The sequence below is a fragment of the Haliotis rufescens genome, unplaced genomic scaffold (genome assembly GCF_023055435.1).
Source record: "Haliotis rufescens isolate VD_foot unplaced genomic scaffold, xgHalRufe1.0.p SCAF_2, whole genome shotgun sequence".
NCBI lineage: Eukaryota > Metazoa > Mollusca > Gastropoda > Lepetellida > Haliotidae > Haliotis > Haliotis rufescens.
The window spans coordinates 12722760-13007070 of NW_025963890.1; the positions used below are offsets into that span (position 1 = coordinate 12722760).

A 284311-nucleotide genomic window follows, 5' to 3' on the forward strand; every position below is an offset into this window, starting at 1 on the left:
GTATATATTTTAGGCAGCTTCCTTGTTCGAGGAATGTATCCATGAATATCCACACAAAGGAACAATATCCCACTCGTCTGCGGCTGTACAAAGAAACTTATTCGATGTCACGTGTCTCTGTAACAATCACATATTTTAAAAGCTATATATCGTTTTGGGATATTTTAACCCGTGTTCGTTTCTCAACTGATCACTTGGATTGTTTCAGGTGTTTCACATAGGTGTCAAGTCTCAAGGGTCAGCTGAGAAAGCCCTAGTGACAACTATTTTCATAACGTGCACAGTTCCTAAAAAATCCATTGAGTGATAGAGAACAATGATCAATCAATCAACGTATAATCAGTTAACCCTTTGAACAAAGTATGTTGTTTTTACATCGGCACTTCACGCCATGATATGAGTGTATTCCCTTTGTTTTAGTAAACCTAGACATGTAAACACTCACTTTTGACATATCCACTGTGCAAGATAACAGTGATTAATCAATCAACGTATTTTCTGTTAATCCTTTGATGACTAGGAACGATCCGTTGATTTACACACAAAAAGTAAATCAACTGATCATTCACCTCTTGCGGGTCTGCCACGTGCATATTACATAACACACATTTCACCTCACTTCAAACCTGGATTTAGATTGAATAATTACCCCAGACACGATAAATGCCAAATGGGAACCTTTGTCAGGTAATCTAAGTGGTGCTACCACTAATTGTACCTTTAATAAATTCATTAACTGGGCATCAAGTGAATGACGACAAATACACAAGTGTAGGGTTGGTTGTACGAGAAAACGTGGATGACAACAAGGGAGTAGATATCGTATTATCGACGCAATCCGAAATCCGAAAATACTTTCACTGCATGGATACTTTTTTTAGTATTAAACTATGACCATCTGGGGTATTTCCAGATGACGACATCCGATGAGCTCCGCCGTTCTTTTTGTTTGTTTGTTTAGGTTGAAGAAATTAATTAACATGCGCCCTTTGTCGAAATTCTGTGAATACTTAAACTCGCAATAGATATGTTATCCCAACCCACACACATGAGTCACGAGAAGGGACATGTCAGCCGAAATTGCTCAGGCAGAAGTCGACCTCTTAAACACTGAAAACAACAACAACCCAAACGGCATCAATGCAGTTTACCGTGCGTAGCCCGAGCTCTACCATCCGTGTCAATTACCACGCTATAGGCTACCGCTGTCTCGCTATACCGTTACCTTGGGTCGCTATATAAGTGCAATAATCTAGGACGCGACGTTAAAGGGGCACTGATCTAAAGCAATTCCCCGGGACTGGTTGTTGCCTTTGTTATTGTTTTTTCCCGTGAGTACCCGGATGATACAGTAAAAATCTAGACTAGTTCGCGACCTGTGCTGCGCAATTGAGTCATTCCAGGTGATTGCAAATATTACGCTTTTCGTACGCCAGATACGCTTCGTACGCTTCAGATAGTACAATTATGATAGAGATGTCACCACTACTACGGTCTTATTTTTTCACGTAGGGATATGTCCCATTTCCCCACTCCTCACTTTCTGTTTTGTATTTTGTAAGAATTAATAAGAGAAAGTTTTGTGTGGGATTCTAATATGTATAACTAAGTCTAAGAGAAGATTGGTAATGGATATGAACAGTCATGTTGTTTGACTTTGATAGAATTTGAGATCTTCACAATCACCGGGTGTGACCATGTACACAGAATCTCGTTAGGGTTTGTGATGTGAACATTTGCCCAATGACCATAATGAGTATTGCAAGGGATACCAAATGTAACAGTTTATTATTAGAGGAAATTGGTTGTGGGTAATCCTTTCACGTTGATGGACTGAAGGAAGCCACTAAACTACGTGGTGACAATGGTAATGCGCAAGGCTCGGAATCGCGAAAAGATCACTGGAGATATTGATATATATATATATATGTAGACCATTAAGATTTTGTAATCAGTGTAATCTAGATCTTATTGAAGATGGGTATCACTTCATGTTAATATTCCACACATGTGATAATCTAAGAAGCATATACTTAATAATACAGCTTTTTGTGAAACCAAGTATCCACAAATTTGTCACTCTAATATCTTCAGTTAAACTTGATGTTATACGCAATTTGTCAATATATATGTATCATGCGATGTCAGTTAGAAATAAGTTTATGTTGTATAAAACCGTTTCCTAAATGCTGTATACGATTGGCCTGTTGCCTAACAGTTTTGTACGAATAAATTACCGATGTATCTAATTGAAAAAGTTAACAAGACCAATAAAGTTAAGACCTCGTCAGCAGGCGGTGAAGATGTCAACTGTTTGGTGTGACCCCACGCCCTGCTACACCTGTACCGTGTCTTAAAGTGTGAGCTCACATCAGTGAACTGCTTTCGATGAGTCGAAGTCTAATTCTATGGTTCGTTAAGTTTAGATTTGATGATAATACGTTTGGATGACTTTCAAGTCCCCATGGCGCCCATGACTGAACGAGGCGGAGACGAGGATCAACTCGTATCTTCCTAATAGTTGTCGCTTATCCCCAGGCGTTTGTGTGTGCTACAACGAATTCTGTTAGCTTTTATTACCATTTACAAATCTGTAATATCCAACTAAAAGAAACTGGTGCTTACCTTTTGTGTTACAATCAAGCACTGAAGGGACTCGGTAGAAGCAGTTCTGGTAAGCCCACTCCGTGCATATCGTATACGTCGAAAGCAGGACTCAATCAGTTGGTAAACGTGACGTGCCTCTCAAACGTGCAAATACAGGGTTATTGTATATGTGTAATTCGTATCCATCGTAAAGCATCACCTCGGTACATTACAAACTTTCATGTCACAATCAACTTGAAATCCACAGTAAATCACAACGTACAGTGTTTTATGACGAGAGCACTATCATAGTAGTTGTTTATAAAAGCATAAAAAACAAATGTGTTTGATAGTGAATATTACATTGTCTGAATCTGTAAGATTTTGTTAATATGGACCGTCAAAGTTTTCCAGTACAGATACTCTGGACCGTCAATGTTTTCTCGTACAGATAATATGGACCGTCGATTTTTTCTAGGACAGATACTATGGACCGTCAATGTGTTCTTGTACAGATACTATGGACCGTCAATGTTTTCCAGTACAGATACTATGGACCGTCAATGTGTTCTAGTACAGATACTATGGACCGTCAATGTGTTCTTGTACAGATACTATGGACCGTCAATGTTTTCCAGTACAGATACTATGGACCGTCAATGTTTTCCAGTACAGATACTATGGACCATCAAAATGTTCTAGTACAGATACTATGGACCGTCAATGTGTTCTTGTACAGATACTATGGACCGTCAATGTTTTCCAGTACAGATACTATGGACCGTCAATGTTTTCCAGTACAGATACTATGGACCGTCAATGTTTTCCAGTACAGATACTATGGACCGTCAATGTGTTCTTGTACAGATACTTTGGACCGTCAATGTGTTCTTGTACAGATACTATGGACCGTCAATGTGTTCTAGTACAGATACTATGGACCGTCAATGTGTTCTTGTACAGATACTATGGACCGTCAATGTTTTCCAGTACAGATACTATGGACCGTCAATGCGTTCTTGTACAGATACTATGGACCGCTATTGTACTATTGTATTTTTATGTGATTTGAATATTTATATTTACTATTGTACTTACTACGTTTTACGTGAGACCTTTTATATTTACATGTCACCATATATTACCATTACTGCTTGTTAGCTAAACACAATTGACAAATACTCAAAAACAAATGACTAGTAAACTAATAATGTACGTTGAAAATAATATAATGATGTATCAAGGATCAAGTAGAAGATATATTGACAGTAGCGCTGGGAAACTATTCAACAAGCCCGTGAAAACAAAAGTGCTTTAGCTCAATGTTTATCTCTCCTGCCGGCCATCTTATACACAACCCCGCGCTCACGTCTACAGGTCTCTTCCTGTGGTACGGTAATTAGTAGAACCCTCTCCCTCAAATGAATCTTCCATGATATAACCTACTCTCATTAATTAAATGCTGCTATTTTCCAGCGTCACGGCTATGGACCTAAAACAAAGAGACCCAACCATCATAAAGCAATTAGGGTCCAATAAAAACAATGCCCCGCCAAGCCTCATAAACATAATCACTGAAAGTCGTACTACAGAAATTTAATGTCAAATCAGAAAAAAAAACATTTGAAAGGCAATAACATTTACTAGGATCGTGTATTCTCTTGACACCATCGCAAAACATCATGTAGAAGCCACACCAGTACTCATATTTTCCTACAAAATCACAATCTAAAAATGAGACATCAGCAAGTACAAAAAATACCATGTGTATGAGCATTTTTCGTCGGGATATTAAAAATGTCTCCTTGTTACTACCACCACCAAGTTCAGCTTAAAACGAATATGTCCGCAATCCACAAACAATGACTTCATTAATGGCGAACATTTACCAACCCGCGACAATCGTGTCAAATCGGTGTTCCCCTAGCAATAAACTCGCATCTAAATTCACTACTGTTCTACTGTCGGCTAGTCCCAATGGCTAGACTGGACCCTCGTGGAATGGCCATGCCATAAAAGTCCAGCGACCGAACACTAATTAAGACGGTCCGACCTTGCGTTTATGGTCTGGTGAACACAGGTCAATGGCTCCACATTAACTCAAGATTCACATCTCACTGTTTTGATTTATCGCACTATTCATTTGATACATTTGTCAAACTCAACTGAAACCTGGTCCCGTGTTACATGCATGGCACACGCATGTGCAACGAGTGACCCACGCGTGCTCAACGGGTTACACACGCGCTACACACTCGTGTTCAACGGGTGCTCAACCCGTGTGCAACCCGTTGATCACCCGTGTCACATGCGTGTTACACGCGTTCTCAACGCGTGTTAGGGGAATGAACTTTATTAACATCTTTTGATATGACACGGCCGGGGATCGAACCCCCGACCTTCCTCTCTCCGGTCAGACGCTCTACCACCAGACCATGGAGGCGGTCCCGCGAAACGTGATGGATGCTTGATAGACCTGTTATGCTGGGGAGTGTTGTGGGATGATAGACATGTGTTCTACGCGGCTTTGAACACTTCTTCAGTTAGTATCTGTATAAGGAACGAACGCCCGAACTGACGCAGGTCTTGGACGTTTACTACTTTTGTGAAAAGGCAAACATGTTTTGTTTGTTTGTTGTTTAACGCCGCAATATTCCAGCTATATGACGGCGGTCTGTAAGTAATCGAGTCTGGACCAGACAATCCAGTGATTGGCAACACTAGCATCTGGTCCAGACTCGATTATTCACAGACCGCCGTCATATAGCTGGAATATTGCTGAGTGCGGCGTTAAACAACAAACCAACCAACCAATTTGTTGTTTAACGCCGCACTCAGCGATATTCCAGCTATATGACTGCGGTCCGTAAATAATCGAATCTAGACCGGACAATCCAGTGATTGACATCATGAACATCGATCCAAGCAATTGGGATCGATGACATGCATCACCAAAGTCAGCGAGCCTGACCACCCGATCCCGTTAGTCGCCTTTAACGACAAGCATAGGTTGCTGAAGACCTATTCTGCCCCGGATCTTCACGGGTAAGGGGAAAGAAGTAACTGTACTTCATAGAAAGGGTGTAAATATGTTGTTACTGTAAACAACAGCATAGTATTGGTTATTTGTCTGATCAATATTTCATCAAACAATTTCATTGACAATACTCATAACTTGTCACTGGAGAAAGAGCGTCTCGCCCGAAAAGAATGGTGTAAACAACTCAATTAACAATGTCAATATCGGATGTGAGCACCATTTGCGTTTCTACAGGCGAGGCCGCTAGCTGCGGCGAGCTGAAGATTTGTTGGTTTGTTTGTTGTTTAACGTCGCACCCAGCAATATTCCAACTATATATGACGGTGGTCTGTAAATAATCGAGTCTGGACCAGACAATCCAGTGATTTACATCACGAACATCGATTCACGCAATTGGGATACGATGACATGCATCAACCAAGTCAGCGAGCCTGACCACCCGATCCCGTTAGTCGTCTTTTACGACAAGCATAGTCGCCTTTGACGGCAAGCATAGGTTGCTGAAGACCTATTCTACCCCGGATCTTCACGGGCGAGCTGAAGATACCAGATGACTGAAACAGCCATGCAACATGTGGATGGGCATTGACCATTTTCCTTACTGCATGTGCACACATGATCACGAACGATGTCGCCCCGGGAGCGCTGGACATTCCAATTGGCAATGATGAGTTGTGTGCTCCCATGAATTGTGATACAACCTCATACCATGACACTTCCACGAAGACTGACGACCTGCCTGTGGCAAGTCACGAGTGTTGCCCTGCTGGAGATCTCTGTTTGCAGCGTATGCACGGCGCGTAAACATTGGTTTTCAGCAAGCCGTGGCATTGCACGTGTTCTTTTACGGTTGGACAAGGTGTTTTTATGAGCACTTATAGCTAGAAACTAACATTAAATACCACGTGTCATGCTTCCAAGAAACACGCAAACATAAAAATTATGCGCAGTGCATGAACGAAATGTTAATCGAGATCTCATACGACTAATGCTCAAACGTTGTCTTATCAAAGTTACAACATTCAAGGCCTCAATAAAGAATTGAAACGTTTTGTGGCATACACGTGGATGACATTTACAAATTTGACGTATCAGTGAAGAAACACCTAGTATCATCACGATTTGATGGTGATTCATGGACGCATGCTTATAATATCGAAATCACACAATCGACTCTGCTTTGAGGCATTTATTTCTTACGAATATGGGAGGGTTTTGTCGCTTTTTTTATGAATATGTATTGAACTGATACATTTAATTTCAGGAAAGACTTTTTTTAAATTATTTTAGTGAACTTTACGTGAAAGACGGTTACTTGTTTCCGTTAGTATGTATGTGAAATTTGGGGATGGGGGACATCAAGGCCAGAGGTAGGCATTGCCATGAGCACCAATTGTGACCTCCACCTTGCATCCGTTTCTTTAAACATACCAGTTAAAAATTCATCTCGGGTGGCCTAAATCGAAACCAGGGAAATTTACCAAGAAAAACTTAAAGAACGTAAACTCGAGACATATTTCGTTTAATAATTGTCAAATAGCCAATTTACTTCTACGGATTTACCCACTTCACCCAAAAATTAAAGACACCACCTCATCTGTTTCGCATTTAGATTCAAAGTGACAAAAACTTTTAAATAGTCAACTTTATTTTATGTCGAGCAATATATTCCAGTAGCTCCAAACCTTTGGTGTTTTACCTTCACAACTTTTGAGGTCCATAGAGCATGCTCTTGCGACGAATATTTTTAAAGAGAGTCTAAAATTCTTGCGCAAATCTTGATAATATCAAATAGCTCAAGAGGACGTACATTCACCCAAGAGCACCAAACCCAAGCAGTAGCGCATAAAGCTCGAATGACGGTGACCACAAACTGCGGTCTGTTTCATGGGCTCGGGCAGCGTTCCACTTCGCTCATCGTGTGGTTACTTTTCGCTCCCTTCAAAATTATTCCAATGGGGGCATAGCGTTGGTCGTGGTACACAAACGTAGGCACACCGAAAAGCATACATGATTAGTAATTACAGTACATTTATGTACTTCTTGTTGTTTTTAGTTTTTGTTGGTTTGTTGTTTAACGCCGCACTAAGCAATATTCCAGCTATATGACTGCGGTCTGAAAATAATAGAGTCTGGACCAGACATTCCAGTGATTGATATCATGAGCATCGATCCACGCAATTGGGATCGATGACATGCATCTACTAAGTCAGCGAGCCTGAACACCCGATCCTGTTAGTCGCCTTTTACGGCAAGCATGGGTTGCTGAATCATTGTTATTGAGGGGACGTTAACCACAGCAAAGACATTTTCAGAATACAAGTTATGCTTATTGCCAAATGAATTGGGGGTTAACCTGACGAGGCTTGGCTCCTTTTAAATAACAAAAAGTGAGCGAGAGCCGACTAAAATGGGGATATAATGTACAACCTGTCTGGTTGTGGGCGTGCGTAGTTCACTCAAAAGCCGTTGTCTGTCAATCCTCCACCATTCCCGGCTATCAGTCACATTACCAATTGATGATAAGTTTTGTATACCATAAAAAACATAATCTGAGCATACCATAATACAAGAATCTTGATCAGTCAGTGTCAGTCTACAAAATAAATACACGCTAAGACGAAAATAATAATTGATAATTCTTTATGGATGCAAAATCTATTCGTCACTAAAAGTAATTAAACCTTGGTTCGAGTTGCTTCTCATATCATTTGCAACGGACCAGTCCTCATCTTATGGCATCAGGATTTTCACAATGCACACTGCGTTGCTTCCAACCACTTCATGTTCCACGATTATTCTGCTGCAGTATATTTTGTGACCTCTTTCCTTCTTCCGAATTCGAAAGACCCTTCGTTTCAATCGCCAGCAAACCTTTATCATCACCGATGTAACAGGCAGTAAAATCCTTGACATGTCTCGCAGGATGTATTTTGTGGACATGTACAAATATGCACAAAATCAAGCTTCCTGCTGCCACATTGTAACGTTAAGTAAACTACAAGTTAACTTGCTTATCAACAAACTGATTACACTACTTATTTTACATTATTTATTTACATAAAACGACATATCCTTCTTTCTCTGCTGGGGTCGCATGAATACGTGTCCTTCGCCGTACTGTACAATATTTCTCTTTGTCTATGGCCAACTAGAAAGAGATTAACATCAACACACACTTGATGAATAGTGTAAATTTATAAGCAAATTTTATCCAAAGGGTCAGAATAGCCAAGGAGCAAATATAATAAATGTATTTGTTTGTTTGTTTGTTGTTTAACGCCGCACACAGTTATATATTCCAATTCTATGACGGCGGTCTGTAAATAATCGAGTCTGAACCAGACAATCCAGTGATTAATATCATGAGCATCGATCCACGCAATTGGGATCGATAACATGCATCAACCAAGTCAGGGAGCCTGACCACCCGATCCCGTTAGTGGCAAGCCCCTTACGACAAACATAGTCCTATTTTACCACGGATCTTCAAGGGAATATATAACATGTAAACAGCGCCTTTCATCCCCGGACATGGCAAACATTTAATTACCGTTTGACAGCGAGGCTGTAAATATTCCAGGGCATTACCGGGAATCCATACTGATAGATTACGATCTGAGCTGCAAAATCTATTCATATTCTAAGCTGCAAAAATATATGAAACCCGTGAAGATCCAGGGGAGAATAGGTCTTCAGCAACCCATGCTTGCTGTAAAAGGCGACTATGTCTGTCGTAGGAGGTGATGGTTGATGCATGTCATCGTATCCAATTTTGCCAAGTGAGGCGTTAAACAACAAACAAATCTTTTATATGACATTGGCCGATGGCTTGTTTGTGGCGAGGACTGTGAGTGGAGGGTCTTAGTTTCAGTATACATATGTTAATCACAGACTACAAAGTGGTTGTAAAGTAGGTAATTGATTTGATATTAATATTATGTCATTTTGTGTTTTAAATACTGCCTTTCAGTCCACTGTTCAGAATCCAGTCACTGTGAAGTTGCTTTATTCTATCCATAACATAGTAAGGGCTTGGGAAACATTGTTTTTATGTCTGGTATGGCTGAAATACTGCCGATGAGTTGTTTTTTTTGCTGTTTAACGCTGCACTTAGCAATATTCTAGCTTATGACGGCAGTGAATTCCCCCTTGGGGACCCAGGGTCGATTGCTAGTCGTAAGATTCAACTAAATTGGGCCTCTGTGAAGACCCGAGTTAGAATTGATTTCAGCATCACACGCCTGTCGTAAGAGCGACTAACTGGATCGGGAGGTCAGGCTGGCTAACATGGCTGATGCATGTCATTGTATCCCAATTGCGCAGATCGAAGCTCATGATGTCAATCATTAGATTGTCAGGTCCAGAATCGATTATTTACAGACTGTGGTCATATAGCTGTTATATTGCGGAGCACTTTATAGAGCCAGATATATCACAATAGAAGGCATAATCGATTCTGTTGCAGATTAACCAGTGTTTGACGTTAGGAGCAAAGTCCAACGCAATCAACGTCTCCAAGCGGCGCTAAACAACAATCTTTAATATGTTTCTTACTCATTGTTTCAGGATATTATTGTACGTGGAGTGACTGTCCTTGAAGCTTCAAAGTGCAAGGGTCATGCATAGATCAAGATATATCCAGCCGGTCTATTACCTAGCTGTACGCCTTGTCACTCGCAACAAATGCGTTTGAGCAATGAACTGATTATCCTCTTGTTATCTCGGCTACGAGATCGAATGTATTGATAAAAATCTCAGGAAACGACCACTTGATATTCGGGAAGAGGGTAGGCTGGAATTTTATTGAAAAAAAATACGTTGTCCCCGAAAAGTCTTGAAAATAATTTTAACTGCCGCATTATAGCAAGACCCCCACTGCCCCGGCCCCAGAATATCAACGGTCGGTCCCTAGGTCAATACGGTGACTTTCAACAACAATGTCACCGAGCTTGAACATCTGATCCCGGTAACCAAGCATGGGTAGCTGAAGATTACGAACGAGAGCACAGGACGGAGGGATATATTGTCCCTTGGCAAATATTAACAAAGAGACTGGTTGGAGCAATAATGAAATTTGATATACATGGATCTGATAAGAGCAGTCCGTGCTTTGTACAGGTATATAGCAGGTATTCTTTTCACAATCAATAATTACCGTTCATGCGTGCGTGTTAGCAGTATCTGCCCCTTAAGGTACACATGTCACGAAATATGTTCACCCCTGAAATGTACTCAGCGGGCAGAGTGTTTCAAGCATGCCCTTCTATCACGTATTTAACATATTGCAGTTGTTCAAAGGACTATGGAAACGTGCACTAAGGCAAGTCATCTTCAAATGATATTGCATTTATAATTTATGTACGTCGTTATTTCTTTAATCAACTAGTGTTATGAGAATTACTCTAAATTGACAATAACATTCCTCTATTCCGTCAGCATTCCTCTATTCTTCCCTATTGTTGCCGACCCGTGAAGATCCGGGGTAGAATAGGTCTTCAGAAACCCATACTTGCTGTAAAAGGCGACTATGCTTGTCGTAAGAGGAGACTAACGGGATCGGGTGGTCAGGTTCGCTGACTTGGTTGAAGCATGTCATCGATCCCAATGCGTGGATCGATGCTCATGATATCAATCACTGGATTGTCTGGTCCAGACTCGATTATTTACAGACCGCCGCCATATAGCTGGAATATTGCTGAGTGCGGCGTAAAACAACAAACCGACCAACTCTATTGTTGCCAATACCGGGGACATCCTGATGACTGGTATATTTTGAAGATTATGATCTTGGTCCGTCAGCACTATACAAACAGATAAACGTTCACGACCTATATCACTTTTGGTTTTCCTTTCACATCCACAAGACATGACCCTATATGACTGAAATGTTCAAATGACATTATTCAACTCAACATAATCAGCTTGTCTGAATATTGTTTTCCCCTTTAATTACAATTATCAAACATAAAGGACTATTCATAATGGTGTCATTGTATGTCTTGGTCGAAGCATGGCTTTATGTGAAAAAAAACAACATTCGTATGTCAGGCGGTTATAGTGTGCGTGGCGTGCATAAACCTGATGGGATGGAGGGAGAGGAGAGACAACCGGGTTCGGCTGTGTCTTTTCGGGTTTGTGCACCACTGCCCCAAGTGCCAGACTTGGGGAGACGCTTCGTTCATTGATCCATTGGGCATTTGGAGACCATGGTGTGGTTGCATTGCATCTCTGTCTTCGTGGGCTCAGAACAGATTGTCGAAAGTGGAGTCAATGTCGTCAGGAGGGCTGTGGTGTGGATGCAAGGCTTCCTCGTGAATGGCATGAGGATTGGGGCATCTGGACGGGATGTGGGCAGCCTCTTGAGCGCCTGTTTTGCTCCTCTCTTTGCTTGTCTGCTGCGTTTTCTATCCTCCCTTCAACGTTTACAATAGCTTATAGAAAGGGACAGGTTATTGTTGCGTATTATTAATGAGTAATACGCGACATACTTACTCGACAGCGCTGTGTTGAGATGCCTCTTTCTTGTTCGTATTGCAATGTGATCGCAAGTAGCCAGCGAATGTTATGTCATACTTGGGGCTGGAGAATTATTCTGTAAAATGACTCGAAATCCACATGATACAGAACAGATTCACATTTTTCAAAAAGATGATGTAAAGTTTATAGAATTTTATGAATATTAGAGAAACAATGTTTGTTTGTTTTTTGTTTAACGCCGCACTCAGCAATAGTTCAGCTATATCACGGCGGTCTGTAAATAAACGACATCATGGTTGACTCTACTCCGCCATTTGAGTACGGCTAGTTGAAATAGATCTCTTGCATTTATACAAACTTCTAGCTAAGGAGCAGTTGGTGGGTGTTTTTGAATTATTTACATATGTCTATGCGTAATCACGAAGAGTGAGCAAACCCTATCAGAAAAATCAAAACAGTCTTGAAATATGTTTGCCCTTAACGCCAGGAAAGAATCGGATTGATTTTCTGCCCCATCTGGTTTAGTCTGTCTGCCTCATGACATGTTTATTCAACATAATTAGAACAGGCATACTAAACGTAAACATATACGAACTTATCATTCATTTGGCGATATATTTCCCACGGAATATAAAGATTAATGAACGCGAATCGCCTGATGACGAACTGCACCTAAAGGCTGTATCCATGCTTGGGCATAATGGGACATGCATATCTGCTTCCAGATGAAATTTAAAGACATGCGCTAGACATTCAGTATGTCAATATAAGACATTGCATCAAGATTTAAATCTACCATTTACTGATTGCAGAGTCCGTCGTGATTCGCGGTTGACAGTCGTTTTTCACTGCATAGTGTGACACTGTGGTCTGGGTTGGGTGCTGATACTTGGGTGCTTTCAGCGTTGTTAGAATGAACGTCAGCGGACAAAGACAATAAAACGGTAGCGATTGCTAGTGTCAGCTACATTATTTGTGTGATGGTAGTGCAAGACGTTCTGTTTGTCTGTTTACAACTCTTATATCGTGTTGCAACCATGAATTACACCAGTATGTTTTCAATGAAGCACAGAAACGCGTGTGGTGCTTAATTCATGCTCATGTGCATTTAAGTTATTGATTAGTTTTATACACAGCATGGTGTTTTGTATTGGAAGTTTTGTCCGCAATCAAACTATCAGATAACAGAAACTTTTGTATTAAGCATTCTAATTAATAGAACTATCTAGCATAACAGAAGCGGTGGACATAATGTTCAATGTATAACATGCCTTTTTCTTGAACATAGATGGCTTCATACAAGAAGATGTCCGTGTTACTGATAGCATCGTTTGTAACTCTTGTTACGTACTTGAACAGCTCTGAAGTCATGACGTTTGACATACTCAGTGATTTATCAGGCAACATAGTCGACTTTTTCGGACAGTATCCACCTTCAACAATCAATTTGTCTTACTATCCTTCATCCGGAAATATCACAACATTTAATGCGCGTTCGAACATATTATCGGATTTATTGACCGGACACTGGAAAACCAGACCTTTGACAAAAAAGGAAGATGATGATATATTGACATTTCTTTCAAACGCAAATGCTCGATTCGGCGTACCAACGAACAATCAAAGGAATGACGGTCTCTGTGGAAATGTTACCCACACCGGATCTAAAGCTGCTGGGTGGATAAGAGCCTTGTGTGATCCTAAAGGAACAACCCCTTGCTGCTTTAATAACAAATGCATTATGAAGTCTGTGGAGGAATGTGTGTGTCCCGACTGCTATGACATGAGGCATTTGAAACATGCGGAATATTCCACCTGGATCCCTTCAGAGAGTAAATATGGCTACAAGGAACACAGCCCTCAAGAAGCTTGCAGCATCCTCAGCGGAAGCACGATTCTGTTTGTTGGGGATTCCCTTGTTCGTCATGTATATACGGCCATGCTGCTTATTGTGACAGGGAATATGAATAGTGGAGCCATAAGTGAAAATGTACCAGAAAGTAAGTCGAATAGTCAATGTTGTGAAATCATTTACGTGTTTCTTGTATGACGAGTACCCCTGTCTGACTTAAAGTCTCTGACTCGGGTTATGAAGAAAAGGAGTAAATATGCTAAGTTTTGACAAAAGTAAAAGAATACTTGAAAACATATGTTGTGATAGATAGATATATGAACTTTAACAAAGACGTCCTATGTTTTTGTTTTTTTGAAACTGATTTTATCATTAAAATCTTCATTTGGAAATTGGAATATTAAGAGGAGTAACAGTTCACATACAGCTGTTTCATTGTTAATACATAAGTAATACACATTGATTGAGTTTTACATAAATTCATGTATTTTCTTTCAGATATTAGAAGTGAGTGCAGTGGAATGTATATGTTCACAGAAGAAGTATGTCGACTGCATCTGATGTATGGGCTGCATGCTTGCGATGGTACAGTTAATCTGCAACTGAAGTACTTGTTCTCTTCGAAATTCGGACAAAAATTGAAACGAAATGTAGCAAGACTAAACAGCAAGTCATTACTTTTCACAGGAATAGGAATTCACGATCATTTTAACCACGCAGATGTCCAAAGAATGTTTCTGTTACCAACATTGTACTACAAAGACAAAAATAACAGACCTTGGCCAAAAATACTGTGGTCGGCGAGTCATGCTCCAGGTATCATGAAGTCCCCGAAAGTGTTAGCCCAGTCGTACGACAGTGTAAAACGATACAATGGCAACATGGAGAGTTTCCTAAGACGGTGGAAAGTTCCTATTTTCGATACCTTTAACATGACGGATGGAATGACGAGTTTTGATGGTGAGCATTATGGACTTGGGATGAATATAGCGAAAGCAAATGTACTTCTGAGTTACCTAAATGAATTGAAAATTAAAGGATGGTGGTGAGACATCTTGTGGGTGTTCGTTGAAACTAACCAGAACTAGGCAACAGTTCGAGATGACAGAGTCGAGCGTTTTATACATATATTCTTTTCCTGGAGACACTTTGTCACTAGTCGACTATATGCAATGGCCAGGGTCTGATCCTGAAACAGACATATATCTACTTTACATGATCGTGATTTCATCAGGTGTATTAAGTATTAAATTTAGAAAAAATAGAGTCCAGATATTCGTGCTTGTCAAAACTCCTTAATCCACACAAGATCTTTCGCCCTTCAACGGCTCTTCGGGTGTAATGAAAACTTTAACTTACATTGTAGTCCTAGGCGACGCATAACAGTAGTATTTGTGGCGTCATAATGTCTATGATGTAACGGGGACAATAGAGGAAGAAGTAAAACGTAGTCCTAGGCGACAGCCAACGTTATGCTTTTAAAGTCATAGCTAGTGATAATAGTGGCAGGTATGAATACATTATGGCGTGAGTGCACAAATACACATTGAGCTACATGGGGAAGTTTTGAAAATTATACTTTTGAATTAAGTTTAGGTTTCAAAAGCCTAATAATGAACATCTGTTCTGTTTCCATTCTTAAATGTTTGTCATTATTAAACAATGTACTGAACGGAAAGACAGTAAAATGACCACTCCCGCATTCATCAATGTGTTTGCTTACATTTATACAACGTACATTTTGATCTCGATTTTGTTGTCTGTGTACAGTGATTCGGTCTTTTAGTTGCATACCAGGTTATAATGCTAACCACATCCCGCACATGTTAAAACACATATAGCATCTATATTGTGACAGTTAATGTCGTTTTTAACAATAAATAGTTTATCTTGGCAAAATTGAAATTATTATTATTATTCGGCAAGTTCCACATCGAGGTGTTTTACACTTTGTTACACTGACGGTATTTGTATACTGAACAACAAAAGTTCCTGTGACATTAAATACGATTTTATGCAAAGTAATGTTTTTTAACCAAATCTGATACAATTTCGATTTGCAACAGATAAAGGCTCCTGTAAGTGTTCAAATGGTTTAATTTGCCATAATGACTTCAGAAAATGCGTGATTTCATAAAAAACATGAACATGCCAAAATGTCAATTTACAAATCAATAGCGTGTGAGTCCACCTCTGGTTGCGATGCAAGCAACACATCTTCGTCTCGTCGAATGGACCAGGCGTCGCACAAAGCCCTGTGGGATATCTGTCCATATCTGTTGGAGCATGTTTTGAAGTTCCTGGAGTGCCTGTGGAACACGTGGTTGACGTCGAAGGCGCCGATCCATCTCATCCCACATGTGCTCGATTGGTGAGAGATCAGGGGAGGGAGCCGTCCAGGGGATGACATTCACGTTGTTTTGTTGAAGAGAATCCTGAACAAGTCGAGCCATATGAGGCCGGGCGTTGTCATGTTGAAAGGTAATGCCTAGGCCATGACGACGCAGAACGGAAGAACAACAGGGCCGTTGATCTCGTCGCGGTAGCGCTGTCCATTGAGATTTCCCTCTACCACTATCAAACGGGTCCTCTGTCTTGATGTAACACCCCCCCCCCCCCCCCCCCATACCATAACGCTGCCGCCCCCCGAACCGATCTTCTTCCATGACACAATGATTGACGTAACGTTCACCTCGACGTCGGTACACTCGAATCCGTCCATCGCTGTGGCTGAGGTGAAAACGAGACTCGTCAGTGAATAGAACTTGTCCCCACTGCATGGCCGTCCAGCGTAGACGCTGTCTGCGCCACAGTAGACGTGCTTGACGGTGGTTTCCTGTCAAAATGGGACGTCTGGCGGGTCTTCTGGTGACAATCCTTGCACATCTAAGGCGACGACGTACGGTTTGTGAAGATATTCGTCAAAGGCCAGGGATCGTTACGCCACCAGTGGCTATTACCAATTATGTCCCTTCTAGGCCTCTCCTATGGACCAATCAGATTCCACCTCTCGTATCACTTGCGTTTGCTTCACACAAAATGGTGGCGCCCAGTCAGGACGATCTGATCGATAATCAAGATCCATATTGTGATAAAACGGGTCTTACTGTATATCGCGAAATGCATCAAATCACGTGAACACCTTGATTAAAAACATAAAAGGATTTTGAAAATATCTGCTGACAACGAATTGGCGATGCACATGCTTTGCAATCGATCGAAATTTGCACGACAGTTTACGAACCGGATTTTGATTTCAGTGCGCGAATTTGATTGGACTATGCATAGACTCGTTAGTCCAGACAAAACGTAACTTCATAATACCAGCCTAGTTCGGCAAGGGTGGAAACTGGACTTTTATAGTCATTTAACTCGGGAAGATGCGGTTACGCGTGGCCTGCCACTCCGAGGATGGTCTCTGACAGCATTCATCTGTTGCCAACGTTGCCATAAACACCAAATGGTGTTTCTGTGGACGCTAAATTGTCTTGCAACATCACGTTGACTCGATCCTGCTTCAAGCATACCAATGGCTCGCGGACGCTCATTTTCGGACAGGCGTGGCATTTCGTAATGTTGAATAATTTCGTAATTTTGTTGTTTTTCTGAGTGGTTGTTGTCAGCACGATGCTAAACAGTGCATATGGAATCCCGTTAACGCACATTTTTATTATACCCATTCTTGGCAAGTGAAATGCATGGAGCTTGCGTAAAAGTCAACTTTTGCATGGAATGCATGCTTTTCTGTAGCAGTTGCGTTTTTGTGACTTGATTCGATACATGTACTGTAATATTGAAAACCAAACCTTACTTGTTTAAAAATTCCCTAAAATATTGGTGTCACAGGAACTTTTGTTGTTGAGTATATTTTGTGAGTATTTGGATGGACAAAGAATTTGTTAACGATTTTAGGCTGTCTAGTGCTGCGTATATAAGTTTACACTTAGATAAACATGATTTCATAGTTTTACTTTGCTGAAAAAATTGCAAGATTGGCTTTCATAAGGGGCATAATTTTACAGTTTCTAGGATTGTAGGTACTCACAAATGGAAGAATGTCCGTGTCTGTATCTGTATCGGTTTTTTGTTTTCATTAATGTTTCTCGTGGAATTTCCATTTCTTTATTTACAGCGTCTTTAATCACTCCACATGGATATCCTTGTAGTTGGAGACATATTAATTTTAGTGTGCCGCGGATGACATGAATTGAATTGGAGGTACTGATAATGTCCGTCGGCTTTTAGTAAATAACTGTTTTCAATTGGTCCCCTTGCTTAATTAAAACTTCACGTCCAAATATGAAATCTCATTGTGGTAACATTCCATAGTGAATGAAATCAGAGGATGGATCGAATCCAGAATCTTCCGGAAATCGTGTAACTCTTTCACTGTTGAGAACCAAATAATAAAACAGTCGTCCAGATATCTTTTCCATGTTTCACGAATATGTTTAGCTGTATTTACATCAATCAAATGTTCTACTTTGGAATATAACATTTCTTCTACGTATCCCATTACCAGTGTGGCGTTTGTGGGTGCTACCTTTGTTCTCGTGGCTGTTCCGCTTACTTGCTGATAAAACTTCTTGTTGAAATAGAACGTGTTGTTCTCCAGTATACATTTCAAAGATTCCATGATGAACGTATGCGTGAAATTGCAGTCCAGAGCATCTGGATGCTTATTCAACCAATATTGCACTGCTTTAAGTCCTAGATCATGGGACCCGTGAAGATTTCGGGGTAGAATAGGTCTTCAGAAACCCAAACTTGCCGTAAAAGGGGACTATGCTTGTCGTAAAAGGCGACTAACGGCATCGGATGGTCAGGCTCGCTGACTTGGTGGATGCATGTCATCGATCCCTATGGCGTGGATCGATGCTCATGACATTAACCACTGGATTGTCTGGTCCAGACTCGATTATTTACAGACCGCCGTCAAATAGCTGGAATATTGCTGAGTGCGGCGTAAAACAACAAACAAACCAAACCAATCCCAGACCATGGGGTATATTAGTATACAAACTTTTCACGTCAAAGGTCACGAGAACAGCATCCGTCGGTATGACTTCCGTTTGGTGGAACTTTCTTCGTGAGAGGTTTCAGAATTATATCTAAGTTGCGTAGGACTGAGTAGGGCCTCAAACAATAGGCCTAAATGATAACTATTTAGGGTTATTGATTTCCACATATTCACAATTCTGTTCCTTATCTCTTGACTTTTGTGTATTGTTGGCAGTCCATAAAAGTTTGCAGTCTGGGTATTGTAATTACATAAATAATCTTGTTCCTTTTCATGGAGGTGATTAGAATAGCGTCTTATGTGCTTTGTTATTTTCTGTACTGCAGCATTTTCTTGGTCGTTAGTTTCCTGATAGGACCCGTGAAGATCGGGGAAGAATAGGTCTTTAGCAACCCATGCTTGCCGTAAAAGGCGACTATGCTTGTCGTAAAAGGTGACTATGCTTGTCGTAAAAGGCGAGTAACGAGATCGGATGGTCAGACTCGCTGACTTGGTTGATACATGTCATCGATCCCAATTGCGTGGATCGATGGTCATGATGTAAATCACTGGATTGTCTGGTCCAGACTCGATTATTTACAGACCGCCGTCATATAGCTGGAATATTGCTGAGTGCGGTGTGAAACAACAAACCAAACCAGAAAGTTTCCTGATAGAATTCCCGGTCATGTAACAATTCATTCACTTTAGTTTCATAGAATGCCGAATACATAATGACCCCCGCTCCACCTTTATCAGCCTCTTTGATTACAATAGAATGATCATTTTTCATTTCCGCTAGTGCTTCTCTCTCCTCAAACGATAAATTGTGTTTAACTCTGTTGAAATTATTTAAAGGAAATTTCTCGATAGTATCCGTATATTCAGCCAAATATTTGTCTCTATTTCGTTTAGGTTTGAACCCACTTTTGTTTCTTAATGAAGGACACTTAGATTCATGACTTACGTTTGATGTCGCAAGTTCCTGTGAGTTGACTATATTATTCTCTTCAAAGCCTTTAAAATATTCCAGAAGTCTCAGTCGTCTACCAAAATGATGTATATCCACTTTCAACTCTTCGTTGTTCTGGTGTTGTGTTGGCGTGAATTTCAGAGCCCGTTTTAATAATTTGATTTCTGTGTCTGTTAATTTTCTGTTTGAGAGATTTATTATTTTAGGGTAAATTCGAGTATCTTCAGGCTTCTCAGAATCTGTCTTTACCTGTATTGGATTCTTTGATGGCGGTAATTTAAATTATGGTAGTGTTCATGATTTTCATGAGGATGTTTTCTATTTCTTTTCTTGACCACAGTGGTTTACATTTCCATAGAATCCGTCACCTCGAGGATGGAAACCTACTCTTTCCACTTGTGAATATACCTTGTATCGATCCTCTACGTATTGTCCACGTGGTTGCCGCTTGGGTTTAAAATCCAACTGTTCCTCATGAGTGTTTTGTTGGAAATTGTGTCCTGACCTAACTTGGCGGAATGATTGCTGCACATCACACTTAACCACACTTGCGTAACTGCGGCCGGGGCTGTGTGCTGCAGTTTGGTTGATGCTCTTTGTAATTTTAGGGCGGGTATTGCTGCTTCTTTTTTCCTTCATACATTTCTTGTCTCTGCAGTAGTTTTCCCCATATGTCTGGACCCATGTATCCTTCCTACTCCATATTTCTACGGACTTCACCTCTTCCTTGTCAGTATCTTCTTTTCCATAATTTTAAAAGAAAGTCCTGAACCTGAGGTGGAGTGTCCTCCTGAAATACTAATTTCATGCTGATGTCCATGTTTCCAATTTTTAATTCGTATCTCGGCAGTCTTTTCTCCTATAGAAGAGACTTCCGTTTGGAATCTCTTAACTGCCAACTCCTTACGCAGGCCTGTCTCTTCCCTCGATTCACCTTGGATGTTGTTAGTCCAACGTTTGCGTGGGCGTATTGGCTTGTCCTTGCTTTGCCATGCTTTGCAAATGTCTATCTTGCGTCTAGTGCTGTAAGCATTATCGAATGCAACTCTTCTTTCACTTAGTCCACTTTGCCATTCTGAATACATGCGATTTTTTCTCCAATATGCCTCATGATCAACTGACATAGGTGATACGAGACTGTGTTCACTTTTAGGACATATTAATGTCAGTTTTTCAGTTAAGGTTTCACATACCTTGAAAAATAGTTCTCCCTTGTACACTTTATCTTTGGTCCCGTGTTCCTGAATGTCTTTCCCGGCATAATATTTAGCCACATTAGACTTCCTGATTTCTGATCCCATAGCCTTGTGATGGTGATGGGCGCTACATTGAAAACCCTGGCTACACCTGATCGGGATTCCCCTGCCTGCATGCGGCCTATGGCGTTGTTTCTTTGCACTTCTGTTAATCTTGACATGTTGTTGAACTGTCACTGTTCGATTGACGCAGATGCCAGGCAATCAATAACCCTGCACTTTAATGCCGTTCATAGTGCTGTTGCACGTGCAGTAACGAATATATCCACAGTGAAAAATGTGAAAAATACACAAGTAATCCAGTGAGTTTTAAATCAGTCACGAGAACGTCAAAGCACACATATATCACTTCCATAGGGAAGAGTCCAGTACGTCTATGTTTAGGTACATATTCCATTCCATTGTCCATCGGCGTTTGTGTGTCCGTATCCAGTGAAAGCAAGATCAAAGTATATCATCCGGTGGATCCATTCTCTGCTTTTCATCTGGGTCTCAAAAGCGTATTTTCCCAGCCTAACCACACCCCTTGGCTGCAGAATATCCAGAGCTGCTGATTGGACACCAGATGGCACACCTGACAAGCCATGTGTAGAAGGAGGAGTCCTTTTAGGTGAAACCTTTTTTATCACTCTTAATACCTTTCAGTCCCATGTGGTAAACGTCTGCATCAATTCGGGCTTTCCTCCCACATTAAGCTGACACGCTGTGATATAACTGGAATACTGTTAAAGCGGCGTTAAACCCAACTCACTCACTCACTCAGTCCCATGATATACTTCTTCATTGCCTTCGACTATACTGGAGGTACCATTTAAAACAATTCCACGTGGTAACAACGATCCAGGTAAGACATCTTCCTCAGTTGGTGGATTTCTGGACTTCCGTGGATTAGGGCACACTGCTCTCACATGACCTAATCTTCGGCACTTGAAACAGAGTGACATGCGTCCAGGAGAAGTAATTAACATTGTCTCTCCCTCTTCAAACCGAACAATATATGGGATCGCATTCCTGCCCTCATCACTCACCTCAAGAGTAACAATGGTCAGACCACTATTACATGTAAGGTCCCCTGAAACAACAGTACTGTCCCAGGCCACATCAAGGACATTTCCAAATTGTGAAAAGTATTTTGCTAAAAAACTTAGCCTCAAGTTTAAGGGGAGCCAGTGGCATCTCAACCTCACTATTTGTTTCTCATAGGGGGAGGTGGTAATCCGAATCCCATGGCTTGTCATTAGGGCACCAGCCTTGCACACTTTATCCGCGCTGCTCCTGCTTTTGAAAGTAATAAACCACCTGTTACTCTTCTCCTTCTTCCAAATACCACGAACGTCAACAGACTTTATGTGAGGCCTCACCAAAGAAAGGATTGTACTTCTGTCGATGTTCCTGTAATCCGACGTATCCAGGGCAACGGTACACTTCGCCACATATGGGTCATAGTACTGTGGGTCAATCTTTCCTCCAGGAACAGCATTGGCCAGAGCCATCACTGGAGGTAGAAGCAGCAACTCGGGGGTGTCCGAAAACAGAAGGCAATGCCTAGCCTGCCCGTAGACCTGAATAAAGAAACCACTCACCTCGGATGGACCTCATTTTTTTTATTTCGTATAAAGTTTTGTCTTCAAAGAAGACAACATAAATACACATAGACACACACACACACTGTACAAATATATGTTAAAATCTTATATATACAATTGAAGAGATCTACAATTTACAAAATGATATATATGTCAAACAATATTTTAATTTTTGACACTTTTATAAAACTAGACTTAACTATCAAAATTGAATTGTATCTGCTTGCTGGGGGACAGTTTACAAAAAACACCTACATCAACCCAGTATTTCCACATCATTTGGAAATCGTACCTTATCACATAAAATTCTTAAACGCAGTTTTTCAACAAATCCAGCAAACATACCTGTTGATGATGTTGACTTACACCAAAATTTAACATTGGATCTAACCCGCCAAATGTGATATTTAGCAAGACACACAAGATACAAAATAACTGACTGCTTATATTTGCAGTTAATGCAAGGAAGATTATGAAACCTTATCATATCAAAATCTAAATCAACCACACCACATGATATATCAAATATCCAATTATGTACAATATCCCACATGTCTTTAACTACTTCACATTGAAAGAGCAGGTGCCTTAAAGTAATAAGTTGAAACAATAGCTGGGAATTACTGGAGAATGTGGAACTAAGTTCGAAGCAAAACTGGGACTGACCTTTTTTAGAGCCATTCCAACCCAGTATAGAGCAAATTTAGCCCACTTGGAAGAAAAATTGTTGATGAACGTGTGCAAATGAAATAAGTTCAGAGCATGAAGACGTGAAATAAGATGTACAAAATTTACACCACCATTTGGAAGGGTATTATATAATATGTAACGGTTAAGTGGCTCTAACTTATGTGAATCCCAAAAGAAACTGAAAGCTATCCTTTGTAACAACATATAAAAATGGCTTTGCATTTGTGTAACACCTGCTGTATACCAAACCTTTGACATAGCCATGTTACAACCCTTAATGTAAACATTACTCTTAATGTAAAACATTTTACATTAAGGGTTACGTTTTTACATTAAGAGTAACAACCCGCAACCCTTAATGTAATTTTTTTTTTTTTTTTTTACATTAAGAGTTAATATCGTACACATCGCCCCTTAATGTAAAATATTCTGATAAACAAAGTTTGATTTGAAATTTAGGATACGTTTTGCTATGTTCACGTTTTTTTTGTTTTTGCACGGTTTCTTGCAATTATTAGTAATAAGCGTAATTCGTAAAAGGTCCAAGTTCGGGAGGTATTCGGGAGGAATACCTTTGATAAAATATTCACTGGTAAGACGTGTTATTGATTTTCGCTACAGATAACATGCTATTACTATTCTGTTGGATAATAGTATGTTTGGTTTCAGTGGCGCCACATTATTTGTGTTTACATATATCCAGCCGGAGAGATCGACCTGGTAATAATAACAAAGATAGACAAAATGGGGTAGAGATTTTGTTGTATTTTTTATTGAGTACACTGGAAGAAGACCCAGCAGTTTCTATCATTGTACTTTGGTTTGTTTGTTTGTTTGTTTGTTTGCCTGTTGTGTAACGCCGCACTCAGCAATATTCCAGTTACATGACGATGGTCTGTAAATAATCGAGTCTTGACCAGACAATCCAGTGGTCGACATCATGAGCATCGATCCACGCATTTGGGATATGAGGACATGAATCAACCAAGTCAGCCAGTCTGACCACCCGATCCCGTTAGTCGCCTCTTACGACAAGCATAGTCGCCTTTTATGGCAAGAATGGGTTGCTGAAGACCTATTCTGCCCCGGATCTTCACAGGTCCATTGTACATGAACAGTAGAACCGGTGTGACGCGGGACTATGTGGAGAACGATGTTATTCACCACGTTAAAAGTAATAATTACTTAATAGATGTTTTTACACAATTTGAAATGGAAAGATATTCATGTGATAATTTACTTCTTTTGGAAATGTGTTTAATTCTGAACAAAGATATTGTGAATGGAAGATTTGGAACTGACTATCAAATCGGTGACTAAACATTTATTGGGCATTTAGTGAGCGAGTGAGTTGGATTTAACGCCATTTTTAACAGTATTCCATTTATATCACGGCTTAATGTCAGTTTAATGTGGGAGGAAAGCCCGAAGTGATGCAGGCCTCAGACGTTTATCACTTCGGTGAAACCCACGATCACGGGTATGGTGCTGACAAACCTAGCAACATTATCGGGGCGAACCGGGATTCGAACCTACAATCATAGGTTTCTGGCGTACCCAAGGGGGGCAACTCTGCACAGCGAGTCGCGGCGCCTTAGACGACTGGGCCACCCGTGCCTCCTATTGGGCATTTAGGGTGTAGTGTGATAGATTATGGTTTGGCATCGAGTGACATGTTCCCCGATAATGATGAATGTCTCTGTAAAAAACATGAACGGTGCCATTATGTAAATGCGTTCAGAAATAACTAAAGATAACTCATACCTTATTAAGTAAAACAAAGTTTACAATGAATACAGATAACTGTGTGGAATCAAGAAGAACCAGTTTGCACAATGTAAAAGGAGTGACCTAGAAAATGCAGCAGCGGTAGACTCTAAACGTTTCTGGGACATCATAAAACGTATGTCTGGACTTTCGCAACGACCCAACCCTATTGATATACAAGACTGGGGGACTATTTCTCGTCGCTGAATTCTGAACCAATGGGTATTCAGAATAATCTTGGTGAGGTTGAGGACATAGTGACAGGTCATGGTTATGTGTAAGTACTGACAATTGACATATTAGAATCCACAATCACCAGATCCGAACTTTTTGAAAGCATCAGTCCCTGGAAACATAATAAATCAGCTGGCTTGACGACATCTATGGAAGCCATTGTACAAACATGGTTTGAGTGCTAAAATGGGTAAAATGTTACAATCCTTGTACAGTTATGTAAAGGCCTGTGTTCGTTCAAACAACAGAGTATCTGGTATATGTGTTGCTTCATGGATGTGGGTCAAGGGTGTATGCTTTGTCCCCTTTTGTTTCAGTTTTTTTCATAAACGAATTGGTTACAAGATGGAACAAAACTGTCGTTTTGGTGTTAAGGTAACATCCGGAATTTATTTATATTTTTCTACTTCTATTAGCGGAAGACCTTACTGTGTAAAAATGAAGTTGAATATCTTACATGATGACGGTTGTATATGGGAAATGCCAGTCAATCTATCAAAAACAAAAATAGGGGAGGTTTATCACGTTATGAAAAAATGGTATTATGATGGAAATGCATATAAAGTAGTTACTGGATACAGTTATCTTGGCTTGTATTTTAGCAATAGATTACAGAGATCGAATGCTTAATAATATTTCAGTTGAGGCAAGAAAGGTGTTCATGGTCCTGTTAATTTGTATACATTCCTTGAAACCACACTCGCCTCACTTTTACTTAAAATGTTTTGATACAAAGATAACACCAATACTTTTATACGGAGCTGGAATAACATGCAGGAATCTCGTATACCCCCAAAATGTTACAATATGCTGCAGTTGTACGATGAACAAGGCCACGTAAATTGGGTAACGAAACTTAAATCTGTTACTTTCAGATTAGGATTTGGTGATGTCTGGTACTTTAAAACATGTGGTAATAAAACCGCGTTTTTAAATATGTTACGTCAGCGGTTAAAACCTTTTTTTTCAGGTTTGGCATGGTAATTTATGCGAAAAACATCCATTTCATGTGAGAACTATTTGAGTAGTATAACTGTAAATAAAATCAGGACTCGTTTGGGGTTCAGTTCAATATTCCTCGTGAATTTAGAAAATGTAAAGTTTGTAACCTAAACAATATCGAAAATGAATATCACTTTTTTTATATTTTTTATATGTTATAGCCATCTGAAGCAAAGTTCTTACATCTTTCCAAATATTCTGAAGTTTAATACACTACTGTCATCGCAAGACCCTATTATCAATATGAATACAGGAAAGTACTTGTTTTTACGCCAATGCTGTAAGAACACAAATACAAAAATAAACTTGGATAATATGCAATTATGTTACATCTGCTTTTTCAAAAATAAAATGCAAAGAAATGTGTTGTATTTGATACTGTTTGCACCTAAATTGTATTTCGTTTGTACATAAAGTCCCATGGCCTACAAGTACTGAATAAAGTGAAGACTAATTATTCGTAATAGCTTCCTTCAACTGTGCGCATTTATTCAGGAACAACAGAAAGTAGAGCCATTGAACTTGTGTAAGTGCAGTACACCTTTCATATTCCAACAACCACTCAACAAGGACAACCTGGTCGTTATTAACAGGTTTTTTATTGGTCATAACTGACGATTTTGTAAATCTTGAAACAAAGGTGTATCTAGGGACACTATACAATATGACGTTATTTACGTTACTTCCTTGCTTCCATGGTAGCGGAAAGGGCATCTGCAGAGCTGATTAATCAATATTCAGAGAGTTACCATCAAGGCAATATAACTTTTATGGCGAAGGGTTCGAATACCAAAACATATAGCAAGGGAGATAAACTACAACCGTGTCGTACACTCCTGGTAACAGGAAAAGGAGGAGAAAGGTGAGCATTAACTAACACTGAACTTTTAATATCTATGTACAAAAATTGAACCCAGCGGATAAATTGAGGACCAAACCCATATTTATGTAAAGCCTTAACCATAAAGTTATGATTAACACAGTCAAAAGCCTTTTCCTGATCTAGACAAACAAAGGATACTGACAACTCTTTTTGTTCAACATAATCAATGACATTACGTACTAAATGCAAATTTTCATGAATAGATCTACCCTTCACGGCACATGTCTGATCCGGGTGCACAATGTTAGAAATAACCAAAGACAATCTATTATCCAGAGCTCGAGAAAGTGCCTTATAATCAACACATATTAAATTATTGGAGACCTATTAGTTTGCTAAGTATGGGTGTTTACTATCCTTACAAAAAGAGATATACAACCATGTTTTTGACTGGCACATATATGACCCAAGTTATAAGAGGAATTGTATATATTTGATAAAATGTCTCCAAACAGATCCGAAATGTTAAATAGAATTTTTTAGACAAACCGTCCAAACCTGGAGACTTATTGGAGTCCATACTTTTAAAGGCTGCAAAAACTTCCTCTTTTGTAATCATACCTTCACACATGTCTGACACATTCCCTAAAGATGGCAAATTATCTATAAGTTCATCACAGTAGAAATCATCAATGTCCTCTTCAGTGAACAAATTAGCAAAGATGTTTCTGCAATGATTAGAAATGTCATTCTGTGAAGTGTAAACATTTTGATCATCAATTAGTTTATGGATAACTTTATCACCTAAATGTTTAAACTCAGTTTGCAAAAAGACCTTAGAAGGCTTTTCGTTATTGTTTAAATGCGTTGCGCGTGAACGAATAATTGCACCTTGAGCAGTATCAAATATAAAATTGTACAACTGCTTCTTACCAGCAGTAAGTTGATCAGTAAAGCCTCCTGGAGACCTACTCTCAGCTTCTAATAGATCTCTGTATCGGCGCTGTAGTTGAAACTGAACATTTCTCTTGACAATTACTTTTTTAACACAGTAGCAGGAAATAAATACTTTGATTTTACCTTTAAGATCCTCCCACTCAGAATGTGACAGAGTGTCCTTTACATCTAAGTCCAGTCCAAAAATTTCGAAAAGACACCTGGAAATCTCTGTCTTCTAAAATAGAATTTTCCAGTACCCTGGACAAACTGAGATCGAATCTAAGATCATAAAATCAAAAGGAAAATAGTCATGGTCCGAAAAGGAACATTGTGTTAATCTACAAGTATCGACATTATCCAAAACAAAAGAAGATACGTAAAATCTATCAAGTCTACATGAAATATTACCCTGACGCCATGTAGTGACAATACTTCTTGGATACGGAAAGCGAAATGGATCCTTCAAATGATAATTATTCTGAATGTTCAGAGGAGTTTTAGATCCATCATTTCCTGCAAGAGGATTACCACCAACTTTGTCTAATGAAATATCCATTACAAAATTAAAATAACCTCCAAGTATTACAAAACCCGTGTAACTAGATGAACATTTATGGTATTAAGAAACTGTCTTCTATCAGTGGCATCGTTTGGACAATAAACATTAATAAATCGGAACGATTTATCACACATATCAACATCTAGTACTTATAAACTACCATCAAAATCATAATGAAACTTTATAATTTTAAAGCTATGTTTATTAGATAGCTAAATACCTACCCCACAAGAAGCCCCTGTACCGAAACTCCAAAACGCCTTGCATTCCAACTCTCATTACCCTCTTTCACACAAGCAACGTGCGTTTCTTGCAAAAACAAAACATCTGCATTCATAGCCTTCCATTCATGCTTCAACATTCTCCTCCTAACCCCTCCCCTTAAACCAGAACAATTTAATGTACAAATGGAAAACATTCTAGCATTCTTTCTCTGTGCGCTATCGTTAGATGGTGCCATCATAAACTTCAATCATCACCAAACTTAAACAAGCATACTCACGTGAAAGAGATAATCCATTACAGGAGCACACATATATCACTTCCACAGGGAAGAGTCCAGTACGTCTATGTTTAAGTCCATATTCCATTCCATTGTCCATAGGCGTTTGTGTGTCCGTATTCAGTGAAAGCAAGTTCAAAGATTATCATCCGGTGGATCAGTTCTCTGCTTTTTCATCTGGGTCTCAGAAGCGGATGTTCCCAGCCTAACCACACCCTTTGGCTGCAGAGTAACCGGAGCTGCTGCTACGACACCAGATGGCACACCTGACAAGCCATGTGTAGAAGGAGGAGTCCTTTGAGGTGAAACCTTTTTTACTGCCTCTGAATACGTTTCAGTCCCATGGTGCACATCTTCATTGCCTCCGACTACACTGAAGGTGTCCTCATGTCCGTCAGACTCCTCACTGTCCAAAACTTGACCAATGCGATCCTCAGAGTTCACAAGTTCTGCCTCTGTTTGACCTTCTGACATATCAGCATCTTGTTCACTCTGGTCATCCATCAAGTCCACAGCCTGTCCTTTCTCGATGGCATCAACTTCATCCAGAACTTTGTCGGACACATCAGACAAGGATTTTTCATCATATGGCTTCCTGGAGGCACCATTTAAAACAATTCCACATGGAAACAACGATCCAGGTAAGGCATCTTCCTAAGTTGGTGGATTTCTGGACTTCCGTGGATTAGGGCACACTGCTCTCACATGACCTAATCTTTGGCACTTGAAACAGAGTGACATGCGTCCAGGAGTAGTAATTAACATTGTCTCTCCATCTTCAAACCGAACAATATATGGGATCGCATTCCTGCCCTCATCACTCACCTCAAGCGTAACAATGGCCAGACCACTATTACATGTAAGGCCCCCTGAAACAACAGTACTGTCCCAGGCCACATCAAGGACATTTCCAAATTGAGAAAAGTATTTTGCTAAAAAACATATCCTCAAGTTCAGGGGAGCCAGTGGCATCTCAACCTCACTGTTTGTTTCTCATAGGGGGAGGTGGTAATCCGAAACCCCTGGCTTGTCACTAGGGCACCAGCCTTGCACACTTATCCGCGCTGCTCCTGCTTTTGAAAGTAATAAATCACCTGTTATTCTTCTCCTTCTTCCAAATACCACGAATGTCAAGATACTTTATGTGAGGCCTCAAGAAAAGATTGAGGCCTCAAGAAAAGATTGTACTTCTGTCAATGTTCCTGCAATCCGAAGTATCCAGGGCAACGGTACACTTCGCCACATATGGGTCATAGTACTGTGGGTCAATCTTTCCTCCAGGAACAGCATTGGCCAAAGCCATCACTGGAACTAGAAGCAGCAACTGGGGGGTGTCCGAAAACAGAAGGCAATGCCTAGCCCGCCCGTAGACCTGAATAAAGAGAGACTCAAAACCGCTTTATGTAGAAACCACACACCTCGGATGGACCTCATTGGCTATGGTACCGCCACTGCGCAAAGCTAATATTATAACATGTTCATAAGAAGGTTAATGTTTCAAGGACCTACCAATGCCTAGTCTGAACTAATGTGCATACTTTAACAAAAAGAAAGCTGGTTTAATTAGCCACAAGCCCTGACACTGACTGGCAGTACACACCCATTCAAGTGCGACCCTAGTAACCATCTGGGGATAAGTAAAGTTTGGGCAGACACCTTGAGTCTCAATTGAAATAAAATGGGCGGCAAAAGAAAGTATAGGTCGAGTTCCATGATCGATAAAAAGATAACAAGAAGAGGTTTTGTTGTGAATGATAATATAATCTAGGGAGGGGTAAGAAATGATTGATCAACCACAGTTTGAATGAAATTGTGCAATCACAAGTAATGTAAGCTCAAGGTAAACAATGGTGGGGTAAGAAATTTCATTTTCAAAAGGTGTCTGAAATGTGAACCAAAAATTTGTCAGACACACTACAAGTCCATTGTCGACACAGATGCCTTCAATAGCGTGTATGACCTCCAGCTGCTTCAATGCATGCTGTGATACCCCGCCTCATCAATGTCGTCAGTCTTCTGATGACGTGGACTTGAATCCGTTGCCACTCGTCTCTCAGGGCCTGCTGCAATCCTTGTCTGTTGACGGGAGGCCGAGGGCGTGCTCTTATCTGTCTGTGAAGATGGTCCCACAGATGTTCAATAGGATTCATATCGGGTGAGTGGGCAGGCCAGGGCAAAACGTCAACGTTCTGCTGGTTTAGAAAGTTCCGAGTCAGTCTTGCAGTATGGGGCCTGGCATTGTCGTGTTGAAGCAATCTCCCCTGCTGTTGGTTTTGTAAGAACGGAAGCACAACTGGCTGCAACACTTGGTCTCTGTACTGCAGAGCGTTCAGTTCTCCCTGAAAAATCACCAAATCAGTCTTCTGATCTCCTCAAATACCGCCCCACACCATGACACCTCCCCCGCCGAATGGATAGACCTCTCGAATACACGCCGAAGCCAAACGTTCCCCCTCTGCGTCGGTAAACTCGTTCTCTGCTGTCATTTCGAAACAAGTTAAACCGACTTTCATCAGAAAACAGCACTCGACGCCAATTTCTCACTTGCCAGCGTCGAACCTGCCTAGCCCATCGCAGTCTCAGGCGTCGATGTTGAGCAGTCAGTACCATTACTCGGAAAGGACGATACGCTCGGATTACAGCAGCACGAAGTCGTCGTAGTACTGCACGTTGGCTAATAGGATGTCCCAACGCTGTTGCTGCCATCGCCATCGCCGTCGCCGTTGCCGTCGCCGTCGCAGTAACGAATCTGTTTCGCAGGTGAATAAGCCGTACCTGACCGTCTTCCAGTGGTGTTGTCACTCGGGGTCGTCCGGTTCTAGGCCTGTCCGTTGTCCTCCCTGTCTGCCTGTACCGTTGAATCAGCATGGCTACAGTCAATGGTGTACAACCAAACCTTCTGGCATATGGACCTGTGTTGCCCCCATTTCGGCAATACCGATGGCTCTCTCTCTCTCTGCTCCTGTGACAGTCGTGGCATTTCTTTCATGTGCTTTCATCACGTGTGGTTATACCCTGCAGATGAACGCATTTATACAGCTAACATGCACGTGCAGTTTATGCCGTAGGCGGGAAACCTGTTTCACCATTGTTTTTGTCACCGCACGATCGCCGTCAAAGGTGGCGCGTTCGGGTGAGGTGTGTTTTTTGGTACCTGTTCCTGGGCAGTCATATTCCCAATACCCACTTTCCACTAGTTATCACTGGTTTTAGGAAAATTACAAATTGAAAACCTATGCTTTTTTTGCCGCTTAGTTTATGTAAAATTCATTTAACACAGGCGGCAATGATGAGTGAAGTGAGGGCTTAAGCCATCGTAGGATATACGTTCATGTTAGCAGCAAGGTGACATGCGCGACAGCAGTGCTCGGCGGGAATAATCATCCATTCGAACATAATTAAGTGGAGGCTGCGATAATCTGAGATTTCATAGAAATCCTAAATGATCTAAGTTTTAAAACAATTCATATACAGACGGTTTATCCCTGGGTGCCTTTCCACACCATGCCACCGTGGGCATGTAAAAAGCTCATCAGGTGCAAGAAAGAGAGAAAAAATATAAGTTTGATAATGCAGTCTGTTCATTTCACTTATAAACGTTCATATAACTCTCAATTAAAGTGCGAACATCAACTTCGCCTCATATTGCCACCTGAATGCTGGATGCAGCTTGATGTGTCAATAATGGGTGGAATGTAAAGATTAAAAATATGGAACGCTTCACGAATTTGCGTGTCATCCTTGCGCAGGGGCCATGCTAATCTTCTCTGTATCGTTCCAATTTTAGTATATGTACTGCGTTAGCAATACACTTCGGTCTTATGATTACGTCCTTTTATAGGGAGGAGATTTGGCTGGCTTTCCAAACACATGAACTATATATGCATGTTACCGTTCAGTGTAGCAACTTAATTCATGCACAACGATCAAACTAATTTTGGTTCTATGCGTACATTTTAGTGGTTTCTGGTTCTATTGTGGTAACACTCTCAAGGGCTTTAGGTATATTATACAGTCGTTTTAGACGTGTTTGGTACCATTAATAATCGACGGTGACGCAGAATGCGCGGAATTACATCACATCCGTCTGCAGCAAAAGCATATGATATGTAGAACGTTTACCAGACGACATATACGCGCTACCTAGCGTAAAACCGTCCAAGGGCAATTAAAATTAACTCTAACTGTCATACTTTTAAATCGTTCACATTTGCATAGCTGTGTATCAATAACATGGAGGAATAGTTTTTGTTCAATACACAGCCAGTCGTAACAAGATGAAACTAGAATGACAAGATCATAATGTTCGGGTTGTGTGTGAAGCGAATAAGAAAAAAACTCACTGTTTTCCTCAATTGAAGTTCTATTTTTATATTAGTTATGAGGCCCCCGTAGGAGCTAACAAAAATTGCGCATCCTGCCCAGTGAAGGGCGTCAGCGCAGGATATTGGGATTAGTTTTCAGCTAGCAATAACCACGCCTCGGATGGACCTCTTTTTTTTTCTCTTTTTTTTCTTTCGTATAAATACACATAGACACATATATATATATACATATTTACATCAAAACTGTACAAATATATGTTAAAATCGTATATATACAATTGAAGGGATCTACAATTTACAAAATGATACATATGTCAAACAATATTATAATTTTTGACACTTTTATAAAACTTGACTTAACTATCAAAATTAAATTGTATCTGATTGCTGGGGGACAGTTTAAAAAAACCCATCTACATCAACCCAGTATTTCCTAAACACATCATTTGGAAATCGTACCTTATCACATAAAATTCTTAAACGCAGTTTTTCAACAAATCCAGCAAACATACCTGTTGATGATGTTGACTTAAGCCAAACTTTAACATTGGATCTAACCTGCCAAATGTGATATTTCGCAAGACACACAAGATATAAAATAACTGACAGCTTATATTTGCAGTTAAAGCGAGGAAGATTATGAAACCTTATCATATCAAAATCTAAATCAACCACACCGCATGATATATCAAATATCCAATTATGTACAATACCCCACATGTCTTAAACTACTTCACATTGAAAGAGCAGGTGCCTTAAAGTCTCTGTTTCAGAACAAAAAGTTCATTTTCTATTAAATGTAAATCTACGACAATTCCATGTTTAATTAGTTAAAACAATACAATGCATAATACGCCATGCAAAACTCTTGCACAGAGGATCCAGGAAAGGATTAGACAATGACTGAAAGCTTACTGAAAAGTCAATGTTTGGAAATAAGGTAATGACTTTGGATTTCATCACAACATCATTAATTATTAAGTAATAAAAGTCTTTTGTATGCATAGGAGTATTCCAATCAAAATGTGGATAAAACGTCATAAAATACCTATAGGATATCAAACATTTTTCATAATAGCTGGGAATGACTGGAGAATGTGGAATTAAGTTCGAGGCAAAACTAGGACTGACCTTTCTCAGAGCCATTCCAACCCAGTATAGAGCAAATTTAGCCCTCTTGGAAGAAGAATTATTGATGAACGTATGCAAATGAAATAAGTTCAGAGCATGAAGACGTGAAATAAGATGTACAAAATTTACACCACCATTTGAAAGGGTATTATATAATATGTGACGGTTAAGTGGCTCTAACTTATGTGAATCCCTAAAAGAAACTAAAAGCCATCCTTTGAATCAACTTACAATAATGGCTTGGCATCTGTGTAACTCCTGCTGTATACCAAACCTTGGACATAGCCATACTTTTGATAATAGTGGACTTTCCATATACTGACAACTGTCTATCTTTGAAACCAATAAATAGCACTCCATGAACTTTTACCAAAATATCATTCCAAATGTCATCACAGGTAATGTTCCTGCCAAATTTAACTCCCAATATTTTGCAAGATTCTGGCCAAGATATCCCAAACGGGTGATCCGCTGAAAACTTCCACTTTCCAAATGTGATTCCCTTCGTTTTATTAACATTTAGTTTTGCACCAGATGCTTTTCCATACCATGCACTCAACTGAAGCAAACGTTTCACGCTCTGACCATTCACACAAATTCCAGTACCATCATCCGCATATGCTGAAAACTTAGCTTCTACACTTGAACCTGGGAGTTTTATACCTGAAATTAAACTGTCATTTCGTACTTTTATGGCAAAGGGTTCGAATACCAAAACATATAGCAAAGGAGATAAACTACAACCTTGTCGTACACTCCTGGTAACAGGAAAAGAAGGAGAAAGGTGACCATTAACTAACACTGAACTTTTAATATCAGTGTACAACAGTTTAACCCAGCGGATAAATTGAGGACCAAACCCATATTTATGTAAAGCCTTAAACATAAAGTTATGATTAACACGGTCAAAAGCCTTTTCCTGATCTAGACAAACAAAGGATACTGACAACTCTTTTTGTTCAACATAATCAATGACATTACGTACTAAATGCAAATTATCATGAATAGATCTACCCTTCACAGCACATGTCTGATCCGGGTGCACAATGTTAGAAATAACCAAAGACAATCTATTCTCCAAAACTCGAGAAAGCGCCTTATAATCAACACATAGCAAACTAATAGGTCTCCAATTTTTTAATAAGTATGGGTGTTTACTATCCTTACATAAAAGGGATATACAACCATGTTTTTGACTGGCACACATATGACCCAAGTTAAAAGAGGAATTGTATATATTTGTTAAAATGTCACCAAACAGATCCCAAAATGCTATATAGAATTCTTTAGACAAACCGTCCAAACCTGGAGACTTATTAGAGTCCATACTTTTTAAGGCTGCAAACACTTCCTCTTTTGTAATCATACCTTCACACATATCAGACACATTCCCTAAAGATGGCAAATTATCTATAAATTCATCACAGTAGAAATCATCAATGTCCTCTTCAGTGAACAAATTAGCATAGAAGTTTCTACAATGATTAGAAATGTCATTCTGTGAAGTGTAAACATTTTGATCATCAATTAGTTTATGAATAACTTTATCACCTGAATGTTTAAACTCAGTTTGCATAAAGAATTTAGAAGGCTTTTCATTATTGTCTAAATACTTTGCTCGTGAACGAATAATTGCACCTTGAGCAGTATCAAATATAAAATTGTACAACTGCTTCTTAACAGCAGTAAGTTGATCAGTAAAGCCTCCTGGAGACCTACTCTCAGCTTTTAATAGATCTCTGTATCGGCGCTGAAGTTGAAACTGAACATTTCTCTTGACATTTACTCTTTTAACACAGTAGCGGGAAATAAATACTTTGATTTTACCTTTAAAATCCTCCCACTCAGAATGTGACAGAGTGTCATTTACATCTAAACCAGTCCAAAAATTACGAAAAGACACCTGGAAATCCCCGTCTTCTAAAATAGAGTTGTTAATTTTCCAGTACCCTGGACCAACTGAGATCGAATCTAACATCATAAAATCAAAAGCAAAATAGTCATGGTCCGAAAAGGAACATGGTATTAATCTACAATTATTGACATTATCCAAAACAAAAGAAGATACGTAAAATCTATCAAGTCTACATGAAATATTACCCTGACGCCATGTAGTGACAATACTTCTAGGATACTGAAAGCGAAATGGATCCTTCAAATGATAATTATTCTGAATGTTCAGAAGAGTTTTAGATCCATCATTTCCTGCAAGAGGATTACCACCAACTTTGTCTAATGAAATATCCATTACAAAATTAAAATCACCTCCAAGTATTACAAAACGCCGTGTAACTAGATGAACATCTATGGTATTAAGAAACTGTCTTCTATCAGTGGCATCGTTTGGACAATAAACATTAATAAATCGGAACGATTTATCACACATATCAACATCTAGTACTAATAAACGACCATCAAAATCATAATGAAACTTTATAATTTTAAAGTTCAGTTTATTAGATAGCAAAATACCCACCCCACAAGAAGAACCTGTACCGAAACTCCAAACCGCCTTGCACTCCAACTCTCTTTCAACACTCTGACCCTCTTTCACACAAGCAACGTGCGTTTCTTGTAAAAACAAAACATCTGCATTCATAGCCTTCCATTCATGCTTCAACATTCTCCTCCTAACCCCTCCCCTTAAACCAGAACAATTTAATGTACAAATGGAAAACATTCTAGCATTCTTTCTCTGTGCGTTATCGTTAGATGTTGCCATCATAAACTTCAATCATCACCAAAATTAAACAAGCATACTCACGTGAAAGAGATAATCCATTACAGGAGATAATCCTTAACGAATATATCCACAGTGAAAAATGTGAAAAATACACAAGTAATCCAGTGAGTTTTAAATCACTAAAGAGAACGTCAAAACACACATATATCACTTCCATAGGGAAGAGTCCAGTGCGTGTATGTTTAAGTCCATATTCCATTTCATTGTCCATAGGCGTTTTCGTGTCCGTATCTATTGAAAGCGAGTTCAAAGAATATCATCCGGTGGATCAGTTCTCTGCTTTTTCATCTGGGTCTCAGAAGCGGATGTTCCCAGCCTAACCACACCCCTTGGCTGCAGAGTAACCAGAACTGCTGCTACGACACCAGATGGCACACCTGACAAGCCATGTGTAGAAGGAGGGGTCCTTTTAGGTGAAACCTTTTTCACTGCTTCTGAATACGTTTCAGTCCTATGGTGCACATCTTCATTGCCTTCGGAGACACTGGAGGTGTCCTCATGTCCGTCAGACTCCTCACTGTCCAAAACTTGACCAATGCGATCCTCAGAGTTCACAAGTTCTGCTTCTGTTTGACCTTCTGACATGTCAGCATCTTGTTCACTCTGTTCATCCATCAAGTCCACATCCTGTCCTTTCTCAATGGCATCAACTTCATGCAGAACTTTGTCGGACACATCAGACAAGGATTTTTCATCATCTGGCTTCTTGGAGGCACCATTTAAAACAATTCCACGAGGAAACAACGATCCAGGTACGTCGTCCTCCTCAGTTGGTGGATTTCTGGACATCCGTGGATTAGGGCACACTGCTCTCACATGACCTAATCTTCGGCACTTGAAACAGAGTGACATGCGTCCAGGAGCAGTAATTAACATTGTCTCTCCATCTTCAAATCGAACAATATATGGAATCGCATTCCTGCCCTCATCACTCACCTCAAGAGTAACAATGGCCAGACCACTATTACATGTAAGGTCCCCTGAAACAACAGTACTGTCCCAGGCCACATCAAGGACATTTCCAAATTGTGAAAAGTATTTTGCTAAAAAACTTAGCCTCAAGTTTAAGGGGAGCCAGTGGCATCTCAACCTCACTGTTTGTTTCTCATAGGGGGAGGTGGTAATCCGAATCCCCTGTCTTGTCACTAGGGCACCAGCCTTGCACACTTTATCCGCGCTGCTCCTGCTTTTGAAAGTGATAAACCATCTGTTACTCTTCTCCTTCTTCCAAATACCACGAACGTCAACAGACTTTATGTGAGGCCTCACCAAAGAAAGGATTGTACTTCTGTCGATGTTCCTGTAATCCGACGTATCCAGGGCAACGGTACACTTCGCCACATATGGGTCATAGTACTGTGGGTCAATCTTTCCTCCAGGAACAGCGTTGGCCAAAGCCATCACTGGAGGTAGAAACAGCAACTGGGGGGTGTCCGAAAACAGAAGGCAATGCCTAGCCCGCCCGTAGACCTGAATAAAGAAAGACTCAAAATCGCTTTACGTAGAAACCACACACCTCGGATGCACCTCATTGGCTATGGTACCGCCACTGCGCAAAGCTAATGTTATAACATGTTCATAAGAAGGTTGTTGTTTCAAGGACCTACCAATGCCTAGTCTGAACTAATTTGCATACTTTAACAAAAAGAAAGCCGGTTTAATTAGCCACAAGCCCTGACACTGACTGGCAGTAGTCACCCATTCAAGTGCGACCCTAGTAACCATCTGGGGATAAGTAAAGTTTGGGCAGACACCTTGAGTCTCAATTGAAATATGTTAAATTCATTTAACACAGGCGGCAATGATGAGTGAAGTGAGGGCTTAAGCCATCGTAGGATATACGTTCATGTTAACAGCAAGGTGACATGCGCGACAGCAGTGCTCGGCGGGAATAATCATCCATTCAAACATAATTAAGTGGAGGCTGCGATAATCTGAGATTTCATAGAAATCCTAAACAATGATCTAAGTTTTTAAACAAATCATACAGAGACGGTTTATCCCTGGGTGCCTTTCCACACCATGCCACCGTGGGCATGTACAAAGCTCGTCAGGTGAAAGAAAGAGAGAAAATATAAGTTTGATAATGCAGTCTGTTCATATCACTTATAAACGTTCATATAACTCTCAATTAAAGTGCGAACATCAACTTCGCCTCATATTGCCACCTGAATGCTGGATGCAGCTTGTTGTGTCAATAATGGGTGGAATGTAAAGATTAAAAAAAGGAACGCTTCACGAATTTGCGTGTCATCCTTGCGCAGGGGCCATGCTAATCTTCTCTGTATCGTTCCAATTTTAGTATATGTACTGCGTTAGCAATACACTACAGTCTTGTGATTACGTCCTTTTATAGGGAGGAGATTTGGCTGGCTTTCCAAACACATGAACTATATATGCATGTTACCGTTCAGTGTAGCAACTTAATTCATGCACAACGATCAAACTAATTTCGGTTCTATGCGTACATTTTAGTGGTTTCTGGTTCTATTGTGGTAACACTCTCAAAAGCTTTAGGTAAATTATAAAGTCGTTTTAGACGTGTTTGGTATCATTAATAATCGACGGTGAGGCAGAATGCGCGGAATTACATCACATCCGTCTGCAGCAAAAGCATATGATATGTAGAACGTTTACCAGACGACATATACGCGCTACCTAGCGTAAAACCGTCCAAGGGCAATTAACTCTAACTGTCATACTTTTAAATCGTTCACATGTGCATAGCTGTGTATCAATAACATGGAGGAATAGTTTTTGTTCAATACACAGCCAGTCGTAACAAGATGAAACTAGAATGACAAGATCATAATGTTCGGGTTGTGTGTGTGAAGCGAATAAGAAAAAAAACCCACTGTTTTCCTCAATTGAAGTTCTATTTTTATATTAGTTATGAGGCCCCCGTAGGAGCTAACAAAAATTGCGCATGCCGCCCAGTGAAGGGCGTCAGCGCGGGGTATTGGGATTAGTTTTCAACTAGCAATAACCACGCCTCGGATGGACCTCTTTTTTTTCTTTTTTTTTATTTCGTATAAAGTTTTGTCTTCAAAGAAGACTACATAAATACACATAGACATACACATATATATACATATTTACATGAAAACTGTACAAATATCTGATAAAACCTTTTATATACAATTGAAGAGATTAACAATTTACAAAATGTTACACAGTATTTAAACTTTTGACACTTATATAAAACTAGACTTAACTATCAAAATTAAATTGTATGTGATTGCTGGGGGACAGTTTACAAAAAACACCTACATCAACCCAGTATTTCCTAAACACATCATTTGGAAATCGTACCTTATCACATAAAATTCTTAAACGCAGTTTTTCAACAAATCCAGCAAACATACCTGTTGATGATGTTGACTTGTGCCAAAATTTAACTTTGGATCTAACCTGCCAAATGTGATATTTAGCAAGACACACAAGATACAAAATAACTGACTGCTTATATTTGCAGTTAATGCCAGGAAGATTATGAAACCTTATCATATCAAAATCTAAATCAACCACACCACATGATATATCAAATATCCAATTATGTACAATATCCCACATGTCTTTAACTACTTCACATTGAAAGAACAGGTGCCTTAAAGTCTCTGTTTCAGAACAAAAAGTACATTTTTATTAAATGTAAATCTACGACAATACCATGTGTAATTAGTTGAAACAATACAATGCATAATACGCCATGCAAAACTCTTGCACAGAGGATCTAAGAAAGGATTAGACAATGACTGAAAGCTTACTGAAAAGTCAATGTTTGGAAATGAGGTAATGACTTTGGATTTCATCACAACATCATTAATTATTAAGTAATAAAAGTCTTTTGTATGCATAGGAGTATTCCAATCAAAATGTGGATAAAGCGTCATAAAATACCTATAGGATATCAAACATTTTTCATAATAGCTGGGAATGACTGGAGAATGTGGAATTAAGTTCGAGGCAAAACTAGGACTGACCTTTCTCAGAGCCATTCCAACCCAGTATAGAGCAAATTTAGCCCACTTGGAAGAAGAATTATTGATGAACGTATGCAAATGAAATAAGTTCAGAGCATGAAGACGTGAAATAAGATGTACAAAATTTACACCACCATTTGAAAGGGTATTATATAATATGTGACGGTTAAGTGGCTCTAACTTATGTGAATCCCAAAAGAAACTAAAAGCCATCCTTTGAATCAACTTACAATAATGGCTTGGCATCTGTGTAACTCCTGCTGTATACCAAACCTTGGACATAGCCATACTTTTGATAATAGTGGACTTTCCATATACTGACAACTGTCTATCTTTGAAACCAATAAATAGCACTCCATGAACTTTTACCAAAATATCATTCCAAATGTCATCACAGGTAATGTTCCTGCCAAATTTAACTCCCAATATTTTGCAAGATTCTGGCCAAGATATCCCAAACGGGTGATCCGCTGAAAACTTCCACTTTCCAAATGTGATTCCCTTCGTTTTATTAACATTTAGTTTTGCACCAGATGCTTTTCCATACCATGCACTCAACTGAAGCAAACGTTTCACGCTCTGACCATTCACACAAATTCCAGTACCATCATCCGCATATGCTGAAAACTTAGCTTCTACACTTGAACCTGGGAGTTTTATACCTGAAATTAAACTGTCATTTCGTACTTTTATGGCAAAGGGTTCGAATACCAAAACATATAGCAAAGGAGATAAACTACAACCTTGTCGTACACTCCTGGTAACAGGAAAAGAAGGAAAAAGGTGACCATTAACTAACACTGAACTTTTAATATCAGTGTACAACAGTTTAACCCAGCGGATAAATTGAGGACCAAACCCATATTTATGTAAAGCCTTAAACATAAAGTTATGATTAACACGGTTAAAAGTCTTTTCCTGATCTAGACAAACAAAGGATACTGACAACTCTTTTTGTTCAACATAATCAATGACATTACGTACTAAATGCAAATTATCATGAATAGATCTACCCTTCACAGCACATGTCTGATCCGGGTGCACAATGTTAGAAATAACCAAAGACAATCTATTCTCCAAAACTCGAGAAAGCGCCTTATAATCAACACATAGCAAACTAATAGGTCTCCAATTTTTTAATAAGTATGGGTGTTTACTATCCTTACATAAAAGGGATATACAACCATGTTTTTGACTGGCACACATATGACCCAAGTTAAAAAAGGAATTGTATATATTTGTTAAAATGTCACCAAACAGATCCCAAAATGCTATATAGAATTCTTTAGACAAACCGTCCAAACCTGGAGACTTATTAGAGTCCATACTTTTTAAGGCTGCAAACACTTCCTCTTTTGTAATCATACCTTCACACATATCAGACACATTCCCTAAAGATGGCAAATTATCTATAAATTCATCACAGTAGAAATCATCAATGTCCTCTTCAGTGAACAAATTAGCATAGAAGTTTCTACAATGATTAGAAATGTCATTCTGTGAAGTGTAAACATTTTGATCATCAATTAGTTTATGAATAACTTTATCACCTGAATGTTTAAACTCAGTTTGCATAAAGAATTTAGAAGGCTTTTCATTATTGTCTAAATACTTTGCTCGTGAACGAATAATTGCACCTTGAGCAGTATCAAATATAAAATTGTACAACTGCTTCTTAACAGCAGTAAGTTGATCAGTAAAGCCTCCTGGAGACCTACTCTCAGCTTTTAATAGATCTCTGTATCGGCGCTGAAGTTGAAACTGAACATTTCTCTTGACATTTACTCTTTTAACACAGTAGCGGGAAATAAATACTTTGATTTTACCTTTAAGATCCTCCCACTCAGAATGTGACAGAGTGTCATTTACATCTAAACCAGTCCAAAAATTACGAAAAGACACCTGGAAATCTCCGTCTTCTAAAATAGAGTTTTTAATTTTCCAGTACCCTGGAACAACTGAGATCGAATCTAACATCATAAAATCAAAAGCAAAATAGTCATGGTCCGAAAAGGAACATGGTATTAATCTACAATTATTGACATTATCCAAAACAAAAGAAGATACGTAAAATCTATCAAGTCTACAAGAAATATTACCCTGACGCCATGTAGTGACAATACTTCTAGGATACTGAAAGCGAAATGGATCCTTCAAATGATAATTATTCTGAATGTTCAGAAGAGTTTTAGATCCATCATTTCCTGCAAGAGGATTACCACCAACTTTGTCTAATGAAATATCCATTACAAAATTAAAATCACCTCCAAGTATTACAAAACGCCGTGTAACTAGATGAACATCTATGGTATTAAGAAACCGTCTTCTATCAGTGGCATCGTTTGGACAATAAACATTAATAAATCGGAACGATTTATCACACATATCAACATCTAGTACTAATAAACGACCATCAAAATCATAATGAAACTTTATAATTTTAAAGTTCAGTTTATTAGATAGCAAAATACCCACCCCACAAGAAGAACCTGTACCGAAACTCCAAACCGCCTTGCACTCCAACTCTCTTTCAACACTCTGACCCTCTTTCACACAAGCAACGTGCGTTTCTTGTAAAAACAAAACATCTGCATTCATAGCCTTCCATTCATGCTTCAACATTCTCCTCCTAACCCCTCCCCTTAAACCAGAACAATTTAATGTACAAATGGAAAACATTCTAGCATTCTTTCTCTGTGCGTTATCGTTAGATGGTGCCATCATAAACTTCAATCATCACCAAAATTAAACAAGCATACTCACGTGAAAGAGATAATCCATTACAGGAGATAATCCTTAACGAATATATCCACAGTGAAAAATGTGAAAAATACACAAGTAATCTAGTGAGTTTTAAATCACTAAAGAGAACGTCAAAACACACATATATCACTTCCGTAGGGAAGAGTCCAGTGCGTCTATGTTTAAGTCCATATTCCATTTCATTGTCCATAGGCGTTTTCGTGTCCGTATCTATTGAAAGCGAGTTCAAAGAATATCATCCGGTGGATCAGTTCTCTGCTTTTTCATCTGGGTTTCAGAAGCGGATGTTCCCAGCCTAACCACACCCCTTGGCTGCAGAGTAACCAGAGCTGCTGCTACGACACCAGATGGCACACCTGACAAGCCATGTGTAGAAGGAGGGGTCCTTTTAGGTGAAACCTTTTTCACTGCTTCTGAATACGTTTCAGTCCTATGGTGCACATCTTCATTGCCTTCGGAGACACTGGAGGTGTCCTCATGTCCGTCAGACTCCTCACTGTCCAAAACTTGACCAATGCGATCCTCAGAGCTCACAAGTTCTGCTTCTGTTTGACCTTCTGACATGTCAGCATCTTGTTCACTCTGTTCATCCATCAAGTCCACATCCTGTCCTTTCTCAATGGCATCAACTTCATGCAGAACTTTGTCGGACACATCAGACAAGGATTTTTCATCATCTGGCTTCTTGGAGGCACCATTTAAAACAATTCCACGAGGAAACAACGATCCAGGTACGTCGTCCTCCTCAGTTGGTGGATTTCTGGACATCCGTGGATTAGGGCACACTGCTCTCACATGACCTAATCTTCGGCACTTGAAACAGAGTGACATGCGTCCAGGAGCAGTAATTAACATTGTCTCTCCATCTTCAAATCGAACAATATATGGAATCGCATTCCTGCCCTCATCACTCACCTCAAGAGTAACAATGGCCAGACCACTATTACATGTAAGGTCCCCTGAAACAACAGTACTGTCCCAGGCCACATCAAGGACATTTCCAAATTGTGAAAAGTATTTTGCTAAAAAACTTAGCCTCAAGTTTAAGGGGAGCCAGTGGCATCTCAACCTCACTGTTTGTTTCTCATAGGGGGAGGTGGTAATCCGAATCTTGTCACTGTCTTGTCACTAGGGCACCAGCCTTGCACACTTTATCCGCGCTGCTCCTGCTTTTGAAAGTGATAAACCATCTGTTACTCTTCTCCTTCTTCCAAATACCACGAACGTCAACAGACTTTATGTGAGGCCTCACCAAAGAAAGGATTGTACTTCTGTCGATGTTCCTGTAATCCGACGTATCCAGGGCAACGGTACACTTCGCCACATATGGGTCATAGTACTGTGGGTCAATCTTTCCTCCAGGAACAGCGTTGGCCAAAGCCATCACTGGAGGTAGAAACAGCAACTGGGGGGTGTCCGAAAACAGAAGGCAATGCCTAACCCGCCCGTAGACCTGAATAAAGAAAGACTCAAAATCGCTTTACGTAGAAACCACACACCTCGGATGGACCTCATTGGCTATGGTACCGCCACTGCGCAAAGCTAATGTTATAACATGTTCATAAGAAGGTTGTGGGCATGTACAAAGCTCGTCAGGTGAAAGAAAGAGAGAAAATATAAGTTTGATAATGCAGTCTGTTCATATCACTTATAAACGTTCATATAACTCTCAATTAAAGTGCGAACATCAACTTCGCCTCATATTGCCACCTGAATGCTGGATGCAGCTTGTTGTGTCAATAATGGGTGGAATGTAAAGATTAAAAATATGGAACGCTTCACGAATTTGCGTGTCATCCTTGCGCAGGGGCCATGCTAATCTTCTCTGTATCGTTCCAATTTTAGTATATGTACTGCGTTAGCAATACACTACAGTCTTGTGATTACGTCCTTTTATAGGGAGGAGATTTGGCTGGCTTTCCAAACACATGAACTATATATGCATGTTACCGTTCAGTGTAGCAACTTAATTCATGCACAACGATCAAACTAATTTCGGTTCTATGCGTACATTTTAGTGGTTTCTGGTTCTATTGTGGTAACACTCTCAAAAGCTTTAGGTAAATTATAAAGTCGTTTTAGACGTGTTTGGTATCATTAATAATCGACGGTGAGGCAGAATGCGCGGAATTACATCACATCCGTCTGCAGCAAAAGCATATGATATGTAGAACGTTTACCAGACGACATATACGCGCTACCTAGCGTAAAACCGTCCAAGGGCAATTAACTCTAACTGTCATACTTTTAAATCGTTCACATGTGCATAGCTGTGTATCAATAACATGGAGGAATAGTTTTTGTTCAATACACAGCCAGTCGTAACAAGATGAAACTAGAATGACAAGATCATAATGTTCGGGTTGTGTGTGTGAAGCGAATAAGAAAAAAAACCCCACTGTTTTCCTCAATTGAAGTTCTATTTTTATATTAGTTATGAGGCCCCCGTAGGAGCTAAGAAAAATTGCGCATGCCGCCCAGTGAAGGGCGTCAGCGCGGGGTATTGGGATTAGTTTTCAACTAGCAATAACCACGCCTCGGATGGACCTCATTGGCTATGGTACCGCCACTGCGCAAAGCTAATGTTATAACATGTTCATAAGAAGGTTGTTGTTTCAAGGACCTACCAATGCCTAGTCTGAACTAATTTGCATACTTTAACAAAAAGAAAGCCGGTTTAATTAGCCACAAGCCCTGACACTGACTGGCAGTAGTCACCCATTCAAGTGCGACCCTAGTAACCATCTGGGGATAAGTAAAGTTTGGGCAGACACCTTGAGTCTCAATTGAAATATGTTAAATTCATTTAACACAGGCGGCAATGATGAGTGAAGTGAGGGCTTAAGCCATCGTAGGATATACGTTCATGTTAACGGCAAGGTGACATGCGCGACAGCAGTGCTCGGCGGGAATAATCATCCATTCAAACATAATTAAGTGGAGGCTGCGATAATCTGAGATTTCATAGAAATCCTAAACAATGATCTAAGTTTTTAAACAAATCATATAGAGACGGTTTATCCCTGGGTGCCTTTCCACACCATGCCACCGTGGGCATGTACAAAGCTCGTCAGGTGAAAGAAAGAGAGAAAATATAAGTTTGATAATGCAGTCTGTTCATTTCACTTATAAACGTTCATATAACTCTCAATTAAAGTGCGAACATCAACTTCGCCTCATATTGCCACCTGAATGCTGGATGCAGCTTGTTGTGTCAATAATGGGTGGAATGTAAAGATTAAAAATATGGAACGCTTCACGAATTTGCGTGTCATCCTTGCGCAGGGGCCATGCTAATCTTCTCTGTATCGTTCCAATTTTAGTATATGTACTGCGTTAGCAATACACTACAGTCTTGTGATTACGTCCTTTTATAGGGAGGAGATTTGGCTGGCTTTCCAAACACATGAACTATATATGCATGTTACCGTTCAGTGTAGCAACTTAATTCATGCACAACGATCAAACTAATTTCGGTTCTATGCGTACATTTTAGTGGTTTCTGGTTCTATTGTGGTAACACTCTCAAAAGCTTTAGGTAAATTATAAAGTCGTTTTAGACGTGTTTGGTATCATTAATAATCGACGGTGAGGCAGAATGCGCGGAATTACATCACATCCGTCTGCAGCAAAAGCATATGATATGTAGAACGTTTACCAGACGACATATACGCGCTACCTAGCGTAAAACCGTCCAAGGGCAATTAACTCTAACTGTCATACTTTTAAATCGTTCACATGTGCATAGCTGTGTATCAATAACATGGAGGAATAGTTTTTGTTCAATACACAGCCAGTCGTAACAAGATGAAACTAGAATGACAAGATCATAATGTTCGGGTTGTGTGTGTGAAGCGAATAAGAAAAAAAACCCACTGTTTTCCTCAATTGAAGTTCTATTTTTATATTAGTTACGAGGCCCCCGTAGGAGCTAACAAAAATTGCGCATGCCGCCCAGTGAAGAGCGTCAGCGCGGGGTATTGGGATTAGTTTTCAACTAGCAATAACCACGCCTCGGATGGACCTCATTGGCTATGGTACCGCCACTGCGCAAAGCTAATGTTATAACATGTTCATAAGAAGGTTGTTGTTTCAAGGACCTACCAATGCCTAGTCTGAACTAATTTGCATACTTTAACAAAAAGAAAGCCGGTTTAATTAGCCACAAGCCCTGACACTGACTGGCAGTAGTCACCCATTCAAGTGCGACCCTAGTAACCATCTGGGGATAAGTAAAGTTTGGGCAGACACCTTGAGTCTCAATTGAAATATGTTAAATTCATTTAACACAGGCGGCAATGATGAGTGAAGTGAGGGCTTAAGCCATCGTAGGATATACGTTCATGTTAACGGCAAGGTGACATGCGCGACAGCAGTGCTCGGCGGGAATAATCATCCATTCAAACATAATTAAGTGGAGGCTGCGATAATCTGAGATTTCATAGAAATCCTAAACAATGATCTAAGTTTTTAAACAAATCATATAGAGACGGTTTATCCCTGGGTGCCTTTCCACACCATGCCACCGTGGGCATGTACAAAGCTCGTCAGGTGAAAGAAAGAGAGAAAATATAAGTTTGATAATGCAGTCTGTTCATATCACTTATAAACGTTCATATAACTCTCAATTAAAGTGCGAACATCAACTTCGCCTCATATTGCCACCTGAATGCTGGATGCAGCTTGTTGTGTCAATAATGGGTGGAATGTAAAGATTAAAAATATGGAACGCTTCACGAATTTGCGTGTCATCCTTGCGCAGGGGCCATGCTAATCTTCTCTGTATCGTTCCAATTTTAGTATATGTACTGCGTTAGCAATACACTACAGTCTTGTGATTACGTCCTTTTATAGGGAGGAGATTTGGCTGGCTTTCCAAACACATGAACTATATATGCATGTTACCGTTCAGTGTAGCAACTTAATTCATGCACAACGATCAAACTAATTTTGGTTCTATGCGTACATTTTAGTGGTTTCTGGTTCTATTGTGGTAACACTCTCAAAAGCTTTAGGTAAATTATAAAGTCGTTTTAGACGTGTTTGGTATCATTAATAATCGACGGTGAGGCAGAATGCGCGGAATTAAATCACATCCGTCTGCAGCAAAAGCATATCATATGTAGAACGTTTACCAGACGACATATACGCGCTACCTAGCGTAAAACCGTCCAAGGGCAATTAACTCTAACTGTCATACTTTTAAATCGTTCACATGTGCATAGCTGTGTATCAATAACATGGAGGAATAGTTTTTGTTCAATACACAGCCAGTCGTAACAAGATGAAACTAGAATGACAAGATCATAATGTTCGGGTTGTGTGTGTGAAGCGAATAAGAAAAAAACCCCACTGTTTTCCTCAATTGAAGTTCTATTTTTATATTAGTTATGAGGCCCCCGTAGGAGCTAACAAAAATTGCGCATGCCGCCCAGTGAAGGGCGTCAGCGCGGGGTATTGGGATTAGTTTTCAACTAGCAATAACCACGCCTCGGATGGACCTCATTGGCTATGGTACCGCCACTGCGCAAAGCTAATGTTATAACTTACTTACTTACTTATATTAGGGGATTTTACGTGCGCTTTCCGACTGGAGCGTATTTCGCACACGGGCCCGGCCGGGCCATTTAGTGATATAAAAGGGGAAGCGAGAAGAGTGCAACCAAGGAGGGGGGTTTAGTGGTTGCTTATATAAAGTTTTGAAATTTTGAGATTTGGAAGACATGCCTTGGGGGAGTGGTTGGGACTAAGGGAGTGTGTGGGGGTGAGTTGTTGTTTTTAGATGTTTAGTGTTGGTGGTTTAGTGAAGTTTTTAAATACGGTTAATTAGGTCTGTTTTGGTTAGGTAAATGCCTAGGGCTTTGAAGTTTTCTATTTTATTTTGGGGGTTAAGGATTGCTTCTAAGGTAAGAGCTTTATTTGGATTTAGGTTGGTTTGTAATGTTGTACGTTGGGTGAGGTAGTGGGTGCAATGTAGTAGTACGTGGTCTATTGTTTCTGGGTGAGTGCAGTGTGGGCACTTCCCGTTTGCGTGTTTTTTTAGTTTTAGAAGGTGGTTATTTAGTTTGGTGTGTCCTGTTTGGAGTTTGGTGATTATTCTATCGATTTTTTTGGAGGGATGGAGGATTTTTGGTTTGGTAAGGGGTTTTTTGAGGATTTTTAAGATTTGGGTTTTTGTGTTTTGATAGAGGTTATGCCATTTTTGGGTGATTTTACGTTTGTTTATACTTTTGATCTCTGCTTTAGATATTGGTAGCTTAAGGCTTATGTCTGGTATATTTAGGGATTGTTTTGCGGCTCTGTCTGCGTTTTCATTCCCGTATATTCCTACGTGAGCTGGTATCCAGATAAGTTGTATGTTTTTGCCTGCCTCTGTTAGTTTGTTTACGCTTTTGAGAATTTGGTTTATTAATTTGGGGCGGTTTTTGGTGTTTTTGTTTTGGAGGGCCTGAAGTCCACTTAGTGAGTCTGAGAGTATTAAGATTTTTTTTTGGTTTTTAGTGTGATGGCTGTGGAGCGCCGTGGCGATACCCATGAGTTCTGCAATGTTATAACATGTTCATAAGAAGGTTGTTGTTTCAAGGACCTACCAATGCCTAGTCTGAACTAATTTGCATACTTTAACAAAAAGAAAGCCGGTTTAATTAGCCACAAGCCCTGACACTGACTGGCAGTAGTCACCCATTCAAGTGCGACCCTAGTAACCATCTGGGGATAAGTAAAGTTTGGGCAGACACCTTGAGTCTCAATTGAAATATGTTAAATTCATTTAACACAGGCGGCAATGATGAGTGAAGTGAGGGCTTAAGCCATCGTAGGATATACGTTCATGTTAACGGCAAGGTGACATGCGCGACAGCAGTGCTCGGCGGGAATAATCATCCATTCAAACATAATTAAGTGGAGGCTGCGATAATCTGAGATTTCATAGAAATCCTAAACAATGATCTAAGTTTTTAAACAAATCATATAGAGACGGTTTATCCCTGGGTGCCTTTCCACACCATGCCACCGTGGGCATGTACAAAGCTCGTCAGGTGAAAGAAAGAGAGAAAATATAAGTTTGATAATGCAGTCTGTTCATTTCACTTATAAACGTTCATATAACTCTCAATTAAAGTGCGAACATCAACTTCGCCTCATATTGCCACCTGAATGCTGGATGCAGCTTGTTGTGTCAATAATGGGTGGAATGTAAAGATTAAAAATATGGAACGCTTCACGAATTTGCGTGTCATCCTTGCGCAGGGGCCATGCTAATCTTCTCTGTATCGTTCCAATTTTAGTATATGTACTGCGTTAGCAATACACTACAGTCTTGTGATTACGTCCTTTTATAGGGAGGAGATTTGGCTGGCTTTCCAAACACATGAACTATATATGCATGTTACCGTTCAGTGTAGCAACTTAATTCATGCACAACGATCAAACTAATTTCGGTTCTATGCGTACATTTTAGTGGTTTCTGGTTCTATTGTGGTAACACTCTCAAAAGCTTTAGGTAAATTATAAAGTCGTTTTAGACGTGTTTGGTATCATTAATAATCGACGGTGAGGCAGAATGCGCGGAATTACATCACATCCGTCTGCAGCAAAAGCATATGATATGTAAAACGTTTACCAGACGACATATACGCGCTACCTAGCGTAAAACCGTCCAAGGGCAATTAACTCTAACTGTCATACTTTTAAATCGTTCACATGTGCATAGCTGTGTATCAATAACATGGAGGAATAGTTTTTGTTCAATACACAGCCAGTCGTAACAAGATGAAACTAGAATGACAAGATCATAATGTTCGGGTTGTGTGTGTGAAGCGAATAAGAAAAAAACCCCACTGTTTTCCTCAATTGAAGTTCTATTTTTATATTAGTTATGAGGCCCCCGTAGGAGCTAACAAAAATTGCGCATGCCGCCCAGTGAAGGGCGTCAGCGCGGGGTATTGGGATTAGTTTTCAACTAGCAATAACCACGCCTCGGATGGACCTCATTGGCTATGGTACCGCCACTGCGCAAAGCTAATGTTATAACATGTTCATAAGAAGGTTGTTGTTTCAAGGACCTACCAATGCCTAGTCTGAACTAATTTGCATACTTTAACAAAAAGAAAGCCGGTTTAATTAGCCACAAGCCCTGACACTGACTGGCAGTAGTCACCCATTCAAGTGCGACCCTAGTAACCATCTGGGGATAAGTAAAGTTTGGGCAGACACCTTGAGTCTCAATTGAAATATGTTAAATTCATTTAACACAGGCGGCAATGATGAGTGAAGTGAGGGCTTAAGCCATCGTAGGATATACGTTCATGTTAACAGCAAGGTGACATGCGCGACAGCAGTGCTCGGCGGGAATAATCATCCATTCAAACATAATTAAGTGGAGGCTGCGATAATCTGAGATTTCATAGAAATCCTAAACAATGATCTAAGTTTTTAAACAAATCATATAGAGACGGTTTATCCCTGGGTGCCTTTCCACACCATGCCACCGTGGGCATGTACAAAGCTCGTCAGGTGAAAGAAAGAGAGAAAATATAAGTTTGATAATGCAGTCTGTTCATTTCACTTATAAACGTTCATATAACTCTCAATTAAAGTGCGAACATCAACTTCGCCTCATATTGCCACCTGAATGCTGGATGCAGCTTGTTGTGTCAATAATGGGTGGAATGTAAAGATTAAAAATATGGAACGCTTCACGAATTTGCGTGTCATCCTTGCGCAGGGGCCATGCTAATCTTCTCTGTATCGTTCCAATTTTAGTATATGTACTGCGTTAGCAATACACTACAGTCTTGTGATTACGTCCTTTTATAGGGAGGAGATTTGGCTGGCTTTCCAAACACATGAACTATATATGCATGTAACCGTTCAGTGTAGCAACTTTATTCATGCACAACGATCAAACTAATTTCGGTTCTATGCGTACATTTTAGTGGTTTCTGGTTCTATTGTGGTAACACTCTCAAAAGCTTTAGGTAAATTATAAAGTCGTTTTAGACGTGTTTGGTATCATTAATAATCGACGGTGACGCAGAATGCGCGGAATTACGTCACATCCGTCTGTAGCAAAAGCATGTGATATGTAGAACGTTTACCAGACGACATATACGCGCTACCTAGCGTAAAACCGTCCAAGGGCAATTAACTCTAACTGTCATACTTTTAAATCGTTCACATGTGCATAGCTGTGTATCAATAACATGGAGGAATAGTTTTTGTTCAATACACAGCCAGTCGTAACAAGATGAAACTAGAATGACAAGATCATAATGTTCGGGTTGTGTGTGTGAAGCGAATAAGAAAAAAAACCCACTGTTTTCCTCAATTGAAGTTCTATTTTTATATTAGTTATGAGGCCCCCGTAGGAGCTAACAAAAATTGCGCATGCCGCCCAGTGAAGGGCGTCAGCGCGGGCTATTGGGATTAGTTTTCAACTAGCAATAACCACGCCTCGGATGGACCTCATTGGCTATGGTACCGCCACTGCGCAAAGCTAATGTTATAACATGTTCATAAGAAGGTTGTTGTTTCAAGGACCTACCAATGCCTAGTCTGAACTAATTTGCATACTTTAACAAAAAGAAAGCCGGTTTAATTAGCCACAAGCCCTGACACTGACTGGCAGTAGTCACCCATTCAAGTGCGACCCTAGTAACCATCTGGGGATAAGTAAAGTTTGGGCAGACACCTTGAGTCTCAATTGAAATATGTTAAATTCATTTAACACAGGCGGCAATGATGAGTGAAGTGAGGGCTTAAGCCATCGTAGGATATACGTTCATGTTAACAGCAAGGTGACATGCGCGACAGCAGTGCTCGGCGGGAATAATCATCCATTCAAACATAATTAAGTGGAGGCTGCGATAATCTGAGATTTCATAGAAATCCTAAACAATGATCTAAGTTTTTAAACAAATCATATAGAGACGGTTTATCCCTGGGTGCCTTTCCACACCATGCCACCGTGGGCATGTACAAAGCTCGTCAGGTGAAAGAAAGAGAGAAAATATAAGTTTGATAATGCAGTCTGTTCATTTCACTTATAAACGTTCATATAACTCTCAATTAAAGTGCGAACATCAACTTCGCCTCATATTGCCACCTGAATGCTGGATGCAGCTTGTTGTGTCAATAATGGGTGGAATGTAAAGATTAAAAATATGGAACGCTTCACGAATTTGCGTGTCATCCTTGCGCAGGGGCCATGCTAATCTTCTCTGTATCGTTCCAATTTTAGTATATGTACTGCGTTAGCAATACACTACAGTCTTGTGATTACGTCCTTTTATAGGGAGGAGATTTGGCTGGCTTTCCAAACACATGAACTATATATGCATGTAACCGTTCAGTGTAGCAACTTTATTCATGCACAACGATCAAACTAATTTCGGTTCTATGCGTACATTTTAGTGGTTTCTGGTTCTATTGTGGTAACACTCTCAAAAGCTTTAGGTAAATTATAAAGTCGTTTTAGACGTGTTTGGTATCATTAATAATCGACGGTGACGCAGAATGCGCGGAATTACGTCACATCCGTCTGTAGCAAAAGCATGTGATATGTAGAACGTTTACCAGACGACATATACGCGCTACCTAGCGTAAAACCGTCCAAGGGCAATTAACTCTAACTGTCATACTTTTAAATCGTTCACATGTGCATAGCTGTGTATCAATAACATGGAGGAATAGTTTTTGTTCAATACACAGCCAGTCGTAACAAGATGAAACTAGAATGACAAGATCATAATGTTCGGGTTGTGTGTGTGAAGCGAATAAGAAAAAAAACCCACTGTTTTCCTCAATTGAAGTTCTATTTTTATATTAGTTATGAGGCCCCCGTAGGAGCTAACAAAAATTGCGCATGCCGCCCAGTGAAGGGCGTCAGCGCGGGCTATTGGGATTAGTTTTCAACTAGCAATAACCACGCCTCGGATGGACCTCATTGGCTATGGTACCGCCACTGCGCAAAGCTAATGTTATAACATGTTCATAAGAAGGTTGTTGTTTCAAGGACCTACCAATGCCTAGTCTGAACTAATTTGCATACTTTAACAAAAAGAAAGCCGGTTTAATTAGCCACAAGCCCTGACACTGACTGGCAGTAGTCACCCATTCAAGTGCGACCCTAGTAACCATCTGGGGATAAGTAAAGTTTGGGCAGACACCTTGAGTCTCAATTGAAATATGTTAAATTCATTTAACACAGGCGGCAATGATGAGTGAAGTGAGGGCTTAAGCCATCGTAGGATATACGTTCATGTTAACAGCAAGGTGACATGCGCGACAGCAGTGCTCGGCGGGAATAATCATCCATTCAAACATAATTAAGTGGAGGCTGCGATAATCTGAGATTTCATAGAAATCCTAAACAATGATCTAAGTTTTTAAACAAATCATATAGAGACGGTTTATCCCTGGGTGCCTTTCCACACCATGCCACCGTGGGCATGTACAAAGCTCGTCAGGTGAAAGAAAGAGAGAAAATATAAGTTTGATAATGCAGTCTGTTCATTTCACTTATAAACGTTCATATAACTCTCAATTAAAGTGCGAACATCAACTTCGCCTCATATTGCCACCTGAATGCTGGATGCAGCTTGTTGTGTCAATAATGGGTGGAATGTAAAGATTAAAAATATGGAACGCTTCACGAATTTGCGTGTCATCCTTGCGCAGGGGCCATGCTAATCTTCTCTGTATCGTTCCAATTTTAGTATATGTACTGCGTTAGCAATACACTACAGTCTTGTGATTACGTCCTTTTATAGGGAGGAGATTTGGCTGGCTTTCCAAACACATGAACTATATATGCATGTAACCGTTCAGTGTAGCAACTTTATTCATGCACAACGATCAAACTAATTTCGGTTCTATGCGTACATTTTAGTGGTTTCTGGTTCTATTGTGGTAACACTCTCAAAAGCTTTAGGTAAATTATAAAGTCGTTTTAGACGTGTTTGGTATCATTAATAATCGACGGTGACGCAGAATGCGCGGAATTACGTCACATCCGTCTGTAGCAAAAGCATGTGATATGTAGAACGTTTACCAGACGACATATACGCGCTACCTAGCGTAAAACCGTCCAAGGGCAATTAACTCTAACTGTCATACTTTTAAATCGTTCACATGTGCATAGCTGTGTATCAATAACATGGAGGAATAGTTTTTGTTCAATACACAGCCAGTCGTAACAAGATGAAACTAGAATGACAAGATCATAATGTTCGGGTTGTGTGTGTGAAGCGAATAAGAAAAAAAACCCACTGTTTTCCTCAATTGAAGTTCTATTTTTATATTAGTTATGAGGCCCCCGTAGGAGCTAACAAAAATTGCGCATGCCGCCCAGTGAAGGGCGTCAGCGCGGGCTATTGGGATTAGTTTTCAACTAGCAATAACCACGCCTCGGATGGACCTCATTGGCTATGGTACCGCCACTGCGCAAAGCTAATGTTATAACATGTTCATAAGAAGGTTGTTGTTTCAAGGACCTACCAATGCCTAGTCTGAACTAATTTGCATACTTTAACAAAAAGAAAGCCGGTTTAATTAGCCACAAGCCCTGACACTGACTGGCAGTAGTCACCCATTCAAGTGCGACCCTAGTAACCATCTGGGGATAAGTAAAGTTTGGGCAGACACCTTGAGTCTCAATTGAAATATGTTAAATTCATTTAACACAGGCGGCAATGATGAGTGAAGTGAGGGCTTAAGCCATCGTAGGATATACGTTCATGTTAACAGCAAGGTGACATGCGCGACAGCAGTGCTCGGCGGGAATAATCATCCATTCAAACATAATTAAGTGGAGGCTGCGATAATCTGAGATTTCATAGAAATCCTAAACAATGATCTAAGTTTTTAAACAAATCATATAGAGACGGTTTATCCCTGGGTGCCTTTCCACACCATGCCACCGTGGGCATGTACAAAGCTCGTCAGGTGAAAGAAAGAGAGAAAATATAAGTTTGATAATGCAGTCTGTTCATTTCACTTATAAACGTTCATATAACTCTCAATTAAAGTGCGAACATCAACTTCGCCTCATATTGCCACCTGAATGCTGGATGCAGCTTGTTGTGTCAATAATGGGTGGAATGTAAAGATTAAAAATATGGAACGCTTCACGAATTTGCGTGTCATCCTTGCGCAGGGGCCATGCTAATCTTCTCTGTATCGTTCCAATTTTAGTATATGTACTGCGTTAGCAATACACTACAGTCTTGTGATTACGTCCTTTTATAGGGAGGAGATTTGGCTGGCTTTCCAAACACATGAACTATATATGCATGTAACCGTTCAGTGTAGCAACTTTATTCATGCACAACGATCAAACTAATTTCGGTTCTATGCGTACATTTTAGTGGTTTCTGGTTCTATTGTGGTAACACTCTCAAAAGCTTTAGGTAAATTATAAAGTCGTTTTAGACGTGTTTGGTATCATTAATAATCGACGGTGACGCAGAATGCGCGGAATTACGTCACATCCGTCTGTAGCAAAAGCATGTGATATGTAGAACGTTTACCAGACGACATATACGCGCTACCTAGCGTAAAACCGTCCAAGGGCAATTAACTCTAACTGTCATACTTTTAAATCGTTCACATGTGCATAGCTGTGTATCAATAACATGGAGGAATAGTTTTTGTTCAATACACAGCCAGTCGTAACAAGATGAAACTAGAATGACAAGATCATAATGTTCGGGTTGTGTGTGTGAAGCGAATAAGAAAAAAAACCCACTGTTTTCCTCAATTGAAGTTCTATTTTTATATTAGTTATGAGGCCCCCGTAGGAGCTAACAAAAATTGCGCATGCCGCCCAGTGAAGGGCGTCAGCGCGGGCTATTGGGATTAGTTTTCAACTAGCAATAACCACGCCTCGGATGGACCTCATTGGCTATGGTACCGCCACTGCGCAAAGCTAATGTTATAACATGTTCATAAGAAGGTTGTTGTTTCAAGGACCTACCAATGCCTAGTCTGAACTAATTTGCATACTTTAACAAAAAGAAAGCCGGTTTAATTAGCCACAAGCCCTGACACTGACTGGCAGTAGTCACCCATTCAAGTGCGACCCTAGTAACCATCTGGGGATAAGTAAAGTTTGGGCAGACACCTTGAGTCTCAATTGAAATATGTTAAATTCATTTAACACAGGCGGCAATGATGAGTGAAGTGAGGGCTTAAGCCATCGTAGGATATACGTTCATGTTAACAGCAAGGTGACATGCGCGACAGCAGTGCTCGGCGGGAATAATCATCCATTCAAACATAATTAAGTGGAGGCTGCGATAATCTGAGATTTCATAGAAATCCTAAACAATGATCTAAGTTTTTAAACAAATCATATAGAGACGGTTTATCCCTGGGTGCCTTTCCACACCATGCCACCGTGGGCATGTACAAAGCTCGTCAGGTGAAAGAAAGAGAGAAAATATAAGTTTGATAATGCAGTCTGTTCATTTCACTTATAAACGTTCATATAACTCTCAATTAAAGTGCGAACATCAACTTCGCCTCATATTGCCACCTGAATGCTGGATGCAGCTTGTTGTGTCAATAATGGGTGGAATGTAAAGATTAAAAATATGGAACGCTTCACGAATTTGCGTGTCATCCTTGCGCAGGGGCCATGCTAATCTTCTCTGTATCGTTCCAATTTTAGTATATGTACTGCGTTAGCAATACACTACAGTCTTGTGATTACGTCATTTTATAGGGAGGAGATTTGGCTGGCTTTCCAAACACATGAACTATATATGCATGTTACCGTTCAGTGTAGCAACTTAATTCATGCACAACGATCAAACTAATTTCGGTTCTATGCGTACATTTTAGTGGTTTCTGGTTCTATTGTGGTAACACTCTCAAAAGCTTTAGGTAAATTATAAAGTCGTTTTAGACGTGTTTGGTATCATTAATAATCGACGGTGACGCAGAATGCGCGGAATTACATCACATCCGTCTGCAGCAAAAGCATATGATATGTAGAACGTTTACCAGACGACATATACGCGCTACCTAGCGTAAAACCGTCCAAGGGCAATTAACTCTAACTGTCATACTTTTAAATCGTTCACATGTGCATAGCTGTGTATCAATAACATGGAGGAATAGTTTTTGTTCAATACACAGCCAGTCGTAACAAGATGAAACTAGAATGACAAGATCATAATGTTCTGGTTGTGTGTGTGAAGCGAATAAGAAAAAAAACCCACTGTTTTCCTCAATTGAAGTTCTATCTTTATATTAGTTATGAGGCCCCCGTAGGAGCTAACAAAAATTGCGCATGCCGCCCAGTGAAGGGCGTCAGCGCGGGGTATTGGGATTAGTTTTCAACTAGCAATAACCACGCCTCGGATGGACCTCTTTTTTTTTCTTTTTTTTTTTTTATTTCGTATAAAGTTTTGTCTTCAAAGAAGACTACATAAATACACATAGACATACACATATATATACATATTAACATGAAATCTGTACAAATATCTGATAAAACCTTTTATATACAATTGAAGAGATTAACAATTTACAAAATGTTACACAGTATTTAAACTTTTGACACTTATATAAAACTAGACTTAACTATCAAAATTAAATTGTATGTGATTGCTGGGGGACAGTTTACAAAAAACACCTACATCAACCCAGTATTTTCTAAACACATCATTTGGAAATCGTACCTTATCACATAAAATTCTTAAACGCAGTTTTTCAACAAATCCAGCAAACATACCTGTTGATGATGTTGACTTGTGCCAAAATTTAACATTGGATCTAACCTGCCAAATGTGATATTTAGCAAGACACACAAGATACAAAATAACTGACTGCTTATATTTGCAGTTAATGCCAGGAAGATTATGAAACCTTATCATATCAAAATCTAAATCAACCACACCACATGATATATCAAATATCCAATTATGTACAATATCCCACATGTCTTTAACTACTTCACATTGAAAGAACAGGTGCCTTAAAGTCTCTGTTTCAGAACAAAAAGTACATTTTTTATTAAATGTAAATCTACGACAATACCATGTGTAATTAGTTGAAACAATACAATGCATAATACGCCATGCAAAACTCTTGCACAGAGGATCTAAGAAAGGATTAGACAATGACTGAAAGCTTACTGAAAAGTCAATGTTTGGAAATAAGGTAATGACTTTGGATTTCATCACAACATCATTAATTATTAAGTAATAAAAGTCTTTTGTATGCATAGGAGTATTCCAATCAAAATGTGGATAAAGCGTCATAAAATACCTATAGGATATCAAACATTTTTCATAATAGCTGGGAATGACTGGAGAATGTGGAATTAAGTTCGAGGCAAAACTAGGACTGACCTTTCTCAGAGCCATTCCAACCCAGTATAGAGCAAATTTAGCCCACTTGGAAGAAGAATTATTGATGAACGTATGCAAATGAAATAAGTTCAGAGCATGAAGACGTGAAATAAGATGTACAAAATTTACACCACCATTTGAAAGGGTATTATATAATATGTGACGGTTAAGTGGCTCTAACTTATGTGAATCCCAAAAGAAACTAAAAGCCATCCTTTGAATCAACTTACAATAATGGCTTGGCATCTGTGTAACTCCTGCTGTATACCAAACCTTGGACATAGCCATACTTTTGATAATAGTGGGCTTTCCATATACTGACAACTGTCTATCTTTGAAACCAATAAATAGCACTCCATGAACTTTTACCAAAATATCATTCCAAATGTCATCACAGGTAATGTTCCTGCCAAATTTAACTCCCAATATTTTGCAAGATTCTGGCCAAGATATCCCAAACGGGTGATCCGCTGAAAACTTCCACTTTCCAAATGTGATTCCCTTCGTTTTATTAACATTTAGTTTTGCACCAGATGCTTTTCCATACCATGCACTCAACTGAAGCAAACGTTTCACGCTCTGACCATTCACACAAATTCCAGTACCATCATCTGCATATGCTGAAAACTTAGCTTCTACACTTGAACCTGGGAGTTTTATACCTGAAATTAAACTGTCATTTCGTACTTTTATGGCAAAGGGTTCGAATACCAAAACATATTGCAAAGGAGATAAACTACAACCTTGTCGTACACTCCTGGTAACAGGAAAAGAAGGAGAAAGGTGACCATTAACTAACACTGAACTTTTAATATCAGTGTACAACAGTTTAACCCAGCGGATAAATTGAGGACCAAACCCATATTTATGTAAAGCCTTAAACATAAAGTTATGATTAACACGGTCAAAAGCCTTTTCCTGATCTAGACAAACAAAGGATACTGACAACTCTTTTTGTTCAACATAATCAATGACATTACGTACTAAATGCAAATTATCATGAATAGATCTACCCTTCACAGCACATGTCTGATCCGGGTGCACAATGTTAGAAATAACCAAAGACAATCTATTCTCCAAAACTCGAGAAAGCGCCTTATAATCAACACATAGCAAACTAATAGGTCTCCAATTTTTTAATAAGTATGGGTGTTTACTATCCTTACATAAAAGGGATATACAACCATGTTTTTGACTGGCACACATATGACCCAAGTTAAAAGAGGAATTGTATATATTTGTTAAAATGTCACCAAACAGATCCCAAAATGCTATATAGAATTCGTTAAACAAACCGTCCAAACCTGGAGACTTATTAGAGTCCATACTTTTTAAGGCTGCAAACACTTCCTCTTTTGTAATCATACCTTCACACATATCAGACACATTCCCTAAAGATGGCAAATTATCTATAAATTCATCATCAATGTCCTCTTCAGTGAACAAATTAGCATAGAAGTTTCTACAATGATTAGAAATGTCATTCTGTGAAGTGTAAACATTTTGATCATCAATTAGTTTATGAATAACTTTATCACCTGAATGTTTAAACTCAGTTTGCATAAAAAATTTAGAAGGCTTTTCATTATTGTCTAAATACTTTGCTCGTGAACGAATAATTGCACCTTGAGCAGTATCAAATATAAAATTGTACAACTGCTTCTTAACAGCAGTAAGTTGATCAGTAAAGCCTCCTGGAGACCTACTCTCAGCTTTTAATAGATCTCTGTATCGGCGCTGAAGTTGAAACTGAACATTTCTCTTGACATTTACTCTTTTAACACAGTAGCGGGAAATAAATACTTTGATTTTACCTTTAAAATCCTCCCACTCAGAATGTGACAGAGTGTCATTTACATCTAAACCAGTCCAAAAATTACGAAAAGACACCTGGAAATCCCCGTCTTCTAAAATAGAGTTGTTAATTTTCCAGTACCCTGGACCAACTGAGATCGAATCTAACATCATAAAATCAAAAGCAAAATAGTCATGGTCCGAAAAGGAACATGGTATTAATCTACAATTATTGACATTATCCAAAACAAAAGAAGATACGTAAAATCTATCAAGTCTACATGAAATATTACCCTGACGCCATGTAGTGACAATACTTCTAGGATACTGAAAGCGAAATGGATCCTTCAAATGATAATTATTCTGAATGTTCAGAAGAGTTTTAGATCCATCATTTCCTGCAAGAGGATTACCACCAACTTTGTCTAATGAAATATCCATTACAAAATTAAAATCACCTCCAAGTATTACAAAACGCCGTGTAACTAGATGAACATCTATGGTATTAAGAAACCGTCTTCTATCAGTGGCATCGTTTGGACAATAAACATTAATAAATCGGAACGATTTATCACACATATCAACATCTAGTACTAATAAACGACCATCAAAATCATAATGAAACTTTATAATTTTAAAGTTCAGTTTATTAGATAGCAAAATACCCACCCCACAAGAAGAACCTGTACCGAAACTCCAAACCGCCTTGCACTCCAACTCTCTTTCAACACTCTGACCCTCTTTCACACAAGCAACGTGCGTTTCTTGTAAAAACAAAACATCTGCATTCATAGCCTTCCATTCATGCTTCAACATTCTCCTCCTAACCCCTCCTCTTAAACCAGAACAATTTAATGTACAAATGGAAAACATTCTAGCATTCTTACTCTGTGCGTTATCGTTAGATGGTGCCATCATAAACTTCAATCATCACCAAAATTAAACAAGCATACTCACGTGAAAGAGATAATCCATTACAGGAGATAATCCTTAACGAATATATCCACAGTGAAAAATGTGAAAAATACACAAGTAATCCAGTGAGTTTTAAATCACTAAAGAGAACGTCAAAACACACATATATCACTTCCATAGGGAAGAGTCCAGTGCGTCTATGTTTAAGTCCATATTCCATTTCATTGTCCATAGGCGTTTTCGTGTCCGTATCTATTGAAAGCGAGTTCAAAGAATATCATCCGGTGGATCAGTTCTCTGCTTTTTCATCTGGGTCTCAGAAGCGGATGTTCCCAGCCTAACCACACCCCTTGGCTGCAGAGTAACCAGAGCTGCTGCTACGACACCAGATGGCACACCTGACAATCCATGTGTAGAAGGAGGGGTCCTTTTAGGTGAAACCTTTTTCACTGCTTCTGAATACGTTTCAGTCCTATGGTGCACATCTTCATTGCCTTCGGAGACACTGGAGGTGTCCTCATGTCCGTCAGACTCCTCACTGTCCAAAACTTGACCAATGCGATCCTCAGAGTTCACAAGTTCTGCTTCTGTTTGACCTTCTGACATGTCAGCATCTTGTTCACTCTGTTCATCCATCAAGTCCACATCCTGTCCTTTCTCAATGGCATCAACTTCATGCAGAACTTTGTCGGACACATCAGACAAGGATTTTTCATCATCTGGCTTCTTGGAGGCACCATTTAAAACAATTCCACGAGGAAACAACGATCCAGGTACGTCGTCCTCCTCAGTTGGTGGATTTCTGGACATCCATGGATTAGGGCACACTGCTCTCACATGACCTAATCTTCGGCACTTGAAACAAAGTGACATGCGTCCAGGAGCAGTAATTAACATTGTCTCTCCATCTTCAAATCGAACAATATATGGAATCGCATTCCTGCCCTCATTACTCACCTCAAGAGTAACAATGGCCAGACCACTATTACATGTAAGGTCCCCTGAAACAACAGTACTGTCCCAGGCCACATCAAGGACATTTCCAAATTGTGAAAAGTATTTTGCTAAAAAACTTAGCCTCAAGTTTAAGGGGAGCCAGTGGCATCTCAACCTCACTGTTTGTTTCTCATAGGGGGAGGTGGTAATCCGAATCCCCTGTCTTGTCATTAGGGCACCAGCCTTGCACACTTTATCCGCGCTGCTCCTGCTTTTGAAAGTGATAAACCATCTGTTACTCTTCTCCTTCTTCCAAATACCACGAACGTCAACAGACTTTATGTGAGGCCTCACCAAAGAAAGGATTGTACTTCTGTCGATGTTCCTGTAATCCGACGTATCCAGGGCAACGGTACACTTCGCCACATATGGGTCATAGTACTGTGGGTCAATCTTTCCTCCAGGAACAGCGTTGGCCAAAGCCATCACTGGAGGTAGAAACAGCAACTGGGGGGTGTCCGAAAACAGAAGGCAATGCCTAGCCCGCCCGTAGACCTGAATAAAGAAAGACTCAAAATCGCTTTACGTAGAAACCACACACCTCAGATGGACCTCATTGGCTATGGTACCGCCACTGCGCAAAGCTAATGTTATAACATGTTCATAAGAAGGTTGTTGTTTCAAGGACCTACCAATGCCTAGTCTGAACTAATTTGCATACTTTAACAAAAAGAAAGCCGGTTTAATTAGCCACAAGCCCTGACACTGACTGGCAGTAGTCACCCATTCAAGTGCGACCCTAGTAACCATCTGGGGATAAGTAAAGTTTGGGCAGACACCTTGAGTCTCAATTGAAATATGTTAAATTCATTTAACACAGGCGGCAATGATGAGTGAAGTGAGGGCTTAAGCCATCGTAGGATATACGTTCATGTTAACAGCAAGGTGACATGCGCGACAGCAGTGCTCGGCGGGAATAATCATCCATTCAAACATAATTAAGTGGAGGCTGCGATAATCTGAGATTTCATAGAAATCCTAAACAATGATCTAAGTTTTTAAACAAATCATATAGAGACGGTTTATCCCTGGGTGCCTTTCCACACCATGCCACCGTGGGCATGTACAAAGCTCGTCAGGTGAAAGAAAGAGAGAAAATATAAGTTTGATAATGCAGTCTGTTCATTTCACTTATAAACGTTCATATAACTCTCAATTAAAGTGCGAACATCAACTTCGCCTCATATTGCCACCTGAATGCTGGATGCAGCTTGTTGTGTCAATAATGGGTGGAATGTAAAGATTAAAAATATGGAACGCTTCACGAATTTGCGTGTCATCCTTGCGCAGGGGCCATGCTAATCTTCTCTGTATCGTTCCAATTTTAGTATATGTACTGCGTTAGCAATACACTACAGTCTTGTGATTACGTCCTTTTATAGGGAGGAGATTTGGCTGGCTTTCCAAACACATGAACTATATATGCATGTTACCGTTCAGTGTAGCAACTTAATTCATGCACAACGATCAAACTAATTTCGGTTCTATGCGTACATTTTAGTGGTTTCTGGTTCCATTGTGGTAACACTCTCAAAAGCTTTAGGTAAATTATAAAGTCGTTTTAGACGTGTTTGGTATCATTAATAATCGACGGTGACGCAGAATGCGCGGAATTACATCACATCCGTCTGCAGCAAAAGCATATGATATGTAGAACGTTTACCAGACGACATATACGCGCTACCTGGCGTAAAACCGTCCAAGGGCAATTAACTCTAACTGTCATACTTTTAAATCGTTCACATGTGCATAGCTGTGTATCCATAACATGGAGGAATAGTTTTTGTTCAATACACAGCCTGTCGTAACAAGATGAAACTAGAATGACAAGATCATAATGTTCGGGTTGTGTGTGTGAAGCGAATAAGAAAAAAAACCCCACTGTTTTCCTCAATTGAAGTTCTATTTTTATATTAGTTATGAGGCCCCCGTAGGAGCTAACAAAAATTGCGCATGCCGCCCAGTGAAGGGCGTCAGCGCGGGGTATTGGGATTAGTTTTCAACTAGCAATAACCACGCCTCGGATGGACCTCATTGGCTATGGTACCGCCACTGCGCAAAGCTAATGTTATAACATGTTCATAAGAAGGTTGTTGTTTCAAGGACCTACCAATGCCTAGTCTGAACTAATTTGCATACTTTAACAAAAAGAAAGCCGGTTTAATTAGCCACAAGCCCTGACACTGACTGGCAGTAGTCACCCATTCAAGTGCGACCCTAGTAACCATCTGGGGATAAGTAAAGTTTGGGCAGACACCTTGAGTCTCAATTGAAATATGTTAAATTCATTTAACACAGGCGGCAATGATGAGTGAAGTGAGGGCTTAAGCCATCGTAGGATATACGTTCATGTTAACAGCAAGGTGACATGCGCGACAGCAGTGCTCGGCGGGAATAATCATCCATTCAAACATAATTAAGTGGAGGCTGCGATAATCTGAGATTTCATAGAAATCCTAAACAATGATCTAAGTTTTTAAACAAATCATATAGAGACGGTTTATCCCTGGGTGCCTTTCCACACCATGCCACCGTGGGCATGTACAAAGCTCGTCAGGTGAAAGAAAGAGAGAAAATATAAGTTTGATAATGCAGTCTGTTCATTTCACTTATAAACGTTCATATAACTCTCAATTAAAGTGCGAACATCAACTTCGCCTCATATTGCCACCTGAATGCTGGATGCAGCTTGTTGTGTCAATAATGGGTGGAATGTAAAGATTAAAAATATGGAACGCTTCACGAATTTGCGTGTCATCCTTGCGCAGGGGCCATGCTAATCTTCTCTGTATCGTTCCAATTTTAGTATATGTACTGCGTTAGCAATACACTACAGTCTTGTGATTACGTCCTTTTATAGGGAGGAGATTTGGCTGGCTTTCCAAACACATGAACTATATATGCATGTTACCGTTCAGTGTAGCAACTTAATTCATGCACAACGATCAAACTAATTTCGGTTCTATGCGTACATTTTAGTGGTTTCTGGTTCTATTGTGGTAACACTCTCAAAAGCTTTAGGTAAATTATAAAGTCGTTTTAGACGTGTTTGGTATCATTAATAATCGACGGTGACGCAGAATGCGCGGAATTACATCACATCCGTCTGCAGCAAAAGCATATGATATGTAGAACGTTTACCAGACGACATATACGCGCTACCTAGCGTAAAACCGTCCAAGGGCAATTAACTCTAACTGTCATACTTTTAAATCGTTCACATGTGCATAGCTGTGTATCAATAACATGGAGGAATAGTTTTTGTTCAATACACAGCCAGTCGTAACAAGATGAAACTAGAATGACAAGATCATAATGTTCTGGTTGTGTGTGTGAAGCGAATAAGAAAAAAACCCCACTGTTTTCCTCAATTGATGTTCTATTTTTATATTAGTTATGAGGCCCCCGTAGGAGCTAACAAAAATTGCGCATGCCGCCCAGTGAAGGGCGTCAGCGCGGGGTATTGGGATTAGTTTTCAACTAGCAATAACCACGCCTCGGATGGACCTCATTGGCTATGGTACCGCCACTGCGCAAAGCTAATGTTATAACATGTTCATAAGAAGGTTGTTGTTTCAAGGACCTACCAATGCCTAGTCTGAACTAATTTGCATACTTTAACAAAAAGAAAGCCGGTTTAATTAGCCACAAGCCCTGACACTGACTGGCAGTAGTCACCCATTCAAGTGCGACCCTAGTAACCATCTGGGGATAAGTAAAGTTTGGGCAGACACCTTGAGTCTCAATTGAAATATGTTAAATTCATTTAACACAGGCGGCAATGATGAGTGAAGTGAGGGCTTAAGCCATCGTAGGATATACGTTCATGTTAACAGCAAGGTGACATGCGCGACAGCAGTGCTCGGCGGGAATAATCATCCATTCAAACATAATTAAGTGGAGGCTGCGATAATCTGAGATTTCATAGAAATCCTAAACAATGATCTAAGTTTTTAAACAAATCATATAGAGACGGTTTATCCCTGGGTGCCTTTCCACACCATGCCACCGTGGGCATGTACAAAGCTCGTCAGGTGAAAGAAAGAGAGAAAATATAAGTTTGATAATGCAGTCTGTTCATTTCACTTATAAACGTTCATATAACTCTCAATTAAAGTGCGAACATCAACTTCGCCTCATATTGCCACCTGAATGCTGGATGCAGCTTGTTGTGTCAATAATGGGTGGAATGTAAAGATTAAAAATATGGAACGCTTCACGAATTTGCGTGTCATCCTTGCGCAGGGGCCATGCTAATCTTCTCTGTATCGTTCCAATTTTAGTATATGTACTGCGTTAGCAATACACTACAGTCTTGTGATTACGTCCTTTTATAGGGAGGAGATTTGGCTGGCTTTCCAAACACATGAACTATATATGCATGTTACCGTTCAGTGTAGCAACTTAATTCATGCACAACGATCAAACTAATTTCGGTTCTATGCGTACATTTTAGTGGTTTCTGGTTCTATTGTGGTAACACTCTCAAAAGCTTTAGGTAAATTATAAAGTCGTTTTAGACGTGTTTGGTATCATTAATAATCGACGGTGACGCAGAATGCGCGGAATTACATCACATCCGTCTGCAGCAAAAGCATATGATATGTAGAACGTTTACCAGACGACATATACGCGCTACCTAGCGTAAAACCGTCCAAGGGCAATTAACTCTAACTGTCATACTTTTAAATCGTTCACATGTGCATAGCTGTGTATCAATAACATGGAGGAATAGTTTTTGTTCAATACACAGCCAGTCGTAACAAGATGAAACTAGAATGACAAGATCATAATGTTCTGGTTGTGTGTGTGAAGCGAATAAGAAAAAAACCCCACTGTTTTCCTCAATTGATGTTCTATTTTTATATTAGTTATGAGGCCCCCGTAGGAGCTAACAAAAATTGCGCATGCCGCCCAGTGAAGGGCGTCAGCGCGGGGTATTGGGATTAGTTTTCAACTAGCAATAACCACGCCTCGGATGGACCTCATTGGCTATGGTACCGCCACTGCGCAAAGCTAATGTTATAACATGTTCATAAGAAGGTTGTTGTTTCAAGGACCTACCAATGCCTAGTCTGAACTAATTTGCATACTTTAACAAAAAGAAAGCCGGTTTAATTAGCCACAAGCCCTGACACTGACTGGCAGTAGTCACCCATTCAAGTGCGACCCTAGTAACCATCTGGGGATAAGTAAAGTTTGGGCAGACACCTTGAGTCTCAATTGAAATATGTTAAATTCATTTAACACAGGCGGCAATGATGAGTGAAGTGAGGGCTTAAGCCATCGTAGGATATACGTTCATGTTAACAGCAAGGTGACATGCGCGACAGCAGTGCTCGGCGGGAATAATCATCCATTCAAACATAATTAAGTGGAGGCTGCGATAATCTGAGATTTCATAGAAATCCTAAACAATGATCTAAGTTTTTAAACAAATCATATAGAGACGGTTTATCCCTGGGTGCCTTTCCACACCATGCCACCGTGGGCATGTACAAAGCTCGTCAGGTGAAAGAAAGAGAGAAAATATAAGTTTGATAATGCAGTCTGTTCATTTCACTTATAAACGTTCATATAACTCTCAATTAAAGTGCGAACATCAACTTCGCCTCATATTGCCACCTGAATGCTGGATGCAGCTTGTTGTGTCAATAATGGGTGGAATGTAAAGATTAAAAATATGGAACGCTTCACGAATTTGCGTGTCATCCTTGCGCAGGGGCCATGCTAATCTTCTCTGTATCGTTCCAATTTTAGTATATGTACTGCGTTAGCAATACACTACAGTCTTGTGATTACGTCCTTTTATAGGGAGGAGATTTGGCTGGCTTTCCAAACACATGAACTATATATGCATGTTACCGTTCAGTGTAGCAACTTAATTCATGCACAACGATCAAACTAATTTCGGTTCTATGCGTACATTTTAGTGGTTTCTGGTTCTATTGTGGTAACACTCTCAAAAGCTTTAGGTAAATTATAAAGTCGTTTTAGACGTGTTTGGTATCATTAATAATCGACGGTGACGCAGAATGCGCGGAATTACATCACATCCGTCTGCAGCAAAAGCATATGATATGTAGAACGTTTACCAGACGACATATACGCGCTACCTAGCGTAAAACCGTCCAAGGGCAATTAACTCTAACTGTCATACTTTTAAATCGTTCACATGTGCATAGCTGTGTATCAATAACATGGAGGAATAGTTTTTGTTCAATACACAGCCAGTCGTAACAAGATGAAACTAGAATGACAAGATCATAATGTTCTGGTTGTGTGTGTGAAGCGAATAAGAAAAAAACCCCACTGTTTTCCTCAATTGATGTTCTATTTTTATATTAGTTATGAGGCCCCCGTAGGAGCTAACAAAAATTGCGCATGCCGCCCAGTGAAGGGCGTCAGCGCGGGGTATTGGGATTAGTTTTCAACTAGCAATAACCACGCCTCGGATGGACCTCATTGGCTATGGTACCGCCACTGCGCAAAGCTAATGTTATAACATGTTCATAAGAAGGTTGTTGTTTCAAGGACCTACCAATGCCTAGTCTGAACTAATTTGCATACTTTAACAAAAAGAAAGCCGGTTTAATTAGCCACAAGCCCTGACACTGACTGGCAGTAGTCACCCATTCAAGTGCGACCCTAGTAACCATCTGGGGATAAGTAAAGTTTGGGCAGACACCTTGAGTCTCAATTGAAATATGTTAAATTCATTTAACACAGGCGGCAATGATGAGTGAAGTGAGGGCTTAAGCCATCGTAGGATATACGTTCATGTTAACAGCAAGGTGACATGCGCGACAGCAGTGCTCGGCGGGAATAATCATCCATTCAAACATAATTAAGTGGAGGCTGCGATAATCTGAGATTTCATAGAAATCCTAAACAATGATCTAAGTTTTTAAACAAATCATATAGAGACGGTTTATCCCTGGGTGCCTTTCCACACCATGCCACCGTGGGCATGTACAAAGCTCGTCAGGTGAAAGAAAGAGAGAAAATATAAGTTTGATAATGCAGTCTGTTCATTTCACTTATAAACGTTCATATAACTCTCAATTAAAGTGCGAACATCAACTTCGCCTCATATTGCCACCTGAATGCTGGATGCAGCTTGTTGTGTCAATAATGGGTGGAATGTAAAGATTAAAAATATGGAACGCTTCACGAATTTGCGTGTCATCCTTGCGCAGGGGCCATGCTAATCTTCTCTGTATCGTTCCAATTTTAGTATATGTACTGCGTTAGCAATACACTACAGTCTTGTGATTACGTCCTTTTATAGGGAGGAGATTTGGCTGGCTTTCCAAACACATGAACTATATATGCATGTTACCGTTCAGTGTAGCAACTTAATTCATGCACAACGATCAAACTAATTTCGGTTCTATGCGTACATTTTAGTGGTTTCTGGTTCTATTGTGGTAACACTCTCAAAAGCTTTAGGTAAATTATAAAGTCGTTTTAGACGTGTTTGGTATCATTAATAATCGACGGTGACGCAGAATGCGCGGAATTACATCACATCCGTCTGCAGCAAAAGCATATGATATGTAGAACGTTTACCAGACGACATATACGCGCTACCTAGCGTAAAACCGTCCAAGGGCAATTAACTCTAACTGTCATACTTTTAAATCGTTCACATGTGCATAGCTGTGTATCAATAACATGGAGGAATAGTTTTTGTTCAATACACAGCCAGTCGTAACAAGATGAAACTAGAATGACAAGATCATAATGTTCTGGTTGTGTGTGTGAAGCGAATAAGAAAAAACCCCCACTGTTTTCCTCAATTGATGTTCTATTTTTATATTAGTTATGAGGCCCCCGTAGGAGCTAACAAAAATTGCGCATGCCGCCCAGTGAAGGGCGTCAGCGCGGGGTATTGGGATTAGTTTTCAACTAGCAATAACCACGCCTCGGATGGACCTCATTGGCTATGGTACCGCCACTGCGCAAAGCTAATGTTATAACATGTTCATAAGAAGGTTGTTGTTTCAAGGACCTACCAATGCCTAGTCTGAACTAATTTGCATACTTTAACAAAAAGAAAGCCGGTTTAATTAGCCACAAGCCCTGACACTGACTGGCAGTAGTCACCCATTCAAGTGCGACCCTAGTAACCATCTGGGGATAAGTAAAGTTTGGGCAGACACCTTGAGTCTCAATTGAAATATGTTAAATTCATTTAACACAGGCGGCAATGATGAGTGAAGTGAGGGCTTAAGCCATCGTAGGATATACGTTCATGTTAACAGCAAGGTGACATGCGCGACAGCAGTGCTCGGCGGGAATAATCATCCATTCAAACATAATTAAGTGGAGGCTGCGATAATCTGAGATTTCATAGAAATCCTAAACAATGATCTAAGTTTTTAAACAAATCATATAGAGACGGTTTATCCCTGGGTGCCTTTCCACACCATGCCACCGTGGGCATGTACAAAGCTCGTCAGGTGAAAGAAAGAGAGAAAATATAAGTTTGATAATGCAGTCTGTTCATTTCACTTATAAACGTTCATATAACTCTCAATTAAAGTGCGAACATCAACTTCGCCTCATATTGCCACCTGAATGCTGGATGCAGCTTGTTGTGTCAATAATGGGTGGAATGTAAAGATTAAAAATATGGAACGCTTCACGAATTTGCGTGTCATCCTTGCGCAGGGGCCATGCTAATCTTCTCTGTATCGTTCCAATTTTAGTATATGTACTGCGTTAGCAATACACTACAGTCTTGTGATTACGTCCTTTTATAGGGAGGAGATTTGGCTGGCTTTCCAAACACATGAACTATATATGCATGTTACCGTTCAGTGTAGCAACTTAATTCATGCACAACGATCAAACTAATTTCGGTTCTATGCGTACATTTTAGTGGTTTCTGGTTCTATTGTGGTAACACTCTCAAAAGCTTTAGGTAAATTATAAAGTCGTTTTAGACGTGTTTGGTATCATTAATAATCGACGGTGACGCAGAATGCGCGGAATTACATCACATCCGTCTGCAGCAAAAGCATATGATATGTAGAACGTTTACCAGACGACATATACGCGCTACCTGGCGTAAAACCGTCCAAGGGCAATTAACTCTAACTGTCATACTTTTAAATCGTTCACATGTGCATAGCTGTGTATCCATAACATGGAGGAATAGTTTTTGTTCAATACACAGCCTGTCGTAACAAGATGAAACTAGAATGACAAGATCATAATGTTCGGGTTGTGTGTGTGAAGCGAATAAGAAAAAAAACCCCACTGTTTTCCTCAATTGAAGTTCTATTTTTATATTAGTTATGAGGCCCCCGTAGGAGCTAACAAAAATTGCGCATGCCGCCCAGTGAAGGGCGTCAGCGCGGGGTATTGGGATTAGTTTTCAACTAGCAATAACCACGCCTCGGATGGACCTCATTGGCTATGGTACCGCCACTGCGCAAAGCTAATGTTATAACATGTTCATAAGAAGGTTGTTGTTTCAAGGACCTACCAATGCCTAGTCTGAACTAATTTGCATACTTTAACAAAAAGAAAGCCGGTTTAATTAGCCACAAGCCCTGACACTGACTGGCAGTAGTCACCCATTCAAGTGCGACCCTAGTAACCATCTGGGGATAAGTAAAGTTTGGGCAGACACCTTGAGTCTCAATTGAAATATGTTAAATTCATTTAACACAGGCGGCAATGATGAGTGAAGTGAGGGCTTAAGCCATCGTAGGATATACGTTCATGTTAACAGCAAGGTGACATGCGCGACAGCAGTGCTCGGCGGGAATAATCATCCATTCAAACATAATTAAGTGGAGGCTGCGATAATCTGAGATTTCATAGAAATCCTAAACAATGATCTAAGTTTTTAAACAAATCATATAGAGACGGTTTATCCCTGGGTGCCTTTCCACACCATGCCACCGTGGGCATGTACAAAGCTCGTCAGGTGAAAGAAAGAGAGAAAATATAAGTTTGATAATGCAGTCTGTTCATTTCACTTATAAACGTTCATATAACTCTCAATTAAAGTGCGAACATCAACTTCGCCTCATATTGCCACCTGAATGCTGGATGCAGCTTGTTGTGTCAATAATGGGTGGAATGTAAAGATTAAAAATATGGAACGCTTCACGAATTTGCGTGTCATCCTTGCGCAGGGGCCATGCTAATCTTCTCTGTATCGTTCCAATTTTAGTATATGTACTGCGTTAGCAATACACTACAGTCTTGTGATTACGTCCTTTTATAGGGAGGAGATTTGGCTGGCTTTCCAAACACATGAACTATATATGCATGTTACCGTTCAGTGTAGCAACTTAATTCATGCACAACGATCAAACTAATTTCGGTTCTATGCGTACATTTTAGTGGTTTCTGGTTCTATTGTGGTAACACTCTCAAAAGCTTTAGGTAAATTATAAAGTCGTTTTAGACGTGTTTGGTATCATTAATAATCGACGGTGACGCAGAATGCGCGGAATTACATCACATCCGTCTGCAGCAAAAGCATATGATATGTAGAACGTTTACCAGACGACATATACGCGCTACCTAGCGTAAAACCGTCCAAGGGCAATTAACTCTAACTGTCATACTTTTAAATCGTTCACATGTGCATAGCTGTGTATCAATAACATGGAGGAATAGTTTTTGTTCAATACACAGCCAGTCGTAACAAGATGAAACTAGAATGACAAGATCATAATGTTCTGGTTGTGTGTGTGAAGCGAATAAGAAAAAAACCCCACTGTTTTCCTCAATTGATGTTCTATTTTTATATTAGTTATGAGGCCCCCGTAGGAGCTAACAAAAATTGCGCATGCCGCCCAGTGAAGGGCGTCAGCGCGGGGTATTGGGATTAGTTTTCAACTAGCAATAACCACGCCTCGGATGGACCTCATTGGCTATGGTACCGCCACTGCGCAAAGCTAATGTTATAACATGTTCATAAGAAGGTTGTTGTTTCAAGGACCTACCAATGCCTAGTCTGAACTAATTTGCATACTTTAACAAAAAGAAAGCCGGTTTAATTAGCCACAAGCCCTGACACTGACTGGCAGTAGTCACCCATTCAAGTGCGACCCTAGTAACCATCTGGGGATAAGTAAAGTTTGGGCAGACACCTTGAGTCTCAATTGAAATATGTTAAATTCATTTAACACAGGCGGCAATGATGAGTGAAGTGAGGGCTTAAGCCATCGTAGGATATACGTTCATGTTAACAGCAAGGTGACATGCGCGACAGCAGTGCTCGGCGGGAATAATCATCCATTCAAACATAATTAAGTGGAGGCTGCGATAATCTGAGATTTCATAGAAATCCTAAACAATGATCTAAGTTTTTAAACAAATCATATAGAGACGGTTTATCCCTGGGTGCCTTTCCACACCATGCCACCGTGGGCATGTACAAAGCTCGTCAGGTGAAAGAAAGAGAGAAAATATAAGTTTGATAATGCAGTCTGTTCATTTCACTTATAAACGTTCATATAACTCTCAATTAAAGTGCGAACATCAACTTCGCCTCATATTGCCACCTGAATGCTGGATGCAGCTTGTTGTGTCAATAATGGGTGGAATGTAAAGATTAAAAATATGGAACGCTTCACGAATTTGCGTGTCATCCTTGCGCAGGGGCCATGCTAATCTTCTCTGTATCGTTCCAATTTTAGTATATGTACTGCGTTAGCAATACACTACAGTCTTGTGATTACGTCCTTTTATAGGGAGGAGATTTGGCTGGCTTTCCAAACACATGAACTATATATGCATGTTACCGTTCAGTGTAGCAACTTAATTCATGCACAACGATCAAACTAATTTCGGTTCTATGCGTACATTTTAGTGGTTTCTGGTTCTATTGTGGTAACACTCTCAAAAGCTTTAGGTAAATTATAAAGTCGTTTTAGACGTGTTTGGTATCATTAATAATCGACGGTGACGCAGAATGCGCGGAATTACATCACATCCGTCTGCAGCAAAAGCATATGATATGTAGAACGTTTACCAGACGACATATACGCGCTACCTAGCGTAAAACCGTCCAAGGGCAATTAACTCTAACTGTCATACTTTTAAATCGTTCACATGTGCATAGCTGTGTATCAATAACATGGAGGAATAGTTTTTGTTCAATACACAGCCAGTCGTAACAAGATGAAACTAGAATGACAAGATCATAATGTTCTGGTTGTGTGTGTGAAGCGAATAAGAAAAAAACCCCACTGTTTTCCTCAATTGATGTTCTATTTTTATATTAGTTATGAGGCCCCCGTAGGAGCTAACAAAAATTGCGCATGCCGCCCAGTGAAGGGCGTCAGCGCGGGGTATTGGGATTAGTTTTCAACTAGCAATAACCACGCCTCGGATGGACCTCATTGGCTATGGTACCGCCACTGCGCAAAGCTAATGTTATAACATGTTCATAAGAAGGTTGTTGTTTCAAGGACCTACCAATGCCTAGTCTGAACTAATTTGCATACTTTAACAAAAAGAAAGCCGGTTTAATTAGCCACAAGCCCTGACACTGACTGGCAGTAGTCACCCATTCAAGTGCGACCCTAGTAACCATCTGGGGATAAGTAAAGTTTGGGCAGACACCTTGAGTCTCAATTGAAATATGTTAAATTCATTTAACACAGGCGGCAATGATGAGTGAAGTGAGGGCTTAAGCCATCGTAGGATATACGTTCATGTTAACAGCAAGGTGACATGCGCGACAGCAGTGCTCGGCGGGAATAATCATCCATTCAAACATAATTAAGTGGAGGCTGCGATAATCTGAGATTTCATAGAAATCCTAAACAATGATCTAAGTTTTTAAACAAATCATATAGAGACGGTTTATCCCTGGGTGCCTTTCCACACCATGCCACCGTGGGCATGTACAAAGCTCGTCAGGTGAAAGAAAGAGAGAAAATATAAGTTTGATAATGCAGTCTGTTCATTTCACTTATAAACGTTCATATAACTCTCAATTAAAGTGCGAACATCAACTTCGCCTCATATTGCCACCTGAATGCTGGATGCAGCTTGTTGTGTCAATAATGGGTGGAATGTAAAGATTAAAAATATGGAACGCTTCACGAATTTGCGTGTCATCCTTGCGCAGGGGCCATGCTAATCTTCTCTGTATCGTTCCAATTTTAGTATATGTACTGCGTTAGCAATACACTACAGTCTTGTGATTACGTCCTTTTATAGGGAGGAGATTTGGCTGGCTTTCCAAACACATGAACTATATATGCATGTTACCGTTCAGTGTAGCAACTTAATTCATGCACAACGATCAAACTAATTTCGGTTCTATGCGTACATTTTAGTGGTTTCTGGTTCTATTGTGGTAACACTCTCAAAAGCTTTAGGTAAATTATAAAGTCGTTTTAGACGTGTTTGGTATCATTAATAATCGACGGTGACGCAGAATGCGCGGAATTACATCACATCCGTCTGCAGCAAAAGCATATGATATGTAGAACGTTTACCAGACGACATATACGCGCTACCTGGCGTAAAACCGTCCAAGGGCAATTAACTCTAACTGTCATACTTTTAAATCGTTCACATGTGCATAGCTGTGTATCAATAACATGGAGGAATAGTTTTTGTTCAATACACAGCCTGTCGTAACAAGATGAAACTAGAATGACAAGATCATAATGTTCTGGTTGTGTGTGTGAAGCGAATAAGAAAAAAAAACCCACTGTTTTCCTCAATTGATGTTCTATTTTTATATTAGTTATGAGGCCCCCGTAGGAGCTAACAAAAATTGCGCATGCCGCCCAGTGAAGGGCGTCAGCGCGGGATATTGGGATTAGTTTTCAACTAGCAATAACCACGCCTCGGATGGACCTCATTGGCTATGGTACCGCCACTGCGCAAAGCTAATGTTATAACATGTTCATAAGAAGGTTGTTGTTTCAAGGACCTACCAATGCCTAGTCTGAACTAATTTGCATACTTTAACAAAAAGAAAGCCGGTTTAATTAGCCACAAGCCCTGACACTGACTGGCAGTAGTCACCCATTCAAGTGCGACCCTAGTAACCATCTGGGGATAAGTAAAGTTTGGGCAGACACCTTGAGTCTCAATTGAAATATGTTAAATTCATTTAACACAGGCGGCAATGATGAGTGAAGTGAGGGCTTAAGCCATCGTAGGATATACGTTCATGTTAACAGCAAGGTGACATGCGCGACAGCAGTGCTCGGCGGGAATAATCATCCATTCAAACATAATTAAGTGGAGGCTGCGATAATCTGAGATTTCATAGAAATCCTAAACAATGATCTAAGTTTTTAAACAAATCATATAGAGACGGTTTATCCCTGGGTGCCTTTCCACACCATGCCACCGTGGGCATGTACAAAGCTCGTCAGGTGAAAGAAAGAGAGAAAATATAAGTTTGATAATGCAGTCTGTTCATTTCACTTATAAACGTTCATATAACTCTCAATTAAAGTGCGAACATCAACTTCGCCTCATATTGCCACCTGAATGCTGGATGCAGCTTGTTGTGTCAATAATGGGTGGAATGTAAAGATTAAAAATATGGAACGCTTCACGAATTTGCGTGTCATCCTTGCGCAGGGGCCATGCTAATCTTCTCTGTATCGTTCCAATTTTAGTATATGTACTGCGTTAGCAATACACTACAGTCTTGTGATTACGTCCTTTTATAGGGAGGAGATTTGGCTGGCTTTCCAAACACATGAACTATATATGCATGTTACCGTTCAGTGTAGCAACTTAATTCATGCACAACGATCAAACTAATTTCGGTTCTATGCGTACATTTTAGTGGTTTCTGGTTCTATTGTGGTAACACTCTCAAAAGCTTTAGGTAAATTATAAAGTCGTTTTAGACGTGTTTGGTATCATTAATAATCGACGGTGACGCAGAATGCGCGGAATTACATCACATCCGTCTGCAGCAAAAGCATATGATATGTAGAACGTTTACCAGACGACATATACGCGCTACCTAGCGTAAAACCGTCCAAGGGCAATTAACTCTAACTGTCATACTTTTAAATCGTTCACATGTGCATAGCTGTGTATCAATAACATGGAGGAATAGTTTTTGTTCAATACACAGCCAGTCGTAACAAGATGAAACTAGAATGACAAGATCATAATGTTCTGGTTGTGTGTGTGAAGCGAATAAGAAAAAAACCCCACTGTTTTCCTCAATTGATGTTCTATTTTTATATTAGTTATGAGGCCCCCGTAGGAGCTAACAAAAATTGCGCATGCCGCCCAGTGAAGGGCGTCAGCGCGGGGTATTGGGATTAGTTTTCAACTAGCAATAACCACGCCTCGGATGGACCTCATTGGCTATGGTACCGCCACTGCGCAAAGCTAATGTTATAACATGTTCATAAGAAGGTTGTTGTTTCAAGGACCTACCAATGCCTAGTCTGAACTAATTTGCATACTTTAACAAAAAGAAAGCCGGTTTAATTAGCCACAAGCCCTGACACTGACTGGCAGTAGTCACCCATTCAAGTGCGACCCTAGTAACCATCTGGGGATAAGTAAAGTTTGGGCAGACACCTTGAGTCTCAATTGAAATATGTTAAATTCATTTAACACAGGCGGCAATGATGAGTGAAGTGAGGGCTTAAGCCATCGTAGGATATACGTTCATGTTAACAGCAAGGTGACATGCGCGACAGCAGTGCTCGGCGGGAATAATCATCCATTCAAACATAATTAAGTGGAGGCTGCGATAATCTGAGATTTCATAGAAATCCTAAACAATGATCTAAGTTTTTAAACAAATCATATAGAGACGGTTTATCCCTGGGTGCCTTTCCACACCATGCCACCGTGGGCATGTACAAAGCTCGTCAGGTGAAAGAAAGAGAGAAAATATAAGTTTGATAATGCAGTCTGTTCATTTCACTTATAAACGTTCATATAACTCTCAATTAAAGTGCGAACATCAACTTCGCCTCATATTGCCACCTGAATGCTGGATGCAGCTTGTTGTGTCAATAATGGGTGGAATGTAAAGATTAAAAATATGGAACGCTTCACGAATTTGCGTGTCATCCTTGCGCAGGGGCCATGCTAATCTTCTCTGTATCGTTCCAATTTTAGTATATGTACTGCGTTAGCAATACACTACAGTCTTGTGATTACGTCCTTTTATAGGGAGGAGATTTGGCTGGCTTTCCAAACACATGAACTATATATGCATGTTACCGTTCAGTGTAGCAACTTAATTCATGCACAACGATCAAACTAATTTCGGTTCTATGCGTACATTTTAGTGGTTTCTGGTTCTATTGTGGTAACACTCTCAAAAGCTTTAGGTAAATTATAAAGTCGTTTTAGACGTGTTTGGTATCATTAATAATCGACGGTGACGCAGAATGCGCGGAATTACATCACATCCGTCTGCAGCAAAAGCATATGATATGTAGAACGTTTACCAGACGACATATACGCGCTACCTAGCGTAAAACCGTCCAAGGGCAATTAACTCTAACTGTCATACTTTTAAATCGTTCACATGTGCATAGCTGTGTATCAATAACATGGAGGAATAGTTTTTGTTCAATACACAGCCAGTCGTAACAAGATGAAACTAGAATGACAAGATCATAATGTTCTGGTTGTGTGTGTGAAGCGAATAAGAAAAAAACCCCACTGTTTTCCTCAATTGATGTTCTATTTTTATATTAGTTATGAGGCCCCCGTAGGAGCTAACAAAAATTGCGCATGCCGCCCAGTGAAGGGCGTCAGCGCGGGGTATTGGGATTAGTTTTCAACTAGCAATAACCACGCCTCGGATGGACCTCATTGGCTATGGTACCGCCACTGCTCAAAGCTAATGTTATAACATGTTCATAAGAAGGTTGTTGTTTCAAGGACCTACCAATGCCTAGTCTGAACTAATTTGCATACTTTAACAAAAAGAAAGCCGGTTTAATTAGCCACAAGCCCTGACACTGACTGGCAGTAGTCACCCATTCAAGTGCGACCCTAGTAACCATCTGGGGATAAGTAAAGTTTGGGCAGACACCTTGAGTCTCAATTGAAATATGTTAAATTCATTTAACACAGGCGGCAATGATGAGTGAAGTGAGGGCTTAAGCCATCGTAGGATATACGTTCATGTTAACAGCAAGGTGACATGCGCGACAGCAGTGCTCGGCGGGAATAATCATCCATTCAAACATAATTAAGTGGAGGCTGCGATAATCTGAGATTTCATAGAAATCCTAAACAATGATCTAAGTTTTTAAACAAATCATATAGAGACGGTTTATCCCTGGGTGCCTTTCCACACCATGCCACCGTGGGCATGTACAAAGCTCGTCAGGTGAAAGAAAGAGAGAAAATATAAGTTTGATAATGCAGTCTGTTCATTTCACTTATAAACGTTCATATAACTCTCAATTAAAGTGCGAACATCAACTTCGCCTCATATTGCCACCTGAATGCTGGATGCAGCTTGTTGTGTCAATAATGGGTGGAATGTAAAGATTAAAAATATGGAACGCTTCACGAATTTGCGTGTCATCCTTGCGCAGGGGCCATGCTAATCTTCTCTGTATCGTTCCAATTTTAGTATATGTACTGCGTTAGCAATACACTACAGTCTTGTGATTACGTCCTTTTATAGGGAGGAGATTTGGCTGGCTTTCCAAACACATGAACTATATATGCATGTTACCGTTCAGTGTAGCAACTTAATTCATGCACAACGATCAAACTAATTTCGGTTCTATGCGTACATTTTAGTGGTTTCTGGTTCTATTGTGGTAACACTCTCAAAAGCTTTAGGTAAATTATAAAGTCGTTTTAGACGTGTTTGGTATCATTAATAATCGACGGTGACGCAGAATGCGCGGAATTACATCACATCCGTCTGCAGCAAAAGCATATGATATGTAGAACGTTTACCAGACGACATATACGCGCTACCTAGCGTAAAACCGTCCAAGGGCAATTAACTCTAACTGTCATACTTTTAAATCGTTCACATGTGCATAGCTGTGTATCAATAACATGGAGGAATAGTTTTTGTTCAATACACAGCCAGTCGTAACAAGATGAAACTAGAATGACAAGATCATAATGTTCTGGTTGTGTGTGTGAAGCGAATAAGAAAAAAACCCCACTGTTTTCCTCAATTGATGTTCTATTTTTATATTAGTTATGAGGCCCCCGTAGGAGCTAACAAAAATTGCGCATGCCGCCCAGTGAAGGGCGTCAGCGCGGGGTATTGGGATTAGTTTTCAACTAGCAATAACCACGCCTCGGATGGACCTCATTGGCTATGGTACCGCCACTGCGCAAAGCTAATGTTATAACATGTTCATAAGAAGGTTGTTGTTTCAAGGACCTACCAATGCCTAGTCTGAACTAATTTGCATACTTTAACAAAAAGAAAGCCGGTTTAATTAGCCACAAGCCCTGACACTGACTGGCAGTAGTCACCCATTCAAGTGCGACCCTAGTAACCATCTGGGGATAAGTAAAGTTTGGGCAGACACCTTGAGTCTCAATTGAAATATGTTAAATTCATTTAACACAGGCGGCAATGATGAGTGAAGTGAGGGCTTAAGCCATCGTAGGATATACGTTCATGTTAACAGCAAGGTGACATGCGCGACAGCAGTGCTCGGCGGGAATAATCATCCATTCAAACATAATTAAGTGGAGGCTGCGATAATCTGAGATTTCATAGAAATCCTAAACAATGATCTAAGTTTTTAAACAAATCATATAGAGACGGTTTATCCCTGGGTGCCTTTCCACACCATGCCACCGTGGGCATGTACAAAGCTCGTCAGGTGAAAGAAAGAGAGAAAATATAAGTTTGATAATGCAGTCTGTTCATTTCACTTATAAACGTTCATATAACTCTCAATTAAAGTGCGAACATCAACTTCGCCTCATATTGCCACCTGAATGCTGGATGCAGCTTGTTGTGTCAATAATGGGTGGAATGTAAAGATTAAAAATATGGAACGCTTCACGAATTTGCGTGTCATCCTTGCGCAGGGGCCATGCTAATCTTCTCTGTATCGTTCCAATTTTAGTATATGTACTGCGTTAGCAATACACTACAGTCTTGTGATTACGTCCTTTTATAGGGAGGAGATTTGGCTGGCTTTCCAAACACATGAACTATATATGCATGTTACCGTTCAGTGTAGCAACTTAATTCATGCACAACGATCAAACTAATTTCGGTTCTATGCGTACATTTTAGTGGTTTCTGGTTCTATTGTGGTAACACTCTCAAAAGCTTTAGGTAAATTATAAAGTCGTTTTAGACGTGTTTGGTATCATTAATAATCGACGGTGACGCAGAATGCGCGGAATTAAATCACATCCGTCTGCAGCAAAAGCATATGATATGTAGAACGTTTACCAGACGACATATACGCGCTACCTGGCGTAAAACCGTCCAAGGGCAATTAACTCTAACTGTCATACTTTTAAATCGTTCACATGTGCATAGCTGTGTATCAATAACATGGAGGAATAGTTTTTGTTCAATACACAGCCAGTCGTAACAAGATGAAACTAGAATGACAAGATCATAATGTTCGGGTTGTGTGTGTGAAGCGAATAAGAAAAAAAACCCACTGTTTTACTCAATTGAAGTTCTATTTTTATATTAGTTATGAGGCCCCCGTAGGAGCTAACAAAAATTGCGCATGCCGCCCAGTGAAGGGCGTCAGCGCGGGGTATTGGGATTAGTTTTCAACTAGCAATAACCACGCCTCGGATGGACCTCATTGGCTATGGTACCGCCACTGCGCAAAGCTAATGTTATAACATGTTCATAAGAAGGTTGTTGTTTCAAGGACCTACCAATGCCTAGTCTGAACTAATTTGCATACTTTAACAAAAAGAAAGCCGGTTTAATTAGCCACAAGCCCTGACACTGACTGGCAGTAGTCACCCATTCAAGTGCGACCCTAGTAACCATCTGGGGATAAGTAAAGTTTGGGCAGACACCTTGAGTCTCAATTGAAATATGTTAAATTCATTTAACACAGGCGGCAATGATGAGTGAAGTGAGGGCTTAAGCCATCGTAGGATATACGTTCATGTTAACAGCAAGGTGACATGCGCGACAGCAGTGCTCGGCGGGAATAATCATCCATTCAAACATAATTAAGTGGAGGCTGCGATAATCTGAGATTTCATAGAAATCCTAAACAATGATCTAAGTTTTTAAACAAATCATATAGAGACGGTTTATCCCTGGGTGCCTTTCCACACCATGCCACCGTGGGCATGTACAAAGCTCGTCAGGTGAAAGAAAGAGAGAAAATATAAGTTTGATAATGCAGTCTGTTCATTTCACTTATAAACGTTCATATAACTCTCAATTAAAGTGCGAACATCAACTTCGCCTCATATTGCCACCTGAATGCTGGATGCAGCTTGTTGTGTCAATAATGGGTGGAATGTAAAGATTAAAAATATGGAACGCTTCACGAATTTGCGTGTCATCCTTGCGCAGGGGCCATGCTAATCTTCTCTGTATCGTTCCAATTTTAGTATATGTACTGCGTTAGCAATACACTACAGTCTTGTGATTACGTCCTTTTATAGGGAGGAGATTTGGCTGGCTTTCCAAACACATGAACTATATATGCATGTTACCGTTCAGTGTAGCAACTTAATTCATGCACAACGATCAAACTAATTTCGGTTCTATGCGTACATTTTAGTGGTTTCTGGTTCTATTGTGGTAACACTCTCAAAAGCTTTAGGTAAATTATAAAGTCGTTTTAGACGTGTTTGGTATCATTAATAATCGACGGTGACGCAGAATGCGCGGAATTACATCACATCCGTCTGCAGCAAAAGCATATGATATGTAGAACGTTTACCAGACGACATATACGCGCTACCTGGCGTAAAACCGTCCAAGGGCAATTAACTCTAACTGTCATACTTTTAAATCGTTCACATGTGCATAGCTGTGTATCAATAACATGGAGGAATAGTTTTTGTTCAATACACAGCCAGTCGTAACAAGATGAAACTAGAATGACAAGATCATAATGTTCGGGTTGTGTGTGTGAAGCGAATAAGAAAAAAAACCCACTGTTTTACTCAATTGAAGTTCTATTTTTATATTAGTTATGAGGCCCCCGTAGGAGCTAACAAAAATTGCGCATGCCGCCCAGTGAAGGGCGTCAGCGCGGGGTATTGGGATTAGTTTTCAACTAGCAATAACCACGCCTCGGATGGACCTCATTGGCTATGGTACCGCCACTGCGCAAAGCTAATGTTATAACATGTTCATAAGAAGGTTGTTGTTTCAAGGACCTACCAATGCCTAGTCTGAACTAATTTGCATACTTTAACAAAAAGAAAGCCGGTTTAATTAGCCACAAGCCCTGACACTGACTGGCAGTAGTCACCCATTCAAGTGCGACCCTAGTAACCATCTGGGGATAAGTAAAGTTTGGGCAGACACCTTGAGTCTCAATTGAAATATGTTAAATTCATTTAACACAGGCGGCAATGATGAGTGAAGTGAGGGCTTAAGCCATCGTAGGATATACGTTCATGTTAACAGCAAGGTGACATGCGCGACAGCAGTGCTCGGCGGGAATAATCATCCATTCAAACATAATTAAGTGGAGGCTGCGATAATCTGAGATTTCATAGAAATCCTAAACAATGATCTAAGTTTTTAAACAAATCATATAGAGACGGTTTATCCCTGGGTGCCTTTCCACACCATGCCACCGTGGGCATGTACAAAGCTCGTCAGGTGAAAGAAAGAGAGAAAATATAAGTTTGATAATGCAGTCTGTTCATTTCACTTATAAACGTTCATATAACTCTCAATTAAAGTGCGAACATCAACTTCGCCTCATATTGCCACCTGAATGCTGGATGCAGCTTGTTGTGTCAATAATGGGTGGAATGTAAAGATTAAAAATATGGAACGCTTCACGAATTTGCGTGTCATCCTTGCGCAGGGGCCATGCTAATCTTCTCTGTATCGTTCCAATTTTAGTATATGTACTGCGTTAGCAATACACTACAGTCTTGTGATTACGTCCTTTTATAGGGAGGAGATTTGGCTGGCTTTCCAAACACATGAACTATATATGCATGTTACCGTTCAGTGTAGCAACTTAATTCATGCACAACGATCAAACTAATTTCGGTTCTATGCGTACATTTTAGTGGTTTCTGGTTCTATTGTTGTAACACTCTCAAAAGCTTTAGGTAAATTATAAAGTCGTTTTAGACGTGTTTGGTATCATTAATAATCGACGGTGACGCAGAATGCGCGGAATTACATCACATCCGTCTGCAGCAAAAGCATATGATATGTAGAACGTTTACCAGACGACATATACGCGCTACCTGGCGTAAAACCGTCCAAGGGCAATTAACTCTAACTGTCATACTTTTAAATCGTTCACATGTGCATAGCTGTGTATCAATAACATGGAGGAATAGTTTTTGTTCAATACACAGCCAGTCGTAACAAGATGAAACTAGAATGACAAGATCATAATGTTCGGGTTGTGTGTGTGAAGCGAATAAGAAAAAAAACCCACTGTTTTACTCAATTGAAGTTCTATTTTTATATTAGTTATGAGGCCCCCGTAGGAGCTAACAAAAATTGCGCATGCCGCCCAGTGAAGGGCGTCAGCGCAGGGTATTGGGATTAGTTTTCAACTAGCAATAACCACGCCTCGGATGGACCTCATTGGCTATGGTACCGCCACTGCGCAAAGCTAATGTTATAACATGTTCATAAGAAGGTTGTTGTTTCAAGGACCTACCAATGCCTAGTCTGAACTAATTTGCATACTTTAACAAAAAGAAAGCCGGTTTAATTAGCCACAAGCCCTGACACTGACTGGCAGTAGTCACCCATTCAAGTGCGACCCTAGTAACCATCTGGGGATAAGTAAAGTTTGGGCAGACACCTTGAGTCTCAATTGAAATATGTTAAATTCATTTAACACAGGCGGCAATGATGAGTGAAGTGAGGGCTTAAGCCATCGTAGGATATACGTTCATGTTAACAGCAAGGTGACATGCGCGACAGCAGTGCTCGGCGGGAATAATCATCCATTCAAACATAATTAAGTGGAGGCTGCGATAATCTGAGATTTCATAGAAATCCTAAACAATGATCTAAGTTTTTAAACAAATCATATAGAGACGGTTTATCCCTGGGTGCCTTTCCACACCATGCCACCGTGGGCATGTACAAAGCTCGTCAGGTGAAAGAAAGAGAGAAAATATAAGTTTGATAATGCAGTCTGTTCATTTCACTTATAAACGTTCATATAACTCTCAATTAAAGTGCGAACATCAACTTCGCCTCATATTGCCACCTGAATGCTGGATGCAGCTTGTTGTGTCAATAATGGGTGGAATGTAAAGATTAAAAATATGGAACGCTTCACGAATTTGCGTGTCATCCTTGCGCAGGGGCCATGCTAATCTTCTCTGTATCGTTCCAATTTTAGTATATGTACTGCGTTAGCAATACACTACAGTCTTGTGATTACGTCCTTTTATAGGGAGGAGATTTGGCTGGCTTTCCAAACACATGAACTATATATGCATGTTACCGTTCAGTGTAGCAACTTAATTCATGCACAACGATCAAACTAATTTCGGTTCTATGCGTACATTTTAGTGGTTTCTGGTTCTATTGTGGTAACACTCTCAAAAGCTTTAGGTAAATTATAAAGTCGTTTTAGACGTGTTTGGTATCATTAATAATCGACGGTGACGCAGAATGCGCGGAATTACATCACATCCGTCTGCAGCAAAAGCATATGATATGTAGAACGTTTACCAGACGACATATACGCGCTACCTGGCGTAAAACCGTCCAAGGGCAATTAACTCTAACTGTCATACTTTTAAATCGTTCACATGTGCATAGCTGTGTATCAATAACATGGAGGAATAGTTTTTGTTCAATACACAGCCAGTCGTAACAAGATGAAACTAGAATGACAAGATCATAATGTTCGGGTTGTGTGTGTGAAGCGAATAAGAAAAAAAACCCACTGTTTTCCTCAATTGAAGTTCTATTTTTATATTAGTTATGAGGCCCCCGTAGGAGCTAACAAAAATTGCGCATGCCGCCCAGTGAAGGGCGTCAGCGCGGGGTATTGGGATTAGTTTTCAACTAGCAATAACCACGCCTCGGATGGACCTCATTGGCTATGGTACCGCCACTGCGCAAAGCTAATGTTATAACATGTTCATAAGAAGGTTGTTGTTTCAAGGACCTACCAATGCCTAGTCTGAACTAATTTGCATACTTTAACAAAAAGAAAGCCGGTTTAATTAGCCACAAGCCCTGACACTGACTGGCAGTAGTCACCCATTCAAGTGCGACCCTAGTAACCATCTGGGGATAAGTAAAGTTTGGGCAGACACCTTGAGTCTCAATTGAAATATGTTAAATTCATTTAACACAGGCGGCAATGATGAGTGAAGTGAGGGCTTAAGCCATCGTAGGATATACGTTCATGTTAACAGCAAGGTGACATGCGCGACAGCAGTGCTCGGCGGGAATAATCATCCATTCAAACATAATTAAGTGGAGGCTGCGATAATCTGAGATTTCATAGAAATCCTAAACAATGATCTAAGTTTTTAAACAAATCATATAGAGACGGTTTATCCCTGGGTGCCTTTCCACACCATGCCACCGTGGGCATGTACAAAGCTCGTCAGGTGAAAGAAAGAGAGAAAATATAAGTTTGATAATGCAGTCTGTTCATTTCACTTATAAACGTTCATATAACTCTCAATTAAAGTGCGAACATCAACTTCGCCTCATATTGCCACCTGAATGCTGGATGCAGCTTGTTGTGTCAATAATGGGTGGAATGTAAAGATTAAAAATATGGAACGCTTCACGAATTTGCGTGTCATCCTTGCGCAGGGGCCATGCTAATCTTCTCTGTATCGTTCCAATTTTAGTATATGTACTGCGTTAGCAATACACTACAGTCTTGTGATTACGTCCTTTTATAGGGAGGAGATTTGGCTGGCTTTCCAAACACATGAACTATATATGCATGTTACCGTTCAGTGTAGCAACTTAATTCATGCACAACGATCAAACTAATTTCGGTTCTATGCGTACATTTTAGTGGTTTCTGGTTCTATTGTGGTAACACTCTCAAAAGCTTTAGGTAAATTATAAAGTCGTTTTAGACGTGTTTGGTATCATTAATAATCGACGGTGACGCAGAATGCGCGGAATTACATCACATCCGTCTGCAGCAAAAGCATATGATATGTAGAACGTGTACCAGACGACATATACGCGCTACCTGGCGTAAAACCGTCCAAGGGCAATTAACTCTAACTGTCATACTTTTAAATCGTTCACATGTGCATAGCTGTGTATCAATAACATGGAGGAATAGTTTTTGTTCAATACACAGCCAGTCGTAACAAGATGAAACTAGAATGACAAGATCATAATGTTCGGGTTGTGTGTGTGAAGCGAATAAGAAAAAAAACCCACTGTTTTCCTCAATTGAAGTTCTATTTTTATATTAGTTATGAGGCCCCCGTAGGAGCTAACAAAAATTGCGCATGCCGCCCAGTGAAGGGCGTCAGCGCGGGGTATTGGGATTAGTTTTCAACTAGCAATAACCACGCCTCGGATGGACCTCATTGGCTATGGTACCGCCACTGCGCAAAGCTAATGCTATAACATGTTCATAAGAAGGTTGTTGTTTCAAGGACCTACCAATGCCTAGTCTGAACTAATTTGCATACTTTAACAAAAAGAAAGCCGGTTTAATTAGCCACAAGCCCTGACACTGACTGGCAGTAGTCACCCATTCAAGTGCGACCCTAGTAACCATCTGGGGATAAGTAAAGTTTGGGCAGACACCTTGAGTCTCAATTGAAATATGTTAAATTCATTTAACACAGGCGGCAATGATGAGTGAAGTGAGGGCTTAAGCCATCGTAGGATATACGTTCATGTTAACAGCAAGGTGACATGCGCGACAGCAGTGCTCGGCGGGAATAATCATCCATTCAAACATAATTAAGTGGAGGCTGCGATAATCTGAGATTTCATAGAAATCCTAAACAATGATCTAAGTTTTTAAACAAATCATATAGAGACGGTTTATCCCTGGGTGCCTTTCCACACCATGCCACCGTGGGCATGTACAAAGCTCGTCAGGTGAAAGAAAGAGAGAAAATATAAGTTTGATAATGCAGTCTGTTCATTTCACTTATAAACGTTCATATAACTCTCAATTAAAGTGCGAACATCAACTTCGCCTCATATTGCCACCTGAATGCTGGATGCAGCTTGTTGTGTCAATAATGGGTGGAATGTAAAGATTAAAAATATGGAACGCTTCACGAATTTGCGTGTCATCCTTGCGCAGGGGCCATGCTAATCTTCTCTGTATCGTTCCAATTTTAGTATATGTACTGCGTTAGCAATACACTACAGTCTTGTGATTACGTCCTTTTATAGGGAGGAGATTTGGCTGGCTTTCCAAACACATGAACTATATATGCATGTTACCGTTCAGTGTAGCAACTTAATTCATGCACAACGATCAAACTAATTTCGGTTCTATGCGTACATTTTAGTGGTTTCTGGTTCTATTGTGGTAACACTCTCAAAAGCTTTAGGTAAATTATAAAGTCGTTTTAGACGTGTTTGGTATCATTAATAATCGACGGTGACGCAGAATGCGCGGAATTACATCACATCCGTCTGCAGCAAAAGCATATGATATGTAGAACGTTTACCAGACGACATATACGCGCTACCTGGCGTAAAACCGTCCAAGGGCAATTAACTCTAACTGTCATACTTTTAAATCGTTCACATGTGCATAGCTGTGTATCAATAACATGGAGGAATAGTTTTTGTTCAATACACAGCCAGTCGTAACAAGATGAAACTAGAATGACAAGATCATAATGTTCGGGTTGTGTGTGTGAAGCGAATAAGAAAAAAAACCCACTGTTTTCCTCAATTGAAGTTCTATTTTTATATTAGTTATGAGGCCCCCGTAGGAGCTAACAAAAATTGCGCATGCCGCCCAGTGAAGGGCGTCAGCGCGGGGTATTGGGATTAGTTTTCAACTAGCAATAACCACGCCTCGGATGGACCTCATTGGCTATGGTACCGCCACTGCGCAAAGCTAATGCTATAACATGTTCATAAGAAGGTTGTTGTTTCAAGGACCTACCAATGCCTAGTCTGAACTAATTTGCATACTTTAACAAAAAGAAAGCCGGTTTAATTAGCCACAAGCCCTGACACTGACTGGCAGTAGTCACCCATTCAAGTGCGACCCTAGTAACCATCTGGGGATAAGTAAAGTTTGGGCAGACACCTTGAGTCTCAATTGAAATATGTTAAATTCATTTAACACAGGCGGCAATGATGAGTGAAGTGAGGGCTTAAGCCATCGTAGGATATACGTTCATGTTAACAGCAAGGTGACATGCGCGACAGCAGTGCTCGGCGGGAATAATCATCCATTCAAACATAATTAAGTGGAGGCTGCGATAATCTGAGATTTCATAGAAATCCTAAACAATGATCTAAGTTTTTAAACAAATCATATAGAGACGGTTTATCCCTGGGTGCCTTTCCACACCATGCCACCGTGGGCATGTACAAAGCTCGTCAGGTGAAAGAAAGAGAGAAAATATAAGTTTGATAATGCAGTCTGTTCATTTCACTTATAAACGTTCATATAACTCTCAATTAAAGTGCGAACATCAACTTCGCCTCATATTGCCACCTGAATGCTGGATGCAGCTTGTTGTGTCAATAATGGGTGGAATGTAAAGATTAAAAATATGGAACGCTTCACGAATTTGCGTGTCATCCTTGCGCAGGGGCCATGCTAATCTTCTCTGTATCGTTCCAATTTTAGTATATGTACTGCGTTAGCAATACACTACAGTCTTGTGATTACGTCCTTTTATAGGGAGGAGATTTGGCTGGCTTTCCAAACACATGAACTATATATGCATGTTACCGTTCAGTGTAGCAACTTAATTCATGCACAACGATCAAACTAATTTCGGTTCTATGCGTACATTTTAGTGGTTTCTGGTTCTATTGTGGTAACACTCTCAAAAGCTTTAGGTAAATTATAAAGTCGTTTTAGACGTGTTTGGTATCATTAATAATCGACGGTGACGCAGAATGCGCGGAATTACATCACATCCGTCTGCAGCAAAAGCATATGATATGTAGAACGTTTACCAGACGACATATACGCGCTACCTGGCGTAAAACCGTCCAAGGGCAATTAACTCTAACTGTCATACTTTTAAATCGTTCACATGTGCATAGCTGTGTATCAATAACATGGAGGAATAGTTTTTGTTCAATACACAGCCAGTCGTAACAAGATGAAACTAGAATGACAAGATCATAATGTTCGGGTTGTGTGTGTGAAGCGAATAAGAAAAAAAACCCACTGTTTTCCTCAATTGAAGTTCTATTTTTATATTAGTTATGAGGCCCCCGTAGGAGCTAACAAAAATTGCGCATGCCGCCCAGTGAAGGGCGTCAGCGCGGGGTATTGGGATTAGTTTTCAACTAGCAATAACCACGCCTCGGATGGACCTCATTGGCTATGGTACCGCCACTGCGCAAAGCTAATGTTATAACATGTTCATAAGAAGGTTGTTGTTTCAAGGACCTACCAATGCCTAGTCTGAACTAATTTGCATACTTTAACAAAAAGAAAGCCGGTTTAATTAGCCACAAGCCCTGACACTGACTGGCAGTAGTCACCCATTCAAGTGCGACCCTAGTAACCATCTGGGGATAAGTAAAGTTTGGGCAGACACCTTGAGTCTCAATTGAAATATGTTAAATTCATTTAACACAGGCGGCAATGATGAGTGAAGTGAGGGCTTAAGCCATCGTAGGATATACGTTCATGTTAACAGCAAGGTGACATGCGCGACAGCAGTGCTCGGCGGGAATAATCATCCATTCAAACATAATTAAGTGGAGGCTGCGATAATCTGAGATTTCATAGAAATCCTAAACAATGATCTAAGTTTTTAAACAAATCATATAGAGACGGTTTATCCCTGGGTGCCTTTCCACACCATGCCACCGTGGGCATGTACAAAGCTCGTCAGGTGAAAGAAAGAGAGAAAATATAAGTTTGATAATGCAGTCTGTTCATTTCACTTATAAACGTTCATATAACTCTCAATTAAAGTGCGAACATCAACTTCGCCTCATATTGCCACCTGAATGCTGGATGCAGCTTGTTGTGTCAATAATGGGTGGAATGTAAAGATTAAAAATATGGAACGCTTCACGAATTTGCGTGTCATCCTTGCGCAGGGGCCATGCTAATCTTCTCTGTATCGTTCCAATTTTAGTATATGTACTGCGTTAGCAATACACTACAGTCTTGTGATTACGTCCTTTTATAGGGAGGAGATTTGGCTGGCTTTCCAAACACATGAACTATATATGCATGTTACCGTTCAGTGTAGCAACTTAATTCATGCACAACGATCAAACTAATTTCGGTTCTATGCGTACATTTTAGTGGTTTCTGGTTCTATTGTGGTAACACTCTCAAAAGCTTTAGGTAAATTATAAAGTCGTTTTAGACGTGTTTGGTATCATTAATAATCGACGGTGACGCAGAATGCGCGGAATTACATCACATCCGTCTGCAGCAAAAGCATATGATATGTAGAACGTTTACCAGACGACATATACGCGCTACCTGGCGTAAAACCGTCCAAGGGCAATTAACTCTAACTGTCATACTTTTAAATCGTTCACATGTGCATAGCTGTGTATCAATAACATGGAGGAATAGTTTTTGTTCAATACACAGCCAGTCGTAACAAGATGAAACTAGAATGACAAGATCATAATGTTCGGGTTGTGTGTGTGAAGCGAATAAGAAAAAAAACCCACTGTTTTCCTCAATTGAAGTTCTATTTTTATATTAGTTATGAGGCCCCCGTAGGAGCTAACAAAAATTGCGCATGCCGCCCAGTGAAGGGCGTCAGCGCGGGGTATTGGGATTAGTTTTCAACTAGCAATAACCACGCCTCGGATGGACCTCATTGGCTATGGTACCGCCACTGCGCAAAGCTAATGTTATAACATGTTCATAAGAAGGTTGTTGTTTCAAGGACCTACCAATGCCTAGTCTGAACTAATTTGCATACTTTAACAAAAAGAAAGCCGGTTTAATTAGCCACAAGCCCTGACACTGACTGGCAGTAGTCACCCATTCAAGTGCGACCCTAGTAACCATCTGGGGATAAGTAAAGTTTGGGCAGACACCTTGAGTCTCAATTGAAATATGTTAAATTCATTTAACACAGGCGGCAATGATGAGTGAAGTGAGGGCTTAAGCCATCGTAGGATATACGTTCATGTTAACAGCAAGGTGACATGCGCGACAGCAGTGCTCGGCGGGAATAATCATCCATTCAAACATAATTAAGTGGAGGCTGCGATAATCTGAGATTTCATAGAAATCCTAAACAATGATCTAAGTTTTTAAACAAATCATATAGAGACGGTTTATCCCTGGGTGCCTTTCCACACCATGCCACCGTGGGCATGTACAAAGCTCGTCAGGTGAAAGAAAGAGAGAAAATATAAGTTTGATAATGCAGTCTGTTCATTTCACTTATAAACGTTCATATAACTCTCAATTAAAGTGCGAACATCAACTTCGCCTCATATTGCCACCTGAATGCTGGATGCAGCTTGTTGTGTCAATAATGGGTGGAATGTAAAGATTAAAAATATGGAACGCTTCACGAATTTGCGTGTCATCCTTGCGCAGGGGCCATGCTAATCTTCTCTGTATCGTTCCAATTTTAGTATATGTACTGCGTTAGCAATACACTACAGTCTTGTGATTACGTCCTTTTATAGGGAGGAGATTTGGCTGGCTTTCCAAACACATGAACTATATATGCATGTTACCGTTCAGTGTAGCAACTTAATTCATGCACAACGATCAAACTAATTTCGGTTCTATGCGTACATTTTAGTGGTTTCTGGTTCTATTGTGGTAACACTCTCAAAAGCTTTAGGTAAATTATAAAGTCGTTTTAGACGTGTTTGGTATCATTAATAATCGACGGTGACGCAGAATGCGCGGAATTACATCACATCCGTCTGCAGCAAAAGCATATGATATGTAGAACGTTTACCAGACGACATATACGCGCTACCTGGCGTAAAACCGTCCAAGGGCAATTAACTCTAACTGTCATACTTTTAAATCGTTCACATGTGCATAGCTGTGTATCAATAACATGGAGGAATAGTTTTTGTTCAATACACAGCCAGTCGTAACAAGATGAAACTAGAATGACAAGATCATAATGTTCGGGTTGTGTGTGTCAAGCGAATAAGAAAAAAAACCCACTGTTTTCCTCAATTGAAGTTCTATTTTTATATTAGTTATGAGGCCCCCGTAGGAGCTAACAAAAATTGCGCATGCCGCCCAGTGAAGGGCGTCAGCGCGGGGTATTGGGATTAGTTTTCAACTAGCAATAACCACGCCTCGGATGGACCTCATTGGCTATGGTACCGCCACTGCGCAAAGCTAATGTTATAACATGTTCATAAGAAGGTTGTTGTTTCAAGGACCTACCAATGCCTAGTCTGAACTAATTTGCATACTTTAACAAAAAGAAAGCCGGTTTAATTAGCCACAAGCCCTGACACTGACTGGCAGTAGTCACCCATTCAAGTGCGACCCTAGTAACCATCTGGGGATAAGTAAAGTTTGGGCAGACACCTTGAGTCTCAATTGAAATATGTTAAATTCATTTAACACAGGCGGCAATGATGAGTGAAGTGAGGGCTTAAGCCATCGTAGGATATACGTTCATGTTAACAGCAAGGTGACATGCGCGACAGCAGTGCTCGGCGGGAATAATCATCCATTCAAACATAATTAAGTGGAGGCTGCGATAATCTGAGATTTCATAGAAATCCTAAACAATGATCTAAGTTTTTAAACAAATCATATAGAGACGGTTTATCCCTGGGTGCCTTTCCACACCATGCCATCGTGGGCATGTACAAAGCTCGTCAGGTGAAAGAAAGAGAGAAAATATAAGTTTGATAATGCAGTCTGTTCATTTCACTTATAAACGTTCATATAACTCTCAATTAAAGTGCGAACATCAACTTCGCCTCATATTGCCACCTGAATGCTGGATGCAGCTTGTTGTGTCAATAATGGGTGGAATGTAAAGATTAAAAATATGGAACGCTTCACGAATTTGCGTGTCATCCTTGCGCAGGGGCCATGCTAATCTTCTCTGTATCGTTCCAATTTTAGTATATGTACTGCGTTAGCAATACACTACAGTCTTGTGATTACGTCCTTTTATAGGGAGGAGATTTGGCTGGCTTTCCAAACACATGAACTATATATGCATGTTACCGTTCAGTGTAGCAACTTAATTCATGCACAACGATCAAACTAATTTCGGTTCTATGCGTACATTTTAGTGGTTTCTGGTTCTATTGTGGTAACACTCTCAAAAGCTTTAGGTAAATTATAAAGTCGTTTTAGACGTGTTTGGTATCATTAATAATCGACGGTGACGCAGAATGCGCGGAATTACATCACATCCGTCTGCAGCAAAAGCATATGATATGTAGAACGTTTACCAGACGACATATACGCGCTACCTGGCGTAAAACCGTCCAAGGGCAATTAACTCTAACTGTCATACTTTTAAATCGTTCACATGTGCATAGCTGTGTATCAATAACATGGAGGAATAGTTTTTGTTCAATACACAGCCAGTCGTAACAAGATGAAACTAGAATGACAAGATCATAATGTTCGGGTTGTGTGTGTGAAGCGAATAAGAAAAAAAACCCACTGTTTTCCTCAATTGAAGTTCTATTTTTATATTAGTTATGAGGCCCCCGTAGGAGCTAACAAAAATTGCGCATGCCGCCCAGTGAAGGGCGTCAGCGCGGGGTATTGGGATTAGTTTTCAACTAGCAATAACCACGCCTCGGATGGACCTCATTGGCTATGGTACCGCCACTGCGCAACGCTAATGTTATAACATGTTCATAAGAAGGTTGTTGTTTCAAGGACCTACCAATGCCTAGTCTGAACTAATTTGCATACTTTAACAAAAAGAAAGCCGGTTTAATTAGCCACAAGCCCTGACACTGACTGGCAGTAGTCACCCATTCAAGTGCGACCCTAGTAACCATCTGGGGATAAGTAAAGTTTGGGCAGACACCTTGAGTCTCAATTGAAATATGTTAAATTCATTTAACACAGGCGGCAATGATGAGTGAAGTGAGGGCTTAAGCCATCGTAGGATATACGTTCATGTTAACAGCAAGGTGACATGCGCGACAGCAGTGCTCGGCGGGAATAATCATCCATTCAAACATAATTAAGTGGAGGCTGCGATAATCTGAGATTTCATAGAAATCCTAAACAATGATCTAAGTTTTTAAACAAATCATATAGAGACGGTTTATCCCTGGGTGCCTTTCCACACCATGCCACCGTGGGCATGTACAAAGCTCGTCAGGTGAAAGAAAGAGAGAAAATATAAGTTTGATAATGCAGTCTGTTCATTTCACTTATAAACGTTCATATAACTCTCAATTAAAGTGCGAACATCAACTTCGCCTCATATTGCCACCTGAATGCTGGATGCAGCTTGTTGTGTCAATAATGGGTGGAATGTAAAGATTAAAAATATGGAACGCTTCACGAATTTGCGTGTCATCCTTGCGCAGGGGCCATGCTAATCTTCTCTGTATCGTTCCAATTTTAGTATATGTACTGCGTTAGCAATACACTACAGTCTTGTGATTACGTCCTTTTATAGGGAGGAGATTTGGCTGGCTTTCCAAACACATGAACTATATATGCATGTTACCGTTCAGTGTAGCAACTTAATTCATGCACAACGATCAAACTAATTTCGGTTCTATGCGTACATTTTAGTGGTTTCTGGTTCTATTGTGGTAACACTCTCAAAAGCTTTAGGTAAATTATAAAGTCGTTTTAGACGTGTTTGGTATCATTAATAATCGACGGTGACGCAGAATGCGCGGAATTACATCACATCCGTCTGCAGCAAAAGCATATGATATGTAGAACGTTTACCAGACGACATATACGCGCTACCTGGCGTAAAACCGTCCAAGGGCAATTAACTCTAACTGTCATACTTTTAAATCGTTCACATGTGCATAGCTGTGTATCAATAACATGGAGGAATAGTTTTTGTTCAATACACAGCCAGTCGTAACAAGATGAAACTAGAATGACAAGATCATAATGTTCGGGTTGTGTGTGTGAAGCGAATAAGAAAAAAAACCCACTGTTTTCCTCAATTGAAGTTCTATTTTTATATTAGTTATGAGGCCCCCGTAGGAGCTAACAAAAATTGCGCATGCCGCCCAGTGAAGGGCGTCAGCGCGGGGTATTGGGATTAGTTTTCAACTAGCAATAACCACGCCTCGGATGGACCTCATTGGCTATGGTACCGCCACTGCGCAAAGCTAATGTTATAACATGTTCATAAGAAGGTTGTTGTTTCAAGGACCTACCAATGCCTAGTCTGAACTAATTTGCATACTTTAACAAAAAGAAAGCCGGTTTAATTAGCCACAAGCCCTGACACTGACTGGCAGTAGTCACCCATTCAAGTGCGACCCTAGTAACCATCTGGGGATAAGTAAAGTTTGGGCAGACACCTTGAGTCTCAATTGAAATATGTTAAATTCATTTAACACAGGCGGCAATGATGAGTGAAGTGAGGGCTTAAGCCATCGTAGGATATACGTTCATGTTAACAGCAAGGTGACATGCGCGACAGCAGTGCTCGGCGGGAATAATCATCCATTCAAACATAATTAAGTGGAGGCTGCGATAATCTGAGATTTCATAGAAATCCTAAACAATGATCTAAGTTTTTAAACAAATCATATAGAGACGGTTTATCCCTGGGTGCCTTTCCACACCATGCCACCGTGGGCATGTACAAAGCTCGTCAGGTGAAAGAAAGAGAGAAAATATAAGTTTGATAATGCAGTCTGTTCATTTCACTTATAAACGTTCATATAACTCTCAATTAAAGTGCGAACATCAACTTCGCCTCATATTGCCACCTGAATGCTGGATGCAGCTTGTTGTGTCAATAATGGGTGGAATGTAAAGATTAAAAATATGGAACGCTTCACGAATTTGCGTGTCATCCTTGCGCAGGGGCCATGCTAATCTTCTCTGTATCGTTCCAATTTTAGTATATGTACTGCGTTAGCAATACACTACAGTCTTGTGATTACGTCCTTTTATAGGGAGGAGATTTGGCTGGCTTTCCAAACACATGAACTATATATGCATGTTACCGTTCAGTGTAGCAACTTAATTCATGCACAACGATCAAACTAATTTCGGTTCTATGCGTACATTTTAGTGGTTTCTGGTTCTATTGTGGTAACACTCTCAAAAGCTTTAGGTAAATTATAAAGTCGTTTTAGACGTGTTTGGTATCATTAATAATCGACGGTGACGCAGAATGCGCGGAATTACATCACATCCGTCTGCAGCAAAAGCATATGATATGTAGAACGTTTACCAGACGACATATACGCGCTACCTGGCGTAAAACCGTCCAAGGGCAATTAACTCTAACTGTCATACTTTTAAATCGTTCACATGTGCATAGCTGTGTATCAATAACATGGAGGAATAGTTTTTGTTCAATACACAGCCTGTCGTAACAAGATGAAACTAGAATGACAAGATCATAATGTTCGGGTTGTGTGTGTGAAGCGAATAAGAAAAAAAACCCACTGTTTTCCTCAATTGAAGTTCTATTTTTATATTAGTTATGAGGCCCCCGTAGGAGCTAACAAAAATTGCGCATGCCGCCCAGTGAAGGGCGTCAGCGCGGGGTATTGGGATTAGTTTTCAACTAGCAATAACCACGCCTCGGATGGACCTCATTGGCTATGGTACCGCCACTGCGCAAAGCTAATGTTATAACATGTTCATAAGAAGGTTGTTGTTTCAAGGACCTACCAATGCCTAGTCTGAACTAATTTGCATACTTTAACAAAAAGAAAGCCGGTTTAATTAGCCACAAGCCCTGACACTGACTGGCAGTAGTCACCCATTCAAGTGCGACCCTAGTAACCATCTGGGGATAAGTAAAGTTTGGGCAGACACCTTGAGTCTCAATTGAAATATGTTAAATTCATTTAACACAGGCGGCAATGATGAGTGAAGTGAGGGCTTAAGCCATCGTAGGATATACGTTCATGTTAACAGCAAGGTGACATGCGCGACAGCAGTGCTCGGCGGGAATAATCATCCATTCAAACATAATTAAGTGGAGGCTGCGATAATCTGAGATTTCATAGAAATCCTAAACAATGATCTAAGTTTTTAAACAAATCATATAGAGACGGTTTATCCCTGGGTGCCTTTCCACACCATGCCATCGTGGGCATGTACAAAGCTCGTCAGGTGAAAGAAAGAGAGAAAATATAAGTTTGATAATGCAGTCTGTTCATTTCACTTATAAACGTTCATATAACTCTCAATTAAAGTGCGAACATCAACTTCGCCTCATATTGCCACCTGAATGCTGGATGCAGCTTGTTGTGTCAATAATGGGTGGAATGTAAAGATTAAAAATATGGAACGCTTCACGAATTTGCGTGTCATCCTTGCGCAGGGGCCATGCTAATCTTCTCTGTATCCTTCCAATTTTAGTATATGTACTGCGTTAGCAATACACTACAGTCTTGTGATTACGTCCTTTTATAGGGAGGAGATTTGGCTGGCTTTCCAAACACATGAACTATATATGCATGTAACCGTTCAGTGTAGCAACTTAATTCATGCACAACGATCAAACTAATTTCGGTTCTATGCGTACATTTTAGTGGTTTCTGGTTCTATTGTGGTAACACTCTCAAAAGCTTTAGGTAAATTATAAAGTCGTTTTAGACGTGTTTGGTATCATTAATAATCGACGGTGACGCAGAATGCGCGGAATTACATCACATCCGTCTGCAGCAAAAGCATATGATATGTAGAACGTTTACCAGACGACATATACGCGCTACCTGGCGTAAAACCGTCCAAGGGCAATTAACTCTAACTGTCATACTTTTAAATCGTTCACATGTGCATAGCTGTGTATCAATAACATGGAGGAATAGTTTTTGTTCAATACACAGCCAGTCGTAACAAGATGAAACTAGAATGACAAGATCATAATGTTCGGGTTGTGTGTGTGAAGCGAATAAGAAAAAAAACCCACTGTTTTCCTCAATTGAAGTTCTATTTTTATATTAGTTATGAGGCCCCCGTAGGAGCTAACAAAAATTGCGCATGCCGCCCAGTGAAGGGCGTCAGCGCGGGGTATTGGGATTAGTTTTCAACTAGCAATAACCACGCCTCGGATGGACCTCATTGGCTATGGTACCGCCACTGCGCAAAGCTAATGTTATAACATGTTCATAAGAAGGTTGTTGTTTCAAGGACCTACCAATGCCTAGTCTGAACTAATTTGCATACTTTAACAAAAAGAAAGCCGGTTTAATTAGCCACAAGCCCTGACACTGACTGGCAGTAGTCACCCATTCAAGTGCGACCCTAGTAACCATCTGGGGATAAGTAAAGTTTGGGCAGACACCTTGAGTCTCAATTGAAATATGTTAAATTCATTTAACACAGGCGGCAATGATGAGTGAAGTGAGGGCTTAAGCCATCGTAGGATATACGTTCATGTTAACAGCAAGGTGACATGCGCGACAGCAGTGCTCGGCGGGAATAATCATCCATTCAAACATAATTAAGTGGAGGCTGCGATAATCTGAGATTTCATAGAAATCCTAAACAATGATCTAAGTTTTTAAACAAATCATATAGAGACGGTTTATCCCTGGGTGCCTTTCCACACCATGCCACCGTGGGCATGTACAAAGCTCGTCAGGTGAAAGAAAGAGAGAAAATATAAGTTTGATAATGCAGTCTGTTCATTTCACTTATAAACGTTCATATAACTCTCAATTAAAGAGACCGCCTCCGTGGTCTTGTGGTAGAGCGTCCGCCCTGAGAGCGGAAGGTCCAGGGTTCGATCCCGGGCCGCGTCATACAAAAAGACGTTAAAAGATTGTACTTGTTGTTACCCTGTCTGGCGCTCGGCATTAAGGGGCTAAAACAAGGACTGGTCGGCTCGGAGTCAGTATACTGTGTCTGAGTGGGGTATTCATGTTAAACTGTGGCATGGTATCTCAGTGAGCTAGCACTATAAATCGGCATCAGTCCGGACTAGTACAAGCAGCCACACACATACACGTGCATGCACGTCGCTATATAAGTGCAATAATCTTGGACGCGACGTTAAACCCAATTTCACCTCACCTCAATTAAAGTGCGAACATCAACTTCGCCTCATATTGCCACCTGAATGCTGGATGCAGCTTGTTGTGTCAATAATGGGTGGAATGTAAAGATTAAAAATATGGAACGCTTCACGAATTTGCGTGTCATCCTTGCGCAGGGGCCATGCTAATCTTCTCTGTATCGTTCCAATTTTAGTATATGTACTGCGTTAGCAATACACTACAGTCTTGTGATTACGTCCTTTTATAGGGAGGAGATTTGGCTGGCTTTCCAAACACATGAACTATATATGCATGTAACCGTTCAGTGTAGCAACTTAATTCATGCACAACGATCAAACTAATTTCGGTTCTATGCGTACATTTTAGTGGTTTCTGGTTCTATTGTGGTAACACTCTCAAAAGCTTTAGGTAAATTATAAAGTCGTTTTAGACGTGTTTGGTATCATTAATAATCGACGGTGACGCAGAATGCGCGGAATTACATCACATCCGTCTGCAGCAAAAGCATATGATATGTAGAACGTTTACCAGACGACATATACGCGCTACCTGGCGTAAAACCGTCCAAGGGCAATTAACTCTAACTGTCATACTTTTAAATCGTTCACATGTGCATAGCTGTGTATCAATAACATGGAGGAATAGTTTTTGTTCAATACACAGCCAGTCGTAACAAGATGAAACTAGAATGACAAGATCATAATGTTCGGGTTGTGTGTGTGAAGCGAATAAGAAAAAAAACCCACTGTTTTCCTCAATTGAAGTTCTATTTTTATATTAGTTATGAGGCCCCCGTAGGAGCTAACAAAAATTGCGCATGCCGCCCAGTGAAGGGCGTCAGCGCGGGGTATTGGGATTAGTTTTCAACTAGCAATAACCACGCCTCGGATGGACCTCATTGGCTATGGTACCGCCACTGCGCAAAGCTAATGTTATAACATGTTCATAAGAAGGTTGTTGTTTCAAGGACCTACCAATGCCTAGTCTGAACTAATATGCATACTTTAACAAAAAGAAAGCCGGTTTAATTAGCCACAAGCCCTGACACTGACTGGCAGTAGTCACCCATTCAAGTGCGACCCTAGTAACCATCTGGGGATAAGTAAAGTTTGGGCAGACACCTTGAGTCTCAATTGAAATATGTTAAATTCATTTAACACAGGCGGCAATGATGAGTGAAGTGAGGGCTTAAGCCATCGTAGGATATACGTTCATGTTAACAGCAAGGTGACATGCGCGACAGCAGTGCTCGGCGGGAATAATCATCCATTCAAACATAATTAAGTGGAGGCTGCGATAATCTGAGATTTCATAGAAATCCTAAACAATGATCTAAGTTTTTAAACAAATCATATAGAGACGGTTTATCCCTGGGTGCCTTTCCACACCATGCCATCGTGGGCATGTACAAAGCTCGTCAGGTGAAAGAAAGAGAGAAAATATAAGTTTGATAATGCAGTCTGTTCATTTCACTTATAAACGTTCATATAACTCTCAATTAAAGTGCGAACATCAACTTCGCCTCATATTGCCACCTGAATGCTGGATGCAGCTTGTTGTGTCAATAATGGGTGGAATGTAAAGATTAAAAATATGGAACGCTTCACGAATTTGCGTGTCATCCTTGCGCAGGGGCCATGCTAATCTTCTCTGTATCCTTCCAATTTTAGTATATGTACTGCGTTAGCAATACACTACAGTCTTGTGATTACGTCCTTTTATAGGGAGGAGATTTGGCTGGCTTTCCAAACACATGAACTATATATGCATGTAACCGTTCAGTGTAGCAACTTAATTCATGCACAACGATCAAACTAATTTCGGTTCTATGCGTACATTTTAGTGGTTTCTGGTTCTATTGTGGTAACACTCTCAAAAGCTTTAGGTAAATTATAAAGTCGTTTTAGACGTGTTTGGTATCATTAATAATCGACGGTGACGCAGAATGCGCGGAATTACATCACATCCGTCTGCAGCAAAAGCATATGATATGTAGAACGTTTACCAGACGACATATACGCGCTACCTGGCGTAAAACCGTCCAAGGGCAATTAACTCTAACTGTCATACTTTTAAATCGTTCACATGTGCATAGCTGTGTATCAATAACATGGAGGAATAGTTTTTGTTCAATACACAGCCAGTCGTAACAAGATGAAACTAGAATGACAAGATCATAATGTTCGGGTTGTGTGTGTGAAGCGAATAAGAAAAAAAACCCACTGTTTTCCTCAATTGAAGTTCTATTTTTATATTAGTTATGAGGCCCCCGTAGGAGCTAACAAAAATTGCGCATGCCGCCCAGTGAAGGGCGTCAGCGCGGGGTATTGGGATTAGTTTTCAACTAGCAATAACCACGCCTCGGATGGACCTCATTGGCTATGGTACCGCCACTGCGCAAAGCTAATGTTATAACATGTTCATAAGAAGGTTGTTGTTTCAAGGACCTACCAATGCCTAGTCTGAACTAATTTGCATACTTTAACAAAAAGAAAGCCGGTTTAATTAGCCACAAGCCCTGACACTGACTGGCAGTAGTCACCCATTCAAGTGCGACCCTAGTAACCATCTGGGGATAAGTAAAGTTTGGGCAGACACCTTGAGTCTCAATTGAAATATGTTAAATTCATTTAACACAGGCGGCAATGATGAGTGAAGTGAGGGCTTAAGCCATCGTAGGATATACGTTCATGTTAACAGCAAGGTGACATGCGCGACAGCAGTGCTCGGCGGGAATAATCATCCATTCAAACATAATTAAGTGGAGGCTGCGATAATCTGAGATTTCATAGAAATCCTAAACAATGATCTAAGTTTTTAAACAAATCATATAGAGACGGTTTATCCCTGGGTGCCTTTCCACACCATGCCACCGTGGGCATGTACAAAGCTCGTCAGGTGAAAGAAAGAGAGAAAATATAAGTTTGATAATGCAGTCTGTTCATTTCACTTATAAACGTTCATATAACTCTCAATTAAAGTGCGAACATCAACTTCGCCTCATATTGCCACCTGAATGCTGGATGCAGCTTGTTGTGTCAATAATGGGTGGAATGTAAAGATTAAAAATATGGAACGCTTCACGAATTTGCGTGTCATCCTTGCGCAGGGGCCATGCTAATCTTCTCTGTATCGTTCCAATTTTAGTATATGTACTGCGTTAGCAATACACTACAGTCTTGTGATTACGTCCTTTTATAGGGAGGAGATTTGGCTGGCTTTCCAAACACATGAACTATATATGCATGTTACCGTTCAGTGTAGCAACTTAATTCATGCACAACGATCAAACTAATTTCGGTTCTATGCGTACATTTTAGTGGTTTCTGGTTCTATTGTGGTAACACTCTCAAAAGCTTTAGGTAAATTATAAAGTCGTTTTAGACGTGTTTGGTATCATTAATAATCGACGGTGACGCAGAATGCGCGGAATTACATCACATCCGTCTGCAGCAAAAGCATATGATATGTAGAACGTTTACCAGACGACATATACGCGCTACCTGGCGTAAAACCGTCCAAGGGCAATTAACTCTAACTGTCATACTTTTAAATCGTTCACATGTGCATAGCTGTGTATCAATAACATGGAGGAATAGTTTTTGTTCAATACACAGCCAGTCGTAACAAGATGAAACTAGAATGACAAGATCATAATGTTCGGGTTGTGTGTGTGAAGCGAATAAGAAAAAAAACCCACTGTTTTCCTCAATTGAAGTTCTATTTTTATATTAGTTATGAGGCCCCCGTAGGAGCTAACAAAAATTGCGCATGCCGCCCAGTGAAGGGCGTCAGCGCGGGGTATTGGGATTAGTTTTCAACTAGCAATAACCACGCCTCGGATGGACCTCATTGGCTATGGTACCGCCACTGCGCAAAGCTAATGTTATAACATGTTCATAAGAAGGTTGTTGTTTCAAGGACCTACCAATGCCTAGTCTGAACTAATTTGCATACTTTAACAAAAAGAAAGCCGGTTTAATTAGCCACAAGCCCTGACACTGACTGGCAGTAGTCACCCATTCAAGTGCGACCCTAGTAACCATCTGGGGATAAGTAAAGTTTGGGCAGACACCTTGAGTCTCAATTGAAATATGTTAAATTCATTTAACACAGGCGGCAATGATGAGTGAAGTGAGGGCTTAAGCCATCGTAGGATATACGTTCATGTTAACAGCAAGGTGACATGCGCGACAGCAGTGCTCGGCGGGAATAATCATCCATTCAAACATAATTAAGTGGAGGCTGCGATAATCTGAGATTTCATAGAAATCCTAAACAATGATCTAAGTTTTTAAACAAATCATATAGAGACGGTTTATCCCTGGGTGCCTTTCCACACCATGCCACCGTGGGCATGTACAAAGCTCGTCAGGTGAAAGAAAGAGAGAAAATATAAGTTTGATAATGCAGTCTGTTCATTTCACTTATAAACGTTCATATAACTCTCAATTAAAGTGCGAACATCAACTTCGCCTCATATTGCCACCTGAATGCTGGATGCAGCTTGTTGTGTCAATAATGGGTGGAATGTAAAGATTAAAAATATGGAACGCTTCACGAATTTGCGTGTCATCCTTGCGCAGGGGCCATGCTAATCTTCTCTGTATCGTTCCAATTTTAGTATATGTACTGCGTTAGCAATACACTACAGTCTTGTGATTACGTCCTTTTATAGGGAGGAGAATTGGCTGGCTTTCCAAACACATGAACTATATATGCATGTTACCGTTCAGTGTAGCAACTTAATTCATGCACAACGATCAAACTAATTTCGGTTCTATGCGTACATTTTAGTGGTTTCTGGTTCTATTGTGGTAACACTCTCAAAAGCTTTAGGTAAATTATAAAGTCGTTTTAGACGTGTTTGGTATCATTAATAATCGACGGTGACGCAGAATGCGCGGAATTACATCACATCCGTCTGCAGCAAAAGCATATGATATGTAGAACGTTTACCAGACGACATATACGCGCTACCTGGCGTAAAACCGTCCAAGGGCAATTAACTCTAACTGTCATACTTTTAAATCGTTCACATGTGCATAGCTGTGTATCAATAACATGGAGGAATAGTTTTTGTTCAATACACAGCCAGTCGTAACAAGATGAAACTAGAATGACAAGATCATAATGTTCGGGTTGTGTGTGTGAAGCGAATAAGAAAAAAAACCCACTGTTTTCCTCAATTGAAGTTCTATTTTTATATTAGTTATGAGGCCCCCGTAGGAGCTAACAAAAATTGCGCATGCCGCCCAGTGAAGGGCGTCAGCGCGGGGTATTGGGATTAGTTTTCAACTAGCAATAACCACGCCTCGGATGGACCTCATTGGCTATGGTACCGCCACTGCGCAAAGCTAATGTTATAACATGTTCATAAGAAGGTTGTTGTTTCAAGGACCTACCAATGCCTAGTCTGAACTAATTTGCATACTTTAACAAAAAGAAAGCCGGTTTAATTAGCCACAAGCCCTGACACTGACTGGCAGTAGTCACCCATTCAAGTGCGACCCTAGTAACCATCTGGGGATAAGTAAAGTTTGGGCAGACACCTTGAGTCTCAATTGAAATATGTTAAATTCATTTAACACAGGCGGCAATGATGAGTGAAGTGAGGGCTTAAGCCATCGTAGGATATACGTTCATGTTAACAGCAAGGTGACATGCGCGACAGCAGTGCTCGGCGGGAATAATCATCCATTCAAACATAATTAAGTGGAGGCTGCGATAATCTGAGATTTCATAGAAATCCTAAACAATGATCTAAGTTTTTAAACAAATCATATAGAGACGGTTTATCCCTGGGTGCCTTTCCACACCATGCCACCGTGGGCATGTACAAAGCTCGTCAGGTGAAAGAAAGAGAGAAAATATAAGTTTGATAATGCAGTCTGTTCATTTCACTTATAAACGTTCATATAACTCTCAATTAAAGTGCGAACATCAACTTCGCCTCATATTGCCACCTGAATGCTGGATGCAGCTTGTTGTGTCAATAATGGGTGGAATGTAAAGATTAAAAATATGGAACGCTTCACGAATTTGCGTGTCATCCTTGCGCAGGGGCCATGCTAATCTTCTCTGTATCGTTCCAATTTTAGTATATGTACTGCGTTAGCAATACACTACAGTCTTGTGATTACGTCCTTTTATAGGGAGGAGATTTGGCTGGCTTTCCAAACACATGAACTATATATGCATGTTACCGTTCAGTGTAGCAACTTAATTCATGCACAACGATCAAACTAATTTCGGTTCTATGCGTACATTTTAGTGGTTTCTGGTTCTATTGTGGTAACACTCTCAAAAGCTTTAGGTAAATTATAAAGTCGTTTTAGACGTGTTTGGTATCATTAATAATCGACGGTGACGCAGAATGCGCGGAATTACATCACATCCGTCTGCAGCAAAAGCATATGATATGTAGAACGTTTACCAGACGACATATACGCGCTACCTGGCGTAAAACCGTCCAAGGGCAATTAACTCTAACTGTCATACTTTTAAATCGTTCACATGTGCATAGCTGTGTATCAATAACATGGAGGAATAGTTTTTGTTCAATACACAGCCAGTCGTAACAAGATGAAACTAGAATGACAAGATCATAATGTTCGGGTTGTGTGTGTGAAGCGAATAAGAAAAAAAACCCACTGTTTTCCTCAATTGAAGTTCTATTTTTATATTAGTTATGAGGCCCCCGTAGGAGCTAACAAAAATTGCGCATGCCGCCCAGTGAAGGGCGTCAGCGCGGGGTATTGGGATTAGTTTTCAACTAGCAATAACCACGCCTCGGATGGACCTCATTGGCTATGGTACCGCCACTGCGCAAAGCTAATGTTATAACATGTTCATAAGAAGGTTGTTGTTTCAAGGACCTACCAATGCCTAGTCTGAACTAATTTGCATACTTTAACAAAAAGAAAGCCGGTTTAATTAGCCACAAGCCCTGACACTGACTGGCAGTAGTCACCCATTCAAGTGCGACCCTAGTAACCATCTGGGGATAAGTAAAGTTTGGGCAGACACCTTGAGTCTCAATTGAAATATGTTAAATTCATTTAACACAGGCGGCAATGATGAGTGAAGTGAGGGCTTAAGCCATCGTAGGATATACGTTCATGTTAACAGCAAGGTGACATGCGCGACAGCAGTGCTCGGCGGGAATAATCATCCATTCAAACATAATTAAGTGGAGGCTGCGATAATCTGAGATTTCATAGAAATCCTAAACAATGATCTAAGTTTTTAAACAAATCATATAGAGACGGTTTATCCCTGGGTGCCTTTCCACACCATGCCACCGTGGGCATGTACAAAGCTCGTCAGGTGAAAGAAAGAGAGAAAATATAAGTTTGATAATGCAGTCTGTTCATTTCACTTATAAACGTTCATATAACTCTCAATTAAAGAGACCGCCTCCGTGGTCTTGTGGTAGAGCGTCCGCCCTGAGAGCGGAAGGTCCAGGGTTCGATCCCGGGCCGCGTCATACAAAAAGACGTTAAAAGATTGTACTTGTTGTTACCCTGTCTGGCGCTTGGCATTAAGGGGCTAAAACAAGGACTGGTCGGCTCGGAGTCAGTATACTGTGTCTGAGTGGGGTATTCATGTTAAACTGCGGCATGGTATCTCAGTGAGCTAGCACTATAAATCGGCATCAGTCCGGACTAGTACAAGCAGCCACACACACACATACACGTGCATGCACGTCGCTATATAAGTGCAATAATCTTGGACGCGACGTTAAACCCAATTTCACCTCACCTCAATTAAAGTGCGAACATCAACTTCGCCTCATATTGCCACCTGAATGCTGGATGCAGCTTGTTGTGTCAATAATGGGTGGAATGTAAAGATTAAAAATATGGAACGCTTCACGAATTTGCGTGTCATCCTTGCGCAGGGGCCATGCTAATCTTCTCTGTATCGTTCCAATTTTAGTATATGTACTGCGTTAGCAATACACTACAGTCTTGTGATTACGTCCTTTTATAGGGAGGAGATTTGGCTGGCTTTCCAAACACATGAACTATATATGCATGTAACCGTTCAGTGTAGCAACTTAATTCATGCACAACGATCAAACTAATTTCGGTTCTATGCGTACATTTTAGTGGTTTCTGGTTCTATTGTGGTAACACTCTCAAAAGCTTTAGGTAAATTATAAAGTCGTTTTAGACGTGTTTGGTATCATTAATAATCGACGGTGACGCAGAATGCGCGGAATTACATCACATCCGTCTGCAGCAAAAGCATATGATATGTAGAACGTTTACCAGACGACATATACGCGCTACCTGGCGTAAAACCGTCCAAGGGCAATTAACTCTAACTGTCATACTTTTAAATCGTTCACATGTGCATAGCTGTGTATCAATAACATGGAGGAATAGTTTTTGTTCAATACACAGCCAGTCGTAACAAGATGAAACTAGAATGACAAGATCATAATGTTCTGGTTGTGTGTGTGAAGCGAATAAGAAAAAAAACCCACTGTTTTCCTCAATTGAAGTTCTATTTTTATATTAGTTATGAGGCCCCCGTAGGAGCTAACAAAAATTGCGCATGCCGCCCAGTGAAGGGCGTCAGCGCGGGGTATTGGGATTAGTTTTCAACTAGCAATAACCACGCCTCGGATGGACCTCATTGGCTATGGTACCGCCACTGCGCAAAGCTAATGTTATAACATGTTCATAAGAAGGTTGTTGTTTCAAGGACCTACCAATGCCTAGTCTGAACTAATATGCATACTTTAACAAAAAGAAAGCCGGTTTAATTAGCCACAAGCCCTGACACTGACTGGCAGTAGTCACCCATTCAAGTGCGACCCTAGTAACCATCTGGGGATAAGTAAAGTTTGGGCAGACACCTTGAGTCTCAATTGAAATATGTTAAATTCATTTAACACAGGCGGCAATGATGAGTGAAGTGAGGGCTTAAGCCATCGTAGGATATACGTTCATGTTAACAGCAAGGTGACATGCGCGACAGCAGTGCTCGGCGGGAATAATCATCCATTCAAACATAATTAAGTGGAGGCTGCGATAATCTGAGATTTCATAGAAATCCTAAACAATGATCTAAGTTTTTAAACAAATCATATAGAGACGGTTTATCCCTGGGTGCCTTTCCACACCATGCCATCGTGGGCATGTACAAAGCTCGTCAGGTGAAAGAAAGAGAGAAAATATAAGTTTGATAATGCAGTCTGTTCATTTCACTTATAAACGTTCATATAACTCTCAATTAAAGTGCGAACATCAACTTCGCCTCATATTGCCACCTGAATGCTGGATGCAGCTTGTTGTGTCAATAATGGGTGGAATGTAAAGATTAAAAATATGGAACGCTTCACGAATTTGCGTGTCATCCTTGCGCAGGGGCCATGCTAATCTTCTCTGTATCGTTCCAATTTTAGTATATGTACTGCGTTAGCAATACACTACAGTCTTGTGATTACGTCCTTTTATAGGGAGGAGATTTGGCTGGCTTTCCAAACACATGAACTATATATGCATGTAACCGTTCAGTGTAGCAACTTAATTCATGCACAACGATCAAACTAATTTCGGTTCTATGCGTACATTTTAGTGGTTTCTGGTTCTATTGTGGTAACACTCTCAAAAGCTTTAGGTAAATTATAAAGTCGTTTTAGACGTGTTTGGTATCATTAATAATCGACGGTGACGCAGAATGCGCGGAATTACATCACATCCGTCTGCAGCAAAAGCATATGATATGTAGAACGTTTACCAGACGACATATACGCGCTACCTGGCGTAAAACCGTCCAAGGGCAATTAACTCTAACTGTCATACTTTTAAATCGTTCACATGTGCATAGCTGTGTATCAATAACATGGAGGAATAGTTTTTGTTCAATACACAGCCAGTCGTAACAAGATGAAACTAGAATGACAAGATCATAATGTTCTGGTTGTGTGTGTGAAGCGAATAAGAAAAAAAACCCACTGTTTTCCTCAATTGAAGTTCTATTTTTATATTAGTTATGAGGCCCCCGTAGGAGCTAACAAAAATTGCGCATGCCGCCCAGTGAAGGGCGTCAGCGCGGGGTATTGGGATTAGTTTTCAACTAGCAATAACCACGCCTCGGATGGACCTCATTGGCTATGGTACCGCCACTGCGCAAAGCTAATGTTATAACATGTTCATAAGAAGGTTGTTGTTTCAAGGACCTACCAATGCCTAGTCTGAACTAATATGCATACTTTAACAAAAAGAAAGCCGGTTTAATTAGCCACAAGCCCTGACACTGACTGGCAGTAGTCACCCATTCAAGTGCGACCCTAGTAACCATCTGGGGATAAGTAAAGTTTGGGCAGACACCTTGAGTCTCAATTGAAATATGTTAAATTCATTTAACACAGGCGGCAATGATGAGTGAAGTGAGGGCTTAAGCCATCGTAGGATATACGTTCATGTTAACAGCAAGGTGACATGCGCGACAGCAGTGCTCGGCGGGAATAATCATCCATTCAAACATAATTAAGTGGAGGCTGCGATAATCTGAGATTTCATAGAAATCCTAAACAATGATCTAAGTTTTTAAACAAATCATATAGAGACGGTTTATCCCTGGGTGCCTTTCCACACCATGCCATCGTGGGCATGTACAAAGCTCGTCAGGTGAAAGAAAGAGAGAAAATATAAGTTTGATAATGCAGTCTGTTCATTTCACTTATAAACGTTCATATAACTCTCAATTAAAGTGCGAACATCAACTTCGCCTCATATTGCCACCTGAATGCTGGATGCAGCTTGTTGTGTCAATAATGGGTGGAATGTAAAGATTAAAAATATGGAACGCTTCACGAATTTGCGTGTCATCCTTGCGCAGGGGCCATGCTAATCTTCTCTGTATCGTTCCAATTTTAGTATATGTACTGCGTTAGCAATACACTACAGTCTTGTGATTACGTCCTTTTATAGGGAGGAGATTTGGCTGGCTTTCCAAACACATGAACTATATATGCATGTAACCGTTCAGTGTAGCAACTTAATTCATGCACAACGATCAAACTAATTTCGGTTCTATGCGTACATTTTAGTGGTTTCTGGTTCTATTGTGGTAACACTCTCAAAAGCTTTAGGTAAATTATAAAGTCGTTTTAGACGTGTTTGGTATCATTAATAATCGACGGTGACGCAGAATGCGCGGAATTACATCACATCCGTCTGCAGCAAAAGCATATGATATGTAGAACGTTTACCAGACGACATATACGCGCTACCTGGCGTAAAACCGTCCAAGGGCAATTAACTCTAACTGTCATACTTTTAAATCGTTCACATGTGCATAGCTGTGTATCAATAACATGGAGGAATAGTTTTTGTTCAATACACAGCCAGTCGTAACAAGATGAAACTAGAATGACAAGATCATAATGTTCTGGTTGTGTGTGTGAAGCGAATAAGAAAAAAAACCCACTGTTTTCCTCAATTGAAGTTCTATTTTTATATTAGTTATGAGGCCCCCGTAGGAGCTAACAAAAATTGCGCATGCCGCCCAGTGAAGGGCGTCAGCGCGGGGTATTGGGATTAGTTTTCAACTAGCAATAACCACGCCTCGGATGGACCTCATTGGCTATGGTACCGCCACTGCGCAAAGCTAATGTTATAACATGTTCATAAGAAGGTTGTTGTTTCAAGGACCTACCAATGCCTAGTCTGAACTAATATGCATACTTTAACAAAAAGAAAGCCGGTTTAATTAGCCACAAGCCCTGACACTGACTGGCAGTAGTCACCCATTCAAGTGCGACCCTAGTAACCATCTGGGGATAAGTAAAGTTTGGGCAGACACCTTGAGTCTCAATTGAAATATGTTAAATTCATTTAACACAGGCGGCAATGATGAGTGAAGTGAGGGCTTAAGCCATCGTAGGATATACGTTCATGTTAACAGCAAGGTGACATGCGCGACAGCAGTGCTCGGCGGGAATAATCATCCATTCAAACATAATTAAGTGGAGGCTGCGATAATCTGAGATTTCATAGAAATCCTAAACAATGATCTAAGTTTTTAAACAAATCATATAGAGACGGTTTATCCCTGGGTGCCTTTCCACACCATGCCACCGTGGGCATGTACAAAGCTCGTCAGGTGAAAGAAAGAGAGAAAATATAAGTTTGATAATGCAGTCTGTTCATTTCACTTATAAACGTTCATATAACTCTCAATTAAAGTGCGAACATCAACTTCGCCTCATATTGCCACCTGAATGCTGGATGCAGCTTGTTGTGTCAATAATGGGTGGAATGTAAAGATTAAAAATATGGAACGCTTCACGAATTTGCGTGTCATCCTTGCGCAGGGGCCATGCTAATCTTCTCTGTATCGTTCCAATTTTAGTATATGTACTGCGTTAGCAATACACTACAGTCTTGTGATTACGTCCTTTTATAGGGAGGAGATTTGGCTGGCTTTCCAAACACATGAACTATATATGCATGTAACCGTTCAGTGTAGCAACTTAATTCATGCACAACGATCAAACTAATTTCGGTTCTATGCGTACATTTTAGTGGTTTCTGGTTCTATTGTGGTAACACTCTCAAAAGCTTTAGGTAAATTATAAAGTCGTTTTAGACGTGTTTGGTATCATTAATAATCGACGGTGACGCAGAATGCGCGGAATTACATCACATCCGTCTGCAGCAAAAGCATATGATATGTAGAACGTTTACCAGACGACATATACGCGCTACCTGGCGTAAAACCGTCCAAGGGCAATTAACTCTAACTGTCATACTTTTAAATCGTTCACATGTGCATAGCTGTGTATCAATAACATGGAGGAATAGTTTTTGTTCAATACACAGCCAGTCGTAACAAGATGAAACTAGAATGACAAGATCATAATGTTCGGGTTGTGTGTGTGAAGCGAATAAGAAAAAAAACCCACTGTTTTCCTCAATTGAAGTTCTATTTTTATATTAGTTATGAGGCCCCCGTAGGAGCTAACAAAAATTGCGCATGCCGCCCAGTGAAGGGCGTCAGCGCGGGGTATTGGGATTAGTTTTCAACTAGCAATAACCACGCCTCGGATGGACCTTATTGGCTATGGTACCGCCACTGCGCAAAGCTAATGTTATAACATGTTCATAAGAAGGTTGTTGTTTCAAGGACCTACCAATGCCTAGTCTGAACTAATATGCATACTTTAACAAAAAGAAAGCCGGTTTAATTAGCCACAAGCCCTGACACTGACTGGCAGTAGTCACCCATTCAAGTGCGACCCTAGTAACCATCTGGGGATAAGTAAAGTTTGGCCAGACACCTTGAGTCTCAATTGAAATATGTTAAATTCATTTAACACAGGCGGCAATGATGAGTGAAGTGAGGGCTTAAGCCATCGTAGGATATACGTTCATGTTAACAGCAAGGTGACATGCGCGACAGCAGTGCTCGGCGGGAATAATCATCCATTCAAACATAATTAAGTGGAGGCTGCGATAATCTGAGATTTCATAGAAATCCTAAACAATGATCTAAGTTTTTAAACAAATCATATAGAGACGGTTTATCCCTGGGTGCCTTTCCACACCATGCCACCGTGGGCATGTACAAAGCTCGTCAGGTGAAAGAAAGAGAGAAAATATAAGTTTGATAATGCAGTCTGTTCATTTCACTTATAAACGTTCATATAACTCTCAATTAAAGTGCGAACATCAACTTCGCCTCATATTGCCACCTGAATGCTGGATGCAGCTTGTTGTGTCAATAATGGGTGGAATGTAAAGATTAAAAATATGGAACGCTTCACGAATTTGCGTGTCATCCTTGCGCAGGGGCCATGCTAATCTTCTCTGTATCGTTCCAATTTTAGTATATGTACTGCGTTAGCAATACACTACAGTCTTGTGATTACGTCCTTTTATAGGGAGGAGATTTGGCTGGCTTTCCAAACACATGAACTATATATGCATGTAACCGTTCAGTGTAGCAACTTAATTCATGCACAACGATCAAACTAATTTCGGTTCTATGCGTACATTTTAGTGGTTTCTGGTTCTATTGTGGTAACACTCTCAAAAGCTTTAGGTAAATTATAAAGTCGTTTTAGACGTGTTTGGTATCATTAATAATCGACGGTGACGCAGAATGCGCGGAATTACATCACATCCGTCTGCAGCAAAAGCATATGATATGTAGAACGTTTACCAGACGACATATACGCGCTACCTGGCGTAAAACCGTCCAAGGGCAATTAACTCTAACTGTCATACTTTTAAATCGTTCACATGTGCATAGCTGTGTATCAATAACATGGAGGAATAGTTTTTGTTCAATACACAGCCAGTCGTAACAAGATGAAACTAGAATGACAAGATCATAATGTTCTGGTTGTGTGTGTGAAGCGAATAAGAAAAAAAACCCACTGTTTTCCTCAATTGAAGTTCTATTTTTATATTAGTTATGAGGCCCCCGTAGGAGCTAACAAAAATTGCGCATGCCGCCCAGTGAAGGGCGTCAGCGCGGGGTATTGGGATTAGTTTTCAACTAGCAATAACCACGCCTCGGATGGACCTTATTGGCTATGGTACCGCCACTGCGCAAAGCTAATGTTATAACATGTTCATAAGAAGGTTGTTGTTTCAAGGACCTACCAATGCCTAGTCTGAACTAATATGCATACTTTAACAAAAAGAAAGCCGGTTTAATTAGCCACAAGCCCTGACACTGACTGGCAGTAGTCACCCATTCAAGTGCGACCCTAGTAACCATCTGGGGATAAGTAAAGTTTGGCCAGACACCTTGGGTCTCAATTGAAATATGTTAAATTCATTTAACACAGGCGGCAATGATGAGTGAAGTGAGGGCTTAAGCCATCGTAGGATATACGTTCATGTTAACAGCAAGGTGACATGCGCGACAGCAGTGCTCGGCGGGAATAATCATCCATTCAAACATAATTAAGTGGAGGCTGCGATAATCTGAGATTTCATAGAAATCCTAAACAATGATCTAAGTTTTTAAACAAATCATATAGAGACGGTTTATCCCTGGGTGCCTTTCCACACCATGCCACCGTGGGCATGTACAAAGCTCGTCAGGTGAAAGAAAGAGAGAAAATATAAGTTTGATAATGCAGTCTGTTCATTTCACTTATAAACGTTCATATAACTCTCAATTAAAGTGCGAACATCAACTTCGCCTCATATTGCCACCTGAATGCTGGATGCAGCTTGTTGTGTCAATAATGGGTGGAATGTAAAGATTAAAAATATGGAACGCTTCACGAATTTGCGTGTCATCCTTGCGCAGGGGCCATGCTAATCTTCTCTGTATCGTTCCAATTTTAGTATATGTACTGCGTTAGCAATACACTACAGTCTTGTGATTACGTCCTTTTATAGGGAGGAGATTTGGCTGGCTTTCCAAACACATGAACTATATATGCATGTAACCGTTCAGTGTAGCAACTTAATTCATGCACAACGATCAAACTAATTTCGGTTCTATGCGTACATTTTAGTGGTTTCTGGTTCTATTGTGGTAACACTCTCAAAAGCTTTAGGTAAATTATAAAGTCGTTTTAGACGTGTTTGGTATCATTAATAATCGACGGTGACGCAGAATGCGCGGAATTACATCACATCCGTCTGCAGCAAAAGCATATGATATGTAGAACGTTTACCAGACGACATATACGCGCTACCTGGCGTAAAACCGTCCAAGGGCAATTAACTCTAACTGTCATACTTTTAAATCGTTCACATGTGCATAGCTGTGTATCAATAACATGGAGGAATAGTTTTTGTTCAATACACAGCCAGTCGTAACAAGATGAAACTAGAATGACAAGATCATAATGTTCGGGTTGTGTGTGTGAAGCGAATAAGAAAAAAAACCCACTGTTTTCCTCAATTGAAGTTCTATTTTTATATTAGTTATGAGGCCCCCGTAGGAGCTAACAAAAATTGCGCATGCCGCCCAGTGAAGGGCGTCAGCGCGGGGTATTGGGATTAGTTTTCAACTAGCAATAACCACGCCTCGGATGGACCTCATTGGCTATGGTACCGCCACTGCGCAAAGCTAATGTTATAACATGTTCATAAGAAGGTTGTTGTTTCAAGGACCTACCAATGCCTAGTCTGAACTAATTTGCATACTTTAACAAAAAGAAAGCCGGTTTAATTAGCCACAAGCCCTGACACTGACTGGCAGTAGTCACCCATTCAAGTGCGACCCTAGTAACCATCTGGGGATAAGTAAAGTTTGGGCAGACACCTTGAGTCTCAATTGAAATATGTTAAATTCATTTAACACAGGCGGCAATGATGAGTGAAGTGAGGGCTTAAGCCATCGTAGGATATACGTTCATGTTAACAGCAAGGTGACATGCGCGACAGCAGTGCTCGGCGGGAATAATCATCCATTCAAACATAATTAAGTGGAGGCTGCGATAATCTGAGATTTCATAGAAATCCTAAACAATGATCTAAGTTTTTAAACAAATCATATAGAGACGGTTTATCCCTGGGTGCCTTTCCACACCATGCCACCGTGGGCATGTACAAAGCTCGTCAGGTGAAAGAAAGAGAGAAAATATAAGTTTGATAATGCAGTCTGTTCATTTCACTTATAAACGTTCATATAACTCTCAATTAAAGTGCGAACATCAACTTCGCCTCATATTGCCACCTGAATGCTGGATGCAGCTTGTTGTGTCAATAATGGGTGGAATGTAAAGATTAAAAATATGGAACGCTTCACGAATTTGCGTGTCATCCTTGCGCAGGGGCCATGCTAATCTTCTCTGTATCGTTCCAATTTTAGTATATGTACTGCGTTAGCAATACACTACAGTCTTGTGATTACGTCCTTTTATAGGGAGGAGATTTGGCTGGCTTTCCAAACACATGAACTATATACGCATGTTACCGTTCAGTGTAGCAACTTAATTCATGCACAACGATCAAACTAATTTCGGTTCTATGCGTACATTTTAGTGGTTTCTGGTTCTATTGTGGTAACACTCTCAAAAGCTTTAGGTAAATTATAAAGTCGTTTTAGACGTGTTTGGTATCATTAATAATCGACGGTGACGCAGAATGCGCGGAATTACATCACATCCGTCTGCAGCAAAAGCATATGATATGTAGAACGTTTACCAGACGACATATACGCGCTACCTGGCGTAAAACCGTCCAAGGGCAATTAACTCTAACTGTCATACTTTTAAATCGTTCACATGTGCATAGCTGTGTATCAATAACATGGAGGAATAGTTTTTGTTCAATACACAGCCAGTCGTAACAAGATGAAACTAGAATGACAAGATCATAATGTTCGGGTTGTGTGTGTGAAGCGAATAAGAAAAAAAACCCACTGTTTTCCTCAATTGAAGTTCTATTTTTATATTAGTTATGAGGCCCCCGTAGGAGCTAACAAAAATTGCGCATGCCGCCCAGTGAAGGGCGTCAGCGCGGGGTATTGGGATTAGTTTTCAACTAGCAATAACCACGCCTCGGATGGACCTCATTGGCTATGGTACCGCCACTGCGCAAAGCTAATGTTATAACATGTTCATAAGAAGGTTGTTGTTTCAAGGACCTACCAATGCCTAGTCTGAACTAATTTGCATACTTTAACAAAAAGAAAGCCGGTTTAATTAGCCACAAGCCCTGACACTGACTGGCAGTAGTCACCCATTCAAGTGCGACCCTAGTAACCATCTGGGGATAAGTAAAGTTTGGGCAGACACCTTGAGTCTCAATTGAAATATGTTAAATTCATTTAACACAGGCGGCAATGATGAGTGAAGTGAGGGCTTAAGCCATCGTAGGATATACGTTCATGTTAACAGCAAGGTGACATGCGCGACAGCAGTGCTCGGCGGGAATAATCATCCATTCAAACATAATTAAGTGGAGGCTGCGATAATCTGAGATTTCATAGAAATCCTAAACAATGATCTAAGTTTTTAAACAAATCATATAGAGACGGTTTATCCCTGGGTGCCTTTCCACACCATGCCACCGTGGGCATGTACAAAGCTCGTCAGGTGAAAGAAAGAGAGAAAATATAAGTTTGATAATGTAGTCTGTTCATTTCACTTATAAACGTTCATATAACTCTCAATTAAAGTGCGAACATCAACTTCGCCTCATATTGCCACCTGAATGCTGGATGCAGCTTGTTGTGTCAATAATGGGTGGAATGTAAAGATTAAAAATATGGAACGCTTCACGAATTTGCGTGTCATCCTTGCGCAGGGGCCATGCTAATCTTCTCTGTATCGTTCCAATTTTAGTATATGTACTGCGTTAGCAATACACTACAGTCTTGTGATTACGTCCTTTTATAGGGAGGAGATTTGGCTGGCTTTCCAAACACATGAACTATATATGCATGTTACCGTTCAGTGTAGCAACTTAATTCATGCACAACGATCAAACTAATTTCGGTTCTATGCGTACATTTTAGTGGTTTCTGGTTCTATTGTGGTAACACTCTCAAAAGCTTTAGGTAAATTATAAAGTCGTTTTAGACGTGTTTGGTATCATTAATAATCGACGGTGACGCAGAATGCGCGGAATTACATCACATCCGTCTGCAGCAAAAGCATATGATATGTAGAACGTTTACCAGACGACATATACGCGCTACCTGGCGTAAAACCGTCCAAGGGCAATTAACTCTAACTGTCATACTTTTAAATCGTTCACGTGTGCATAGCTGTGTATCAATAACATGGAGGAATAGTTTTTGTTCAATACACAGCCAGTCGTAACAAGATGAAACTAGAATGACAAGATCATAATGTTCGGGTTGTGTGTGTGAAGCGAATAAGAAAAAAAACCCACTGTTTTACTCAATTGAAGTTCTATTTTTATATTAGTTATGAGGCCCCCGTAGGAGCTAACAAAAATTGCGCATGCTGCCCAGTGAAGGGCGTCAGCGCAGGGTATTGGGATTAGTTTTCAACTAGCAATAACCACGCCTCGGATGGACCTCATTGGCTATGGTACCGCCACTGCGCAAAGCTAATGTTATAACATGTTCATAAGAAGGTTGTTGTTTCAAGGACCTACCAATGCCTAGTCTGAACTAATTTGCATACTTTAACAAAAAGAAAGCCGGTTTAATTAGCCACAAGCCCTGACACTGACTGGCAGTAGTCACCCATTCAAGTGCGACCCTAGTAACCATCTGGGGATAAGTAAAGTTTGGGCAGACACCTTGAGTCTCAATTGAAATATGTTAAATTCATTTAACACAGGCGGCAATGATGAGTGAAGTGAGGGCTTAAGCCATCGTAGGATATACGTTCATGTTAACAGCAAGGTGACATGCGCGACAGCAGTGCTCGGCGGGAATAATCATCCATTCAAACATAATTAAGTGGAGGCTGCGATAATCTGAGATTTCATAGAAATCCTAAACAATGATCTAAGTTTTTAAACAAATCATATAGAGACGGTTTATCCCTGGGTGCCTTTCCACACCATGCCACCGTGGGCATGTACAAAGCTCGTCAGGTGAAAGAAAGAGAGAAAATATAAGTTTGATAATGTAGTCTGTTCATTTCACTTATAAACGTTCATATAACTCTCAATTAAAGTGCGAACATCAACTTCGCCTCATATTGCCACCTGAATGCTGGATGCAGCTTGTTGTGTCAATAATGGGTGGAATGTAAAGATTAAAAATATGGAACGCTTCACGAATTTGCGTGTCATCCTTGCGCAGGGGCCATGCTAATCTTCTCTGTATCGTTCCAATTTTAGTATATGTACTGCGTTAGCAATACACTACAGTCTTGTGATTACGTCCTTTTATAGGGAGGAGATTTGGCTGGCTTTCCAAACACATGAACTATATATGCATGTTACCGTTCAGTGTAGCAACTTAATTCATGCACAACGATCAAACTAATTTCGGTTCTATGCGTACATTTTAGTGGTTTCTGGTTCTATTGTGGTAACACTCTCAAAAGCTTTAGGTAAATTATAAAGTCGTTTTAGACGTGTTTGGTATCATTAATAATCGACGGTGACGCAGAATGCGCGGAATTACATCACATCCGTCTGCAGCAAAAGCATATGATATGTAGAACGTTTACCAGACGACATATACGCGCTACCTGGCGTAAAACCGTCCAAGGGCAATTAACTCTAACTGTCATACTTTTAAATCGTTCACGTGTGCATAGCTGTGTATCAATAACATGGAGGAATAGTTTTTGTTCAATACACAGCCAGTCGTAACAAGATGAAACTAGAATGACAAGATCATAATGTTCGGGTTGTGTGTGTGAAGCGAATAAGAAAAAAAACCCACTGTTTTACTCAATTGAAGTTCTATTTTTATATTAGTTATGAGGCCCCCGTAGGAGCTAACAAAAATTGCGCATGCTGCCCAGTGAAGGGCGTCAGCGCAGGGTATTGGGATTAGTTTTCAACTAGCAATAACCACGCCTCGGATGGACCTCATTGGCTATGGTACCGCCACTGCGCAAAGCTAATGTTATAACATGTTCATAAGAAGGTTGTTTCAAGGACCTACCAATGCCTAGTCTGAACTAATTTGCATACTTTAACAAAAAGAAAGCCGGTTTAATTAGCCACAAGCCCTGACACTGACTGGCAGTAGTCACCCATTCAAGTGCGACCCTAGTAACCATCTGGGGATAAGTAAAGTTTGGGCAGACACCTTGAGTCTCAATTGAAATATGTTAAATTCATTTAACACAGGCGGCAATGATGAGTGAAGTGAGGGCTTAAGCCATCGTAGGATATACGTTCATGTTAACAGCAAGGTGACATGCGCGACAGCAGTGCTCGGCGGGAATAATCATCCATTCAAACATAATTAAGTGGAGGCTGCGATAATCTGAGATTTCATAGAAATCCTAAACAATGATCTAAGTTTTTAAACAAATCATATAGAGACGGTTTATCCCTGGGTGCCTTTCCACACCATGCCACCGTGGGCATGTACAAAGCTCGTCAGGTGAAAGAAAGAGAGAAAATATAAGTTTGATAATGCAGTCTGTTCATTTCACTTATAAACGTTCATATAACTCTCAATTAAAGTGCGAACATCAACTTCGCCTCATATTGCCACCTGAATGCTGGATGCAGCTTGTTGTGTCAATAATGGGTGGAATGTAAAGATTAAAAATATGGAACGCTTCACGAATTTGCGTGTCATCCTTGCGCAGGGGCCATGCTAATCTTCTCTGTATCGTTCCAATTTTAGTATATGTACTGCGTTAGCAATACACTACAGTCTTGTGATTACGTCCTTTTATAGGGAGGAGATTTGGCTGGCTTTCCAAACACATGAACTATATATGCATGTTACCGTTCAGTGTAGCAACTTAATTCATGCACAACGATCAAACTAATTTCGGTTCTATGCGTACATTTTAGTGGTTTCTGGTTCTATTGTGGTAACACTCTCAAAAGCTTTAGGTAAATTATAAAGTCGTTTTAGACGTGTTTGGTATCATTAATAATCGACGGTGACGCAGAATGCGCGGAATTACATCACATCCGTCTGCAGCAAAAGCATATGATATGTAGAACGTTTACCAGACGACATATACGCGCTACCTGGCGTAAAACCGTCCAAGGGCAATTAACTCTAACTGTCATACTTTTAAATCGTTCACATGTGCATAGCTGTGTATCAATAACATGGAGGAATAGTTTTTGTTCAATACACAGCCTGTCGTAACAAGATGAAACTAGAATGACAAGATCATAATGTTCGGGTTGTGTGTGTGAAGCGAATAAGAAAAAAACCCCACTGTTTACTCAATTGAAGTTCTATTTTTATATTAGTTATGAGGCCCCCGTAGGAGCTAACAAAAATTGCGCATGCCGCCCAGTGAAGGGCGTCAGCGCGGGGTATTGGGATTAGTTTTCAACTAGCAATAACCACGCCTCGGATGGACCTCATTGGCTATGGTACCGCCACTGCGCAAAGCTAATGTTATAACATGTTCATAAGAAGGTTGTTGTTTCAAGGACCTACCAATGCCTAGTCTGAACTAATTTGCATACTTTAACAAAAAGAAAGCCGGTTTAATTAGCCACAAGCCCTGACACTGACTGGCAGTAGTCACCCATTCAAGTGCGACCCTAGTAACCATCTGGGGATAAGTAAAGTTTGGGCAGACACCTTGAGTCTCAATTGAAATATGTTAAATTCATTTAACACAGGCGGCAATGATGAGTGAAGTGAGGGCTTAAGCCATCGTAGGATATACGTTCATGTTAACAGCAAGGTGACATGCGCGACAGCAGTGCTCGGCGGGAATAATCATCCATTCAAACATAATTAAGTGGAGGCTGCGATAATCTGAGATTTCATAGAAATCCTAAACAATGATCTAAGTTTTTAAACAAATCATATAGAGACGGTTTATCCCTGGGTGCCTTTCCACACCATGCCACCGTGGGCATGTACAAAGCTCGTCAGGTGAAAGAAAGAGAGAAAATATAAGTTTGATAATGCAGTCTGTTCATTTCACTTATAAACGTTCATATAACTCTCAATTAAAGTGCGAACATCAACTTCGCCTCATATTGCCACCTGAATGCTGGATGCAGCTTGTTGTGTCAATAATGGGTGGAATGTAAAGATTAAAAATATGGAACGCTTCACGAATTTGCGTGTCATCCTTGCGCAGGGGCCATGCTAATCTTCTCTGTATCGTTCCAATTTTAGTATATGTACTGCGTTAGCAATACACTACAGTCTTGTGATTACGTCCTTTTATAGGGAGGAGATTTGGCTGGCTTTCCAAACACATGAACTATATATGCATGTTACCGTTCAGTGTAGCAACTTAATTCATGCACAACGATCAAACTAATTTCGGTTCTATGCGTACATTTTAGTGGTTTCTGGTTCTATTGTGGTAACACTCTCAAAAGCTTTAGGTAAATTATAAAGTCGTTTTAGACGTGTTTGGTATCATTAATAATCGACGGTGACGCAGAATGCGCGGAATTACATCACATCCGTCTGCAGCAAAAGCATATGATATGTAGAACGTTTACCAGACGACATATACGCGCTACCTGGCGTAAAACCGTCCAAGGGCAATTAACTCTAACTGTCATACTTTTAAATCGTTCACATGTGCATAGCTGTGTATCAATAACATGGAGGAATAGTTTTTGTTCAATACACAGCCTGTCGTAACAAGATGAAACTAGAATGACAAGATCATAATGTTCGGGTTGTGTGTGTGAAGCGAATAAGAAAAAAAACCCACTGTTTTCCTCAATTGAAGTTCTATTTTTATATTAGTTATGAGGCCCCCGTAGGAGCTAACAAAAATTGCGCATGCTGCCCAGTGAAGGGCGTCAGCGCGGGGTATTGGGATTAGTTTTCAACTAGCAATAACCACGCCTCGGATGGACCTCATTGGCTATGGTACCGCCACTGCGCAAAGCTAATGTTATAACATGTTCATAAGAAGGTTGTTGTTTCAAGGACCTACCAATGCCTAGTCTGAACTAATTTGCATACTTTAACAAAAAGAAAGCCGGTTTAATTAGCCACAAGCCCTGACACTGACTGGCAGTAGTCACCCATTCAAGTGCGACCCTAGTAACCATCTGGGGATAAGTAAAGTTTGGGCAGACACCTTGAGTCTCAATTGAAATGTGTTAAATTCATTTAACACAGGCGGCAATGATGAGTGAAGTGAGGGCTTAAGCCATCGTAGGATATACGTTCATGTTAACAGCAAGGTGACATGCGCGACAGCAGTGCTCGGCGGGAATAATCATCCATTCAAACATAATTAAGTGGAGGCTGCGATAATCTGAGATTTCATAGAAATCCTAAACAATGATCTAAGTTTTTAAACAAATCATATAGAGACGGTTTATCCCTGGGTGCCTTTCCACACCATGCCACCGTGGGCATGTACAAAGCTCGTCAGGTGAAAGAAAGAGAGAAAATATAAGTTTGATAATGCAGTCTGTTCATTTCACTTATAAACGTTCATATAACTCTCAATTAAAGTGCGAACATCAACTTCGCCTCATATTGCCACCTGAATGCTGGATGCAGCTTGTTGTGTCAATAATGGGTGGAATGTAAAGATTAAAAATATGGAACGCTTCACGAATTTGCGTGTCATCCTTGCGCAGGGGCCATGCTAATCTTCTCTGTATCGTTCCAATTTTAGTATATGTACTGCGTTAGCAATACACTACAGTCTTGTGATTACGTCCTTTTATAGGGAGGAGATTTGGCTGGCTTTCCAAACACATGAACTATATATGCATGTTACCGTTCAGTGTAGCAACTTAATTCATGCACAACGATCAAACTAATTTCGGTTCTATGCGTACATTTTAGTGGTTTCTGGTTCTATTGTGGTAACACTCTCAAAAGCTTTAGGTAAATTATAAAGTCGTTTTAGACGTGTTTGGTATCATTAATAATCGACGGTGACGCAGAATGCGCGGAATTACATCACATCCGTCTGCAGCAAAAGCATATGATATGTAGAACGTTTACCAGACGACATATACGCGCTACCTGGCGTAAAACCGTCCAAGGGCAATTAACTCTAACTGTCATACTTTTAAATCGTTCACATGTGCATAGCTGTGTATCAATAACATGGAGGAATAGTTTTTGTTCAATACACAGCCAGTCGTAACAAGATGAAACTAGAATGACAAGATCATAATGTTCGGGTTGTGTGTGTGAAGCGAATAAGAAAAAAAACCCACTGTTTTCCTCAATTGAAGTTCTATTTTTATATTAGTTATGAGGCCCCCGTAGGAGCTAACAAAAATTGCGCATGCCGCCCAGTGAAGGGCGTCAGCGCGGGGTATTGGGATTAGTTTTCAACTAGCAATAACCACGCCTCGGATGGACCTCATTGGCTATGGTACCGCCACTGCGCAAAGCTAATGTTATAACATGTTCATAAGAAGGTTGTTGTTTCAAGGACCTACCAATGCCTAGTCTGAACTAATTTGCATACTTTAACAAAAAGAAAGCCGGTTTAATTAGCCACAAGCCCTGACACTGACTGGCAGTAGTCACCCATTCAAGTGCGACCCTAGTAACCATCTGGGGATAAGTAAAGTTTGGGCAGACACCTTGAGTCTCAATTGAAATATGTTAAATTCATTTAACACAGGCGGCAATGATGAGTGAAGTGAGGGCTTAAGCCATCGTAGGATATACGTTCATGTTAACAGCAAGGTGACATGCGCGACAGCAGTGCTCGGCGGGAATAATCATCCATTCAAACATAATTAAGTGGAGGCTGCGATAATCTGAGATTTCATAGAAATCCTAAACAATGATCTAAGTTTTTAAACAAATCATATAGAGACGGTTTATCCCTGGGTGCCTTTCCACACCATGCCACCGTGGGCATGTACAAAGCTCGTCAGGTGAAAGAAAGAGAGAAAATATAAGTTTGATAATGCAGTCTGTTCATTTCACTTATAAACGTTCATATAACTCTCAATTAAAGTGCGAACATCAACTTCGCCTCATATTGCCACCTGAATGCTGGATGCAGCTTGTTGTGTCAATAATGGGTGGAATGTAAAGATTAAAAATATGGAACGCTTCACGAATTTGCGTGTCATCCTTGCGCAGGGGCCATGCTAATCTTCTCTGTATCGTTCCAATTTTAGTATATGTACTGCGTTAGCAATACACTACAGTCTTGTGATTACGTCCTTTTATAGGGAGGAGATTTGGCTGGCTTTCCAAACACATGAACTATATATGCATGTTACCGTTCAGTGTAGCAACTTAATTCATGCACAACGATCAAACTAATTTCGGTTCTATGCGTACATTTTAGTGGTTTCTGGTTCTATTGTGGTAACACTCTCAAAAGCTTTAGGTAAATTATAAAGTCGTTTTAGACGTGTTTGGTATCATTAATAATCGACGGTGACGCAGAATGCGCGGAATTACATCACATCCGTCTGCAGCAAAAGCATATGATATGTAGAACGTTTACCAGACGACATATACGCGCTACCTGGCGTAAAACCGTCCAAGGGCAATTAACTCTAACTGTCATACTTTTAAATCGTTCACATGTGCATAGCTGTGTATCAATAACATGGAGGAATAGTTTTTGTTCAATACACAGCCAGTCGTAACAAGATGAAACTAGAATGACAAGATCATAATGTTCGGGTTGTGTGTGTGAAGCGAATAAGAAAAAAAACCCACTGTTTTCCTCAATTGAAGTTCTATTTTTATATTAGTTATGAGGCCCCGTAGGAGCTAACAAAAATTGCGCATGCCGCCCAGTGAAGGGCGTCAGCGCGGGGTATTGGGATTAGTTTTCAACTAGCAATAACCACGCCTCGGATGGACCTCATTGGCTATGGTACCGCCACTGCGCAAAGCTAATGTTATAACATGTTCATAAGAAGGTTGTTGTTTCAAGGACCTACCAATGCCTAGTCTGAACTAATTTGCATACTTTAACAAAAAGAAAGCCGGTTTAATTAGCCACAAGCCCTGACACTGACTGGCAGTAGTCACCCATTCAAGTGCGACCCTAGTAACCATCTGGGGATAAGTAAAGTTTGGGCAGACACCTTGAGTCTCAATTGAAATATGTTAAATTCATTTAACACAGGCGGCAATGATGAGTGAAGTGAGGGCTTAAGCCATCGTAGGATATACGTTCATGTTAACAGCAAGGTGACATGCGCGACAGCAGTGCTCGGCGGGAATAATCATCCATTCAAACATAATTAAGTGGAGGCTGCGATAATCTGAGATTTCATAGAAATCCTAAACAATGATCTAAGTTTTTAAACAAATCATATAGAGACGGTTTATCCCTGGGTGCCTTTCCACACCATGCCACCGTGGGCATGTACAAAGCTCGTCAGGTGAAAGAAAGAGAGAAAATATAAGTTTGATAATGCAGTCTGTTCATTTCACTTATAAACGTTCATATAACTCTCAATTAAAGTGCGAACATCAACTTCGCCTCATATTGCCACCTGAATGCTGGATGCAGCTTGTTGTGTCAATAATGGGTGGAATGTAAAGATTAAAAATATGGAACGCTTCACGAATTTGCGTGTCATCCTTGCGCAGGGGCCATGCTAATCTTCTCTGTATCGTTCCAATTTTAGTATATGTACTGCGTTAGCAATACACTACAGTCTTGTGATTACGTCCTTTTATAGGGAGGAGATTTGGCTGGCTTTCCAAACACATGAACTATATATGCATGTTACCGTTCAGTGTAGCAACTTAATTCATGCACAACGATCAAACTAATTTCGGTTCTATGCGTACATTTTAGTGGTTTCTGGTTCTATTGTGGTAACACTCTCAAAAGCTTTAGGTAAATTATAAAGTCGTTTTAGACGTGTTTGGTATCATTAATAATCGACGGTGACGCAGAATGCGCGGAATTACATCACATCCGTCTGCAGCAAAAGCATATGATATGTAGAACGTTTACCAGACGACATATACGCGCTACCTGGCGTAAAACCGTCCAAGGGCAATTAACTCTAACTGTCATACTTTTAAATCGTTCACATGTGCATAGCTGTGTATCAATAACATGGAGGAATAGTTTTTGTTCAATACACAGCCAGTCGTAACAAGATGAAACTAGAATGACAAGATCATAATGTTCGGGTTGTGTGTGTGAAGCGAATAAGAAAAAAAACCCACTGTTTTACTCAATTGAAGTTCTATTTTTATATTAGTTATGAGGCCCCCGTAGGAGCTAACAAAAATTGCGCATGCTGCCCAGTGAAGGGCGTCAGCGCAGGGTATTGGGATTAGTTTTCAACTAGCAATAACCACGCCTCGGATGGACCTCATTGCCTATGGTACCGCCACTGCGCAAAGCTAATGTTATAACATGTTCATAAGAAGGTTGTTTCAAGGACCTACCAATGCCTAGTCTGAACTAATTTGCATACTTTAACAAAAAGAAAGCCGGTTTAATTAGCCACAAGCCCTGACACTGACTGGCAGTAGTCACCCATTCAAGTGCGACCCTAGTAACCATCTGGGGATAAGTAAAGTTTGGGCAGACACCTTGAGTCTCAATTGAAATATGTTAAATTCATTTAACACAGGCGGCAATGATGAGTGAAGTGAGGGCTTAAGCCATCGTAGGATATACGTTCATGTTAACGGCAAGGTGACATGCGCGACAGCAGTGCTCGGCGGGAATAATCATCCATTCAAACATAATTAAGTGGAGGCTGCGATAATCTGAGATTTCATAGAAATCCTAAACAATGATCTAAGTTTTTAAACAAATCATATAGAGACGGTTTATCCCTGGGTGCCTTTCCACACCATGCCACCGTGGGCATGTACAAAGCTCGTCAGGTGAAAGAAAGAGAGAAAATATAAGTTTGATAATGCAGTCTGTTCATTTCACTTATAAACGTTCATATAACTCTCAATTAAAGTGCGAACATCAACTTCGCCTCATATTGCCACCTGAATGCTGGATGCAGCTTGTTGTGTCAATAATGGGTGGAATGTAAAGATTAAAAATATGGAACGCTTCACGAATTTGCGTGTCATCCTTGCGCAGGGCCCATGCTAATCTTCTCTGTATCGTTCCAATTTTAGTATATGTACTGCGTTAGCAATACACTACAGTCTTGTGATTACGTCCTTTTATAGGGAGGAGATTTGGCTGGCTTTCCAAACACATGAACTATATATGCATGTTACCGTTCAGTGTAGCAACTTAATTCATGCACAACGATCAAACTAATTTCGGTTCTATGCGTACATTTTAGTGGTTTCTGGTTCTATTGTGGTAACACTCTCAAAAGCTTTAGGTAAATTATAAAGTCGTTTTAGACGTGTTTGGTATCATTAATAATCGACGGTGACGCAGAATGCGCGGAATTACATCACATCCGTCTGCAGCAAAAGCATATGATATGTAGAACGTTTACCAGACGACATATACGCGCTACCTGGCGTAAAACCGTCCAAGGGCAATTAACTCTAACTGTCATACTTTTAAATCGTTCACATGTGCATAGCTGTGTATCAATAACATGGAGGAATAGTTTTTGTTCAATACACAGCCAGTCGTAACAAGATGAAACTAGAATGACAAGATCATAATGTTCGGGTTGTGTGTGTGAAGCGAATAAGAAAAAAAACCCACTGTTTTCCTCAATTGAAGTTCTATTTTTATATTAGTTATGAGGCCCCCGTAGGAGCTAACAAAAATTGCGCATGCCGCCCAGTGAAGGGCGTCAGCGCGGGGTATTGGGATTAGTTTTCAACTAGCAATAACCACGCCTCGGATGGACCTCATTGGCTATGGTACCGCCACTGCGCAAAGCTAATGTTATAACATGTTCATAAGAAGGTTGTTGTTTCAAGGACCTACCAATGCCTAGTCTGAACTAATTTGCATACTTTAACAAAAAGAAAGCCGGTTTAATTAGCCACAAGCCCTGACACTGACTGGCAGTAGTCACCCATTCAAGTGCGACCCTAGTAACCATCTGGGGATAAGTAAAGTTTGGGCAGACACCTTGAGTCTCAATTGAAATATGTTAAATTCATTTAACACAGGCGGCAATGATGAGTGAAGTGAGGGCTTAAGCCATCGTAGGATATACGTTCATGTTAACAGCAAGGTGACATGCGCGACAGCAGTGCTCGGCGGGAATAATCATCCATTCAAACATAATTAAGTGGAGGCTGCGATAATCTGAGATTTCATAGAAATCCTAAACAATGATCTAAGTTTTTAAACAAATCATATAGAGACGGTTTATCCCTGGGTGCCTTTCCACACCATGCCACCGTGGGCATGTACAAAGCTCGTCAGGTGAAAGAAAGAGAGAAAATATAAGTTTGATAATGCAGTCTGTTCATTTCACTTATAAACGTTCATATAACTCTCAATTAAAGTGCGAACATCAACTTCGCCTCATATTGCCACCTGAATGCTGGATGCAGCTTGTTGTGTCAATAATGGGTGGAATGTAAAGATTAAAAATATGGAACGCTTCACGAATTTGCGTGTCATCCTTGCGCAGGGGCCATGCTAATCTTCTCTGTATCGTTCCAATTTTAGTATATGTACTGCGTTAGCAATACACTACAGTCTTGTGATTACGTCCTTTTATAGGGAGGAGATTTGGCTGGCTTTCCAAACACATGAACTATATATGCATGTTACCGTTCAGTGTAGCAACTTAATTCATGCACAACGATCAAACTAATTTCGGTTCTATGCGTACATTTTAGTGGTTTCTGGTTCTATTGTGGTAACACTCTCAAAAGCTTTAGGTAAATTATAAAGTCGTTTTAGACGTGTTTGGTATCATTAATAATCGACGGTGACGCAGAATGCGCGGAATTACATCACATCCTTCTGCAGCAAAAGCATATGATATGTAGAACTTTTACCAGACGACATATACGCGCTACCTGGCGTAAAACCGTCCAAGGGCAATTAACTCTAACTGTCATACTTTTAAATCGTTCACATGTGCATAGCTGTGTATCAATAACATGGAGGAATAGTTTTTGTTCAATACACAGCCAGTCGTAACAAGATGAAACTAGAATGACAAGATCATAATGTTCGGGTTGTGTGTGTCAAGCGAATAAGAAAAAAAACCCACTGTTTTCCTCAATTGAAGTTCTATTTTTATATTAGTTATGAGGCCCCCGTAGGAGCTAACAAAAATTGCGCATGCCGCCCAGTGAAGGGCGTCAGCGCGGGGTATTGGGATTAGTTTTCAACTAGCAATAACCACGCCTCGGATGGACCTCATTGGCTATGGTACCGCCACTGCGCAAAGCTAATGTTATAACATGTTCATAAGAAGGTTGTTGTTTCAAGGACCTACCAATGCCTAGTCTGAACTAATTTGCATACTTTAACAAAAAGAAAGCCGGTTTAATTAGCCACAAGCCCTGACACTGACTGGCAGTAGTCACCCATTCAAGTGCGACCCTAGTAACCATCTGGGGATAAGTAAAGTTTGGGCAGACACCTTGAGTCTCAATTGAAATATGTTAAATTCATTTAACACAGGCGGCAATGATGAGTGAAGTGAGGGCTTAAGCCATCGTAGGATATACGTTCATGTTAACAGCAAGGTGACATGCGCGACAGCAGTGCTCGGCGGGAATAATCATCCATTCAAACATAATTAAGTGGAGGCTGCGATAATCTGAGATTTCATAGAAATCCTAAACAATGATCTAAGTTTTTAAACAAATCATATAGAGACGGTTTATCCCTGGGTGCCTTTCCACACCATGCCACCGTGGGCATGTACAAAGCTCGTCAGGTGAAAGAAAGAGAGAAAATATAAGTTTGATAATGCAGTCTGTTCATTTCACTTATAAACGTTCATATAACTCTCAATTAAAGTGCGAACATCAACTTCGCCTCATATTGCCACCTGAATGCTGGATGCAGCTTGTTGTGTCAATAATGGGTGGAATGTAAAGATTAAAAATATGGAACGCTTCACGAATTTGCGTGTCATCCTTGCGCAGGGGCCATGCTAATCTTCTCTGTATCGTTCCAATTTTAGTATATGTACTGCGTTAGCAATACACTACAGTCTTGTGATTACGTCCTTTTATAGGGAGGAGATTTGGCTGGCTTTCCAAACACATGAACTATATATGCATGTTACCGTTCAGTGTAGCAACTTAATTCATGCACAACGATCAAACTAATTTCGGTTCTATGCGTACATTTTAGTGGTTTCTGGTTCTATTGTGGTAACACTCTCAAAAGCTTTAGGTAAATTATTAAGTCGTTTTAGACGTGTTTGGTATCATTAATAATCGACGGTGACGCAGAATGCGCGGAATTACATCACATCCGTCTGCAGCAAAAGCATATGATATGTAGAACGTTTACCAGACGACATGTACGCGCTACCTAGCGTAAAACCGTCCAAGGGCAATTAACTCTAACTGTCATACTTTTAAATCGTTCACATGTGCATAGCTGTGTATCAATAACATGGAGGAATAGTTTTTGTTCAATACACAGCCTGTCGTAACAAGATGAAACTAGAATGACAAGATCATAATGTTCGGGTTGTGTGTGTCAAGCGAATAAGAAAAAAAACCCACTGTTTTCCTCAATTGAAGTTCTATTTTTATATTAGTTATGAGGCCCCCGTAGGAGCTAACAAAAATTGCGCATGCCGCCCAGTGAAGGGCGTCAGCGCGGGGTATTGGGATTAGTTTTCAACTAGCAATAACCACGCCTTGGATGGACCTCATTGGCTATGGTACCGCCACTGCGCAAAGCTAATGTTATAACATGTTCATAAGAAGGTTGTTGTTTCAAGGACCTACCAATGCCTAGTCTGAACTAATTTGCATACTTTAACAAAAAGAAAGCCGGTTTAATTAGCCACAAGCCCTGACACTGACTGGCAGTAGTCACCCATTCAAGTGCGACCCTAGTAACCATCTGGGGATAAGTAAAGTTTGGGCAGACACCTTGAGTCTCAATTGAAATATGTTAAATTCATTTAACACAGGCGGCAATGATGAGTGAAGTGAGGGCTTAAGCCATCGTAGGATATACGTTCATGTTAACAGCAAGGTGACATGCGCGACAGCAGTGCTCGGCGGGAATAATCATCCATTCAAACATAATTAAGTGGAGGCTGCGATAATCTGAGATTTCATAGAAATCCTAAACAATGATCTAAGTTTTTAAACAAATCATATAGAGACGGTTTATCCCTGGGTGCCTTTCCACACCATGCCACCGTGGGCATGTACAAAGCTCGTCAGGTGAAAGAAAGAGAGAAAATATAAGTTTGATAATGCAGTCTGTTCATTTCACTTATAAACGTTCATATAACTCTCAATTAAAGTGCGAACATCAACTTCGCCTCATATTGCCACCTGAATGCTGGATGCAGCTTGTTGTGTCAATAATGGGTGGAATGTAAAGATTAAAAATATGGAACGCTTCACGAATTTGCGTGTCATCCTTGCGCAGGGGCCATGCTAATCTTCTCTGTATCGTTCCAATTTTAGTATATGTACTGCGTTAGCAATACACTACAGTCTTGTGATTACGTCCTTTTATAGGGAGGAGATTTGGCTGGCTTTCCAAACACATGAACTATATATGCATGTTACCGTTCAGTGTAGCAACTTAATTCATGCACAACGATCAAACTAATTTCGGTTCTATGCGTACATTTTAGTGGTTTCTGGTTCTATTGTGGTAACACTCTCAAAAGCTTTAGGTAAATTATAAAGTCGTTTTAGACGTGTTTGGTATCATTAATAATCGACGGTGACGCAGAATGCGCGGAATTACATCACATCCGTCTGCAGCAAAAGCATATGATATGTAGAACGTTTACCAGACGACATATACGCGCTACCTGGCGTAAAACCGTCCAAGGGCAATTAACTCTAACTGTCATACTTTTAAATCGTTCACATGTGCATAGCTGTGTATCAATAACATGGAGGAATAGTTTTTGTTCAATACACAGCCAGTCGTAACAAGATGAAACTAGAATGACAAGATCATAATGTTCGGGTTGTGTGTGTGAAGCGAATAAGAAAAAAAACCCACTGTTTTACTCAATTGAAGTTCTATTTTTATATTAGTTATGAGGCCCCCGTAGGAGCTAACAAAAATTGCGCATGCTGCCCAGTGAAGGGCGTCAGCGCAGGGTATTGGGATTAGTTTTCAACTAGCAATAACCACGCCTCGGATGGACCTCATTGCCTATGGTACCGCCACTGCGCAAAGCTAATGTTATAACATGTTCATAAGAAGGTTGTTTCAAGGACCTACCAATGCCTAGTCTGAACTAATTTGCATACTTTAACAAAAAGAAAGCCGGTTTAATTAGCCACAAGCCCTGACACTGACTGGCAGTAGTCACCCATTCAAGTGCGACCCTAGTAACCATCTGGGGATAAGTAAAGTTTGGGCAGACACCTTGAGTCTCAATTGAAATATGTTAAATTCATTTAACACAGGCGGCAATGATGAGTGAAGTGAGGGCTTAAGCCATCGTAGGATATACGTTCATGTTAACGGCAAGGTGACATGCGCGACAGCAGTGCTCGGCGGGAATAATCATCCATTCAAACATAATTAAGTGGAGGCTGCGATAATCTGAGATTTCATAGAAATCCTAAACAATGATCTAAGTTTTTAAACAAATCATATAGAGACGGTTTATCCCTGGGTGCCTTTCCACACCATGCCACCGTGGGCATGTACAAAGCTCGTCAGGTGAAAGAAAGAGAGAAAATATAAGTTTGATAATGCAGTCTGTTCATTTCACTTATAAACGTTCATATAACTCTCAATTAAAGTGCGAACATCAACTTCGCCTCATATTGCCACCTGAATGCTGGATGCAGCTTGTTGTGTCAATAATGGGTGGAATGTAAAGATTAAAAATATGGAACGCTTCACGAATTTGCGTGTCATCCTTGCGCAGGGCCCATGCTAATCTTCTCTGTATCGTTCCAATTTTAGTATATGTACTGCGTTAGCAATACACTACAGTCTTGTGATTACGTCCTTTTATAGGGAGGAGATTTGGCTGGCTTTCCAAACACATGAACTATATATGCATGTTACCGTTCAGTGTAGCAACTTAATTCATGCACAACGATCAAACTAATTTCGGTTCTATGCGTACATTTTAGTGGTTTCTGGTTCTATTGTGGTAACACTCTCAAAAGCTTTAGGTAAATTATAAAGTCGTTTTAGACGTGTTTGGTATCATTAATAATCGACGGTGACGCAGAATGCGCGGAATTACATCACATCCGTCTGCAGCAAAAGCATATGATATGTAGAACGTTTACCAGACGACATATACGCGCTACCTGGCGTAAAACCGTCCAAGGGCAATTAACTCTAACTGTCATACTTTTAAATCGTTCACATGTGCATAGCTGTGTATCAATAACATGGAGGAATAGTTTTTGTTCAATACACAGCCAGTCGTAACAAGATGAAACTAGAATGACAAGATCATAATGTTCGGGTTGTGTGTGTGAAGCGAATAAGAAAAAAAACCCACTGTTTTCCTCAATTGAAGTTCTATTTTTATATTAGTTATGAGGCCCCCGTAGGAGCTAACAAAAATTGCGCATGCCGCCCAGTGAAGGGCGTCAGCGCGGGGTATTGGGATTAGTTTTCAACTAGCAATAACCACGCCTCGGATGGACCTCATTGGCTATGGTACCGCCACTGCGCAAAGCTAATGTTATAACATGTTCATAAGAAGGTTGTTGTTTCAAGGACCTACCAATGCCTAGTCTGAACTAATTTGCATACTTTAACAAAAAGAAAGCCGGTTTAATTAGCCACAAGCCCTGACACTGACTGGCAGTAGTCACCCATTCAAGTGCGACCCTAGTAACCATCTGGGGATAAGTAAAGTTTGGGCAGACACCTTGAGTCTCAATTGAAATATGTTAAATTCATTTAACACAGGCGGCAATGATGAGTGAAGTGAGGGCTTAAGCCATCGTAGGATATACGTTCATGTTAACAGCAAGGTGACATGCGCGACAGCAGTGCTCGGCGGGAATAATCATCCATTCAAACATAATTAAGTGGAGGCTGCGATAATCTGAGATTTCATAGAAATCCTAAACAATGATCTAAGTTTTTAAACAAATCATATAGAGACGGTTTATCCCTGGGTGCCTTTCCACACCATGCCACCGTGGGCATGTACAAAGCTCGTCAGGTGAAAGAAAGAGAGAAAATATAAGTTTGATAATGCAGTCTGTTCATTTCACTTATAAACGTTCATATAACTCTCAATTAAAGTGCGAACATCAACTTCGCCTCATATTGCCACCTGAATGCTGGATGCAGCTTGTTGTGTCAATAATGGGTGGAATGTAAAGATTAAAAATATGGAACGCTTCACGAATTTGCGTGTCATCCTTGCGCAGGGGCCATGCTAATCTTCTCTGTATCGTTCCAATTTTAGTATATGTACTGCGTTAGCAATACACTACAGTCTTGTGATTACGTCCTTTTATAGGGAGGAGATTTGGCTGGCTTTCCAAACACATGAACTATATATGCATGTTACCGTTCAGTGTAGCAACTTAATTCATGCACAACGATCAAACTAATTTCGGTTCTATGCGTACATTTTAGTGGTTTCTGGTTCTATTGTGGTAACACTCTCAAAAGCTTTAGGTAAATTATAAAGTCGTTTTAGACGTGTTTGGTATCATTAATAATCGACGGTGACGCAGAATGCGCGGAATTACATCACATCCTTCTGCAGCAAAAGCATATGATATGTAGAACTTTTACCAGACGACATATACGCGCTACCTGGCGTAAAACCGTCCAAGGGCAATTAACTCTAACTGTCATACTTTTAAATCGTTCACATGTGCATAGCTGTGTATCAATAACATGGAGGAATAGTTTTTGTTCAATACACAGCCAGTCGTAACAAGATGAAACTAGAATGACAAGATCATAATGTTCGGGTTGTGTGTGTCAAGCGAATAAGAAAAAAAACCCACTGTTTTCCTCAATTGAAGTTCTATTTTTATATTAGTTATGAGGCCCCCGTAGGAGCTAACAAAAATTGCGCATGCCGCCCAGTGAAGGGCGTCAGCGCGGGGTATTGGGATTAGTTTTCAACTAGCAATAACCACGCCTCGGATGGACCTCATTGGCTATGGTACCGCCACTGCGCAAAGCTAATGTTATAACATGTTCATAAGAAGGTTGTTGTTTCAAGGACCTACCAATGCCTAGTCTGAACTAATTTGCATACTTTAACAAAAAGAAAGCCGGTTTAATTAGCCACAAGCCCTGACACTGACTGGCAGTAGTCACCCATTCAAGTGCGACCCTAGTAACCATCTGGGGATAAGTAAAGTTTGGGCAGACACCTTGAGTCTCAATTGAAATATGTTAAATTCATTTAACACAGGCGGCAATGATGAGTGAAGTGAGGGCTTAAGCCATCGTAGGATATACGTTCATGTTAACAGCAAGGTGACATGCGCGACAGCAGTGCTCGGCGGGAATAATCATCCATTCAAACATAATTAAGTGGAGGCTGCGATAATCTGAGATTTCATAGAAATCCTAAACAATGATCTAAGTTTTTAAACAAATCATATAGAGACGGTTTATCCCTGGGTGCCTTTCCACACCATGCCACCGTGGGCATGTACAAAGCTCGTCAGGTGAAAGAAAGAGAGAAAATATAAGTTTGATAATGCAGTCTGTTCATTTCACTTATAAACGTTCATATAACTCTCAATTAAAGTGCGAACATCAACTTCGCCTCATATTGCCACCTGAATGCTGGATGCAGCTTGTTGTGTCAATAATGGGTGGAATGTAAAGATTAAAAATATGGAACGCTTCACGAATTTGCGTGTCATCCTTGCGCAGGGGCCATGCTAATCTTCTCTGTATCGTTCCAATTTTAGTATATGTACTGCGTTAGCAATACACTACAGTCTTGTGATTACGTCCTTTTATAGGGAGGAGATTTGGCTGGCTTTCCAAACACATGAACTATATATGCATGTTACCGTTCAGTGTAGCAACTTAATTCATGCACAACGATCAAACTAATTTCGGTTCTATGCGTACATTTTAGTGGTTTCTGGTTCTATTGTGGTAACACTCTCAAAAGCTTTAGGTAAATTATTAAGTCGTTTTAGACGTGTTTGGTATCATTAATAATCGACGGTGACGCAGAATGCGCGGAATTACATCACATCCGTCTGCAGCAAAAGCATATGATATGTAGAACGTTTACCAGACGACATGTACGCGCTACCTAGCGTAAAACCGTCCAAGGGCAATTAACTCTAACTGTCATACTTTTAAATCGTTCACATGTGCATAGCTGTGTATCAATAACATGGAGGAATAGTTTTTGTTCAATACACAGCCTGTCGTAACAAGATGAAACTAGAATGACAAGATCATAATGTTCGGGTTGTGTGTGTCAAGCGAATAAGAAAAAAAACCCACTGTTTTCCTCAATTGAAGTTCTATTTTTATATTAGTTATGAGGCCCCCGTAGGAGCTAACAAAAATTGCGCATGCCGCCCAGTGAAGGGCGTCAGCGCGGGGTATTGGGATTAGTTTTCAACTAGCAATAACCACGCCTTGGATGGACCTCATTGGCTATGGTACCGCCACTGCGCAAAGCTAATGTTATAACATGTTCATAAGAAGGTTGTTGTTTCAAGGACCTACCAATGCCTAGTCTGAACTAATTTGCATACTTTAACAAAAAGAAAGCCGGTTTAATTAGCCACAAGCCCTGACACTGACTGGCAGTAGTCACCCATTCAAGTGCGACCCTAGTAACCATCTGGGGATAAGTAAAGTTTGGGCAGACACCTTGAGTCTCAATTGAAATATGTTAAATTCATTTAACACAGGCGGCAATGATGAGTGAAGTGAGGGCTTAAGCCATCGTAGGATATACGTTCATGTTAACAGCAAGGTGACATGCGCGACAGCAGTGCTCGGCGGGAATAATCATCCATTCAAACATAATTAAGTGGAGGCTGCGATAATCTGAGATTTCATAGAAATCCTAAACAATGATCTAAGTTTTTAAACAAATCATATAGAGACGGTTTATCCCTGGGTGCCTTTCCACACCATGCCACCGTGGGCATGTACAAAGCTCGTCAGGTGAAAGAAAGAGAGAAAATATAAGTTTGATAATGCAGTCTGTTCATTTCACTTATAAACGTTCATATAACTCTCAATTAAAGTGCGAACATCAACTTCGCCTCATATTGCCACCTGAATGCTGGATGCAGCTTGTTGTGTCAATAATGGGTGGAATGTAAAGATTAAAAATATGGAACGCTTCACGAATTTGCGTGTCATCCTTGCGCAGGGGCCATGCTAATCTTCTCTGTATCGTTCCAATTTTAGTATATGTACTGCGTTAGCAATACACTACAGTCTTGTGATTACGTCCTTTTATAGGGAGGAGATTTGGCTGGCTTTCCAAACACATGAACTATATATGCATGTTACCGTTCAGTGTAGCAACTTAATTCATGCACAACGATCAAACTAATTTCGGTTCTATGCGTACATTTTAGTGGTTTCTGGTTCTATTGTGGTAACACTCTCAAAAGCTTTAGGTAAATTATAAAGTCGTTTTAGACGTGTTTGGTATCATTAATAATCGACGGTGACGCAGAATGCGCGGAATTACATCACATCCGTCTGCAGCAAAAGCATATGATATGTAGAACGTGTACCAGACGACATATACGCGCTACCTGGCGTAAAACCGTCCAAGGGCAATTAACTCTAACTGTCATACTTTTAAATCGTTCACATGTGCATAGCTGTGTATCAATAACATGGAGGAATAGTTTTTGTTCAATACACAGCCAGTCGTAACAAGATGAAACTAGAATGACAAGATCATAATGTTCGGGTTGTGTGTGTCAAGCGAATAAGAAAAAAAACCCACTGTTTTCCTCAATTGAAGTTCTATTTTTATATTAGTTATGAGGCCCCCGTAGGAGCTAACAAAAATTGCGCATGCCGCCCAGTGAAGGGCGTCAGCGCGGGGTATTGGGATTAGTTTTCAACTAGCAATAACCACGCCTCGGATGGACCTCATTGGCTATGGTACCGCCACTGCGCAAAGCTAATGTTATAACATGTTCATAAGAAGGTTGTTGTTTCAAGGACCTACCAATGCCTAGTCTGAACTAATTTGCATACTTTAACAAAAAGAAAGCCGGTTTAATTAGCCACAAGCCCTGACACTGACTGGCAGTAGTCACCCATTCAAGTGCGACCCTAGTAACCATCTGGGGATAAGTAAAGTTTGGGCAGACACCTTGAGTCTCAATTGAAATATGTTAAATTCATTTAACACAGGCGGCAATGATGAGTGAAGTGAGGGCTTAAGCCATCGTAGGATATACGTTCATGTTAACAGCAAGGTGACATGCGCGACAGCAGTGCTCGGCGGGAATAATCATCCATTCAAACATAATTAAGTGGAGGCTGCGATAATCTGAGATTTCATAGAAATCCTAAACAATGATCTAAGTTTTTAAACAAATCATATAGAGACGGTTTATCCCTGGGTGCCTTTCCACACCATGCCACCGTGGGCATGTACAAAGCTCGTCAGGTGAAAGAAAGAGAGAAAATATAAGTTTGATAATGCAGTCTGTTCATTTCACTTATAAACGTTCATATAACTCTCAATTAAAGTGCGAACATCAACTTCGCCTCATATTGCCACCTGAATGCTGGATGCAGCTTGTTGTGTCAATAATGGGTGGAATGTAAAGATTAAAAATATGGAACGCTTCACGAATTTGCGTGTCATCCTTGCGCAGGGGCCATGCTAATCTTCTCTGTATCGTTCCAATTTTAGTATATGTACTGCGTTAGCAATACACTACAGTCTTGTGATTACGTCCTTTTATAGGGAGGAGATTTGGCTGGCTTTCCAAACACATGAACTATATATGCATGTTACCGTTCAGTGTAGCAACTTAATTCATGCACAACGATCAAACTAATTTCGGTTCTATGCGTACATTTTAGTGGTTTCTGGTTCTATTGTGGTAACACTCTCAAAAGCTTTAGGTAAATTATAAAGTCGTTTTAGACGTGTTTGGTATCATTAATAATCGACGGTGACGCAGAATGCGCGGAATTACATCACATCCGTCTGCAGCAAAAGCATATGATATGTAGAACGTGTACCAGACGACATATACGCGCTACCTGGCGTAAAACCGTCCAAGGGCAATTAACTCTAACTGTCATACTTTTAAATCGTTCACATGTGCATAGCTGTGTATCAATAACATGGAGGAATAGTTTTTGTTCAATACACAGCCTGTCGTAACAAGATGAAACTAGAATGACAAGATCATAATGTTCGGGTTGTGTGTGTCAAGCGAATAAGAAAAAAAACCCACTGTTTTCCTCAATTGAAGTTCTATTTTTATATTAGTTATGAGGCCCCCGTAGGAGCTAACAAAAATTGCGCATGCCGCCCAGTGAAGGGCGTCAGCGCGGGGTATTGGGATTAGTTTTCAACTAGCAATAACCACGCCTTGGATGGACCTCATTGGCTATGGTACCGCCACTGCGCAAAGCTAATGTTATAACATGTTCATAAGAAGGTTGTTGTTTCAAGGACCTACCAATGCCTAGTCTGAACTAATTTGCATACTTTAACAAAAAGAAAGCCGGTTTAATTAGCCACAAGCCCTGACACTGACTGGCAGTAGTCACCCATTCAAGTGCGACCCTAGTAACCATCTGGGGATAAGTAAAGTTTGGGCAGACACCTTGAGTCTCAATTGAAATATGTTAAATTCATTTAACACAGGCGGCAATGATGAGTGAAGTGAGGGCTTAAGCCATCGTAGGATATACGTTCATGTTAACAGCAAGGTGACATGCGCGACAGCAGTGCTCGGCGGGAATAATCATCCATTCAAACATAATTAAGTGGAGGCTGCGATAATCTGAGATTTCATAGAAATCCTAAACAATGATCTAAGTTTTTAAACAAATCATATAGAGACGGTTTATCCCTGGGTGCCTTTCCACACCATGCCACCGTGGGCATGTACAAAGCTCGTCAGGTGAAAGAAAGAGAGAAAATATAAGTTTGATAATGCAGTCTGTTCATTTCACTTATAAACGTTCATATAACTCTCAATTAAAGTGCGAACATCAACTTCGCCTCATATTGCCACCTGAATGCTGGATGCAGCTTGTTGTGTCAATAATGGGTGGAATGTAAAGATTAAAAATATGGAACGCTTCACGAATTTGCGTGTCATCCTTGCGCAGGGGCCATGCTAATCTTCTCTGTATCGTTCCAATTTTAGTATATGTACTGCGTTAGCAATACACTACAGTCTTGTGATTACGTCCTTTTATAGGGAGGAGATTTGGCTGGCTTTCCAAACACATGAACTATATATGCATGTTACCGTTCAGTGTAGCAACTTAATTCATGCACAACGATCAAACTAATTTCGGTTCTATGCGTACATTTTAGTGGTTTCTGGTTCTATTGTGGTAACACTCTCAAAAGCTTTAGGTAAATTATAAAGTCGTTTTAGACGTGTTTGGTATCATTAATAATCGACGGTGACGCAGAATGCGCGGAATTACATCACATCCGTCTGCAGCAAAAGCATATGATATGTAGAACGTGTACCAGACGACATATACGCGCTACCTGGCGTAAAACCGTCCAAGGGCAATTAACTCTAACTGTCATACTTTTAAATCGTTCACATGTGCATAGCTGTGTATCAATAACATGGAGGAATAGTTTTTGTTCAATACACAGCCAGTCGTAACAAGATGAAACTAGAATGACAAGATCATAATGTTCGGGTTGTGTGTGTCAAGCGAATAAGAAAAAAAACCCACTGTTTTCCTCAATTGAAGTTCTATTTTTATATTAGTTATGAGGCCCCCGTAGGAGCTAACAAAAATTGCGCATGCCGCCCAGTGAAGGGCGTCAGCGCGGGGTATTGGGATTAGTTTTCAACTAGCAATAACCACGCCTCGGATGGACCTCATTGGCTATGGTACCGCCACTGCGCAAAGCTAATGTTATAACATGTTCATAAGAAGGTTGTTGTTTCAAGGACCTACCAATGCCTAGTCTGAACTAATTTGCATACTTTAACAAAAAGAAAGCCGGTTTAATTAGCCACAAGCCCTGACACTGACTGGCAGTAGTCACCCATTCAAGTGCGACCCTAGTAACCATCTGGGGATAAGTAAAGTTTGGGCAGACACCTTGAGTCTCAATTGAAATATGTTAAATTCATTTAACACAGGCGGCAATGATGAGTGAAGTGAGGGCTTAAGCCATCGTAGGATATACGTTCATGTTAACAGCAAGGTGACATGCGCGACAGCAGTGCTCGGCGGGAATAATCATCCATTCAAACATAATTAAGTGGAGGCTGCGATAATCTGAGATTTCATAGAAATCCTAAACAATGATCTAAGTTTTTAAACAAATCATATAGAGACGGTTTATCCCTGGGTGCCTTTCCACACCATGCCACCGTGGGCATGTACAAAGCTCGTCAGGTGAAAGAAAGAGAGAAAATATAAGTTTGATAATGCAGTCTGTTCATTTCACTTATAAACGTTCATATAACTCTCAATTAAAGTGCGAACATCAACTTCGCCTCATATTGCCACCTGAATGCTGGATGCAGCTTGTTGTGTCAATAATGGGTGGAATGTAAAGATTAAAAATATGGAACGCTTCACGAATTTGCGTGTCATCCTTGCGCAGGGGCCATGCTAATCTTCTCTGTATCGTTCCAATTTTAGTATATGTACTGCGTTAGCAATACACTACAGTCTTGTGATTACGTCCTTTTATAGGGAGGAGATTTGGCTGGCTTTCCAAACACATGAACTATATATGCATGTTACCGTTCAGTGTAGCAACTTAATTCATGCACAACGATCAAACTAATTTCGGTTCTATGCGTACATTTTAGTGGTTTCTGGTTCTATTGTGGTAACACTCTCAAAAGCTTTAGGTAAATTATAAAGTCGTTTTAGACGTGTTTGGTATCATTAATAATCGACGGTGACGCAGAATGCGCGGAATTACATCACATCCGTCTGCAGCAAAAGCATATGATATGTAGAACGTGTACCAGACGACATATACGCGCTACCTGGCGTAAAACCGTCCAAGGGCAATTAACTCTAACTGTCATACTTTTAAATCGTTCACATGTGCATAGCTGTGTATCAATAACATGGAGGAATAGTTTTTGTTCAATACACAGCCAGTCGTAACAAGATGAAACTAGAATGACAAGATCATAATGTTCGGGTTGTGTGTGTGAAGCGAATAAGAAAAAAAACCCACTGTTTTCCTCAATTGAAGTTCTATTTTTATATTAGTTATGAGGCCCCCGTAGGAGCTAACAAAAATTGCGCATGCCGCCCAGTGAAGGGCGTCAGCGCGGGGTATTGGGATTAGTTTTCAACTAGCAATAACCACGCCTCGGATGGACCTCATTGGCTATGGTACCGCCACTGCGCAAAGCTAATGTTATAACATGTTCATAAGAAGGTTGTTGTTTCAAGGACCTACCAATGCCTAGTCTGAACTAATTTGCATACTTTAACAAAAAGAAAGCCGGTTTAATTAGCCACAAGCCCTGACACTGACTGGCAGTAGTCACCCATTCAAGTGCGACCCTAGTAACCATCTGGGGATAAGTAAAGTTTGGGCAGACACCTTGAGTCTCAATTGAAATATGTTAAATTCATTTAACACAGGCGGCAATGATGAGTGAAGTGAGGGCTTAAGCCATCGTAGGATATACGTTCATGTTAACGGCAAGGTGACATGCGCGACAGCACTGCTCGGCGGGAATAATCATCCATTCAAACATAATTAAGTGGAGGCTGCGATAATCTGAGATTTCATAGAAATCCTAAACAATGATCTAAGTTTTTAAACAAATCATATAGAGACGGTTTATCCCTGGGTGCCTTTCCACACCATGCCACCGTGGGCATGTACAAAGCTCGTCAGGTGAAAGAAAGAGAGAAAATATAAGTTTGATAATGCAGTCTGTTCATTTCACTTATAAACGTTCATATAACTCTCAATTAAAGTGCGAACATCAACTTCGCCTCATATTGCCACCTGAATGCTGGATGCAGCTTGTTGTGTCAATAATGGGTGGAATGTAAAGATTAAAAATATGGAACGCTTCACGAATTTGCGTGTCATCCTTGCGCACGGGCCATGCTAATCTTCTCTGTATCGTTCCAATTTTAGTATATGTACTGCGTTAGCAATACACTACAGTCTTGTGATTACGTCCTTTTATAGGGAGGAGATTTGGCTGGCTTTCCAAACACATGAACTATATATGCATGTTACCGTTCAGTGTAGCAACTTAATTCATGCACAACGATCAAACTAATTTCGGTTCTATGCGTACATTTTAGTGGTTTCTGGTTCTATTGTGGTAACACTCTCAAAAGCTTTAGGTAAATTATAAAGTCGTTTTAGACGTGTTTGGTATCATTAATAATCGACGGTGACGCAGAATGCGCGGAATTACATCACATCCGTCTGCAGCAAAAGCATATGATATGTAGAACGTTTACCAGACGACATATACGCGCTACCTGGCGTAAAACCGTCCAAGGGCAATTAACTCTAACTGTCATACTTTTAAATCGTTCACATGTGCATAGCTGTGTATCAATAACATGGAGGAATAGTTTTTGTTCAATACACAGCCAGTCGTAACAAGATGAAACTAGAATGACAAGATCATAATGTTCGGGTTGTGTGTGTCAAGCGAATAAGAAAAATAACCCACTGTTTTCCTCAATTGAAGTTCTATTTTTATATTAGTTATGAGGCCCCCGTAGGAGCTAACAAAAATTGCGCATGCCGCCCAGTGAAGGGCGTCAGCGCGGGGTATTGGGATTAGTTTTCAACTAGCAATAACCACGCCTCGGATGGACCTCATTGGCTATGGTACCGCCACTGCGCAAAGCTAATGTTATAACATGTTCATAAGAAGGTTGTTGTTTCAAGGACCTACCAATGCCTAGTCTGAACTAATTTGCATACTTTAACAAAAAGAAAGCCGGTTTAATTAGCCACAAGCCCTGACACTGACTGGCAGTAGTCACCCATTCAAGTGCGACCCTAGTAACCATCTGGGGATAAGTAAAGTTTGGGCAGACACCTTGAGTCTCAATTGAAATATGTTAAATTCATTTAACACAGGCGGCAATGATGAGTGAAGTGAGGGCTTAAGCCATCGTAGGATATACGTTCATGTTAACGGCAAGGTGACATGCGCGACAGCACTGCTCGGCGGGAATAATCATCCATTCAAACATAATTAAGTGGAGGCTGCGATAATCTGAGATTTCATAGAAATCCTAAACAATGATCTAAGTTTTTAAACAAATCATATAGAGACGGTTTATCCCTGGGTGCCTTTCCACACCATGCCACCGTGGGCATGTACAAAGCTCGTCAGGTGAAAGAAAGAGAGAAAATATAAGTTTGATAATGCAGTCTGTTCATTTCACTTATAAACGTTCATATAACTCTCAATTAAAGTGCGAACATCAACTTCGCCTCATATTGCCACCTGAATGCTGGATGCAGCTTGTTGTGTCAATAATGGGTGGAATGTAAAGATTAAAAATATGGAACGCTTCACGAATTTGCGTGTCATCCTTGCGCAGGGGCCATGCTAATCTTCTCTGTATCGTTCCAATTTTAGTATATGTACTGCGTTAGCAATACACTACAGTCTTGTGATTACGTCCTTTTATAGGGAGGAGATTTGGCTGGCTTTCCAAACACATGAACTATATATGCATGTTACCGTTCAGTGTAGCAACTTAATTCATGCACAACGATCAAACTAATTTCGGTTCTATGCGTACATTTTAGTGGTTTCTGGTTCTATTGTGGTAACACTCTCAAAAGCTTTAGGTAAATTATAAAGTCGTTTTAGACGTGTTTGGTATCATTAATAATCGACGGTGACGCAGAATGCGCGGAATTACATCACATCCGTCTGCAGCAAAAGCATATGATATGTAGAACGTGTACCAGACGACATATACGCGCTACCTGGCGTAAAACCGTCCAAGGGCAATTAACTCTAACTGTCATACTTTTAAATCGTTCACATGTGCATAGCTGTGTATCAATAACATGGAGGAATAGTTTTTGTTCAATACACAGCCAGTCGTAACAAGATGAAACTAGAATGACAAGATCATAATGTTCGGGTTGTGTGTGTGAAGCGAATAAGAAAAAAAACCCACTGTTTTCCTCAATTGAAGTTCTATTTTTATATTAGTTATGAGGCCCCCGTAGGAGCTAACAAAAATTGCGCATGCCGCCCAGTGAAGGGCGTCAGCGCGGGGTATTGGGATTAGTTTTCAACTAGCAATAACCACGCCTCGGATGGACCTCATTGGCTATGGTACCGCCACTGCGCAAAGCTAATGTTATAACATGTTCATAAGAAGGTTGTTGTTTCAAGGACCTACCAATGCCTAGTCTGAACTAATTTGCATACTTTAACAAAAAGAAAGCCGGTTTAATTAGCCACAAGCCCTGACACTGACTGGCAGTAGTCACCCATTCAAGTGCGACCCTAGTAACCATCTGGGGATAAGTAAAGTTTGGGCAGACACCTTGAGTCTCAATTGAAATATGTTAACATGTTCATAAGAAGGTATGTACAACAATGGTGTTGTACTGACTGTAGATAGATTAGTTTAGAGAAATAACTTTGTGATCACAGCTGTTGTTGTAGTTGCACAGACCCACTCAAACCAACTCATTGTGTGGCAATAGACCTTACCTGTTGTGACGTTTACGTTATACACTGTATGCCTTTGTATAATATTTCTTGTTCATTTTCAACAAGACCCAGCTTTTTATGAACCTCTACCATGTTACTTGTACATACAGCACGTTTTTGTTCTCTGTCGACTAACAAAATGTAGTTTAAATTTTCTGAACGGTTTGTACTTCACAATCAAGAAAACCTGTTTAGTCATAATGCCTCTACAGTGCGCTTGACTTTGGATTAGTCATATTCATCAAGTCAATTATCAAGCACTTTCACAGCAAGTTCATTTTTATCCTCACCTGGTACATTATTCTCACCAAATTAGGTCATGATTTACACTGTGACGTACAGGGCAACAATTGGATTATCTTAAAACAGATGCATGCCAACTTACCTCAAGCGTCAAGCGTTTTCCAGGAAAGTATATGTCCATTGTAAAATGCAGTTCATAATGTACATATAACACATGAAGTTAACATCTCCTTCTGTTGCTTATTGCCGATGATATCCATGCAAATCTCGGTCCAAAAGAATATCACACAACTAACGATGTAAGCATATGCCATTTGGATATCAGAGGTTTCCAGCATTTGACTAAAATTTACGATGAGATAAGCGATTCTTTTGTGTTATGCTTCACTGAATCTCACCGAGACGCCCACGTTCAGTCAGCCGAACCTCTCCTTGACCTCTTCCATGCACCGCACAGGGGGGCAGGGATTGTTTCGTAAGTGGTATAATTGTATGTTTTTCTAATTCACTGAGTTTCATGCACAGAACAGACTTGGAAGTAATTAATACCGAATCAATGGGTTTCAAGTTAATTCAACAGAGCAAATGTTTCTACTCTGTGTCATATATGCGAATCCAACAACCCTACTGCATATTGGACTGTTCTTGAGCACATGATAGAAACTGCACTTGATGTATCCCCTGATCTCAGCTGGTGGCCAAAATGAAGATCTTTTCAATACGAATATTCACCACTAACGTGATATAATAACACGAAGGAACTTACGCAGAATTATTAATGAAGCAACACGAATTACAACCCATTCGGTTGGGCTTATTGATCCTATATTAGTTGGTAATGATTGTAGTTGTTCCGTAGCCGGTGTACAATGTATCGTACCACAGGGTTTTTTTCCGTTTCTGTTAATGTACAGTTTAACACAAACAGATTATATAAAAGACAAGTATGGCAAGTATGGCTCTACAACTTTGATAAAACGAATATGCAAATTATGCATAAGAATGGGAACTATGTAATGAATGTACAAAACGTTAATGAAAAGTGTGAAAAATTCCTCCCCCAGATAAAAGAATACATGTATGAGTGAATACGCCCCAAATGTGTAACTATTCGCCCATCGTTCGTCTGAGGCGAAATCTATTATCATTGCTTCGAATCCCGGTTCGCCTCGATTATGTTTCTAGGTTTGTCAGCACCATACCCGTGCTCGTTGGTTTCACCAGGGTGGTAAACGTCTGAGACCTGCATCAGTTCGGGCTTTCCCCTCACATCAAGCTGACACGACGTGTGAAAAGCGGCGTTAAACCTAACTCACTCACGCACTAGTCAGTGGATCGCCAACTGAAAGGGCTCGTCGGTCAAAGGGAGGTAATTCAATTTCAGTCCAGTTATACTGAATCTCATAACTGGAACTGATTACAGTTTTGAGTTGTCTATGTCCTATATTTTCTAAAGTTAACACGTTCTACCAAATGTACTATTTGAACTTTCAAACAAGAGCTTACCTATCGAGTTCTGTTATGTTTGTGTGACATTAACCTGCGTACACTGTTTATAAACGTCATATTTTATACCTGATAATGTCTTGATAAGTGAGCTAGTAGCTTGGACATTTGTAATAAAGATGTCTGCTAGATAGATTGTGATTTCCTGAACTATATACCTCCACAAATCTATTGTTATACGCCATTCGTTGTCGCATACATACAACATCTATTAAACATATAGATTTTATGTACGCTTCATGCTACACATATCACTATTTCCGAGGGAGGCTACAATGCCGTCGTGAGCAGAATATTACGCCGAGTTCGGAAATATTCCTTACATGTCATACCGAGTGACACCACACATCCACACACTGTATCAACAAGCTCATGCTCACTACATTATCCAGTCTCCCCATAAAAAATAATGCCGGCTGATTGCATGTCATCGCTTCCGAATTGCGTGGATCATGCGCAATCACTGGATTGTCTGGTCCAAACTCATTTACATACCACTGTCATCTCCTTGAATATTGTTCAGTGCCACGTTAAATAAGAAACAAACTACCATTACTCCTACTACTGCTACTACTGCTACTACTGCTACTGCAGCTACTGCAGCTACTGATACTTCGTCTACTGCTACTACTACGCATGTATATTCCTTGTTCCTTCGATAAATCAGTCTCGAACAACAATAGGCAATTGTGTCGTGTCAAACTTGTTTAATCATCAGGGGGCGGGGGACGTCATTGAGGACTAAGGCGCCCATTCGTAGTTCCAGAACCCGCAGTTCGTTGGTTCGGATCCAAGCTTCAACCTGATTAAGACCGTTGGTCCACACACCCGAAACAATGTCTCACCCAGTTTGATTGGTCCACACACCCGAAACAATGTCTCACCCAGTTTGATTGGTCCACACGCCCGAAACAATGTCTCACCCAGTTTGATTGCAGCAGCCACTGCTTCAGATGACCGTATGCCCTCTCCTCCTGTAACAAGCGCATTACATCCACCTCAAAGCTATCCCGCATTATGTATAGTCGTCTTATCATATATATACATGTTTGTTGTTTTAATATCTTATCTATTGTTGTCGTTCTGTTGTATTTCACAAGCCTTTATAGGCTGGACTTTGCATTTTTACATGTGTGTATAATTTTATAACATTTATATATCTAATCTTGTTTTAATGCAAAGTGTGAGACATTAATAAAATAAACTTTCTTTCTTTCTGTAATGAATATGATCACATATCTTATCAAACTTTCTACATAATATGTGTTTTCGATTATAGATCATTCACTTGAGTCTTGGGCATTAATCCAGTGTGCATATGGTGAGGGCATATCCGTGTCAATTTGGGAGTAACGGCGACTGTTATGAAGGGTAGAAATTGAAAGACCGCTGATTATGCGTCTGGAGTTTCATTGGTGACAGGGGGCACGGATGGCCGAGGCGTCTAAGGCGCCGCGATTCGCTGTGCAGAGTTGCGTCCCTTAGGACGCCAGAAACCTATGATTGTGGGTGCGTATCCCGGTTCGCCCCGATTATGTTTCTAGGTTTGTCAGCACCATACCCGTGCTCGTGGGTTTCACCGAAGTGGTAAACGTCTAAGACCTGCATCACTTCGGGCTTTCCTCCCACATTAAGCTGACACGCCGTGATATGACTGGAATACTGTTAAAAGCGGCGTTAAACCCAACTCACTCACTCACTCACTCATTGGTGACATGTGAATTTAGGAGACCAATATTACATGCCACATGGAGAGTGTCAGGTTCACCAGAATTCCCTGCGACGATGAGTCGTGAGGATGAAAGGGCGGACATTGTATTGGAAAGAGAAGTGAGTGAATGTGACATCGAGAGGGAGGGTGATTGTATGCCGGATAAGAGAAGACTAATGGACCGAAAGATGATGGCATAGCCAGATCAAAGGAGGCGGAAGTACATTTGTCTAAACAGAGGTGGAGAGAACGAACGGGAAAGAGGCAATTGTGAATGAATAAAGAGATCTACAGTGGGCGAAGATACATGCATTTGTGCTGTGAATGATACGAAAGCAATATGCAGTTATGTTTTATGTTGAGTGGGTGGTCTATATAACGATAAAGCTGTCATTGAACAGGTACACAGTCAAACCAAAGGGAAGAAGATGTTTATGTACTGCTCTCGCCAATATCACTCTGGACATCGGGGGCACGGGTGGCCCAGTCGTCTAAGGCGCCGCGATTCGCTGTGCAGAGTTGCTTCTCTTGGGCACACCAGAATCCTATGGTTGTGGGTTCGAATCCCGGTACGCCTCGATTATGTATCTAGATTTGTCAGCACCATACCCTTGCTCGTGGGTTTCACCGAAGCGGTAAACGCCTGAGACCTGCATCACTTGGGGCTTTCCTCCCCACATCAAGCTGACACGCCGTGATATGACTGGAATACTGTTAAAAGCGGCGTTAAACACAACTCACTCACTGGATATCTCTCCATGCGAACTGATAAACTTGTTAACCTCATGATAGGTATGATGATGATGATGATGATGATTATTATTATTATTATTATTATTATTATTATTATTATTATTATTATGCTCGGATGTTCGGATTAAAACACAAAATGCAGTAAAGAGGGTTTGTGTGATCCTGGCACAGTCAGGCTGGTTAGGCTCATCATCAGTTCAGGACCCTTGCCCGTAGAGGTAGTAGTAGTAGTAGTAGTAGAGGTAGTAGTAGTAGTAGCAGCAGCAGTAGTAGTAGTAGTAGTAGTAGTAGAGGTAGTAGTAGTAGTAGTAGTAGCAGCAGCAGCAGTAGTAGTAGTAGTAGTAGTAGTAGTAGAGGTAGTAGTAGTAGTAGTAGCAGCAGCAGCAGCAGCAGCAGCAGTAGTAGTAGTAGTAGTAGAAGTAGCAGCAGCAGCAGTAGTAGTAGTAGTAGAGGTAGTAGTAGTAGTAGTAGTAGCAGCAGCAGCAGCAGCAGCAGCAGCAGCAGCAGCAGCAGTAGTAGTAGTAGTAGTAGTAGTAGTAGAAGAAGTGAATATCTCTTCATATTTCAGCGTGAATTTCTGGACGCAACTGACGGATTCGTGTTTTATCGGTTCAACACCCCATGATCTAAAGAGTCAAATGTTGTTTTACGCCACAAACTGCAATATGTCAGCGATATCAAGGTGGCTTTAGATAATAGAACCTTGGCAAGTAACCTGCGACTTGACTTGCTGCATGAGCAACGACCCACGCCGTCGGGGGACAATAACACAATCAGCCAGGTCAAACATTGTAACTCCTTATACTCACTGATTGACGCTTTTCGATTAGCAGAGGATGTGTGGGGCCTATTCTGTCCAGGAATTCCCAGAAGGTTCATTTAAAGATATACATTTGACTAATAGTGACATTTGCTACATACTATTGGTCTTTTGGCCACATTTATAAATAAACTATCTCTCAAGAGACAACAACAGAGTAAGGATTCCTCATTGTTTTATATTCCCAATTAATCTTGGGTCATCGAATAATTGCTGTGAAAAACCTTAAAGAGGAAATGTATTGGTCAGTTATTTGAACGCTATCATTTTATACTATGAGTAAATTCTGTTTGAGTAATACGTTTATATTAGACTTTCTTCTTTGTAATTTAAGAGTACTTCTGAAAATACTCCCAAATAATATGCATTTGCATGATATTCAAATGAATTTTGAAAGTTAATATCTCGCTACATCCTTGGATCTTTTCTACCACAAAACAAAAAAAGAAGTCTTTTTATACCCCGACAAGCAAGTACAAAGTACAAGCACATTGCATTAACGTATTTGACCCTTAATCTGATTCAACAATAGTCTCATTTGAGCACAAATCATTACAGACATTAAATATTTGATTTCGTCACGAAATAATATGTAAAACGTCTTCAATTTATTATGTCATATTGAGACCAGACCCTTATGTGTGCCGTATGTTTGCTACCTGCATAGACGTTTACGCAATAAACATGACTGGTGCAGGCCGCACCCCAAGAGAGGCATTGTAAAGGATTATACAGCCAGACTAAAGGCATTACACATCATATATAACATGAAGTGTCTGATGTAGACGGTATACGTGATGTGAGACTGACATTCAAGAAGAAACATAACATTACAATTTCTCACAATGTCTAGAACATATCAACTTGAGACAGAGCTTTACAATGAATAGATCGATTTATAGGTTCGAACTTGGCAATGCCTTTACACCGCCGAAGTGAACACTGTGTGCACTCTGGGTACAATGTCAACCTCCCACGTAAGCACTTGATCTGAAAGAAATATCACTTAGATGTTTGCTGTAAATATTTAATCAAACTGTTGGCGCTGAAACGAAACATCGATATGGTGTTCACGTCATGGCGCGTAAAAAAATAATACTTAGAAATGTTAGCTAACAAACCATCCTAACTTGTAAGTCACATTTCTTTTCGTTATGATTAAATATTAATCCTTATTTATTTTTCATTGGTGGATTTCCTATGGGTCTTATTCTACTAAGGTATTCATATTTGAGGAAAGTGTATCCTTCGTATTTACTGATCCTCAAAAGTTCTGCAGCCTCGGAAATTTCACATCAGGCGACTTTCAGTCAATATTCAATAAGGGAATTGTATTTGATGAAATAAACAAACTGAATCAAATGAAAACTGAAACATGTCACAAACCTAACAAGACGTTATAGAGTGTCGCGAATTGACATGTACATATAATGGAAACAAATCTGGAATAAATGATTAAATGTATAATACTGAGCCCAATCACATTTGAATCCAATTTTCAAGTTACGCATTGGAATTCAAAATGAGTGACATTCATCATACAATATTTCCTTTTGACTACAGGTGACCCAATCTCCCGAGGAGCCATGTAATGTTGCATCCTTTAGATGTGCCTTCATCCTGCGATCGTGGACACATCCAAATTCGCCATGCTTTTGATCATTACTTTGTCAGCAACATATCCATAACTTCGTTAATTCCTCCAACAAACAATGACGCGTCGTGATGTAACTGAAATAGTGTTCAAAGTGACGCACAACTCACTTTAATGTGTATCAAGTTAATATGAGGTGAGAAATGCCTCAGCTGGTCAAACACCATGTAGTGCACAGATGTGATGATCTCATTGGTAGAAAGCACAACCTGAAACAGGAAACAGAATTGGGATAAACCCATTTTGTCCCAGCCAGCTGTAAACCAAAAACAGACATGAAAAGTTTGTAGTAAGCATATAACAACATGTAGTATCAATTTGAATGGCCTTAGGAGCTGAGTGAGTGAGTGAGGTTGGTTTCACGCCCCTGTTAGCAATATTCCAGCAATATCACGGCGGGGGACACCAGAGATGGGCTTCACACATTGTACCCATGTCGAGAATCGAACCCGGGTCTTCGGCGTGACGAGCGAACGCTTTAAATACTAGGTTACCCGACCGCCCCCCTAAAGAGCTGAAGTGCTTGTACAACTCATTACACTTTAAGACCAAAACATATCCCAGTCCAGCTGCAAATACCGGACGGGTTTTATTGAGCACGAATGTTGGTGACATGCATTTGCAAATGCCATCATACCCATGTTTAGGTTTATAATCCGATTCAGCAAATGGAGATATAAACGACATAATCCAAAGCTGTGCATTCGTTTTTACGTTTTTCAGTTGTAAACCATGTTATTTTTCCAACGGTTTGTCGAACAACCTTGGCTAATACTCTCTTTTGATCCCCATTTAAGCTAAAGCCGACAGACGAATTCGTTTGCGCATGATCTACCTTGACTGTCGACGTTCCTCTCAGTTCGGCGAAATCGGTAGGGTTTCTATAGTCGGGCCTTGTTCAGCTAAACGTACCGGACCGGATACCAAAGCAAATGCTTTAATCTTCCAGAACATCAAAGCTATGGAACCTCGCATAGATGAACTCCACACATATTGGTGTACCGGTACGGCTTTATATACACACCCATATTGCAGCCACTTCTTGTCACCGTCATTGCAAGATCGTGAGAGTCATTTCAATTTCTTATGCTTCATTTTTTGCTGCACATTCTTATATGTGACAGATAGAGTTTGGGTTTCTTCTACGGCATGGGTGTCTGAATACAGGTAATTAGGCCCGGATACTGGACGTAATTCCAATAGCATTTGTTTGGACGATTTCAGGATATGAAGTTGTAAGGATACATGTATACATTTACGACATTTCCTAGTCGCTGAAACCAGCTACTAAACTGACCTTAGACAAGATCAATATGTTACAGCCATGTCTCGGTGGTACAGGATGCACTGTGTGTACCGCTGCTGCAGAACTTACAGAATTTCCTACGGTCATTCATTTACACACACAAACGGGCATATCAAACAGAAATGGGACAGGCATATATCTATTCAGGGTGCAAACACAGCGATACAACGTCACACATTTAGACAAAGTGGAAGGCATCAGCATCATTTCAGCAAAAAACCTTTAGCTGGACATTGAAATAGGTTTTCGGCGAGACATGCATAGAAATAGCTAGGCGTGAGTATATAATGCATGGCAATAAAACATGTTCTAGTCGAGTCAACGGCATGACAAGGCTTTTATGCGAATATTACCTCAATCAACAGAGACTGTAGTTTACGTAGGTAGACCTTCAGTGAGGTTATGATACGTAATGTGGAGCAGGTTTAGAACTCGACAGAAATATCAAGTAAAGGTCATTGCATGGCCGTAGTTGTACAGAAGCAATCAGGGAAGGTGGCGTTTGACTTGGTTAACGATAATCTATTAACAAAAGTACAAATTCAACCAGTTGATGTTTGTCAATGTGTCAGAAAGTGGCTTCCACATCACCTTTCTCTTTCGTTACTCGTATCGTATTTTTACATGATGGCTATGTTTGTGAGTGGTCGTTTTGTGAACTATTCACTAAATGTCCATAGTTTGTTGGTGTAGTTTTAAAACGCATTCTTAATGTATTCCTTGAAGACAATGTATTGATACAGAATTGTCTACTATTAAATTTGACCATTGTCAGACGTCGGTTCCCTGAACATTTAGATGGTACATATATTATTGGAATATAAGACCTTATTTGGACCTGATATAGACAAGGGCATTTGGTCAAATGCAGTTTCTGTAATTAGCTTTTCACAGTGATTCATTTGCGCGTATTATGACTCTTTGTCAACTGTGTATCATATGACATAATCTAAACCTCGTTATGACAAAATGTATCAAGCTATCACCATTGGGTGACAATTTGTTTAGGCTATTATCAAAGCCCATACTCGCGAATGCAGTATTCATCCTCGCGAAAAAAGGCATGCGACACTTTACAATGGTTGCCGGGCACACTAAACTGAACGCTGTACAGTATATCTCCATCATCTTGATGAAGGTATTCATAAGAGAGAGGAACAGTACAGAACATTCAGGGACTCACTCACAAAGAATGACAACGTATGGTACGTTTGGCAGTCCGCAGGTTCGTTGGAGCCATGACACTCTCGCGAGAGGAAGTAGTGGTAACGCCAGAATTGGCGAGACTGATTAATAGCCAAAAGGCACATATGATGCAGGTGTTGGTGAACAGTGTTTCCACATCAGGTGCTTCTTAACTTCCGATGAGGTGTTTGATAAACGAGCAAAGCTACAGTCTCTCGATGTGTCGTTTTACCATATATTTTAACAATATATAGATGTTCTACTCATTGAATGTGGAATATTGTTTGTGGAATAATTAAAAACCATTCCCCACAAGAGGCTGACGTCCGCCATTTAAAATAGTCGATCTTGAATAACTAACAATATCACCCGTACATATTATTAGTTATGGGGTCTTTAGTTGCTGTATACGGTGTCATACTAAGTTAGCAGATAAATATTGGGCGAGGCCTCAGCGGCAACTAGAGACACCATAACGAATTTATTATGCCGAAAAGTTTACACTATTTGGTATCTTAGTCAGCCATGTCATGTCAAAATAAAAACTTGACACTTACAACAGTTTAAACGACAAGTACATATGTTTCCAATACAACGCTTCAATGTAAACATAGACGTCAACAATGGATTATAAAAAACACTTAATGTGAACGTTTAAAGTATTACAGCAAAAATGGATAGAATTATCATAAAATGATTGCATGTTATCAGAAATCTGCGGCCCAGTGTAACTAGACAGCAGTCCGCTTTCCCCTAAAGACGGGCTGCTGTCTATTCTATTGTTATGTGACGTCATTGGCGTCACGTTTCTTGTTTGTGACGTCATCCTATATTATGTTCTATGACGTTACTATGTGTGACTCAGTGACTTCCGTTGAAGCTTTTTTCTCTATAATTTCTTATTAATAAAGACACGAAGGTGGTTTCTTTAAAAAATAATGTCTTTGCGCATCACAATTAATGATATTAAAATGCAAAACAGTGTCGAAAAACGTTTTTCTGTACCAAAACTTTCATGTGAAATATGTGAGATGGGTGTTGGAAAATCCAAAATGACTTATACTGACGGTATACATTCTCATATAAAGTCAGTAACAACCATCTTGAATTTTTACTGACGGTATAAGGGCTCATATGGGGTTAGTGGCTCTGCTCTCTGATTGGTCAATCTCACTTTGAGGCATAAGTAAATATATCACACAGACGGATTTTGAAAGAATAACGTATTACAATTATATCATACAGATCAGATTAAGCCCCGAGGCTTTCAACACCTAAAACATTTTGTCTTTATGGTCGAGAATATTTTTGAATATCTGTCATCAGTTATTTTACGATATCGTTCTAAAAAGACTTATAATTATCTACACGTCATGAGAAACGTTTCTTTATGGCTGTTACGTGGATGTTGATGAAATGTAATGACTGTGCTTTCAATTACGAACATTTTATTTTGATGTCATAGTTGTTGGATTATCGCTAAGTTAAGGATCCAAACCCCCGGCTCCACTTGTGCAAACCAATCATATCATACGTTGCACTGATCCCAAACGAGATAATGTTCCTCTAAAGAAAATTATCCTCAGTTCAGTTCGTACCACTGACTATGGACGCAATGACCGTACTTTGGTTCTGAAGTGCTTTCGTATCATCTCAAGCATCTATTATGTATCGTCAGAACTAGTTCGTGACATCGATCTGTAGGATGATAATGCCAACGACAGTTCCAGGGTGAATGATTGTACCGTAAGATGTTAGGTAAGCTCCTCACAACAAACAGGCATTGTGTGCGTATGTGAACAGGCAGCTGCGACACAGACTTTTAAATTTAAATCGCTTTAAATGTTTTTGTCGTTGCCAATCAATATATTCATTCCTCTGTATCAAAACTCCGACACGAACGGAGAACTTGATTGTGAATAATGTTATTCAAACAAAACAAAATTTCAGAAAGGGGTAAATGAATATACCTTTGAAGGGGGCTAGACTAACGTACACTGGCGGTATTAGCGCAGTTCAAACAACACTTTGTCTGATAGCTCAAAATGTATGCACATCAAGCAGCTAATGAGTGGGATAATTATATATTTTACTTCTCCTCCGTGTTGTTGTGAGGTGAAATGGGGTGTTATGCAACGTGCATGCGACGCGCGCGTGTGTGTGTGTGTGTGCGTGCGTGCGTGCGTACGTGCGTGCGTGCGTGCGTGCGTGCGTGCGTCTGTCTGTCTGTCTGTCTGTCTGCTTGTACTAGTCCGGACTAATGCCGACTTTTAGTGCCAGCCCTCTGAGATACCATGTGGCAGTTTAACACGAATACCCCACTCAGACACAGTATATAGACTTCGAGCCGACCAGTCCTTGTTTAAGCCTTTTAATGCCGAGCGCCTGGCGGGGTAACAACAAGTACCTTCTTTAACGTCTTTGGAATGACGCGACCGGGGTTAGACTCTTGGACCTTCCAGTTACAAAACCAGAGGGGGCACGAGTGGCCCAGTAGTCTAAGGCGCCGCGATTCGCTGTGCAGAGTTGCGTCCCTTGGGCACGTCAGAAACCTATGATTGTGGCTTCGAATCCCGGTTCGCCCCGATTATGTTTCTAGGTTTGTCAGCACCATACCCGTGCTCGTGGGTTTCACCGAAGTGGTAAACGTCTGAGACCTGCATCACTTCGGGCTTTCCTCCCACATTAAGCTGACACGCCGTGATATAACTGTAATACTGTTAAAAGCGGCGTTAAACCCAACTCACTCACTACTAAGCCAGATATTTTTATATTTAAAACTACGAGCCTGAATTTTGGTTTCAGGAACCATACTTGACACAATGTAATTTTGGTGGCGGGCAATTTCTTTCTTTTTCAACAGTCGGAAGCAAAAGATCAAACATTTTCTTGGACAATTTATTTTTTTTGAATGGGGGCGTCGGTAGCACTGTGTAGTTGTACACAACGCCTGCTCTGCCCCAAAACACGGATTTTCACATTTTCACGAACCACCAAGATGCAGTGGCACAATAAACAATCCTGCTTCAATGAACGCGTTTGACACATGTTTTTTTATGTTGAATATGTCTTGCAGTAAATCTGTCGCAGGACTAACAAATACATTTGAAATGGAGAAAGTATACTGACTCGTTTATATTTTAGCAATACAAGTGGGAAGCCTAGTGGTTGAAGCGTTCGCTCGTTTCGCCTAAGGCCTGTATTCCCCACATGGTTATAATGTCTGAACCCCATTTCTGCTGTCCCCCGTCATGATAATGCTTGAATACTAGTATTACTAAAAGCGACGTAAAACTATATTTACACACTAGTAATGCAAGCGACGTGACAAAATATCGGTTCAGAGCATCACTAATAACACCACTTTATGTCGAAGGGTCAGTACAACATCCGCAGTCTACGCCCGGCCTTGAACTTCGTGTTGAAAATGTCGCCTTCATTATGTCAACCGATCAAATCCCATGTCCTAACAATTTCATAACATAAAGAACTGCTGACTCGCATGAAATTACATAGCCACGCAACATGGCATGATTCGATTAGACGATCGCCTCTTGTCTCTCGCCTACACTGAACCAAGCTTGCTAAATTGTTAATGCAGATATTTCTAACTTGATGCTATTGATGGTTAGGCTATCATGAACATGTTTTTAAGATTTACATCATATCTTTTCATATAATCGATCTCGCAAAAAGCTAAGCCATTAATTGCCAGATCACAATGAGGAGAATAGTCGGTGGTCGAATTACCCGCTACGAATGTTGTTTTCATGCGCTATCCGTACACCAGCACTGATTACAACGTCTCTGCGCAACAGACCATAGTCTCTTTAAAGGAGAATTGAGCTCGACAGGTTGGCCTCCCTCATGTTAGTATAGGCGATGTGAATAGTGCGACGCTGAGACATTTTTACTGTGTAATTAGGGCATTCACTACTAGATTGGTATGTACCATACAATGTGAGTGAGTATTGTTTAATGTCGCTTTTAGCAATATTCCAGCAATATTACTGCGAGGGACACCAGGAATGGGCTTCACATTGACCCATGTTGGGAATCGAGCCCAGGTCTTCAGTGTGAGGAGCGAACGCTTTAACCGATTGGCTACCCCACCGCCCCCTATACAATGTGAGATAGTAGATACATAGAGTGTTGTTTAATGGGTTTCGTGCATTATTTTGCAGATTGTCATAACACTATTGCCAGCATAGATAACGCCATTCCAAAAGTCAAAACTTAGTTTTGTATTTTAAAAGACCAGTGGTCTAGTGGTAGAGCGTCCGTCCAGAGAGGACTGATCGGCACAGAGTCAGTATATTGTGTCTGAGTGGGGTATTCATGTTAAACTGCGGCAGGGTATCTCAGTGAGCTAGCACTATAAATCGGCATCAGTCCGGAATAGTACAAGCAGCCACACAAACACACACACGTACATGCACGTCGCTATATAAGTGCAATAATCTTGGACGCGACGTTAAACCCCATTTCACCACCTCACCTGTTCAATAAGAATTACACACACACACACACACACACACATGACAGAGTCATATTATTGCTCATAATTTCATATTATTGATCAACCAAGCTTTATTAATTGTCCAACTGGATCCCTATCCAACTCGGCAGCTGGGGACCTTCCTTGTAGCTAGGCCAAGGTCTTGGGTCTTTCTCCATTTGGCCTTGGAGTAAGTGACCCTATCAATGAACTCAACATTGCTTATCCCAGCCATGGTGATACTTCACCTGTTGTTGCCGCTTTAAGTACAAGCACACACCCACTTGCATGCACGTTAACGCGACGTTAAACCCCATTTCACCTCACCACCTTGTATTTAATATAATCCAAATTGGAGGTAACATGAATCATATCATTGTATGTTTTACTTGGCTATGGATACATCATACATAATAAATACATACTACTTTTGTCCTACAAGTAATGCTAACATTCTTCGGATAATGCAAATATGTATATATTTTTTTATAATTCCGTTATGTACCAAAACTACAAAACGTTATGTTGGTATGTAAACCAATTTCACTGTCCGTTACTCCAACTGTTGACCGAGCGGTCGGGTAGCCTAGTGGTTAAAGCGTTCACTCGTCACGCCGAAGACCCGGGTACGATTCCCGACATAGGTACAATGTATGAAGCCCATTTCTGGTGTCCCCCGCCGTGATATTGCGATTAAAATCGGCGTAAAACCATACTCACTCACTCACTCGACTGTTAACCAACATAATTCAAACAACTCTGAAAAAGCGATAGGTTGATATCGACCAGTTCCCCATCAGTGTATCTAAATTGGATTATTTCGGTACAAGGGAATTCCACTGAAATTATTAAAAGGAAGAGTATTGTATTGGACAGGTTACAAACAGCTCATTCACTGTTGTAAAAAATGTTTACCATCCCACATAACCACGTGGGTATGTGAGGGATTGTAAAAACCTTGTTTTTTCTGTTGTGAATGAAGGTGGTGGATGCATGTTTCCTTTGTATACGAACATTTACATGTACTGTGAGAACGATACAGATTATAGTTTCCTTTGATAAAAGGAATTAATTTTAAATTGTCTCAAGCTGAATAATAACGTTACAATGAGTGATCATATTTTCTGATTTCTTACGCAGTTGTGAAGCATTCTGTCACTGTCGGGAGGTATGATTTACACCAACTCGAAATTCATCGAAGATTAATAATCAACCAAGAATACGTTTTTGATAACATATGATATCTCATTCAATATGCTGTAAAAATAATAGATTATTCGGCGACTGTCGTAAAATGTATTGAAGTTTTGTCCACATGGTGTAACACTCTTCGCACATGGCAATCCATTTTGATCAACAGTTTATTGAGCCTATCGTTAATATCTTCACTTAAACAACAAACTCCCGTGGAACGAGAGACGGTAGCCTTTAACATTATTACAAATTTTAAGAGGTTCCGGGGACCTTCAAAGGAGGTGGTATTGAACAGCCAATAAATAACCCTACAGACTGATATCGTTCAATTTGAAGCCATTAGGTGTTGATCTCAGCGTATAGATACTCGTTCTAAAGAACCACCGTCCATGTCTGTCATGTGAAGGATTACGATACAGAGTGACAAATCATCACCGAATATGTATTAATGCCGTCCTTCAATAGCTGACTGCTGACACTCTTGCACCTATGTAAAAACTTCCCTTTTACCTGTCAACTAGTTCCCGTTCTTCCATTATGAATCTGCTGGGGCGTGATGGACATCCGATAAAAATTGATGTTTATTTCATTGCCATTCGCTACGCCTCTACACTGGAATCATTTGAGCCTAATAGCCACAGTGTCTTATTGCAGCTGTAGTAGGATGCCATGCTTGGTGATGATCGGTAAATACATCGCTCGGGCTGTCAATAGTCTGTCTTCTCGGAGGTCTGCGCGCTGTCACTGGTCAACGGCAGAAACCGCTGTCACGGCGCAGGGAGGTACGGCACGAGCCGGTCTCTACAGCAACTAAACTCGGCTAAACTTCGTCACAGATCACGGTGCGCTGGCCGGCTCGGTCACTAGCATCATGACTATAATGGACAGTGGTCCGACTACTCCCAGCGGATTACCCGAAGTTGATCTGGCATTTCTTTATGAAGGAGATTTAGAGAAGTTACGAAAACCATGGGTCCGCGAACCTCATTTCATTCCTATGGTTGTGGTGTACTCTGTCATATTTCTTCTAGGCGTGGTAGGGAATGCTTTGGTCATCTGTGTTCTGTGTTGCGGTAGGCCCCGCCAGTGTGTAACATTCCCGGGACTTCTTAGTATGGCTTGGGCGGACGTACTATTTCTCTTGATATGTTTACCCTATGAAATAATAAGGTTTTTCCTCAGTCACTGGGAACTAAGTACTTTTCTTTGCAAGTTTTCTGGCTTTATTGAAATGGTTTCAGCAACCGCAACAACGCTCAACTTAATACTCATCAGCGTCGAAAGGTAAGAAGTTGCTTTACATATACTTTTCTTATCACATGTCACATGGCAACTCGTCAAATGTCCAAACGTGTCTCATTTAAATTTAGCTCATATACATGTGTTGTGTTGGGTGGAAGTATATAGCATAAGGTATCGTAGTATCGCGTATATAATCTAAATAGACGACAGCTGCATGCTTACATTTGTTTACCAAACACTATTTGTGATGATAATCTATTATTATCACAACGTCAACATTTGAAACAAAGTAGGGATTGATAATATGGCGATTTCCTGTATTATGTCGTTTACGAAAAGAACATTCTCAAAATTCGGCTTTTTAACCTTATCTTCAAAACGGAAATCTATATTTTTATCTTAAACCGTTTTAATCAAAGGGTAAATGGGGCTAATTTAGTCTGTAATTCATCCTCTGCAATTTTTGTTTGAGAGTCAGTAGTACTTTCATAAGAAATAATTGAAGATGAAAGGTCTCAACAATTGGGGAAGTTGTGAACAGCTGATGACACTGAGTTACACATCTCTTCAGTAACAAGAAAATCTCTGAAGAGGATGCATTGCAGAAAGTGTCCAGGTGGAATAGCCATATCAATGTTCCAATCCAATGATGAACTTTAAAGGCAGCTTGTGTGGAAATGGAGAGCCGGAGCTATGATGTTCTTCATTAATTGGTCTGACAGCGGATCAATGTTTTCCATCATCCCAATTCAAATGTTGTATAGAGCTAAACGTAGAATATAATGCACTGGATGTGGTCCTTCTGATAGAGAGAGAGAGTTGTCCTGCAAAATTAAAACACATTTTCATGTCGTTTTTCAATAACTGACTATAAATATTTTTAACATTTGCTGACCTTGGTTCTTAAACACACCAATGAGAATTTTGGAATAACACTGGTTCAGTATTCAATTTATCAAGCACATACTAGTGTCACTTTAATGCATTACGTAAGCGTTGGGTTAAAAACATGTGGGTAAAGATGTATGTAACGATACTTGATCCCCTTATTTCTTATCCAGACAGGCAGGTGAATGTAACAATTTATCAGATCCTAAAGCAACCCCAAAATATCACCACAAGGGTGTCAAGTCCATACACCTAAGGCATGTTATGTTATGCATGTAACCTATTTGATGTAGGATATTAGGATATTATGTAAGTAAAGCCAAGGGTAATATTTTGAAACTCGGATTTTATTGAATAATATATTAATTGATTGTATTATTAACTAAATGATTATTTGGCAAGAATGCACGAGCTCATTCCTTTGTAACGGTTTCTAAGTTTTTCAGACGCAATTATTGTCGTCTCGCTAAAATAACAGGGGGTTAGGGGGAGTTGCCCCCCCCCCCCCCCCCCCCCCCCCCTCAACGTCTTAAATTAAATGCTTTCGTAAGTAGATGTGAAATTTAATTACCAAAGTAGATACCAAATACAACGTGTTCGCTGAAACGTGGCCCCGACGGTTGGTTGTCGCACGCCTTACGTAACTTCTATTTCGAGTACTTTTTCGACGTTGATGTCCAATTTTCGTCGTTTATGCATCGCCTTGATATTCAATTTCAAGGTTTAATCATATTAAACCATACAAATGCAAGCGGGATCATTTTTTATGATTAATTTTAGCTTTATCGCCCTATTTGTCAAATAAAGATGCTGTCGCGTGCAGCTTTATTGGTAGCATCAAACATGGCGGATAGGTGTCCGGTACCGATTACTTTTTATTGTAATATAGTCATGCAGATGGTTTAATGAGGACAGAGTGTAAGTGACTGAGTTGTGTTTAACGCCGCTTTGAACAGTATTCCAGGTAAATCATGTCGTGTGAGCTTAATGTGGGAGAAAAGCCTGAAGTGATGCAGGTCTCAGACGTTTACCACTTTAGGGAAAACCCATGAGCACAGGTATGGTGCTCACATACCTACAAACATTATCCGGGCGAACTGGGATTCGAACCCACAATCATAGGTTTCTGGCGTGCCTTACTGATGCAATTCTGCACAGCGAATTGCAACGCCTTAAACGACTGGTCAAAAAATGAGGAGAATAGTAATATCATGTTCATTGTGGGATGAAGTGGCAGTTTGTCCAGGTTGAATTGCGTGGCGTAGCCACAGATGTGAGAAATAGATTCATGATGCACACCTATGGTCCTCGATGGTTATAGATACTCTATTCAATCGTTCAATCTGGTTATTTGTACACATACAACCTTGTCGTAACGGCTTATTCGGATGTATGGGAATAACTGAATGAGTATTCCGCGAAATGGGCCCTAATGTCATTTTGCAGTACGTCAGCGTATTAATGATATTTCACGTGGATTAAAATCAGCAGCGTTTTATACCTGAACGAGCTTCGAAGTAGTATTGGTTTGCTCTCAAGGCACATACAGCTTTAGGCCGCTTTTAGCAACTGCCAATCTATGGAAACGAGATGGAATGCATGTCCACTAGATTTGACAGAGTGGTATTTTTTCCAGAATGATATATGTTTCGACAACCTGTAAAGTATGGAAACTCGATTGGTTATTTCCTTTAGTTTGAACGCGAAAGCATTGCGTTAGTGTGTCTGCAGTGAAATGCCCTAAACACATTGCGCCTGAGCTTCTAACGGAACTGTAAATGTGAGTGGGCGAACTTAACCGACAGCGCCGGAAGACTGGATAACGGCCAATGTAACCCCACAGTGCCAAAGATCCTCTCGGCGTCGCTACAAAGCGGATCTTGTACGGGAATTGCTTCTGGGTGCCTCGCAAATGTCGCATCCAATTGATTACCTCCATATATGTGTTCCTGTCACAACTAAAGGAATGGGACATGGGGAATTTTGATCGGCCACTTTGCGCGTTACAGGGGCCGCGTTACAGTCATCTGGACAAAATATACCTCAGTGTCTTAATGTTTATTAACATATTTCAACTGCAAAGAGACGGGACGTTTGCGTCAAAGATAACTTCATATGTTAATGCATGGAATGGACATATTGTACGCCAATATTGCCCGTTTTGGCCGTCAATAATGGATGTTTGCGTAGACACATTATACGGCTGACCTGTTTGCCATTTTTATCCATCAATGATGGATGTCTACGTGTAAGGTAAAGTTAAGTATAGAAATATCTTCGTAATTGCTTAATCGTCTCGGAAGGAGAATGTATCGTAGACTAGTCAAGTGTGCAAGCTCCAGTACGTCCATTTTATTAATATTGACCATGTATTGATCAAATACTCACATCAGCATTGACCTTGCCCGAATAACCTACCGCTAAAGCTATGCAGTATGCTAGGCACAGTCGCCGCATCAAGTATCATAAAATTAGAGAAGGCACAATGTAAGTTAATTATCATGTGAAATTGTTGTTAACAAGAATGGTATTTGATGTTACGTGGCTGAAGTACGATTGAGTAGGTATTCCCCAGTGGCTCTCTTCAAGATGGTTCACTTAAAAAAGTATGCTTGTTTTTTCTTATTATTATTTTATAGCGTATTATATCGTTTAACTTGATCTATCGGTTGTGTTTTTATGTACATCTTTGTCAAGAATTAAGTTTTCAGTGACACTCATTCATAAAATTAATCACTATGTAACGATATGGAAATCCTTGCTTTGGCAGAAGACAGATTTGATCATCATCATTGAGTTGAAGGTGTATTACCGGTTATCATTTCAATACTTATTGAGGGGATAAGGTTTGACACCGCTTTTTAATAGTTTTTCATTTCGCACATGCTACATGTGAGAGGAAAATCCAAAGTTAACATTTTGTGAAACCCACATGTTGGGTACAGTGTTGACAAACCAATGGTGATATTTCATGTCCCGAACCCACAACAAGCGGATCCTGACACACCCAAGGAACACAACTCTGCATAGCGAGTTGCAAAGCCTTGTACAAATGGGCCCCCAATAAGTAAACACTATCTGTCACAAGTTTGTGAAACATACATATGGTTATTGATACTTGGGAAAACACGCTGAGGGTCGTGCTTTCACTACAACAACTGATTAGTGGCTGATTTCGCAAAGTGGTTCACCTACAAAGTTGATTGATTGTTTACCATATGATGTACATGTATCTTACATCATATAATTGCTTGACTTACACCTGACATTTCTGTGACATATAATACCAGATACGTGTACATTTATATTCAGTGTCGTTTTGATTGAACGCCTACTTCATCTGTAGCATCTGTGTTTGATTCGTACTTTCACCTTTCAGCTATATTTATTGAAATTATATACTCTCCTCAAATTAGAGCAATTGCTTCAGATCAAATATCTCATAATCAACTTGGAGGTCAGTTATTCTATATTGTTACGAATGTCCAAATTTAAAGGGTTCATATTTCTTGGGGATATTGTTTCTTTTGAACGAGGATTTTACTAGAAATACGAGACACCAAGACATTAATTGTCCACAAATGTGTCAAGGACTTATCTAATTAGTCTTGTCTCCTTACATCACTGCGCATACGCTTCTTCTCGATGTTGTCCTGTTGGTCAGCAAATATGGCCACGGGGAAAGAAAACGAACATGTGCCAGTTCTTTAAAGGCCAGAGATCCCTTCATTACTGGCAAAAGAATAAATATATAATCATTATAACCAAGACAAAAAATCTGAATAAAATAAAAATAAAAGCTCCATTGGAAATTTGATATCCCCAACAGCAAGGTGCTGCCACTGTTTTGGAATCAATTCATCTCAATTATCTCTCCCCATTTCCTTTACCGTTGGGATAAAACAAAGACAAACAGTTAACAGAAATAGAAATGTTGTAAAACCATTAAGGCCTGATCGAATTTGACAGGCTAAAATAACATTATTGCGCTTGTTGTTTTCTGTTGTCCAAGCTGTCAAGAAGGATAACGTGACGAGACGACGAATTGATTGTGGCCATTTTCTTGACAGGCTGGCTAGTGAACCGTATGATGCGGACTAGAAGCCATCAACTACTATGGGCAAGGTCATCTTGGTATTTGGAAGGCTTTGCTACACAGCTTACAAAATGAGTTGTTTAATCATTGGCATGGATCCTTGTGTTGCTTCAGGATATTAGTTTAGAGGTACTAGAGGGGTATTTTCGTTGACTGTTTCACAATTTGAAAAACTATATTCGGCATGATTTTTTAAATTTATGTACGATATGCTTTATCCGATGCAGCATTTAGTAATGCGTACTTGTTCGAAACCGTGAAGATCCGGGTTAGAACTGGTCTAAAGCAACCCATGCTTGTCGAAAGAGGCGACTAAAGGAATCGGGTGGTCAGGCACGCTGACTTGGAGAATGCATGTCATCGTATCCAAATCGCGTTGATCGATGCTCATGATCTCAATCACTGGATTGTGGCTTTAAACAACAAACAAATAAAACTAGTTTGCATGATGTAGTCCCAGATTCTTCTCCCTGTAACTTGGAGTAATAACTTGATGATAAATAAAATGATAGAGCTCTAAAACCCATGGTATAAATCCGTGCATGTAACAGAAAAACAAATTGGTAGCTTATCCAAGAAACGCTGTTAGGCACATTTATCAAATCCTTTGTCAAAAACGCATAGATAAAACGAATGTATGTCCACTACAAATTCTTATCCCCTTGAGAAGCTTTCAACTTGAGCATACAGTTCCTTCGATAAGAAAAATGAGATTTACTTTGTCTTCCTTTCAACCTGGATTCCAACCCATCGATCATTGACATCCCAACCCTCTAACCGACGTATCACTCTCCAAGGAGGAAAGCTAAAATAGGCTATACAAATATCGAGTTTGTGTATTTGGCTCAAGTGCACAAGCTGAAACATGTTTTATAAACAATTTCCTTTACAAACGAAAACTTCAATATTGCATATATCACTTTCACATGTGCATTACGTTGAGTCAACTACAAACTAACGAGACAAAACCCTTTCCATAATTAACAGAAATCGTCACCAAAAGCAGGGTCGATTATACGATTCCGATTATAGGGGCTAATAGAAATATACTAATCTGCCCTTGATTTACATGCACTAAGCGGTAGATTTTTAGGCTAATATAACTTCCGGCGCGTACACAATATAACAAAGTCGCTTATTATCACTGTTTGAATAATGCAGATAATGGTGTTCATTCAAGCATTGTCATCGTTCACCAAACTTTTTACATGTCAGCTACTATTTTTTACTATTTAGCTTGTTTTACAGACACTTATCTTTTACCTAATGTACAGAAATACGACTTTCTAATGTCAAATGAAACATGTGTTTCAACGTTGCCCTGACCTGTCATATGATGTCCCGCCGTCTGAAAGTATTATTGATGGAAATGTATAAATAAAACAAAAGTTTTGGTTAATTTTATACGTGTATATATTAAACAGATATTGTTAACTTTCGTGCGAAGAAATGTATTGTTTCATACTGTATATACAAGTCTCTGAATGCGGAAATCTGTATATGTTTAACATGTATATAATGCAGTTATAACTCAGGTTAGATTTAAAGTGCCAGTCTCGTGGGTATGTACAACTTTGCAGACTTGGATAGGTCCTAACATTGTAACTGCAAATATCGTATTCAAAACATCGAGAGCGTCCCGTAAATAAGGTATATATTCACTTTCGTCCTGTCTATCATTTTCAAAAGGTGACACGAAAATACAGCAGAGGCGGAGCCTTTATGTACAGAGGCTCCACAAATGGTCTTGTTGGGGGAAATTACTTCCAAAATTACAGGCTAGATCGCACAAACCCGTCACTCCAAGCGGGCAAGCCCCCGTTAACGATCATGGTCGGTTGTACACGTTCTCGGCGAAGCTAACCTTTTCTTCACCCTTTTTTACCTCTTAGACATTCTCCTACCTACAGTTTGACAATGATCATTTGTGCACTGTACTTTCCTTCGTATGAGTGAGACTAAAGGGTTGAAATATACTTCTCTTTCTTCCAACAACGGAAAGGTGACAAAGGCCGTTTACATCACAAATTGAGTTCACTATTGGGTGAGAAGATTATGTGCGAAACATACTAATTCTTCAGCTGCGTTTATTGTTCGGGTTTCGGAACTTTCATTTATTTTGTTGTGAGACATTTCTGTGTTTAAAATATTCGCTGATCTGTGTATCAAATGACGAAGCATCGATCGTACATGTACTTCATTCGCTCCTTTTTGTGGTATACTGATCACAACTTGCCGATATGTCCGCCTCTTATGGTGACAATAGGTTTTTTTAGTTATCATGGAATGTGAAAGTTTATCAAACTTAAGGATGAATTGGTGATTTCGGAAGAAGTACAAGTGACCCGTACCTGTGACCGACAAAAGTGACGAAAATAATGAGGATGCTCCCCATCCTGGATGCATGGATTACAAGTGATTGCAAAACACTGATTGGTTCGTTTTTCTTAGTATATTTTCTCCTAATCACAATATCCAGTTGTCGTCTTGAAATAGCACTACAAAGATGAAGAGACATGTCATAGACTCTGTGAATCCGTGTGACTTGCTAACCTGTTACATTACACTTTACACATGGCAGATACCTAGACCTTCTGCTGTCAAACATTATGCGATGTTTTACTGCAGTTACATGTGGTTTTGAGATGAGAAAATACCGTTCTGGTTAATGATCACTAGCTGATCACCATCAATCGATGTCTAATTTTATAACGGCACGGATTGAGGGGATGGTGTGGGTGAAACCCGCAACACTAAAATTGAAAAGGAAACTATCTTACGGTGTTATAATTACTAGTAGATAATTCACGTTAAATCAAGGTTACTTGACACGCCCTGACGAGTCGAGCAATACTTCGGACATTCATGGAATCCATACCAGTGTCATATATACAACACAGGTCTCCAAGCAACTATCGAAACGACCGTACATATTCTCTACCCGACAGGTGGTAAAATCCAATCTTGAAGGTCGTGCTAATTAAGCCACGCCTCCTCGTTAGCGCTTTTGATTCGTTTGGGTTGTGACAAACACAGATCGTATAATACGTGTTAACGTAAGAAAAGAACAGCGCTAACTTCAAATTTTCTAACTTTTTTTCTCGTTCATCGTATGGTACAACATACTGACAACACAATGATAGAAGGAATATCTATCACTATGTTTCATGATATTTGCACGATAAGTGACGATCTCTCTGTCTGTCAAATTTGCAGCTAAAAACAACTAAACGGTCAGTAAAAAGCTATTCCCTTGCCACTTCTACTCAATAAATTTATTTTTTAATGATTTTTCTTATGTTAAAATCTTAACTATGTTTTTTTTTACTAGATAATAGATAGACATGAACTTTACTGTTTACTGAACATTACTGTTCAAACTTAACAGACATAAATAAACCTGTTTGGTCACATATAAGTGTAAATTAATATGTGAGTTTCCACCGCTTCTCTTCTGACCCCTTCTCTTCATTTTCCCGAGGCAAGGGAGTTAACTGACCATTTAAGTCCAGTTTCCACCCTTGCCGAACAAGGCTGGAATTATGGAGTTATATTTTAGCTGGACTAACGAGTCTATGCAGAGTCCGATAAAAATTGCGTAACGAAATCAACATCGGGTTTGTAAACTGCCGTGCAGATTTCGGCTGGTTGCAGGACAGATGGTTTTATAATCTTTTAATATTTTTAATCAAGGTGCCCATGTGATCATGTGGTAAACAGTACTGTTGTGGGATTGACAAAGTATTCAACGTTTGATGTTATTTGTGCAACTTGCAACCACCTCACATCCCAAAGTGAAATCGAATGAATAAAAACTGAATTTACAGTAACAAGACATTCAATTGATTAAGTTGTTGTTTGTGCAGTTTGCAAGCACCTATCATCAAGTTCAGTGAGCACAAACATGACAAATGAATTAAAGTTTTGTTAAAGTTAAGGTCTTAACAACCATGTTGATGTGAAAACATAATACATTTTTAACAATACATTTACTCACATGGACATTCCAATTTCCTCTAATAATAAACTGTCTTTGGTATTCCCAAGTGACAATATTCATGAGCATGTGTTTATGTAACACTACCGAATAGTGATGATACCAGATGATCGTAAAAGGTAAGCGTACCCTTCCTCACCGGTGGCACCCGTCACAAACACATGCCAAGGCAAGTCAAGTGTTCATCTGAACAAAACCAGGGAAACAAAAGAAATGTTTGAGGGAGAACACCTGGCGTCATCACTGATTTACAGTGATCCATGATTCATATAAGTTTTATCAACTATTTTGCCTTGACGTTTTAAATTTACAATAAGATTACTATTGGATAATTTCTAATAAAAATGTAAAGCGAACTGTATAGTCAACTACAAAAGGCTGTATCGGATGGTGCATAGCATGAAGCCATTCACCTAAAGTGAAATCCCGTTTGTCCGGACGATACCGTTTCAAGACTAAATGTCCGGATTCACAAATATCCGGCTTTACATATCTGGTGTAATGTAATGTCCTTTCATTCGTGGACTTTTTTAGCCACAATCGACGCGATGTTTCCAAACTGTCGAGATTTCACTGTATGTCATTTGTGTACTTGATCATGCACTGTTTTCTCTGAACGTTGTCATGCTCACCCTTAAGGCCCTTTGTCTATGTGATGGCGACTTGATTTACCAAACCACACTGCAGGATAATTCAAAGAGTGTTTATGTAACTTGTACTTGTGCAAGACAAATACAAGTGTAACAGCTAATTCCATGATAGCACACGATGAACCATGTAAATTACCGTAACACAACATCGCTTCATTTGAAATACTCCCTGAGAATGAAATCAGGGTGCCTATTCCGTCTGTAACGTAATGTTAAAGCCTACAAAATATATTCCCTAGAATGTAACCGCATCGGATTTCCCAGACTCGTTATTGATTGAACTGTTTATTTGTAAGGTTGGCGTTAGTTTCAGCCTGGGGCGTGGCAAGAAAGTGGTTGTGTGACAACAAGTAATTAGTAAACGACGGCTTGCCAAATCAACTTTAAAGTCTCGCACTATAGTGACAGCAGAAGTATTGAGACAAAACAACGTGACGCCAACTTGAGGCCTTGACGCCTTTGAGGCAATGATCAAAGTGACTGATGGTTGAAATTTCTTTGTTTAACGTACACTGTTTTGAGAGCTTGACATAATGTTAGCGGCAGATGGTTCTACCCAAAGCATAACATGCACTGTTTTTTACCAATTAACCTATCGATTATCTGTAGATTCTATTGGAAACAATACTAAATCACAGGAAAAAAAGAAGTGACACGGTTCTTTTCTTACGTTTGTTTAGTAGTGTAGAATAAACGTTCATGGTAAGCTCGCACGTTTTAACTTCACGTTAATGATGTGGTTAACACTGCTATTGTTCATATTTATGATCAAGAGTGAGAGAGTTAAGCTTTGTACAAATCCATACGAAGTATTCGTGCAATAATGATTTCATGACCCATACGGGTTTGTTGGCTTAACGCAGACGCCACAATAGATAATGACGTGAAATGCTAACTTTGATGATGTCATGTGCACACTGTTAGCCTCGCGACCCGGTTCTCTACACAGAACATGCTGCTTCTCTCTATATATGACATAAAAATTGAGGAAACTGTTATCTTCGTGTACGTGTCATGTTCTTGCAAAGGAATTCTGACACGAGCTCTGTTCAATCAGGACCGCCTCCGTGGTCTAATGGTAGAGCGTCCGCCCGGAGAGCGGAAGGTCCGGGGTTCGGATCCCCGACCGCGTCATACCAAAAGACGTTAAAAGATGGTACTTGTTGTTACCCTGTCTGGCGCTCGGCATTAAGGAGCTAAAACAAGGACTGGTCGGCTCGGAGTCTGTATACTGTGTCTGAGAGGGGTATTCATGTTAAACTGCGGTATGGTATCTCAGTGAGCTGGCACTATAAATCGGCATCAACCCGGACTAGTACAAGCAGCCACACAAACACACACACGTACATGCACGTCGCTATATAAGTGCAATAATCTTGGACGCGACGCTAAACCCCATTTCACCACCTCACCTGTTCAATAAGAATTACACGCACGCACACGCACACACGCACACACACACACACACACACACACACACACACACACACTCAGAACAGCGTTAAACCAATTAACTGATGCAAAACAATATGTGAAGGAAGAAAAACAGAAGATGACAGAGTCATATTATTGCTCATATTATCATATTATCGATCAACCCAGCCTTATCAATTGTCCAACTGGATCCCTATCCAACTCGGCACCTGGGGACCTTCCTTGTAGCTAGGCCAAGGTCTTGGAGTAAGTGACCCTATCAATGAACTCAACATTGCTTATCCCAGCCATGGTGATACCTCACCTGTTGTTGCCGCTTTAAGTGTTTAAGAGGACTTAGACTTCCTGTGATATACTACATGAGGGATTTTACTCAAGTTATGGAGAAGTTAATGGTTATATCGCTTTCTTTTTCTTTCTTATTCTTTCTAACATTCAATTCATTTGATGCAAAGCAAAAGGGGAAATCAAAGGTCGAAAGGTTACATTAACATACACTGAGACCCATGTTCTATATCATTGAAATTACTACTTAAAATATTTGTTTATAGAACACAAGCAGCCAGGCACAAACACAACTAAAAAAACAATAATAATCTGGTTAATCTGTATCACCTTACGAGTATATACCTCTGCTCACAGTTGGAAGATGCTCATAAGTTAAGTAGGTAAGACAAGGCAGTGATACTGGTCACACTTCTCTGACCGTTCAGATGATTGGCACGTCTGACAATTGGGTTGGACCGTCAGGACCATACCAGAGACCATACAATAAAATAAAAAAATTTAGTCCTGACCATACTAGACGATCCACGCCGTCGGGGTAAAATGACGCGAAATCAACCAAGTCACCATGTCTGACCACCAGCCATCATGTCGCCTCCTACGACAAAGCACATGTTGCTGTTGGGGAGGACTATTACACACTGTAATTCACACGTGGCCTTCATAACTAATCACTAGCAATAAGAGAAAGGGCTTAACGGGAAGAATGGGTCTTCACATAACCAACATATACCTTGTCACAATAAATCGTTATAATCGAACAAAACAGTTAACAATAGTGTCATGTGTTCCACTATTTTTGTCCACAAGTATACCCACAACAAAGCGAGATTTCCTTCTGTGTTCTTCACACCGAATATCACAAATGAATCATGATGTGTTAGTCACGATCAATAAACACTGACACTGCTGTGGTAATATTAGAGAGCAAAATACCTCATATATTATCCCAAGTCAATATTCTCCCTTTCGACATTCCAATTAACTTGTTATATGCGTATTATATGTAATAGGTCATTTCGCCGTTCTGTGATGTTAATGTAAATGCCTGGCATATATTCACAAGAACTTTATCTAAAAGATTAAAGAAAAATATTTACGTTGTATGATTTTGAACTTCCTAAATCCGGTTATGTTACTATGGAATCTGCAACCATCAATTACTTCTGGCAGAGCGCTTTGGTTGTGTGCACATCTGACCAGCAAATATTAACTGTATTCCTAATCCATACGGGGCGGTCGGGTAGCCTAGTGGTTAAAGCGTTCGCTCGTCACGCCGAAGACCCGGGTTCGATTCCCGACATGGGTACAATGTGTGAAGCCCATTTCTGGTGTCCCCCGCCGTGATATTGCTGGAATATTGAAAAAAGCGGCGTAAAACCAAACTCACTCACTCACTCACCTAATCCATACACGAGAAGAACCTTTATTTGAAACTCATCTGGCTTGATGTATTGTTAAAGACGATGGTGCTGCAAATTATGGTGTTACATCAGCACTCGCTAGTCTCAAAATACGGATAAATCTATAATTAATCTTCAGCAAATAAGGGGTTACTGGATTGAACCTGACTTTCTTTTAAGGTTCAAGCTCTCGCCAAAGATGAACACGTCTGCTCACGTATTCACGTCTCAAAGTCAGAGTTGTGATTAGCCTGGTTAACTAATGTGCATTCAGTTGTCATGTGTCGTCGACTCTAAACATGAATTCTCCCATGAGTGAGTAGTATTGTTTTACGCCGCTTTTAGCAGTATTCCAAGTTCAACGATATCACGGCTGGGGAAGCCTGTAATGTTATTCGAACATTGTACCATATGTGACCTCGAATCCCACAGGTGTAACAGACGTACTGTGTTTTCAATGTACAAATCCAATGACACGTTGGCGCATTTAATGATTTTGTTGAAACTAAACACGATACGGTATTTTCGAATTAAGTCTGTTGTGTACAAGTGCAGAGATTCTGCTGTCAATAAGAAAGAAAGAACACACTCTTTCAGTCGATTTCTATCCTGTTTTCTCCACAAAATGTATTGCAATACATACTTTGAATATTGTAGTTACCGCAAATCCGCATTTCATAATCCTTAATTGTAATTGTACATATAATTAATTAATTAAGAGTCGCAAGCTCCGACGTTCATACAGTTTGGCCCTCACTCTATGGAGGTTCATACTCCAATGAACTCACACAAAGTGAAAGTCAATTCTTATAATTTTTTATCACAATTTCTTACCTCAAAAGATGTAAGCCAAGATCACAATTTTTTTTAGTACGTGTGACTTCATGTTTACACTGACAGCCAAACAACAACCAGCTATATCGCGGAATAAAATAGTTCCCCCAAAAGAGAGGTGACATGAGCGTATGAATGCAGAACTTGCTCTTCAGAAACATCTTACGCAACACATGTGTTCATACAATATCCCCATTAGATGAGAAATGTCTGTAATGAACTACCTCAGTAAGTCAGCCACAATAACAGCGCGTCGTAATACATTTACATCAAGTACAAGACGTCAAAATGGCCGACATAATAAACGTGACGGGAGGATTTCCGAAAGTTGTTAATGAACCTGTGGCGGTTACATGTGTTAGTCATCATTGATCAAATGACCGATTATTGAAAGGTGATTAAAGATACGTCAAACAGACACCAAGGTAAATTCGTAGATTGCTGGAGACGGTCACTGTCAGCCTAGACACAGATCGAGTCGATACTGACGATAGTTTGGATGTGCATTTTTTCGTTTGTTCATTAGGATGGGCCGTAGCGAGGAAATTCGTGAACAATCATGCAGTCAAGTTCTCTTACGTTTCTCAATGTATACTGAAATGCTGAGACCAAGATTAAAGGTTCTAAATGATCAGAAATAATGTTTATGTATGTTTTCGTGCTAGGGAATTCCCAGGGGTTTCCCCAGGAATGAGGAAGTAGTCCGTCAGTGTTTACGTCATTTCAAGAACACGGTCTCGTGAAAAACGTATGAACGTCAAATTGTGTCGTTCATACACTTATGAACGTCAATTTCGCGGTCATGTGACCGACCTCTCGTCCAATGGAAAAGCCGTATATCGTGTAAACGTCAAATTAAAAAATTATTTACCAATGACTACCGACCATTTACTGAGAATGTAGTAGTTTCCCATCAATATCATCTTCCGAAGTGATGCGGTCGTCAAATCATGTGTTTCAATCAGAGGTAGTTATGTGATTTGATACCGCTGATTGGCCTATCAGATGGGAATATTTCTCAAATAGTAGAATAAACGTTAATATTTACTATATATACAGGTAGTTAATTTCGGATAACATGAACTGATCACGAACACGATTCTGTTCAACCTTGTTCCATAAACGCAGAAGGTACAGGGTGATGAAAATGAAAAAGTAATTTGCTATCACTGAAACTACATCGTATCAAATGCTTTTCAAGTGGTTGAAAATGTCCTGCTCAGCATGCTCTTTCAACGAAGATTTCAAAGAGCATCATGCGACTCTTGTTCAACAGTTTGATCAGAAATACAGCATTCAAGCCTTAGTTAGGGTTTCAGATAGGAGCGATGACGTCACTTTCGAAACGAAGATATGCTGGCGAATGGATGGGATATATCTCAAAATAGAATGGAGATTTTTTAAATGGATAAACGAGGATTGTTTCGACCCGTTTGGCGAAGTCGCCGCTTCCTTAGTACTTATGTCTGTTCAGTGATGTGAGTGTGAACAATCGTAGAGTTTTGATGTCGAAGTGATCAATGATAATCTTTTAAGAACATCGTTAAAATCGGGTTTTTAAGCCCGTGGTTTACACATACATGTATAATATCAATGAAACGTTACCAGTCTAACTCTTAATTTGAACGGATTATATGGATTATATTGCCCAGGGGGTTGTGAAATACCATACGATTTATCCTACAGGCAATACCGGTGAGCTGTGTATTAACAATGTTTCCGAATATTAACCACTGAGTGCAGCGAGTACGCGGCACAACAATAAACAAAGGTGTCATTGATCACACAGACCGTGGTTAACGAACACTGCATCTCATATCGGCAACATTAAGTTAAATACAATGTCTAACACACCTCGAGTATACTGAACTGCCATGATCGAATAATGTGCCGACGGCGTACCCATGCAAGCAAATAAATACGTATAATTAATTGATTTTGTCGATTCATATAATAATTTTAAGCAAGAGATGTACAATAACACACAAAAATATTCTCCTTTTTTGTAAAATTGTAAAGAAGTTTGCTTTCGAATAGAAGATAAAGTGAGTGAGTTGGGTTTAACGCCGTTTTTCCAGTATTCCAGTTATATCACGGGGTGTTGCTTAAGGTGAGAGAAAGCAGGAAATGATGCAGCCGTTTACCACGGGTATCGTGCTGACAAATCTAGAAACATAATCTGGGCGAACATGGACTCGAACCGACAGTCATATGTTTCTAGAGTGTTCAAGGGACGCAACTATGTACAGGGAATGGCGGCACCTTAGACGACCTAGCTACCTGTGCCTCTATTTTCTGAAGATTATTTTATCATTAGAGGAGTTGAAGCTTTGGTCCAAAATCCATCACTTTTTGCAAATCCAAAATACATAACAGCACGATAGGTATGAGATTATATACTGGTCATCCTGCCTATTTTAACTTATTACATGACACATTTCAAATGTCTTCATCCAATAATTACTTGAGAGAAAACTATGTCCTTGATTTAACGGTCGTAGAATCTGTTCCGGTGCCCGCTGTATCGTGACGACTATGAAGGTATTACATAAGTAGTGTTATGCGCAATTTAATCAGCAAGTTGATTCAAGGCTCTGGTGCGTCGTGAGTCACATGATCTGCAATACGATCAGAATACTTGTGCCTAAGGTGAACAATGTCACCTTCATGTTTATCTGGTCGACGTTACGTTTTTAACGTTTGTTTAATTCAGGTTAACTCTGTTGAAATGACAAAATATATTGTCATGTGTTAAGGCGATACGTTGTATGCTGTATGGCTTATTAAGTCGTTGATGCTATGAAGATATATTGTGACCAAGCTATATAAAATTATCAATCATTGGCTCAAGCCTGCATTCCTAGAGTCTACCATTACCATGAACTATGGTGATAGAATATATAATTGATAATTATAAAATCCTGTGGGTACGTTTGGTCGTATCTGAAGCTACATATCCACAATCCGATATGTTTATGTCATGAAAGCACCGGTGGTCGAGGGGATATCATACCGAGAAGCTAAACAACATTGACGTGGTGAGAATACAGTCCATTTGACCCTCCCGTGTTGACGGCAAATTGTCGTTATTCGTGATTATATGGAGGGTTTGAAAATAAATATCGCTAAATATAAATACATACACAGATGATAGAACAATAATACAGACTTTCAATACTCCCATGTTGCATTGCCATTTGTGTACATGGAAAATCCGTTAATCTGGACAGCACAATTTCCAATCAAATCGTCCTGTCTAAAACAATTCTGAATTAACGAATCAACGAAATGGTACTATTCCCTTTGTATATATGTGGGTGTTCCAAGCGGTAATTGTCCGGGTTTCCCAACTAACGGGGTTATCACTGTATGTAATGTGTATGTGTCCAATTATAATTGATATATGACGACACATTTCGCAACAGTAGTGCAAAACGCAGCCCATGAATCCAAGTTCAGTTTCACGTCTATCGGTCATTCGCCACTTTAGGATTCTCTTCGGTGAGGTAACCAGAACGAGAGAAAGAGAGAGGGGGAGAGAGAGGGAGGGAGGGGGGGGGGGGGGAGAGAGGAGAGAGAGAGACAGACGAGAGACAGAATTCATATAAAGAGAAAGATGGAGCGAGAGACGGAAAGAAGAGAGGGAGAGAGGGAGAGAGAGTGTGTGTGTGTTTATTTATTCAGGTCTCAACACTTGTACAAAGCATATACTTTTACTTGTTTACATTTCACAATGATGTTCAAGAGCCACCCAGTTTGGGTTATGAGAGTCCAATTAAAACATACAAATAACATATCATTAATTTCATTAATACTCTCTCATTAAAAATAAAAATATGTTAAAATATCACAGTTTTTATCCGTTCAACCTTTTCCAGCTTCACCTCACACATTCATTTACCATTTACATACCAAGCACACCCGGGTAATACGGGTATCTATACCTTCTAGAATAGACCACACGTTCATGCACTGTAATATTAACCATGTACATATATTTCACGCCTATGATTCTGTGCAACCCCCAAGTCATACATGGTACAGTAGACACGCCCTATCGCATATACCACACATTCCAGCAACGAACCCCAGTAATACATCGTACCTAAAACACGCTTCATAGATTAGCCCATATTTCAGCAAGGGGTTCCCAAAACACCCATCACAGACTAGTCCACACCATCAGCAAGTTACCCTAGTACAACAAGGTACCAAACCACGCCTTATGGAATAATTAACCCATTCCAGCAAGGCACTCGATTGATACATGGTACAAAGAACACACCTTATAGAATACTAGTAGTTCACACATTCCAAGAAGGTACGAAAGTAACACATGGTGCAAAAGCACACCTCGTGGAAGAGTGCACCCATTCTAGTGAGGTGTCCCAGTAAATACACCTTATAGAATAGTTCCCACTTTCCAGCAAGGTTCTCAAGTAATACAAATACATAGCTGTATTGTTTTGAAACGTGAAATTGTGTTTTTCCACAACAACAAAACAAATGTTGCTGTTATTCAAATAGACTTAACAACAGTTAAATCAATTACGCTGATGAGAGATTTTTTGGAAGTGATTTAGGTTTTTTACGCTCAATTGTAAGCACTGTCTGTAAATAATCTAAACTGGATAAGACAACCAGTGGATGATAGCACGAACAAAACTTCACATTCTTTAGAAAACACTGAATAATCATAAAGAATCCGCAATTTAGTGAGTTCTCAGACGACACATGGGGAACTTGGCATTTTTTATAATTATACCCTGGAATTCCCACGTTGGGCTTGTTCAAAAGCTAATAATGGCATGGAAACATATTTTCAATAGATATAATCAATCTTAGTTACTATACATTGTCGTAAGTGTGTATATAACTATGCATATTTGCAAAATTGTCTCGTTTGATGTGGTTGTATAAGCTGATTTCTTTCCTATGGCTAAAGTGAAACCTTGTTAAATCGCAGGGTACCGTTTAGAGTTAAAATCACCCGGATTGACAAATTAACCAGGTTAACGACAAATATATTTTGGAGTGATATAACGTAGAAGATAAACATTAAGTGTTCAGATTTGCGGGTACTATTAAAAAATTCGATGTGCGAGGAGCCAATCTATGCTCTATGCTTGTGGCGAAGGGTTGTCGCTTTTTCAAACTTCGCGCCCTGACGTCTCATGAGGTCGTACAGATCTAAGACTGCCCATTTTACCCATTAGTACAACGTTCGTTCTAAGTCAATCTGCTTATAACAGAATGGTGGTAACATTCCTACATTAATCATACCTCTCATTCGCCACCTTTATCCGTAACAAGAAATTAAGACTACAGTTCAGAATATATTTTAACTGTGCTTCGATTTAGCGTCGACTGCTTCTGTGTTTTTCATAAGTCAAGAGTGGCTTGATTATTTTTTTAGAAATATGCAGTGGAAAGCCCGAACATTTCCGGGATGCACTCCCACTTAACAATCGTTTTCCATCCAATCGGATTGCAGCACACACTCCCATCCATCCAATATTAAAATATATACACGTACCAAAAAATGAATGGCAACGTTTATTGTAAACCAGATATCATATCACAGACTTTTTGTTTGTCATTACATTTTCACTTACATTTTCATTACATTGTAGTTCGATAATCATGTAAAGTGTACAGAGAAAAGTGTCGGGTGATGTCCTGAGTTCAGAATTTGTCTTGATGAAAACATATCATTCATTATGTTCTAAATCTTTTATATTTCAGGTATTTTGTGATTGCTCATCCATTGACATCAAAATCCCTCTGCACAACACGCAACACCAAGGTCGCGCTAATTCTCGTGTGGCTAGCCGCCATATTGCTGGCTTCTCCGTCATTTGTTGTGATGGTAAGTACAGCCTGAAATTTTCTTACCATGTTCAAAGAAAAACCGTTTGCTTTGTGTCCAAGGAACAGTGAAGAGCCTGAAGGCACCTGAGAATAGCAACATTTGTAATGATGTATAATGTCCGAATTTGTTACCTCGAGGGATATGAAATATTTGGTGATGTAGATTATGTTTGGCAGACTTGGAATATTTCTTTTGAAAATATGTACAAAGGATCACAAAGTCAAAAAAGATTAGCCAGCGACTTGTCTTTGGAATCGTATATTGGCACAGACAATCGACGTTTATATTTTCTTTAGAAAAAAAACAGATAATGCGTAAACTACATCTAACCAATGGAAAGCCTACGCAGCGGTAACCAACAATACACGTATGTTTTTGTTTGTCTGTAGCTTAACGCTGCACTCAGCAAATATTCTAGCTTTTTGACGGCGGTCAATAAATAATCGAGCCTGGAGCAGACAATCCAGTACTTGATATCATGAGCACCGATCCACGCAATTGGGATACGATGACATGCATCAACCAAGATTCATGTCCTCTTACGACAAGCATGGGTTGACGAAGATCTATTATAACCCGGATCTTCACGGGTCACATGTATGCAGTATTGTGTCTACTGATATTTCTTTGTTTTGTGGCTGAGTCCATGTAAAATACAAGTTCTTCAATACAAAAGTGCATTACCTGCGTACCACATTGAGAAGAATCATATGTTATCCTCTGTGTGTTCATTTAGTTCCAGACGCGTCATACCAAAAGACGTTAAAATATGGTACTTGTTGTTTACCTGCCTGGTGTTAAGGGGCTTAATTGGGACTGAGTCAGGATACTGTGTCTGAGCTGGGTATCCATGTTAAACTTTGGCATGGTATCTCAGTGGGCTAGCATAAACATCGGCATTAGTTCGGACTAGTACAAGCAGCTACATACACACACGTGCATGCACGTCAATATATAAGTTCAATAATCTTAAACCCCATTTAACCCCACCTCACCTCATTTTGTTCCTCTTAGGTATACTATTAACTTCACGAACATACGCAGTTTTACAGACCTTTACATATGTTTATCAATTACACCATATAGATGTAGGTAGTTTCCAACTTTCTTCTTCACCAGAACTCGCACATGATTACTGGAAAAGCCATTTTCTCTTCTAAGTTAAACCATTTATATTTTTCATTGTCACCGTGTACTGATTACAGAATACATTGATATTTCCAACACAGAAGCGGACTACTAACCTCAGGGGAAAGCAGTTAAATAATTAGATATACGATTCAGAAGCAGTGTTGGCGCCAAGATTAAATTGTTCGGGGAATAATCACAGTCCCTTACCAGCGTTAGCAAAACTCTTACACAGCTGTCTACTGACGGCCGCGACGAGTTTGTATCGGTCGAAAGCTAACAATTAAAGGACAACGAATATTATGGTGAATATGGAAATTGTTAATATCAAAACACATTTTTGGATATGTTTACATCGTTGAACATGTCCATGGAAATTAAGGGTAACGGTATTCTTGTTGGAATCCTTGTCACAAAAATGAGTGAGTAAGTGAGCTTGTTGGGTTTAATGCCGCTTTGAACAGTTTCAGTTATTATCACGACGTGGCAGCTTGATATGGGAGGAATGCTCTAAGTGATAGTGGTCTTAGAAGTTTACCTATTTTGTTAAACCTACGAGCACGTTTCTGATGCTGACAAACCTTGAAACATAATAATGTCGAACAGGGATTCGAACCCACGATCACAGATTGATGACACGTGTCCGGAACGCAATACGTGCCACTGTGGATTCCAGTAAAATGATTATAATCATTACGTAATCTCATTACTCTACAGAATCTTGAAAGAACAGTTTTAAACTCTTCAGAACCTGTTTCGACAAGGATAAATTCATGATACGTCCAAAACAATCGCCCGACCAATCGCCTCTATCTCACACCAAAATGCTTTTCACACTGAATAGGTTTTTCAATATGTATTTCACTGAGATACACACATTGCCGACAAATGTGTTGAATTCAATATAGCTTTTCTTGTGGCTTCAAGTGCCATTAAAGCACCACCTTCACTGATCACGCACATATAACTTTTCGTCTAATTGGCATCATATAGCCTGCTATTCCTAAAAGTTATTTTACGGCGGCTGTTGGTGACGATATATGGAAATTACAAATAGTTATGACATAGGACAAAATAAGTCTCATTTCCACGAAACAAAGATATCACGATGTCAACATTAAGTCTCGACCTCGTTATTGAAGACCCTTTGATTATCTATCTGTTTACTTGGATCACATTTTCAAAGTTCTCTAGAATAACCTCTTTTTTGCATATCGACATAGGAAGATGGTTATGGGAATGTTACTTGTTCGAATCTATTAAAAATATTTTTTATTTCTGAAATATACACTTAATCACTTTAATCATAACACAACGGTATGAACTATGGTTCCATCGATATTCATCGGTATCGTTTCATACTTTGTGACGAAACAGTGCTTCAAAGACGAGTTGCGTTATATTATAATAACACTAAGCACATAAGATTGATAGGGAATATAATGAGACATGCACGAGCATGTTTGATCAGTTGCTTTGAAAGCATAGATGCCAGATATAAAAGAAACCGGTTGATAATGTTTAAGAATTGCAGGCATATTGAAACTGTCATGCGGGAGTAGACATGTTCACGCGTTTCTTAACAATTTGCAAGCAATACGATTGCCAGGGAAGTAGAAATAAGCATGGAATTGTTGTGTAAAGGTCGACAAAACGTACCCAAAACAAACGGGAAGCGGCTGATGCACATGTCTGAGCCATCGTTGGTTAGATGGGAGCTTAATATTGCATGCTGATAACACATAGTAGTTACATAAAATATCTGTGAAAAAAGATCGCTTTCGGTTTAATTATTTGATGTCTATATTAAACGAGTAACTTGGCCACTGCGGATATTTCTACCAAGGAGAAAGCGAACCTGCAATGTGCAATGACACTTGATTTGCACTTTAGGACTGAAGGTTGTGAAATGTATCAGAAATGTCTTCATCAAGCTTTATTACGTGATCACATCGTGTTTGCCATGCAAAACGGATGCTGTTATGCAAAGGGCAGCAATGAAGGGCAGCCAATTACATGCGAAACGAAAAAACATGGTGCCATATTAACCAGCGTCAATCTTATTCGATAGCTACCTCGATGTTTTGCTGTTGACTGTTTGATCGTACGAGAATGATGGTTAAACAATATGTTTTCTGTCAATAGCCACTATGATCACATTAAACAGAGACTACCTTTTTCTCATCTCGTCTTTGTCACAAATCATTGCTGATCTGTCTTGATGTTGGATATAAACATGCCTGTGGAGATTATGTTCTTCAAACATTCGCACGCAAATATTTTGTTAACTCAGTTTGCGTTTAAACGCTAATGCTGAATGATTCAAAGGGCATGGCCGGAACTGGTGCTTTTCTGTGAACTAGATGTTTTTTGCATACTGTGATGGAGAAATATTTCGCTTAGATCCTTTGACGACTTTCAAATATGTTTAATTTAACGCTAAAGACGCCCTGCGCGCCATTAATTCTGACGTCATTGTTTTTAGTGTAAACTGATTACCCAAACCTCCACAGAGCGTTTCCAGTAACGGGCGTCATGAACGAGACACGCGTTGAAACTTTCCTCACACTCGATGGTTATTGACTTTATTTACGATATAGAGACGAGCGATTCTTTCCGCGATGAAAGTAATTTTATTCTAGCAATCATGGCGTTCCCCTTAAAGTTATTTTTAAAGTATCTTTGCACATAACAGGTTAATGCTTGCCAGAGAGCTCTTTTCCTGTATCGAAAAGAACTCCAAATGAACAAGAATTGTAAATTTGTACTTTCATCATTTAATGATGCTTTACTAAATGAACCCTTATTTAAGTGGGAATGGCAATAGGGGTAATTAATGTAAATTGTAATAAACGTTTACCTCAAATTTGATCGTAGGCGGTTTCTCAGTTAATCTTGTAGAAATGTATTGAAACTGTTGTAAGAATGTTACGTGACTTTATACGTTTGGAATATTACATCATCGACGCCTGGAAATACAAATTTCAAGTAGCAAACGCCGGCTTCAGGATTCAGACCACGATCCAGAAGGATTTGAACTTGAGAATAATTATTTCATCGCTTTTCGCAAGGAATTACGGATTATGTTAGTAATTTGTCAATGCTCTTAGGAACATTAATGTCTTGGGACATACTTCTTTGAAGCCTTAAGTTGTTGTCTGAATCATTCCATTAAAGTATCATATCCTAACATATGGATTCTTAAATCATTCGAAAGCCCTGGTAATCTCGGGATCTTAAAGAGTAGGTCTTTGCGACATGCTGGAGACACGCAGGCGATCATTAATGACATACAACCACATTATGTGTCATCTTATAATTTGTAGGTTTTTTTTCACACATTTCAAAGACGTTTCTCACAAAAATACACAAACTTAATAAATGGCAATATGCATTGGTTATGAAATCTAAGTGAACATGTCCAAGATGAGTTTCCTATTCCTATTAGATATTCCAAGAGTAATCTGTTTGGGAGATCCCTTGGTGTGCACAGATTGCGCATATACTCAAAGGACAAAACATATTTGACCATGGTCTTATTTGTCATATTGTGATATTTAATAAGCAAATAACTCAAGCCTCTCTTTTCTTTAAAGAGGTGTAAGAAAGCGTAGGCTTTCCAAATATATATTTTTTTTAATATCGAAATTTGAAATTTCAAGTGCCATGCAAATTTTGGGTTCTTGGTGAAATGGCATTTACTTTCATGCCATTGGTTGTAATCAATCTCTATAAGGAATTACAGAGGTTTGTAAAAGAAACTTCATTAAGACAAGATGGGATGTGAATTTGCGTTCGACCCTAATGCACATCAAACTACCTTAGTATGCCTGGACAAATGGTTAGTTGTATACGGTAATTGTTATAATTGTAAAGCCATGAAATCAATAATTGTTGGCATTCATTTTTTTTTTAGCTTGGCACAAATACTGATATGAAAGAAACTACACGCCATGTTTGACTGCTTATAAATGAAAAAGGCCAACTAGTTCGTTCTAAATGTATTTCCATTAAATCCATTATCCCCCCGAAATACATTTCTTTAGTGTCAATGCTGCGAAAGCGACAGAATGGGAAACACGTATGAAGTATATCAGTCATCGGTACCAAAACTGACAAAAACTCACTGCCCATTAAATTGAGTCGATGATATTGACATCAGAATCTTGCATAATCTTTCCGTGCATCAACATTGCACATCTTCTGACGACGCCAAAGAGGCGGTGTCATACTTCAGTTATTGCTTGGTCCAGCATTCCAAAAGAATGCCACGAAATAGGTGATAAGTGCATTCCTTGGTAAAATGTGGACGTTCTGGTTGTAAATGGAATCCCGAATGATTCTGATTTAGTTATGCCTGTTGTTGTTCTGTGATTGTTCTTATACGGCAGAGGACAATGGTCGCACGACTCTATACCGATGTACTGCCAACATGCCCTTTAAACAACCATATATGTTTTCATTTGGTCATAATGTCCGCCACTTGCAAACACACAGCAATATGCGTCGAGCAACTGCGTTTCTGACGTCTCTCGAAACCGACTGTCGTCTGAAAACATCATCCTGTGCCAGGTCACCTCTTTTCCAACGTCGCACGGCTACCAGTAATTAAGCCCAACGTAGACGGCAACGTAGTTGGAAAGTCAATGACATCACACGATGAAGCCTATAGGGTCTAATTCCGGTAGCATGCAGTCTTCTTGTTATTGTGAACTTGCTGATATGGTTTCCCAAGGCCGCTGATAGCGTCAACGTCAAAAACAGATTGCGTCTGTGAAGGGTGCTCCGGTGTGGTCCCAGTCTAAAGGTTATATGTGTGGCGCAGCCTACTTGCGTGTGCGAAGCGCTCCAATCAGCTTCCAACTTTCAGTTTGTTATATCTTCACAAAGTCATTCATGATCAGGCGGCATTTATTTTGGATCATCTGGTTTCGACACATCAGGTAAAGCATCGAGATCCATAATCCCTTTTGCGTGTAAGAAAACTATGGTTGAGGTTCGAATACCGTTTTACTCGTTTCTTGGTTTGACACCACCATGCCCGTTTCTTCAAAGTGGTAAACGTCTGACGCCTGCATCACTTTGGTTGCCTCCCACATCAAGCTGACACGCCTGACATACTGTTGAAAGCACCAACACACTCACACGAGACTCTAGAAACGCCCACCGTCCGACTCGAAACGTTGTTATCTCATCACATTCCACACTTCTAGGCTTCTTAACTCAAGCTGCAGGAATATTGCTGATCTGATATCATTCAATAACCATCACAGCCTATTCCCTTCCACTGATTTACCACCCGAACTAGAAATAAAGGAGACCAGTGAGACAGCCTCGTCTGTTTTATATTTAGAAAAGTGCATAACGATTCAGAGTGAAAAAAACTCCACAAAGACTGCATGACAGGAGGGATGAATTCAACTTTCCAATAGTCATTTTCCCTTTATGTTGAGCAATATTCCAACAGATCAAGCCCTTTGTGTCTACATTTCACACCTTTTGAGGTACAATCGAGCATGCTCTTTCCACGAAGATTTCAAAGAGCGTTATACGACTCTTGCTCAAAAGTTGTTTGATGAATGCTACAACATTCAAGGCCTCAGTAGAGCTTTCAAAACGTTTTATGGTATACATATGGCGGACATTTCAAAATTTGACGCATAAGTGACAAACAATATGTCCAATGCACTTCTCTGTTTTGACTTGAATCATATATTCTCGTGCTGACTTGCCTTTGCATGTGTTTGTAACGAGTGCAACCGACGGGGCAGGATACGTACACCTTTTCGCGAACACCTGGTATCATCACAATATCATAGTGATTCACAAACACATGCTCATAACATCGTATCATGCATGGAATGGTACAGTGGCTTTTGGGAGAGTTTTCTTGTGGCTATGGAAAGAGTTCTGTAGCTTTTATTTATCCAAAATCAGGACATAAAAATAATATAAGGTTTCAGAAGAAATTGCACCAACTTTTTACAAGGACACGTCGGGGACGATAGAGAAACAAGATTTATGTGTGGTAATCTACGTGTACGGTAATTTGTATCAGCAAGTAATAATTTCACAGGGACATTCATGTCAATCATTCAGGGAACCTAATGGAAAAATACATTGTTTTGACAGCTCTTAGAACAACAGGCATTCATGTTGAACAAGACCAAGCTCGACAACAATTTTGAGGCAAAGATCTGACAAATTACCGCAATATTCACCCATTCAATCATGGTAATTATTGTCACTTTAATAGCCAAGGCAATGAATGAACACTTGTCGTATGCAATCTATGCCTTCACGCCATCACCATGAAATGGTTTACAACTATAGAGGTGTGAACAGGCCCATCGGGAAGATGCATTATTTGATGTTCATTGTCTTGCTCCACGTTGCCACGATTTTTCGTGTTAAGCATAACGATACGCGCAAACTGTCTGCACATTACTATGTATTTAGTACATATTTAGTACATATTACATAGTACATTTTTCGTACATTGATTACATCAATCTATTAGGGTGCAAGTATTAGGGAAGGCTTACGTCAACGTCTCCCAGATCGAATATTCGAAAAGCACTTTGTAGTACACATATTGTGCATTTGGGCCTGTATGACAAATGAAATCTGCTCAGGCGGATAATCTAGACTGGTTATTCTTTTGCATTGACAATTTATATATATAATTTTTGCCTAAGTGGGACACGGCCTGTCGAGTCAGATCATTTTTTATTGATAACCAGGATGATACCAGTAATCGAGATAAGAGAAAAAACACTCATGGATATAACCCTCATGAATGTTAATTGTTTCACTGTATCTGTACACTAGAGTTATGTAAGCATGCCAACGCTCTCTCCGATTAGTGTTTTATATGTGACAAATACTGCGATTGTTTTGTTGTCATCCCGGCTCTGCGTTTTGTGGCAAATTATTGTACAATCATTATTTCAACATGTTATTTTAATAGAATTTAGAACGAAGTACTTTACTAGACTTAACTTAACATCTAATATCAGCTTCCGCGATCATCAGTGGTTTCAGTCAAAAGCGATTGTTGTTATCTGAAACTGATGACTGACAAGTCAGTAGTATTTCACAAATTCACGTCTGAATTCATAGACGATTTTAGTAATTAAAACTTTTTATTTGAACCTGTCAAACTGAGAGCTTTGAATTTCATTACTTTCAAAATAACAAAAAAAGTAAACGCTTCATAATGTTTAGTTGTCAGTGGTACCTTAAACTCCTTAGACTTGGGTTAAAAAAGTGGTTTCTTTAATAATCATGGAGATGTTATCACCTTTGGTTAGTCGAGTGTGAGTTCCGATCAAAGTCCGATACATCTTAAACGACTGTAGATTGATTTTAGAGGCAACCATTGAATATTTCTGCAGAGAGGATGTCTTGTCTAGATTACAAAATTGACGAAGTCGTTTTCAAGACCCGCAGTAATGTCGTATTCTGCATGTTAAGTTTTGAAGCTGTTTCCCACCATAAGAATGATAATAATGATATTATGTTTTGATAACAGTACTGAGCCTTTTCTATTTCGACAAACAAAATAGGTTCTTTCGTTAACGTGAAAATTGATTTGTATCTTGTGGTTATTGTCACTGTACATACAAGTACATCTTGGACAAAATATACAATTTTTTTCATGTATATAAAAGCGACAAAACCGTTTCCATATTCATAAGAAATCTCTATTAAAAAAAGTCGATTGTACTATTCTGACCATATCATGAGCATATGTTTATGAATCAGGTGAGCTTATCCTACCCCACCGGCGGCACACGTCGCAAACACATGCAAAGACAAGTTAATTGTTCGCCTTAAAATTTGGCAAAACATGTTACAAGTCAACAGGGAATAGCATCATTTTTGACACTGATACGACAATTTTTTGTCCATCACATGTCTACCATAAACGTTTTGAACGCTCTGCTGATGTTGTAACTTTGATCAAACAATTTCTAAGCAAGAGTTGGCGCTCTTTCAAATCTTGGTAAAAAATGCATGCTCGATTGTTCCTCAAAGGTGTCAAATGTAGACACAAAGGGCTGGAGTTGCATGACCTTTGCTCTACATAAAGGGGAAGTTGACTGTTGGAAAGTTGAAGTCATCCCTCTTGTCGTCCAGTCCTGTCACTCTCAATCTTTATGCACAGATCTAAAAATATGAAACAGATGAAGCGGTCTCACTGGTCTCCTATATGTCTTGTTCAGGTGGGTAAATCAGGGAAGGCTATTTGATGGTTATTGAACGATGTTCATCGACATACCTGAAGTTGAAGTTAATCTTCATGGTCAAACTACCTTGTTTTGACTTTGCCAATCCGAGCAGAAATTCTGATTCATATGCATAAAGAAGGGGAGCGCAGTTGGTGCCTATTGGGAAGCCTACGTCTTGCCTAAATGTCTTACCACTAAAAATGTGGATGTACATGTTATCAATGAGGAAGTCCTGAACTTCACACATTATTTTCTCAGTAAACTTCATTTGGCATTTGCTTTCACTTTTGACAAATTGGCCTGAACCTCTGAACGTTTTGTGACAAAAAAAACTTTGATCCAGGAATGAAGTTTTTCCTGAAGGCTGTCATGTGGGATAGTGGTGCACAAAGTTGAAAAATCAAATGTTTTGACAGAAGTGAACCTGGTTATTTTGTGAGAATGTAAAAAGTCAAGAAACTGAGAATCCACTTGGCATTAATTCCTTTTGTTTCCCATACTTTCTGTGAAAATACCGAAAGTCCTTCCTTAATTGTATTAAGGATTATTGTTAATCTTTGAGATAGGGATTTGGTGGTACATTTTTCTCCCTGTAAGCATATTTATTGAGCTTTGGAATCCAGTGCAAAAGAGGAATGGACATGTCTTAAGGTTTTAGATTCAAGTCAAAAGTTGATAGTACTGATACATGGTTTCGGCCGATTTCTTCCTCAGTAACCATGCGTCATAACATGTGCACATACAGCTTATTCTGTCATACTTGTAGTCTCTATCATTAATTTCCAAACATGTGTCATCCCCAGTAAATACACGTCTTGACCGATAAAACAGTGCTCAAACAATGATCAGTGACGACAGGTAGTACTACAGTGACATGCCGGATCACACAGTGTAACCAGCTCATCCTCATTTAAGTAATTTCTCATTGTTTCGTAACGTCAAAATAGACGCATGGCACATGCGAAAGCCGACGTCGTTGCTCATGCTGCATTAAATCAGCCACAAGTCTCAGTTAGTTGTCCGCAGCTGTAGTGAGGTGAAATTGGGTTTAACGTCGCGTCCAAGATTATTGCACTTATATAGCGACGTGCATGCACGTGTATGTGTGTGTGTGGCTGCTTGTACTAGTCCGGACTGATGCCGATTTATAGTGCTAGCTCACTGAGATACCATGCCGCAGTTTAACATGAATACCCCACTCAGACACAGTATACTGACTCCGAGCCGACCAGTCCTTGTTTTAGCCCCTTAATGCCGAGCGCCAGACAGGGTAACAACAAGTACAATCTTTTAACGTCTTTTTGTATGACGCGGCCCGGGATCGAACCCTGGACCTTCCGCTCTCCGGGCGGACGCTCTACCACAAGACCACGGAGGCGGTCCCGCAGCTGTAGTGTGATATTGGGCGATGTATAACAACACACAATTATCTGCTCGAATGTGTACATATACATGTAGCTCAACAGTTTTTTCCTCTTTGTATCATTAACATTGTTACTTCATCATACGTATCTGTCTCTATTGCAGGACACCGAGTCCATCTTATACCACAACAACGCAACATCAGTTGTTGTCGTGTTATGTGCCGACGTGGGCATCCCCGACACCGGGCGCCTCGTCTACAGTGTGTGGCAACTGTGTGTGCTCTTCGTCATCCCCGCCATCGTCCTCATGTTCTGCTACATCCGCGTCATCTGGATACTCTGGATGAGCACGCAACAACTGCAAACTATGACGTCACCATATAGGTTAGTTTTGATCCGTCTTTTAAGAACTTTCAACTTGTTAAAATGAAAGTAAGCCCTTGGGATTCGTGCCAGATTTGATCACATGATCCCCATCGTCCATATGCCCGTCATATGGATGATTTGGTTGATTACGTGTGCATTGGACCCTTGGATCCTCAAAGACCCTTTCCGTAATCATAAGAAATCTTAGCTGAAAGTATTGTCCATTGTTCGATACCGATATATCACAAGTATGTGTTCCCGAATCACGATCAAATATATAGTGATGATACCAGGTGTTCGCACAAAGGTGAGTGAATCCTGCTCTATCGGCGGTACCCGTCATAAATACATGCAAAGACAAGTCAGTTGTTTACCCGAAAACAAAACACGGAAACACATGGTACAAGTCAAAATAGGAAATTCAATCGGATATATTTTTTGTCACTGATGCGTCAGATTTATAAACCTCCACATTTAGGGAAAGTTGACTAATGGAAAGTTGAGCACATAGCTCTTGTCATACACTCTTGCGGGTGGCTTTTGTCACTCTGAATCTTTAGGCAATGATTTAAATATGAAACAGATGAGGCTGTTAAGTGGTATTTATATTTCTTGTTCAGTTGAGTAAATCAGTATAAGGGAACTGGGTATTTGCCATTATCGACCGATATCAGATCATCGATATACCTGAAGCTTAAGTTAAACTTCTCGGCCAAATTCCATTGCTTTGGTTTTGCTTACCAGACATTCCAATTCATATGCATAAAGAAACATTAGCAAAGGATGTCAATTTCTTACCTAAATGTCTTATCCCTTGGTTCTTTTCAAATTGCAAATATTCGGGTTTTTGAAAATCATTATTTTCTCTTGTCTGGAATATATAGAAACTCCTTCCTTATAAAGGATTATGGTGAATCTTAGGGGAAGGGGTGATAGTTCACTTACTGGACCCGGTTATATATTTCTTTGATCAAACAATGAATGTAGTTTTGCTTACATATAATGGTTGTATTATTTGAGGTCTTGTCTGTGGGAAATACTACAAGCTTGTCATGTAAGGCAGACATTCATTGGATGACAGCTAGCTGGGACAGATTAAGTTTGTTCCAACCTATTTTGCAGTTTGTGCATTCTACAAATGGCAACATCATGCCTTAACCCACTCTGAAAGACATTCAACAGGTTCATCGTCTCTTTTAGCCCATCTTTTGCATATACTTCAACATCATCCGTAAGTTCTTGATCGTGTTTGGTCCCTATTTGAATTATTGGCAAACCTGTTATTGTCAACAAATCACCTGTGATAATATGAGCTACCGGGTTGGTAGCAGTATTATGAGTCATGGCAGCCACAAATAGTGGAATTTACATCATGAGCTGTCAATTCCACGCTCTGCAACACTTTCCTATAATTGGTATATAGAAAACTGAAATTGTTGGTGGTTCCTGAAATTTGAAATAATGTAGGATATTTAGGGAAAGTTTTTTTCTGAAATTGTTACTTAAGTTTAAAGCACCAATACCCTTGTTTGCACATTTAAACTTCAGGAACATGCGATCTTTGTCTGATTTAGTTGAGTCTGTTTCTGGTTTCAAAGCTGCATCAAGAACTATACTCTCTAGTCGATACTGTTTTGAGACACAACCATCAGCAAAAGTTGCCGGAGTCGGTTGATTTCTTTCAACGACATAGTATAGCCTTGTTCTTATTTTGTGCAGTCTCAGTGGTTCCTAAAGGAGAGGCATTGCTGCGTCGACGTCTTTGAGATGACGGCAACAGACTCAATGCGATGGTAGTTTGTTAGTTTGCAAGGAATACCAACGTCTTCTATTTTTGCATTACATCCACATGTCATAATTATACACAACAGTCGAATCAAGTTTTCTGGATGGCCTATACTGCCACTGTACTTAAGGCCATTAGATGAATGATAAGGTTTAATTTTGATTTTACTTTAAGTTTTGATCACTGGTGTCAGTCATATTTGAAGGGTGGGAATTGTTCATAAAGACACTATTATAATGTTTTGGTGTTAATCAGGTTCAGTAAACTTAAAGCCTTGGGCAAGTCATTTCGTTTGCTTCAATTATATATTAGTTGCACATGGATATCACTAAAGAAGTTATGCTGTCAATTGCATGTGAAGAATAACATTTCCTTGACAAACATTGAAGCAATTTCCAGTACTCACGAACCAATCAGACAACTGTCAATTTCGAAGCGACAAACTCGGGAAAATATGCTCTACAACCTGATAACAAACGTATTGTTAATATATATGTAAATAGAAAAATCGCTGTCAGGAAATACGTATTTCATGTGATAAACCCTAACTTCACCACTTGAAATTATTTGCACAGACCTTTTGCGTCTCATCAGCACTATTCCATCCATGTAGCGACAAAACACAATGAATGAATTACACAATCATAATGAGCAACGGAATAACATTTTATAGCTTCCTTGCTTGTAAAAATAGACATTGATCCGTCAGTCCATGTAATTGATTGCCTTGTCGAAAGGGCCAATATCAAGCTTTACTCGTGGCACCATAAGCTAGACCTGATCACTATTGATTTCCCAGTTCATAGATTCATATTGAGTGCGGTTTAATAATAGGCGGACTCTCATTAAATACATACGGCAAGTGAGAATAACAGAAATCATAGGTTAAGGTATACCATGATCAAAGGCAAGGGTGTGATCGCAAACGTCGATGTGAGCACCGACGTTGCAAAGATCACGTCGACGCCAATGACGGCGTTAACCTTTGGTCTTGCAATCTCTGTGAGTGTTAATTTGCTTGTAGGATGACTTCTTGAATAATGAGAGGGTTGGGTGTGACATAAAATGGACAAACTGTCTTTGTATGAATTTCAACTTGTGATAAACGCAGGCTTGAGCAGTCTTTGTTTATCAGTAAAGACGCCATATTGACATTAGGACGCTAATTATTCTCAAACTTCTACCTGTCATCGTTTGACGGATTACGGCGCTGATTTTCCTAGCAGTTGCCATGGCATAAGTTTACTTAAAGGGATGAGGATAAGAAAATCAGGAACCATTGAAGATGTCGGTTGTCTTTGAAATGTACTATTCATGTTGCTGAAATCATGGTTGCCCATACACTCTTCGCATTAATAGTTGCCCAATTAAGGTTGAAACAGAAGGGTTAAAGCAAGGACTGGTCGGCTCGGAGTCAGTATATTGCGTCTGAGTGGGGTATTCACGGTAAACTGCGGCATGGTATCTCAGCGGGCTAGCACTATAAAATCGGCGTCAGTCTGGACGAGTACAAGCAGCCACACACACAGGTGCATGCACGTCGCTAAATAAGTGCAATAATCTTGGACGCGACGTGAACCCCATTTCACTACATTACAATCTTACCATAAATAGATTATAAATATTATTGCAAGTCTCAATCCATCACATTTGGGTCGGGCTGTTTCATGTGGTGTGAAGTTTGAAAGGGCTGTAAAGGGTGGTCGGGGCCATGACAGGATCGAGAGCGAGTGACACGAGCCGGTTTCCGAGTTAGATTAAATATATTTGATTGATGTCTGGTCGATGTCGGCGCTCTGTAGTTTGTGCATGGCTTGGATGATTTCGTAAACATTCCGGAAGAAATAATCGACAGAAATAATTATTATTTCCGTACAAGGAAACTCTGTTCACGATGGTCAAATCCAGGATTCAGTCTAGGACATGTGAAATTTGTCAATAACGAACTCTGGTTCATAACATTATGATTACAAAACATAGAATGGTTTTTAAATGGCTAAATGCAGCAAAACATATTTGACGTTTACAATTTGGTGGATTTCGGTGATTAACAGTATTGATTTCGGCATCCTCTAATTCAAACGTTATTAGTTATTACAATTTCAATTGAATGAATTCATGAAAACGTAGTTTCCTAATAATGATGCAGCAGAATTAGATGTTTACGATGGAGGTAAATGATGATACGATCATCTGTTTTGGGATCGCATGAATACCATATGTGTCTTTTCTAATACACTGTGTTAACCACATCGTACGCAATTACATTAATATAATGACGGCTCAATGACACTATCATACACAAATCATTTTATAGTTTTATGAAGACTATTTGAAATGTTTATATTATACATAAATTATATATTTAATATGCAGCTAATCTATCAGCTGTTCTCGACAGGGTAACATATTAAATATATATTTTAACAGTTTGCATATGTAATGCCATATTGTTTAGATTCATAAAGACGCGTAGATGTTATTCACGTCAATTCCTCAGCATCTACCATTATCAATATAACATCTCAACATTTAATTTTATCAGATCATTAAGTGTCTGTGCCACCGTGAAAAGGATGAGTGTTATGCGAGACATGTATGTGTGGCAATCTTTAGTTCCTCGACTAAATGACTTGATGGCCCGGTTTGTGTACAATTATTTTTTGTTATATTTGTATTGTTTTTATTGTTTTTTAAAGGGTAACTTTTCATTAGTATGATATACGCAAAACTAATTGGAGTTAACCACTATTTCTGTATAAAGCTGTAGTTAAGTGTATAGATACATTGTATGACTTACCTCCGTTTGACATTTACTGACCATAGTCGAAAGTATCTAACATAGTCTAGTCAGCCAAGTTGTGAATTCAATTCAATATTCATAAACAGTAATGGTCTTTGGACATCATTTGGTTACGAATGGTAACCTTGATCTGTACACTTTCTGTTGTCGCCCTCAATGTCGGCGTCTGATGGAGGAAGACCAACAACATACTCCACTTTATGAATCAACATGGTTTTATTGTACATGGTATAAAGGATGCTTTCCACTGAAGTATAAAATTATCCAGCATTCGTGCATGTACATGGACGTTATAAAGGTTAAACATCTAAGTCATGGGAATAACCTATATTGTTTTCAAAGAACACAGTGGAGTTTATGTGTTGGTTTGAACCTCTGCCGAGTTGATTGGAGTGGTTTCAAGGTTATCGTAATTGAGAGTGCAAACGTACTTTGCTGTCGCAGTTCGATCGGTATAATATTAAGTAACGAAAGGCGTCTTCTAGTTCCATAAGTGTTTGTCTTCCTATCGAGTTCCGAACAATGCCCGAACATATATGTAGTGTTAATGTGATAGACTCGCCTTGGAAATACAAACTAATTCCACATTGTTTAAACTGGGGATCAACGGCACTAATAGAATCTTACATAGTCTTGTCAACATTTTATGCATTCAAACATGTAACAAATAGACAGGAAGCGTTGTCGGGAGGCCTGATGATTTCCTGTTTTGATACGACTGAGTCTCTAATGACAGTGCTTCACTGCAAGACATTATATGAATACGTTGTAAATTGTTGTAAATGAAGACGTACGTACGTACGATGCTGGAATCATAATGAATAATGAATCATATTTTACTACCTTCGTTAATACCCCAGTGCATGCGTTTTCACATACAGATGAATATGGACTATTCTCCACACCTTGTTGGTCATATCCCTTATTGATCAACCGCCGTGATATTGCTGGAATATTGCTAAAAGCGGCGTAAAACCATACTCACTCACTCACTTATTGATCAAGACGTTGTAATTAGTACATTAGACATTTGAGTAAGCATTTATTGGAGGAAATATATACATCAGAAAACTGCGTCAGCAGGCAAAGAATATATTTTTCAACGACCTGAATCAAACTTGCAGTAACCGTATTCGACGTAATAAGTGCCCAGGGCGCTCTCAAAATTAGAAATAGGGGTCTCTTATTAGAATATTATTCTGCTGAAAAAACCCCAGAGTTGACAGAATGTAAATTTCGTGGTTTATGCTCACAGCCTGAAATGTTTATATACGACTGATATATTTTTCCAATTTTTTCAATTTCCCATAATTAAGGTTGCATATAACACACGAGTTCGTATTGTACACGAATAAATAAGTCTTGTGTACATTGATCAATCGGAAGGGGTGCTAATTGTTCACTAGCCAATATATAAGCAAATATCGCCATGGGCGCTTATTAGAGCGGGGCGCCTTTGCGTCGAATACCCAAGAGATCTTTCAGTGGTAGAGATTTCCATGTTTACGGTGCATACAGTGGAAATGAAGGATCCTATGGCAGTTTTCAGTTAATGATATGACTGCAGTAGATGCAAAGATATGATGTCTTATCTTATGTCACAGACGTAAGTGTGTTGGTGGGTGAGTGAGTGAGTGTGTGAGACTGTTGTTTCAGCCTTGTGTAATGGCATTTTCAGTAAATATTTGGTCGTCATCAATGAGGATTCTTTCATTTATGATAGTGAAATAGGAAGGCATGTTTTCACGAAATACTGGCAGTGGTCGTGCTAATAATTAACTACTTTTTCATCATACAGTAATGTAACAAGAGCTTCGTAATACAATGACCGTTTTCCAATCTATTGGACCTATTAGTACCTTGCGCATTACGTTATAACCTAAACTTATATTAAATGATAGGAATAATTTTAAGGTTATCGTATTCAAGAAAAGTGGAATATCTATTTTGTTGTTCCGGTGCAATCAGTATAATATGCGCCGACGAAAGACGTCTTCCTGATTGTTAACTGTTTGTCTTCTTAATTAGAAGGGTAAAATACCTGAACATGTGGGCGTGGGTGATGTATTACCTAGCCACCTGGGAAATATGAACGTAGTCCACATTAGTCGTGTTAATACTTTATGCAACAAAGCATGATGCACACACAGGAAGAATGATCGGGAGACGATTTCCTGTCTTCATTACCACAGTCGATGGTCCTCACGCTCCACTGCAAATTAAGCGATAAAACATTTCCGTAATCAAAAGAAATATTTGCTAAAAGCAATTGATCGATTCCGACTACACAATGTATATCATAAGCATGTGTTTATGTATCACTATCAAATAGTAATTATACCAGGTGTTCGCTAAAAGGTGTGAGTATCCTTCCCTACAGTTGGTACAAATCAAAATAGGCAATTACATCCGACATCATTTTTGTCACTATATCGTCAAATTTGGAAATGTCCTGAACATAGCTAAGACAAAACATGTTAAAGCTTTTACTAAGTCCTTGACAGTTGAAACCCTAATCAAACAACTTACACGTGAGAGTCGTATGATGTTATTTGAAATCTTGGTAGGAAGAGCGTGTTCAATTATACCTCAAAAGTTTTTTGTGAAATGTAGGCAAAAGGCTGGAGTTGCTGGAATATTGCCCGATATAAAGGGAAATGTGACTTTTGGAAAGGTGAAATAAACACGACAAAACCGTTTCCAAATGCATACACCTCTGCCAAAAACAGAATCGACTACAACAGAAAATGATGAGACAAGGTGTTCGAGAAAAGGCAAGCGTATCATGTACCACCGCCACAAACACATGCAAAGGCACGTAAATTGTTCATCTGAAACACACGGAGGTTATCCCAGTTTTAGTTACTCTCACAATAAACACTGCACCGATAAATACTGATAAAATGCTCTAATCGTGCAAATACTCACAGTTCGAAAACGATGAATGTACTTTAAGGATGACGAGGAAATAAAGGCCGCCACAGAGGCGTGGTTAGAGGGCCAATCTGCGGATTTCTATAAAAGTGGTATTAAAAGCTTGAAGGACAAATGGAATTATTGTATTGAGGTGAATGGAGATCATACTGAAAAATAACAATGCAAAAGATATTCTGCGACTTGGTCTTATATTGAAGTACTGTTGCAAAACTTATTGAACGCCCCTCGTACATCACCACACAAACCTGGTTAGGATCGTCTAAGAAATGTTGCGTCTACTTCAAAAATGGGGAAATTACAAACGGACCATGGCCATGCAGTACAGTTTTATCCCAAGATGCAGCTAACGGATTTAAAGAAAAAAAACAAGGAAGTTGTCATGTACGTTCTAGTTTGTTCGATACATCAATGTAAAACCCAAGAGGGACTGAAACTGTAAATTCCCAATGGGTATTTCCGCTATTACATTACCAGGAATTACGCCTGCTCAAAGACTCAGTGGCCTTTCTGAACGGATTTCGAAGCTATTGTTACGTCACAAGGTCTTTTTAGCCATTTTCAATGATTTCTCCTTGCAAAAGTTCGGAGTTTACGACATTATTATCTGGGCAGAGCTAATTCTAAGTATCTCCTAAGTTAGGGCCTTATACGGTTACATTGCCGGCTAACTGCCACATGAGGATATTGTGTGTGTGGTAGTGATGGCTAACTGCCATATGCCGATATAGCGTGTGTGACATGGACGGCTACCTGCCATATGCCGATATAGCGTATGTGGTGGTGACGGCTACCTGCCATATGCCGATATAGCGTGTGTGGTGGTGACGGTTACCTGCCATATGCCGATATAGCGCGTGTGATGGTGACGGCTAACTGCCATATGCCGATATAGCGTTTGTGATGGTGACGGCTACCTGCCATATGCCGATATAGCGTGTGTGGTTGTGACGGCTACCTGCCATATGCCGATATAGCGTGTGTGATGGTGACGGCTACCTGTCATATGCCGATATCGCGCGTGTGATGGTGACAGCTAACTGCCATATGCCGATATAGCGTGTGTGATGGTGACGGCTAACTGCCATATGCCGATATAGCGTGTGTGACATGGACGGCTACCTGCCATATGCCGATATAGCGTGTGTGATGGTGACGGCTACCAGCCATATGCCGATATAGCGCGTGTGATGGTGACGGCTACCTGCCATATGCCGATATAGCGCGTGTGATGGTGACAGCTACCTGCCATATGCCGATAAAGCGTGTGTGATGGTGACGGTTACCTGCCATATGCCGATATAGCGCGTGTGATGGTGACGGCTACCTGCCATATGCCGATATAGCGTTTGTGATGGTGACGGCTACCTGCCATATGCCGATATAGCGTGTGTGGTGGTGACGGCTACCTGCCATATGCCGATATTGCGTGTGTGATGGTGACGGCTACCTGCCATATGCCGATATAGCGCGTGTGATGGTGACAGCTACCTGCCATATGCCGATATAGTGTGTGTGACATTAAAGGTTTACCATCATTTGCCGATTATATTTGTTACATTGACGGCCAACTGTCACATGCCGATATAGCTTGTGTGACATGGACGGCTAACGGCCATGACTCGATATGCGTGTGTTAACTGACCGCTAACTGCCATATGCCGATATTATGTGTGACATTGACGGCTAACTGACTTATCCCAATATTGTGTGTGACCATTTGCCGATATTGTGTGTTACAATGACGGCTAACTGCCATATGCCGATATTGTGTGTGTGACATTGACGGCTAACTGACTTATCCCGATAGTGTGTGTGACATTAAAGGTTAACCAAAATATGCCGATATAGTGTGTGTGACACAAATGGTTAACTACAATATGTTGATATTGTGTGTGTGTGACATTGACGGCTAACTGCCATATGCCGATGTAGCGTGTGTGACATTAAAGGTTAACCGCCATATGGCAATATTGTGTGTGTGACATTCACGGCTAACTGCCTCATTTTGCGTGTGTAACATAACAGCTTTCATATGGTGAAATAACGTGTGTGTTGGTGAGGTGAAATGGGGTTTAACGTCACGACTTACATAGCGACGTGCATGCACGTGTGTGTGTGCGTGTGTGTGTGTGTGTGTGTGTGTGTGCGTGCGTGCGTGCGTGCGTGCGTGCGTGCGTGTGCGTGTGCGTGTGCGTGTGTGGCTGCTTGTCCGGACTGATGTCGATTTATAGCGCTAGCCCACTAAGATACCATGCCGCAGTTTAACATGACTATCCCACTGAGACACAGTATCCGAGCCGACCAGTCCTTGTTTTAGCCCCTTAATGCTGGGCGCCAGACAGGGTAACAACAAAAGTACCATCTTTTAACGTTTTTTAGTATGACGCTCGCGGGGATCGAGCGTGACATATAGAATTGTGCTGAGGCAAATTTGTGCGTGTACCTATGGTGTTATGAAATGTGCTTCGTTGACGGTTGACTGACCAATATGAAACGTGAAACTGGTACACTCATTCGTGTTCTTGGTAAAATTCAGACCATATGTGAAATAGATTAGACTTTCCAATTCTGTGTCCAATCCCGTTCCATTTGTCATGTGACAGAGATAAACGTCTACATAATTCTACATTTGTTTTATGACTGCGGGAATACTGGAGCGAACAATCACGTAACCCCAGCAGGTCTCGGTAGAGACCATTGTCGGACTTCGTATGTACTACGTCAAATCACGCCACGCAACATGAGACAGTGTGAACTCATTACAAGAAGACAGCATAGTCCTCAATGTGTCTCCTGTCTGACTAACATGGTATCAAGATGGATTGGAATCGTCTTCCAAAACCTTACTTTCAATACAATGAATTGATAATGCCTCTCTCAGACCAGATGCTACTGTATTGCATACGTCTCATATAAAAGTTATTGCGAGTTCGTACAGCGCTTGGTTCGTACAAGATAATGTGTATTTGTTTTGCATAAATACGAAATAACCTCTATAATGTATGTTCATCATTGCTTGCTATGGAAAAATACATTAAACAACATGTCTGTGTGAAAAGGTATACTATATTTAACATATAAATTGCCCTGTATGAAAAAGCGACCCCTACATGTTTCAGAACACAACTATATTTCCTCCCCGAATGTACTTTCATGTTTCCGTAATGTTTATAAAGATATTAATGTATACTATAATCGCAATTAAAACACAAAGGAATATGAATTCTTCAATAAACTTCGACCTGGTTGCTTAATTGATCAGCCACATGTTTCCTATCGTACACGGTCATGGTGATAATGAAATATCTGATTTGGGATTATCCATTCTAAAGAAACTCAAAGTAGTTTTAGAACATACGCTCTACAAAAAAAGAAACGCACAGGCCGTATGTAGTTCATTGAACCTGACTACACAAATCCGGTATATAAATTGGATATACATGTATATTATAGGAAAATGTAGGTGGCTTGATATTCGACAAACGATGCGTCAAAACGCAGCCATTGTCGATTTGCAATATCTTAAATAGCATTGTTTTCACACTAGTTCAAAAATGTCATGGAGGAAAACAGATAAGCAAAATGCACGTGCAAGTTATGGTATTCGTAACTCGTGGTAGTGGCTATAAAAAGGCAAGCATAAGCCCATAATTTGTCATTCAATTGCAACATTTTTCAAGTTCGAAAATGCCGGAACTCAGCGTTGCCGATCGGAAAATCACCATAAGACGTATTCAAAGAGGGGAATCGCAGCCTTCTATTGCACGCCACTTCAACGTCCACCACAGCATCATTTGCCGCCTTTGGGACCGATACACACAAATCAGTTCGACTGCAGACCGTCCGAGAACCGGCCGACCAAGTGTTACCACCCCTGCTACATTCGACTGTTCCACCTACCTCATCGCAATGCCAAAGCTACGGACACTTCGCGGGCCTGGATTCCGACCCAGAACACCAGTTATCGTCCCTGTTTTGCAACAGATCCATCGACAGCGACGCTTGCGTTGGTGCCATACCTTACAGCCTTAGAATTTGAGAAACTGGAGATGAGTGTGGTTTAATGAATCACGATTTCTTCGTCACCGGCGAGATGGAAGACAACGCGTTTATCGTCGTCGAAATGAGCGCTCCATATCCTGCACCACGAGATCTGATTTGGTTGTGGTTCAGGGAAATTTGACAGCAAATCGCTACATGAATCAAATTCTTCAACCTCACCTTCTTCCAATCATCGACCGCCTGTTTCAACACGGAGCTGTTTCAACAGGACAACGCTCCACCGCACACAGCTCGTGTCACGGTAGACTCCCTTTATTATGCCAACATCAGTGTCTTGCCCTGGCCGTCTAGATCTCCAGATCTCAACCCAATCGAACACCTCTGGGGTGAACTCGATTGACGTGTACATCAACATCAGAACACGCCACAGACACTCCCAGAACTGACCAACGCGTTACAAGCAGAATGGCACAGAATTCCACAGGACAGAATTCGTACACTTATCCAGTCAGTACGGGGAGATTGCTGCCCGTGATTGCTGCAACCTTGTGGCCTTATGTGACATGATAATGAACAGTTTTCAATGCCTTCGTACAACGACAACATGTGACTATCGGGCTCCAAAGTTTCATATCTGTATCTATGATATGAAATTAAATATATCGACTTTACAAGGTACAATAAATGTACTAAAAATCTACCTGTGCGTTTCTTTTTTTGAAGAGTGTACTAACGACAGCGTGCTGTGGGAGAGAAGAATCAATGTATTCGTTTCAGAGCAAAAGAAATACCGGGACCATAATACACAGGTGCAGCTGTGAATATCGACCTTGGATGATTGTAGCACCTCCACAATCTGACCGACATGTGTCTTCGTCAGTACCGCATCGATAACACTATGGCCTCTGTGTTAAATCGACACCTGGGTAGTCAGACATCTCGCAGGAACTGCCATGAATGTTTGGTTTCGAAAAAGGTTCGTATACTTGTATCAATTTTGTGGAACTAACTATCAGGAGTTTCTGTATTTAGTTTGTTTGGTTTGGTTTACGCCGCAAAATTCCAGCTGCTGGGGATCAGTTTTAACCCGGACTCACCACGTGGGTTTTTGTTGACAGACCAAGGGTCATAATGCATTTGTTTAGAAACAACGTTTTCATGAAAAACTATTCTGGAAACATTACATTACTCTTTAGATCATAAATATATTTATTATTTCATCTCCAAAGAAATGATCACTATAATATACTAATCCAATGACAGGAATCAATGACCTAATGTAATGATGTTAAAGAAAGGTCATCCTTCTAATGCGTCCAATTCTTCGTATGTTGAGAGTCATTAGTTCGTTTCACAAGGTACACAGGGCGTTAATGGTGTGAGTGCCTGGATGAACAATAAGTTAATTATGTCGTTTTGTATTACAGTCACAATACACGGTCTAGCTTGATGAAACATCACAGAAACGCAGCGAGGTCGAATTGTATTTGTGAGATCAGTAACAATAAGTAATAGAAACATAAATATGTGACTGACCACTGGTTGATTAATTGAGAAATCACGATCAGAGATCGCCTTCGAGGACGTCATAGCCATGGACCATGGCCTGTCTGGACAACAATCCTGTTCATTCTTAACTAAGGAACGTTTCCGCACATCGCAAATTACTGTGTCCTCTCTTTCTGAAGATCTGCCTCTTTAACTCCATAGATTTACAAGTTGAACTGAAGAATGAAGATAATAATGAATGAACTCTGAACAATAGGTCTTAACAACATGTCAGTTATATGACGGCGTGCCAGCTAAAATACGAGCTGGTCACTGACGTGTTCCAATTTTGACGAAACCCAATGGTATAAAGTTATGCGATAACAAAAGGTGAAAACTTCACAAGGGCGCTAACAGATAAGTGGCGCTGATTATCTGTTGGCTCCCTTGTGAAGTTTCCACATTTTGTTATCTTATTGCTTTTGTTGTTCTTACATTACAAATGCTTACGGCCTCATAGCATTCATTCACTTCATGACAGAGTAAGCATTTACTCCGAAACGTTGTGTTCCTCTTAATATAGAAGTTGATATTCATAAATTCTCTTCCTTATGTGTATCATTTATAAATGCCTTTCAAAGACTATACCAACGGAAAAAATAACTTCATATAATGTGTTGTAAATGTTATGTTGTTGAAAATAACAGCATAATATTTTGTCATACGTCTGATCAATGTTTTATCATCACAAATTCATTGAAAAAGCCCATACCTAATGACAGAGGACAGAGTGAAACGCCATAAAAGAGGAGTGGTGTAACATCTCAATTAACAATATTAATATCGGGTGTGACCACCATTTGCGTTGATACAGACGAGGCAGCGACGGCTCATTGGAGACACTAGATGATTGAATACAGCCTAGGGGACGTTTTCCAAATGCTAACCAAAGATTGGTTGCGTTGTGTCAACCAAAGATTAGCCAAACTGGGCTTGCGTCACAACACGTGCAACGTGTATGTGGGCATGATCCTGGTTCAGCGTTACGTTACGTCCCTGCATTTGCACAAAGGGTAGAACATGATCTCGAACGATCGACCCGGTACCATTCAAATTACCATTAACAATGATGAGTTGTGTTCTCCCATGAGTTGTGATGAAACCCCACATCATTACACTGCCACACCCAAACTGACAACGTGGAGTAACACACGCGTCGTTAAAACGTTCTCCTGGACGCCTGCAGACCTTTGCACGACCATCAGAGAAACCTTTACTCATCTGTGAACAGTATGGTGTCCCAAACGTGTCTTTCGAACCTCAGATGATGTCTACACCAGGCAAAATGTGCCTGACAGTGACGTGAACGCAAATTTGTGCATATCGCTGGACGTCGTAGACGGATGGGATGCTCCCTCGACCGGATGCGTACGGATCTGCCACTTAATGGCCTCAACTTGTTTGGTGTCTAACCGTCGATGCACCAACCGAATATGGATGAGTGTCTGGATGGACGACAGGCCGGTGGACAATCATGAATTTTACCCGGCTGTAAATAACGTCTCCAAATGTATGATATTGTGTCAGATAAGATAAGAATATCTGGCAACTTCGTTTTGCGCCGTTCCTGTTTGCAGCGTACCTACGGCGCGTTGATGTTGGTTTACAGCAACAGTTATACAGTTATTTACGGTCCAACAAAAGTGTTGTTGTTTTTGTTTAGGAGCAGCATTTGTGTGTGAATATCATGCCCCCAAACAAACAAGCAAACATCCTAATTTTGCGCCGTGTATAAACATGCACGTGCACATTGTGAATCACGACCTTAAAGTCGATGTCTTCATGAATATGTATTGAAAGATGCATTTTTTAATTTTAGAATAAATTCATTTTTATTGAACTTTATATTGGGCATCGTTACCTTTTTCTGCCAGTATATAATATACATATCATTTCATGGCTTTAATTTTCGACACACACGCGCGCGCGTGTATACGGTCTGGAAAGGTACTAGTTCTCCAAGATTTCTTTAACCTGACTCGATGTTAAACCTGTGGATTCCTATTCCAATAGGTAGCAGGTACCATTGCCATTGCTAGTGAGGTGCATAATGTTTGCATTGATAAATACATGCAATCAACAAACATTGAAACCTCGTGAAAGCGATGATTTACCGAAACGTCCGACCTCAAAGGGAAGAGATGACACTGAAAAGGGCTAAAAGGCGTTGACACAGACGTGCCACTTATGATGTTGCTAGAGTTTAAACCTGAGTACCTTGAGTACGGTATGGACCGATTTAATCAAATTTGTATCAAAACAAGGTTAGGCGTTTCTTTTGCCTTTCGGACAGTTGTAAATTCACTTGACTATGTCTGGAGATAGATCCAGTGGTAAACTAAGCCGACTTCCGTGACTTGCTAAATTTTTATCAAATAAGTGAGTGACGACACATGTATTCGAATTTTGCATTTCCATACGATGCGCCTTAAGGTCCGTGAATGTTGATCCTAAAAAAGCGCTAAAAAAGGGAAACTGTATAGGACAATGTTTTTTGATGTTGCTCGGTATTACCTAATCACTCAAATCATACACAGGGCATGAACGTAATGTCTGAGATGCCCCCCCCCTGAGCGATATGCCAAAACAATAATTAGATAATGCTTGCAAGTTAGCGGAAATGGTAAAAGTTCTTCAAATCTTTACTTACTGGAATCCGGATACATGTGGATTTTTTTTTATCTGTTAGAAGAAAAGTAGGCGAAATAACAGTTGTAAAAAATTGCAAAGGGGGTGAAAATCGAAGTATATTTGATTATAAGGCCAATGGTTATTGAATATTGTTGCGTGTACTATACACACTAGCGGAAAAATGTAACTGTGTTTATATGAATTGGTGTAAATCTTATGTCATTGAAAATAGCAGCATAATATATGGTCATACGTCCATTCAATTTTTTAATCATCACGAATTCTTTGCATACCTGCATATCTAATCCTCAGATGCTATCAACACCAAGCTAAATATCTATAATTGTGAATCACGACCTTAAGTGAGTGAGTGAGTAGTGTTTTACGCCGCTTTTAGCAATATTCCAGCAATATCACGGCGGGGGACACCAGAAATGGGCTTCACACATTGTACCCATGTCGGGAATCGAACCCGGGTCTTCGGCGTGACGAGCGACCGCTTTAACCACTAGGCTACCCGACCGCCCCCACGACCTTAAAGTCAAGGAGATGCCTTCATGAATACGTACTGAAAGATACTGCATTATTTATTTTCGGTAAAAATCTATTTTTATTGAACTTGATATGAAGGACGGGTACTTTTTTCCGTAAGTGTACTAAATTTCTGCTGCAGTAATCACAACATATCTAGACTAGACAGAGATACGTTGCACAAACAAGCAAAGGTAAACATGTTACACACGAGCCATCACTTGAAATGAAACACTGATAACTGATAACCCATAACTGATAAATGTATGAGAAATTTGTCTGTAATTAACTGATTTGTAAATTCTTTCATATGAAGACAAATGTAACTATCTTGCACACATAACTACATGTCGGTATGTGGCACAACAACCACTGACTTGTCACATCTTACTAAAGGCGTAAGTGGTCGTTGCGTAGTTGTTGAAGAACTCCCTCTTGACGCTCCATTCCCAACATGGGTACCTTTTGTGAAGCCAGGTTTAATCTAATAATTAATGAAGCGTGTAACTGTTACAATCTTGGACTATAATTGATGTCAAGTTTAAAATTACCATCCTCATGACGTACCCTTATCTGCAAGGCTTTGTTGGTGTCAGAAACATGCTTTTCAGACGTTTAAGCATGTAAAGAAAAAATGTGAACAAGCCGCGTGTTATATTCCACACAGAGAAATGCTTTTGCTGACTATTAATTGATAGTTGACAGAAAACAACACCAAACCCGCGTCCTTGCATTCTATTATTATCTTAATGTGAAGTGTCATGTCTGACAACAAACACAGCTGGCTAGTCATTTATCTAAATTAAATTCATGGAAATGAGAACAGAATAAATAAGGTATTTCATTCGTTGGCGTCTCACAACTGTATGAATACCTGCATATTATCGTGTACTGACGTCGTTTCGAGCCTCATGTTCTGATTTAGAAGCGTTATTGTACATCACTATTCCCCTCTCATTATCAATGTTGTTTTTAATGCGAGCTCTATGGTTACCATACGATGACATCTGAAGACAATTAACTGTGTGCTGAGACAATGTTAGTGATTCGAAGGTCATGACCATAACAATTTTATTTGGCAGATGCTCCAACAGAAAATGCATTTTCTCCAGTATGAGAATTATTTGACAATCTCGCTATCCGGAAAGACATTTCTTTCCAACAGACATGAATCCCTTTTGGAGTTGTTTCTTATTGACTCTGATGTACCTATTAGTGTGAATAAAAGCGACAAAGCCCTTTCCATATGAATATGAAATCTCTGCTAAAAGCAGAATCGATTCATGAGCATGTGTTTATGAATCACTAGATAGTGATGATACCAGGTGCTCGCGAAAAGGTGAGCGTATCCTGTTCTATCGTTGGCACCAATCACCAACTCATGCACAGGCAAGCCAGTTGTTAACCGAACAAAACCCTGGAACATATGGTGCAAGTTAAATGGGGGAATGCCACCGGTGGTGCGAATACGCCCACTTTTCGTGAAAACTTGGTACATCACTATTTCATAGCGATTCATAAACATATACAGTCGGAATCGTACAATTGAAATGTCGTGTAGCCATGGAAAGCATTTTGTTGCTTTTATTTACACAGCGATCCTTCGCTAAAGGGTGCCAGGAAAAGACCATTATTGGATTCATCTTAGTAATATGTTTTTAACCCTATTATGCAAACGTGATTGGATTTTTACGAATCGTCAATACCATGGACACACACCAATTTGATACCGGGTGTAATTGTCCTGTGTAAAATATAGTAGCATCAAGTCATGTGACACTGATGCATGTCCTTTATCCGGAGATTAAAGCTTGTTCGTCCTTTGAGTGACCACGACAACTGGTATCAGTGCGTGTCCTATCAGGTGCTTCTCATACAGCCAGCATCCGCTTCTTCGCGTCCATTTGCACAACTCGGTCGATCCTTAACCGCCGCTCCACCCCCTTTAGGTTGACGGCTGATCTCCGAGTATTGTCTGACAACGTGTTAAGAATGGTGAAAGTAGTGTTAATGACAGTCCAATATATATTCAGGTGAGGTCCGGAAATTTGAGAGTGAAACATGAGGATGATATGATAAAGTTGTGTTTGGTTAAGTGAATTTTTGACAGGAAAGAATAGCTGGGTTTTGATGATGAGTTTTATATTCTATTAAGGATACTAGGATAGTTGTGGAGTATTTGATAATTAAGAAATGTAAGTTGGGATTTATATAATACGGTTTTGATAGCTTGGAAATAATATTTGGGAATGTTATTATGAGGATTTGATATAAATAAGTTTATACAAGCCATGTATGATTCGTATGGAGACATTTTGATAGTTATGATACAATAGTTGGATTGGTATAGTAAGTATCGAAATTTAAGATTTGTTAGTTGGGATCGGAAAAATGCGCTTTTGATTGTCAGAATAGGATAATTATATAGGATTGGTATTTTACTTTTATATTTAAGATAGGACAGGTGGGATTGGTATATTATATTAAGTCTTTGGGTCAGATAAGATGCGAAATGATGTTATTAGGGAGATGATGTAATAAAATGTGATAGGACGGTGATATGGGTTGTGAGATGATATATATTTGTGCGGGGTATAGATTTGTGTGATCGAATAGGACTATGAGATGCGGTGCTGATATAGAAACGGAAAGTCGAGATGAAAAGGTGACATACTGTGGAGATATTGTCAGGTGAAATGGTGAAATGATATGTGCGAAATGTTGAAATGAGATAGTGAAGTTAGCAAAGCGCATTCTATAACCCTTAGGACCAGTTGAAACATAAATTTAATCTACCCACTAAGAGCAGGCATAAAAAACATCAATTTGTCGTGAATCTCTACTTGTTTACATCACATGTCCATGCGAACGTCATTTGAGACAACGACGTTACATTATCTCACACAGAGCTCAATTTCTAAATAAGATGAATTGATAGCAACTTGTGTCACCTGCCAAATTTGAGTTATCAGGAAACTGATAAGAAAGCAATTATGTCAATGGACTAGATAATGGAATCTCAAATAAAATAATACTTATCGTGGCATATGGTTGTCAAAACAAAAGCGAAAACAGAGCGGTTTACTGACCACGCAAAGGCTAGATACAATTATTATTTTCATTATCCCGTTACATTTTTTTGGGGGTGCGATTTTTTATACATCATTACCAACATTGTTTCACGCTCATTAAATATCTCACGAAGCGATTTGTATATTACTGATACGTGACAAGAAACGAAAGTTGTGTGAAGTTAATTACTATTTTTTTCACGAAGTCTCAATAAATAGTTCAATCAGGTTATATGCAATCAATAGGGAGATGTCGCATGAACAGTCACCAGAAATGCTCGCAGGCCAATTTCACGAATTCTGAACATATAGCACTACGTGCACTTCATTGATTAAACCTCTTGTACCAACATCAAGTGGCCAAACCATCTTTAAGTGTGATGACCAGGGGAAAGTTCCAATCTTAGTACTTGCCATATATTACACAAAGTCAATCTGTCCCTGTATACACTCACCAGAAACTATCAACCATCTTATAAAGTGGATACGTTGTTGAAGTATATAGCTTTATTGTGCCAGGATCCATAATCAATCCCAGTCCGTTTTGAAGAACCCTCCAGGCGGCGGACTTTGCTGGCAGTGTGGAAAGAGGGATGTCAGGAATACTGATGTGTTTCCGCGGGGTCTTAAGTGTCACGCGCGACTACAAACGGCAGGAATCAATACTACTCGAGTCTGCAATGTAAATGTGTTGGGATATTACGGGTGCAAAATAAAACACTTGACAATGTTTCTCTTACATATGTGTTGCTAAAGTGTGAATCGATGTACAGCCGTAGGCTGTAGGCAAACAAACAGTTTATACTGATACTGAAGGCATGTTACAGAGATACTTTGCATAAAATAGTTTCATCCTCCCTTTTCGAGTATCAACCACTTCAAGTTATGTAGATCGCGGCAAGACGTTATTAACCGGCTTATTCAGTTCACTTCCAAATTTGAAGCATCAGTGACAAAAATGATGTCCGATGCAATTCCCTATATTGAATTGTACCATAGTTCCCTTGTTTTCAGGAAAACAGTTGACTTGCCACTGCATGTATTTGTGACGGTGCCGCCGATGGGTAGAATACGCTCACCTTTTCACTGCGAACACCTGGCATCGTTACAATTTAACTGTGATTCATGAACACCTGCTTATGATAAAGTCGTAATCGTACAATGGAGTGACGGGTTTGGCCAAGATATAAATAGACATAGGCTGATTTCTTTGTCGATGTTAAAATTCTGGTTTTAACATTTGAAAACATTCGAAAAGAAACAACTTTAAAATTATATAATAAATATCAAATAGTGCTGCATAAATAAAACGAATTTGGAATTTGGAAATTTAAACAAATTTTCTCAGATCACATGTAAGAGATCCTTCCCGTTTCAAATTGACATCAAACACAGATGTTTTTGAAGACAGGAAATAATTGGGTCCATCTCGGAAGAGGATCATTATAACAAAAGATTACCATTACTTTTGTATGTCCTATGTTGCTTATCAAGTATTGGAAAGAACCACTGAAGATTGTTTTTATATTGATCGGGACATGCTACTTGGTGAGTACTCAATGGTAATTCAAGAATAACAAACAATAGACATTACAGATGCCACAATTACCCTTAATGCATACGCACACGCACATATATACTTAGTAAGTACTATATATATAGTCCTTACTAAGTAGCATGTCCCGATCAATATGAGAACACTATCCAATACTGTATAAGAATCATAATAAGAGAAATGTAACGATTCAATGCATAACTTGTGTGTAATGGAGATGCATATTGAAGTGTACCACATTTAGACACTCTTGAGCTTTCGTCGATAGGACGCAATGTTACCTACCAGGTCAGCACACAGTGACACCCATCAAACTAGACGGTAAGGTTTCCAATGAAATATCAAAGGTAATTGTATAATAGGAAATGAGCAAAACTTTTCATCACTGTTGTGGTAATTATTAGATATGTTCATATTAATCAGAATTTAACTTAACTTAAGTTAGATAATCATTATTTTCATTCAATTCCTGTATGCATATACGTCAATGCGTGTTCCACCTTTGAGGTAAGGCTGAAATATGTGGAAAAGGTCGATTTCATACATTTTCGGGGAGTATTTTAATGTTCAAACATGAAAAAATCTTTAATCAAGTAGATTTTCTTGGGAGATGTGGGTAAAGATAGTCCAGTCGAATATATTGTGAAAACTTGGATCCCGTACTTGGTCATAATAAGATCTTTTATTTCGTAAAAATGTGCTTTTATCATTTTAGTCATACGTAATGATGTCATAAGTTTAGAAAGATCAATTCTCAGCCAAATCAAAGTGTTGTGTAACTTTCATAACAATGTTTCAAAGTTATTTCTAACGTTTCAATTTCACATAACGACTCGGCCCTGTCTGTATAAACGAATCATGGATACGTGTTTTGCGACTTTTTTTTAATAAGATAAATGCTTTCCAAAACGTATGCGTCACGAAGTTGAAGTTTCCTGACAAAGGGTATTTAACAGAAATCAAACGATAAAGAATATATGCCCTCATGCAAGCAATCAAAATGGTATTGATGAAATTGTGAACATGTCATGTCCCAAGTGAGAAGAAAATAGACACTGGGGAAATTCTACGCCAGTTCGTTCTAAGTGTTCTCATGTCTGTCTTCCAGATCCTACCATCAGTGCAGCAACAAAAACCGTAACGACTCTGGAAACTGGAAACTAAATAACGAAAGTCCTGATACTACGCGGACTTCTAACAGAAGCAGACCGTCGTCCCCTGGAGAGGAGGCGTTGCAAGCAAGGAGACAGGTACAGATGTTGCTGGTAGAAAAGTTAATTCTGTGATTTCTCTGAATTGTTTCAGGGTTTGCCCCCTGTCTCATATATGAGGAGCTCTTAATGACAGCATGTGACTCTTCGGTAGGAAACCTTTAATTGATACTGTCTGTTCCTTCAAATCAGACATGATGCGAGTTGTGGAAATGGTGCAGGCGGAAAAACGAAACCAAATACCCTTTCGGCTCTTATGAATACGTTTTAGTAACAAACCAACCTACTACAAAGGTTCATGACGGTAACAGCAACCCAACATTTAGCTATCTCAACTTTTCTACTCTATAGTTGTAGGCTTTGCTTTAAACATTTGCCCCTATTGCCACAGTATAATGGTCCCGGTTTAAAGACATATGCTGGGGAAAAGTTCGAGAACTAGGACCACACTGATAATATTTCAACAACAATAACAACCACCTAGTACTGTTTTTTTCAATTCGGTTCGCATATAACGATATACCATTTTTCAGAAGATGTTTATCTTACGCACGGTTCTCCTATTTCATCATCTTACACGCATGGGTTCCTACATAGGATCAATGTCATGACCGACCACTTGTTGGTAGTTGAACTCTCTATTACCTGAAACCCACGGATACACCAACGGATTTGACTTCATGACTCACCGCACTTTGAAAATGTCATTATTCTCCTTATACTAGACCTTGGCGATCACAGAATGCTTTCGTGACCTATCTTATGCCCCTGACCTTGACTCACGACAGCTGTAACTGGTAGGTTAGGGAGTGTTTGCCAACGTCACCTAGTGTCATTGCGTTTACGTTTGCAATGATTTGTAAGAATAGGGACCTAACTTTCTCGCTTCCATTCTATTGTTCTAACATTGAAATAATTACTTAAGCCAAACGGTTCACGTAACATTTCTAACACAATAATACAGAAAAGGAATCTTTACGTCAATACACGACAATGAAATTAGAAAAAAATGTTATACCAAGCATGGGTTCTAACTACGCGTTTACTCCACCAAGACACATTATTACTGACCTTAATAACTGAATCCAGTACGAAAAAGCCAGCACATAATAGAAACGACGATATTAGTGAAAACAAAGTGTTATAGGACATCTAAATATGTGCATGTACATTCATACACGGGCGTATTTGATAGAGTTATCAGCCCTGCCACATATTCATAAGAAACCGTTTACTGCTTTGTCGGCTGAAGCGGATATTACAGGGCCTTTGCAAGAGTATCCATCGTGCGACAAGTACGCGTCCCAATAGTATATATGAATCATATAATTAGGAGCTCTGTGTTTGACTTAATTATAATTCGTTGGAATGATTTGTAACTTTGGTCATGGTGAGCAGCAACTGACGGCGTTCAATATGGTACGGAGAGGGTCTGAATGAATGCCCGCGAAGATTTTGTTATAAAACTGATCACAAACTGTCAGGGATACTTCGTTTATTTTGTTTATGATGATGCAAGGACTCAGATGAAGCTTGTTAAAGAACAAGTAAGCTTGCTTCAGAATGATAGAGTGCTTTCAAATGGCACTAAGCACGTAAGTGCTATGTCATTAGCATCAATCGATAATCTTTGAACGGTTAAAAAGTACGTGGCTGTCACATATAACAATGTTCTTTTCGTAGATATGTTTCTTTTCTCAATGAAAACAACATCCATCACTGTCTGTGTAAATTGTCCAAGAGTAATTTGATTGCAATAAGATTGTAACACGATAAGGATCATATCGATTCAAATAGTCATTGAACACCAGCTAAATATGTCATGTGTAGTGTCATGTGGCTAAATATTTACGTTTGATACGCAGTGGAATGAACGGCTTGACAAGGAATGAGTTTACTCTTTTTAAATACTTTCCGTTATGCAAACAAATCACACATTAGGAGATAACCAACTTAAATAATATTATTTAATCCCTGCTGTGGACAAAATTAATATGAATACAAAGTGATATGGCTAATTTACATGTCATACTGCAAATAGCTGAAAGGCATGTTATGTGACACATACCAGACACCATGCACCTTTGCAAATAAAGCATACAAACGCATACAAAAGCAGCACCTTGTGAAGCTGCTGTCTCCCGTGTCATGGAGGCAGCTCTTGTTCCTGTACAACCTGTGGACAACCTGTGACTTTTAATGTCACCGCGGGGTCTAATTATACGGATGGAGCTTCAGGCCAAGTGGTCTTTCATCCATAATGTATCAAAATTATGCCCAGAAAGGAACCGTGCCACACAGCATGTTTTTCTGAGTGTTTTTGTCTTCTCTGTACAATGGCTTCGTACTTTGCTGTTGGTTATCATGGCGGTTGATGTCAGAGGGATAATATGACTAGCTATGGACATACACGAACACAAGAAAGGTAACAGTGGTTTGAGCAGTTTGTTCAGCATGTGGTCGTTGATATATTTACAGGGATTAGTGTATTGGGCACAGTTGACTTTATTATGTTGTTACCGTGTAAGTGTTTTCATAAAAAATGATGACCATGGCCTAAATAAGGCAAAAATGATTTGCAACATACCGACCACGAAGTCTATTACGTGTAGCTACATGTGGGCAATCATGGTGGTCTTAAATCAATGAGTAGGATCTCAATAAAAACAAACAGTTTTAACCCACAATCGAACATCGAGATATTAGTATCATGCACATTGGACAGACATGTGTATTAGTGTTGCTTACGCAATATAATACAGGGACATGAATCAAAGAGCATGGCAGTCATTACCAGGAGCCTCCTGTGATGTCATTACAATTATCGATTCCGCAGTAGTCAGTGGTAAAAGCTCATTTGTGCAACAACGTTTCCCTTGGGGATTTTTCCGTTTGTCACAATTCTGGCCAACTAATCTGAACCCAGTTCCGGTAACATGAAACGTTTTTACCAAGTCTTATATAACTGTCAGTTTGATCCATAAGCCAGTCCAATGCAATGTGCCCAGGCGTTTCAGAGTAAAGTTGCATAGTCTCCAGGTAGACGAGGCATCTTTTAAATACTGAACTGAACGTCTGTCTTATGGCCACTGATTTAGTCAGTAATTATCCAACGCCGGACGAGGAAATATATATTATCAATTGGAATCTGCAATCTTTTTGTCGTAATTGTTGTATCAATGAAAAGTACACTAACAAAAGTTTGATTAAGTGACCCCACTGTTGTGTAAAATGAACATATTTCTTAAACTTTTCTCTTTAATTAGAATCTGCACTTGTACACAATAGACCTTATTAAAAATTTAAAATATTGTTTTTGTTTCAACAAAATCAGTACATGCGCTGTCTTGACACCGGATTTTCTTGTCCATCACTTGATTGTCTGGTTATTGATAGGCCGCCGTAACATTGCAGTTGTACTGCTGTGCTGCATCAAGCAACAAACACTGACCTGTCATAAAGACTGTGTGAGTGGCAGGTGCTACCGGCCATGCTTACCCTTTTTGCGAACTCTTGGTGTCTTCCCTGCTTCTAAGTGATCCATTTGTTCACCCGTATTTTGCCTTTAATGCCCATCTGTTTTGGTGGATGATCGAAACTAGTTATTCTCTTTTTATTTTCTGTCGTTTTATTTAAGTTGAGAAGCTCATATTCTCTGATATGTACAGTAAACTACGTTTATAACGAACACGCCTATAACGAACTGACGGATATAGCGAACTTACTTTTTTGTCCCGACTATTTGCTGTAGTTATGTTGTATACATGCTTATAACGAACTACGGTTATAACGAACTAACATTAGGGGTCCCTTTGAGTTCGTTATATCCATAGTTTACTGTATATCGAAATCCCACTCCAAAAGGTTTCCTTTCACACCTTTCCGTGTTATACACGGAGATCATTTGTGTGATATTATTTGCAAGGAATATCAATAAATATATGAAGTTAAACAATATTAGGAATGGAAGAACATATGCCACTAAATTCATAAATTACATTCAGCTGGATTAAATACTAGCCGTGATAAGATCTATAAATATAGTATAAATGAACATTGCAGATATCAATGATGGCCCTTGCAACCTGCTGTCAACTATCAAATGTCTCTCGTCCTTTGACAGGATACGCTATGATTATCCCACGATGTTCAATCAGACATATGTCTGAGGATTTTATTGGGCCGAGGGCTGACAGATAAATCAAATGATAGCATTCCTGTCTGGTGTGTCCTTTACTGTTGATAACATCTACAGACCCTACGTCGCTGCACCGTGTATATCCCCGACACATTGCTTTGTAAATAAATCGAACTGGATAGAATATCTCGAAACACAAATCAATGATAGCGTCTCTTAGATATTGAGGATGCTAAATTCTCTTATGAGAATAATAAGTTCGAGATTTTGTCCCGTCGTCACATGTTTCGTTTAAAATTAAATTCAAAGCCTACATCTGCAAATCTAAAGGTACTGTTCAACAAACTCAATACAAAAATAACATCGGACGTGCTATAAAACGAGAACGGAAATAAAATATCAAATGTCAATATCTATAGTACGTTACTGTATGACAATGGAACAAATTTGAACACATTACAAAAGAAACAGGTATGTGAATTAATCATTCTTTTCCTCTCTAGCATTGCTTATTTTCTATTTTAGGTGATTAAGATGCTGGTGGTGATAATAGTTCTGTTCCTGATCTGCTGGGGTCCAAAGCTGGTCATACATGTGATGAAGAAGTTGGAACTACAGGCATTGTACTCCCCCCACGTGTTCAACCTGACGGTAATCCTTTCTTAGTATGCATGTGATCAATGTGTGCGATTCTCCCTTCCGACGGAGATGTTGTACTTGCTGTAGTGTTCCTTATCCGAAATTGGTCAGTTTAGGGAAGGTCAATACCAGTCAACAGACGGTTTTGGTCTCTACAGGTTAGTTGACAGTGATGTTGGTGACGTCAGGTGAACAACTGACTCGCTCTTACAGACCCGTGGATTAGAATAGGTCTTCAGCAACCCATGTTTGCCGTAAAAGGTGACTATGCTTGTCGTAAAAGGCGACTAACGGGATCGGGTCGTCAGGCTCGCTGACTTGGTTGATGTATGTCATCGATCCCAATTGTGTGGATCGATGCTCTTGATATTAATCACTGGATTGTCTGGTCCTGACTCGATTATTTACAGGCCGCCGTCATATAGCTGGGATATTGCTGAGTGCGGCGTTAAACAAAAAACAATACAAAAAGGAAACAACAAAAATAAAGCTTGCTCTCACATGTGTTTGTGACGGGTGCCATCGATGGAACAGGATACGCTCACCTTTTCGCGAAGTCTCGATACCATCACTATTTGACAGTGATTCATAAACACATGCTTGCGCTCATGACAAGGCGTATTGTGCTCGTTATATAAAATAGGGGGCAAAAGAAAGTATACACCCATGTTTGATGGTCAATAAAATGAAAACAAACAAGATAATATTTTTTTCAATGATGGTGTATTCGCTAATAGGGTCACATGCAATAGTCCATGCACAATTTCAGTGCGAAACTCAAAACAGGTGCAGGTACATGACGTTCACATGAACATGGGGGTAGGCAGATCACAAGTCACAGGAATGATCAGAGTCAACCAGGTATTGTCTTGATAAGTTTGTTGCCTTTAACGAATACCTGGTTCGCTCAGTAACGAGTATGACCACCGTGAGCACCAATGCGCGCCGAGATTCGCCGCCTCATTGATGTTGTCACCGGCTGATGACGTAATCGCAAATCCGATTCCATTCAATTCTTAAGCTGTTGCTGGTGGGTGTGGACGTCTTCGGATCTGTCGCTTCAGATGATTCCACAAGTGGGTTCATGTCAGGTGAGAATGCTGGCCACGGAAGAGCGTTGACGTTTGTCGTATTCAAGAAGTCCTGGATGAGCCTTGCAGTGTGTGGTCTAGCGTTGTCGTGGAAGCACCACGGCTTGAAGAACATCATCTATGTATTGCTGGCCGTTGAGGTTGCCACGGGTGATGACAAGACTCGTCCGTTGGTTGCCACGAATTCGACCCCAAACCATCACACCACTTCCACCATAGGGATAAACGTCTTGAATGCAGCCTGGCACCAAACGTCCCACCTTGCCACAGTATACTCGAGCTCGACCATCACTGTGGAACAGCTGAAACCTGCTTTCGTCAGAGAAAAACACTCTCTGTCAATCATGGACATGCCAACGTCCTTCTGTCATGGCCCATTGCAATCTTCGACGTCGTTTTTCCCGGGTCAGTGGGACGGTGAGCTCTAATACCTGCGTCACGTAGACGTGTACTAACACCGTTGCTGCCGTTTCCGTCGCCGTGACGAACTTGTTGCGCAGATGGTACGTGCGCAAGTGCCGATCTTCCTGTTGCGTTGTCACTCGAGGTCTTCCCGATCTTGGCCTATCTTGTGTCCTGCCAAGTCTGACGCGTTGAAACAGTCTGACGACCGTTGCCCGTATACAGTTCAGGTTTCTTGCAATCTGGGTGTGGTTGCCTCCCATCTGCCCCTTACCTATGGCTGTCTCTCTCTCTCTCTCTTTTTGTTCCGCAGTTAACCGTGGCATAGCTTTGGTGTTTTTTTATTACAATGGATGTCTTAGCAACGGTTCATCGCCTTTGTATACAAATTTTGTACGTGCAATTTTACGAACACCTGGACGCTGCACGTCCATCTTCACGGCCAACGCGTTGCGTTTTGGAGATTGATTGCAGTTCTTGGGCAACTGTTTTAAGCATTATACCATTTTGATCACTTTGATAGTTTTGGGGAAAATATCAATTTAAAACTGTATACTTTCTTTTGCCCATGAGTTTAGTGGGCATTATACAATGCGGTTTTGTCACTATTTCAATAAACTGTGACGTCCGGACACTGTGAGAAGCCTCCTCATTTACTAAAAACTAAAGAAATAGGTGTCACTTTAGGTTAATTTCTTGACGTGACTTTTTAGTACAACGTTTAAATGGCAACACATAATTGGAATGAGATCATTTAATCAATACATAGCTTATAGCTAGCGTAACGGATGACGTGTAGAGCTAGCTAATCTGCCATTTGATACAGGCAACTAAATATGTTTGGACGTTGCTTTAGTTTTGATTTTACCATACAAACTAGAGTCGTAGACTTTGAAGGATGCGCTCGTCTTTGACCACGGAACAAAATCCTCTTTCGGTAAACTCTTTCAATAGCCAGTAGAAATCTCTGCATAAAGCAGAGTTAATTGTACGATATCCGACTATATGAGCATGTATTTAGGAATCACTATCAAATAGTAATGATACCAGGTGTTCGCGAAAAGGTGAGCGTATCCTATCCCACCGGTGGTACCCGTCACAAATACATGCAAAGGCAAGCAAATTGTTCACTTGAAAACAAATGGGAACATATGGTAAAAGTCAAAATATGAAATTGCATCGGACGTTATTTCTATCACTGATGCGTCAAATTTGAAAATGTCCCCCACATGTCGACCATAAAACTTTTAAGAAAAGGCTACACGTCATGAGGATGTAGACAGTAATACATGTGTGCATGTGTTAAGACAGTAATTGTGTCCACTGTGATCTGAAACGTGATAACACAGATTAGTGAGATTAGTTGTTTGATTACAGTGTTGTCAGGAAGTGGAAACTACTCAATATAATGTTGTCTACTCATTCCCAAATCATACATGCAACCAGATTACATTACATCAAGAAGTTTCGAAATAATGTGCAATTTGCTGCTGTGTAAGGACAATTCCGTATCGTAGTTGTAAATGAGAGGACCCGTGGATTTGCCAAAGTATTTTGCCTAAATATGTGTGTCGTTGACATGATTCACGCCGAATCCCCCTACTGTTTCGACGCAGCATCTCCCTACTGTTTGTTTGTTTGTTTGTTTGTTTGTTTAACGCCGCACTCAACTAGGTCACCGATCCTGACCACCCGATCCCGTTAGTCGCATAGTCGCCTTTCATAGCAAGCATAGTTTGCTGAAGACCTGTTCTACACCGGATCTCTCTACTGTATCGCATGTGGTCCCCTTAAAGGCAACCTGAAGAAAGTGTTTTAACATGGTGTCTTCTCTCCTGCAACCTCTGCTACCGCATGTGCGTAAGACTATCTAAAACCACCAAGGCAATGTTGATAGTCTTCGTCATGTGTTCATCCCCGCGGTAAAGATAAATGTAATCTCCATGTTATTAATAACGTTATAGAAAGGTTATCCATTATCAATATGAGCTTACATATGATCTAAAGCTCTTTGTTTTGACAACGTATGAGAAAGTGGGTGAGTAACGCTACTTTTTTCAAAAGTGTACTTATTTTGATGTCCTGAAATTGGTAAGCAACATTATTATACATAGTAAGGCACTTCGTATAAAATGGGGGCACGGGTTGTCGTAACACGTTGAGCAGAGTTGCGTCCCTTAAGTATACCAGACACCAGTGATCGTGGTTTTCGAATTTGAGTTCGCCCTGATTGTGTTTCTCGGTTTGTCAGCACCGTATCTCTGCTCGTGAATTTTACCATGTTGGTAACGTCTTAAATGTGCATCACTCCTATCTTTCGTTTCACATTGATGTTACACGTCGTCATATGTACTGTCGGGGCGGTCGGGTAGCCTAGTGGTTAAAGCGGTCGCTCGTCACGCCGAAGACCCGGGTTCGATTCCCGACATGGGAACAATGTGTGAAGCCCATTTCTGGTGTCCCCCGCCCTTATATTGCTGGAATATTGCTAAAAGCGGCGTAAAACCATACTCACTCACTCACTCATATGTACTGTCAAAGCGATATTAGCAAAACCCACTCATATGCACAGTCACACTATCACGCACTCCCACACTCATGCACTCCCTGCAACATGCTCTTACTCTTACACACACACCATCTCATGATCACTCGAACAAACAAAAATGATTTAGAGGGAAAATTGCCGTGTTCTCTATATCCACACTCCACTGTTGTAAAAAAGCAGGATATAGGCATGTTAGCGACAAACAGTCGAAGTTACATGCTTTAATAACCCGCTCCCAAACTTTGTATATGGTATATGGACACTTCTTTATTCTGGACATAAGTCGACAATTTACACAGGAATGAAATTATGCTACTAACAAAATGGCTATATCGAAGGAGCCTGTCGATATTTGTGGGCATAAAAGTATAGATTGTGAACTCACCGCGAGCAACGCTAGTGAACACCAAAACATAAACTCAAACAAAAAAGGACACATGTGGCACGTTAGTCACACTGAATCTCTACGAGGTAAGTATAACGATTTACACCTCCTTCTCCACCACAAACAACAAAAACACACTTCATTGAGAATACACCTTTCAACTCATAACACAGAGAGTAACTCACATTAAACATGTCTTCTCCTCACAATTTTGTGTCTGTTCATTCAGCTGTGCCTCCAGTCTAAATGGTAAAAAATGTACAGTTGAACGAAGGGAACACAAGTAACCGACAAGGCACAGAGAATTTTGTGGCTTGTTGAAATCGTTAATAAATGCGACAGAACCATTTCCATATTCAAAAGAAACCTCTGCCAAAAGCAGCTTTAACTGTACGTATCAGACTTACCTTGAGCATGTGTTAAGATATCGCTATCAAATAGTGATGATACCAGGTGTTCGCGAAGTCTTTTCTCCATGTAAAAGCAGAGCCCGTTGTACGATTCCTACCATGTCATGATGTTCATGAATCACTATCAATTACTGACGTTGACACCAGGGGTTCGCGAAAATGTGAGCGTCTCCTCGTAGTTCGATAATTTGTAGATGAAAGACACCTGCGTGGAGATGTGGTGTTTGAAATTAAAGTGTGTTAAGTAGGTTTTGCTTGTCGTTCAGTGACCAATCAGAATTATGAAGTGGAATTACTTGTACATATACCTGTAACTGCCCACTACATTCAGTCAAATGCTACGATACGATATCTCTCTGTGTAGAGATCAGAGGAAAAGGTCTGATGTTAAAAAGATTGCAGTACAGACGGAAAGATCAGAATTTCAATGTTACTTATGAAGTGTAAAGGGAAGTGTCAGTGTGACACCTATTATCCCAATACGCATGTTTTATTTTAGGCTACATCTGCAGTGTCATATATGGCTTTCTTTTCTTTGCATATCAAAGTCAATGGTTTCCTTACTTTGCTTCCATTGTCGTTTTGAACAACAATATGTTTCCTAACGGTTATGATATTATAAATGACACTGCAATACACGCGCGCGGGACTAGGCACCTGGTACCTTGACCTGAATCATGTGCGCAGTAAACATAGTATATAGTTCTACTTCTAAAACAATCTGGAAGGAATACTACCTCGACGTCCACATGTCGTTTTGGCAGTAGTTTTAATCGATTTTTATTTGTATTTGTGAACCTACATGTTCAGTTTTAATCCCATGAAGATTTCGGGTTAGAATTGTTTTTCAGTAACCCATGCTTGTAGCAAGAGGAGTCTAACGGGATCGGGTGGTCAGGTTCGATGACTTGGTTGACGCATGTCATCGTTTCCCAACAGTGCTCGTGGGTTTCACCGAAGTGGTAAACGTCTGAGACCTGCACCACTTCGGGCTTTCCTCCCACATTAAGCTGACACGCCGTGATATAACTGGAATACTGTTAAAAGCGGCGTTAAACCCAACTCACTCACTCACTCACTCGTTTCCCAACTGGGTAGATCGATGCTCATGCTGTCAATCACTGGATTACCTGGTCCAGGTTCGACTATTTAAAGACCGCTGTCATATAGCTGGAATATTGCTGAGTGCGGCATTACACAACAAACAAACAAACAAACAAAGCATGTCCCCTTTATGTTGTAATAACGATGCATGCCTTTTATGGATGCTTCAATGGTTCGCCGAACGTTCGCCTCACAACAGTCAATCGCATGCAGATCAAATCTTAGTTCTCGCCGCCGCTGATAAGCGACACTTTCATTGGTAGGATGAAAGGTCGTTCTGACGTGACCTGTAATGGAATGTCCTTAAGATCTTTATTTACCGGTAGCGAGAACTAAGATGTGATTGTAATGAGATTGCAATAGCTGGCTCTCTGCATTGAACCCGTTTCGTTGATTGGACACGACATGGCCATATGCGATAAAGAGGATCAATACTCGGGGAAACCAGATATTATGACAAGTTCAGATGGTGGTAAATAAGAATGATTTCAACACGAATATCTCCACTATATCATCATTGGTCTCGCTGGGCGTTTTGAATAAAAAACAACTTTAATTTGCTGAGCAAAGGAGAAAATAAGGCTCCCTTGTTTGGGCGTATTTAAAAAGCAAGAATATGCAGGTAGCTAATGAGTTTACCTCTACGTTATAAAAATGCGAGAATCTTTGTGAAGCACATTCAACATAATTTCAAAGATCCTAAAAGCAAATGTCTTTCAATTGTAATAAATACTATCGCGATTACTTCACGTGGTTATAATCACTTCGTTCCTGCTCACCTTTGAACACATACGGATTAGGATTAGCAGTGACGCGTGTCTGTTTTAGTAAGGTAATGGAATTAGGCCGTACCTAACTGTGGTAAATCAAATGAACCCTACTCCGTGCATTGACTTTGTGCGAACCCTACTGTTGCCTGACAATAAAGCGATGTGTGAAGCAAGTAGCACCAGGCTATGGCTCACGTAAGCTGGATGTTCATTGGTCTGAGCAGTCAATAGAAACAGGCATTCGCTGGATTCATTGGTTAAACAGTGAAACAGTGGCGATAGCGATAACGACCGTATGTATGTTTCCACGGGTGATGGACGGACGTAGCTTGTGAAGCCCCGTGAAGTATTAACGTTGAATGAATAAACAGAATGCAGTATATAAGTGGCGCTTTTCATTTTTGTCATCGCTATAGGTATAGATGTGGCGGTCTGACATTGCCATAAGAAGTAAGGATAAGAATTTATGGATGAACAACTTCTTTATTACGTTTCGGTGTAGTCGCTCTTAATTGTAATAAAGAAGTTGTTCATCTTTTAATTCTTATCCTTACTTAGTACTCCAACTTCTAAATGCCTATCAAAGAAGTTGCCATAAGAAGTCTTAAAACATGTATGTGGTGATACTATCATATTTGAGCGAATATGTTTTTTACGAATAGACAGCTGGATGTAACTTATTTATGGTTACGTTGTGTTGAATTCACATTTCAATTAATGTACACTTTATCGGCTAAAAACATTTTTTTACTCCCGCATTTTTTGACCGCATGTCACAAGTGTATGGGGATAGGTGCCCTAGCTATTCTACTGTTCCCAAGGTCTGGAAGTCAACTTCCATAAATGAAGATTCAATCAAGTAGATAGAAAAACTTATACTGTCAGATGGACGTATTACCATTGCTGAACTAGAGGAGGACACAGGTCTGAGCCATGTATCCATTGAAACTATTATTCATGAACATCTACAGATGAATATTATTATAATAAGATATCTGCTCGGTGGGTGTCACAGTTTCTCAATTCTGATCTTAAGGGAAAAAGAACTGACATTGCCAAATACAATTTATAGCTGATTCAGGAGGATTTCGTCAAATTCAAAGAGAGATTAGTAACGGATGATGAAACATGGGTCTACCACTATGATCCCGAGTCAAAACATCAATCAGAGCAATGGCACCATTCCACTTCTGCGGCACCAACGAAATTTTAGTCTTCAAGATCAGTGAAGAAAGGTATGGCAACTGTATTCTGGGATGCAAAATGTGTGATCCTTGATGATTTCTTAGACAGTCAAAAGACGATTATCGGTGCCTACTCTGCCGATTTGCTTCATCGCCTGAGAGATTCTATCAAAGAAAAGCGGCGAGGGGGTTTCTGGCGTGCCCAAGGCACGCAACTCTGCACAGCGAATCGCGGCGCCTTAGACGACTGGGCCATCCGTGACCCCGACTTAAATTGTAAAGCTTTACTCTCGATATGAGAAGAGTATTGGAAAGCAGAGGGGTTATGTGTGAAATAACGTTAAAGACACTTTAACAATAATTGGTTTTGTTTGTTAGACTTAGCACGGTCGCCACAAAAGCTTCACCAGATAAACAAAACTTTCCTTAAATGTATAAGTCCAATTATCATGAATATAGCGTTATATTCGTCCAACAACAAGGTAACCCAAGATGTCAGCGTCATTAACTTAATGTATTAGTTTTAACGATACATTAACGACACCCCAGATCAAATTTATATATTGACACCTGAGCCCATTAAAATCGGTATGTTGACATTGTATTGTCCTTGCCTCTCCGAAATGCTACGTTATCAGGTTTCTGCTGGAGACACGATGTAAATAAGATAGGGTAAATGAATACATCGTCCCCCAAAAAGCGTTAGCTGGATTTAACACCCCTTTGAACATCATTCCAGTTATCTCACGGCATGTCAGCTCAGAGTGAGAGAAAAGTCTGAAGTGATGCAGGTTTCAGACCTTTACCTTTGTTGAAACCCACGTGGCCGTGTATGGTGCTGACAATTCCCAGAAACATTATTTGTGCGAACTGGGATTCAAACCCACAATCATAGGTTTCTGGCGTGCAGAAGGGACGCAACCCTCAATAGCGAATTGCTGGGCCTTAGACCACTTGGCTGCCCATGCCCCCCTTCTCAAGAGAGAGAAGGCCGAACCCAAATTCACTAAATTCATGCAATCTGAATATCTGAAGTCACAGAAGGTACTGATTCACCCCGTATCATTGCTGAAACATTTGAATAACCAACGCGCTTCTTATGGGATATGTCATTGCCAATTAGTATTGTGATGATGCTGGAAGGCGTTCATGTAACATGTATGCTACATGTATATTCTTTTCTATTGTAAAGCTACATTTGAGTTACGCATTTCTGTACGACTTGTTTGTATATTCTGAAAACATTTGATTATAATTCATCAAATATATGAGGAGCTGGGATTTTATCTCCGCCGAATGAATTAAAGCCATTAATTCACGACGAAAAAATGGAGTAAATAATGTCGATGTTCTCAAAGATTTCTTTAATTGAGTCTGTGACATAACCACCACAAGAGTCAAAATGCATGAAGTCAAGGTTTGCCATGGACGGTTGGAGCTACATGACGTCAGCTTTAAGACATCTCAATGATATTGCAAGATCGATGTTACCAATACCAATGAATTAAATAATCTGATAGCCAGCTCAAGAACTGCCAAAATCGGCTCTTAACACACACACACACACACACACACACACAACCAAACACACATACAACCAAACACACGCACACACACGATTGGGGAATTATGGGTAAAATACGTTTTATGAAGCACGCACTATTGTTAATGCTTGACAACTGACAAGGTATTGAGAGCCGAGATTAACGAGTGCCCACTTGTGTTTTTTGGTATTCTGGCTGGACAAAAATATTTTTAAAAATCTTTTTAAGTCCGACCGACCTCCTTGACTTACTTTAAGAAAAATGTACCCGAGAATCGTATATTTTATCCACTCTTATAAAAAGTTATAAGTAATTACATGTATTTCCCTGAAATATTTTTTTTATGTTTCAGATCCTGCTTACCTGCCTACCATACGTGCAATCCTGCCTGAACCCGTTTATCTACGTACTCATGTCAAAGTCGATCAGGAAAACAATTATGACGTCACTTCCTTTCCGCTTGCGCCGCTACTGCCTGTGCTACTGTTGTCAGTATCGAACATCCGGTTCACCAGTGAATGAAATGGTTCTAACTAACCACAGTGCAACGGGTCAAACCGGACTGAAAACGTCGGTGGAGACATTCAGAAGCTATGGTGCTAATGAACCAACGGACCTCTAAGTCAGTGCACAGAACAGTGAACATACATTCTGCATCCTGTACACATATAGTAAATAAGTTTAGTCTAATTCAATTTTAAGGGGACTATACGCCGTAGTATTTGGGGTGAAAGATAAGTTCTCACAGAGAAAGAATTGCCTAATAGTTATATCTTTTGTTATATATATCTTTTGTTTGGCATTACATGAAATTACATATCACAGAGGTATATCCACAAACACCTGGGTTATTATAGCAAATTGGTTCGCTGTGATAAGTCAGTAAAATAAGCAGGGGTCTATGACCTTTGGAAAATGCAGTGATCAAGTACTTGCAGAAATAAGGCTAAACAAAAGCCACCCCTTTAGATATGTGTCCAATAATGGGGAAGGATGTCCCTTCCTATCCCACCATAAAGAGGTCGGCAGCAGAGGAGAGCCTTGTTGGTGTCCTGGAAGGCCTGTGACGTCAGCAACACCATAAAGTATCCTGAGAATCCACGATATGGTGATGACCGACCGGCGAATGACTGAACATCATATTGCTAGTGTTGTGCCCAAGAGAGTACATTATTACAAAACTTGAAGCAATGAAGAAAGTATCAGCTTATTTGGTTCCAAAGCTGACATGTGGTTAGCGATAATTTAGTTATGTTTGAAGCCGACCTAGGAAGGTTCTTGCAACGATTTGCCCTATCAGCTGGAAAGGTTATGGCCTACATGTTCTGGAGTGCCAAAGTGATCATATTGGTGGACTATCTTCCAAAAGTCAAGACAATGGAAGAGCATAACATGCTGCACCTTTGAGGTATTTACGGGATGTAATTAAGAAAAGGACACGTAGAAATTGAGAAAAGACAAGTCGCCAGTGCTCAAATCAGTCATTGCCATGGCTACAATCTAACACTGAAGATTAGAACTCCAACATCCACCCTATTCTGATGTGGTTCCGTCATGACTTCCCTCTGTTCCCAAACATTAAGAAAGCTCTAGCCAGAACCCATTAAGACTTGAACGATGACGCCATAGCAGCTGTGGACAACTTTTTGGACAGCCAAGGACGAAACAGAGATAAAATCCCTCCAACACCGTTGACAAAAGTGTATCAATGTTGAAGGAGATTATGATTAATAAATATATCAATCAACCTGGCATGGTGCCCATTATCAGTTCAGGTACGGATGTGAATCATTTGTACCATGTGTGACACTGACGAGTTCTCTGCGCCATTAGGGTATTCACTGACTGTCAGATCGATTATGAGTAAGCGGACACACACAACGGGCTGTGAACGACAAGACTCAAACTTACCAGTGACCGCCCCTAATGGATGTTGCCCAAATTGTTCATTCGCATTTTACTTCGAACGTGAATACATTCACGACAAGAGCATAGGTGCACCAGTGTGATATCAAATAGCTCTGTCGTCTTTGCATGTATGTGTGTATCCTAGTGTATGTAGTAACGGTAGATGGATGCGAGTTGTTATTCATTCCAGTAAAGTTGTGTGCCTTGAAGCATAGGTATCTTTAAATAATGGATCTGAATTGAATCAGCTCATCGTTGTAATGATTTTCCATGGATTGTTAATTGGCATGTCCTATTGTGTTTGGATACACTATCATGTTGTTTGTTTAGTTACGTTCACTTAGCACTATCTATGTACAAGTCAAAGCTAGCCAGCCCTGTTCGGCAGCTAGAGGCTTCACAATGCAAGGCCGCCAGTGTTACATGTCTTTTTGTTTTGTTTACAAACTTACTGTGACTGTTACTAATGTTTTTTTCAAGGATAAATAAAGTATATCTACGAAGTCACAATTGGTCTATTAATTAAATGTGCTGCGATTTGACAGGTAGATGTTTGTCCAGTTCCTGGCTAGGAGTTAAATGTGAAATTGATCTGAGTTATGAAATGGGTTTATCAGACCTATACCCGAGCTCGTAGAATTCGCTAAAGCCATAAAGTCTATGACCTGCGTGAGATACGATGGTCATTCCCCGTATTGTACTGGTCACAGTGATGTAACTGAAATAATGTTAATGTCAATCATCACTTTTCACATGTCATCAGTATTAGAATGTTGTCATACTAACGTCGTTATCATTGTAATCGAGTTAAACAATTAACTTGCTTTCTTTCTACATATTGTACAATGAATATATTCGATGATATGTCCTCATCGATACATTTCTGTCCATTATTACTGTTGAGGTATATGACAGGACAGACTGTGATGTATTTTCTTTTCTGAAAAACAACAATTTTACGTGTAATAAAATGTTACTCGTTGAGCTATGTCTAGTTTGTTTCACTAATCATACGGTAAAGGGGTCTCACGATTCTATTTCAAATGGGGGGCACGGGTGGCCCAGTCGTCTAAGGCGCCGCGATTCGCTGTGCAGAGTTGCGTCTCTTGGGCACGACAGAAACCTATGATTGTGGCTTCGAATCCCGGTTCGCCCCGATTATGTTTCTAGGTTTGTCAGCACAATACCCGTGCTCGTGGGTTTCACCGAACTGGTAAACGTCTAAGACCTGGATCACTTCGAGCTTCCCTCCCACATCAAGCTGAGACGCCGTGATATAACTGGAATACTGTTAAAAGCGGCGTTAAACCCAACTCACTCACTCACTCACTCACTATTTCAAATGGTTTACTCGGAAAACGCACTATAACGCTAGGCATAGATCATATTGCCGACCCTGCATATATTCCAATCACAACAGAATGTATACCGCCGCCAAAGAATTGTCGAACACGTTGGACTGACTTTTGGATGTGTAACTGGTCATGGTAATTGAAAGGTGTAAAGAAACCTTTGATTGTCAGCTCTTTGAGTGTGTTGATAGATCTGGCTGCAAAGTGAAAACCTCTTGTAAGACGAGTTAATAATAAATGAGGCTTGTCCCGTGTAAACATCACCGGCGACGTGGTCTATGAAGCTGTGGTTACAGGGATTCGATTTACAGCCATTTGCAGACCATTAACATAGAGACAGTATGGACATCAGTAGACCACTTTCCGAGCTGGTACATGATTGCAAAAATGTACGTTTCATGCAACCGTGAACATTTGTTCTCTCTGTGATAGCAATACAGTTATAGATGGCTATACTATCATACTCATATGTGATATTTAAATTTTATATTGTATAACGAAAAAATAGTGTTCCACAAGGCTGTCTGTACATTAATATTAAGAGTGAGTGAGTGAGTGAGTTTTACGCGACCTTTTTAGCAATATTCCAGCAATATCACGGCGGGGGACACACGAAATGGGCTTCACACATTGTACCCATGTCGGGAATCGAACCCGGGTCTTCGGCGTGACGAGCGGACGCTTTAACCACTAGGCTACCGAACCGCCCCTAATATTAAGAACTACCGTATCTGTAGTCTGATGGAATATATATTTTTGTATATAAAATCGATGACATTTATTGCATAATCATAACATGAAATTTCATCTAAAAGCAGAGTTCTTTCTGGATATATCATGAGCACGTGTTTACTTAGCGCAGATTTTCGCGAAGTGGTGAGCGTAGCTTACACGGGGGCAGTCTTTGGCTCATGCCCCTCATCCCACCCCCTACTTCGTCTGCTTTCCATTGTTTCCAGATTTACAAAATAATCGCTTACTGTCAACATATTTGGGTTGAATTTCACGTTTTGCATTTCTGGAGTTTTTTTAAACTTTCGTTTTCATGACGTCTACTTTCCACTTTCTGGGCCAAATATGATACAGTGTAACGGTAAAATACAGATAGTAGGCTTCTAACAGGTCCAGGATTATACAGATACAGAAGTTGAACATGATGAAATCGGTTCAAACGTTAAGGAATACGGCATGTGTTGTAAGTCTAACACTGTGGACCAAGGGTGGTCAAATGTGCTGTAACTCGCGCTGCAGAGACACTACCCTGAAGTACGTCCGCATTCGTGTGTCCTGCATCCAGATTTGTCATCCAAAGATGAAAACGTCTATGAACCCCGTCACATTTGGCTATTTTTCATAATAAATAAAGTACTTTTTTAACCTAGCTCGCTTACTCATTTTGATGTCAAGGTGAACCCTATTATCACATCTCTTCAGAGTCAAAGATCAACAGCAGGGACATTGTGTGACGTTTGGATTTGTTAGAACCATAACCGGGCAAATGGGTTTCGCCGAGGTGGTAAACGTCTGAGGTCACTTTGGCATTTCCTCTCACCTTTAGCTGAAACGCCGCTATATTACTGAAATGCAGTTCAAAACGGCGTTTAACCCACATTTTAACAACCCTAAGGCTGGAGCGTAACTTAGGAAGGAAGAACCTATAACCATGATAACGACCACTTGGTCTAATTATACGCCTGGGATTATTCTCGCTTTATACGACCAGCAACTTAGAATTAAACAAACTGAGGATCGAACAATGAGACTGCAGTGATACTGAGAAAGAAAGGAGCTATAACGACGACTTGGTCTTATTAAACGTCTGGGAATATGCTCGCAAAATGCTACCAGCAATGTAGTTTTACCATCTTACCATATGTCAGTCTTAATTCAGTGATTTTCACCATGCCTTAATACAGCAGACCGTGGGAAGATAAAACTATTGTGTCCATTCGATCCTCTGTTTAATCGACTCTTTTTCACAAACATGGAAGGATCAGTTACAGGGGCTATAACGATCGTTTGGGAATATACTTGCGTATTGTCCAACGACCTATTAAGGAACTCTGCACGAATAGCAACGGCACTGAGGGCATATTGTGTCCTGGAATCCCCGCGGAGGCCTTCGATGGATGTGAGTCGTCGACCCTCCGACACAGTGGACCGATTTTCCCATCATCTTGTCGCGGACATATATATGCTATTGCACTAAGGTGCTACATAGCACCAAGCATCCCAGCAGTGTGAATAATAATAAGCGATAGTTGTCAATACCATTGCTTGTTATAACCTTATGCAATTTCTACAATGCAAATCAAAGAAACATACTTCATCGGGCATACATTAATGATATAATGCATAAACCTTTTTCCTATTGGTGTCTTCCACGATATGACTTTTTGTTATATTTTAGGAATATGTTTTTGTCTGTGAATACCTTCAGCGTTAAGAATAGTGCTATTCCTTTCAGGTACATCCATTACATTACATTACATTACATCCATTCTGCTATACTGTTATTGACTTATATGTAAGTTGTAATAATGTGTCATCAACTGGTATAACATGTTTCAAATTTAACAAGAATTTTATTTCTACATAATGTGTTGCAGAATACGGTTTAAACTTCGCTGTAGTTTACATTGTTCCTTGGAAATTGGAAATGTGAAACAATAGAATGGATAACCTATTGAGTGTGAAAAAAACGAGATTCTTAATGCTCAGAGGATAAAACACGTAAAAATTAATCTTTAATACGGCCTTCGCAGTGATTATATCTAAACTTTATCCTGGCATGTACTTATGTTCCGTGATAATTCACAGATAATTTCACGTCCATGATTCAGTGGGTTCATTGTAAAGCCATATTTCTTTAAATCTGGATTTAATGATCAAAATACTCACATAGTGTAGAAGATCTTGTATTATATCGATCCGATCACCTATTGATACACGCATAAAAGGACACAGTCTCCATTTTGCTGTCATGGCGGAAGCGTGGCAAGACTCACGCCTAATGGTATTGATTACATATTCAAAGATTAGCGCACTGGTTGGCACAACAACGTATTTATTGCCTTTGCACCATGAAGGGAGTTCTCACTACTTCATATCACCGGCAAATACCGTTTTAATACAAAACAATTTGGGGTTTCGAGTTTCATAACAAATGCTGAATATAATAAGGAAAGCGTTGTTAAGTGACTACCTCTAAAAGGTATTGATATACTGACGGAAATAAATAAATGAACTTGTCATCCTGCGTGTATATCCGATACCTGACCATGTTGTGACACATCAAATACTAACAGTTAGGGAGAGCGATGCCGTATCTTAGTGGTTCAAGAGCTCGTAGTACCGAAGACCCGGGTTCAATTCACCACATGGCACAATGTGAGATACCCATTTCGGCTGTCACCTCGCCGTGATAATTACTGAAGGAACATATTTGCAAACAATAGCACTTAAGCGTGAATTTTAAGAAATATTTCTGCTCCTGTCTTTTTAACATATTTGAGTTTCGTTACAATAACTGTTGCGATTCATGTATGACTGGGTCTCATTTTGCCGGATTATGCCCATATAATTTGGATTCGAGATTGATTGTTTTAATGCCATAAATGTTTAAACATACAATGTACATGGCATTGTCAAAATATCTCAAACGATAAATTCACAAAGACCTCTTTGGGCAAATGCAAGCTTCACTAACCTGACTAACTCATCAAATAAGAGTGACAAAACCCTTACCATACTTATAAGATATCTCCCTAAAGACTTCCCCATCACTCTTCTGCTTCAAGAAAAACATCAAGACACACCTGTTCAAAAAATACTGTCACTGACTATAAGTTTCATTGCAGCACTTATGCACAGTGAATGCTGTGCTATACAAATGCATACATTATTACATCTCATACCATGAGCACATGTTCATGAATCAATAGCGATGACACCGAGTGTTCGCGAAAAGGTGGGCGTACCCTGTCCCATCAGTGGCAACTGCCAAAAACACAAACTACTTCTTGCCTGAATGTCCCACCCCTAAATTTCACGGGAATTAAGTCCTGCATCCCACATATTGTTTTCCCAGCATGCCACAGACAACACTTGATTTCATTTTTTGTCCAGAACCTCTGAAGAACATGGAACAGTGTATCTGAATTAACCATGTTTTGTGACAAATGCACCACGGATCAAGGAATGAAGTCTTTGTTGTGTGGATAGTGGTGTACAAAGGTTGAAAAATCACATCATAAAGCCTTTGTGAGATTACAAATATTCAAGCTCCAATTACATGTAAAACCATACAAAGGGAGATTCATTGCCGTGTCAAGGAACTGTACCACCAAATCCACTAGAAGTAGGAATGTGACGAACGTGGTTGGCGTTTTTGTTATTGTTTGATCGACGGATTGTACCAAAATGGACTACGTAAAATACAAGCTTCAGACATGTTGCCCTGTGGAATCCGGAGATGATTCCTGTACACAAATACATCAGTTGCACAACGAGCAAATGTTTACGCTTAGAAATCGGTACAAATGAAGCTATTTTTTTATATTTTTACTATGGTGTGTACTTCTTTCATTCGTTTGTCAAAGTTACATGATCTCTGGTTAAATCACAGCATGACCCGTCTTCCAATGTGAACATTGTCGTTCATGAGTTTGATATTGATGTGTTTGGTTGTTGCAAAAGCTTTTGAGGATATCTGGGTTTTATCAAAAAGATCAAACTGTTCTACACTTACGATGTGTTATGTCCATAACGTGGTGGGAACTTTCATACCTTTCTGTAGCAAATATATTGTACGGGCCTTATTGACTTTGGTCTGTGTTTGACAAGCGGTAAACGTGCTCAAGAACATCTTTGTAACATCTTTGCGTACATTTAAATTTCCCCCAGCTACGCCATGTCATTAAATTACAGCACGACGGTCTGTCTTAAGGCTAGTTCAGAATAACTCGTGGTTAATGGCATTAAGTACTTTCCACACTGCCAGGATACCATCACCCACGGTCAGCTAGCTAGGTCATACATTCTGATCGCCACTTCCCGATCTTACACATACATGCGTTACTTGTGTGTCACGGGGGTCCCAACATGGCTCGCAGAAGTACATTCAACGAAGTGAATACTACTACTTATACTTCACTTCATTTGTTTCAAATATCGTAGTCAGTATACTGTGTCTGAGTGGGGTATTCATGTTAAACTGCGGCATGGTATCTCAGTGAACTTGCACTATAAATCGGCATCAGTCCGGACTAGTACAAGCACACATGTGCATGCACGTCACTATATAACTGCACTAATCTTAGACGCGATGTTTATCTTAATTTCACCTCACCTCACTTGTGAAGAGAAGGTATGCGAAGTGTGCATATTACGTTCGAGAAAGATACTTAACCACAGAAACATACAGGGTAACCAAAATCCAAAACTGCAGTACATGATAAACGACCTGTCGCAAACTAATCAATATACTCTCCGATATGTTACATTTCCCCACACCACCTTATTGGGGAAACGCAGGCCTTGGTATTGTCTTAGTCATGTTATCATAAGAACCTCACCTTAACGCCTTCAACATATCGATAATAATTTTGGCCTCAGTGCTACACACCCGTTGCATTGTATTGATGTGTCCCTGTGCCGTCTTAAACTTAAACTGCCAACTGTCTCAAATTGTCCTCTTGCACTTCTGCTGTGAGCTGTGCTCTCTCAAAGCTAATGATTAGCGCCTCCTTAGGAGTCTAAATACGTTTTCATGTTTCACTGAGAATACTGATAAAATCAGTTATTTCTTAGACTAGCTGTCCATTCTTAGAACAGTTAATAAATCATATCCTCGAAATCTAACATGCAAAATAATATGAGTGTATAAATGATTTATTTAACACTTTACCCAATGACAACATAAATGTCGATCGGTATTACGAGGAATTATCCGCGTCAAATTAAGTGAACCCTGAGACAAATATTGGCTTGAAGCTGAACAAATTGATGATGCAGCGTTAAATGTTAACACATACACTTGCGAATGCATATTAAATTAAAGGATGTTAAATGGTGAAAATGTATCGATTCTATTGATGCCATAAAACACGCTCTGACTCAATTCAGTTAATTCTATACAACCGGAAATTAATTTCACCACCAATATTTTCATGAATATGGTTACTTGCGGCCTAGTGCAAAATGTGTTCGACATAACAGTATCCAGTGATGTTTAATGCTTACCTGAGTCATCAATCATGAGAAAACAAGGGTTTGAATTGGAGCAATGACATTTACATTGAATTGTTCGCATTTAAAAGAAAGACGTCATATTCACCAAAAACAAAGTGGAAATTACTATTGTCCCACGATAAATACTTAAGCCTCAAACCAGTCCGTATCAACGGAAACCTAAACCAATGTCAGTATATGCAAGAGTCACAGTTCTCGACAATACGTGGTGTAACCAGCCTGCACACGAACGACTGCCGCCAGACACAACCTCATTCCATGAATCAGACGTTGGCATTTGACGTTGAGGTATTCTAGCTCATTCCGCGGGCAAACCAGCAACAAGTTCACGTAAAGTTTGGACGGCCTAATATGTGCCACAGATGTTCAATTGAAATAAGAGCTGGACTTCCTGCTGGCCAAGCAAGTGTCTCGATGGTATTCTGACGTTACATTCCAGAACAGCACGAGATCTGTGAGGTCTAGCATGAGGGGGCGCACTCATCGTTTATTTCTTATTATTGGTTATGTCATTCTGATGATGCAAACACTAAGCCTATGTTTTGGTAATAAGACCTACATTGTCTGTAACATGAACAGATATATATAATGACAAACATTAGGACTCCCCTTTCCTTTTGCACTCGTTATCGACAAAATAGGAAAAAAATATTTGATTATTTTAAATTATATCCATACGAATATGACACTGATGTGTTGAGAACATGCCATCGTTATAATGGACATATGAATTATTACAATTTGGTATAATTGATGTATATTTTTGCTGAACGGATTGTTCATTCCAATGTACGTGTGACATTTCTTACCTACACATGCCATTCCACATCTCCTAGATTACTATTTTGTGGATAATGACTTTCCAGGAGCGTTTGACAGTAGGATATCCTTGAACATTTACAATCCGATAAACAGGTATCGATAAAACTAGCCTGATGCCAAGCCACAGTTGGTTATCGGGTCGAATAAGCAAACGCCGGGCATTTATAGAGATATCAAACTGTGAACAGATATACCCGCGGACAGAGTAATCAAGAAAATACCATGAGTCCGTTCGGTTAATTGTAAAACAGAATAGTTTGTTTAGATTGTTTTGTTAGTTTCCTAGAAGGCAGAGAGAATCACCCAACAGCGGAACTGTATATGTTGTTCACAAGTGGGTACAAGTTATATCAATAATGCCAGCCTCTGAACATGTTTACAATACTTTTAACACGATAAGGATAGACAGGTGATTGTGGGAAGGGAACGTGAGAAAAAGGTACTGAGATACTTTCGGTAAAATATATCGCTGACTTTTACAGATGAATGACACAACGAAAGATGATTTCATTAACAGCATAATAAAGGTCCAGATAGCCACATAGACTTAATGATAAATGAATTTCAAACATGCCCCGACAACTTTTGACATGGTTGTGAATATCACCTAACTTTGTTCATGATACGAAAAAGGGACAAAAAACGCTTTCCATAATTATAATTCAAAACGGCAACGCCGGAAAATCACTCAGATGTTCACCTATTCTGCCGCACCGGAGGCGGGAACCATGACATATATGTGCAAAAGCAAATCAACTGTTGACATGAGAAAAACTCGGGAATATATGGTTACAATTCAAAAAAGTGAATTTCATCAAACATCACATTTGTCACTGATGCTTTACCACTTAGGCCCTGCAAGTTCTTATAAAACACCTTTGAGCAAGAGTCGTATGACACCCTTTGAAATCTTCTTAGTTTTACCTCAAAAGTAAAGGGAAAGTTGACTATTGTTGAAGCCATCCCTCTTGCCATACAGTCTTGTGGATGAAGTATTTGCCACTCTGAGTATGTATGCACATATCTAAATCTTTTATTTCTAGCTCATCTAAAACACGTGATGTATGACAGCAAATATTTTAAAAAAACATCAATCGCAAAAATATATAAGTTTTAATTGGAGGTAAGTCCTCAATTTTAGGACCGACATTTTAGAATGAATAATGTTCAGTCTTTGCCTTCTATTGCTAATGGATCACGCCAAGGGCCGAGGAATATTTATCATTTTATCATATTTATATTTGTCTTTTATTTATATTTAGTCCTTTTATATCGTATTTCTTTTAAATATCACCTTCTCCAAAATCTTACTGATTATGGCAATTTTACTAATGTGAATATTTCGTAGGATTGCGTGGTCTGTTTATTGTTGCTCCAGTAGTAGATGTCCAGTACAATGTCTAATAGACATGAATATGAATATGTCGGTGCCAAGGTTAATGAACCTTCAGTGTAACTGTAGCAAGTCGTCTATGCTGTGTAGACCTATCAGTCTCTTTAAGAACGAACAAAACGGAATTAATGAGGGACCGATTCTCCTGATTCTGACTTTTCAATTCATATACTATCGACATCAGACATATAAAGCATTTCAAGATATTGGTTCACAGACAGATAAACCGGAGGACATCCCACGAGTCAGCATAAATCAAAATAAGAGCTTCAGATACAAACAATAGGTTGCATTTGTCGGAACCCAGATACTCTTCTCTGCCGAGCTCAGTTTTACGTTGCCCTTGGGTAAAGCCACTGGACCAGGATATTGGATGGCACCGTTAACACACTCGAGAGACGGCAAGGTCCATCACTACTGTCATCAGTTTCAGATTTATTACTTGGGTTGTACGTATCGACCATCGGCTACGTAAAGATTCTGTTGGCCGGTACATAAGTGAAGAGTGCCATAGCATGAAACTTATCGAACAACTGTATATATAGCGTTTGAAAAAGATGAACCTGCAACGTTTCACTACGGTTAGTGGGTTATACTTGTTTAATATCAAAGTTGCATGGAAAACATTACATTACGAAAACTGTATACATGCTTATCAATACATGAAGCCGGGATTTGTATACCTCCAACGTTTTGATTAACAAGGCAAATAATAGTAGTCCCACATACTTCCTTCATTTAACAAATCAATCATAATAATATACTTTAATAATGTACAAAGCATATCATATTCTTCAAATTAACCTGGAATGGACCTCATTTGGTGTCATGGCCTGATATTGACATGATCCCAATATTCCAAGATCAGCTGTTATATTGGCTTCTTTGAGTATTTCTATTATCAGAACAAAATTAAATATTTGAAAGGAACACCATGTTTGAAAATAACCATCAATTCAGGATTTACGCACATTTAAATATCACAAAAAATATTAAAATAAATCTGTTATGTACACTACATGGGGATTAAAAAGAACATGTTCAAACAATTGTCATTTTATTCGAAAAGTCAATTAACTGGTTACCAATTAAGTTTATTTCTGTCATAAATAAAAAAAACTGATATAAATAGCAAAGTGCCGATTCTGACTTCGCACATTTATCTTGTTGGACACGTCCTTAACCGTTGGTTGAATAAAGGCGAAGTTGATCCTCAATGCAATCATATGAGTGAGTGAGTTGGGTTTAACGTCGCTTTTAACGGTATTCCAGTTGTATCACGGCGTGTCAACGTAACGTGAGATGAAAGTTTCGAACACACAACCATAGGTCTCTGGCGAACCCAAAGCCTTGGAGGAGGGGCGGCGATCCCGGTATTAATATAAATACATGTAATAGCATCAAGATAAGCATAATCATAAACATGTGTTTTTTAATCACTTTAAGATAATGATGAAGGCATGAAAACGGTGAGCGTATTCTGCCCAGTGGTCATAAAACACATGCAAAGGCAAGTCAAAATAGGGAAATGAATTAGACATCATATTTGTGACTGGTGCGTCAAATATGGAAATGTCCTCCACATGTCTACCCGTAAACTTTTAAAAGTTTACACCTGATCAAACAACTTTTGAGAAACAGTGGTATAAGCTGTACCGCACCAATAATGTTAATTTCAGTGTTTTCATGTGTGTCTTATATAAGTGTACTATCACTATACGATGACGCTTTTGAATTTGACTCTAGGTGGTATCTGCAACCTCGCTTAAAGGCCTCGTATGCTCTTACACATGTACTACTGAAAACAAATGTACGAGTATATCAGGTCAACCGTTTTCCATGATGCGCTATCCATGCTTCAATTCGGTGTGCAAATCAATGAAATTTTATACATTTGAGCAGATATTTCCAGACACCTAATGACCCTTTTACCACGACAGGCTAGAGAGGTAGACATACCTAATCCATGCAAGTGGGAGGCAGTATGAAAGATCAAAGGATGGGCGTAACCTACCAACTACAATTACCTCGTCAAATGCCTATATTAGTATCCTCTGCGATCGCGCAGACCAAAATAAATCTGCAAGATCAAAATAATTGACATAAAGACATACACCTTGTGTAAAGAAAGGTTAACAATAAATTTGAGACTTTTTTATAGGATGAACTTGTACAGCAATTTGGAGGAAGGTGGGAATCAGGGAGTCTTATTTTTTAACATATAATATTATGAATTATCATGTAATTGCAAGAGTTATCAATGAAAAACCAATGAGATAAACTTTGTACCACATTCCGATAAATATGCAAACGAGATCACATTGCAGGAACTACTTTTAATAAGCTCCTTACATCAATGCACTGTTTATTTGCTCAAAAAAGTATTACTTATTTTCCCAATGTAATGTGTTTCATGGTGTATGGGTGTTTAAACAAATATGGTTTCAAGTCATTTGGCACTGTATGATAAATGATACTTTCCACATTGTATTCATACGCTGTTTCTAAAGTAATTTCAGTGAGTGAAATTATACCATTAACATCGATTATTTAAGAACACATTTTATGAAATATAGATTATTTACCTCGTGATTTTTCCGATTTGCACATATCGTATATCAGGAATAAACGCCTTCTGAGTAATCTCGTTATTGCAACGAAACATGCGGAACCAGTATATTCACTCTCCAACATTTACTGTAATAAAGGTTACATGAGATGTGTAAGCGATACCCCAGCAAGTTGATGACATTAAGATTGGCATGAGAATCAAACCGTATCACTGTTGCGTCGTCAAATGTATCTTGGGATTGACGTCAGAGTATTGTTCTTTGCATGGAGTGGTCAAAATCCAATTATTGTATTGCCGTGTGGCCTTTTACATGAAAATGAGAAAAACGTTTCGAAAACGTAACCCAAAGCGTAAACGCGGCATGAGACTTCCTTTCTGAGCGTACTCCGAAATGTATTCCTTCGTTTAGTAAGACCACGTTATATTGTTTTAATATAGTTGTCAATTCTGTCAGCTTCAGAAAGGAAACTTGATTCATTTGCGAGAGCTGTTCTCAGGCCCTAACTTAATACCCTATCACTCATGCCATCGCCTATTGTTATAATATTACCGGCACTACTGACACTGCTGACGATTTCAAAACTGTGCTCATATGACAAATGATGCAAAACGCTCCCTTCGTTTTGAACAATATGATATTACTATTGTTGGGAAACGAAGGGACCACCTCCTTGGTCTAGTGGTAGAGCGTCCGCCTGCAGATCGGATCGAAGGTACGGGTCTCGATCCCCGGCTGCGTCATACCAAAATACGTTAAAATATGGTACTTGTTGTTATCTGGCGCTCGGCATTAAGGGGCTAAAACAAGGACTGGTCGTTTCGGAGTCAGTATACTGTGTCTGAGTGGGGTATTCGTGTTAAACTGCGGCATGGTATCTCAGTGAGCTTGCACTATAAATCGGCATCTGTCCGGACTAGTACAAGCACACATGTGCATGCACGTCGCTATATAACTGCAATAATCTCAGACGCGACGTTTAACTCAATTTCATCTCACCTCACTTGTGAAGAGAAGGTATGCGAAGTGTACATATTACGTTGGAGAAAGATACTTAACCACAGAAACATACAGGGTAACCAAAATCCAAAACCGCAGTACATGATAAACGACCTGTCGCAAACTAATCAATATACTCTCCGATATGTTACAACTTGAAAGTTTTGACCTTTCTATTGGATCCTGGCTCTGCGGGAGGATAACTGTGTGTAAATTTTGGCGTAGCTCTCTTGTGGTTATGGAAATGGTTTTGATGTTTTTGTTGTTATATTATATTTTATGCCTCGTAGATCATTATTAGTGTTGATACTCCAAAGCGATTTCATGATCACACAGCCAAACCAGCACTTTAAAGAAGTAACATAAATAAATGTTCATAGTTGTTTGCTTCGAAGAGCAATTCTGTGTGTATGACAGGACACAAAAACATCATGTATCATGGCGTTTAATAGGCCATGATATTTTATTCATTTTCGAGTTCCAGGCTAGAAATGCGTTAGGGATAGAAATGGCACGCTGTTGATGTTTTATAGCTCAACTTTGATAACGGCATCAACATTCGTTTTCTAATGAAACGAAATAAGTAAACTTAACATTACATTTCTACACAGGACACACAATCCAAAGTGATAATCGAAAATAATAACAACTTTTTTTTGCGCTTTAACAGACACTCAAATTCTGCCGTTTTAAGTACTGTTACAAAAACATAACATTTGACATTTGGAGTTCCTTTCAGTAAACTTAATTATCTGCAATCATGTACATTAAGCGATAACTGAAAATTAATTATGATGGTACCCCGATGGACTCTATGGTTACAATATTCCTCTGTGTGCGTAAACAGAAGACCATCTGTCAAAGTGAGGAGAGGTGGAAAGGGGATTAGCGCCGTCCCGTTCAGGAACTTTGCACTTATATAGCGACATGCATACATGTACACGTATGAATGTGAGTGTGAGTGTGAGTGTGTGTCTTGCTAAAAATCATAAAGTGATAACTGATCAATGACTATATTTCACTTACATAACACTAGCTGATAACCATCGTAACAGTTTCTGAACGTTTGTAAACTAGGGCCTACATAATACCCTTCATTTCATATGCGTGTGTGTTGCTTCACATTTGCATTTCCCTTCTGCAATACACAATGTGACCGAGCTAAGCAACAAAGACGTTGACTGCCAAGCGTAGTTGCTCCGAAAGATCATAATGATTACATTTTCTGTTCAAGTCACAGCGCTTGTTATGGGTTGAAGCTTTCCAAATAAATCACCTACACGGTTAAACTGACAGTGACGTCTTGGCTGTGAACGAAAATGTCATGATACCGCTGTGTTCAAGGTAACAACATTCAAGGCATCAGTGAAGCTTTCAAAAAGTTTTATGGTAGACATGTGAGGGACATTTCCAAATTTGACGCAAAAGTGACAAAAATGATGTTCGATGCAATTCCCAATTTTGACTTGTGCCAAATGTTCCCGTGGTTTTTTTCAGGGGAACAATTGACTTGCCTTTGCATGTGTTTGTGACGGATCCCACCGGTGGGGAAGGATACCCTCACTTTTTTTGCGAATACCTAGTATCATCACAATTTGATAGAGAGTCATTAGCAAATGGTCATGATATAGTCGGAATCATATTTTTACTTTCATTTTTACTCTGTATGTTAGCACGTATGAACGAAAATTTCAGATCAAAACTTTTAGCTCTAATAGTTCCGGTAATTCCCGCAGAACTAATTCTTCTTTCATATGTCAACAGTTCATAACTGTCTAATCCTCCTCTATACAACCTTACTCACCAGGACCATCTACTGAGTGAATGAGTGAGTACAACAGATTCAGGAGATGTTTTATTCTAATCTGCAGTGTAGGTAAACTAATCTCAGTTCAGACCTTGGGATCTTCGTTTGGAATGCCTCATCGCCATGGCAATAATATGACTCGGCTCGTAATATGGTGCTGTTGGACTTACCAATGTTAAAGTCTGAGAAAGACACTTACCAGTCTGAAAAGTTATGACATTAAAACTTGACGAGTGTTAATTTTTATATATTCAATATATAAGGCTACATCAATTAAGGAAAACATAATAAGGCGAGATTAACAAGAATGGCAAGACATAAATAAAGTGTTTTCTAAAGGTAAAAAGTTCAATAAAAGCTAAATTATAGGGCAAAAGGTTATGAATTATTACACATGTTTCGTGACAAAGTTGGAATTATTTTTGTGAATAAAGCGACAAACCCTTTCAATGTCCAACAGAAATCGATCGATCACGAGTTATACACTATCGATCAAATACTGCTAATTAACACCTCAAGTGAACACTTTTGATTTCATACCATAATGTGGTAATTAACCAAATAAAAGCCACCCAGCTTCCATAATGATAAGAAATATCCTCTTTAACAGAGTCCATTGTACGATTCCGATTATATCCAGACACCAATGGAGAAGGAGACACTCCCCTTTTCGCGAATACCTGGTGTCATCGTTATTTGATAGAGAATCAAAACCACATGCTCATGATATACAGTCGGAATCGTACAATCGTCTCTGCCTTTTGACAAGCATTTCTTAGGAATATGGAAAGGGTTTTGTAGCTTTTATTTACATATCTAACAACTTGCTCTATGCTGTGGTCATCGGCGAGTCCGGATTATAGTGATATACTATATACTTATAATATGTATGTTAATCGTGTCTTCCTGTTGGGTTGCATAATTTCCGATCCGAAACAGACAGGCCTTGTTCGCAACTTTATTCTTAATATTAGAGAAGGGCATTAAAAAGTCGCCAGATAAAAAACCCTTCTATCTGATCACAGAGGTAGGAACTAGACCTGAGTGACAATCTGTGATTCTGTAATTGGGAATTCTTATTTCCGTCACTTAGGGGCCTGACGGATGCGTCATTACCGTCTTAAGGAAGGTATTACGATATGGAGCATTTGACAGACGAGTGCTCAAGTTACTAGTCCCTTTCTGTCACACGTTTGATCGTAATTGTGTCAATCGTGTCTTGTATTAATATCCTCACTTTTCTCACCCGGCATATGTAACCTTGACATTTAAGCTGTAAGTCTACGATGACAAATATCAATTCTATAACAAGTATATACTTTACTCAGGTATCAATATGCTAACTACATACCTATTCAAATATATAAAGGATCGCACGAGGGGCGATTAGTGCCTCATTAATGCCTCATCAACACGAACAAGTCTTTGTCGCCATGCAAGAGGTATGGCTCCGGATCTCAAGAGATCCTCAACTGCCACAGTCCATCCGACAACCATGCACTGGCTGCAGCAGTCCTTTCGACTGTCATCCCTCTGAATGGGGCACTGGATGGGGCGCTGGTTGGGGCGCTGGATGGGGCGAAGCAATCCATCAGGCTGTCATCCTGTCTTCCTTGTGGAATTTGCCAGTCCAACCACCTGTGAACTGAAATAAAGTTCATGAAATTGACAAAGTTACACATTACACAGGAAAGGTACACTGTTGTTACAATAAAACACACAATACATGCAATATATCTTGAAAACTACTTTCACATGTCAGCATGACAGGAAAGCTTTACAAGTTCATGTTCAATTAATATGTTTAAATAATACTACATCTATAATAAGCAACGGTAGCAATGCATTGAAATATTTCCACTCACGTTCAAATAGTGATGATACTAGGTGTAAATTGTTCACCTGAAAAAGACGGGTCGGTAGGCTATCCTAGTGGTTACAGTTTTCTCTCATCGAGCCGCAGGCCCGGGTTCGATTCTCCACACGGGCACATTGTGAGAAACTCATTTCTGGTGTCTCTCACCGGGTAAATGCTTGATTATTAATGAATGAGGAGAAAATTCAACTCACTCACTTACTCATCTAGTACAAATTCCAAGATAAAAAATAGTAGTGGTTACAGTTTTCACTCATCGAGCCGCAGGCCCGGGTTCGATTCTCTACACGGGCACATTGTGAGAAACTCATTTCTGATGTCTCTCACCGGGTAAATGTTTGATTTTAAATGAATGAGGAGAAAATTCAACTCCCTCACTTACTCATCTAGTACAAATTCCAAGATAAAAAATACAATTTCTTATGAATATCTTTGGCATCGCGCGTATCACTTTCACGGGAACATCCAACGATATCACGTGGTTCGTGCATGTGATATAAGGCTTTAAATCATATACCATTGCAATGGAATAGTTTTATCATAGATCAATAGCTTGACTAGCCAAAAGGTGATCATTTACACGGCTGGTGATAGCTAAATGTAATTCCCAGTGTCTAACAATGTACTGCAATTACAATGGCAATTCCATGAAGGAAATTAACTGTTGCATGCCGAAGCGCAGACACAATAACCCGTACGCCATGTGATGATTGTTTGTTTTCAAAAGGAGAAAAAGGAAAATGGATATGACAATGACAGGAAATGAACGAATGATCAAATACCAAAGTACTATAAGCGATAAGTGTTTTGTGAATACTGACCATAGAAAGATAAATGTTTTCCACATCCAAGGCACCACAGGCTAGTTTACATGAGACCGACGTAGAGAGTTAAGTGTTGTAATATCCATGAAGCAAAAGTGAAATAGAATAACATACTGTCGTTGCATTATTTAGAAAAAGTTTGCTGTTGGAAAATATATTGATTGGTTTTTGCATTTTAATTTGGTTTCACTTAACAGGTCTGTCTGTTACCCAAACCTATTTTCAAATGTTTGTATATGCTGATATACTAGCGGGGAAAATAAAGGTGCTTCAATATAAAGTGGTGTAAATGTCATGTTACTGTAAGCTATCAGCATGGTATTTGGTAATATGTCTCATCAATGTTTTATCATAACAAATTCATTGACAATACCCTTGCCTGGTAGCAGGAGACAAAGCGACACGACAAAGAGGGAGGCTGTAACTACTCATTAACAATGTCAATATCGGCTGTGATCACTATTTTGGGTTGTCCATCGGCGGCGCAATGAAGACACCAGATGATTGAAAACTGCCACGGAGACGTTGTTGGAAAGGCCAACCAAAGACCGGCCCGCTTGGGCTTGCGTTACTGGCTGATTCTGGTCCTGTGGTAGGCGTCGTTCCATCTCATCGGGGAGGGGTCTGGAGGAACAGCCGACCATGGTAGTACAGCAATGTTATCCTGCCTCAAAAGAGTTTGTTACGACACGTTCAACATGTGGGCGGGCATTATCCTGCTGCGACGTGACGCTAAGTCCCTGCATTTGCGGAAGGGTAGAACATGATCTCGAACGATGTCGTCCCATTAGCGTACGCCATTCAAAATGATATAAACAATGATGAGCTGTGTTTCCCGATGAGTTTTGATGCCGCCCTATACATTTACACTTCCACCCCAAACCGACGACGTTAAGTAACACAAGCGTCACTGAAACGTTCATCTGGACGCCTGTAGACCCTTGCACAACCACCAGAGCTGTCCAGATGAAACCAAGACTCGTCTGTGAACTGCATGCTGTCCCACTCCCTCAGATACTGACTACACCAACCTTGGCATGCCTGACGGTGACGTCGAAACAAAATTGGGCGTATCGTTGGACGTCGGGACTGGGCAAGTTGTGCTCCCAAAACTGGTTGCATACTGATCTGCTACTAATTGTTCCGAGCTCTTGATGTGTCAGTTCGGTATCGATTCCGTAGATGCATCAACCGCAGATGGGTGTCTTGTTTTCGTGACGACATGAGTGTTGCCCTGCCGCTAGTGTCACAGCACCTGATAGCTTAACAATCAATGTGTGCTGTTCACATTCAAAACCCACGTGTTTGAGAATCATGTTCCTAACAAACACGCATACGTCCAAATTATGCGCCGTGCATGAACATGCACGTGCAAATTGTGAATAACTGGGAAAGTCGGGGAGATGTCTTAAATATTTATTGAAAGGTGCATTATTTCATTTCAGAATAAAAAAATTTTTATTGCGTTTTATATCAAGCACAGTAACATTTTTGTATATATGATATTTTACGTTTGTAATGAAACGCTGTGTACACGACTGTAAATATAAAAAAGTCAACGCTAGAGAATAATCAGGACTCCATTATTCCACTGGACGTAAAATGCAATATAGTGGTGATAATGGATCATTGACAAATCAGTGAAAATAAGAGTTTGTTTGTTGTTTAACGCTGCACAGCGGCACTCCTGACATAAGACGGCGGCCTGTAAACGATCGAGTCAGGACCAGACAGTCAAGTGATGGATCAGGCAATCAAGTAAGACGATAACTCCTTCACTGACTCTGTTAAGACTAAAACCGATACGTTCATTTTGAATTACGTCTGCTGCGTAAAAGTGCAGAGATTCTGCTTACAGTAAAGAGAAACACTTAAGAAACATGTTTTGGAAACACAGTGATGGGAAGTAGGGGGTGGGGGCGTTTAATGTCTTGATCCATACATTTCTTTTGAAGTTGACATAATTGAGTTCATAATAGACCTTAGTCCAAAAGCAGAGACATCGACCCAGTTCAAGGAAATATATAACGTCAACGAAAGATAATAAGCAGCCTTCACCATCTTCCGAAACAGATTCCACGGGGTAAGGTAAGGTAAGGCTCTTTGTGAATCTGATATACAGATTGATACGGCAGTAGATCTGCTGTTAACATAATTATCTACATTCTGTTCCTGCAATGGAATGCCACAAGTAAATTTACTGCCAGTATGTTTTTGTGAACATATTAAAGTTGTAAACACATATAGATTATGAACATGTTTAGCTTTTTAACGTATTTACATTAACACATGGTTAAATTTTTTGGGTGCCATTTGTATGTCGTTAGACTAATGCCCATTTCACGTGGTCAGATTCAATTTCAAATGGTTGTTCCGTTTGGGATTTAACAAATCAGCAGAATTCTAAACACGTTTAGTGCTAAAAATGGCAAGCATATGTCTAATTACTAAACGACTCTTGCTCAAACGTTGTGGTATCAAGGTTACAACATTCAAAGCCCAGGCAAAAGGTTTAATGATAGTTATGTGGAGGACATTTCCAAATCTGACACATCACTGACAAAACGTATGTCCGATGCAATTCGCCATGTTAACGTTACGTTCCCGTCTTTGTTCAGGTGATGGTGCCACTGGGAGGATACAGTCCCCTTTTTCAGAGCACCTTGTATCATCACTTTTTGAGTGTGATTTAATAACACATGCTTATGACATAGTCGGAATCGTTCAATAGATTTCTCATGCTTATGGAAATATGTTTGCTGTTTTTATTTAAACATAAACACATGCTTTAGGTTCGAACAGTGTATAGATTGTAGGTCCTACAAATATACGACAACATAACGTGTGTGGAAGTCATTGATTACCCAGACTGTTAAAGTACCGGACCATCATGCCATGGACTAGTGTTTGAGATCGGTGATCTGTAAACTATTTGTCCAAGCCCCTAGTACTAATACCACCAACAATAAATGTAAATTTGTACAGAGCCTATTCCTCGTATGCAAAATGTGCGTACAATTATTGCTCCGGTCAACATATCAATGTATATTCAATTTGCGTTCTCAGCACCCTGGGAATCATTCAACCTGAGCCGCCTGTTTTGCCCACTGTTTATTGTTGCTCACCACAAAGGATGTAAGATGGTTTAAGGGCGGTTACATCCCGATCGGTCGAATTCCTAGAATGAATTTGAGCTGATCGGTCTAAAAACGCTTGAGTGCATTCGATCCTGATCGGTCGAATCGGTGCAGCTGGCCAGGCATAACAACCGTTTGGAATCTACTTATTTATTTTGTGACGGGTGTAAGACAAAGGTGAATGGATGGGGACTGGTGAATGTAATCTTTGCATATATTGTATTATATTTATTATGTAATATATGCTGACATCCCAACACTATCTTCTTTTATCTTTACACCACTACAAGATAAATAGTGAACTGCTCTCCAGGTGCTGATTCATCGAATGTGCTTGAATATACAGTGCTGGTCGGTCGAACACTTTTTTTTCTTATTCTTAAACATATATTCGATCTATCAGGATGACACCATCAGGATTGCTCAGTCTGATCTACTTAATGAAGAGAAACCCAACCGAATCGACGTGACTTCGTGAGCGCATTTGAACAGAATTTTTAAGCTGTATCACCGTTACGATATGAAAGATACTTTAACTGGTTTTGTTGCGAAGTAGATGATGTGTTGCGAATAGAACAAGCGTGGAAGGTCACACGCGAAACGTCTATTAATAGCTTTGCCCCACGTGGAACCTCACCTTTGTTAACAATAATATATTACTCGCCGGTTGAATGTACAACTGTAAGTAAACTACCTTTTACCTGGGATTGTATAGAAAAAAATAAAATAGTCCTCGTAAAATCTTGAAAAAGATAATTATGCTTCAAACTGTTGAAAACAAATTGCCTGGCACAGAGTTTACATTTTTGCAAGGTGTATTTCGTTTTTTTTAAAATAGGCTCTATCAAATTCTGTTCCCTTATGCAAGTAACTGCCTACCTGAATTAATTCAATTTAATTCTAGCAGCCTTTTAACGATGGAGATACGACAGACCACTGAAGGTATACAATACTCTAATTGCAATAAACTTTTAAGTTTTCAATCCATCATTACACATGAGAGGATTTACTGTCTAGGGGATATCGAATCCATTATTCGGTGTTTTGTATTTTAGTAAGCACCAACCCTAGACGACTCAATGTTTTCTGTTGACAGAAATCGTACCACCTTATAAATCTATATGATTTTGTAGGGTCCCGGGACATATTAAGAAGTCTGTAGTTGCAGCAGACAAATAAAATTATCGTATTTATTTGATGGTTCATCCACTGAGACCAAAACTGCTAATGGAAATCAGGCTTCTTCATCGTAAACAACCTATTCCTTTAATTTGTTTTTGCTCTCATGCCTGTGTCTTGCTTGTGCTGGTATGAAATCAAACTGTACCCCGTGGACCGATAATATCTAACCTTGTCAGTCATCGTAGTACTAAATCTTAATTTAAATAAATTTATTGTAAACACAGGGCTAAATCATTCATTTACTTTGTATGCCTTTCTGTATTCATTCACATAGTTAAATCCATATTTTATGATTATTTTAGCATTTCACCACATAGCAAATTCATAAAAAGAGAGCATGAAATAATTATAGTTTGACCTTAGGTAATTTTAAAGGGGTACCAGCCAAGGATGATAATGGAGTTCAGTCTAAAGTTACAGTACAAAACTGAATAGGCAACCACTGACATGTAAGATATCACCTTGGACCGTTTACAGACAGTGTGGCTCGGACATCAGGAAGATCATCTGATATTTTCTTATTGGAGTCACAGGAGTTATGCACTTTACTTTTACGGATTTCAATTTCGAACTCACTTTACCAGCTTGAAGCAAAGCTAGGCTATTGAGTTAGTCTCATTAGCCAACACTTTACCACGGGACCACGGCTATGACATAATAATCCGTGCTCGTTTAGAATGCGATTGTTCACCTTCATTTTTTCTCCCCGAAACTCGAAACTTGATAAACATTGTTCGGATTTCACTCAATTGATTGGATTAGTACCTTAAAAGACATAGCTGACCTGCATCCTTGCTCACAACAAACCCCAAGAATCGTAAAGGGGTGTTTGATCGGAAAAGGTTTACCTTACTTATGATCGTAAAGAAGATACAAAAGCTTCAGATATTGTCGGGGTAACATATCTAACAACACTGACCCTAAGGATCTATTAGGTACACGAGATCTGAGAAGCAAGAGTCACAACCGGCACCCTGAGCAAATTAGCGCTATACGCTGCCGAAGTTGCCGGAGTCAAACTTAATACCTAATATGTGGTTCGATGTTCGAGACTTGAGAACTGAAAAGTGATTATATATTTTGTTGCTAAAGATAGCTTTCTGATTTTGAACTTCTTTGATATAATATAAAATATAATCCTTTCGGACTTATTAGTACGTGTTCTCTCTATTCTTTTGTATTGTTCCATGAGAAGTTCTTCTACTTTGAATGATAGCCAAGATGTGGAGTATAGTGATGGGTTTTTAAATATGTCCGAGAGCCTATTATTATTAAGTATATTTATAATACAATTAATGCATGGTATGATTTCCAAGATCAAATTCTTTCAAAACAACATAATTTTGTAACTTGCTCATTACTTCAGTTTTACTTTATGCACAAATAATATATGAACAATCGAGGAACTTTTGCAGGTCACTCACGGTCTCACGAAACAGTGTCATCTGCATAGTGGAGCACAATAAGCGGTATCATATTTGGAATTCATTATCATCTACATATTCCATATTTACATCCACACATCCATTTCGGAGTAGATAAGATTCAATGAAATTGGGAAATATGGACAGGATACAAGAACTGTGTTGATGCGCACAGCTGTTCATCTCCTGTTGTTGAACCAGAGCACCAGAGCAAGGTCAACTAGAGAAGGATATAATACTCTACAGACAATTATACTGAAGTTAACACTCGCATCGTACACAGAATTATGTCATCACAGATATATAATCCGTTACAGTATCAGTCGTGTTTAGCCATCCTTGCGGTTCCAATACAGAAACTTCCAGAGCCGGAACCACATGCCGACGTATTAAATTAGACTGGTCTAAATGTGAGACATGCTTAATTGTATACTGAACCGCAAAAGAAACGTCACCATGGATAGATATATGAGAAACCTTGTTTGTCTAAACACTGTAAATATACTTTGAGACATATTAAAAAGATGACACTTGGCCAAAACTGATCATCAATGTTGAAATTAAAGTGTCAAATGTTCTTAAAGTGAAACACAACACTAGTCTCTGAGAAAATGGCATCACAAGTCAGTATCTCGTGTGTCGATGCAACGTCGGTACATGAAATGGATGAGGCGGTTGATAAAGGCCATAGGCACTTGAGCCCACACTCTGAGGAACGCCTGATGCAGTTCCGCTGCAGTTGTCGGCCTTGGTCGGACGTCATTCAGCCGTCTTTGAATCTCGTCCCACATGTGCTCAATGGGATTTGAATCGGGACTGAGGGCAGGCCACTGCATGGTTCTTATGTCATTCTGCTGGAGGAAGTCTCTTGTTACTTTTGCAGTGTGGGCACGGGCGTTATCTTGCTGAAACTCGTGGTTGCGGCGACGTGCCAAATGAGGTATGGCGTGTGTATTCAAGACTTGATCAATGTACCGAGCTGCTGTGACAGCATTGCCTCTCCCTGAATCCATGATCTGGAAGACCACAGGGCCGACTCTCTATGGCAAGACAAATTCCACCCAACAGGCATCCGAATAACGTTCCCCACGGCGTCGCCAGACTCTCTCTCTCTGCCATCTGCTGTTGAGATACAGTAACGACTCTCGCCTGAGAAGAGGACTCTTCTTCACTGCTTGTGGCGCCAATGCTGGTGCTGTGTTGCCCACTGAAGACGGTCCCGGCGATGACGTGGTGTCAGAATGGGTCCCCACTGTGGCATGTGACAGTGGAGGTGTCTGCTGGTCAATAGTCGACGCCCGGTGTCCGCACTAATGTGTCGTTTCCGCAGCAGTAACAAAGCGACCTTGAAGACCACGAAGTTTATGTTTTAACTTTGCCATTTAACCGTTTTTGACACCTTTTTCACAAGCTATGAACTGTTTCTATCCACAAGATCGCAGCCAACCACACCCTCCACTCAAAAGACAAGATTTAAGGGCTTTGACTGATAGAGGAGCGAAGGCGCACATCTTGTGAAGTCAACAGGCAGTACCTGGCTCAGCAACAAGCGATCCATTTAGTCGACGTAAACATAGTTTGTTCGGGATATATTCTAACGTAGATTGAATACGGTGTTACATATTTTTGCTATTTCAGAAATGACACAGGCTTTTAGATTTGTATAATGTATCGTGAGACAAGCATTTGAAGTCATTTTCGGTGTATCTTCTGTACCACACAGTATTTCTAGAAAAGGTGTCCGCCCATACCCTCCTGGATGTGACTGATTAACAAAATGATGTTCAATAGTCTACAGCAAAGATCAGTTTGCAATAAATCAGTACTTGGTTACATGTTGAGTGTAACTTAAACATTGCAACCAATTATGGAAATTTATCGTCATGGAAATACGTTCCATTTATGTTTTCTATATCTATTAGAGAGGATTTCCTTGGCATTAGCTGTGGCATTTCAGCATGAGATTATTTTTGTATAATTGACTTTATATGAAGTCGCCTTTCATTAAATTATTCTCTTTCAAGATTGCAATTATTTTAGTTTTCATAATACGATGTCTAAGAAGGAAGTCATATTTTGAAACTTTCATGTTTCATCTTGGCAAGAAATTGGACTTGAATAATTTCTCCAAACCATAAGAAATAGAGCCATTTCTTTTGTTTCAAAAGATCAAACGATTTGTTAAGAGACCCGTACTTGTGGCATTCTGTCCAAACCAATTACAAACTTGGAGGAAATAATTATCCACTAGCATTCTTAATGTTCAGATTGGCACACAAAAACGTTCGGTACGAAAGATCACCTGAGAAGTGAGGGTTGATCAGCGATCAGACAAATGTTTGTTTGTTTGTTTGTTTAACGACGCCGTCGACGAAAACCTAGCTTCATCATAGCGGCCTGTAGATAATAGAATCTGGACCAGATGTTACTTGATACGTCCCTCCACGTGAGCTTTCAATGACACGCAATCATTCAAGTTACCAGTCCCTTAAGTCGTCTCAAAGGACAAGCATAGGTTATTAGGGGACTTTTCAAACCCGGATTAACCAGGAGATATCTGCCCTACAGGAACTGTATCTTCGTATGGGCATAACTCCATACCTTGATGATAATTATAAAGTGGACAATATATGTTGGAAGCCCAACTCCATACAGGAAATAATGCATGCGGGTTTTTTTATTTTGGCTTCAAGCGACTTCCAACTCCATATATCTGTAGTACAGATCTCACTGATCTCACCACTGGACCAACCGTTCACATATACATTGCAACACTTTTCCCAGAAATAAACTTTTGTTAAACCTATCGCTTTTCAAATTGATGTGTGTGTGTATACGTAAACAATGACTTGTACCATGTCATATCAGACTTGCCAGAACATATCTGACGGTTCGAACTATAGTTACTGTACAAAACGGAGGGACACCAGTAAAATTATTCTAAAACAGTACGGTCTGTACCGATACAAAAGCATGAAATAAATTAAATTTCCCACTAAATAATAGCTCTCAAGTCTGTTTAAGTAGTGCCATTCCACAGTATAACTTGATATCAATGGAAAGTATATTGAAAACCTCGCACAGATCTTTGACCATTGGTCATTTATTTATTTAGTTTGGGACATTACATTTGTCATGTGGCTATATGCATCTCTTCTTTACTGATTGTTGCTTTCGTCCTCAGTTAATCATTAAGTGAGAGTACGATACATTAAGGAATCGGTTTTCAACCGTAACCAATTATTTCCAATTTCATATAAATAAAAGCGACAAAAACATTTCCATATTCATATTCATAAGAAAACACTCTACGATTCCGACTAGATCATGAGCATGTGTTAATGAATCACTATCAAACAGTGACGATACAAGGTGTTCGCCAAAAGGTAAGCGTATCCTGCCCTATCGCCTACCGGTTGCACCCGTCACAAACACATGCAAAGAAAGTCAACTGTTCACCTAAAAAACACGGGAACATAATGGATGATCATAATAAGTAAAATAATCGATTTTCTAACTTACTAACAAACACATGATCTCTTCCTACCTCTATTTTTTTCGCAGTATTATTCCGTAAAGTCAACATATACCTCTTACACAATATTACTTACTAACAATGTTAAGTTTGTATTTACGGTCACTTAAATGCTGCTTTGTACAATATTCACAGTTAACTGCATGCGTGAATACCATTTGTATTATCAGCGTAAGGTAAATGCAGATGTCTTAATAGGATACCAAGCAAGAACACCCACACGTCAATTATACAATTTCTGGGGTTGAAAAATGCATAACCTTTGAAAATAAGATACCTGCCCTCATATAATTACATATAAAGTGCGTGTAAATTACAAGCATGTTTAGAATTCCTGTTGATAGTTGTCAGGGCAATAAGGACATATATTACTATTGGCATTGCGTGTATGGCGCCAAAGTTCTATGAATGTTAGATCCGATCACTATGCTAAATTAGTTGCTGATATTTGGTGCTAGCGGCACTGGCATCAAATCTCGGATTTCCTTGGTAATTACAACGCCTTATTTTTTCGTCAGCCTTCAATTTCTCCAATGTGGTTTTGTCTATCTTATAACACCATGCAGAAAGGTAGTTAGTACTTCCAGCTTACGTGACAGATCAAGTCTGACTTGGCACATCAATTTAAGACTTTCAGCGTCAGATTTTGTTGTAATGAAAACCAAGTACAAACAAAATTCTCTTCCATCACACAAGAAAATTAGGCTCCCTTTACCACCCACACATTGAGCACTGAAGCCGCTGTCAGTCGTGCGTTGGAATTCGTGTTGAAAGACCATATGCTGGGTGTCCAAATACGCTGAAACTAGCATCAACTAATCGTCCTCATTGTTCAGTCTAGATGTCACTGACATCTACTTTTCCGGTGTTGACAAGAGACGAGTCGGTGATACGTAATCACCTCGTTGGATCAAATTCCATCACAGGAATAATCAATAACGATGTATACTCTGCAAAAACAGTTATGCAAAAGTGATTTTAGATGTATATTGTATATATACTGAACCGCAAAAGAAACGTCACCCCAAGTAACATTGCATGAAAAGCTGATATTTAAATATCTGGGTTATTTTTGTCAAAGTTTCTAAAATTTAACATTACCTTGTCCGGAAAAATGAAATTTGATGATAAAAAAACAAAGCAGATGATATTAAAATCAGATCGGATAACATTCATTTGTTATTGAATTGCTACCACATGCCAAGATTAACAAGAAATCGGCGACACCAAGTCCTTGGACGATTGCAAGCTGGACAAACCGCCCGACAAGTAGCCAATGCATTTCAAGTCCACGTAAGGACCATATACAGGCCCCAGCAACGGTACCAGACCACCAACACTACAAATGACCGACCACGTAGTGGAAGACCAAGGGTCACCACCTGACGTCAGGATCGTCAGATTGTACGACAGCATCTTCAAGATCTCTTTGTTATTGCTGCGGAAACTGCTCGACAGACCATGGGGACACACCAGCGACACATTAGTGCGAACACCGTGCGTCGGTGATTGACGAGCAGACACCTGTCACAGTATGTTTTTGTGAACATATTAAAGTTGTAAACACATTTAGATTATTAACATGTTTAGCTTTTTAACGTATTTACATTAACACATGGTTAGATTTTTTGGGTGCCATTTGTATGTCGTTAGACTAATGCCCATTTCACGTGGTCAGATTCAATTTCAAATGGTTGTTCCGTTTGGGATTTAACAAATCAGCAGAATTCTAAACACGTTTAGTGCTAAAAATGGCAAGCATATGTCTAATTACTAAACGACTCTTGCTCAAACGTTGTGGTATCAAGGTTACAACATTCAAAGCCCAGGCAAAAGGTTTAATGATAGTTATGTGGAGGACATTTCCAAATCTGACACATCACTGACAAAACGTATGTCCGATGCAATTCGCCATGTTAACGTTACGTTCCCGTCTTTGTTCAGGTGATGGTGCCACTGGGAGGATACAGTCCCCTTTTTCAGAGCACCTTGTATCATCACTTTTTTAGAGTGATTCAATAACACACGCTTATGACATGATCGGAATCGTTCAATAGATTTCTCATGCTTATGGAAATATGTTTGCTGTTTTTATTTAAACATAAACACATGCTTTAGGTTCGAACAGTGTATAGATTGTAGGTCCTACAAATATACGACAACATAACGTGTGTGAAAGTCATTGATTACCCAGGCTGTTAAAGTACCGGGCCATCATGCCATGGACTTGTGTTTGAGATCGGTGATCTGTAAACTATTTGTCCAAGCCCCTACTACTAATACCACCAACAATAAATGTTAATTTGTACAGAGTCTATTCCTCGTATGCAAAATGTGCGTACAATTATTGCTCCGGTCAACATATCAGTGTATATTCAATTTGCGTACTTAGCACCCTGGGAATCATTCAACCTAAGCTGCCTGTTTTGCCTACTGTTTATTGTTGCTCACCACAAAGGATGTAAGATGGTTTAAGGGCGGTTACATCCCGATCGGTCGAATTCCTAGAATGAATTTGAGCTGATCGGTCTAAAAACGCTTGAGTTCATTCGATCCTGATCGGTCGAATCGGTGCAGCTGGCCAGGCATAACGGCCGTTTGGAATCTACTTATTTATTTTGTGAAGGGTGTAAGACAAAGGTGAATGGGTGGAGACTGGTGAATGTACATCTTTGCATATATTGTATTATATGTATTATGTAATATATGCTGAGATCCAAACACTATCTTCTTTTATCTTTACACCACTACAAGATAAATAGTGAACTGCTCTCCAGGTGCTGATCCATCGAATGTGCTTGAATAGACAGTGCTGATCGGTCGAACACTCTTTTCTTATTCTTAAACATATATTCGATCTGTCAGGATGACACCATCAGGATTGCTCAGTCTGATCTACTTGATGAAGAGAAACCAAACCGAATCGACGTGACTTCGTGAGCGCATTTGAACAGATTATTTAAGCTGTATCACCGTTACGATATGAAAGATACTTTAACTGGTTTTGTTGCGAAGTAGATGATGTGTTGCGAATAGAACAAGCGTGGAAGCTCACACGCGAAACGTCTATTAATAGCTTTGCCCCACGTGGAACCTCACCTTTGTTAACAATAATATATTACTCGCCGGTTGAATGTACAACTGTAAGTAAACTACCTTTTACCTGGGATTTTATCGAAAAAAATAAAATAGTCCTCGTAAATTCTTGAAAAAGATAATTATGCTTCAAACTGTTGAAAACAAATTGCCTGGCACAGAGTTTACATTTTTGCAAGGTATATTTCGTTTTTTTAAAAATAGGCTCTATCAAATTCTGTTCCCTTATGCAAGTAACTGCCTACCTGAATTAATTCAATTTAATTCTAGCAGCCTTTTAACGATGGAGATATGACAGACCACTGAAGGTATACAATACTCTAATTGCAATAAACTTTTAAGTTTTCAATCCATCATTACACATGAGAGGATTTACTGTCTAGGGGATATCGAATCCATTATTCGGTGTTTTGTATTTTAGTAAGCACCAACCCTAGACGACTCAATGTTTTCTGTGTACATTCCCGTTGACAGAAATCGTACCACCTTATAAATCTATATGATTTTGTAGGGTCCCGGGACATATTAAGAAGTCTGTAGTTGCAGCAGACAAATAAAATTATCGTATTTATTTGATGGTTCATCCACTGAGACCAAAACTGCTAATGGAAATCAGGCTTCTTCATCGTAAACAACCTATTCCTTTAATTTGTTTTTGCTCTCATGCCTGTGTCTTGCTTGTGCTGGTATGAAATCAAACTGTACCCCGTGGACCGATAATATCTAACCTTGTCAGTCATCGTAGTACTAAATCTTAATTTAAATAGATTTATTGTAAACACAGGGCTAAATCATTCATTTACTTTGTATGCCTTTCTGTATTCATTCACATAGTTAAATCCATATTTTATGATTTTTTTAGCATTTCACCACATAGCAAATTCATAAAAAGAGAGCATGAAATAATTATAGTTTGACCTTAGGTAATTTTAAAGGGGTACCAGCCAAGGATGATAATGGAGTTCAGTCTAAAGTTACAGTACAAAACTGAATAGGCAACCACTGACATGTAAGATATCACCTTGGACCGTTTACAGACAGTGTTGCTCGGACATCAGGAAGATCATCTGATATTTTCTGATTGGAGTCACGGGAGTTATGCACTTTACTTTTACGGATTTCAATTTCGAACTCACTTTACCAGCTTGAAGCAAAGCTAGGCTATTGAGTTAGTCTCATTAGCCAACACTTTACCACGGGACCACGGCTATGACATAATAATCCGTGCTCGTTTAGAATGCGATTGTTCACCTTCATTTTTTCTCCCCGAAACTCGAAACTTGATAAACATTGTTCGGATTTCACTCAATTATTTGGATTAGTACCTTAAAAGAGATAGCTAACCTGCATCCTTGCTCATAACAAACCCCAAGAATCGTAAAGGGGTGTTTGATCGCAAAAGGTTTACTTTACTTATGATCTTAAAGAAGATACAAAAGCTTCAGATATTGTCGGGGTAACATATCTAACAACACTAACCCTAAGGATCTATTAGGTACACGAGATCTGAGAAGCAAGAGTCACAACCGGCACCCTGAGCAAATTAGCGCTATACGCTGTACCTGGTAAATTGCAATGTTGCCGGAGTCAAACTTAATACCTAATATGTGGTTCGATGTTCGAGACTTGAGAACTGAAAAGTGATTATATATTTTGTTGCTAAAGATAGCTTTCAGATTTTGAACTTCTTTTATATAATATAAAATATAATCCTTTCGGACTTATTAGTACGTGTTCTCTCTATTCTTTTGTATTGTTCCATGAGAAGTTCTTCTACTTTGGATGATAGAAGATGTGGAGTATAGTGATGGGTTTTTAAATATGTCCGAGAGCCTATTATTATTAAGTATATTTATAATACAATTAATGCATGGATATGATTTCCAAGATCAAATTCTTTCAAAACAACATAATTTTGTAACTTGCTCATTACTTCAGTTTAGTTTATGCACAAATAATATACGAACAATCGAGGAACTTTTGCAGGTCACTCACGGTCTCACGAAACAGTGTCATCTGCATAGTGGAGCACAATAAGCGGTATCATATTTGGAATTCATTATCATCTACATATTCCATATTTACATCCACACATCCATTTCGGAGTAGATAAGATTCAATGAAATTGGGAAATATGGACAGGATACAAGAACTGTGTTGATGCGCACAGCTGTTCATCTCCTGTTGTTGAACCAGAGCACCAGAGCAAGGTCAACTAGAGAAGGATATAATACTCTACAGACAATTATACTGCATTTAACACTCGCATCGTACACAGAATTATGTCATCACTGATATATAATCCGTTACAGTATCAGTCGTGTTAAGCGATCCTTGCGGTTGCAATACAGATATTTCCAGAGCCGGAACCACAGGCCGACGTATTTAATTAGACTGGTCTAAATGTGAGACATGCTTAATTGTATACTGAACCGCAAAAGAAACGTCACCATGGATAGATGGCATCACAAGTCAGTATCTCGAATGTCGATGCAACGTCGGTACATGAAATGGATGAGGCGGTTGATGAAGGCCATAGGCACTTGAGCCCACACTTTGAGGAACGCCTGATGCAGTTCCGCTGCAGTTGTCGACCTTGGTCGGACGTCATTCAGCCGTCTTTGAATCTCGTCCCACATGTGCTCAATGGGATTTGAATCGGGACTGAGGGCAGGCCACTGCATGGTTCTTATGCCATTCTGCTGGAGGAAGTCTCTTGTTACTTTTGCAGTGTGGGCACGGGCGTTATCATGCTGAAACTCGTGGTTGCGGCGACGTGCCAAATGAGGTATGGCGTGTGTATTCAAGACTTGATCAATGTACCGAGCTGCTGTGACAGCATTGCCTCTCCCTGAACCCATGATCTGGAAGACCACAGGGCCGACCCTCTATGGCAAGACAAATTCCACCCAACAGGCATCCGAATAACGTTCCCCACGGCGTCGCCAGACTCTCTCTCTCTCTCTCTCTCTCTCTCTCTCTCTCCTGGATGTGACTGATTAACAAAATGATGTTCAATAGTCTACAGCAAAGATCAGTTTGCAATAAATCAGTACTTGGTTACATGTTGAGTGTAACTCAAACATTGCAACCAATTATGGAAATTTATCGTCATGGAAATACGTTCCATTTATGTTTTCTATATCTATTAGAGAGGATTTCCTTAGCATTAGCTGTGGCATTTCAGCATGAGATTATTTTTGTATAATTGACTTTATATGAAGTCGCCTTTCATTAAATTATTCTCTTTCAAGATTGCAATTATTTTAGTTTTCATAATACGATGTCTAAGAAGGAAGTCATATTTTGAAACTTTCATGTTTCATCTTGGCAAGAAATTGGACTTGAATAATTTCTCCAAACCATAAGAAATAGAGCCATTTCTTTTGTTTCAAAAGATCAAACGATTTGTTAAGAGACCCGTACTTGTGGCATTCTGTCCAAACCAATTACAAACTTGGAGGAAATAATTATCCACTAGCATTCTTAATGTTCAGATTAGCACACAAAAACGTTCGGTACGAAAGATCACCTGAGAAGTGAGGGTTGATCAGCGATCAGACAAATGTTTGTTTGTTTGTTTGTTTGTTTGTTTGTTTGTTTAACGACGCCGTCGACGAAAACCTAGCTTCATCATAGCGGCCTGTAGATAATAGAATCTGGACCAGATATTACTTGATACGTCCCTCCACGTGAGCTTACAATGACACGCAATCAATCAAGTTACCATTTCCTTAAGTCGTCTCAAAGGACAAGCATAGGTTATTAGGGGACTTTTCAAACCCGGATTAACCAGGAGATATCTGCCCTACAGGAACTGTATCTTCGTATGGGCAAAACTCCATACCTTGATGATAATTATAAAGTGGACAATATATGTTGAAAGCCCAACTCCATACAGGAAATAATGCATGCGGTTTTTTTATTTTGGCTTCAAGCGACTTCCAACTCCATATATCTGTAGTACAGATCTCACTGATCTCACCACTGGACCAACCGTTCACATATACATTGCAACACTTTTCCCAGAAATAAACTTTTGTTAAACCTATCGCTTTTCAAATTGATGTGTGTGTATACGTAAACAATGACTTGTACCATGTCATATCAGACTTGCCAGAACATATCTGACGGTTCGAACTACAGTTACTGTACAAAACGGAGGGACACCAGTAAAATTATTCCAAAACAGTACGATCTGTACCAATACAAAAGCATGAAATAAATTAAATTTCCCACTAAATAATAGCTCTCATGTCTGTTTAAGTAGTGCCATTCCACAGTATAAACTTGATATCAATGGAAAGTATATTGAAAAGCTCGCACGTATCTTTGACCATTGGTCATTCATTTATTTAGTTTGGGACATTACATTTGTCATGTGGCTATATGCATCTCTTCTTTACTGATTGTTGCTTTCGTCCTCAGTTATTCATTAAGTGAGAGTACGATACATTAAGGAATCGGTTTTCAACCGTAACCAATTGTTTCCAATTTCATATAAATAAAAGCGACAAAAACATTTTCATATTCATATTCATAAGAAAACACTCTACGATTCCGATTAGATCATGAGCATGTGCTTATGAATCACTATCAAATAGTGACTATACCAGGTGTTCGCCAAAAGGTAAGCGTATCCTGCCCCATCGCCTACCGGTTGCACCCGTCACAAACACATGCAAAGAAAGTCAACTGTTCACCTAAAAACACGGGAACATAATGGATGATCATAATAAGTAAAATAATTGATTTTCTAACTTACTAACAAACACATGATCTCTTCCTACCTCTATTTTTTTCGTAGTATTATTCCGTAAAGTCAACATATACCTCTTACACAATATTACTTACTAACAATGTTAAGTATGTATTTACGGTCACTTAAATGCTGCTTTGTACAATATTCACAGTTAACTGCATGCGTGAATACCATTTGTATTATCAGTGTAAGGTAAATGCAGATGTCTTGATAGGATACCAAGCAAGAACACCCACACGTCAATTATACAATTTCTGGGGTTGAAAAATGCATAACCTTTGAAAATAAGATACCTGCCCTCATATAATTACATATAAAGTGCGTGTAAATTACAAGCATGTTTAGAATTCCTGTTGATAGTTGTCAGGGCAATAAGGACATATATTACTATTGGCATTGCGTGTATGGCGCCAAAGTTCTATGAATGTTAGATCCGATCACTATGCTAAATTAGTTGCTGATATTTGGTGCTAGCGGCACTGGCATCAAATCTCGGATTTCCTTGGTAATTACAACGCCTTATTTTTTCGTCAGCCTTCAATTTCTCCAATGTGGTTTTGTCTATCTTATAACACCATGCAGAAAGGTAGTTAGTACTTCCAGCTTACGTGACAGATCAAGTCTGACTTGGCACATCAATTTAAGACTTTCAGCGTCAGATTTTGTTGTAATGAAAACCAAGTACAAACAAAATTCTCTTCCATCACACAAGAAAATTAGGCTCCCTTTACCACCCACACATTGAGCACTGAAGCCGCTGTCAGTCGTGCGTTGGAATTCGTGTTGAAAGGCCATATGCTTGGTGTCCAAATACGCTGAAACTAGCATCAACTAATCGTCCTCATTGTTCAGTCTAGATGTCACTGACATCTACTTTTCCGGTGTTGACAAGAGACGAGTCGGTGATACGTAATCACCTCGTTGGATCAAATTCCATCACAGGAATAATCAATAACGATGTATACTCTGCAAAAACAGTTATGCAAAAGTGATTTTAGATGTATATTGTATATATACTGAACCGCAAAAGAAACGTCACCCCAAGTAACATTGCATGAAAAGCTGTCATTTAAATATCTGGGTATTTTTTGTCAAAGTTTCGAAAATTTAACATTACCTTGTCCGGAAAAATGAAATTTGATGATAAAAAAACAAAGCAGATGACAATAAAATCAATCGCCCAAACGCATCACGGTAACGGCTATGGTAACTTCGATGCACGTGAGTTCCGTGCGAATTGAAATGCACATGCGTTCCACCATTTTTTGCCCTACATAAATCCACCCAGATCGGATAACATTCATTTGTAATTGAATTGCTACCACATGTCAAGATTGACAAGAAATCAGCGACACCAAGCCCTTGGACGATTTCAAGCTGGACAAACCGCCCGACAAGTAGCCAATGCATTTCAAGTCCACGTAAGGACCATATACACTACAGATGACCGATCACGTAGTGGAAGACCAAGGGTCACCACCCGACGTCAGGATCGTCAGATTGTGCGACATCATCTTCAAGATCGCTTTGTTATTGCTGCAGAAACTGCTCGACAGATCATGGGGACACACCAGCGACACATTAGTGCGAACACCGTGCGTCGGTGATTGACGAGCAGACACCTGTCACAGGCCACACCGAGGACCCATTCTGACACCACGTCATCGCCGGGACCGTCTTCAGTGGGCAACACAGCACCAGCATTGGCGCCACCAGCAGTTGAGAAGAGTCCTCTTCTCAGACGAGAGCCGTTACTGTATCTCAACAGCAGATGGCAGAGAGAGAGAGTCTGGCGACGCCGTGGGAATCATTATTCGGATGCTTGTGTTGTTGAGAGAGACTCGTTGGGTGGTGTGGGGTGGAATTGGTCTTGCACAGAGGGTCGGCCCTGTGGTCTTCCAGAACATCGGTCCAGGGAGACGCAATGGTGTCACAGCAGCTCGGTACATTGATCAATACTTGTGACCACAGGCCGCAACCACGATTTTCAGCATGATAACGCCTGTGCCCACACTGCGAGAGCAACAAGAGACTTCCTCCAGCAGAATAGCATGAGAACCATTCAGTGCCCTCAAGTCCCGATTTATATCCCATTGAGCACATGTGGGACGAGATTCAAAGACGGATGAATGGCGTCCGACCAAGGCCGACAACTGCAGCTGAACTGCGTCAGGCGTTTCTCAGAATGTGGGCTCAAGTGCATATGGCCTTTATCAATCGCCTCATCCATTCCCTGTATCGACGTTGCACGGAGATCACCAATGCCCATGGCGGACCCACGAAATACTGACTTGTGATGCCATTTTTTTTAGACTAGTGTTGTGCTTCACTTTAAGAACATTTGTCACTTTAATTTCAACATTGATGATCAGTTTTGCCAAGTTTCATCTTTTTTAATATGTCTCAAAGTATTTTTACAGCGTTTGGACAAATAAGGTTTCTCATATATCTATCCATGGTGACGTTTCTTTTGCGGTTCAATATAATACAAAAATTATCAACAGATGGTCATCGATTGTTCAAAATTGGCACACATCATTGTCATTGATCCAGGTTCCATATGACATGCATGGAACAGTAGATTTTCAAGGTGAGGGTCTTCTATTCTCAAAATCCGGTATGGCCACCATTAGAGCCCCTAACTGACTGGCATGGTCGTCCCATGGAAGAAACCAATTCCCGAATTGTGGCCTGGGAATGTTCACCACTTTGTCTGTAGTGCTTGTGCCAACTTAACTGTCGGAGGTTCTGTGTTTGTTGCTGACGTACACGCAGTCGTTGATCCAGTGCATACGATACATGTTCGATTGTGTTTAAATCTGGGGACCTGGATGGCCATGGCAGGACCTGGATGTTGTGACATCTGAAAAAGCCTGTTGTCAGTCTTACCGAGTGAGGTCGGGCGTTGTCTTGTTAGAAATGACGTTGCTTATTGCATAATGGGAATGAATGGCCGAGAAATCTCATCTGTGTAACGTTGTGTCGTTAAATTCCCAAGAACTTGCACCAAGTATGTTCTGCCAGTGAAGGAGATGGCAGCCCACATCATCACACTACACTACCAAATCTGTCCACTTTCTGTATGCAGTTTTATGTATGACGTTCCGTGCGAGGCCTGTAAACACGACGTCTTCCTTCCCTCCGGTGAAGTATAAAGCGTGAATCGTCACAGAACCAAATTTGTCTCCATCGCAGTTGCGGCCATACTTTGTTACCTTAACGCAATTGACGTCGCAGCCGACGATGCAGGTCCGTCAAAATGACACCACGATCTGGCCGTTTAGCGTGAATATCTTCTTTCACGTGAGTAACGTAGCCGTATGAATCTGGCCTGTGCTCTAGACGTGATACGTGGTTGACCAGACCTGAGAAGGTCAAATGTTGTCCCGCGTGTCTGATAACGGTTCCACGGTCTTGTAATTGTACTTGGTGCCGCGTGGAAAAAGCTGGCTACGGTCAAAGATTATTCTCCTGTTTGCAGTCGGCCGATGGCGTCGTTTCGTTGGGCTTCCGTCAGTCAGTCAGTCTTGGCATGAATTCGCTGTCACTTACTGTAAGCTTGAGATGACATGCATATGAAAATCCAACGTTTTTATAGCCCAACAAGTGATGTTCCACGTGCATGCCATGTTGGTGTTTTTCGGCGCAAGGCTCTCACGTGGTTGTTTTTGCGATTTTGCCATCTTTTCACCAAATGTCTGCAGTACCACATTTCATTCTTTCCACACAAATCACTACCAATCCATGCAGGATTGACCAATTCATTTTGGTATTAATTTTGTATGGATGCCATTAGCACTCTGTCAGATGTTTTACGATTTTACTACATTTGCGTTTTATTTTTGTCTTGCAGGGTATAGTTTTAGAAGCCTCTGATTAACTTGAGACACATATTTAAGACAAATGAAATTAATACCACGTGGGTTAAAACATGTCAAAGGATTTATTTGATTTATTTCCATCTCAAATTGGAACTAAGTTAAATTATATCAAAACATTTGTTTTTCTATGACATACACAATTATCCCATGCGTCAGACTTAAGTGACAACATATTTTATTGATTCTTGCAGCATTTATCACAAATTGCTATGACAACAGATTACGTTTATACATGTATCTAAATTAAAACATTCGGGACAACAGAAGTCATCAGAATTTTACTGGCAAAACAGCATGTGAACTGTTGGAAATTCCTCATGAATAACATCTATGTGAAATTTAGGGAAGTACGATTTTGCTGATCTGTTTCTTTTTGCATATGAATCAGAATTTCTGCCCGGATTGGCAAAGTAAAAAACCCAGCTAATTTGGTCAAGAGGTTATTAACTTAAGCTTCAGGTATGTCGATGATCTGATATCGTTCAATATCCATCAAATAGCAAACTCCCTTCGACTGATTTACCACCCTCAGTTAGAACTATTAGAGCACCCAATGAAAGCACCTCATGTTTTATATTTAAATCTATACATTACGATTCAGTGACAAAAATCTCTCCACGAGACTATATGATAATGGGATAATATATCAACTTTTACATCTTCTTCTTTATCTTCATTTAGACCAATATTCCAGTTTTTGGAGTCTACATTTCCAAATTGTCAATGAAGCATGCTCTTTTGACAAAGGTCCCAAAGCTTATCGTAATACTCTTCCCAAACATTATTTCAACATTCAGGGTCTTAGCAAAGCTTTCAAAATATTTCGGGGAAGACATGTGTGAGTATTTCCAAGTTTGAGGTGCATCACTGACCATCAGTGTAAACTTGTATCATACGTGCCCGTTCTATGTACAGGTCAACAGTGTTTGTGACGGGTGCCACAGGTTTAGGGGAGGATACACCATACGCCATTTTGCGAACACGTGGTATGATCACTATTTGATAGTGACCACAACTAACTACTTACGATGTTGCCGAATGTATGTACATATATTGTTCAGTCCAAAACATCTCAGTTGTAAATCATAACGCGTGTGGAGATGTAGATAAAGCCTTCACATAAACGTCTCTAACATTTGCACTGATGGAACTTCACTATCACAAGAAAATCCGAATGACTTTAACGTCTAAGAAGACTTTTATCGATATCCTAAAATTCATTTCAATAACCTCAAGCATATTATGAGTACTGGTGCACGCAAATGAGTTGAGGGTTTAACAGGAAGTATAAACTATGAATATGGGAATAACCTACTACATTCGGATAATGGAGTAATTTCTTGACAACCTGGTGATATTACAGCATGAATGGAATTTTTGAGTTCGTGATCGTGAAAATCTTTCTGAGTGGGTACGTTGCTAAAATGCATCTGGATGTCAGTGCATAACTCACAATCATTACTTTGGCAAAATCAGGTGTTGACAAAAGAAGTCTCCCTTCCTTACGCATTTACAGATCTTTAGAAACAAAACAGACGTTCGCACGCGTGACTTCCAGGCCAACAAGAGTGAAGTTTTCGATTGACATTTGGAAGTTGGAAGAACATGAATATATGACACATTTTGTGGATAACAACCTCTTTTATGCGCTTACTCAGTGTTCACTAGATGAGGGGGCATAGGTGGTCCAGTCGCCTAAGGCGCCGCGATTCGCTGTGCGGAGTTGCGTCCCTTGGGCACTCCAGGAACCTATGATAGTGGGTTCGAATCCCGGTTCGCCCAGATTACGTTTCTAAGTTTGTCAGCACCATACCCGTGCTCGTGGGTTTCACCGAAGTGGTAAGCGTCTGAGACCTGCATCACTTCAATCTTTCCTCCAACATTAAGCTGACACGCCGTGATACATTTTGAGTAATGTTAAAAGCGTGTTAAACCCAACTCACTCTCTCACTCACTAGATGAAAGAGCAAGAAGTAGCTCTTAAACGTCGTGACAAAGAATACGAGAAGTTGTCATGTATTCACGTCAACAAGAGAATTCCAATGTATCACCAGTTAGCCGGACAGTGTTGTTTCTTGTTGCTCACTTCTATGCACTAGTCGGTGTAAACGAAAAAGCATAATTCTTATTTTCCGTGCCATACAGTTATTGAACATGCAACTTAAGTCTCTCTTAATGTTCGTCAAATGTTTCATTCATACTTTTGGTCAAACGTATGTTAACTGAAGCAATAAGAATTATTTCATGCATAACACATTCCCACATGAACCTAGGGGTGTTATATGCATGTAGTAGATGTAGGCATAGTCTAGGTGTGTCATATGGATGTTAATATGCACAGTGAAGGGCTGTCATATTTCTGCAGTTGATGTAGACATAGTACGTATAAGCGACAAAACCCTTTCCATATTCATATTCATAGACGTTAAGATGTGCTATGTGAATATAGTTGATGTGAACATAGTATAGGTGTGTCATATGGTTGTAGTTGATGTCGACTTAGTAAGGATGTCCTATGTGAATATAGTTGATGTGAACATAGTATAGGTGTGTCATATGGTTGTAGTTGATGTCGACTTAGTAAGCATGTCCTATGTGAATATAGTTGATGTGAACATAGTATAGGTGTGTCATATGGTTGTAGTTGATGTCGACTCAGTAAGGATGTCCTATGTGAATATAGTTGATGTGGACATAGTGTAGGTGTGTCATATTGTTGTAGTTGATGTCGACTTAGTAAGGATGTCCTATGTGAATATAGTTGATGTAGACATAGTATAGGTGTGTCATATTGTTGTAGTTGATGTCGACTTAGTAAGGATGTCCTATGTGAATATAGTTGATGTAGACATAGTATAGGTGTGTAATATTGTTGTAGTTGATGTCCACTTAGTAAGTATGACCTATGTGAATATAGTTGATGTGGACATAGTATAGGTGTGTCATATGGTTGCAGTTGATGTCGACTTAGTAAGTGAGTGAGTGAGTGAGTATGGTTTTACGCCGCTTTTAGCAATATTCCAGCAATATCACGGCGGGGGACACCAGAAATGGGCTTCACACATTGTACCCATGTCGGGAATCGAACCCGGGTCTTCGGCGTGACGAGCGAACGCTTTAACCATTAGGCTACCCGACCGCCCCGACTTAGTAAGGATGTCCTATGTGAATATAGTTGATGTAGACATAGTATATGTGTGACATATGGTTGTAGTTGCTTTAGACATAGCAACGGTCTGTAAAATGGCTGTAGTTACGGAAAATGACTTCAGCTTACGGAAATGGTGTTGTCGCTATTATTCCACTGACACTGTATCGCATGTACCAGTACCTACTAAAGTGAATATTTTACGAATGTTTCAAATGATAGCTTGTGTGGACAGGTACCACAGCGTTGTTTCGTGCGTATGTGTGGAACACATGCCTGCGATTGATGCGACTGACACCACACTTGACATACTCCTCACATTCCTCACATCAACGTCATGTCTTAATGTGATATATATGATATGATACTCTAAAATGATATAGTCGAAACCGTAAAATGAACTGGAATTTTCACGATGATGTGGAAAGGGTTTCGACGCTTTTTTATAACACAAACATATGGCATAGGTATCCCCATGTAGGCATCCCCATGGGCACTGGTTGTGCTCAACTTCTTGCTAATCAGTTTCGTTCTGCATTCAGGTCAGATTTCATTAATAGTCAAACAGCCAATTCCTCTGAATTACCCGCCTGATCCAGACGTAAAAGAAACCAGCGACACAGCCTTATCTGTTGCATATTTAGATCTATGTTTAAACATTCAGAGAAAACAAGAAGCTATCCAGAAGACTGGATGACCTCTATTTCCATTAGTCAATTTTCCCTTCATATCGAGCAATATACTAACAGCTGAAGCCTTTGGATGCATTTCACATTTGTCAATCGAACATGGTCTTTCGACGAAGATTTCAAATAGCGTCGTTGTTTTGATGAGGGTTACGTCACTAAAGAACTTAGTAAAGCTTTCAAAAAGTCTCATGATAGACATGTGTTCCTGTCTTATTTCCTGAGCAGTTGACGTCCCTTTCCATGTGTTTGTGATGTGTCCCACCTGTGGGACAGGATACGCTCACCTTTTGGCGAACACTTAGTATCATCACTGTTTGATATTGATTCATTACCACATACTTATGATTTTTTTCGGAATTGTACAATGGACTCTGCTTTTGTACTGATATGATTATGGAAAACTTTTTTTCAAACAGTGTTGTGATTGCAGTACCTACAAATACATAATCACATAGCGTTTGTTTCGTCAAGAGAAAAGAAGGATACTCATTTTGTTTCAACACAATAAGTTCTTAAATAAGCAGCAGTTTGTCTAAAAGATGAAATACAACTTAATTGTTCAGGTTCATATCAGTGCAGTACTACACACACACCCCTCCCTTCACTACATGGACTCTCCCGGTCATGGCCGGCTCATTTTCAGTGAAGTAGTTGCTGAAATTCACAGTTTGAAATTTGGAATGACGCGGACGTGCCTGTTCGTCCATTTTGTGTGAGACTGACCAGTTTGAGATTTCAAGTAACAGTGGAAGATATATGACTGACTGTCAAATATGAACCCTTTAGAATTCAAAACTGCTGATTGTGTCTTTTCTGATCGGTCGTGTCTTGTAATTCATCAAGAAAAGCTGATTTCTATTACCTGTGAGTTGATAATGTCACATACCTCTACCCCAGCAAATCTGAACCGTACATTTCGAAGGAATTGCCGATAACAATAAATCAGACATTTTTCATTTGTGTTTTGTTGTCATCCGCCATTTTTATGGTCAGTCGGATGTAATACACTGGTGTATCAACATGTCAAAATGCGTGGTGAAGGGGTAATCAAATCAGTATATTCATCATCCTTGGTCACAACAATTAGCCAAACAAGATCAAGTACTTAACTGTGTCATGAGCGACCGTCCATTTACTACCCACCTGGTCAGTGTATGAAATGTGTTCCAAAGCTCACTGGCCAGGAGGACAAAATAACAAGACTTGTTGTAAGCCCTCGTCATATTTTACAAGTCCCAAACACTTCCGATAAAATACGAAATAAGTAAGACTTGAAAACAAAATGACGCCAAAACTGACGTGATGGTTTGAAGAAATTATGATGTATCTAACTATTTGTAAAACGAAATGTTGGTTAAGTTGTGATACCAACTGAATAGCAGGTACATATCACATTTATGAAATCCAGTCAAATGGATGGGCTGGCCTACCAAACCAAACAAATTGATTCTCACACTTTCTTTAAGTTCATATAAGCTGAAATAATGTGCTTGTCAAAGGTGTCCGCAGGATCTATACCAACAGCATGAGGTAAAATCTAACACCAGCGATACTTACCTATGCTCATTACTTTTCCTTAAATGTGCTTGTATGATGTTTCAAAGTAATGCACTATGACACAATGGTGATATGAAGTGACACTGACTCACTATAGCTAGTACAACAGAGTGAGTGAGTGAGTATGTTTTTACTCCACTTTTAGCAATATTCCAGCAATATCTTATATCAAGTAAACCAGAAGTACCTTCGACGGCAAATCCAATCATTTAAGTCATTTCAAAGCAAAACGGTTTGTTTCATCAATGAAAGATAAGAACGAAGGGTGTCTGAAGAGTTCTGAACAGTTTGCATATATTTAGTACAATACTTTTCATGCTTACAGGGATGAATATGTCTCACATGCAGCACCAGTATGCATCTTTCTGTTGTTGGCAAAGAAGTGCTTTGATTTTCCATGCTGATGCAAACGAATTACATTCCGCGCTGTCATAAACTATCTCTAAATGAAAGGGCTACCTCGAACAGCAATCGACATAGTGTAAACTTCAGGGTACGATGATCCTTCCTTTGCCACTGTTAATAGGTGGGCATCGAAGAGAAAGGGGGAGCATGATTCAAGGTAAATTAGACCTTCAACTGCCACTACTGACGAAAATGTTGATAAAGTACATATATGTAATATGATTATGAATGGTTAACAACTCACCACAGGACACCACAGAAGGCATCACTCATGACATTTGTAACCATGGATGAGTCTTTGTTTCAACACCATCAGACAAAGACTAAATAAACGGTAACAGCGGTAGATATATAAAACGTCCTCCTCCTATGAGGTGAGGTGAAATGGGGTTTAACGTCGCGTCCAAGATTATTGCACTTATATAGCGACGTGCATGCACGTGTGTGTGTGTGTGTGTGTGTGTGTGTGTGTGTGTGTGTGTGTGTGTGTGTGTGTGTGTGGCTGCTTGTACTGTTCCGGAATGATGCCGATTTATAGTGCTGGCTCACTGAGATACCATGCCGCAGTTTAACATGAATACCCCACTCAGACACAGTATACTGACTCCGAGCCGACCAGTCCTTGTTTTAGCCCCTTAATGCCGAGCGCCAGACAGAGTAACAACAAGTACCATCTTTTGGTATGATGCGGCTGGGGATCGAACCCCGGACTTCCGCTCTCCGGGCGGACGCTCTATCATAAGAACACGGAGGCGGTTTTCCTCCTATGAAGGCAATTTCTGTTGCATCAGTTGACAATACTATGAAGATATGTTTCGGCAACTGTGTGAGAATATTAAGGATAACATCTTCGAAAACTCACTCATGTGACGAAAGCTTGCCATAACGTTTGACGTCGCAAATAGCTGAGCTGTCTCTAAACTCGCTTTTAGAGATGTTATGATATGAATGCCGTGATCTATGTTTACGTTTTGGCACACTTACTTTGTATTCATTATCCTTGCTCTCATTGTAAGAACACAAGGCTATTGCGTATTTTTGATAATTGATTGAAAGTTTTCATATCAAGTTTATGTCATTCGTGAACTTTTGTAAATCTCATTTCTCGATAATTTCGGAACAGGTACATGTTATTCTAGTCGGGAAATATGCTTGACATGGAATGCGAATCTTGTGTATGTACGTAATAGATTTTTATACTTTCTATATGATCAACAACAGAAAAAAAATCTGGAGCCAAAATGTGGAGTATAATAATCAGGCGGAAACTGGACTTTAATTCGTGATCAGAAGATCTTGACACGTTTGCCGAATGTACATTTATTATCTATTTAGCAATTCACTTGGGAGGGAATATTTTTGAATTTGTAACTCTGATCTGGCTTAACAATGCATTTGAACATACATATACGTAATATCAAGCTTTCAGTATCCCGACCTTCTACAATCACCTGGGACCCTCTTTCATCTTAGCACTACATTGCTGTAACTGAATTAGACCATGACATCCTTACTAATTGCAATTTATCTGAAATTAACTTCTCTGTGAAAATTCGGATTTTGACACTTTGCTTCAATCTAAAAAGGGCGGTCGGGTAGTGGTTAAAGCGTTCGCTCGTCACGCCGAAGACCCGGGTTCGATTCCCGACATAGATATAATGTGTGAAGCCCATTTCTGGTGTCCCCGCCATGATATTGCTTGAATATTACTAAAAGCGGTATAAAACCAAACTCACTCACTCAGTCTAAAAATCTCAACGACATTAAAAGAAACACAAAGGTTTGTGAAGAAAACACATATCGACTACAGTGATTTGTACAGCAATAGGTTTTTAATATAATACAACAATTACTTAAATCTAAAAAGAAATAGGCCACGCCGACGACTTGCGAGACGTGCTCTGCATTTTCAGCCCACGATATGCACAGCCTTCTTTATAAATAAAATTGATGAATGAAAACTTCTATTGATTGTATTACTTTATTTCACACACAATCATTCGATCGATTAAAATATACTTTACACACAAGAGCAAAATGAATTTTTCTCAAAAAAGAAATTTATGCCCGACTACAGTGTCTGTCGTCTAATACAGCTTTGTAATGGCCGATGAGGTAATATCTACGGCGATCATCATGAAAATGATATCATGAGTTTAGGAACTATGGATTTTAGCAGGCGCCGGGTTGTCGCCCAAATTTACGGCAGAAGCTACTCTCGAGCTTTCAAACTCGAACATGAACCACCAAAACTACAATCTCTACTCGCGCAAAGATTCAGAAAACTAACTGAAACTGATCAAAAAGATTTAGAGAACTATCGCCAATAGAAAGCAACCAAACAAAGCACCAAATGGAGGGTTAAAGCGTTCCATAGGTACTGTAACGTTTGGTCAATTTTACAATTTCCCCGTGGCTGATATAAAGTGGAAGGTCAACTCGCAATTGCAAAATATGTTCCTATATATATGTTACACCCAACCTGTGAGACTGCCCATCGAGTGCATTGAATAGATAATGACGTAGTTTGTTTTTGACCTTGTCATCTTGACCCAGCTGTCATTCGATAACACTCAACAAAACGTTTTGTGGTCCAAGGGAGATAATTTCAAGTTATATTCAATCAGGTGATCAATGGCCCAGTTCATTTGCACATCATGTTAGGGGAGTGACAGTTGTGCATAGTTTTGTTTGCGGACGAAGTAACACAAATATTGACTTATTACAAAGCATAATTTCACACGCTTATAAATCTGATTATCTCGAATATCCGACGAAACATATTCCATTTGGCGTAAAAGGCAAAATATCGATGAAAATCATGTAAACGGATCTCTGATAATCAGGTGAGCGCGAAAACAGTAAGCACGACCTGCCCTACTGGTAGCACCCGCCACTTACATGCGATGGCGGAAGGTAAACAAACCAGACGTCTAGTCACATGATAGCTTAAGTATCGAACCAATCTAGGGTCCAAACTTCACTGGGTCTAATCAGCACTCAAATCACAATATTTGCAATTTTCAAGACATGACACATATGTATGATACATGTATTCGCAAAATTGATAGAGAATACATGCTCAAGAGATATGGGCGTGTTGACAAATATCATACGGAATGACACGAGGGTAAGATTTTATCTACTGTCCCATACCATTCTGAAGCTTTAAGTTTGCAACCAATGTTATTAAGGGGAAAAACAAGTTGAAATTAATCGGCAGATAATATTACCATGCACTTTTTTAGTAGTTTGATTCAAACGTTAATAGCCTTGAAACGTTTAGAAATCCATTCACTCCCCATCATTTCGATAAGTTGACGGTTATTAAGTGATATTCAAACAATATTTTAAGTTCAATGTAGTCCAAAATATAATATCTATGTTCAAAATGTGAACATGTTAATAAACCAGTCTGTGATCAGGATGGCGATCAGGCAAACAATCAAAATTAGACAAATATAGCGAGAAATATGCAAATATTCTGTTGAAGCCAGTATTTGATCACAGAGAGAGCTCGGAAACGTTAAAGATGGCATACTTTGTCCCCAGATGAAATATGTACTGGACAATTTCAGTAAATAACTTGGAATGGTAAGTTTAAAATAAAGGAGTGACTTCTTTTTGGTTAAAGTAACTTGATTTTTTTATGTTTGTTTTGCTTACCTTATCTTGTTGATCTACTTGAATGGAGACTTCAATAAACAGAAATATTATGAACACGCTATGTTGCTGGAATATTGCCTCAATCGAATACCCCTTCCTTTTCTCTAAATATGGTAATTGTGTGCATATAGATAAGATCTCAATGATGTCGACGTACAACAGAATGTGCACAGCTGATCAACAATACTTTTTATATACATCAAATCAAGATAACATTACAATGTAGCAGTCTCAACAATAGGAACAAACTGATACTAATACTAATCCCACCTGAAAGCGTTTTCAAACAACTCTGATTTTGATATTCAAACACTTTACAGATATTCGCCCTCCTGCCATTCAACTATAAATTGATACGTTAATCTCTAGCTAAAGATTACAATGATATATTGAATTAAAACATGAACAACTATACAAAATGTGCATAGGCGTGTATTTTAACCTGGAAAAAACGTTGAGCACCCCCTGAAAAGGTCGCGCGACCTTGAATGTAATAATTATTGATAGAATCAATTTGGTAAGGACATGAACAATTCTCCATAGGTAAGTTGTGAAATCATGGAGGATATCGGGGGAGATTCACAAGTCGGATGAAATCAGGTTCTTCTTTTGTGTCACATATGAGCGTATTTGGGTCTGATGGCAAAGAAAGAAGACATACACGCCAAGGAACATTCTTCCAAAAGTACAATTTGGTGGACGATCAGTCATGATGTGGGACCGTCTGTCCCATTTCTACAAGCTGGACATGGTCACTGCACAGGGACTCTGGTTGGTGACAGGTGTCAAATCCTGTATCCGATAGTTTTACCAGATTTTGTACCCACCTTCTGGCTACCAGACCCGTGTGCATGGACGACAACGCGAGACCATACCGTTAATTAAAAAAAATACTATAACTGAGTTTCTACCGCAGAACACTGTT

At 39.9% G+C, this 284311-nt stretch overlaps 3 protein-coding genes, 1 long non-coding RNA gene, 134 other non-coding genes and 1 pseudogene across 139 annotated transcripts in view; 2 read left to right on the top strand and 137 right to left on the bottom strand.

The window, feature by feature from the left end:
- The first annotated feature begins 12440 nt into the window (after positions 1–12440).
- LOC124111591 lies at positions 12441–16108 on the top strand. Its single transcript, XM_046471341.2, has 2 exons — positions 12441–14106; positions 14457–16108. Exons 1-2 carry the CDS (start codon positions 13395–13397, stop codon positions 15005–15007), a joined length of 1263 nt encoding a protein of 420 aa, XP_046327297.2. The 5' UTR covers positions 12441–13394; the 3' UTR covers positions 15008–16108.
- A 16884-nt stretch (positions 16109–32992) lies between these two features.
- On the bottom strand, positions 32993–33098 carry LOC124111629. The gene has a single exon (XR_006857510.1). It is a non-coding gene; the product is annotated as a U6 spliceosomal RNA (small nuclear RNA).
- A 6608-nt stretch (positions 33099–39706) lies between these two features.
- On the bottom strand, positions 39707–39812 carry LOC124111632. Its single transcript, XR_006857513.1, has one exon. It is a non-coding gene; the product is annotated as a U6 spliceosomal RNA (small nuclear RNA).
- Positions 39813–40385: 573 nt separating this feature from the next.
- Positions 40386–40526, bottom strand: LOC124111623. Its single transcript, XR_006857504.1, has one exon. It is a non-coding gene; the product is annotated as a U4 spliceosomal RNA (small nuclear RNA).
- A 5469-nt stretch (positions 40527–45995) lies between these two features.
- On the bottom strand, positions 45996–46101 carry LOC125382184. Its single transcript, XR_007222395.1, has one exon. It is a non-coding gene; the product is annotated as a U6 spliceosomal RNA (small nuclear RNA).
- A 574-nt stretch (positions 46102–46675) lies between these two features.
- Positions 46676–46814, bottom strand: LOC125382177. The gene has a single exon (XR_007222389.1). It is a non-coding gene; the product is annotated as a U4 spliceosomal RNA (small nuclear RNA).
- Positions 46815–47473: 659 nt separating this feature from the next.
- On the bottom strand, positions 47474–47579 carry LOC125382185. Its single transcript, XR_007222396.1, has one exon. It is a non-coding gene; the product is annotated as a U6 spliceosomal RNA (small nuclear RNA).
- A 573-nt stretch (positions 47580–48152) lies between these two features.
- LOC125382168 lies at positions 48153–48291 on the bottom strand. Its single transcript, XR_007222380.1, has one exon. It is a non-coding gene; the product is annotated as a U4 spliceosomal RNA (small nuclear RNA).
- A 659-nt stretch (positions 48292–48950) lies between these two features.
- Positions 48951–49056, bottom strand: LOC125382186. Its single transcript, XR_007222397.1, has one exon. It is a non-coding gene; the product is annotated as a U6 spliceosomal RNA (small nuclear RNA).
- A 573-nt stretch (positions 49057–49629) lies between these two features.
- LOC125382250 lies at positions 49630–49768 on the bottom strand. The gene has a single exon (XR_007222464.1). It is a non-coding gene; the product is annotated as a U4 spliceosomal RNA (small nuclear RNA).
- A 1668-nt stretch (positions 49769–51436) lies between these two features.
- On the bottom strand, positions 51437–51542 carry LOC124123754. Its single transcript, XR_006859351.1, has one exon. It is a non-coding gene; the product is annotated as a U6 spliceosomal RNA (small nuclear RNA).
- A 573-nt stretch (positions 51543–52115) lies between these two features.
- Positions 52116–52254, bottom strand: LOC124123737. The gene has a single exon (XR_006859335.1). It is a non-coding gene; the product is annotated as a U4 spliceosomal RNA (small nuclear RNA).
- Positions 52255–52913: 659 nt separating this feature from the next.
- LOC124123755 lies at positions 52914–53019 on the bottom strand. Its single transcript, XR_006859352.1, has one exon. It is a non-coding gene; the product is annotated as a U6 spliceosomal RNA (small nuclear RNA).
- Positions 53020–53592: 573 nt separating this feature from the next.
- On the bottom strand, positions 53593–53731 carry LOC124123749. Its single transcript, XR_006859346.2, has one exon. It is a non-coding gene; the product is annotated as a U4 spliceosomal RNA (small nuclear RNA).
- A 659-nt stretch (positions 53732–54390) lies between these two features.
- On the bottom strand, positions 54391–54496 carry LOC124123756. Its single transcript, XR_006859353.1, has one exon. It is a non-coding gene; the product is annotated as a U6 spliceosomal RNA (small nuclear RNA).
- Positions 54497–55069: 573 nt separating this feature from the next.
- LOC124123757 lies at positions 55070–55208 on the bottom strand. The gene has a single exon (XR_006859354.2). It is a non-coding gene; the product is annotated as a U4 spliceosomal RNA (small nuclear RNA).
- A 659-nt stretch (positions 55209–55867) lies between these two features.
- Positions 55868–55973, bottom strand: LOC125382188. The gene has a single exon (XR_007222399.1). It is a non-coding gene; the product is annotated as a U6 spliceosomal RNA (small nuclear RNA).
- Positions 55974–56546: 573 nt separating this feature from the next.
- On the bottom strand, positions 56547–56685 carry LOC125382279. The gene has a single exon (XR_007222497.1). It is a non-coding gene; the product is annotated as a U4 spliceosomal RNA (small nuclear RNA).
- A 659-nt stretch (positions 56686–57344) lies between these two features.
- Positions 57345–57450, bottom strand: LOC125382189. The gene has a single exon (XR_007222400.1). It is a non-coding gene; the product is annotated as a U6 spliceosomal RNA (small nuclear RNA).
- A 573-nt stretch (positions 57451–58023) lies between these two features.
- On the bottom strand, positions 58024–58162 carry LOC125382280. The gene has a single exon (XR_007222498.1). It is a non-coding gene; the product is annotated as a U4 spliceosomal RNA (small nuclear RNA).
- Positions 58163–58821: 659 nt separating this feature from the next.
- Positions 58822–58927, bottom strand: LOC125382190. Its single transcript, XR_007222401.1, has one exon. It is a non-coding gene; the product is annotated as a U6 spliceosomal RNA (small nuclear RNA).
- A 564-nt stretch (positions 58928–59491) lies between these two features.
- Positions 59492–67824, bottom strand: LOC125381889. Of its 2 annotated transcripts, none has more exons than XR_007222112.1 (2): positions 67804–67824; positions 59492–59605 (listed from the first exon to the last, which is right to left on the bottom strand). It is a non-coding gene; the product is annotated as an uncharacterized LOC125381889 (long non-coding RNA). The 2 variants fall into 2 exon arrangements; XR_007222113.1 differs by lacking the exon at positions 67804–67824 and adding an exon at positions 64849–64953.
- LOC125382183 lies at positions 59501–59646 on the bottom strand (annotated as a pseudogene).
- Positions 65542–65647, bottom strand: LOC125382191. The gene has a single exon (XR_007222402.1). It is a non-coding gene; the product is annotated as a U6 spliceosomal RNA (small nuclear RNA).
- LOC125382271 lies at positions 66222–66360 on the bottom strand. The gene has a single exon (XR_007222489.1). It is a non-coding gene; the product is annotated as a U4 spliceosomal RNA (small nuclear RNA).
- LOC125382192 lies at positions 67020–67125 on the bottom strand. The gene has a single exon (XR_007222403.1). It is a non-coding gene; the product is annotated as a U6 spliceosomal RNA (small nuclear RNA).
- LOC125382277 lies at positions 67699–67837 on the bottom strand. The gene has a single exon (XR_007222495.1). It is a non-coding gene; the product is annotated as a U4 spliceosomal RNA (small nuclear RNA).
- Positions 67838–68496: 659 nt separating this feature from the next.
- LOC125382193 lies at positions 68497–68602 on the bottom strand. The gene has a single exon (XR_007222404.1). It is a non-coding gene; the product is annotated as a U6 spliceosomal RNA (small nuclear RNA).
- A 573-nt stretch (positions 68603–69175) lies between these two features.
- On the bottom strand, positions 69176–69314 carry LOC125382171. The gene has a single exon (XR_007222383.1). It is a non-coding gene; the product is annotated as a U4 spliceosomal RNA (small nuclear RNA).
- Positions 69315–69973: 659 nt separating this feature from the next.
- LOC125382194 lies at positions 69974–70079 on the bottom strand. Its single transcript, XR_007222405.1, has one exon. It is a non-coding gene; the product is annotated as a U6 spliceosomal RNA (small nuclear RNA).
- Positions 70080–70652: 573 nt separating this feature from the next.
- Positions 70653–70791, bottom strand: LOC125382181. Its single transcript, XR_007222393.1, has one exon. It is a non-coding gene; the product is annotated as a U4 spliceosomal RNA (small nuclear RNA).
- Positions 70792–71450: 659 nt separating this feature from the next.
- LOC125382195 lies at positions 71451–71556 on the bottom strand. Its single transcript, XR_007222406.1, has one exon. It is a non-coding gene; the product is annotated as a U6 spliceosomal RNA (small nuclear RNA).
- A 573-nt stretch (positions 71557–72129) lies between these two features.
- LOC125382187 lies at positions 72130–72268 on the bottom strand. The gene has a single exon (XR_007222398.1). It is a non-coding gene; the product is annotated as a U4 spliceosomal RNA (small nuclear RNA).
- Positions 72269–72927: 659 nt separating this feature from the next.
- Positions 72928–73033, bottom strand: LOC125382196. The gene has a single exon (XR_007222407.1). It is a non-coding gene; the product is annotated as a U6 spliceosomal RNA (small nuclear RNA).
- A 574-nt stretch (positions 73034–73607) lies between these two features.
- LOC125382198 lies at positions 73608–73746 on the bottom strand. Its single transcript, XR_007222409.1, has one exon. It is a non-coding gene; the product is annotated as a U4 spliceosomal RNA (small nuclear RNA).
- A 659-nt stretch (positions 73747–74405) lies between these two features.
- Positions 74406–74511, bottom strand: LOC125382197. The gene has a single exon (XR_007222408.1). It is a non-coding gene; the product is annotated as a U6 spliceosomal RNA (small nuclear RNA).
- A 573-nt stretch (positions 74512–75084) lies between these two features.
- LOC125382209 lies at positions 75085–75223 on the bottom strand. The gene has a single exon (XR_007222420.1). It is a non-coding gene; the product is annotated as a U4 spliceosomal RNA (small nuclear RNA).
- A 659-nt stretch (positions 75224–75882) lies between these two features.
- Positions 75883–75988, bottom strand: LOC125382199. The gene has a single exon (XR_007222410.1). It is a non-coding gene; the product is annotated as a U6 spliceosomal RNA (small nuclear RNA).
- Positions 75989–76561: 573 nt separating this feature from the next.
- LOC125382220 lies at positions 76562–76700 on the bottom strand. Its single transcript, XR_007222431.1, has one exon. It is a non-coding gene; the product is annotated as a U4 spliceosomal RNA (small nuclear RNA).
- A 659-nt stretch (positions 76701–77359) lies between these two features.
- LOC125382200 lies at positions 77360–77465 on the bottom strand. The gene has a single exon (XR_007222411.1). It is a non-coding gene; the product is annotated as a U6 spliceosomal RNA (small nuclear RNA).
- Positions 77466–78039: 574 nt separating this feature from the next.
- Positions 78040–78178, bottom strand: LOC125382278. Its single transcript, XR_007222496.1, has one exon. It is a non-coding gene; the product is annotated as a U4 spliceosomal RNA (small nuclear RNA).
- Positions 78179–78837: 659 nt separating this feature from the next.
- Positions 78838–78943, bottom strand: LOC125382201. The gene has a single exon (XR_007222412.1). It is a non-coding gene; the product is annotated as a U6 spliceosomal RNA (small nuclear RNA).
- A 573-nt stretch (positions 78944–79516) lies between these two features.
- On the bottom strand, positions 79517–79655 carry LOC125382231. The gene has a single exon (XR_007222442.1). It is a non-coding gene; the product is annotated as a U4 spliceosomal RNA (small nuclear RNA).
- Positions 79656–80314: 659 nt separating this feature from the next.
- On the bottom strand, positions 80315–80420 carry LOC125382202. Its single transcript, XR_007222413.1, has one exon. It is a non-coding gene; the product is annotated as a U6 spliceosomal RNA (small nuclear RNA).
- A 573-nt stretch (positions 80421–80993) lies between these two features.
- On the bottom strand, positions 80994–81132 carry LOC125382166. Its single transcript, XR_007222378.1, has one exon. It is a non-coding gene; the product is annotated as a U4 spliceosomal RNA (small nuclear RNA).
- Positions 81133–81791: 659 nt separating this feature from the next.
- LOC125382203 lies at positions 81792–81897 on the bottom strand. The gene has a single exon (XR_007222414.1). It is a non-coding gene; the product is annotated as a U6 spliceosomal RNA (small nuclear RNA).
- Positions 81898–82470: 573 nt separating this feature from the next.
- On the bottom strand, positions 82471–82609 carry LOC125382241. The gene has a single exon (XR_007222452.1). It is a non-coding gene; the product is annotated as a U4 spliceosomal RNA (small nuclear RNA).
- A 659-nt stretch (positions 82610–83268) lies between these two features.
- LOC125382204 lies at positions 83269–83374 on the bottom strand. The gene has a single exon (XR_007222415.1). It is a non-coding gene; the product is annotated as a U6 spliceosomal RNA (small nuclear RNA).
- Positions 83375–83947: 573 nt separating this feature from the next.
- On the bottom strand, positions 83948–84086 carry LOC125382247. Its single transcript, XR_007222459.1, has one exon. It is a non-coding gene; the product is annotated as a U4 spliceosomal RNA (small nuclear RNA).
- A 659-nt stretch (positions 84087–84745) lies between these two features.
- On the bottom strand, positions 84746–84851 carry LOC125382205. The gene has a single exon (XR_007222416.1). It is a non-coding gene; the product is annotated as a U6 spliceosomal RNA (small nuclear RNA).
- A 573-nt stretch (positions 84852–85424) lies between these two features.
- LOC125382249 lies at positions 85425–85563 on the bottom strand. Its single transcript, XR_007222463.1, has one exon. It is a non-coding gene; the product is annotated as a U4 spliceosomal RNA (small nuclear RNA).
- Positions 85564–86222: 659 nt separating this feature from the next.
- On the bottom strand, positions 86223–86328 carry LOC125382206. Its single transcript, XR_007222417.1, has one exon. It is a non-coding gene; the product is annotated as a U6 spliceosomal RNA (small nuclear RNA).
- A 573-nt stretch (positions 86329–86901) lies between these two features.
- On the bottom strand, positions 86902–87040 carry LOC125382167. The gene has a single exon (XR_007222379.1). It is a non-coding gene; the product is annotated as a U4 spliceosomal RNA (small nuclear RNA).
- Positions 87041–87699: 659 nt separating this feature from the next.
- On the bottom strand, positions 87700–87805 carry LOC125382207. The gene has a single exon (XR_007222418.1). It is a non-coding gene; the product is annotated as a U6 spliceosomal RNA (small nuclear RNA).
- Positions 87806–88378: 573 nt separating this feature from the next.
- LOC125382251 lies at positions 88379–88517 on the bottom strand. The gene has a single exon (XR_007222465.1). It is a non-coding gene; the product is annotated as a U4 spliceosomal RNA (small nuclear RNA).
- A 659-nt stretch (positions 88518–89176) lies between these two features.
- Positions 89177–89282, bottom strand: LOC125382208. Its single transcript, XR_007222419.1, has one exon. It is a non-coding gene; the product is annotated as a U6 spliceosomal RNA (small nuclear RNA).
- Positions 89283–89855: 573 nt separating this feature from the next.
- LOC125382252 lies at positions 89856–89994 on the bottom strand. The gene has a single exon (XR_007222467.1). It is a non-coding gene; the product is annotated as a U4 spliceosomal RNA (small nuclear RNA).
- Positions 89995–90653: 659 nt separating this feature from the next.
- On the bottom strand, positions 90654–90759 carry LOC125382210. Its single transcript, XR_007222421.1, has one exon. It is a non-coding gene; the product is annotated as a U6 spliceosomal RNA (small nuclear RNA).
- Positions 90760–91332: 573 nt separating this feature from the next.
- On the bottom strand, positions 91333–91471 carry LOC125382253. The gene has a single exon (XR_007222468.1). It is a non-coding gene; the product is annotated as a U4 spliceosomal RNA (small nuclear RNA).
- Positions 91472–92130: 659 nt separating this feature from the next.
- Positions 92131–92236, bottom strand: LOC125382211. Its single transcript, XR_007222422.1, has one exon. It is a non-coding gene; the product is annotated as a U6 spliceosomal RNA (small nuclear RNA).
- A 573-nt stretch (positions 92237–92809) lies between these two features.
- LOC125382254 lies at positions 92810–92948 on the bottom strand. The gene has a single exon (XR_007222469.1). It is a non-coding gene; the product is annotated as a U4 spliceosomal RNA (small nuclear RNA).
- Positions 92949–93607: 659 nt separating this feature from the next.
- Positions 93608–93713, bottom strand: LOC125382212. Its single transcript, XR_007222423.1, has one exon. It is a non-coding gene; the product is annotated as a U6 spliceosomal RNA (small nuclear RNA).
- Positions 93714–94286: 573 nt separating this feature from the next.
- Positions 94287–94425, bottom strand: LOC125382255. Its single transcript, XR_007222470.1, has one exon. It is a non-coding gene; the product is annotated as a U4 spliceosomal RNA (small nuclear RNA).
- A 659-nt stretch (positions 94426–95084) lies between these two features.
- Positions 95085–95190, bottom strand: LOC125382213. The gene has a single exon (XR_007222424.1). It is a non-coding gene; the product is annotated as a U6 spliceosomal RNA (small nuclear RNA).
- A 573-nt stretch (positions 95191–95763) lies between these two features.
- On the bottom strand, positions 95764–95902 carry LOC125382256. Its single transcript, XR_007222471.1, has one exon. It is a non-coding gene; the product is annotated as a U4 spliceosomal RNA (small nuclear RNA).
- A 659-nt stretch (positions 95903–96561) lies between these two features.
- On the bottom strand, positions 96562–96667 carry LOC125382214. The gene has a single exon (XR_007222425.1). It is a non-coding gene; the product is annotated as a U6 spliceosomal RNA (small nuclear RNA).
- A 573-nt stretch (positions 96668–97240) lies between these two features.
- On the bottom strand, positions 97241–97379 carry LOC125382169. The gene has a single exon (XR_007222381.1). It is a non-coding gene; the product is annotated as a U4 spliceosomal RNA (small nuclear RNA).
- Positions 97380–98038: 659 nt separating this feature from the next.
- LOC125382215 lies at positions 98039–98144 on the bottom strand. The gene has a single exon (XR_007222426.1). It is a non-coding gene; the product is annotated as a U6 spliceosomal RNA (small nuclear RNA).
- Positions 98145–98717: 573 nt separating this feature from the next.
- On the bottom strand, positions 98718–98856 carry LOC125382257. Its single transcript, XR_007222473.1, has one exon. It is a non-coding gene; the product is annotated as a U4 spliceosomal RNA (small nuclear RNA).
- A 659-nt stretch (positions 98857–99515) lies between these two features.
- On the bottom strand, positions 99516–99621 carry LOC125382216. Its single transcript, XR_007222427.1, has one exon. It is a non-coding gene; the product is annotated as a U6 spliceosomal RNA (small nuclear RNA).
- Positions 99622–100194: 573 nt separating this feature from the next.
- On the bottom strand, positions 100195–100333 carry LOC125382258. The gene has a single exon (XR_007222474.1). It is a non-coding gene; the product is annotated as a U4 spliceosomal RNA (small nuclear RNA).
- Positions 100334–100992: 659 nt separating this feature from the next.
- On the bottom strand, positions 100993–101098 carry LOC125382243. Its single transcript, XR_007222454.1, has one exon. It is a non-coding gene; the product is annotated as a U6 spliceosomal RNA (small nuclear RNA).
- Positions 101099–101671: 573 nt separating this feature from the next.
- Positions 101672–101810, bottom strand: LOC125382259. Its single transcript, XR_007222475.1, has one exon. It is a non-coding gene; the product is annotated as a U4 spliceosomal RNA (small nuclear RNA).
- A 1018-nt stretch (positions 101811–102828) lies between these two features.
- LOC125382217 lies at positions 102829–102934 on the bottom strand. Its single transcript, XR_007222428.1, has one exon. It is a non-coding gene; the product is annotated as a U6 spliceosomal RNA (small nuclear RNA).
- A 573-nt stretch (positions 102935–103507) lies between these two features.
- Positions 103508–103646, bottom strand: LOC125382260. The gene has a single exon (XR_007222476.1). It is a non-coding gene; the product is annotated as a U4 spliceosomal RNA (small nuclear RNA).
- Positions 103647–104305: 659 nt separating this feature from the next.
- Positions 104306–104411, bottom strand: LOC125382244. The gene has a single exon (XR_007222456.1). It is a non-coding gene; the product is annotated as a U6 spliceosomal RNA (small nuclear RNA).
- A 573-nt stretch (positions 104412–104984) lies between these two features.
- Positions 104985–105123, bottom strand: LOC125382261. The gene has a single exon (XR_007222478.1). It is a non-coding gene; the product is annotated as a U4 spliceosomal RNA (small nuclear RNA).
- Positions 105124–105782: 659 nt separating this feature from the next.
- On the bottom strand, positions 105783–105888 carry LOC125382218. Its single transcript, XR_007222429.1, has one exon. It is a non-coding gene; the product is annotated as a U6 spliceosomal RNA (small nuclear RNA).
- A 573-nt stretch (positions 105889–106461) lies between these two features.
- On the bottom strand, positions 106462–106600 carry LOC125382262. Its single transcript, XR_007222479.1, has one exon. It is a non-coding gene; the product is annotated as a U4 spliceosomal RNA (small nuclear RNA).
- Positions 106601–107259: 659 nt separating this feature from the next.
- Positions 107260–107365, bottom strand: LOC125382219. The gene has a single exon (XR_007222430.1). It is a non-coding gene; the product is annotated as a U6 spliceosomal RNA (small nuclear RNA).
- Positions 107366–107938: 573 nt separating this feature from the next.
- On the bottom strand, positions 107939–108077 carry LOC125382263. The gene has a single exon (XR_007222480.1). It is a non-coding gene; the product is annotated as a U4 spliceosomal RNA (small nuclear RNA).
- A 659-nt stretch (positions 108078–108736) lies between these two features.
- On the bottom strand, positions 108737–108842 carry LOC125382221. Its single transcript, XR_007222432.1, has one exon. It is a non-coding gene; the product is annotated as a U6 spliceosomal RNA (small nuclear RNA).
- Positions 108843–109415: 573 nt separating this feature from the next.
- Positions 109416–109554, bottom strand: LOC125382264. Its single transcript, XR_007222481.1, has one exon. It is a non-coding gene; the product is annotated as a U4 spliceosomal RNA (small nuclear RNA).
- A 1022-nt stretch (positions 109555–110576) lies between these two features.
- On the bottom strand, positions 110577–110682 carry LOC125382222. Its single transcript, XR_007222433.1, has one exon. It is a non-coding gene; the product is annotated as a U6 spliceosomal RNA (small nuclear RNA).
- Positions 110683–111255: 573 nt separating this feature from the next.
- Positions 111256–111394, bottom strand: LOC125382265. Its single transcript, XR_007222482.1, has one exon. It is a non-coding gene; the product is annotated as a U4 spliceosomal RNA (small nuclear RNA).
- Positions 111395–112053: 659 nt separating this feature from the next.
- LOC125382223 lies at positions 112054–112159 on the bottom strand. The gene has a single exon (XR_007222434.1). It is a non-coding gene; the product is annotated as a U6 spliceosomal RNA (small nuclear RNA).
- Positions 112160–112732: 573 nt separating this feature from the next.
- Positions 112733–112871, bottom strand: LOC125382266. The gene has a single exon (XR_007222484.1). It is a non-coding gene; the product is annotated as a U4 spliceosomal RNA (small nuclear RNA).
- A 659-nt stretch (positions 112872–113530) lies between these two features.
- LOC125382224 lies at positions 113531–113636 on the bottom strand. The gene has a single exon (XR_007222435.1). It is a non-coding gene; the product is annotated as a U6 spliceosomal RNA (small nuclear RNA).
- A 573-nt stretch (positions 113637–114209) lies between these two features.
- LOC125382267 lies at positions 114210–114348 on the bottom strand. The gene has a single exon (XR_007222485.1). It is a non-coding gene; the product is annotated as a U4 spliceosomal RNA (small nuclear RNA).
- Positions 114349–115007: 659 nt separating this feature from the next.
- Positions 115008–115113, bottom strand: LOC125382225. The gene has a single exon (XR_007222436.1). It is a non-coding gene; the product is annotated as a U6 spliceosomal RNA (small nuclear RNA).
- Positions 115114–115686: 573 nt separating this feature from the next.
- On the bottom strand, positions 115687–115825 carry LOC125382175. The gene has a single exon (XR_007222387.1). It is a non-coding gene; the product is annotated as a U4 spliceosomal RNA (small nuclear RNA).
- Positions 115826–116484: 659 nt separating this feature from the next.
- On the bottom strand, positions 116485–116590 carry LOC125382226. The gene has a single exon (XR_007222437.1). It is a non-coding gene; the product is annotated as a U6 spliceosomal RNA (small nuclear RNA).
- Positions 116591–117163: 573 nt separating this feature from the next.
- On the bottom strand, positions 117164–117302 carry LOC125382176. Its single transcript, XR_007222388.1, has one exon. It is a non-coding gene; the product is annotated as a U4 spliceosomal RNA (small nuclear RNA).
- Positions 117303–117961: 659 nt separating this feature from the next.
- LOC125382227 lies at positions 117962–118067 on the bottom strand. Its single transcript, XR_007222438.1, has one exon. It is a non-coding gene; the product is annotated as a U6 spliceosomal RNA (small nuclear RNA).
- Positions 118068–118640: 573 nt separating this feature from the next.
- Positions 118641–118779, bottom strand: LOC125382268. Its single transcript, XR_007222486.1, has one exon. It is a non-coding gene; the product is annotated as a U4 spliceosomal RNA (small nuclear RNA).
- Positions 118780–119438: 659 nt separating this feature from the next.
- LOC125382228 lies at positions 119439–119544 on the bottom strand. The gene has a single exon (XR_007222439.1). It is a non-coding gene; the product is annotated as a U6 spliceosomal RNA (small nuclear RNA).
- A 573-nt stretch (positions 119545–120117) lies between these two features.
- LOC125382269 lies at positions 120118–120256 on the bottom strand. The gene has a single exon (XR_007222487.1). It is a non-coding gene; the product is annotated as a U4 spliceosomal RNA (small nuclear RNA).
- A 659-nt stretch (positions 120257–120915) lies between these two features.
- LOC125382229 lies at positions 120916–121021 on the bottom strand. Its single transcript, XR_007222440.1, has one exon. It is a non-coding gene; the product is annotated as a U6 spliceosomal RNA (small nuclear RNA).
- Positions 121022–121594: 573 nt separating this feature from the next.
- On the bottom strand, positions 121595–121733 carry LOC125382178. Its single transcript, XR_007222390.1, has one exon. It is a non-coding gene; the product is annotated as a U4 spliceosomal RNA (small nuclear RNA).
- Positions 121734–122392: 659 nt separating this feature from the next.
- LOC125382230 lies at positions 122393–122498 on the bottom strand. The gene has a single exon (XR_007222441.1). It is a non-coding gene; the product is annotated as a U6 spliceosomal RNA (small nuclear RNA).
- Positions 122499–123071: 573 nt separating this feature from the next.
- Positions 123072–123210, bottom strand: LOC125382179. Its single transcript, XR_007222391.1, has one exon. It is a non-coding gene; the product is annotated as a U4 spliceosomal RNA (small nuclear RNA).
- A 656-nt stretch (positions 123211–123866) lies between these two features.
- LOC125382232 lies at positions 123867–123972 on the bottom strand. Its single transcript, XR_007222443.1, has one exon. It is a non-coding gene; the product is annotated as a U6 spliceosomal RNA (small nuclear RNA).
- Positions 123973–124544: 572 nt separating this feature from the next.
- Positions 124545–124683, bottom strand: LOC125382270. The gene has a single exon (XR_007222488.1). It is a non-coding gene; the product is annotated as a U4 spliceosomal RNA (small nuclear RNA).
- A 659-nt stretch (positions 124684–125342) lies between these two features.
- On the bottom strand, positions 125343–125448 carry LOC125382233. The gene has a single exon (XR_007222444.1). It is a non-coding gene; the product is annotated as a U6 spliceosomal RNA (small nuclear RNA).
- Positions 125449–126021: 573 nt separating this feature from the next.
- On the bottom strand, positions 126022–126160 carry LOC125382172. Its single transcript, XR_007222384.1, has one exon. It is a non-coding gene; the product is annotated as a U4 spliceosomal RNA (small nuclear RNA).
- A 659-nt stretch (positions 126161–126819) lies between these two features.
- On the bottom strand, positions 126820–126925 carry LOC125382234. The gene has a single exon (XR_007222445.1). It is a non-coding gene; the product is annotated as a U6 spliceosomal RNA (small nuclear RNA).
- Positions 126926–127498: 573 nt separating this feature from the next.
- LOC125382272 lies at positions 127499–127637 on the bottom strand. The gene has a single exon (XR_007222490.1). It is a non-coding gene; the product is annotated as a U4 spliceosomal RNA (small nuclear RNA).
- Positions 127638–128296: 659 nt separating this feature from the next.
- On the bottom strand, positions 128297–128402 carry LOC125382235. The gene has a single exon (XR_007222446.1). It is a non-coding gene; the product is annotated as a U6 spliceosomal RNA (small nuclear RNA).
- A 573-nt stretch (positions 128403–128975) lies between these two features.
- Positions 128976–129113, bottom strand: LOC125382170. Its single transcript, XR_007222382.1, has one exon. It is a non-coding gene; the product is annotated as a U4 spliceosomal RNA (small nuclear RNA).
- Positions 129114–129772: 659 nt separating this feature from the next.
- On the bottom strand, positions 129773–129878 carry LOC125382236. The gene has a single exon (XR_007222447.1). It is a non-coding gene; the product is annotated as a U6 spliceosomal RNA (small nuclear RNA).
- Positions 129879–130451: 573 nt separating this feature from the next.
- LOC125382180 lies at positions 130452–130590 on the bottom strand. The gene has a single exon (XR_007222392.1). It is a non-coding gene; the product is annotated as a U4 spliceosomal RNA (small nuclear RNA).
- Positions 130591–131246: 656 nt separating this feature from the next.
- LOC125382245 lies at positions 131247–131352 on the bottom strand. Its single transcript, XR_007222457.1, has one exon. It is a non-coding gene; the product is annotated as a U6 spliceosomal RNA (small nuclear RNA).
- Positions 131353–131925: 573 nt separating this feature from the next.
- Positions 131926–132064, bottom strand: LOC125382273. Its single transcript, XR_007222491.1, has one exon. It is a non-coding gene; the product is annotated as a U4 spliceosomal RNA (small nuclear RNA).
- A 659-nt stretch (positions 132065–132723) lies between these two features.
- On the bottom strand, positions 132724–132829 carry LOC125382237. The gene has a single exon (XR_007222448.1). It is a non-coding gene; the product is annotated as a U6 spliceosomal RNA (small nuclear RNA).
- A 573-nt stretch (positions 132830–133402) lies between these two features.
- On the bottom strand, positions 133403–133541 carry LOC125382274. The gene has a single exon (XR_007222492.1). It is a non-coding gene; the product is annotated as a U4 spliceosomal RNA (small nuclear RNA).
- Positions 133542–134200: 659 nt separating this feature from the next.
- On the bottom strand, positions 134201–134306 carry LOC125382238. Its single transcript, XR_007222449.1, has one exon. It is a non-coding gene; the product is annotated as a U6 spliceosomal RNA (small nuclear RNA).
- A 573-nt stretch (positions 134307–134879) lies between these two features.
- Positions 134880–135018, bottom strand: LOC125382173. Its single transcript, XR_007222385.1, has one exon. It is a non-coding gene; the product is annotated as a U4 spliceosomal RNA (small nuclear RNA).
- Positions 135019–135677: 659 nt separating this feature from the next.
- LOC125382239 lies at positions 135678–135783 on the bottom strand. Its single transcript, XR_007222450.1, has one exon. It is a non-coding gene; the product is annotated as a U6 spliceosomal RNA (small nuclear RNA).
- Positions 135784–136356: 573 nt separating this feature from the next.
- LOC125382182 lies at positions 136357–136495 on the bottom strand. The gene has a single exon (XR_007222394.1). It is a non-coding gene; the product is annotated as a U4 spliceosomal RNA (small nuclear RNA).
- Positions 136496–137151: 656 nt separating this feature from the next.
- LOC125382246 lies at positions 137152–137257 on the bottom strand. Its single transcript, XR_007222458.1, has one exon. It is a non-coding gene; the product is annotated as a U6 spliceosomal RNA (small nuclear RNA).
- Positions 137258–137830: 573 nt separating this feature from the next.
- LOC125382275 lies at positions 137831–137969 on the bottom strand. Its single transcript, XR_007222493.1, has one exon. It is a non-coding gene; the product is annotated as a U4 spliceosomal RNA (small nuclear RNA).
- A 659-nt stretch (positions 137970–138628) lies between these two features.
- On the bottom strand, positions 138629–138734 carry LOC125382240. Its single transcript, XR_007222451.1, has one exon. It is a non-coding gene; the product is annotated as a U6 spliceosomal RNA (small nuclear RNA).
- Positions 138735–139307: 573 nt separating this feature from the next.
- LOC125382276 lies at positions 139308–139446 on the bottom strand. Its single transcript, XR_007222494.1, has one exon. It is a non-coding gene; the product is annotated as a U4 spliceosomal RNA (small nuclear RNA).
- A 659-nt stretch (positions 139447–140105) lies between these two features.
- LOC124111627 lies at positions 140106–140211 on the bottom strand. Its single transcript, XR_006857508.1, has one exon. It is a non-coding gene; the product is annotated as a U6 spliceosomal RNA (small nuclear RNA).
- A 573-nt stretch (positions 140212–140784) lies between these two features.
- LOC125382174 lies at positions 140785–140923 on the bottom strand. The gene has a single exon (XR_007222386.1). It is a non-coding gene; the product is annotated as a U4 spliceosomal RNA (small nuclear RNA).
- A 659-nt stretch (positions 140924–141582) lies between these two features.
- LOC124111630 lies at positions 141583–141688 on the bottom strand. The gene has a single exon (XR_006857511.2). It is a non-coding gene; the product is annotated as a U6 spliceosomal RNA (small nuclear RNA).
- A 573-nt stretch (positions 141689–142261) lies between these two features.
- On the bottom strand, positions 142262–142400 carry LOC124111622. Its single transcript, XR_006857503.1, has one exon. It is a non-coding gene; the product is annotated as a U4 spliceosomal RNA (small nuclear RNA).
- A 659-nt stretch (positions 142401–143059) lies between these two features.
- Positions 143060–143165, bottom strand: LOC124111628. Its single transcript, XR_006857509.1, has one exon. It is a non-coding gene; the product is annotated as a U6 spliceosomal RNA (small nuclear RNA).
- A 573-nt stretch (positions 143166–143738) lies between these two features.
- Positions 143739–143877, bottom strand: LOC124111621. The gene has a single exon (XR_006857502.2). It is a non-coding gene; the product is annotated as a U4 spliceosomal RNA (small nuclear RNA).
- Positions 143878–144536: 659 nt separating this feature from the next.
- Positions 144537–144642, bottom strand: LOC125382242. The gene has a single exon (XR_007222453.1). It is a non-coding gene; the product is annotated as a U6 spliceosomal RNA (small nuclear RNA).
- Positions 144643–145215: 573 nt separating this feature from the next.
- LOC124111635 lies at positions 145216–145354 on the bottom strand. Its single transcript, XR_006857516.1, has one exon. It is a non-coding gene; the product is annotated as a U4 spliceosomal RNA (small nuclear RNA).
- A 659-nt stretch (positions 145355–146013) lies between these two features.
- LOC124111626 lies at positions 146014–146119 on the bottom strand. Its single transcript, XR_006857507.1, has one exon. It is a non-coding gene; the product is annotated as a U6 spliceosomal RNA (small nuclear RNA).
- A 573-nt stretch (positions 146120–146692) lies between these two features.
- On the bottom strand, positions 146693–146831 carry LOC124111634. The gene has a single exon (XR_006857515.1). It is a non-coding gene; the product is annotated as a U4 spliceosomal RNA (small nuclear RNA).
- A 659-nt stretch (positions 146832–147490) lies between these two features.
- Positions 147491–147596, bottom strand: LOC124111625. The gene has a single exon (XR_006857506.2). It is a non-coding gene; the product is annotated as a U6 spliceosomal RNA (small nuclear RNA).
- Positions 147597–148169: 573 nt separating this feature from the next.
- Positions 148170–148308, bottom strand: LOC124111633. Its single transcript, XR_006857514.1, has one exon. It is a non-coding gene; the product is annotated as a U4 spliceosomal RNA (small nuclear RNA).
- A 659-nt stretch (positions 148309–148967) lies between these two features.
- On the bottom strand, positions 148968–149073 carry LOC124111624. The gene has a single exon (XR_006857505.1). It is a non-coding gene; the product is annotated as a U6 spliceosomal RNA (small nuclear RNA).
- Positions 149074–149646: 573 nt separating this feature from the next.
- LOC124111631 lies at positions 149647–149785 on the bottom strand. Its single transcript, XR_006857512.2, has one exon. It is a non-coding gene; the product is annotated as a U4 spliceosomal RNA (small nuclear RNA).
- A 15840-nt stretch (positions 149786–165625) lies between these two features.
- Positions 165626–233875, top strand: LOC124119877 (QRFP-like peptide receptor). The gene is made up of 6 exons (XM_046482540.2): positions 165626–166302; positions 185593–185716; positions 196609–196829; positions 218784–218925; positions 223550–223675; positions 233454–233875. Exons 1-6 carry the CDS (start codon positions 165890–165892, stop codon positions 233721–233723), a joined length of 1296 nt encoding a protein of 431 aa, XP_046338496.1. The 5' UTR covers positions 165626–165889; the 3' UTR covers positions 233724–233875.
- A 49683-nt stretch (positions 233876–283558) lies between these two features.
- LOC124119896 (CD180 antigen-like) overlaps positions 283559–284311 on the bottom strand; it is an 18472-nt gene continuing 17719 nt past the window's right edge. The window contains exon 2 of the mRNA XM_046482563.2: positions 283559–284311. This exon is cut by the window's right edge and continues 3104 nt beyond it. The gene's annotated coding sequence lies outside the window, so the exon portion shown is untranslated.

Bases quoted from the DNA above. Each gene is read 5' to 3' on its own strand.
- LOC124111591 (XM_046471341.2), top strand. From the start codon at position 13,395: ATGGCTTCATACAAGAAGATGTCCGTGTTACTGATAGCATCGTTTGTA. The intron at 14,107-14,456 runs GTAAGTCGAATA...ATTTTCTTTCAG, and splicing joins AAGTGAAAATGTACCAGAAA to ATATTAGAAGTGAGTGCAGT.
- LOC124119877 (XM_046482540.2), top strand. From the start codon at position 165,890: ATGACTATAATGGACAGTGGTCCGACTACTCCCAGCGGATTACCCGAA. The intron at 196,830-218,783 runs GTTAGTTTTGAT...TCTGTCTTCCAG, and splicing joins ACTATGACGTCACCATATAG to ATCCTACCATCAGTGCAGCA. The intron at 218,926-223,549 runs GTACAGATGTTG...TTTCTATTTTAG, and splicing joins CGTTGCAAGCAAGGAGACAG to GTGATTAAGATGCTGGTGGT.